This window comes from Eschrichtius robustus, chromosome 12 (genome assembly GCF_028021215.1).
Source record: "Eschrichtius robustus isolate mEscRob2 chromosome 12, mEscRob2.pri, whole genome shotgun sequence".
Lineage (NCBI taxonomy): Eukaryota > Metazoa > Chordata > Mammalia > Artiodactyla > Eschrichtiidae > Eschrichtius > Eschrichtius robustus.
The window spans coordinates 31,628,087-31,907,906 of NC_090835.1; the positions used below are offsets into that span (position 1 = coordinate 31,628,087).

Sequence of the window (279,820 nt, forward strand, 5' to 3'; positions counted from 1 at the left end):
TCATCCCGGGGCTTGTTACCAAGGCCCGTCTCATTTCCCATGACACCTTCAGGGCTGAGGCGGGTGGTGAGACGTGAGCGGGGCAGCGGGCTGGGTTTGAGGTCATGTCCTTCATTTACTCACTGTGTGTTCAGGAATAAGAATCTGACCATCAGCTTCCGTATTTGGAAAATTACCACCTTTCCCACTAGTTCCAGGAAGCCTCGATGGACTCAGGGCCGAGAAAGCACCTCACAAAGGGCCTGGTGTAAAACTGGCATATAAATGCTAAAAAAAAAAAAAAAAAAAATTAAGTCATCCTCAAATGCAACTCCCTTGGCTTTTTTGAGGAAATCACTCTGAGCAAGGAGGGTGAGAGGTGAAAGCAATTAAGTAATTTTTTTCCCAAAAATGGAAAATATCTTCTGGTTTACAAAAATTACTGCATTTCACGAATTCTAAGATGCACATTCCCCCCCCACCACATTTTAACATCTCAAAAACCCAGATATTGGTGATGTAATTTGGTAGTAGTTTTTCTTCATGGTAGTATATAAAATAATGGTGTCTTTCAAGCAATGGCATCTTAGACTTATGAAACGTGGTCTAAAATTGACACATGCTCATTGTATAAAGTTTAGACCACAGAAGTATACATAATAAAGGTTCCCCAAATTCCATTCCCCAGAGACCACCGCAACCCTGGAGACAGCCCACTTTGTGTGGAAGTGCACGTTTCTGTTTTTGTTCTCTTTAATCGCCCAGCGAATCTCCGCAGACCAGTCACCCACACCTCCGCCAGTGCACCAGAGCCAAATTAATGCTTACCTAAAGAGGGCAACACATTACATATTTGGATTTTCTGATCAGACACCTTCCCCAGCCCCACCCCACGGGGCTGGCCCCTCCCCTGCTGCCCAGCCCTGTCTGGAGCACAGTGCCCTGTGCCGACCAGAAGGTGTGGCGCTGAGGGAGTCCATGACTTAAGCCTTTTAAAAAATGTACATGCAGTGCAGTTTGTAGTTTTACCAGTTGCAAGTGACTAAAACAGGGAGGTGCGGGGCCTGGTCTGGAAAGAGAGAAAGCGGTGGGAAATCAGAAATGTGTGTCTTACGCAAGGACAGGCTTTTTAACCCATGATATGATTTCGCAGAACCACCAGGAGCCCTCACGCGCAGCTCTGTGCCAACTTAACCAAACGGGGAAGAAGGAGGCACACGGCGTCAACGTTCATGAACAGGTAGCGGTTGTCAGGAGCACTGGACTGTGAAAGAGTCTGAGAACCACATTTTTCAAAGGAGGAGGGGAAAGTGACTTGTCCAAGGTCATTTCACCAGTGATCGGTGGAACCCGCCTGGAATCTGCTCTAGTCCATCAGCAAAAGCAAACCTGGGGCTTTTTCTACCATGTCACATGGCCTCCAAGGGGATGATGCCTTCTGCCCCCATCAGCTACATGAAAAATCTGCTCGGCCCGAGTCTACCTGCATGGCCCTCTGTGGATCACAACATCAACAGAAGACTGAAGTGAGAAGTAAGGGGAAGGAGGTGGGGAAACATAGCAGCCTGGGGGCCCACTGGTTATGAAAGAGACTTCTGTTTGCCTGCCCTGTGCGTCTGGAATTTTGTATGAAAACAATGAACTGGAAGGAGGTGAAAGCGTGCTCCCCAAAGCAAGGCCACCACACTCTCCCGCCCCACACTCCCACCTCGCCTTATAAAAGACCTGCTTTGTTTCAAGCAAAGCAAAGGAGAAGCTGGGGAATACGCTGAGATTTGGGGGAGTTCAGGTCTTTGGGGTTGACATTGCCAACGTCTGGGACGAGGCAGCTATCAGAAAAATTGGGAGCCAAACTAGAACCTGGGATTTCAAACAACGATCATCTTCATAACTGCCCTCATGTTTACGTCATGCTTTACACAAACCTGCAAAATGCTTTCTCAGGCCTTTTCTCAACAGAGCAAGAGCTTGGGGAGGGACAAAGAGCATCAGTTCCTTCAGCCTTCTCGCTTGCTGTCCGGGTGGCACTGAGGGTACACTGCTTTGTCCATGACCGTCCCCATCCCTGCAAGTTGGGCAGGCTGGGCGGGGGTCCCGGCTTCCTCGCCTGCTGGTTTCAAGACCTTGTGCGGGTTAATGGGTCGTGATGCCAGCTGCGTGAGGGCGGATGAGAGCGGCTACCCGGCAGGATGGCTGTGAGGACTGAACAAGCTTCTAGGTAAGGGCCTGGCTCATGGCAAGACCTCAGTCGATGCTGGCCACTGGTTGTTCCAGCTAGTAAGAGGCTTACAGTAAGGCTGGGGGTATGGCCTAGCCTGGAAGCACCTGGGTAGGTCTCCGGATGTAACTCCTGCCCAGATCTGGGGTGTGGGGGGGGTGTCTGGGTGGGAGGGGAGCATCATGTGAGGTAGGCTGTGGATTGAGTGACGCTGCAGGGAGGGTGGGGTCCACAGGGTTGGGGTCACTGGTTGACAGAGTCCGGCTTTCACTAAAGTGTACAGCTTTTCACTAAAGTGAAAAAAAAAAAGTGACACACAAGTACTGAGATCTAATGAGGGCCAGATTACATCACTCCTCTTCCTCAACCCTCCCCCGGGTCCTCATCTCAGTCAGAGAAATAGTTACAATCCTTTCAGTGGCCCATAGGGCTTGGGTCCCCACTACCTGTCTGACCTCCCTTCCACACTGGCCTCCTCGCTTGCACTCAAACATGACAAGCATGCTCCTGCCTCAGGGCTCTTGCACAAGCTGCTCTGTTTGCCAGATTATATTCTTTCCCCTAGATATTCACGCAGCTCCCTCATTTCCTTCAGACTTCTGCTCAAACACCACTTTTTCAAAGAGGGCTTCTTTGACAACTTTTTTTTTTGGCTGTGCCGCTAGGCTTGTGGGATCTTAGTTCCCCAATGTGCGGAGTCCTAACCACAGGACCACCAGAGAATTCCCTGACCACTTTGAATAGCAGCCTGCTGATGGTGTTCCTATCGCCGTATCATGCTGAATTTTCCTGCAGATCGTTCATCAGATCATGACACATTTTATCACATATACAAGTTTGTTCTTTCTCTCTCTCCACTAGAATCTAAGTTTCATGAAGATAAGGATTTTGTTTGGTTAACTTGCTAGTGCTTAGCAGTATGGCTAGCATGCAATTGGCGCTCAAAAAATATTTGTTGAGGGCTACCCTGGTGGCGCAGTGGTTGAGAATCCGCCTGCCAATGCAGGGGACACGGGTTCGAGCCCTGGTCTGGGAAGATCCCACATGCCGCGGAGCAACTAGGCCCGTGAGCCACAACTACTGAGCCTGCGCGTCTGGAGCCTGTGCTCCGCAACTAGAGAGGCCGTGATAATGAGAGGCCGGCGCACCGCGATGAAGAGTGGCCCCCGCTAGCCGCAACTAGAGAAAGCCCTCGCACAGAAACGAAGACCCAACACAGCCAAAAATAAATAAATAAATAAATAAATAAATAAATAAATAAATAAATAAATAAATAAATAAAAATAAAGGAATTCCTTTAAAAAAAAAAAATTTGTTGTAATGAACAAACCACCGTGGTCTGGCATGAGTCATTTTTCATTGCGTAGAACTGATACTTCTTGGCAATTGCTTTATGCCAGGCATTGGACTAAGCCCTTGCCATGCATTAGCTTATTTAACCAAGTACTATTATTACCCCATTTTATAGATGAGAAAACTGTACCTCAAAGGTTGGTTTCCTTACCCAGGTAATAATGGCAGAGCCAGAACTATATCTAGTTCTGACGACCCTAGAGTGTGGGTTCCTAGCAACACGATACTCATTCCTGATGCACCAAGAGTCTGAAAAGATAAACACCAGAACTATAGTAGGCTTACAGTTGATCTGTATCCCTTCTTCATATTTTTCTCAATTTGTTTTCCCCAGTAAGCAGGTATTAATTTTATAATGAGAGAAAAAAAGAAGTTGATCTGCTTGTCCATCCGTCCACCAGGCCTGACCACAAAGGTGAGACCCTAAAGAGGAAGGTTACACACTGCTCTTCTGGAAGCCTCTGAATTCCAGAATGTCTGGGAACCTGATTAAGAGTAGGAGGGATCTAAGGACCCCTGCACAGATGATGGTGGCAGAAAGACAACTTTCAGGTCAGCTGTGAGGATTGCAACTATTACCAGAAGCAGCAAGTGCTAAGATGGAAGAGAAATTTCTCTACAAGTGCAACTGTGCAACTTCTTTTCCTTTTGGATTCTGGCATCACATAGACAGTAAAGATGCTTCAAGGTCCGATACCAGCTTAAATCTATGCCACCTTCCCCAAGTTGTGCTTGGCTTTGAAGCTGTGACAAGGCTTGCATTTTTCACGCAGAACCAGCAGGTCAACTTTTCCAAGAAGACAACCCAGTTCCCCACGTTGGTGTGGGTTTCCGTCCCTGCAGGGTCTGGTCAGGAGGAAAAGGATGCTGTGACAACTCTGTGACTAAATCCTCCAATAGTCAGCGAGCACCGCGGTAGGGTCAAGAAACCAGCACTTCCGGTAAAAAAGTAAAAAGCTAAGAGCATGTCCTATTCTTAGCAAATACAAACTAAGGAAAAGGAACACGATGGAAGAGTTGACATTCTCAAACAGTTTAGGGAAAAAGTGTGTGTTGGCGTACACATACACAGAGAGTGATAAAGCAAATGGGGCAAAGTGTAAACAGTCAGTGAATCTGGGTGAACGGTAAATGTTGAGCTCCTTGTGCTGTTCTTGCAATGTTTCTATGAGTTTGAAATCACATCAGAATAAAAAGTTACAAAGAAAAAGAAGGATATGTGTGCTGAATTAGCTAATGCGTTCAGCTTAGTGTTTAGAGAAGCTGAACTAAGGGTCCAATTCCTTTTCTTGTGCTAAACTCACCCAGGAAATGGAGAAAACTGTAATCATCTCATTCCTCTTCCCATTGGTCACACTGGACCCTCGTAAGCTTCCTGGTATGGGAAACATCCTGCTTGGACAAGAGCTTTGATCATAAAAATGCAATAAATGCCCGGAGCCTGAGATTGGAATCTTTGGAAGGGACTGTAGGAGACGGAAGGGGAAACTTGCTACCTCCCCACAGGGAGGCCAAGGCGGGGTCAACATGGAGAAGATCTGAAAACTCACAGGGCAGAGTGTGATGGTGCTGGAGGGCAGCAAAGGCGAGTGAGGCACAGCCCTGCCATTAGGAGCTCACAGTTTAATGGTGGGGGGGGGGTGTTGAAGCTACACACAGGTGACCCCTGGGGTGCAAAGTGCTGGGGGAGGAGGAAGGTCACAGAAAAAGTTCTCCAGGGGCTCAGGGCAGGGAGGCTGCTTGGGGTATTTTTGAAGGACACTGGGAGAGACAGAGAGAGAAATTCCCTGCATAGAATGCGGCCTCATGATAACTTCCCTTTCTGCTGAAGCCAGCCTGCTGGTTCTGCACAACCAAAAGTGTGAATCCTCCCCTGCAATGGGGCAGCCTTTGCACACCCAGCTCCCTCTGTCTCAACCATTTCTGCCACCTTAAATCCCCTCTTCCTGGTGTCCCCCCAAACCCGGCTCTTCCTCCAGGCCTAGCTCCAGTGTGTGAGAAACCACTCACACACCTGCCACTTTCCTACCTTCCCCCTGCAATGCCTTCCTGTAATGCATGTCCCCAATAAGTTCAAATCTTTCCTGCCCTTCAAGGCCTGTCTGAGCCTTGCCCCCTGCAAATTTCTCAAGCTGCTCCCTGGAGAGTCATTTGATTCTGAAAGGAGAGGCATCGGTATGACTCAGTGGTTCAAACATTTAATGCTTCCTCAGGAGGCATGGGGGAAGCTATTTTGAACTGACCAATCCTACCACACTCTTTGCAGTGCTGATCCTTCTGGGAGCCATTTTTGAAAATCCCGACAAAGCACTGCTGCACTCGGCCTTGTCACACGGCACGGACAGCTGAGGGAGCCAGCTCACTGGGCCTTAGGCCAGCCTGGGCAGGTGCATTCCTTAGCAGAAGACAAGTCCTGCAAGGAGGAGGTGAGTTCTGGGTGGCAAAGAGATCAGAACTAGAACCACTGCAGTTAGGAGAAACAAGGACTTAGGACTCTGATGGCAAGGGACACTTTCTGTTATGAAATGCTGCCACATGTGGTCGTGTGCTCCTTGTTGCACAAGGGAGCCAAGTGAAAGTGGGGAAGCGTATAAAGATTTGTTTCGGCCCACAGCAGAATCTCCCAAATGTCCAACCCTCAGGGCAGTCTCCAGTGGTCTACGGGGACCTGAGAAAAATAAGGGCAGCATGCTGAGGGCTTCATAAAGTTAGTCCATTGAAAGGACTGTTCCTTCTTTGATACAGGTCCCAGAGTCCGAAAAGCTCTGAAAACCAAGTCTTTGGTTTGGCACCAAAACTCAACTGGCAGATAATCCTGTCCTGAACTGACACATGGTTATTTATAGCTTTTACTTATTCCACTTAGTTGAATATTCATATGGTTCACTGCAGAAATTTTACATATTATGAAGTATTATATGTACCACATTACCTTTTTTTAAAAAAATATTTTATTTATTTTATTGCGCTGGGTCTTAGTTGTGGCATGCATGTGGGATCTAGTTCTCTGACCAGGGATCGAACCCGGGCCCCCTGCACTGGGAGCACAGAGTCTTAACCACTGTGCCACCAGGGAAGTCCCCACATTACCTTTCAAAATGTAAAAACTTTCAATTCCAAAACAAATCTGGCTTCCAGCGTTTCATGAGGATTTGTGGAACACTATTACGTGCATCCTATTTTTTAGAGTGAAAGTAACTAGTAGCTGTGGCTTGTTTTGTTTTTAATAAAAATTTAAAATGTTATTGCTTGGCAAAATAAAAAAGTTGGCAACCCTATGTCTAGTTCCAAATTTCTTGAACATTTTATTGTTCTAAGTCCAACCCTGGCATAAGGCATTTCTGATGCTTTACAAATCTAGGCTTGATTAGAACAGAGGTTGCCAGCTAGTTAGTCACACTGGCCAAAAAGAGCCTGAAGACATGTTTTGTTTGCTTCACACAGTGCATTCTCCCCTCCCATCTGGAAAGTGAACATGAAGTCCAGTTTCCAGTTCCTCTTGAAAATTCAGAAGATGTTGACAACAGTCCTGCATGGCATATAATCAGCTGGAGTCAAGCGGCAGGTGGCCTCCGCTGCTTTCTAGTCAATCCCTCTCTGCAGACTGTAACACCCAGTTTGTTTTTTTTGTTGTGTTCTGTTTTTTAATATTTTATTTATTTATTTATTTGGTTGCGCCGGGTCTTAGTTGCGGCTGGTGGGCTCCTTAGTTGCAGCTCACCAGCTCCTTAGTTGTGGCATACAAACTCTTAGTTGTGGCATGCATGTGGGATCTAGTTCCCTGACCAGGGATCAAACCCAGGCCCCCTGCATTGGGAGTGCGGAGTCTTAACCACTGTGCCACCAGGGAAGTCCCTAGAACACCCAGTTTGGTCCACTGTCACTGGACAGACATACTAGAAGAGACTGCGTTAAGACTGCTGGTCGGGCTTCCCTGATGGAGCAGTGGATAAGATTCTGCCTGCCAATGCAGGGGACACAGGTTCAATCTCTGGTCTGGGAAGATCCCACATGCCGCGGATCAACTAAGCCCGTGCACCACAACTACTGAGCCTGCGCTCTAGAGCCCGCGAGCCACAACTACTGAAGCCTGCGTGCCTAGAGCCCGCAACAAGAGAAGCCACTGCAATGAGAAGCCTGCGCACCGCAACAAAGAGTAGCCCCCGCTAGCCGCAACTAGAGAAAAAGCCCGCACGCAGCAACAAAGACCCAACCCAGCCAAAAATTAAAAAAAAAAAAAAAAAAAAAAGACTGCTGGTCACCAGCTCCATATAGGAACGGCCCTAGCCAATACCTCTGCAAACCTAGGAGGCTGCTGCTCTAGGGAAGGCCAGGAGCAGAGAATTCTGGGAGGCTAGGAGGCCAAGAGCAACTTGCTTGACTCAGTGAGCTCCTTAGCTGATGACACAAAAGAACTTGCTTGATTAGGAATTCCTTCTCACTTTCACAGCAACTCCTGCCAAAGCTGCAATTATCAGGAATATTGTCAGCCTGCCTGAGGCTCAGCAGCTGAAAGCCTGTGTGTAACATGGTCCTTCGTCCACAAGAATGACAGCATTTCAAAATACGGTATTGGGCTTCCCTGGTGGCGCAGTGGTTGAGAATCTGCCTGCTAATGCAGGGGACACGGGTTCGAGCCCTGGTCTGGGAAGATCCCACATGCCGCAGAGCAGCTAGGCCCGTGAGCCACAATTACTGAGCCTGCGCGTCTGGAGCCTGTGCCCCGCAACAAGAGAGGCTGCGATAGTGAGAGGCCCGCGCACCGCGATGAAGAGTGGCCCCCGCCTGCCACAACTAGAGAAAGCCCTCGCACAGAAACGAAGACCCAACACAGCCAAAAATAAAAAAAAAAAAAAAAAAAAAATACGGTATTAATGAATTTAAAACACCTATTTTAAAAAAAGGCACAATACAAAGCAAAATAAGATAGTGATTTTTGGTTACTCAACTGGTGATTTTTGGTTACTCAACTGACACCTGTCCAACCAGAGTCAACACTTTGGTCACAGTGGAGTTTGCATAGGTAAAATATGCCACTCTTACAGAGATGGTCTATTTAATCAAAACTCTTTTCTTCAAATACAAGGCATGGAAGACAATATATGAAACACCCATGTACCTGTCATCCCAAATGAACAAGTCTTAAACTCTGCCACACGTGCCTTTTAAAAAAAATTAATTAATTAATTAATTTTTGGCTGCACTGGGTCTTCACTGCTGCGCGTGGGCCTTTCTCTGGTGTGGCGAGCAGGAGCTACTCTTCCTCGCAGTGCGTGGGTTTCTCATTGCAGTGGCTTCTCTTGTTGTGGAGTCTGGGCTCTAGGCGTTCGGGCTTCAGTAGTTGTGGCTTGCGGGCTCTGAGCGCAGGCTCAGGATTTGTGGCACACGGGTTTAGTTGCTCCGTGGCATGTGGGATCTTCCCAGACCAGGGCTCGACCCGTGTCCCCTGCATTGTCAGACGGATTCTTAACCACTGCGCCACCAGGGAAGCCCTACCCTACCCAGTTTTGACAAATGATATTAATCTTTTTCATCTACTTTGAATACTTTTGAAAAGAAGATATGCAGGACTCCCTATACCATATAGAATGCATTAAAAAAAACTTTAGGGCAATCTTAGGTTCACAGCAAAGCTGAGTGGAACACAGCATGTGTTTTTTAAAAGAAAAAAAAATAAATTTTTGGCTGCGTTGGGTCTTTGTTGCTGTGCGCACGCTTTCTTTTTAGTTGCAGCGAGCGGGGTCTATATTCTTCGTTGAGGTGTGCGGGCTTCTCATTGTGGTGGCTTCTCCTCCTGTGGAGCACGGGTTCTAGGCGTGCGGACTTCAGTAGTTGTGTCTTGCGGGCTCTAGAGCGCAGGCTCTGTAATTGTGGCGCATGGGCTTAGTTGCTCCGCGGCATGTGGGATCTTCCCGGACCAGGGCTCGAACCCGTGTCCCCTGCACTGGCAGGCGGATTCTCAACGAATACGCCACCAGGGAAGCCCAGCATGCATTTTTTAAAAAAGCCCTGAGGGAAATTCCTATTTACTTTTCACACTGCGAAATAATTTATTATTAATATTATGGACACTGACCAGGATTTTTGGTTTATTAGAAAGCTTAGAGCCACATGTGCTGGGTGGCATGAAGTAATCTTTTTCCCTCTCAGTCTTGGCTCAATTTTATATCTTCACTCTTGTTTTACTGTCTTCTTTCCTCTTCCCCTGCTCATTTTAAGCACGCTATTCCATGCTCTAGGTATCTGTGTAGATCACCATAAACCTTATTGAAACAGGCAGGGCATAAATGAATTCAGTACCTTTCTACTTGGTAATTGGTAAAAACTAGGTGCAGCTCTTCTCACTGTGTTGTTTAAGTGTATACCATAAATAAGGCTTAAAGTCTGTACAAAACAAGGTCCTACCAGTCAAATTTACATTCACGGTAATAGAATGTTCGCTGCCACTCACTGGTTTTATTCCAGACCAGCGGGAGCACCACAATACGATCTACCAGTGGCTGCCACTAACAACCAGAAAGCAGTGATTCAAGTCCATCTTCAGACTTGGATTTAACTTCCTATATCCAAAAACTTTTTATGGAGTACCTAATATATGGTGTACACTATACTAGGCTCTAGCTATACCAAAGCAAGTAAAGCCCCAGCTGCAGCCCTCAGGGAGTTTATAGTCTAGTGAGGAAGACAGAGAAGGAACTGGCGATTATAAACTATAGCCCAGGGAAAGAGGGGTAAGCTGTGAAGAGAGGTCCATCTGTCCAGAGTGTCCAGTAAAAACTGTCCCTGGGGCTTCCCTGGTGGCGCAGTGGTTGAGAGTCTGCCTGCCAATGCAGGGGACACGAGTTCGAGCCCTGGTCTGGGAGGATCCCACATGCCGCGGAGCAACTGGGCCCGTGAGCCACAATTACTGAGCCTGCGCGTCTGGAGCCTGTGCTCCACAACAAGAGAGGCCACGATAGTGAGAGGCCTGCGCACCGCGATGAGGAGTGGCCCCCGCTTGCCACAACTGGAGAAAGCCCTCCCACAGAAACAAAGACCCAACACAGCCAAAAATAAATAAAAACAAACAAACAAACAAACAAAAACAACAACTGTCCCTGTAGCTTTTCATACAGTGGTGGAAGATAAAAGGGCATAGTTTTAAGAGAACAATCTACTTTGGGAACTCTTGATAAAAACTTCTAAATTTAAATTGTAGGTATAACAGTTATCTTGAGGAAGCACAAGCTTGACTATTTGTCATCCAAAGAAATGAATTTCCCAAGTACTCTCTTGTTTTGGAATTTCTACAACTTGTTTGTCATACATCAATTATACAAGGGAAGAATGTAATCCTTACAGAAGTCTCTTTGTTTGCTTTGATACATTTTATAAAATCAAGTCTTCCAACAATTCAGAAGTTTCCCAATGGGAAATTAGGTGAGAAACCAGTCTCCAAACTGGCTCCCAACAATCCCTGCTGCCTCTTGGTATCCATGCCCTTGATAACCCTGCCAAATCGTACCTGGGTTAATCTGTGTGAGCAACAGAATGTGGCAGAGTGATGGTACATCCCTTCAGAGATTCAAAGGCTTCCATCCTTTGTGCTCTTCTCTCTTCAATCCCTTGCTCTGGGGGAAGCCAGCTGCTGTTTGAAGCAGCCCTATGGAGAGGCCGCCTTGGTGAGGAACTGAATGAAGCCTTAAGCTAACAACCATCCGAATGAGCTTAGAAATGCATCCTCTAGTCCCAGCCAACAGCTTGACTGCAACTTCAAGAGAGATCATGGTCTAGATCCACCCAGGTAAGCTGCTCTTGGATCCTCAGAAACTGTGTGAGATAATAAATGTTTGCTATTTTAAGCCGATAAATTTGGGGATAAATTGTTATATAGAAATGGATAACTAAAACAAATTTTGAGGACTTTGCTGTAAAATGAGACCAGAAAAAGTATTCAAAGACAGATGATTTAAGCGGGTCGAAGGTTCTATTTACTCCAGGTACTATCACAGTACGTACTCACCTTCACTGATAACAAGGGCTTTATGTGGACACAGCACATATATAATTCACCACCTAATTTTTGGCTTAAGTATTTAAAGTACAAAGTCTTTTTTTTTTTTTTTTTGGTCTAAAGTTACATGACTAAATAAACTCTTCTCATGGATTTTTTGTGTGTCTGATTTTATTAGCTACATACATGAAGTACTAAATTAGAATGTCCCACTTTAAAACTACCAAATTTCGTTTGTGGAAGAAAATGTGATTAGCTCTATATACACTGAGGAAAATAAAAATCTGGTTAACAATATCCAAAACACATTAACTCTCTGAAAGTTAGTTATGGAGTATATGGGGTGGAGGGTATGGGGGGAGGTTAAATAAGCATAGGCTAATTATCTCAGAACAAGTTTCCAACCAAAACCAGAATGGCATAACTAAGAAAAGATTTACGAACAGCGAAGTAATTTACAGTGGAAACCTGTGATTCAAGAAGTGGAAATGGTCGAGGTTTTTCAAGTGCCTTTGGTGCTCCTTCCTTATTGGTGTTCTTTCATCTGCTTAAACAGCCTGCCATGAGGAAGCGTTCTCAGCCCAGCAGGAATGGATCCCGGCCATTTAAGAGGGAAAAAAAATGCTGTCCAAACACACATGCCTGCTTCAAATTCTACGTGGAACAAGATCAGACAAATAAATACATAAAAATTTAGGATGAAAAAAACCCTCTAGGATGTAATTTCATAGAAGTTTTGAATCTCTGCTAAAGGAAATCAGGCTACCTAGATGTACTCCGGCCAATTCAAGAGGTCAACATGAAAAGAGGAAGTGAACAGCAACTGTGGACGGTGGGAGCATAAGCCGAAAAAGTTCCTTTACTCCTCCATCAACCACCCCCCACCCCAGTCCCTTTTGCTTTTATTCTCAATGCTCTTGTCTTTTTCACTTTTTCATAGGCTTTATCTCAGTGTCCTTGTAAAACAGGGTAACAAATCATATAAGCTCCGGGTTGAAATCTTTAGGAAGAAATATATAGCTGCTTCATCTGCTCAATGAGCAGCACTGTTAACACACGCAACAAGATATGGTGAACACTTGCCTTCACGTGCCAGGAGTTACTGGCTCCATCCAATCCATGCCCTGGCCTAAGACACTTTCCCCTGTTTAAGACAAAAAATCCTCCACGAAAACAAAAACAAAAAAACCCCAAATAACCCGATTAAAAAATGGGCAGAGGATCTGAACAGACATTTTTCCAAAGAAGATACACAGATGATCAACAGGAACATGAAAAGATATTCAACATTACTAATTAGGGAAATGCAAATCAAAACCACGAGATACTTCACACCTGTTAGAATGGCTATTATTGAAAAGAAGGAATAACAAATGCTGGAGAGGATGCGGGTAAAAGGGACCCCTTGTACACTGTTGGTAGTACTGTAAATTGGTACAGCCGCTATGAAAACCGTAATGGAGTGTCTTCAAAAAATTAAGACTAGAACTACCATATGACCCAGCTATTCCACTTCTGGGTATTTATTCAAAGAACACAAAAACACTAATTCAAAAAGATATATGCACCCTTATGTTCACTGCAACACTGTTTACAACAGCCAAGATATGAAAACAACCTAAGTGTCCACTGATGGATGAATGGACAAAGAAGATATTGTGTATATACGCAATGGAATAATACTCAGCCATAACAAAGAATGCTACAATGTGGAACAGCATTTACAACGACATGGATGGACCTTGAAGGTATTATGCTAAGTGAAGTAAGTCAGACAAAGTATGATATCACTCATATGTGGAATCTAAAAAAATAAAACAAATGATCAAACAAAATAAAACAAAAACTCATAGATACAGAGAACACATCAGTTGTTACCAGAGGGTAAGGTGGTTGGTGGAGGGGCAAAATGGGTGAAGGGGGTTAAATGTATGGTGACGGATGGTAACTAGACTTGTGGTGGTGATCACTTTGTAGTGTATATAGATGTTGAATTATAATGCTGTACACCTGAAAATTATATCTCTACATAAATCCTTCACTAGTTGCAAGGTGCAGTTCAAACCATTTTACAGGGCAAAACTCCAGGACAGTACATAAAACCTTAAAAATGTTTTCCAATTCTAGGAAAATCAATCTCAGGTGTTAGTGGTTTGTAAATTCAGGTACTTCTAGAGAAACCAGTCCTGTTCCCCAGACTACCTAGAAGGAAAACTCACCTTTGGCTCTGCAGCCAGATGTCTCTGGGTTGGATGGTTGAAGGTGAGAGGAAATGCACCCCTTTTCTATGGTTCCACAGGTTCCTATGTCTTCCTCTAGCATCCTGTATTGTGACTGGCCAGCTTCCTCGCCTGTATTTCTCCTCTACAGCAAAAGCTCTATGACAGTAGGAACTGAATATTGCCAGAACCTGGCACAATGTCTCACATCAGACACTCAAAAAGTATTTGCTAAATGAACGGATGTAAAACCATCAAAGCCTGGAGACACAATATGGAGTAGCAAAAAAATAATCATCCTCATCCTCAACTTTATAACTTACTGTAAATCTGACTATGAGTCAAAAATTCTCTGGGTTTTCTCCCTGATAGGCAAAACGGTGAGAACGAATTGCTAAGACCTCTTCCAGTATTCTGATTCTACGTATACATGTACAAAGCATGTTTAAAATTGTAAGACTGATGTTTAAATGAACACACCAGAATTCATAAGTGCAAATGAACATTAACTCTTTTAAACATAGGTACTTTGACAAGGTACTCATTCAATTACGAAAAGCAACTTAGAATTCTGCAGAATTCTTTTTGTTTCTAATTTAAAGCAAAACCAAATAGCTTTTTAATTTACAAAAGCAACATATATTTACCACTAAAAATAAATCAGAAATCATAAAAAGGGAACAGAATTGACCCTCAATCATACAGACAGAAGCACTAGTGTAGCCTGGATAAAAAATCGTTCTGAGTCCTCCTGCTATAAGCATATCCTGTATGTCTACATTTTTTTCTTTACAAAACCAAGGTTATTCTACACTGGTAACCTCTTTCTTAATATAGTATGAATATATTCCCACATACTCTGCAAGCACAGCAATCTGTAGGGTGGCAATATTAATTTATTTAACCGATGACCCACTGCTGGATATTTAGGTTGTTTACCCATCACTATTACAGAAAAATGCTACACTAAATGTCCCGGTAGTTAAAATTTTGAACACACAATTATGCCCTCAGAATAAACTTCCAGACGTGAATTTTATGGGAGGAAGGCTGCACATTTTTTTTTTTTTTTTTTTTCACATTTTTAACACAGTTGACTTGTATGCAGTTTTTTCCTCTTTGGTAACAGATTTCCATCCTTTTGATGGTAGATGTAATCACTGGAAGTAGCCAAAAGTCACTGGGGGTCAAGTCTGGTGATTGAAGTGAGAGATCAAGCTAGGCAATACTATTTTTAGTTGAAAGCCTCTGATTATGCAGCAGTGTGACTGGTTTTCATATGTGACTCAGAATTGCTCTTGAAGGCAGTCACAACAGGAATTCCAAACTGTTGTAAGCAATTGGCTCATAATCAAACTAAGCATATTACTTCCTAAAGACACAACTATAAAAGGGATGAACAGAGCTGGATGCTTTCTTAGGAGTCATTCCACTGCAGTTCTATCTCATTCACACACAAAGTCTCAACAGTTGAGTCAATCAATTCATTTTAAATAGCTGTACTGGTTCACCTAAAACTTAAATATTTGCGGTATTTATTTACCACTTGACACTTCACATACATTATTTTTAAAATTTTCATACTACCGCTAAAAATATAGATATTATTCCCTCCATTTTATAAATGAGGAAGTAGAGACTCAGAGAAGACAAATGATTTGCCTAAGGCAGAGCCAGTACGCCAATACGGATGTTTTAGCTTTAAACACCACGTTCTTTTCATTTTCTGACCCAGCCATGTAGCACCTTAATGTAATTTTTAAATGTGTCATAGGGTTGTTCAATTCTTAACTGCTAGGATTAAAACTTCTTAATGACTCTATCACTCCAAGTGAATAATCCTACTCTTTATTTAACCTGAAAGTAAACTGAACAAAACTGGGGGTACTGCTCATGAATAGGCTCATTTATATTCTTACGAAAAACTGGCAGTTCACTACAAAAACCCATTTATTCAATTTGAATAAAGTAAATACTGACTTTATATTTAAAGAGACTTGTCTGGCAAGTGAGTCACGTTTTAACAATAACCATAGTAAAAGGGAAAAAAATTAGAGCAGTAAGTTAAATAAAAGGCTAATAAAACCTGGAGGAAACAGCTCAGTGTTTTCCTTTAAACCCTGAAGAACACCAAACGTACATTATGTTGCATAAAGAGTCATTTCATGAAAAGACTATTAACAATACAATAGTAGAGTCAGTACTAAGAATTTCAATGATATCCAACTCAAAAATGCATAGGGAGAGTAAAGTTATTTTATTAAATCATGCACATCACGTGTGTTAGTGCAAATAGTTTAATCTGTACTCCAGAAATTCTATTGTACTTTATATCTTTACAAAATAGATTTAAAACAATTATTTACTTTAAAAAATGTAATTCTGAAGTTAAGCATTTCAGAACAATATTTGCAATAACCTATATACAGGAGGTACTGGGTACCACTGGCATATTAGCATTCTGTGGTGGAGTGGCTTCCTGCAACAGAAAATGATGAAATGAACTATATGACAGTATTTTCTACAAGTCATTTGTGACTAATTCCTCCATAAATCTAGTGATCCTCCCAACAGCAAACCCCAAATGGCTTAAAATACAACCTTTAAAGTATAAACAATGACTGCCAAACATCACAAGGCAAATTATATCCTAAACTTCTATTTCAATATTTGGCCAGGCCTGTGGATTGCCACAGAACACTCAAGCCAATTCACTGACATTCCCTCCCAGTTTTCATTGACTGAAAAATTTAACTATGTGATACTTTAGGATATTCTACGACCTAAATAAACTTCATTGACATAACTGTGGTGCCGCACAAAAACCATAGCTAAACCTTCACTTCCGTGTTTTAAATTTGTAACATCAAGCAGTGTTTAGGTGCTTTACTGTGCATGGAACACTATTAATCTTGGGAATAGTGCTTCTCATTAACAGAACGTCCCAATTAACAACAATAAAAAGAAAATAACCATTTGCCTCCCCAACCAGGAAATCTGTTGGTAGGTAACAACTGCTCCCCTCGAACATGAATTAGCTTTGAAATATCATTAACCAAATTAAGTCAGTAAAAGCTTATCTAAAGAGATATTAATTCTCTTTCTTCAATTAAACATGCTTGGAGGAAGAGATGATAGGAAAAAAAAAAGTCATGCTTCCTAAAATGCTGTATATGAGAAAGTAACTTGGCTTTTAAAGAAAATATCTCTTTAAATACATGAGGTTTAATAAATTACATTCCAATTGACTCAACAGTTTGGTTTACTGCACTGAAACTGTATAATTACTATGTTTTTGCTCCCAGAAATACTTCAGTTTGCTCAAGAAAATACACACTCTCATGGAAAGTTTTTCAAAGTTGATGTCCTCCACATCGTCAAGTCACATTAAGGCTGAACAAACGTGCACATATTCCCCAAATTATCACTAGAACAGAGTATTTTCCAAGTGTATTTCTCCTTAAAAAAAAAAAAAAAAATCCACGCAAATAGTTGTCTCTAAGTCTTGTTCCCAATAGCTCAGTGGTTTTATAACAAGTAAAAATGGCGTAAATATGTAAAAAATATATATATATATGTGTATATATTCAAACTGATAGGCACTGAGCACACAGGGCCTCTCTTCCCATGTATGTATCAGTTGTTTGGTTTGGGTAGTTATCGAATCAAAAAAATGAATTATCTGGCCATTAGAATTCAGAGTAAAATACCCATAAATTTAATGTTATAAATAATTTGGTGTACCAAGAAGCCTACTTTAGGCCACCATAATATTCAGAATTTCAACATACTAATTTAAAAATTACATGAAAAATTGCAAGCAAATTATTGCTTACAGTAGAATAAAGTCACAATTTTATATCCTCTTTATAGACAGATACATTTTATATAATTTAAAGCAATGACCCTACAGCTGTATTCTTGCACTTCTGCTGTTTTTAAGAGGTAAAAAGGAAGAAAATGGTTCTGTTTGTCCCCAGCATGAGTGTGGTGCCAGCTTCTAGAGGGAGGACGGTGTACGGACTCAAGAAACGCTCTCATGGAGAAGCTCTGGCCAGACCTGGCACGTACAGCACGATGGCTGTCACCGCAACCAGGGCAGCCAACATGGGCATCCAGGGCCAGGGTTTCTGTGTGGAAAGAAACCAAGAGTCAAAATCACATTCTCCCTTCTTTATTCATACCTATTAACCCCTTGGTTCCAGAGAGTCCTGAATACTTAACAGAATATTAGAAAAACCTTATCTTTGCATAAGAATAAATTTTAAAAAAAGAAAAAAAGGTGAGGGAGTGCAGGTGTGAGGAGAGCCATAATAGCAGGAACTGTTTTAGAGGACCATTGTGTGGAAGCCGAATACATTGCAGGAAACTCTTGGGCAGTTTTCAATTTTCTTTGAAGCCTAATAGTGACTTCTCTAAGAAACCCTTTGAGCTCAGCCTGTTTTATTTACTCCGGTATCCACATATTACAGCTAACTGATGTCCACAAATGCCTGGAGTATGTTTCTGCCTAAAATGTTTATTTCTTGATAAAAACCAGACTCACATGTTGGCATAGTTTTATACAAGGGGCTGGTGGGTAAGGTGATAGAAAGAAAATGGTCTAAGCTTTGATCCTCTAATCTTAAACCACAGAAGACAAAATCAGAAGGGGTTCAAGATGGCAAAGTGATGTTAGGGACCCTGCTTCTCTGATGCTTTTGGTAAACACCATGTCCAGGGTCATAATGATCCACGTGATCATCTCATACGCTCTACTAACCAGTATGCTTGTTGGGGGCGAACATGGATGGGCTGTTCTCTGTTAACTATCAGAGGGCTTTACAATATCAATTTGCATTGTTTGAAAACTTTATTTTCACTAGTGTTCTGAGTTGTACTGAGAAAGCTAGCTTTTAAAGAAATATTGTGATGTTGCAGATCAGGGCTCAGAAAGACATGGGACAGGCGGATACTCTCACAAGTAAATGCATACTGAGGTCGAGATTGTGAGCCAATGGTCCATTATGCTACTCTCATCCTTTTTCATCTTCTTAGCCACAGTGTAATATAGGCAAAGGGTTGAAACAACGAATCTCTACACCATGGAAAAGAAGAGGGAAGGGAGGAGGGGGAAGAAAGCTCACTGAAAACTTCAAAGAGGCAAACTCTTCATTTCTCATTCAGAGCTGATTAAACATATAATTGGGAAGGGGGTACTAAGCTGCAGCAATTCACAGTTTACTCCGGTTTGCTAGAGACAAAGACTCAGTTAAAGACAGCATATTAACATCTGGTTAGGTTGGAATTAATTCATGGTTAGCATTACTACAAAGGAAACAAGACAATATGTTATGTGATTAGTTGATCGTTCAGTTCATTTGTATGACACAATACATAGCATACTAAATGAAAGGTTTGCTTCAGGTAACAAAATACCTGTGTGGTTTTGCCATGCACTATATTACAAATATGGCACAAACAGGTGACGGGGACAAACAGACAAGGACTCAACAGTAGTGCTTGTACCTTTCTCTACCACAATGGACCGAAACACCAAAACAGGAAAGCCAGGAATAGGCCGATGAATACGGCTGGGACGGGTTGTAATATGGAAGGCTAAAGAAGGGAAGGGATATTAAAATCATTTTATGCTATAAAAGAATCAGATAAGATGATTTAGAACCCAGGGGGGTGGGAGGGAGGGTAGAAAGACATTTTAAAGACATCTAATACAATCCAGAATGATGGACTGTGGTATGTAAGTTGGCAAACTACCAGTTTAAAAGGAACAGCTGGAGGCAATGTGGGTGTCCCTAACTCCCTAATGAAATGTAGCACATTAAGACAGAGCAATGAAAATACCTCACCAGCTGATGCTCTGCTTGACAGTACATTATTTTTGTTCCATACTCAGAAACCATTATTTGACAATGTACTCCTTTGGAAACAGCTAAGGTTTATTTTATCCCTCTAGCAAAACCTTTTTTTTTTTTTTTTAAACCAAAACTCTTTTGCTTGAGATAGTATTGCTTTCAAGCTTAAAAATAAATGCCCTGTGATGCATGGCATTTATTTTTCTAAATCAAGCAAGAGATCTGACACAACATATGAGAAACATTTATTATGTAAAGACAGGCAGCTGAATCTCAGGGCTTTCAGTGATGTTACAAGAATATAAGTAATTTTTAATTTAATTTTATTATTATTATTTTTTTGGCTGCACCACGTAGCACGTGGGATATTACTTCCCCAGCCAGGGATCGAACCTATGCCCCCTGCAGTGGAAGTGTGGAATCCTAACCACTGGACTGTCAGGGAATTCCCAGTAATTTTTTAAATTGGAAGGGAATTACTACAAGGAGCGTTATTACAGAGTAATATTTCATTACCATAAGTCTAATGTCATAAAAATAGGAAATCCACCCTTAAAGTAAATTATTTGTATAACTATAAATAATAATAGCAACGTTACTTTCAAATAGGCTCTAAATCATATAGAGGGATCCATTCTGATTATCCTAGATGTCTTCATAGGTTAATTTAGTAGAAGGTAGACTGAAATTCCATAATCAGAGAGATATGAATTAACACAAAAGAGAGAAGTAACCAAACCATTATGATCTGATTTCAGAAGAGTTCTGTAATTGACATTTTCAAAATAAATGCAATCCATTTTTGCTTATCATAAAGCCTCCATACCCAATTCATAAATTTCTGAAAGGCTTCTACTTAAGCAACAAGTCTTTATTAAAAAAAAAACAAACTAGGACTTTCTTTAGCAAAGAACAGTTGGACACAACTCATAAGCATTCTGAGTGTGACTGTGTAACTGGATGGCCATGCAACATTACTCTTTTGTACTTGTGCTGCAAGTTAAGCAGAGTGCCTTCCTCCATAGGAAGTATGCGGCTCATGCCCACTGCAGTGTCCAAGCCATGACAGGGGTTTGGAATAAGTCAGAGCACAATCAACCACACTGAACATCCATCAATTAGGGCCCACAAAGGCAATGATCACTAAAACGTGTAACACAACATTTATTTAGTATAACATCTTTTAAAAGACCATCTGCCTCTCTAGCAAATAAAATACAAATTAATATTATTAAACTCAATTTATACCAAAATGTTCCAATTTCACACCACACACCCCCCCTAGAGAAACTCACCAAATACTTCCTAATATTTATAGGAGGCCCAGAAGACACTAAGCTTTTTAGAAATGTGCCTTAGTGAGAACATTATTAGTACAAAATGAAAACCATCATTAAGTCTCCATTTTTTGATACAGCCAAATGCTAAGGAATCGTCATGTATTACTCTTTCTTCAGTGGGTCCCTGGTGGTATAGTGCTTTGTTTCCCAGAGGGGGAAAAACAAGAGCTAGATGAAGGCTTAGTGACAGAACTTCAGATTCATTCGGGAAAAGCTGACGGTTCTTAGGTAAATTATTTTTTTGCAAACAATGCTCTTCCTCCAGGTAGTCCTTAGGCTCTTCTAGGTGTACAGGTTAAAGGGGCAAATTCTTACTCAAAAATCTGACAGCCCAATGATTCCATCATAGAATTTCATAATGAAAAGCTTAGTTCACGTGTACTACAGGTCTTAGTTTCTCAAATCAGTAATAAAGTCCTCTGAAAAATCAATTTCAGGGCTCTCACCTGCCTCTCAATCAAAGCTAAGCCAAGTTTGCAAAGACTTACATTATTTCCTTTCTCTCGGAGCAGCTTCAGGTTGTCTTTACATTGTTTGAGCTCATCTGTGATTGATTGTTTTTCCTGCTCAGTCATTTCAAACTTCAACTTCAGTTCTGAGAGTACAGTCTGTGTCTTTTCATACTAAAGGCAAAGAAAAAAGAGTGTGCAGACTCAACTTAAAATGGGTATGAAGTTACGCGTCTAGTCAGGCTTATATACCAGAGCCTGTTTAGTCACCTGCAACACCACAGTCAAGCCTTTTTGTTATAAGGAGAATAAGAATCACTTGCACTAATAATAAGAAGCCTTTAGTGTTTACTTGATTCTATGTAAGAATTTTGTGGCCCTGGTGTTAAAAAAAATTGAGAAGTCACCACCGTGTCATCTGTTTCTAATATAAGGGCTCACTTTTTCCACTAAGAGAATTAGAGGAGAAAAGTAAAATTCCAAACTGAGCAAAAGAAAAGCAAGTGAAGAAAAACTCCATAGCCTAATTAAATGGCAAGGTTAGGAAGTCTGAGTTTATATCCTGGTAAGTAATGTCAGCCAAGCTATTTTAGTCTTGAAGTAAAAAGTATTAACTCTCATTAGGCCTCCCTTTACCCAGCATCATTGGGTATTAAAGTGTTCTGGACAAGGAATTTCTAGGCAAATGAAGCAAAGAAATATATCTAAGGCACCAATCACTATGATTGGGACATTTCTATCTCTCTATTTAAGACTTATAAGCATCAATTAAAAATAATTTTAAAAAATCTGTTTCTGATATTTTTCCATAGTGAAACATGCCATTTCCTGCTCTGGAAAACAGTTCACTGTATATAATATGACTTTCAGACAGACTACCTAGCCCTTGAACACAGGTGAGATCAATGCAAAACATAGTATGGTTTGCCCCTACTTTAAATGCCCCAGAAGGCAGGAATGCTAGACTGGTTTCACTTCTAGATATTGCATCTTACACGCAAGCTGGGCTCTCAGCCAAAGAGCAGAGACTGTTCTGCTGCTGGCTGTGCCTCTGTCTCGGCCTCCACTGCCCCACTCTGCCATTTCTGAAGGTTTTAGAAGGAAGAAAGACAGACAAGGGCTGATTATAAAATAAATATGCCACAGGTCTGGCATACCAGAAAGATGCCTCCTCTTCCCTAAACACAGCCCACGAGGCTGGAAAGTCTATAGTTCCTTTCTGCCTGTATCCTAGAAATTTCTCAATAAAGGACACATTTATATGGTGCTTCTGAATAATCCAAACACCTTGGAGTGATTAATCAGGAGCTCATCATTATGCACTCCAAAGATAAATATTACAGATGCAAATGTATAAAAACATTAATCAGAAGTGGTGGAAGCAGGGGGTTAGGGTCAGCAGCGAGTTCACCATAAAGTGGGAAGAAAGACACGGGTACAGAGAGGGAGGTAAAATATGAAAGGAACTCTCTGTTACCTAACAACGTTCCCAGAACAAGTCTGGGTAGTATGCCAGAGAATGAACTAAGGAGTAAGATTCATGGACTTCATGACAGCTTTTTTTGTGGGGTCTGTGGACTTCCTTCCAGAAGGCAAAAGGTTACCGGCAGGTTGCCAAAGCAAATTCAGTGTACCTAGACTAGTCTCTGCACTAAGTCTCTTAGAACATAATCAATTCTCAATGATCTGATTCTTAACAGTGACTAATAAAGAATAAGTGAAACGTGCTTTGCTGACCAAAATTTTCCTTTTCCACCATTCTTACATCCAGCCTGCCCTTTATACCAAAGCACTTAATCATTTCTCCGTTCCAGGAGTTGTGGAGAATGACAGGAAGGCAGCTTAGTCCCGAAGATCCTGCTGTCTACCTTCAGCTTGTGAGTGGGTGGGAAGGACTCTGGCCCCAGGGCAAGATGGTGAAGCCAAACAACTTTCCTCAGTCAGTCTTTGCAGGGTGGACTTGTGTGCTCAATGTTTTATGAATTCTTAAATTACAGATATTCCTACTAAATCAAAATACACAGCTGCTTTCTTAAGTCAAATATAAAGATGGTATACCATTATTTTTCTCTTAACACTGAGGATCAGATTTTACTTTGCTCATGTACTTTTTCTTTTTTAAATGTTCAAACAAAAGCTGCCGCATATATAAAATTTAATTGTCAGAACAAAGGTCACCTCCTGTAGCCTTAGTGTCACACCTCCCTTGGATATCATTTTGCTCCATCTTGCTTTCTAACTCAGAGATGAGAAATGAGCTCAGTTCTGATTAAGAGGGAAATACCACACAATATTACCAGCACCTTTGGTTCTTCTTCACAAAAATAATCATATCTGGGCTTGCTTAGTTTGTAACATTTGAACCTGTGACAGTGCTGAAGATACATAATCATTACATTGTGCACAATAAGTATGATTCTATGAGAGAAAGGAGACAAAGGGGAAATGCTGAAAGGGAATGTATGTGCATTAATAAAAGGTAGTAATTCATTTGCAGTGGATTACACAGATATAAGAATCTCATTAAAGAAGGTTTTAGTTACAGACTAGTATCCAATAGTTGACATCAGGACAAACGGAAAGAAAAGCCATTTCACATTATAAAGGAGCATGGTATGGTACCTACACTTCATTTCACAATGAAAACATTGAACAAGAAAATAGGAAAGAAACATACTGACAAGATCAGACATATTTTTAAATGTGCTGCATTTAATGCAATCCAAAGGCTACCAACAATTTAGATGCTGTGACAACATGCCACTGCCATTTGTGGGAACAGTTAAAGCATTTCGCACTGATTGCTCAGTGACCAAAAACAGGCAAACAAATAATGCAACAAAATGGCTAACGCATTCAGAGTAACATACAACAGAATCATCTTCCGACCACAGCATTCTTCCCAGATTTTGAAAGAATTATGGCATGTGGACTGAAAGGACACAAAGTGCTTACAGTATTAAATACTAGTATATTTACTTTGGCACAAAATTTGTGTTCCAACCAAATAAAATGAGATTTCTCCCAAAATACATATCCTTAGCAAGAAGATAAAAGATGAACATATTACAAAATCAATATGGCCACATGTGAATAAAAAACATTACAGTTTTTTTCTTTAGGAACAAACATGAAGACAGAAGAACAACAATCATTTCCAAGTTCAGGATACTACAGGGAAAGAAAAGTGCAAAGGAAAACTACATTGATTAAACAGATTTTCTAAAAACAATTTTGGGAAAATTTGTTATTGAAGACAAAGAGTTGTCTTCAACTTCCTTCTGTTTAAAACAAATCCTTCATTTAAGAGGGTCTAAAACTGGGGTGAGCCCTGCCGGGTAGATGAAACTGCATCAGCCTTCTCCATCCCCTAAGCTGGCCAGAAGTCAATGCAGGGAATAGTATAAGGCCAGTAGGACTGATCGCAGCGCTTACTGCCCCACTCTCAACTTCAAGGCTCTGCTCAGGAGAAGCCTGGGTGGGGTCTCTGCTCCAACATCAACCCTCACCATTTTAAACGTGATTTTTTTTTAAAGCCACCAAAAAAACGGTCACAGAACATGTGTTTGGCTGGCTGGGTATGAGCTGAGTTTTCTCAGAAGCAACTTTTCAGGCCAGTGTCACCTGAGGGGTTTAGACAGCATTATGGTGTGGTCCCAGTTAGCTTTCCAAAAGTATTCTAAATTAAATATGATACTGTCTTTGAAAGATAAACAGTGAATTAAGTAATGTGGTACAAAGGACTTCTCATATAGGTCAACTAACTGGTAGAGAAAAACTTTTAACGTAATTTTGTATATTTATATTTTTGAGACCAAACCTTACTGATGAATTCTCTATATATGGATCATGATACACAGCTAGAAATCACCAGGCAGAGATGCTCCCAGTATCAACTCTGTGACAGGTAATGCTTCCCTTTAGTTCTAACTAGCATGAATATCTGATTTGCTTTTGGCTTTAAGTCCAACCATAATTGGGCTCATAATGTCTTTTCGCTTTACCTCTTTCTGTACATCCTTTGCTTGGTTTTCAGCCTTACTGAGAAGAGTTTTTAAATCAGCTGAATCCCGAAGATGCTGTTCTTTCAAGGATCCCACTTGATTCTCAAGCTCTTTCCTAGTCATCTGCAGGATGCTGAGATCACTGGTAAGCTCTAAACTCTGCTTCTGAGAACTGCAACATAAATATTGGCAGAGTTATTCATGTAGAAACCAGACACAGCAGGAAGTCCAATTTCTTATACATTTTACTAGGACGGATGAAGTGGATTTCAGATGAGGAAAGAAAAGTGTAAAAAAGAATGATATTTTCAATAAGTAAAAAGCATTAAAACACTAAAACAATGAAAGTTTAAAGCTGTGTCCTATTTTCAGATAATCAAATACACACAAAGTTTGAAATTGTAAAAATAGAAGGTGACTAATTGTATATTTTGTCATATCACATTATATTAACTGTATCATAAAAAGACTCAGTGTAGGTCTTCTACAGGAAAAGAAAGCACATATTCCAACTATTTTCTTTAAGTACTTGACAAATAGGATGGCTGACAGAAACTTAAAGCTTAGGAGCCACTTCCAACTTAAGATAAACCTACTGAAATGAGAAGACACCAAATTGGGGGGGAAAGCACAAGACAAAGAACCAGGAGTCTGGGTTCTAGACCCCAGATCTGCCACTATTTAGTTGTGCGATGTTGAGCAAGTCATTTAACTGGTGCCATTTCATTCTCTGAGTAAGCATTTCCTGAGCTCTGAGATCTGTGCCAGGCACCATCTGCACAGACACAAATAACACAAGGAGAGTCTCAGTGCCCTCCACTGTCAAACAAGAAGACAGAACTCAATAATTTCTTAGGCTGTTTTCCAGCTTAAATTCTATGATTGTTGTTACAACCTGATGTAAAAAAAAAGTCCCATTTACACACTAGGAAAACAGCTTGATAAGCAGGAATCGAAATTCTTTGTTCAATTCCTTCTACACCATGGACAACCAAGAACAAAAGACCTGTCTACTGTAGCTGTGTTAAAGAATCTGGCTCCCATCTACAACAGAAATAGCTAAAGGAGGATAAGGTTTTCGAGACATCCTCTCAGGATGGATCATGAGACTCAGACTCAATAATGTAACTGAAGTACTAGAGTATAAATCACATGCTGATTAGATGCTAGGCAGATCGTAGGGTGTAAGTGTGATGTTGTCAGGGCAATATAGCTAGGAACTATATGGCATGTAAGACACTGTAAAGGGAGACTAGCTTCTAAATACTACTTACATGCTGGGGAGGCTTAACAAATTAACTTAGAGAACTATTAAATCAGAAAAGTTTAAAAAACAGAATTAATGTCTTTAAATAGTTTATGTGAGTTTAGACAGATAACTTGACCAATGATCTAATATATTCCACCCTTCTGGGGCCTAATATTATTAAACCATATGCTTCTAACTCATGAGGAGTTTGTAGGATTGCTTTTCAACATTTAAACAAAATTTGAATTAAAAAAAAACATTTAACAATCTGCCAGATTCCAAATTAATCATATCTCAAAAATAAGGGATCAAGTCTGAATCTTTAAAATATCAAAAATTCCAAAACAAGAATAGTTTAAGATAATCAGTACTGGTAATCAAATATCAGTATTTCTTGATAGAATACCAAACTAAATGGATTCACCAAGATCCAAATGTATTCCAAATATGAAGAACTTGAGTGTCTGTATCATCTTACATACACTTTATACCAAACAATTTGCCCACATGTTCTGTCACACAGATGAGCAGTTGGTACATACATATACACAAATGTGTGCATGTGTGTCTGTGTGAGAGCATCCATTTATTTGTTTGTTTGTTTGTGTTTTGGGCCTTTATTTTGTCCTTTTCATATTTTGAAATTGCTTTTACAAACTTTTACATAAAAAACAAACATTTGTTTTGTTCTTTATTATTAGTTATCTTTAAACATTCAAAAAGTAATACACATAGAAAAGACTATGGAAAGATATGACACTGGAAGAGAAAAAAATGCTTTAAAGATACTGATATTGACCATATGATGTTGTAAGGCGTTTTAGAGAATAAGTCAGCACATCTTGCTCCTTCAACTAGTTCTTGATTTTTTAAATGTAAAACCGATATTACAGTTGCCCTTTTTTTTTTTTAATTGAGGTCCAGTGAGGTTAAATAACTTTTTTTTTTTAAGATTTTTTTTTTGATGTGGACCATTTTTTAAAGTCTTTATTGAATTTGTTACAATATTGCTTCTGTTTTATATTTTGGTTTTCTGGCTGAGAGGCATGTGGGATCCCCAACCAGGGATCAAACTCGCACCCCCTGCATTGGAAGGTGAAGTCTTAACCACTGGACTACCAGGGAAGTCCCGCCTTTGTTTTTATAAGAGATAACGAGGAATACTATTTTCTGATATATCTAGTCCTTTCGTTATCATTTTTCCCTAAAGCTTGTTTTCTATGGGAACTGACCTTGGTCACTGAGTTTTTGCTAATCTTTTTTTTTTTTTTAATTCTTTTTAATTAATTATTTATTTATTTATTTATTTATTTATTTATTTATTTATTTATTTATTTATTTATTTATTTATTTATGGCTGTGTTGGGTCTTCGTTTCTGTGTGAGGGCTCTCTCCAGTTATGGCAAGCGGGGGCCACTCTTCATCGCGGTGCGCGGGCCTCTCACTATCGCGGCCTCTCTTGTTGCGGAGCACAGGCTCCAGACGCGCAGGCTCAGTAATTGTGGCTCACGGGCCCAGTTGCTCCGTGGAATGTGGGATCCTCCCAGACCAGGGCCCGAACCCGTGTGCCCTGCATTGGCAGGCAGACTCTCAACCACTGCGCCACCAGGGAAGCCCGAGTTTTTGCTAATCTTAATGCTCTTCAGGAATATAAAGACAAGGCTAACAAGAGAGTAATGACTCCCATTTTTGGTGTACTCTGGGGAGGGAGATGGATTAAAGAATGGCTTCAATAATAAACACGTACGACTTTCATATCTGAATTAGAATGTAAACATTGTTTACATAAAAAACATGGAATGGATCAAATTTTTAAGGAAGAAATAAATTTTAAACTGTGCAACAAGTGTTGATGAGAAAATAGGACTCCACTAAATTTGCTGGAATAAATCTATTACATTCATTGGTTTGCCTGTAAGGTAATGGATGTTAGAAAGATTTAATTGGTTTTAGCAAATTTTTGATCTCATATATTATTACTTTTTATATAACCCTGTTTGAAATTCAAAAGCTGAATTTGTATCTTTCAACAGTATCAATTCTTTATCATAGCCACCTCCTGATCACCCTTATAAACAGAAGGGATCATTGGCAAGAAAGAAAAACAAACTTGTATTTGAAATTTATTATCATTTAGTTTAAAGGGCAAGTTCAATCATAGACCTTTTGCTGTCTGTTTGTTTAGATCTTCTGTCTGTCTTTTGGTGAGGAGAAGGGGCATTTAATGAATCTGTATTCCATGAGTACACCAAAAGGAAAGGACATGCAGGTGATGGCAGAAAAAAAGTGATGAAGTACTCATTTAGCGTGGTTAACCTGCCAGATACCCAAAAAGAGTCTGGCTGAATATTTTGCTCCAAAAAGGTATTTAAGTATCAAAATTACACTTAAAATTTAGATGAAAATCTAAAGATAAAGAAATATTTTGAACCTAAAAAAGAGTTCTTGCATACTTGTGCAATTCTTTTTCTTGCCGCTGCAGTTCTGATGATAGCAAAACATTTTCCTTTTTTAGAGAACGGCATTCGGCTTCCAATACATTCCATTCCTTTCTCAACTTCTCTAGTTCACCTAAAATAGTCCCAAAACACATTTGTTAATATAGGAACATAACTATTTTTTCCCTTAAACACGTAGATTTTACATGGCTATTCTTTGATTCCTGTTACTTCGCAGTGGCGCCTCAGGGAAGTTCCCATCACCCTAAACTTCAGTAATATTTTTTTCTCACTTCACTTTTATAAGACAAATAATTTTTAACAGTATTTAAATAAAATGTAAAATTGTAAAGATTTTCAATTTATTGTAGAGCTTACAGACCTGAAGAATGCTTATAGCCCCAATATAAAAACACTGCTTTATACAACCAATCATTGTCAAAGACAAAACTAGCCTGAATGGTTATTTTGTACAAGTTATAAAGTTATCGTTATCAAGAGTTAAGAGCTTTATGTAAAATACATTTCTTACCTTGTAGCCTCGTTGCTTCTTCTCTCTGCTGGTCCTCACATTGCTGACATCGAAGCTGAAAAGTATTTTGCAAACTCATGATTTCTTTCTCATATTCAGATGCTGCTTTCCGCCACCGCTCAAGCTCGGCTCGCACTTTCTTAAGCTCTTCTTGTAGAGAAGCAATGTCAGTGTCCCGCTCAGAGGCAGCCTTTTCTGCTGCTTGATGAAGGAGTAAAATTTCATCTCGGGCACTAAGCAATTCATCTCGAGTGCTTGTGATTTCACTGTCCTTCTCCTCCCGGAGATTCTCAATATTGATGTGTAACCTCTGCAGTTGGGCTACAAAAGTATATTTACTCATCATTTTCTTAGTCCATAGTAATCAGGAATAAAAGAACAGCCCATATGGGACTATAGTTACTGCATGGCCCAGGCTGTCAGAGCTGTTTGTTGCTTTTGATTAAACTGTACAAGCAATCCATGTTTAATGCAGAAAATGTCAAAATACAGAAACACAAAGAGAAAAAACCCCCAAAGTGATCTTTATTTCTCCCACACAGAGAAAATTGTTTCTAACATTTGGTACTTCCTCTCCTAGATTTTTTCTATGCATTTATACGCATATAAAAACAAAAATAGGGAGGGATCATAATAAATACAATGTTCTCTATGCGGCTGCTGATGAATATTTTTCAATAATAAAAACCAGCTATACTAACTTTTTTTTTTTTATACTAACTTTTTTGACTAATCCTTTATTTTAGACACTTGAGGCTGTTCAGATTTTAATTACTCTAGACAATACACCTTATAACACAATCTTGATTTTTTTTTTTTCCTTAGGGTGAATTTGTAGACATAGAATTGCTTGGTCAGAGCGTAAGCATTAGTAAAACCTTTGATGTTCTTGACTCAGTTTTCTGTTCAAATGTCAATTCCTTAAAGAAGCTTTCTCTGATGGCTTATCTAAAAATAGCCCTCTGTCATCCTCTAGCCCTTTACTCTGCCCTTACTGGACATCATATTATATACTTATTTGCTTATTCATCTTTTCCACTAGACTGTACATCTCATGCGTGCTATCTCCAATACTAGAAGAGTAAACAATCAAGAATTATTGGTTGAATTAATGAATTAATAAAGTTAATGAATATTGCCTAATGAAAGAGGTATATTTTTTAAGGATCTGGTCTTGTTGCCCTCATGACTTGAACTGGAAACAATTTGTATAAAATCATACTTGGTTCAGAACTAGAATACTGGTCTTGATTATAGTAACACAAGAAAATTATAGGTATAAAAAGTTCCGTAGGTAGAAAAGAAGAATAATTAAGATAATTAAGAGGATTTAAGGCCTGCGTAGGAAGAAGTTGCCTAATAAATAAACATTAAAGAAAATATTAGACCTTTTAAGTCTGTGGGAAGCGTTAAGAGGTAACAGGTTCAAAAATCTGAAAAGACACAACGGCCATGGATAACATGACCATGGACTTGTGGATAAAATCCTGAAATATACATGCTGGCACTAGAGAGCACTCAATGATGCCCACGTAAGACAGCTTTAAGACAAAAGGAAGCACTACATCATAGAACCTTTAGGGATAATAGCCCATACACAATACAGGATGGAAGTATAGATTCAAATCAGATTTATATAAACTAATGGATAATGGCATTAAACTATAAGAGTGTAAAGAGCTTTCAATTTAAAAAGATATACAACCTACCCTAGAAATTCTTGTTTGACCATAATACAATTTTTAAAAATAACTCACATGTCCCGCTCAAAAATAAGAAAACCCAAAAAGAGGTTTTTCTTTGGGATATTTTAGGGCAAATATCATAGGCCTTATACAATGACTCCCCATTTCGTCTCAACAGAGATTACTTGTCTATTTAACTTCTTACCCTACCTCTCAAACTAAAATTTTAAAATAACATTGGTTCCTTCTTTGACAATGAAGGCAAATTAATTTTACTTTAGGAATTTTACAGTGGCACAGGAAAGACATCTCCTGGAGTATCTCACAATTATAACTTCAAAGTACCAGGAGCTCTGGTTCGAAGAAAACCCTTGACAGGCAGGGGTCTTTCGGGTCATTTCTGTAATGACCCTGTGATAGCCCATACAAAGAGATAGCAAAATGGTGGATATGAAGAGCAGCCTTTACCAATGAAGGGAGTGCAGGGACCACTGTTCTATTCCATTTGGTAAATAATTTTTTTTGCAGTGCAAGTGTGCTATGAGCATTAGAAATAACATCACCAACAAGCTAAAAGTGCTGATGCACAGAGCTACTCAAACTGATTTCCTGTCTGAAGGCCTCCTTTGTAGTAAGTCACTACATAACCCAGAAAATGACAGTCTTACCAAACCATATCTTCAATCTTCCTCTTCCCACTCCAAGTGGGAGGTACTACTGGAGTACTAGGGAATCTTCCCTTAAAAAAAAAAAAGGGGCCACAAAAAGCCCAGTTACAGTCTCAGATTCTAGGGAAGAATCAAAGCCTTGAAAAATGGGAACCCTTTGCATTCTTACTTTCCATTTCTTTTGAATTGCTACAAACAAAGAACCAATAACAATCCCAAATAGCCTCGGGTGTTCCATACCTTGAAGAACCTGTATTTGTTTACTGGATTCCTCAACTTGATTTCGATAGGCTTTTCTTTCTTCTTCCAAAAGAGCTAAAAGTAAAGCACAGTATATGTAATTTTGTGATTTAATGAAAATATTCAGAATTGAGCAGCTGGAAGGTTCTAAGAAATTCTCTCCTAAACCTCACTGAAGGAATCAAAAGTTAGGCAGTGTTATCAGTGTTAGCAGTTAGGTAGTTTAAAGATTTTTTTAGGAGCACAAAACAGTAGTAAGTAATAAATATATTCAACTGAGTAGTAGTTGTCTATACCTTGTATTGCCAAGATAACATGTGCTGTTCTTTACTTGAGAAGCATTCTTGATAGTTGTTAATCAGGATTTTGAGCTTAAATGTGAAAAACAGACTTAAAATCCTCACGTTCACTGCCAAGTACATAGTAAGTACTTACTGACAGGAAGTTCACAGTTCCCCGTGGGATGCAAATCTTCCTCCTGGTCAGGAAGGCCATTTTAGAGAACATGAGGATTCTAAGACTTTGTAAGGTACTAATTGACTGCAACTAGGTAACTGCTGTGAACACTATAGAAATGTAAGCTCTAGGGAATAGCACAGACTCCAACTGGCCTATGACTCTTATCAGTTGGGACATTAGAAAATTCTATACCTTAACCTTGCCTGGTTCCTCTCACTTACTGAAGAATCCATTGTAAAACTGCAGGGAATATAAATTTCCCTTATCTTATACTGAGTAGCTAATATTAGGTATAACTAAAACGTAGAAATTTATATTTCTATGTTTTTTCCTTTTGCTGTACTTAATGTGTAATTAACTTTTAAGATCTTTCATTGGTACAGGCCTTTCTGAATCTTCACAAGAAAGTAGTACAACTGTAACTCTCCTCACTTTACTGATCTGAAACATAAGCTCAGAGCGCATAAGTGATGTCCCAAGATCACATATCTAATAAAGTTGTAGATTTGGAAGAAGATAACCATGCCTCTGGACTTGGAAGTTTGGGGCCATTCAGTTATATCTTGTTGCTTTCACATCCCCTAAAGAATCAAAGTAATCTTGATCTCACCTTGAAGTTCAAAGCATTTTTGTTTACTTGCTCTAGCTAGTTCCTGGGCTTCAATCAATTCCTTCCGAAGATGCTGAATTTCTTGTTTTGCCTCAGTTTCTGACTGTGCACCCTGCAAGTCATCTGACAAAAATATGTTTATTTTAAAAGCAAGAGTTAGTATCATACCATAATCTCTACAACCAAAGATTAGCAATCTTTCTCATGTTTGGAACATGCATAGTTAACAGCATAGCACAACTAAGTTTAATAAAATTTAGAAGCAAACTGCATTAAGCATTTTAGTCATTTTACCTTGGAGAAAGAACACAAATATGATTAAATTATTTTAGTAATTCATGGCAATGGTACTATAACATACATACTAATATATACTAAATTATCTGTTTCACTTATATAAGGCTTATGTAGAGCTTATGAAAGGTTTGAAATTTAGTAGTATGATCATAATGCTATTCTTCTTTATCAATTTTGAAATTTCTTCATAACAAGTCAGAAAATTTTCACTTGGAACTTAACTGGAAATGGAAAAGCAGAAAGAAACTTTTCTTCAAGAAAAAATATTTTAGCATGATTTCCCCAGGTGTGGAATACAAAATAAAAACTAAGCTGAAAGCTCCACTGTGCTCCCTTCATCATCACTGTTTCCTCAACACTACATACATAACAAGCAAATATTTGCTTAATTATCATTATTATTTAAAATTAATTAATTAATTAATTTTTGGCTGTGTTGGGTCTTTGTTGCTGCGCGTGGGCTTTTCTCTAGTTGTGGCGAGCGGGGGCTACTCTTTGTTGCGGTGTGCAGGCTTCTCGTTGCGGTGGCTTCTCTTGTGAAGCATGGGCCCTAGGCACGCGGGCTCTAGAGTGCAGGCTCAGTAGTTGTGGCTCGCGGGCTCTAGAGCGCAGGCTCAGTAGTTGTGGTACACGGGCTTAGTTGCTCCGCGGCATGTGGGATCTTACCGGACCAGGGCTCAAACCCATGTCCCCTGCACTGGCAGGCGGATTCTCAACCACTGCGCCACCAGGGAAGCCCTGCTTAATTATTATTATTTTTTTAGAAATTTATTTATTTTATTTCAGTTATTTTAGTTTTGGCTGCGTTGGGTCTTCGTTGCTGCACGCAGGCTTTTCTCTGGTTTTGGCAAGGGGGGGGCTACTCTTCGTTGCCATGTGCAGGCTTCTCATTGCGGTGGCTTCTCTTCTTGCGGAGCACGGGCTTTAGGCATGCGGGCTTCAGTAGTTGTGGTACACGGGCTCAGTACTTGTGGCTTGTGGGCTCTAGAGTGTAGGCTCAGTAGTTGTGGTGCACGGGCTTAGTTGCTCCGTGGCATGTGGGATCTTCCCGGACCAGGGCTCGAACCCGTGTCCCCTGCATTGGCAGGCGGATTCTTAACCTCTGCGCCACCAGGGAAGCCCAACCCTGCTTAATTATTAAATGATGTAACCTAAGTGATTTTATCAAAATAAATTAGAGCCAGCATTACATCTCAAATAAGCTCCCTCCCCTAATTCTTTTCTCTCTAGTTACTCTGCTCATCATCTTTCATTGTATTAGAACTTTCTACTACTGAACACTGCCTGAAATAAATGTATCATCAGGTAGGCCATATTCTTCTAGTACATTCTATTTGACTACTACTTTGGTTTACAAACAACTCAGGCATAACAACTTCAATCTATCAAAAAAGAATTAAGAATGAAATTTCACAGTGTAATCACTGCAGGTCTTAGATATTACAAACCCATGTTTTCATCTTCATATCTTACTTCTCCCTGTCAAAAATCTGACTCTAGGGGCTTCGCTGGTGGCGCAGTGGTTGAGAGTCTGCCTGCCAATGCAGGGGACACGGGTTCGAGCCCTGGTCTGGGAAGATCCCACATGCCGCGGAGCAAGTAGGCCCGTGAGCCACAACTACTGAGCCTGAGCGTCTGGAGCCTGTGCTACCAACAAGAGAGGCCGCAATAGTGAGAGTCCCGCACACCGCGATGACGAGTGGCCCCCGCTTGCCACAACTAGAGAAAGCCCTCACATAGAAACGAAGACCCAACACAGACAAAAATAAATAAATAAATTAATTAATAATTAAAAAAAAATCTGACTCTAGGTTCATCTATTTTAGCCAGTCTATCAACTCTTCCTTCAAACAGTCATGGTAAGGGTGGAGGCAAAGAGAGAGAGAGATTGAGAGAGATTTTCCAGTGGCAGGTGCATTGTCACAGCAACTACAAATCTTCTCTTTCAATATCACGCATTGGGGTCTGCAAAGGTTCTAGCTGCCCATCTCTGGAACTGTCATTATGTAGGACAACGTCCTTATTCTTAGGAGTATTAAAGCAGGAAGTATCATGATGCCTTTATCTTTTTTTTTTTTTTAAAGTTGATTTACAATGTTGTGTTAATTTCTGCTGTACAGCAAAGTGACTCAGTTATACATACATTTATTCTTTTTCTTATTCTTTTCCATTATGGTTTATCACAGGATATTGATTATAGTTCCATGTGCTATACGGCAGGACCTTGTTGTTTATCCATCCTATATATAGTAGCTTGCATCTGCTAATCCCAAACTACCAGTCCTTCCCTCCTCAACCCCACCTCCTCCATGGCAACCACAATCTGTTCTCCATGTCTGTAAGTCTGTTTCTGTTTCGTAGATATGTTCATTTGTGTCATATTTTAGATTCCCACATACAAGTGATATCATATGGTATTTGTCTTTCTCTTTCTGACTTACTTTGCTTAGTATGATAATCTCTAGGTCCATCTATATTGTTGCAAAAAGCATTATTTCATTCTTTTTTTATGGCTGAGTAATATTCCATTGTATATAGATACCACATCTTGTTTATCCATTCATCTGTTGATGGACATTTAGGTTGCTTCCATGTCTTGGCTATTGTAAACAGTGCTGCTATGAACATCGGGGTGCATGTCTCTTTTCGAACTGGGTATATGCCCAGGAGTGGGACTGCTGGATCATATGGCAAATCTATTTTTAGTTTTTTGAGGAACCTCCATACTGTTTTTCATTGTGGCTGCACCGATTTATATTCCCACCAACAGTGTAAGAGGGTTCTCTTTTCTCCACACCCTCTCCAGTATTTATTATTTGTAGACTTTTTAATGATGGCCATTCTGATGGGTGTGAGGTATAGTTTTGATTTGCATTTCTCTAATAATTAGTGATGATGAGCATCTTTTCATGTGTATGTCTTCTTTGGAGAAATGTCTATTTAAGTCTTCTGCCCATTTTTTGATTGGGTTGTTTGTTTTTCTGTTATTGAATTGTATGAGCTGTTTGTATATTTTGGAAATTAAGCCCTTGTTGGTTGCATCATTTGCAAAGTATATGTAAATATCATTTGCAAGTATCATGATGCCTTTATCTTACTTTCAAGTGGTTTGGCAAAAAATATCTACATAATATCCTTCAGTAGATATTTTCCTACTTGTATGTTAGGGTTTTTTTCTAAGCACTTTTGACAATTTGGGCTAAATAATTCTTTGTTTTGGGGCTGACCTGTGGATTGCGGGGTGTTTAGGAGGTTCATTGGTTTCAACCCACTAGATGCTAATAGCACTGCCTCTCAGTTGTAACAACCAAAAATGTTTCCATATATTGCCCAATGTCCCTGGGGGTATAAAATTGCCCCACCTTGAGGACTACTGTTCCATGTTAATAACTTTATAACAAAGAGAAAACAAATCTACACATAGGCTTCTTTCCCACAGAAGCATTGGTTAGTAATTCTGAAACTATTTTCTGTATATTCTAAAAATGTTTTAAAAAATAAATAAATTGTAGATAATGGCATCCAGGTTTCTCACTATTGGGAAAGACAATTACAGATATGGAAATACGAAAGACAATTAATTCTGTGGTGTAAGGTATGAATTAGAAGAAGATCTGAATGTATAAAATAGACTCTAATAGATCTGAATGTATAAAAATAAATAGATACAGAAATAAATATAGACATGTGAGGCAGTAAATATAGCCATACATGTATGTATGGATATGAATATACCTACATCTATTTCTTAACTCTGTCCACTCAAGTGGGCCTAGAAGTAATGAACACATCATATACTCAGATCTTGGTTTGTCAATACCATTCTCTAGTTTAAAAAACTAGGGCTCTGTGGAGAAATGGCTGATTTCAGGACTAAAGCTAAGTACAAGATGAATGTAGAACATCTTTTTTTGTGTCAGAAAGTAAGAAAGGACTCAAAGAATGATTGGGTCCAAAAAGACATAAGGGGCTCCCACTGGCCAAACATGAGACAATTTGAGTACCAAAATAAATAATGATAGTGACAGATGATAATCGACTGAATAAAACATGAATCCATGAATTCACACTGATATAGAAAAAGAAAGGAAGGAAGGAAAGAAGAAAGGGAAGGGAAGAGAAAACTCTTCCATACTGTAGAAAGCTTGCTAATAAATGTAGAAGGATGACAGAATTATGAAATCACTACTTGGCAACTATGATTATAATAAATGATTCAGGCAATCATCATAAGGAGACATTAAAGCTAAGAAGATAAATGTTTGAGGAGTGGGCTTCCCTGGTGGCGCAGTGGTTGAGAATCTGCCTGCCAATGCAGGGGACACGGGTTCGAGCCCTGGTCTGGGAGGATCCCACATGCCGCGGAGCAACTGGGCCCGTACGCCACAACTACTGAGCCTGCGCGTCTGGAGCCTGTGCTCCGCAACAAGGGAGGCCACGACAGTGAGAGGCCCGTGCACCGCAATGAAGAGTGGCCCCGGCTTGCCGCAACTAGAGAAAGCCCTCGCACAGAAACAAAGACCCAACACAGCCAAAAAAAAAATAATTAATTAATTAATTAATAATTTAAAAAAAATGTTTGAGGAGTAACAGGATATTTATTTAAAGTTGACATCATCAGCGACAGAACAATTCAACATCAGGTGCCTCCTGATGTGATGCCCAAAATTATTTCTGTTATATTACTGCCAAAGATGCACAACTTTAATCTAATCATGAGGAAACATAAGATACAACCAAACTGAGGGACATTTTAGAAAATGACCATGGTTCTTCAAAAATGTCAATGTCATGGAACACAAAGAAAAACTGAGGAACTGTTCCAGATTAAAGGGACTAAAGAGACATGACAGATGAATGCAACGCATGACTCAGGATTTTCTGAGGACATTATTGAGGCAACTGACAACACGTGAATAAGGTCTGTGTATTTGATAATAGTAATATATCAGCTTGTAGTTAATTTCCTGATTTTGAGTATTATATGGTAGTTATGGAAGAGAAACAGAAAACACACATGAAAATATTTAGGAGTAAGGTTATCACGCCTGCAATTTACTCTCAGTGGTTCAGGGAGAGGGAGGAGGAAGGAAGAGGGAAAGGGAGATGGATAAATCAAATTTGGTAAAATGTTAACAGCAAATAGGGTGAAATGTTAACAGTTGGAAAATCTGGATGAAGAGTATATGAGGTTCTTTGTTCTATTCTTGCAACTTTTCTGTAAGTCTGAAACTATATCAAAATAAAAAGTCAAAAGGATAATTTCTACATATATACATAAACAAATAAAGAAAATATGGCAAAATACTAACAACTGCTGAATCTAGGTGATGGACACATATGGAAGTTTTTGGCATTCTTCAATTTTTCTTGTGTTTGAAATTTTTCCTAATTAAAAAAGGTCTCTTGAAATTACCAATCCTAACGCTACAATCTTGGAGCAATCATTTCTCCCTATATTCTTATCCTTAACCTAGCTTCCCCTTCTGCATTCTATATTGCATTGTGACACTAGAGCAATTTTCTTACTGAGATCAAGAACCTACACTGCCGGGGCTTCCCTGGTGGCGAAGTGGTTAAGAATCCGCCCGCCAATGCAGGGGACACGGGTTCGAGCCCTGGCCTGGGAAGATCCCACATGCCGCGCAGCAACTAAGCTCGTGCACCACAACTACTGAGCCTGCGCTCTAGAGCCCGAGAGCCACAACTACTGAATCCCGCGCACCTAGAGCCCATGCTCCGCAACAAGAGAAGCCACCACAATGAGAAGCCCGCGCACCACAATGAAGAGTAGCCCCCGCTCGCCACAACTAGAGAGAAAAGCCCGTACACAGCAACGAAGACCCAACGCAGTCAATAAATAAATAAATAAATAAAATTATTTTTTAAAAAAGGAAGATAAACGAAAGCCTTATTGAGCTAAATAAAAACCCATTTTATTTAGATGTGCAAGTCAAATGGAAATAAATGTTTTTTAGGAACTATGATGAGGTGAAAAGATTAATAGAATCTGTTTTCCTTTTAACACAAATCGTGTCTTTAGAAGTGCTTGGTGTATAGTCTGGGCCAGGAACCAGCTTTTCTCAGACTAAGGCTAAATTCTATAAAAAGGTCTACACCACACAGTAACCCACTAAAGAACCAGCCGTGGCACAGAGAATACATGATACTCTAAATTAAATTTGTTGTCACTATTTCTTCGTAAGAGTGACTGGAGATTTAACTTAAAATCTGACCTTTGCTTTAAATGTGGGTGAGACACTCTGAACCACGTGGTAAAGAGCCAAATCAAAACATTTCTGCCTGAGTTCTATTTTGCACGTGCATGTCTGTTGAAGGCTAATGTAGCCATAACATCTGTTACCTCAGCAACTGATAGAAGTGACCTAGCAGAAGCAGCTGGCCAGGTGGGTGCCATCCTCTTTCTACTACTATCACCCATTCCTTTGGAATGGTCTGGTAGTTTAGTTGCAGGCTTGGTTGATGAGAACCTTCACAGTGGAGGAAGACCACTTTCTTGCTGTGGATATGTGTAGTCATGTGAGATAGTCCTAGGTGGTAGCCTATGAATTTAGCTTTGGCAGCAGCCTCTTACTGTTGATTCTCACCCCTTTGCCATTCCTTCTGACCAGCCGGGTTCCCTCTTGACAACTGGATCTTTTGTTGGCTCCTTTGCCCTTCCCATTGTTCTTCTCTTTCTCTATAAATTCCCCCTGCTATCACAGTCTATCCCTATGCAGAGAATTCCCAAACACTGTTACTGACTTCTTTCTGACCCAGTCTTATCTTTCTCCACATCTGCCCCACACAGCCTGTGTTGCACCACATTTTCCTACTGGTAAATGTTAATTCTACATTAAACATTAGTCCTATTTGTAAATGTCAGTACTATTTTAAGGAAAGGCATGGCGCCCTTTTCCCTCTTGGTGTACCCTGACTTATCTTTAACCAACACATTTGGGAAGCCCATTCTGACTACTGCTCCACTCCACCCCTGCCCCTAGCCAGGAAATTAGCTCTGCTCTCCAAAGTTTTCACCACACCTATTAAAACACTTATTACACTATCAACCTGTCTCCTTACTCCATAAGACTGTAGCCTCCTCACGTGTCTTATCTCTGTATCTCCTGGGCCAATAAATGTCACAGAATTAAATGAAAATGGCTTTCCAGTCCTAGTTTCTGTATCACACTTCCAACTGCATTTCTGGTTCCGAGGGTGACAATACAAAACGTCTGAACGTGAAAGGAAGAACTTTTAATAATTATGCTGGGACAACGGGTATAAATGGTTTCAGGCAAACCAGAACCTATGGAAAACCTTCCTGTTCAACATGTGCCAAACTAAAAACATCACATTGTCTTTCCACCACATCATTTAGACTATGTCCCTAGTTATTTACATGTCCTGCAAGTTGGCAGTTGGATCTAGAATCTTGATCAGATTCAGGTTCAGTTTTTTGTCACTGAATACATCACATGTAGTATGACACACTTTCAGGGTCATCTCAAATGATACTTCTTCCATGAATCGCCTTTCCTCCCCATCTTCTAAGATAAACAAAAAGAAACAAATATAAAATCTGGACATTCTTTCTCCTTTCTTTGACTCCTAATGGCAACAACCACCAAGAAACAGCTTATCATCTATACCTCTTCTATAGCCAATTTGTCTAGAAACTCCTCAAATCCCAAAGAGAGTCTTACTAGACTTTGAAACCACTGGAGTCTCTGGCACAATTCCCTAAATAGAGCAAAGTTGCATTAGACACTAATTGGACTGAATTCCAGTTTTCCTTTTGTCTTTTTTTTGGGAAATGATTTCAAGCATATAAAAACCTGCGGATCAAGCCACAGCTTTATTTCTCTCAAAAGTGGCATAAATTGGTTGAAAATAATTAATATTTCAGGAAAAATTACTACTGCTATCATCATTTCATTTATATCTCATGGTGAATGTTTAATCTACTTTAGATTCTTTTCCCAACCCTAGATGACTAACATGACAGGTAGCACATTATAATTCTAAAAAAAGATTGGCTGTTTTTTAAAAAGGAAATAATAAAATTTGAAAATAAAGCCAGGCATAGGGTTTCAATGAATAAAATAAAGGGGCTACTTTCTACAACTCTCAAGGTTAACACTGTGGTCTAATAATTTATACTCTTCATCTAAGAGAAAAATTCTGTCGGTCTACTGAACCTAATTACACAGACAACAAAACATAACCACATATACTCAAGCATAACCCAAGTGTTTCTAATAAATGTCAGTAAATACATTACTTTAAAGAATTTAGGACTTCCCTGGTGGCGCAGTGGTTAACAATCTCTGCCTGTTAATGCAGGGGACACGGGTTCGAGCCTTGGTCCAGGAAGATTCCACATGCCACGGAGCAACTAAGCCCGAGTGCCACAACTACTGAGCCTGTGCTCTAGAGCCCGCAAGCCACAACTACTGAGCACGCAAGCTGCAACTACTGAAGCCTGCGTGCCTAGAGCCCGTGTTCCAAAACAAGAGAAGCCACCGCAATGAGAGGCCTGCGCACCGCAACAAAGAGTAGCCCCTACTCGCGGCAACTAGAGAAAAATCCGCACGCAGCAACGAAGACCCAATGCAGCCAAAAATAAATAAATTTATTTAAAAAAAAAAGAATTTACACAACTCTTACAAAGAAAAACAATGGATAAAACAACCATTTAGGGCTATGATGACTTTCTTGGAGACTCTTCTAAAATTTGCCGCTTCTAATGGGTGATTTTTCTTCATCTAATTACTGACTGACTTAACAATTCTATTCTTAAAATCAAGCTGCAAAATCTTTCAAGAGGTGTTGATAAAAATACCACTTCATTAAACAAAAGTTGGCAATCATATAGGAACGTAAGGAAAGTTTTTGGGTTCTGTTTTTGTCACCTTAACTGAAAGCAAGGTTAGGGAAACTAACCCATTTTCATCAATGGCACTCCAAGCAATTACCAGTAGCATTCGTACACCCACCCTCCTTCCACATGCACCTTGTGTTTTCCAGTCTCTATCTCCTACAACTCCCCCTTTTATACCCTCTTCCTTGAGTCTGATTCTCTAGCCTATATCATGGGCACTTTTACAGATATAATTTAGCCTTCCCGTTGTACTCAAGGATTAAAAAAATTTTGCCCTGACATCTGGCAAAGTAAACAAATAAATACATTATTAACTGGAAAAGATCCACAACCAACAACTGCTTTTCCCTAAAAGATAAAGTAGGAAATATTTTTTTAAATCCCACAATCTTATTTAATTAATGAAAAGTTACCCTTTAACTGATAGGTTTGCCTTTTATTAAAAAAAATAAATTTATTTATTTAATTTATTTTTTTGGCTGCATTGGGTCTTTGTTGCTGCACACGGGCTTTCTCTAGTTGCGGTGAGCAGGGGCTACTCTTCATTGCAATGGGTAGGCTTCTCATTGCGGTGGCTTCTCTTGTTGCAGAGCACGGGCTCTAGGCATGTGGGCTTCAGCAGCTGTGGCACACAGGCTCAGCAGTTGTGGCTCGCGGGCTCTAGAGGGCAGGCTCAGTAGTTGTGGCGCACGGGCTTAGTTGCTCCACAGCATGTGGGATCTTCACGGACCAGGGATTGAACCCGTGTCCCCTGCATTGGCAGGTGGATTCTTAACCATTGCACCACCAGGGAAGTCCCCGGATAGGTTTGCCTTTGTTAATCACCATCATTATTATTATTATCAGTATCTTCATTATGGGGCTTAACATGTTATGTTCCCAACAACATAGTAAGTGATCTACTTGTACTGTTTCATTTAATCCTCACAAGAATCCTATGAAGTTGGTTTTCCCCAAATCAACAGACCAAAAGACACTGAAGCACAGAGGGGTTACGCAATTTGCCCAAGGATATATTACAAATAAATGGCAGGGGCTTCCCTGGTGGTGCAATAGTTAAGATTCCATGCTCCCAATGCAGGGGGCCCGGGTTCGAATCCTGCTCGAGGAACTAGATCCCACATACATGCTGCAACTAAGAGTTCACATGCCACAACTGAGATCCAGCACAACCAAACAAATAAATAAGTAAATAAAAAAAAACCCCACAAATAAATGGCAGAGCTGGCACAGAACTCAGAGATCTTTGGCTCTTAGCCTCTTGGCTAGAGCCTGTCACTTTCCTAATGCTCTTGTGGTTTTATAACTTTGATGTAAGAGGTCTATTATTAATTCATTCAACAAACATCTGAGTTCTTCCAAATATCTGGCATTGTGGTAGGGAAGAGGATACAAATAAAATCTAAAGCAGACGGACACACAAGATTACAAAAGCACTAATAACATCTGAATATAATTAACACAGTCATAAACACTATTTACAGGAGTTACTCAGTTTTCCTGGGTATCTCCCTTGTATACCGGAGGTATACATGTTATTAAACTCCTGTTGATGTTGTTTTTTTCTAAAAAAAAAAAAAAAATGACCACTTATAAATCAATCTGGATTTGGCTGCTGAAAAGCTTTCTGGGAGATTTCTGCAGTAAAAAAAGATCATGAGAACAGCTACTTCTTTACGACGGGTGTCCCTTCCTCATTCACCTCCCTTCTTGTTTCTGTGTGTCCCCCAAAGGCCCAAGGTTCCCAAACTTTTTCAGGATCAGCAACAACATTCTATGCATTAATGGTCTTACGTTTCTGAGAAGAATCAGAAATGCTCCAAGATGAGATTTCTGGTCTGTACACACATTAACTTAGATTTACTATTACCACACTAGAAAAAAGGTATGTCTCGTAAACACCAAAGGTCACCTGAGAAGAGTGCGGATCGGTAAGAATACTGGAAACTATTATCATACTTAAAAACAGGTTGGCAGTTGGTTGCCCGGGCCAGTAATTCTCAGGGCTTCCCTTGGTACGGGAATTCAGTCAAAGGTGGCTCAGAGAGCCATGTCAGCTTCAGTATCCATGGGGGAGAAAAGAAGGCCATGATGCCCAGACTAAGGAATTCGAGAGAATCTGGGTAATCTCTTGGCTAACCAACCCCAATGCCAATCATTATACAACTAGGAGAGCAGCAGGATCATGCAGGGTGAAACTAAGGCTTCCTTATATAATCCAAAACTTAGGGTCTGTACTGGGAGATCCCTTAACAGCCCAGCCAGAAGCAAAGGCATTTCTATACAAAGAAACCTCCACAGGCTGCTTTTGCTGCTAATTTCCGAGAGTTGCCTGGTATTGGTCCACTGCTACTAAAATGCGTAACCTAGTGAGCTGAACTTATATGTCAACTTTTCTTGTGTACAATAAGGCAATTATAAAAGAGACTAAATGCTGGGTGGGAGAGGGAGGGGATATGGGGGTATATGTATACATATATAGCTGATTCACTTTGTTGTACAGCAGAAATTAACACACAACATTGTAAAGCAATTATACTCCAATAAAGATGTAAAAAAAAAAATAATAATTTTCTCTAAATGAGAAATGGATCAAAACACTTAAAAGTGAATCTTTTGTGTGGCAGCTGTTGTCATGATTGCAAAAAAAAAAAGGAGACTAAATGCTGACAATCACAGATTTATCAATAAGCCATCCCCAAGCACTTTATTTTAAAAACACTTTTATAAATGCTAATTTAATTCCTACCCATTTCATTCTAAACAAGTAAATATCAAATAAATGTACTTCTTATTTAGAAGTGACACAAGTGAAAGAATTTATTATATGCACTGCTCATCTTAGCCCCACCCAAAATTTCTAGAAGAGTCCTAAGAACCTGGGGTTATTTACTAGAGAATGAGGAGGGCCAGAAAATGAGGAAATTTACAACTGCTACCATATGATAACAGAGCAAACAGGTAGTTCTTTCAAGAAAGTTAATATTTTTGGGCTTCCCTGGTGGCGCAGTGGTTGCGAGTCTGCCTGCCAATGCAGGGGACACGGGTTCGAGCCCTGGTCTGGGAGGATCCCACGTGCCGCGGAGCGGCTGCGCCCATGAGCCACAATTACTGAGCCTGCGCGTGTGGAGCCTGTGCTCCGCAAGGAGAGGCCGCGATAGTGAGAGGCCCGCGCACCGCGATGAAGAGTGGTCCCCGCATGCCACAGCTAGAGAAAGCCCTCGCACAGAGACGAAGACCCAACACAGCCATAAGTAAATAAAAAAAAAAAAAAACAAATACTTAAAAAGAAAGAAAGTTAATATTTTTAATCGTTTTTTAGTTTACATTAAAAGTGGTAATGGGTTTCTATCAGAGACATCAAGGTAAATACAAAAAAACCACAGCTGCATTTCACATTCTACCACTTATTGCCTTGCCTTCATTTAATTTTGATTGATACAAACTATTTTACAATTTAAATGTTTTTCTTTAAAGCACTGGCACCAACATCAACATTTTAAATTTTAGTTCCTGCTACTTTAGAGAACCTATCTTAATCTTTTAAGTTAAAACTTAGTTTTAACTAAAGCTTAAAACATCATATAATACATGATTTTGTGGCAAAGGGTGAATCTGATGCCCTGGTTTAAAATGTCTTAAAAACAAGTTAAAATACCTTTTAATAGGGACACTTTAGCAAAGGGTTCATTTAGGTCTTGCTCATCCATTTGGGCGTCTACAGAGGGGGGAAAAAGATAATTATAAACAGTAAACTCTATTAGCAAGCTATCATTATCAAAATAAAAAACTGAAATTTATACAGCTATTGTATTTGGATCATTGAAAGTAGCTTTTAAATTTATCCAAGATTCAAGGGAGTGACTTGATAAATAGAAGTATTGCTTTTTCCCTCAAACACAAACTTTGAGATCTCCACCCACATTAACCTGCATACCTAAACTGCTTGGTAGGTAACAATAACATCTACAGATTTATAAATATTAGGTTAAAACTGACCTGTAGTGTCGTCACTACTTTTCTCCTTGCTTGGACTCAGAGTATCTGATAAATCAGATTCCTTTGCTCTTGCCTGGTTCTCTAAGAAGAAAAAAATAAATAAATAAATAAAAGTAGAATCTCTTTACAATTAAATAGCTTATATCAATAAAACTGCTTCAGGCTATGCGTGCTCTAAATCTACTGGTATGCAAAATACTTTTAAAATTAACTGAGGTCACTGGATCTCTTACTTCTTCACCACTCTAGTCCAAAATGGAATGCTGCTTATTACACGTAGCTCATATTAAATTATAATGTGGATCATGATTGCTGTGCAGAGGAGGGCTGGGGCTTTTGTTCAAGGCTGTCCACTGGCCAACTGGAAACAAAACTGAAGCAAGCTTTGCTAAAGTATTCAGAGACCTGCAACAAACATAGCAAAATTCCCAGGACAATGTGGATACCGTATGAAGATGATGAAAGAAAAGGATTCTATTATATAAAAACACTAGTTAGGTTGCCTTAGTAATATTTATACTCATGATAAAGACTCTTTTTAAAAAAATCACCATTGTCTTTTATAAAAGTAACATTTAAAACAAGAAAAGTAACAGCCTTTTATATCTAAAGAAAGTATTACTGTACCTGAACCACAGGCCTGAAATTCTTTGCTTGAGTTGTTATTTCCTTAAACTCAAGGACCATTCTCACTACTTGGCCTATTCAAGCTATATTAAGATATAGCTTAAGCCCCATCACCTCTAAGGAAGTCTTTATTTCTCCAGCATGTTGCTCCTTTTTATTTATCTTCTCTGGGACATAGGGTTTTATAATTAATCATGTTCTATTTTATATCATTCTCTGTGTATACATATATCTTGTTTCCTTAGTGAGATTATAAATTCACTAAACATATAATTACTTTTTATAATGTTACGCACTTAACTATACTGTCTGTGGTAATCTGTATCAAAAATTTAAATGTGTACATTCACTTCTAGTACTTTTCCTAAGGAAATAATAGGCAACATATAGTATATATATATAAGGACGTTCATTGCAGCATTGTTCATTATGGAATGGAAAATGTCCAAGATATATTCACTACTATTAAGTAAAAGTAAAGTCTGTTAAGCCATGTATAAGATGACCCCCTTTAGACTGAAAATAGCTATACACTTAGCTATGAATTTTTTGTTGTATATATTTATTCAAGTCTAGAAGGATCTACAACAGAGATACCATGGTCATTTCTGAAGGTAGGGATGAACATTTATTTTCTAACTTCACATTGTTATATATTGTTTGAAAAATTATAGTGAACATATATTGTTTTCATAATCAACTAAATCAAGAGATATTTTTCATTTTAGAAGCAGTCAGAAACATATCTAAAACCAATACTGTCAAAATAATTAATACAATATTAAAATATAACTTGTTATGGCTATTCCATGTAAGAATACGTTAGAACTTATGGCTTCACTTGTGAAATGAATGATGGATTACAAGAAGCCTTTTGCTTCCTTTCTCACTGCCATTTCTAGTCAAAGGCCAACAGGGGAGAGACAGTGAGTTTAGAATAGAAGTGAAGTCACTGATTACTGAGGTCCATGGGAATCTAATCTGTGACCTCTGGTGCATTCACAGTGTACTATAGTCAGACATTTCTGAATGTACTAGTTTTGATCACTAAGTTACAGTCTCAAATAAGGCAGGCTAACACATCTTGCCTATATATAGAAAGAAAAGAAACCACTGTGGGAACAAAAAGGAAAAGACAAAAATGACTCTTTCCTAATTTTAATATTCTTGGCAATTTTATGATCAAGATATAGAGGTAAACCAAGAGGAACGTATTTTCAAAAGTATTCTTCTGGCTTAGAAGGAACTTTTATTTCCTATTTGGAGAAGTAGCCAGGAAGGTAAAATTGCCTTAGAGGTGGGACTATCTTCCATTAAGATCTTACTAGAATATAAGCTCCATGAGTGCAGGAATTTTTGTTTTGTTAACTGCTATAATCCCATTGCATAGAACAGTGCACAGTACATAGTACGTGCGCCAAAAAGAGGACCATTAGAGACACAATTTTACTTTGAGTAAGAAGGCAAGCTTTTAGCAAGTCAAGTCATGGTTCACCATTGTTGTGTCCTGATACTAGAGTTATTATATGGAGGCAAACGAAATCTATTCAAGATGAAACACAGGACACAACAAATGAGTGGTAGAGTCTCTACTGTTCAAAACATCTACTTTTCAGCTATTAAAAGTCATTACTAGCTGATTTTCTGTGCAATATTTAATCATTAAAATGCATACCAATAGTATATAGAAGTAAATGGAAGAATGGCTACCAACATCAATACCAAAATTGTTCCCAAACTGGCAAGTCTACAATAAGGTGAATATTTTCACTATATCTTCAAGCAGACATAACGACGGATGGGCAAGACAAACACAGACCACTTCCTACACCACTGGAACCATTATTTGCAAAGAAAGCAAGGTCAAGGATCAAGGGAAAAAAAAAAAAGGAGAACTAACATTTGTTGGACAACGGACCAGTGCTTCCTGCTTTATAAGCAATATTTCATTAAATTCCCACAAAATCCTCTAAGTTATATACTGTCAATCCCATCTTACAAATGAGGAAACTGAGGTTTAAAGAGCTAAAGTAAGTTGCCTCAGGGCACATAGCTAGTTACTGGTAGAACCTGGAATTAAAAGCTACTGTTTGACCTACTCTGTATTCTTTCTACTTCCACCTTGAAATCTACTGTAAACTGCAAGTTGAGTTAGGACTTAAATAGAAGGCATATGCAACTTATGATTACATTTTTCATTAGGTGAAATACCTGAAGGGAATACTACCAAGACTTGTAACAGCTGGTAATTGGCAATTTCCAACAACTGATATTTAAAATCAGTTTTAAATATCATTCCATTAAAAACACCAGCAATGAAAGCATTTAAAAAATAAAACAATCCAGCCAAACCCAAAAGAAAATACTTTATAGCCAGATATAAAGCATTTAAAATGTAATTTATTTCAGCCAACTAGTCTGTCACAAGGATTAGTGTACCTCTGCATGCTAACTGTGGGAAGTACCAGTAAAATGTTGACTGCTGATAGAAATATCTCTGGGTATATAAAACATCTGTATTATCATTCTTTTTTTTGGCCACGCTGCACAGCTTGCAGGATCTTAGTTCCCTGCCCAGGGATCGAACCTGGGCCCGGTCAGTGAAAGCTCCAAATCCTTACCACTGGACCACCAGGGAATTCCCTGTATTATTCTTTTTTTTTGGGCTGCGTTGGGTCTTCATTGCTGCGTGCAGGTTTTCTGTAGTTGTGGTGAGCGGGGGCTACTCTTCCTTGCGGTGCATGGGCTGCTCATTACGGTGGGTTCTCTTGTTGCGGAGCACGGGCTCTAGGCGCGTGGGCTTTAGTAGTTGCAGCACGCGGGCTCAGTAGTTTCGGCATGTGGGGCCTAGAGCACGCAGGCTCAGTAGTTGTGGCGCACGGGCTTAGTTGCTCCGCAGCATGTGGGATCTTCCCGGACCAGGGATCGAACCTGTGTCCCCTGCATTGGCAGGCAGATTCCCAACCACTGCGCCACCAGGTAAGTCCCTGTATTATCATTCTTAAAGGATGTATTCTATTCACTTGCATGGACTTACTTGCCATAATTTATTTAATAAATGCCCTTATTATCGGACACTTATGTTTTCCTTTTTTTGCCTTTAAAACAACACAAACAAGTGCCCTTGCACATTTGTCCAATTTGTTCCTTAAGATGAAAACTTAGAAATGAAATTGCTAGGTCAAAAAGCATGTTCTTTAAAACTTTCAATACATATTTTATAGCCAGATTTCAAAAGGAAATCATAACATTTTCTTTTTCAACAATGACATAACATAATTTCAAGGAAATATATTCTAATTCAGAATGCATTAAATAGAAGCACTTGGGTAGCAAGATACTTTTCTTTAATTATAAGAAGCACTGATTTTTTTCCAAGGCTCTACTTCTACATCAAAGTGTTGGCTATTTAACCAACTAATCTGAATAGGTATTTAGATGGTGAAGTAAAAGCTATTTTAAAATCTGTTCTCATCTCACTTTAATAAGATGAAAGAAACTGCCATACGTACTAAAAATAGTTCACTGTTCTGAAATTCAATGCCTGTTTGCCAGAACAATATTAGTGACGCATATTTTATGCATTCTTTCCCCAAATATGGCATCTGCCATGCACAAAATTCCAAATGGAAGCCACCAGATATATGAAATAACACTATCCTTTTAAATATTTTCAAAAGCCAAGTGGATCCAGTTACTTTCATAAAACAAAATGTAATGAAATGGAGTATTGCAAACTTTTATCACTCATTGTTTTAGCTAACCAAAATGATTGTCAATTTAGTTTTAAATTTTATACGGGTATGTTCTTCTGATGAAAGTCCTAGAATGAATAATGAGCATATCCCACTAAATTTATTTGCACAATTTCCCTATACATAAAAGTGACTTGACAATACGATGCTTTAAAACTCACTTTTCTTCTCTAAGCCTGACAATTGTAACAGAAAAGAATCAACAGAATAAATTACTTCAAGCAATTACAGGATTGTTCATTAAAAAATATAAGGTTCTACATAATCACTTTTGTTTAAGTCAAATTGAAATGCTAACAATTAAGATAATATTAAATATCATAAGGACTATTAAAGGTACGATAACCAACAAAATGGAACTGCAAGCATTTTTCACCTGTTTCAAAAAAGATTTACATTGCGTTTGATTAAAATTTTGAGATCAAAGCTGAAAATAATGCTGGAAGTGAGACAGAGAGATTGCCACAAATCTTTAATACCTAACAAAACCTATTCCAAGCATTAAAAAAAACCCCACACATATATACCCACTTAAAAAGAAACTTTCTGATGAACATATCCTTCTTAAAACAGAACTCCAACTATTTTATATTATTATCTGATATTGTCACTGCATTGCCATTTTGTGAGCTGTAAGACATAAACTGATGGTTAAAGTACTATGACCTTGGAAATGTATACTAACCTTCATTATCCAAAAGAGTTGTCAAAACCCACAGAAAAATGCCACAGAAACCCACAGAAAACGAACCTTTTGAAAGCTTTGTTTCTTCTACCACTTTGGTTAGATGCCCCTCGACGATCAGCTTCTCTGCCAAAGAAAATAAACGTTACTATCCAAGCCCAAACTGAGTAGCAAGCACTTCCCTGAGCTGGGCAGTGTAACACATTCCATGACCAAATTTAAAGATGATGACATTACTCCCATGACTAGGCTTGAACAAAAACTTGAACCTGGAAGGGGAACTAAGAGAACTGGAACGATACTAGAGGAATCAGGTTAATGCAGAAATCCGAGGGTAAGGGAGATGAACTGCCTTCAGTTTTCATTAGCTTTCACATTATTTTAAAAGCCTTGAACTTTTAAAAAAGGACTCAGAACAAACAAAGCAACCCTCTTTAAATCAAGGATATTAAGTTGAAATAAAGGAATTCTGAGAAGGTATTCCATTTAAATAAAGAAGTAATACAAATCATATTATATCAAGTTTACTTTTCCCTATTGACACAATTTAGCAGAGATGCCTATATGACATGTTTCAGTAAAATGAATAATTTTAGAAGAGCTAATTACTGAAAGAAATTTAAAAAAATTTTTTTTGCTTTTGTTTTATGGGGGATTCTCTGCAAATGTATAATGTAGTTTCTTTATAATTTATTTAAAGTCAGATTTTCATATTCTGCCTTTCAGTCAGGAGGATAATATATCTATTCTGTATACACCATTATCTGATCCTATATGTCACTTGGTCTCCTTCATTTTACACTTTTGCAGTATGTGAAATAATTTCTCTATTCTATCCTTTAACCCACTGCAACTTGGTCTACACCCATTACTCAACCACTGAAATGGCCCCAAGATCACTATAACCTATCTGCCAAAGCCCATGGTTCCTTTTCTTAATTTTCATTTAACATAGGCTCTTTGCAGCATGTGGCACTGTTTGCTCCTGCCTCCTTGAAAAATAGGAAGTCGAAGTAACGAATTTAGATAATTTTAAAAGGCATTAACCCTACAAGATATGTAACATAAGCTGTCTTACCCATCCTCTGTCCTACTCCATTCCATTCTTGAAAAATCACTTCTACAAACAACAACTTTTAACTTTTAGCCATTTCTTCTGGTATTTACATTTATATTTCTAAATAATACATTGCTATTTCTTAATTTTTCCAATTTAGGCATTATTTACTGACAATCTCTTACAGATAATTATGCTCTCATATCCTATTATCATCCTCGTAAGAGTTACATTTTGTCCATCTGTAATCAGTATTTATATTATGACTATTATCTATACCTGAGTCATATAATATGCGATAATTATATTTCTTTTCTTGTACAACATTTACTATTTTGGGAACTTACAATGCCCTCTTTTGTTCTGCTAATTTTTAAAAATATATCTCAAACACAGCCCAAGTTCTTATAGAACCATAAAACTCTCAATATCCTCAAACATATCAGGCCATCTATCACATTATATATCCCTGTCTCTCCCTTCTCCTGGCCCTTTAATCTTCCTGCTCCAGTCTGAGCTGTATCCTGTACAAGATCCCCTGCCCCCAGATTCCAAATCTTCCTCTCCCTGTTTTATTCCCTTGTTTTAGTGTAATATATCCTCTGATAATTTCCTGATAAGGGGTGGATAGAAGGTAAATGTTTTGTAATTTGTTCCTCTGAAAATGTTAGTGTTCTACCCTCACATTTGACTGGTTTGACAGATACATAATTCTACAGGACATAATTTTCCTTCAGAATTTTTAAGACATTGTTCCACTATCTTCTAGCTTCAAACTGGAAGGTGAGTCTAATGCCAGTCTGACTCTTGTTCCTCATTATGCACTGCAGAAGCTTCTTGTGCTCAGCAATGCCTGGTTTGCCTGTCCTTTCTGGGCACCTGAGAAGACTGCACATTCCAAGTCCCTAGCACTCAGGAAGGTCCATGTGACTGTTTCTAGCCAGGGCCGAAGCATTTAAGAGAGCACAGTAGGATTTTCATACACTTGTTCTCCCCCCACTCTAGAAACCATGTGTTCAGATTAGCCTAGATTCCTGAGTAACAGTATAGAGCAGCGTGTTCTCCCTCACCATGCACATGTAGCATAAATGAAAAGCAATGTTTGTTGAATTAAGCCATTATGATTTCAGGATTTATTTGTGGCTATGTTATAATTTAGTTTATTATGATTAATAATACAGTATGAGATACTTTGTTTCTCTCTGGCAATTTTCAGAATCTTTTCTTTATCCCTGGTGTTCTTAAATTTCATATACCTCAGTATATGGTCTTGTTTTTAAAAACTGAGGTTAAATTCACAGAGTGTATTAATTTTAAAGTGAACAATTCAGTGGCATTTAGTATATTCACGATAATATGGAAGCACCAACTTCATCTAGTTCCAAAACATTTTCATCATCTCAAAAGAAAACCTCATATTCATTAAGAATTTACTTCCCATCCTCCAAAATCTCTTACCACTCAATTGATCATTTTATATTTCTAAAATTAGCCTCTACTCTCATTCTCTTTTTCCTTGTGTCCTATGTCTTTTATAATATTTTACTATGAATGGATCCATTCACCATATTTAATCAAAAGTTTACTGCCTCCCTTTTAAAACTCTTTTCCTTTGACTTCTAGGATACTACTCATTCCTACTTCTTTTATGTGCCTGCTCATTCCTTCCTTCTCAGCCTTTCACTGACTTTCCTTTATTCTATGATCTAAATCTGTATGTACAACTCAACAGCAAGAAAAAAAAAAAAAGAAAAAAAAATCTGATTAAAAATTGGGCAGAAGATCTGAACAGATATTTTTCCAAAGAAGAAATACAGATGGCCAATAGGTACATGAAAAGATGCTCAACATCACTAATCATCAGGGAAATGCAAAGCAAAACCATAATGAGATATCACCTCACACTTGTTAGAATGGTTATTATCAAAAAGACAAGAAATAACAAGAATGTGGAGAAAAGGGAACCCTGGTACATTGTTGGTGGGAATGTAAATTGATGCAGCCACTATGGAAAACAGTATGCGGGTTCTTCAAAAAATTAAAAATAGAACTATATGATCCAGCAATTCCACTTTTAGGTATTTATCTGAAGAAAACAAAAACACTAACTTGAAAAGATATATGCACACCCATGTTCACTGCAGCATTGTTTACAATAGCCAAGATAAAGAAACAATTGAAGTGTTCATCAATGGAGGAAGAGATAAAGAAATTATGGTAGGTATATATAATAGAATATTATTCAGCCATAAAAAAGAATAAAATCTTGCCATTTGTGACAATATGGATGGACCTCAACAGCAATGTGCTAAGTGAATTATGTCAGACATAGAAAGACAAAGACCATATGATCTCTCTTATATGTGGAATCTTTAAAAAAAAAAAACAAAACAAGCTCATAGATACAGACAGCAGACTGATGGTTGGCCAGAGGAGGGGAGTGGGAGGTGGGAGAAGTGAATGAAGGGAACACAGGGTTTAAAAAGGGTGAGGGGAGGTAGGCAAAATGTAGACTTCAAAAGCCTCGTGTGAAAAAAGTGATAGATTTGACATCATATAAATTAAAACCTTCTATATGATCAAACTCACCATAAACAAAGGAAAAGGGCAAGTGCAAACATGGAAAAAATATTTGAAAAACAAATAACAGATAAAAGGTTATTATTCGGGCTTCCCTGGTGGTACAGTGGTTAAGAATCTGCCTGCCAATGCAGAGAACACGGGTTCGAGCCCTGGCCCGGGAAGATCCCACATGCCATGGAGCAACTAAGCCCGTGCGCCACAACTACTGAGTCTGCGCTCTAGAGCTCGTGCGCCACAACTACTGAAGCCTGCACGCCTAGAGCCCATGCTCCGCAACAAGAGAAGCCACCGCAATGAGAAGCCCATGCACCACAATGAAAGAGTAGCCCCCGCTTGCCGCAAATAAGGAAAGTCCACATGCAGCAACGAAGACCCAATGCAGCCAAAAATAAATAAATAATAAATAAATAAATTTATTTTAAAAAAAGGTTATTATTCACTCCATTCATTCATTCATTGAACAATTAATTAGGGAGTGCCTACTATATGCCAGACACTGTCCTAGGTGCTGGAAACACTAGAATGAACAAATGACAAAATCCCTGCCCTCCTGATTCTTATATTCTAATGGTGCAGGGAGGGACAGGCAATAAAAAAATAAACAAATAGTATGTCAGACGGCAGTTACAGAGAAAACTAAAACAAGAAATGAGGAAAGAGCCTGTGGAGAAGGCAAAGATATGACACCTTCCAAAAATGAGTAAGAAAAAATCAAACACAAGAGAAAAAAGGCCAAAGAACAGGAACACAGAATTCACAGGCCAAGAAATGCAAATGTCCAGTCAACATGAAAAATTCTTGGTCTACCCACTAACACAACGCCACGGCATTATTTGCCCATCAGGTTGGCAAACATTCAGTACTGGGAGGAGTGGGTAAATGAGTAATCTTGTGCCCTTTCACAGTGGAAGTGTAAATTAGTATCGTTTTTTTTTTTTTAGAGGGCAATTTGGCGGGAACTATCCAAATGTTGAAAGCACATGCCCTTTGACCCCACAACCCCTCTTCTGTATATCACACTGGAAAGAGAGAGGCTTGTACAAAGATTTCCAATGTAGCACTTGTCTGTACTGGGGGAAAGCAGAATACAAATTTTTAAAGTTCTGTCAAGCAAGAAAAAAAGAAAGCATTAGTCTTTGAGATTTCAAAAATTCTTTTCTAATAGCATTAACTACCTGCTACACTTGAATAATTTCAAAATGTTGATGCCTAGTCTAGCTCTCTCTCTCTCACATCCCAGAACCCTAATGCCTAACTGCTTCTCAAACATCTTCACCCAGAAATCCCACAGGAACTTAATCTCACCCCTCAAAACTGCATTTATCTTCTCTTCCTTTCTCCTACATGGATCTGGTATCTCTCCTCTCCTCTTCCATAGCTCTTCATTTGTATCTCTATCAAGCTATACTGCAACTATTTATTTATGTCCACCTTTCCCAACAGACTACAAACTCTTTGAGGAATATACTCATTCCTTCAAGTACTTATACTATGCACCAGATACAGTACTAGGTACTCTTCATGGATTACCAAGATAAATGTGATAAATCTAGGAATTTAGGGTCTAATGAAAGCAGGGAGGCATCTTATTAATAATTTAATTCTCAACACAATTATGTCACATAATACAGGTTCCACAAAAGCTTGTTATATGAATATAGCAAATAATGAAATAGTATAAACACAGGTTCTGAAAGCCGTTCCAAGCTTTCTCTAGGATGTTGAAGATTGAAGTACCACCTTTAAAAAATTATAAACACACATTAGGAGTAATTTATTGCTCAAAACTCTCTCACCCTTAGAACAAAATCTTAAGTCCCTACCATGATCTACAAGGTCTATAAGCCAACTATGGCCCCACAGAGCCAAATCCAGCCTTCTGCCGCCTCAGTAAATAAAGTTTTACAGGAACATAGCCAGGTCCATTCATTTACATATTGTCCATGGCTGCTTTCCACAACAATGGCAGAGTTTGGTAGCTATAACAAAGACCTTTTAACACGCAAAGCCTAAAATATTTACTATCTGGCGTTTTATTTACTTTTTAAAGGCATTTTTATTCTAAAACTCCAATTTCAGACCTGCCTTGGGTTTTCATATGGTTTCTCTCCATCTCACACATTCTTTCTGCAGACACGTGTACAACTCACTCAGTTTAGTCCCAAATCTGTTCAAGTCCTACATAATACTTTTGTCACTCCCTATTGTCTTATAATCTTCCATTTTTTCTTCAGCGGATTTATCACTACCTGACAATATTATTAGTTTATTACTTTTTATCTCCTCAAGAGAATGTAAATTCCACGAAGGCAAAGCTATCTTTGTCTTGTTCATTTCTATACCTCCCAAAGCTAAAATAATGCCTGGTATATACATAGTAGATGCTTAATAAATATTTGCTGAATGAATGAATTAGGCACTTATGTTTAAAGAGTTCAAACATGGAAAAATTATTTGAATATTTTCCTCATTCTAAAAACCTAAGGATTAAATACATATAAAAAGTTTTGAACAGTACCAGTATTAAGCTCTAGATAATAATTACCTGCTGTTATTATCACTATTGAAATTATTTAAGGTTATATTACCAATCTAGTGAATCATTAGTGGCCTGTGATTAAAGTATTAAGGAAAAGAATATTGTTTTTAAAAAAGTTTCTAACCGCTAGTTCTCAAACTTGGGGTGGAGACCTCAACTCTTTTAAGAAGTACTGAAAATCAGAGACCCTCAGAGACAAAAAAGAACTTCCATATAATAATAACTGCAGGTCTTGAAAGAACTATTTGCTTTGGCACAAATGAAAGATAGATTTTCTTTCTTTCTTTCTTTCTTTCTTTCTTTCTTTCTTTCTTTCTTTCTTTCTTTCTTTTTTGATGTGGACCATTTTTAAAGTCTTTATTGAATTTGTTACAATACTGCTTCTGCTTTATATTTTGGTTTTTTAGGCCGCGAGGCATGTGGGATCTTACTCCTCAACCAGGGATAGAACCCGCACCCCCTATATTGGAAGGCGAAGTCTTAACCACTGGACCGCCAGGGAAGTCCCCAATATTTTCTTTCTTTTTTAAAACTCCCTCTTTTTGAGGGTTACTCTGGAGAGATTATTATTCATTTTCCCGTTTTAAAACCATATTTATTATTTATTATGAAACAACACTTAGAAAGGGGCATAAAACACAAAGGTACAGGTTAATAACATTTTTTTAAAGTTAATGTCTGTATGACTACTGCCCAAATTAAGAAACAGAACCTAACCACCACCTCCAAAGCCTTCCACATTTCCTTTTCCAATCAAAATCCCATGAGGTAAGCATTATCCTGACTTCTATGGTATTTAATTTCTTGCATTCCTTTATAGTCAGACTACTCAAATATGTGTGACTAAATAATATAATTTTAGTGGTTTTGAACTTTATTCATCCTATATACCTCAGTGTTTTTTATCCATTTACCTACTGATGGTCTTTCGGGTTATTTACAGTTTTGAATTACTGTGAATAATGCTGCTGCTGCGAACATTCTTGAATTGCACCTGATATACGTGTTTAGGCATTCTGTAGGGAACCTACCAAGGAAAAGAACTGATGGGTATAATAAGTTTGACAACATTTGAGAACCACAACTAAAGCACTTTGTTTAGTCAGAAAACATATTACAGAATTGCAAAAACTGCCAAATATTGTCAAAGACTGAATAGAAGAGAACCAAATTTATTTCTTGGCTGATACAAATATATTATATACTATCTGTATTGCTATGTGGCGAAAAATGAAAGTGAGAAACAACGCAAACAAAAGAAGCTCAAAGGGAGCACAGGTGTGCCTAGTTCTTAGCCATTTTCCTCACATGACAGCTACAACCAATTGAAAGCAGAAGATAAACTCAAACAGTACTATCAGATACTGATGTCAGTTCCCTTGGGATCTTAAGCAGACAGAGAAGTAGAAGAATAAAAAAGAACTGCATAATCTGCTGTTGTAAATGCCAACCTGGAGAATATTTCTAAATCTCAAAGTTAGATTTCATTAAAAAAAAAATGTTATGACTAGGGCATCAAAATAATGTGCTTGAGACCAAATTTTTAAAATGGCATGCATATTAGTAATTTAAAAGTTAGACAATCCCTAAATTGTTGGAAACAGATTACTTTAACAGGAGCAATAAAGCTAGATCAATTAGCTTTCACTGTCTTGAAAATGGGAATAAAAAGGAGGAAAACAAGTTACTTCAACATGAAAGCTCCCACTAACACCCTCTCCAAACTCTGCCCCATGCCCCTGCAAAAGTCTTCTACCTTCTAGTTAACACGTATTTCTGTGTGCCAGGAATTACTTAGAGCACTTAGTAAACATTATCTCATTTAATTCTCATAATCCTATGAAGTAGGTACTACCATCCCATTTTATAAATGAGGAAATTGAGGTTTGAAGAGATCATACCACCCAGAGTCATACTGCCAATGAGGGACCAAATCAGAATTCTCATAAAGGTTCCTCTGATCCAACTCTAAACATGATAAATGAAAATGAGCTAACGTTACTTAGAAGGTCATTAAGGGAAATACAGCTAAGAAACTGAGATTAGAATTAACATCAAGGGGCTGGTAGCACAGTGGTTAAGAATCTGCCTGCCAATGCCGGGAACACGGGTTCGAGCCCTGGTCCGGGAAGATCCCACATGCCGTGGAACAACTAAGCCCGCGAACCACAACTACTGAAGCCCGCGTACCACAACTACTGAAGCCCACGCGCCTACAGCCCGTGCTCCGCCAACAAGAGAAGCCACCGCAATGAGAAGTCCTTGCACTGCAACGAAGAGTAGCTGCCGCTTGCCCCAACTAGAGAAAGCCCGCGCACGGTAACGAAGACCCAAGGCAGCCAAAAATACATAAATAGAATAAATAAGTTTATTATAAAGAATTAACATCAAGATACAACCAAAGTAAAAATTAACAATCAGCATTCAACATCAAGCCAACAATTTATTTCCCTTCAGAGAATAGCAGCTCACATAGTAGAAAGAAAGCTTTAGAACTGCACAGGGTGACTCTGAGAGGTTGCTAATGTGAATAATAGAGACTTTTTCACAAGGTTATTTGTTTCTGCAGCAAAATACTTAAAGCAATTCCTATTACAGAAGATAATCTGCCTTTCCCTAAAAACAGTTCCAGAGGCTGTTTGTCTTAAAATCTAAGAATAAGGAAGAACAAGAGAAAAAAAAAATTAGAATTCAATGACAGATTTAAAATTCAACGAAATGAACCAATTTCCAGAATACAGAAATGGAATTTTTTTTTTTAAAGGAACAGTCTATATACCAAAACACTACTGGCATGAATTTAAGACTATATTCTGTGCAGTTATACTGGAAGAAAATCTGGCAGAAATATTGGAAAGCTAGCTGACTGGGGAAATGGTTGGTACAAATCGACAACAAACAAAAACCCTCCAATACTCTAAGAACAAAGAAATAAAAAATTAGCAACATCTAGTTTAAACTCAAGAGTTTTCCTGTAATGGGGACATTAACTACTAAGAGAAGGGAACCACACCAAGTGTTTTCTATTCTTTGGCATAAATAAACTGCTTTGGCTTAGAGAAATAAAAGTTTAAAAGATGAAAATTTAAAACTCTGTTTCAAGTACAATATGTAATCAGAATAAGCCTGAAATTGTTCAGAGAGGCTGATCTCATAGAGTGATGAAAAGTAAACAGTCACAAGAGCAACACTGATTCAATGCATTACTACTCCAAATAAGGCAATTTCTATGTGAGAGCAAAGCCCTAAGAGCACGGAGGATGGAATGAGAGAATCATACACAGATAGTGACTGTAATTTCAAAATGGGGGTGGGAGGCAGGGAGAGAATTTTTTTTTTAATCAGGAAAAAAAATAAGACATGAATTATTAAGAGAATTAGACTTTTGCCTAATATGATAGTAAAAATGATTAAGTCGCATAGTAAGCATGGATTAAGAATACAAAGACATGAGGTTTATTTCATAGGACTCTTAACTCCATCATCAAAAGGGAGATGCCCTTGGGGGAGTGGGCAGTTTGTCTCTACAAAGCAGACCTCAGAGGAAAGTTTCTCTGGCACCCAGACACTGCGACAAACAGTAGCAAGAGAAATCAAAGGGGCAGGCAGCAGTCCAGAGAAGGCTGTTTTTCACTCCATGCCCACCAAGTGATGGGAGGTCTCTACATCCTTAGCTTCTCTACCTTTTACACCCTTCATCCTTTCACTCAGCATACAAGTTAATCAAGTGGCAGAATTCACAAAATATGTATGAAACAGATTTAGAGATGTACAACTTTTAACTCAGAAAGCATCTTTAGCAAGCATACAAAAGTCTCAATGTATTCATTAAAGTTTATATGGTAAACCTTGAGTGACTAAAATTTGCAGGGAACATGGTATGTGGAGTTCAGCTTAAACCAAACTTCATGCCTGAATCTCTGAAGAAGAAAATTTGCGAAAACTTTTTAGTAAGTTTTATTAAAGTTAATTCTAGATTTTATATGATGTATTTTTATATAGAAAATTTACTTCACAGTTCTGGAATTATGCAAAAGGTTATATTTGAATCTGTTCAAAATCCAATCTCTATGCCAGAGATTAAAAGCTTTTCTCCTAGTGACTTCCCTGGCAGTCCAGTGGTTAAGAATCTGCCTTCCAATGCAGGGGACGCGGGTTCCATCCCTGGTCGGGGAACTAAGATCCCACATGCTGTGGGGCAACTAAGCCTGCGCGCCACGACTACTGAACTCCGGCGTGTCAACTAGAGAGCGTGCGTGCTGCAAACTACAGAGCCCACGTGCTCTGGAGCCTGAGCACCACAACTAGAGAGAAGCCTGCCCGGTGCAGCGAGGAGCCCACGCGCGCAACGGAAGATCCCACGTGCCACAACTAAGACTTGATGCTGCCATAAATAAGTGAATGAATGAATGAATAAATATTTTTTTAAAAAAGCTTTTCGCCTAAAAGATAATTAAAAGAAACAGTCTGTTTCACCATAAAAGGAAAACAAATTGAAATGTGTTCTGACCCATTTAACTTCCTCAAAATCACCTTATAAATGGAGAGAGCCAACAACCAAATTGTCCTCTTACGGAGTCATACACATAAACTGAAAAAAAATCTGTCAATATATTTAAAATAGGCATGATGAGACTTTCCTGGTGGCACTGTGGTTAAGAATCCGCCTGCCAGTGCAGAGGACACGGGTTTGAGCCATGGTCCGGGAAGATCCCACATGCTGCGGAGAAACTAAGCCCATGCGCCACAACTACTGAGTCTGCACTCCAGAGCCCACATGCCTGAGGCCCGTGCTCTGTAACAAGAGAAGCCACCACAATGAGAAGCCCTCGCACCACAACGAAGAGTAGCCCCCGCTCTCCACAACTAGAGAAAGCCCGTGCACAGCAATGAAGACCCCACGCGGCCAAAAATAAATAAATTAATTAAAAAATAAAATAAAATAAAATAGGCACGATGACTCCTATGGAAGTGAACTATTTGCTTTCTAATTTTTAAAACACCAAGTGAATTTACACTATACAAGCACAGTAAATAATGAAAGCTAGGTACTTAATATTTGCTTTTTAAAAGACGAAACAAAAATATGAAGTATTACTGCTCACAGAATATACGCTTCATTGTCAAGATCATAAATCAGTTCAAGATGCCTATCAATGAAAATAATGGCAAAAAAGTTTGTGTGCTTGTCAAAAAATAATCCAAAATTGTTTCAAAAGTTCACTTGAGTAAGATTTTTGCTGAATTTGCCTAGCTTGCCATAATACTTATTATTAAGCATGACAATTTCAATAATGGCACCTTGTCATCAAACAATAAAAATGTCATAAAATAATGAAAATGAGAACAAATCAAACCAGAGGTAACCCTTACTATGCCAGCTCCAGCTATCCAAATTTAAGGAGCCAAACAGATTTGGAAAATTTGAGATACAACTCTTGCTACTTGCCACCAAAACTCAGGAACCAAACAGATTCAGGTAACAAGCTATATCCCTAACTACCTGAATTTACAATCCAAACTTCCACTATTTATACTTAAGAACCCAGTGGATTCAGACATCTAGGAATGCTTATATTTTATTTTTTCTGTTCTTTGGTTCACTCTTTGTCCAAAAAAACAGGGTTTTATATTCTCATTTCCCCTCTGTGTATCACATTTAGCAATTACCCATGCCATTACATAGTCCTTGTAAACATTATTTTATTGACTAATATCCTCACTGAGGGGATTGCTGTAATTTATATAACTTCTGCTCAATCTCTGAATGTTTATTTGCCCCCATAACTATGACCCAATAAAAATCTCCAAACATCTTTTTCTTTATTTAAAACAAACATTGCTCTGTGTTAAAACTACAGCTAATTATTTTACACATTTTATAATAACACTTTAAATGATTTTTGCAAACTGTAACTTAGTAAAACATTATTTTGATTGTTCTCTGTTCTTATTTCTTTAGGCTCAAAATATAAATCCCAAAAACTCAAAATAAAAATAACTTATTTTAAAATGGTCACATGTAACACAACTAAGCATAAAACCCTTCTCCTAAAGATTTATATTTTAGATTACATATTCTACTTTTAGTTGGTTTCAGTGGGTACCAATTATTTTGCCCCAATCCCTGCGTCTGCTGTCTGTAAAAATGAGATTTAGTAACCAGAAGGTAACAAAAAGATGCACTAATCTTTGCTTTATGAAAAGACTGTTAAAGAACAAAGAAATGTGCCATATTTATTAAACAATTTGGCTCAAAGTAATATTAAACTTACATTCAACATTAGAGTCTCTAAAATGGACAAAAACAGAAGTTTTTCTAAAACTACTAAATGAAATTCCATGTTTCCTTAAAGCATCTCTAAGGAGTATAACATGTGATCTGTTGAGTTTGTGCCTGCTATAACTACCAGGTGTGACCCTTACGATCCACGAATGCTCTTGAGATTGGCGGGGTGGGAGCAAAGGGTGGAACAGTAACCACACATGCATGCACACCCATAAAATGAATTCATGAGCATAAATACTGGGAAAACCACTCATTTCAAAGAGAGAGCAAACAGGAAGAAAAAAATGCCTGACAAAGTGTGTGTCTTATAGGAAAAAGTATAGATTTCACCAATGAATCTTTACTACACATAGTGACCTTTAATTGTTACTAAGAAACTAAGAGAATAACACAACCTTGTGATTGTTACAGGTTTAAGCAGTCACATGATTTTCAAGTAAGACGGAATACACAATTCTTTTGTTCAGAATTCAGCATTCAGAATTCTTTTGTTCTAAATCACCTCAAAAGCCAACCTGCCTATCTTTAAAATATTATTAAAATTAGCCTTGTACAACTTCCCCAGGGTAGGTAGTAGATGTCACACTGTAGGACAATCTATTACTACTTCTTCTCTAGAAAGCTCTTGCTACCCTAAGGGGTATCTCCAGATCTGAGTGTCCAAACGAAATCGCTATTTTTGTGATTTATAAATTATAAATTTTTGAAAAGAACCACTGCTCTGAAGATGGCCTTTGTGCACTTCTACCATAAACAAACACGTTGAGATGTTAATTTTTCCTCTCATTTTTCAGTTTAGACCCTGACTTCATTAAAATCAATGTGAAAAATACTCTGTACTCACTCTGGCATTCTATGAATTGATGAATAAAAGTGCAGTCCCCGCCACTCTTTGAAAGCAAGTGCTCTAATAAAGAAAGAAACACCTTTAAGGATACAGTTTTTGTTGCTGTTTTTGAAAACCAACAGCAAAGGTAGGAAAACCAAAATGTATTAACATGGGTAACTGAATAAGATTAATAAAAGTTTAATATATTTTAATACGAACAGCAGACATATTTTGGAGTTAAAGTTAAATGACTGAAAATTATAATTATATAATCTTAATCTGTACCCCAAATGGTTAGCTTTTAAAGGTGCAGTTTCTATCCAAATAGCTCAAGAAAACCATAGAAATATATTGCTTTAAAAAGCTTCTCCCACTTTTAAAATACATCTTTTTCTATGAGAGCTTAACAAATACCCTTAAATAATTTAAAAATTTTATATTTGTTCTTACTGAATTAATTTTCAAATGACTGTTCTCTAACAGTCCCCCTTCAAAGATATTCATCTTAGTTAAGAGGCAAACAGTAAATACTTTAAGAATACCATAAAATGCCTTAAAATTTTTAAGAAACTGATATAATATTTTAATTTTTCCACTTTCATTTCACTAGTAGTCTTTCCCCTTGAGTCACTTAATCTATACTTCATACACTATCAAATCATTACATTATTATCTCTGCCTAAATGATTAAAATCAATGCCCGTACATTTTAAAATAAGAGCTTGGTAAATCGTTTCGCTCAGGTCAAACAGATATTTTTTTTTTCAATAAGTAAAGAGAATCAAAACCTAACACAGTAGTTTAATAAACGTTTCAGCCCTTTTCTTACAATAAGCTTTATTTACTTTGATTCAAAGAGTTAACTTCTAAATCTGGATAACATCCTTCAAGTACATATTTGTATCTTTCAAAACTACCAAACAGACATTGGAAGTTCAAGTGTTAAAAATATATTCCAACATGATGACTATCTAGAAGGTGTAAAAGCACAAAAACCTGTCAAAGAGGACGAGTCAGTACCACTCTGACTGTAAAAGCTTCTTTTCTCTTCCACCTGGCCTCACCCCTCATCATTTCAACTTTGCTTAAGAGGCAGGCATCTCCCACTCTGATGGCTGGACAACCTCTCTTGACACCCTTACTGATAGCCTTCTTCTTTACCTTCATATTCAAATCTCTCATTATCCTTTATCTACTTACATGGTATGCCGATATATATTTCTATATAAGTATACATACACAGTTATATATAGTTGTAACTACATATAACACATACATATATATAACTACATACAGTTATACAGAAATACAATGAAAAAGAAAAAAAAAAGGCTAACTGCAATAGAAATTAGAAATTTAAAAAAAAAATCTAATAAGTAGCATTTGCCAACTGCAGCCAAGAAATCCAAAACAGGAGTCTTCAGTTGAATAGTAATTACCAAAATAAAAAGTTGTTTACATAAATCCTATGTAAGCTATATAACATTTTCAAAACTCAAACTGTACAATATCACTGTTAAATATGAAAACTCAGTAAAACCAAATTTTAGCCTAACTAAAGGACTTTATAAAACATATTTAAAAATATATATATTTGAAACCAAATTTCAGAGAAGCATCACAAGACTTCAGATGAAATTTATTAATGCAGGACATCCCACCATCACACACCAAGCCAAAAATCAAACTTTTTACCTACTCTGATTTTACTATTGGACTCTACATTAAAATATCTACTATACTAGTTTGGATAAAATGCAAGATTAATATAAAAAGATAAATATACATGTGACTTTCACAAAGGTTATTTCCTAAGATACATGAGAGAAAAGTCTTTCAGGTAGTACATGTAAAGGATTTGGATCATGACACTTTTAACACTTCATTACTTGAATTCAGGCCCTTGGGAATTTCACTTTGCAAAAAACTATAAAAGATGTCACTGATAATCCAAACCAAGAATCAAGAATCAGATACTGAAAGTGCCGGGGCGGGGGAGGGGGTGTGTCCTATGATACCAAATAGAGCTGTAGGAATGTAAAGAAAAAGCAGATACAGAAACATAATAGAGAATCATGACACTTAAAATGTGTTTTATTTATACATGAGTTACCTATGGGTTTTGATTTTTTATACCTGTGTTGTCCAATACAGTAGCCATTAGCCACATGTGGCCACTGAGCCCTTAAAAAGTTGTTAGTTTGAATTGAGATGTGTTGTCAGTGTAAATTAAATATATACTGATTTCAAAGACTTACTAAGGAAAAAAGAATGTGAAATCCTCATTTGTAATCTTTTAATATTGATTACATATTGAAATAATATTTTGGATATAGTGGGTTAAAGTAAATATATTATTAAATACATTATTAAAAATTTACCTATTTCTTTTTATAATTTTAATGTGGCTACCAGAAAATTTTAAATTATGTGTGTGGCTCTCAGAATAGTTCTATTAGACAGAGCTTTTCTATACCTTCTAAGATATATTTAAAATATGCTTATAACATTTTAAAAATTACAGTACAAAACTGTGCTTATAGCAGCTACTTTAGATTTAAGTAATCTCAAAAATGGGATTTAGTGGAGAAGTATTATTAATCTTAATTTCTCCAGACATTTTTGAAATATTCTCTTACAACCATACTTGGTTCTCACTCTATTTAAAGAGTAGTTTTAGTTAAAATCATATCTGATAGCACATTATGATTGTGGACTTTGGCAATATTTGAATACTTGATAATTGGTTTCTTACTATATCATAAATGATTCAGAATAGACCTATCTTATTCCAAAATCCACTTTGTAACTAAATCCAGTGTATGAATCTTTTGTGCATATCCAGATATTTACTACTCAGTTTCTTTAAAGACATTCTATTAGTCACTCTCACACTACTCAATTTAGCACTACCAAAAAAACAAATACCAGCAAGGGGAAAATAATCATAGCAAGGAGCACCCTAAAGTGTCCGAAATATCTTATTCAGTGTTTTTTTTTTTTGGGGGGGGGTGCTGCATTGGGTCTTTGCTGCTGCCCTCAGGTTTTCTCTAGTTGCAGTGAGCGGGAGCTACTCTTCGTTGCAGTGCACGGGTTTCTCATCGCAGTGGCTTCTCTTGTTGTGGAGCATGGGCTCTAGGCATGGGCTTCAGTAGTTGCAGCACGTGGGCTCAGTAGTTGTGGTGCACGGGTTTAGTTGCTCCGTGGCATGTGGGATCTTCCAGGACCAGGGATCTAATCCGTGTCCCCTGTATTGGCAGGCAGATTCTTAACCACTGCACCACCAGGGAAGTCCCCTTATTCAGTTTTAAATCAAGGAGCTGTCTACAACTATTCTCATCTTAATCAACTGGAATTGGCAAAAAATTTTAAGCAGTAATTTGACAATTCTAAATAGTATAAAGATGGTTCAATGTATATAAAAAGATTTTTTTTTTTTAAATAAATATATTTATTATTTATTTTTGGCTGCATTGGGTCTTTGTCGCCGTGCAGGCTTTCTCTAGTTGCCGCGAGCCGGGGCTACTCTTCATTGTGGTGCGCAGGCTTCTCATTGTGGTGGCTTCTCTTCTTGCGGAGCACAGGCTCTAGGAGCACGGGCTTAGTTGCTCCGCGGCATGCGGGATCTTCCCGGGTCAGGGCTCGAGCCCGTGTCCCCTGCATTGGCAGGTGGATTATTAACCACTGTGCCACCAGGGAAGTCCCCTTATTCAGTTTTAAATCAAGGAGCTGTCTACAACTATTCTCATATAAATCAACTGGAATTGGCAAAAAATTTTAAGCAGTAATTTGACAATTCTAAATAGTATAAAGATGGGTCAGTGTATATAAAAAGATTCTTAACTGAAGGAATAGAATGTTCCCAGCTCGAGTTAACACTAACATTATCCATGAATACATGCTCAAGTCAAAAGGGTGATGGATTTGAATAAGAAGTGTACATGCCAGAAAGAGAAAACAGGGCAAAATAATGACAAGAGAAAAATATAAATTCATTTAAGAATGAGAAGCTTTTAGAAGATGAGGATTAAGTCTTTTTACATGTTTGCTAAATATACTTCAGTAATAGTGGTGCAATGAATATAAACTACACCTTTAAAAAGTCTCAAATTGAAACTCAAACTGAAATTTTAAAATGTCAATGTACTTCACAAAACATACATAAAATAGTCAAATAACAATGATTAATGAAACATTTTTAAAATTTAGAGTTTCAAGATTTGTTATATACAGAGTATTTAGCTCTTGACCTTGTGGCTCACATATACATGATTACCTGAGCCTATTATCCAGTTCTTGATTAAAAACCAACCAACCAAACTGAATCAAAACAAACCAAAAAAGCACCTCCTAACTTTATCAGAGTTTGGTTGCTGCCCAAGAACTATAAAGATATCCCCTGATACATGGAAAAAGTATTTAGTAAGAAATTCTTGGGTATCGACCTTGATGTCTTCCACCAACTTCTGTATAAAAACTGAGTTGAGAGGCACATATATTTGTAAACACAGAAAACAGTTTTATTCATTTTGTACTCTAAGCAACCAATGCAGAATTTGGCATATAGTTGGTGCTCAATTAATGCTGGGTGAATGGGGTGGGGAGGAGGAATCTTCATGACTGAAGGAATATAGAAACCATTGAGTAGAAACCCCATGTTGCAGTAAGAAAACCAACAGAGGCTGTACATTTTTGGCAAGAGATAACCCAAGCTATCCAGAAAGAAGGGTCATGTATCAAGAACAAATAAAGAATTTTTCAGATGGCAGAAATGACTGACCCTGTTATCTCTGATTGATGAAACAGACGGATAAAGAGAGCAATTTCTATGACATGTCCAAAGGCTCACTGGCCTCTGAAGTAAACTCTTGGCCAGGAAGGGGGCAGGGGGTGCACAAACATTAAAAAATGGCGGCCAATTATCCCCAGGAAGCGGTATTTGATGGAAGAAACTGGTAGTATCGTCTTTGAAAATATAGTGGGGGAAAAAGGCTATACTATGTTATATAAGCCAGTACTAAAGTTGAACATTATCATTTTCTTGTCATTTGAATAATTGAAATTTCCATATAACAAGGGATATCTAACCATAGATCACAGAATTAAGAATTACAAAATAAAGGGAAGCTTGATTTTTAAAAGATGGGATTTAATAGTCAATGAGCAGCATGCTTTTCATTCCAAACGCTTAAAACCTAAAAACCCTGACTTCTCTATCCTCCTTAAATAGTAAAAGGATATCATGAAAGAAAAATATTTAAGTTTTTTACACTACCTTTTTCTGTGCTCCCATTTATTTTAGGTAAGAAGTCATCAACTTGTATCCCTAGGATTAAGACAGTGTATCATTGCCTGATCAAAGAAAGTATTATTTAAAACTGGTCTCAAGTGTAACCATGGCATTTTGTATCCCTACTTACATTAAGACTGATAGAACACTTTAAATTTATTTTTACAAGAAGGGTTCAACTTGCCATTTTCTATCATCTCAGAGAAAACCTACAACTGCTTAGTAAGCTGCCAGTGAACCTCAAAAGAAAAAGGATCCTGCTGTTGATGTGTTTTTCTTATTTAAATATCTCTAAGCAGACCGTCTCAGAGGTAGAAATTTCATTCATCTCAAGGACTAAACAATGGTGCCCACTGGTGGCAATCAAGCATATTTTTAAAGGAAATTTTCTGAAAGAGGGTAGATACTTTACACCTAATATGTAAAACACCCTTCTTAAAGAAATAAGTACCCAATGTGAGATAGTAAACATCAAAAATTTAATAATAAAAATTCAGCTTTAAGTAAGAAATTTGGTGACACCTACCTAAGCTGCTGCATTCTTTAAGAGTTTTCTCTTGAAGATGTTCTAACCGTACTGTAAATAAAAGTCCAAGAAAAAGATATTTCACAGATAAAAAGAAAAAATCAAATCAAATCAATTTCTGGATTACCTAACTTACCTTGTAAAGCTGTTAGCCTTTCATTGGTGAAGTCATTATCAGCTTGCAAAGCTTCTATTTTTGCCTGGAGCTCCTGTTCTTTTTCTTCCATTTCATCTATTTTATGTTGTAATTCTTTTTTCTCAGCTTGTCCCTTCTGTTGGATTTCCTCTTGTTTTCCCTCTGCTACCTGTTGAAAAAGAAAAAGAAAATTCAGCTGTTTTAATAAAATCGAACCTTGATTTAAGAGGTCTAAAGCAGGACTGCTTATAATTCACATAAACTTCTAAAGAGAATATTCTATATTATAGAACATATCTGTAAATGTCAAAATGATGTCAAAAGTGATATGCACTGTGTCATGCCTTCATATCACCTAGGAGAGAAAAACTTGTAGCAAGCAAGCAAACTCAATACATACGGAGATTATAGGGGTCAAAATGAAAAACACATTTTTGAAGAGGGAAATAAGGTTTTCCCTGAAATTACTATTGTTCCAATTAGTTTGTAAGTTCTAAAATGTAACTTATTCTGAAATTTTAAACAAAATTACCTTTAGCTAAAGGAATGATGATTACAAGCACTTTTTTAAATGACCTCTTTTTAACAAGTCCAATATTTAAAGCTATTATAGGTTAACCAATCACACAAAGGGGAGGTACGCTCTGGTCTTCTCTAACAAATGTGTATCTTCTAGCCACTCAATCCATGGTTTGAATTATATAAAGATGCGTCTTCACAAACTCAGTTCTAACATTTTACAGCAGTAGTCCCCAACCTTTTTTTTTAAAAAAAAAGCATTTTAAAAAATTTATTTATTTTTATTATTAATTAATTAATTTATTTTTGGTTGCACCGGGTCTTATTTGCAGCACGTGTGCTCCTTAGTTGCGGCCATGGGCTCCTTAATTGTGGCATGCAAACTCTTAGTTGTGGCATGCATGTGGGATCTAGTTCCCTGACCAGGGATCGAACCTGCGTCCCCTGCATTGGAAGGTGGATTCTTAACACCACTGTGCCACCAGGGAAGTCCCAGTCCCCAACCTTTTTGGCACCAGGGACCAGTTTTGTGGAAGACCATTTTTCAACAGATGGGGGGGATAGGGATGGTTCAGGTGGTAATGTGAGCGATGGGGGGGATGGTTCAGGTGGTAATGTGAGCGATGGGGAGCGGTAGATGAAGTTTCGCTCACTCGCTCGCCCACCACTCATCTCCTGCTGTGCCGCCCGGTTCCTAACAGGCCGCGGACCATTAGTGGTCTGCGGTCCGCGGGTTGGGGACCCCTGTTTTACAGGACCAACTTGGCATTACCTATGGTCTGGTCTGTCCTCATCCTAAATGTCCTACAGCTACAAGGAGATGCAGCTGAAGCAAAGCCAATGGCCTCCTTGGAAGGAATCACTCCAAGGTTCCCTCTGGGCTTGTACTAGCACTAACATAGCTGGGCCCTGATTTTGGGACACCCGAAAGATAAGCAGATTCCAGTTTTTCAAAAGTCTAAAATAAATATCTTGGGTTTTGCCGACTCTCATCTATTTCCTGTTACATATTTTAAAATGCCTATTATGAAGTACTATTTATTTCCATCCAAAGGAAATATATCAGCTTTTACAAACTTTCAGTTATCTGTGGTAAGGGTGTTTGGGCTAAATGGCACCTGATTTTTACTATAACTTTAAACCATTACCAAATTTTACATCAACAACTATTCAGCAATAACTAACTCTTAAGCTATCCAGTGTATTAGGGACGATTAATTTACATACTTCTAGGTTGAGAAATACCTACCTTTAATTTATCAGATAAATCTTTAATCTCATTAACTGCTCCATTATATTTATTGGCTAATTCTCTTAATTCTTCCTGAGTCCGTTCATTCATTTCTTTCAGGTGGGTACATTCATCTTCAGTATTACTCAGACTTCGCTGTAATTCAAATTTACAGGCAATTGATTTAGCATAAATGCACATTCTAAATTCAATTTATAGAAAGTCTAACTCTATGGGCTGTTCTAAATCAGCATCTACCTTGGACTTTATATAAAGCTGAGTTAAGTAACATAAGAATTTCAATTTACTTCAGGTACATGCTAAAACAGAAAATACCAAGAATTTGGAAAAACAAAAAACAGGGGGAGGGAGAAAAGGACAATACTTTATATAATTACACTTTTTAAAGGCCATTGGTTATGAGTTTTAGCCTTGAAAATATTTTAAGCCTATCAATTCCTGAAAGCAAGTTTAATAATGTGCACAGAATCAATTTAATAAAATTAGAAGACAATTAGCAATTTTCTTTCCTTGCATGTCATATTAATGACATGACAGTGAATCAGTCACTTTGGGATGGGGCTATTATAGAAACTATCCTTATATTAAAATATGTTTACTACTTAGCTTACAATGGACATTTTAACTAAATCCAGTAACATGTAACTTCTGTGGTAATTTTCCAGTAGTTCAAAAGAATAACCCATATTATCAATTATGTTGTTTTAAAGCAATGAGAATCACACTTTGATTATTCCTAAAAGACCTAGAAAGGACCTCAGAGATAATTTCCCCTGTGAACCTCCAAACAGGCACAATTTTCCTCTCTGGAGGATGGGTAAAGTAAGAATAGCGGTGTTGCTCTCTACCTTACACTGACTATCCTCAACTGCAAGAAAAACAAAACTATGTGAAATGAGATCAATTCCCTGGCACATATCGTGGTCCATTGTGTGGAGGCTGAATCCTAACCGAAGTGCAAATAGTAAAATTCCCTGGTTAGGCTTTTATTTCCTCAACCACTGACTAGAGACCATAAGCACCAGAACTCACAGGGTTATGTTGAGAATTCCTGACAATGAAAACAGCACACTGCTCCTTCCCACCAGACAGACAGGAAAAATTTTCTAGCTATATAATAATACCCAAGTTTGAAATGTCCTGAAATGCTAGCACTTTTAGGCTAAAATTTTAAAATCATAGTACTATTTAGTATTTGTTAAATTTAAATACCTCAACTTCTGAAAGTTTTCTAACCACTTCAATTTTCTCCTGAAGAACCCGCCTCAGGGACTCTTTGGCTGTCGTCTCATAGTTGTGTTTATCCTCCTGTAATGCTATAAGTTCCTTCCGTAAACTATCTTCTGTTTGATTCTAGGATTAAAAAATATTTATAATTACAGCCAAGTTATTTTTTTAAAGTATTTACCATTTGAAAAAAACAACACATTGTGATGCTCTTTGAGTTCCATATTAAGGTACCTCCAAACACAAATTATGTTGACTCTGTATTAATTGAAGCTGTATTTAAAAGCTGCATTAATAAATTATGCCTTCACAAATATACTAATCACACTTCCAACAGAAAAAAAAAGGTCGAAATAAACTGAAAATTTCTCTCAAGTATACAAAATGAATGAACTCTTCTACTTGCCATATTCTCTGAAAGCCACAACATTTACATTTATGGGCAAAAATAATCTCTTACCTCTAAAGGGGCCAAGCGTTTTAAAATAATAACTAAACCAAAAGGAATAACAGCACCCTGAGGAAAAAGCTGATTCCACGGCTAAGGCAGGAAAATGTACAAGATGAGTCTGGACTATCTTGTCTGATATGACAGCAGGAAGCTATCAAAGTCTACCAGGGTTCTACCAAAAGAACTCAGGTGCCAACCTGAAGAAGTTCCCATAGACCAAAGGTGGGATAACTGGGAATCAATAAGGAAAACAAATGAAATAGGTTTATACACATGAAATATATTTAAATCTAAGTTGGGGGAAAAAAAAGACTTCATTGGTCATTCTTTGGTGGATGAAAAGGAACCAAACCATTATTTTGAAATCCAGTAAATAAAGGGAGAAAATCATTTATCCTGCTTTGCCTAAAGAAAATGTATCTCAGGATAACAAAATGGTTTATGCAGGGAAGTTTCTCTTTATAGAAGTAACTCAGCTAGTAAATGAAGGAAAGATAGAATTACAACATCACCATTTTTGCAACCCTTAATAAAAGAATGGATCTAGGAAAGGATAATCAAAGACTGCTAATATCTCAAAAAGAAAGACAACTAGACACTATGGTGCTTCCTGGTGAAAGTACACAATATTATCCACGAAGTGTTGTTGAAAGAAAAAAAATTTGAGCCTACATCAGAGTTGATCTAAATCTCTAGATCAAACTACGAATTTATGGTGTGGAAGGAGGAGCTAGAAGAATGTTTAAATATCAATCCAGATTGAGGGAAATTATACAGAACAAATGACCCAGTTTCTCCAACAAATATCAACTATGATAGAAAAAAGAGAGAGCTGTACATAGGTATTCACTATACAGTTCTTTCCATTTACATGTATGTCTGAAATTTCCCATAATGATAGAAGATTAAAAAGAATGGTGAAAATGTATAAACGTTTTTGCATGTATTCAAAATGACAGTCAAAGACATGAAGCCACATAAAAAAACTATGCATTCTTCTTTATGTACTTGAGATTAATACTTACTTTGGAGCAAGCCTGTAATTGGTTTCCCATAACCTCTAACCGTGATAAGAGTCTATCTTCATCTATTAAAGCCTGTTGAAGAAAAATTAAATATCAATAAAATCCCAGAGTAATAAAAAAAATATATCAAAAAGGTTGCTACTGCCAGAAAAGATCTAAAATCATAACGTTGACCAACATCCACTGTAAAATGCTAAATTTTCATTATTTGTTCATTAGGAAATAACTCTGCCTTTGCTTGCCACAAAATTTTAGTTTTAGCTTAATCAACAGCTAAGGGATATTAAACTGTGCTTAAATGCTTCTTGAATATAAAGACAACTGGAATACCTGCCAACTGGTATCTGAAGCCTCTTGGGTGATGGCTAGTAGCCGCTGAAGCGTGGCTAACTTCTGTTCCAACATCTGTTCCCGATGTAAGGCTTCCTAATATTATAAATCACAAAAGAAATTCTAATAAACTCAGCATGATACCTTTGAAGAGTAATCAATTTTTAGCACATTCTGAAAATATTCTCATATTACATCCCACAGTGTATCTTACTTTCAAATCTGATAAATCTACTTTGTGAAATATATTTAGGCCACATCATTATAGCCTCATTTGTTGAGCTGTAAGGAGTGTTATTAGGGGTGCTCTAGCTGCAACTTCCCCTATAACAAAAAACAGGTCATCTGTTTTTGTTTTTTTACTTGTAATTAATAAGAGTTTAAAAAACCAAAAACCTAGAGTAGAAAATTTGACAAATGTTTTAACCCTACATTTTATATATACACATTTAAAAGATATATATGTGTGTGTGTGTGTGTATATATGTGTGTGTGTGTGTGTGTGTATATATATGTATATATATATATATATAGTGAGAGAGAGAGGGCGAGGTGAGAACAAACTCATTCCAAACTAAATCCAAACAATCTGGTTAGCAGCAAAGATACTTCCTAATGGCTTAGCTACATCAGTAGACATCTACAAAAGAAATAACTTTTAATTTTTCATTTTAAAAATGTTATATAAACACAGTGTTATATATATATAAAAAGAGAGAGACTGCTTTATTCTCACAGTCTACTCCATTTTCAGGTGTTCTAATTCCCCCTGTGACTGTAAAACACTTAGCCGTAGTCGAATATGCCAAATATAAGTAAGAGTCCACCCAGTGTTAGTTCAATGTAATTAAGGGGTCAAGGAGTTATATAACTATTTGGTAGCTCCAAAGTAATATTTTTACAGAGAAAGACACTGGCAAGCAAAGCCTTATCTCTAGGTCACTTGTTAAAATTTGATAGCTGTTTAGAGGGTCTCCATCACTGGAAGTCAAGGTGAAAATGCTCACACAGCATTCAGTTGCGGTTTTGGCACATCTTTAAATTCACTTTCTTCTATTTCTGTCATTATCCAAAGAAAAACATTTACTACCATAATACCTCTGAGGCACCTCAACTGAGAAGTATATACTCCAAACACAGTATTTGAGGTTTAAAGCATTCATTTGTTGCTCTCCACATCCTTGATAAATAATGAGGGAAAATTTGGTCTAATTAGAGTTAGAGGTACTGCTTTTTTTAAAAAAAATAAATTTATTTATTTTATTTATTTATTATTTTTGGCTGCGCTGGGTCTTAGTTGCTGCGCACGGGCTTGCAATTCTTCGTTACAGTGTGCGGGCTTCTCACTGTGGTGGCTTCTCTTGTTGCGGAGCACAGGCTCTAGGCGCGCAGGCTTCAGTAGTTGTGGCTCGCGGGCTTCAGTAGTTGTGGCTCGTGGGCTCTAGAGCGCAGGCTCAGTAGTTGTGGTGCACGGGCTTAGTTGCTCCACGGCATGTGGGATCTTCCCGGACCAGGGCTCGAACCCGTGTCCCCTGCATTGGCAGGCGGATTCTTAACCGCTGCGCCACCAGGGAAGCCCCAGAGGTACTGCTTTTTAATATAACTCTAAAAGTACAGATTAAGGAATCTAATAAAAGTCATTCTGCCTCAGAACACACATTAAAACACAGCTTACACTTAAAAGGGACTAGGTGCCAAGTTTATTTTAAACTTCTAAAACATTCCTAATAGTCAGGAAGTTACACTAATGCTGCAAAAAGTTTTACTTAAAAACAAAACCACCAAACAACCACTACTTCCACTAGATGGTGTAATTTCTCCTTTTTTACTCAATTCCATTTAGAGTTTCATAACTCCATGAACCACATCCTAACAGAAATCTAACACTTCCAGGAACGGGCTTTTAGTTCTAAGGCATGAAATGCATCTATTTCAGTTTTTATTCAAAAGGTTTACAACTTATATTAGAACTTCAGCAATTCAAAAAGACGGATACAGAAAAGACAATCCAGTATAATTTTCCCTCAAAGAATTAGAAAAAGAACAGTGAAAGATTATGCCATTATGAATATTCAAAGAACTGACAAGAAAGTTGGAAAGAGTACTGGAGTGAGTCAGAACATTAGATTCACAGTCCACGATGACTAGTAACTGTAGTATATAGCCCTGGGAAATCATTTTACCACATTTCTCATATGAAAAGTGAAGGTTAGACCAGATTAATCTCAAAGTTTTCTTCTACCTCTAAAAATAAGAGAGACTAGGCTTCCCTGGTGGCGCAGTGGTTGAGAATCCGCCTGCCAACGCAGGGGACACGGGTTCGAGCCCTGGTCCGGGAAGATCCCACATGCCGCGGAGCAACTAAGCCCATGCACCACAACGACTGAGTCCACGCGCCACAACTACTGAGCCTGCGTGCCACAACTACTAGCGCCCGTGCGCCTAGAGTCCATGCTCTGCAACAAGAGAAGCCACCGCAATGAGAAGCCCGCGCACCACAATGAAGAGCAGCCCCCGCTCACTGCAACCAGAGAAAGCCCACACACAGCAATGAAGACCCAATGCAGCCAAAAATAAATAAATAAAATAAATAAATTTTTTAAAAAATGAGAGATCTAGGTTAATTAGTGTGACTTCCTACTGAATGGTAAACAACTACTAACATTTACAGCATACGCTCTATGTGCCAGGCACTGTTCTAAGTGCTTTACATGTATTAATTCTTTTTTTTGTTTGTTTTGTTTTGAATATTTATTTATTTGCGCTGGGTCTTAGTTGTGGCACACAGGGATCTTCGTTGCGGCATGTGGGATCTAGTTCCCTGACCTGGGCCTCCTGCATTGGGAGCTCGGAGTCTTAACCACTGGACCACCAGGGAAGTCCCTTGCAGCTTGTGGGATTTCAGTTCCCCAAGCAGGGATCAAACCCGGGCCCTCGGCAGTGAAATCACCGAGTGCTAACCACTGGACTGCCAGGGAATTCCCTGCATTAATTCATTTATTCTTTACAGTTCTGTGAGGTAAGTGCTATTATTATACACATATCATAGATGAGGAAAATGAGGCACAAACAACTTTCCCAACAGGTCAGAAGTTAAAGCCAAAGATCAAATCCAGGGAATTCTGGCTAGAGTCTACCTACGTTCGTAAATACTCTACTAAACTGCAAGCGTGTAAAACCACTTTTCAATCCACCATCACATTATGCCCAGTGGAATATAAGATCTGATTAATACGTTGATAATTTTCACAGATGTGTACATTCTTAACTGAGGTAGAACTGCTCTTAGTGATTGACCTATAAAAGAATGTAGGGACACAGGATCACTGGTTTGGTCCTACCATTTTAAACAAAAAGCAACTGAAGACCTACATATGTAAACTGACTCACCCAAGGTCACAGAACTCATTGAGTAGGAGCCAAGATAAAAACCTCAATCTCTAAACTCCTGATTCAGGGTTTTCCTTAATCATGCTCCCTCACTAGAATAATAAGAACCATAATCCGGTCTAAATCTACCAAACTCAGAAAAAAAAAAAAAAAAAAAAAGAAAGAACAACCACTTGTTTTCTTTTTAGAGATCTGTATGGCTCTTTAAATACGGCATTAACTTCTTCAGGAGCCCATTCTAAGTATCTGCCCTACCAAGAGATCTTTCTACAGATTGAGCAGCACAGAACAGTAGTTAAGGGAGAGACTCTGAGGTCTGACTTGTCTAGGTTCAAATCCCAGCTCAACCACAGAACTTGGTGTGTGATATTGTGCAAACTATTTAAACTTCGTGTCCCTCAGTTACTCCAACTATAAAAATGGGAATAAAATATGTACCTCACAGGAATTTTGTGAGGATTAAATGAATTAATATAGGTAAAGTGCTAAAGTCTGCTAGAGTCTGGCATATAGTAAGTGCTACATAATTATTTGCTATTAATAGTTAATATTTTAATAGTTCATATTATTTGCTATTATAGCTATTAATAGCAACCAAAATCTCTCCGGATTTAATTTTATTTAAAAGTCACCTTTGGGGCTTCCCTGGTGGCGCAGTGGTTGAGCGTCTGCCTGCCAATGCAGGGGACACGAGTTCGAGCCCTGGTCCGGGAGGATCCCACATGCCGCGGAGCAACTAGGCCCGTGAGCCACAACTACTGAGCCTGCGCGTCTGGAGCCTGTGCTCCACAACAAGAGAGGCCGCGACAGTGAGAGGCCCACGCACGGTGATGAAGAGTGGCCCCCGCTCACCACAACTAGAGAAAGCCCTCGCACAGAAACGAAGACCCAACACAGCCAAAAATTAAATAAATAAATAAATAAATAAATTAATTAATTAATTTTAAAAAAAGACACTGCTTTAAAAAAAAAAAAAAAGTCACCTTTGGACAAAGAACAACTGTGGAACTTCCTCATATGTGAAGAAAAAAACTTCTCTTGTACAGAACCTTATCTTCTCTAGACTTAACAATCCGGATTTTTTAAATCCTTTTTTTTTTATAAAACCTATTTTTTTTTTTTGTACTTCAAAAAGATATTTCTTTTGTACTTGTATCCAGCCAGTATTTCTTTAGCCTATATTTGTGAACTAGCAAAATCAAATCTAAGTTCTGCTTTTAAAGACTAAGAATTCTCAAGATTTATTTTACCTGAAGATACTGAGAAAGCTGGAATAGTTCCTGAGAGTACATACTTGGAGTGTTAGCAGCAACCTAGAAACAAAATGACACACCATTGGCAGTCACACAAAATATTTGCAGAAGACATTAAAGCCAAATCAAGTCCTTGCAATGCCTATTTACTGAACTATGCAAAATAAAAATTATTTTTCAAATGAACGATTTCCTTTAGTTTTCAAAATATTTCTGCTCCATGTCTAGAATTTATAAATGGTATTGTATTATGCTGATCAGTTTGAGATTTACAAGCAGGATGGTGCAACAGGTGCTACCCATGAAAACATTCCTTGATAAACCAAATCACAAACTTAGGGCACAAAGGCAATACAGCCTTTTCTTTACCCAGAAATAATACCTGCTAAATCAACAGATCTACATTTTTCCCCTTTAAAATTCATTGTCAAATAGTTCTTCAATATGTCAACAAGTCACAATTCGTTTAGAAGTAGCCATCTTCAAAATGATATTTGTATGTGGGCGCGTGGGGAGAAGCAGGACACGAAATACAATACTTTGTCCAATGGCCAGAGGCAATGAAAAAAGGTCTGTCTTTTTTTTTTTTCCCTTTAAACTGTAGGTAGGTTTTAAGAAGAAAAAGATGGGAAATAATGGTGTTTAAACATCAAAGTCACAGCCAAAATGCTTAGAACTCAAGAGTATTGGAAGAAGTAACTTCTATAAAGGGTTTCTCCTGGGTGTGGAATATAGAACCACAGAATTATTTAAAAAAAAAAAAAAGGCACTAACAGGTTGCTGTATCATTCATTTATCCATATTCTCAACACTACCCAAGCCTTATATGTTAACTTATTAGTGATGTTAACAGCATCATTCCTTATTAAGCTCAGAAAGTCTATTTTTACTAATATGCTAAGTAGAAGACCGACAGGTGGCATTATTTTTTTAAAAGTTAGTCCTAAATCAGCAAGGCCATTATTTACGTCTGAAATGACTCTTGGTATTGCTGAAGTTGATGATTAACCACTTTTACTTCTAAAAAAGGAATCTAACAGTGAACTTCAGTTTCAGGTAGGCTTTCATTCTTTATCCAGATGGAAGGAAAAAAAAGTAAAATGTTTTTTCCCAATAGTTTAGTTACTTTACTAAGAAAACTCAACATACACTTTAATGCCAAAAGATACAAGAGATCTTTTTTTTTTTTTTTGCTACCTAGCAATGATATCTACAGTTTAATACACCATTATTTCTGAACAAAAGAAAAATATTTTCTAACAAGTAATTACTGCAAAGTTTCTGTCCAAATCAAGTTAAAACTGATCTTCAAGAACAATTAAAGAGGAATTTCTGTAAGCCCACATTTCTGTGTTATTTCCATGTGTAGGTATATTTTGAGTAAATTATCTGGGTGCAAAGCTTTAATAAATATTTCTAGACAGAAATGTATTATAGAATAAAAAGTAGTAACTAACACTTCTTACCTATGGCTAGGCACAAAACAAATGCTTCTAGTCTAAAGTCTGCCACTGACTTGAGATAACAAAGGCTTTGTCCTAAGAAACATCCATCCTAAACTCCAGTTTTTGAAGATCAGACTAGAATAACTCTACAGCTATATGCATTCTTGTATTTTTGTTACAAAAGAGAAATAAGTTTCTAGGTAAAGCATATTAAAAACGAACAAACAGAAACCTTTTCAAAAGCAATATAGCTGAATCAGTTTGGAAAAAATAATCATTAGCAACTTACTTTGTCAACAGGACTTGGTAATGGAGCATGGATGACACTGAAAAGTAAAATTTAGAATTTTTATCTAATTTCCTGACAATAGAGGAAATAGAGTATGACAGTACAAGAATATCTTAAACCCCAAAGTTGACACACTTGTTTTCATATAATTAAAAGAATGTGAATTATTTTTGAATCCTTCATAAACATATAGAATTGTTAGAAAACAAGGTAATAAATACACAAACCTTTTACACATTAATGTATTTCTAAACACAAATTCAAAATCCAAAATGTATTAAATGCCCTTGCCGGATCTACTATTAATGAGGGCTATGGTGAATTCCTTAGTTATAAGAACTTCTAAACAGAAAAGAAGCACTCCTTAAATTATCCATTTAAAATTTTAGAATGTGTAAATTAAGTTCTCTTAAAATTAAATAATTCTATACAGAAAGCCTTAAAAAGCAAAGTTCTACTGTAAAGAAGGCTATAATTTGAAAATACATTCCAGTGGAGAACAACTTCAGCTAACCAAAACATTAGTACTACTCTTCTCTACCTAGCCACCTCACACACTGAAAGCTTACATGTAGTTATGATTCTAACTCAGTATATCACTTTAAAACTAAACAGTAACACAGTATTAATTGGTATTAATTGCCTTTTGGGCCTTATAAAGTACATAAGAGGCAGTACAGTGTAGCAGTTAAGCATGCAGGCTCAGAAGCTATACTGACTGGGTCCAAATTTTGGCTATACTTAGCAGGTATAAAATCTTGGGCAAGTTATCTAACCACTATAGGTCTCAGTTTCCTCATCCATAAAATGGGGATAATCATAAAACTAACCACATAGGGTTATTGTGAGTATTAAATGTGTGAATATAAGTAAAGAGCTTAAAACAGTACCTAGACATAGTAGCACTTGATCACTGCTACCACTCCTATGAGAACAGAGCCGCTAAGGAAGCCAGGGTTCCTGTCTTACAAGCACTGTAAGATACTGTAATGTGGGCTGGGAGGGTAAGTAGACGGAGCACAGAGCAAGACTGCCACCCATGGCCCCTACCAGTTGCTCCTCACTCCATATCCTAGAGGCCAATCTGGTAATGGTCTGCTTGATGGTTGATTAGGTAAAGTTCCTAGATTCAACAGGTTAATCACGTGTAAGTTGCTGACAAACTGATCTTACAGGACTTAAAAATAGGGATAACAAGTCTGATTCCATTGTAGTAACTGCAAACATCCTAAGAATATTTCAATTCAATTAGTCACAAATACACTAAGATGCTGAATAAAATGGAATATTAAGTATTAGCACCCACTTCCCTTCTGAGCTCCCAGGATATCCTGTACAGACTCCCACTGAGACCATATAATCCCCTGCTCTACTCCTTTGATTTCACGTCTGTGTTCTCAGCTCTTTGAACAAGTCACCTCTGCATCCCCAGAACCTATACAAGGCCCTAACAAATCTGGTGCCTAATGAAGGTTTAAAAAATTACATACAGCTTTAGTTTTTTTCTCTGCCTCATAAAAATGGAATAGACATTTTAAACATGTTTCTTTTTCTTGATTTTATACAAGTAATACATATTGACTAGGGAAAATGTGTGAAGTAAAGCATGAGGAAATAAATAAAAACTACCCAATGCCAGCACCCAGATATAGCCATTCTGGGTATATACCTTTTCTCTGTAGATATGCACATACAGGGAAATGAACTTGAGAAAGTATAAATAGAAGCAAATGGTATTAATGGAGGTTTTTTGTTTTTTGTTTTTCATTTTGGCTGTGCTGGGTCTTCATCACAGTGCCTGGGCTCTTTGTTGTGGCGCACGAGCTTCTCTAGTTGCGGCACGCGGGCTTAGTTGCAATATATGGGATCTTAGTTCCCTGACCAGGGATTGAACCTGGGCCCCTTGCACTGCGAGCACGGAATCTTAACCAATGGACCACCAGGGAAGTCCCAGGAGGTTTTGTTTTTGTTTTTTTTAAACCAGTTTTCTTAGTGACCCAAGCACAAAATTTTCTGTTCTCATGAAAATCTGGTTGATAAACAAAAGGCTAAATATCTAGCAAAACATTCCATAAGTGATATATATTTGTACTTTACAAAAACTATTGTGGATACAGGTGTATTTTGTTTGAATTATGGAAAAAGTTCATATGCAACAAGGAACTGTAGAAGGAAAACTTAGGGTGGTGGGATTATAGGCAATTTTTCTCTGTTATTATTTTAAAATTATTTGTGCAATAAAAATAAAAATCAAGGAAGAAAAATGAATCAGCTTTTTGCGAACAGTATACCCACTGAAGACCTTAAAAATATTAAATGCTATGTATACAATGTACCTCGAACTCTAAGCATTCTGGCATACTTAAAAGCATCTTGATTGCTAGAAAATATTAGATTACAATAAGAGAAATAGTATTCATCGTGTGCTCATTATGCACCAGGTACTACACTAAACTCTTTAAGTGTACAATCTTGCTTAATCCTCCTCATAAAATTCCTGCTCAATAGGTACTATTATTAACTTCATTTTTCAAATGAGAAAAGGGAGGCCTGATCAAGTCACAGAACAGGTGGAGTTGGGCTTTGAACCAGACTATCTACCTCTAAAGACCGTTCTGATCTTCTTCCAGCTCGAGGATTGCCTGTTCAAAATTCATCTTCTCCAGAAAGTCAACCAGATTACACACAATGAAACTGGCAGCAAAATTTTAAATGATGCTAACATTTAACCACATAAGAAAAACCAAACAAAGAGAAGGAAAAAGGGACAAAGATGAAAAGCACTGGGGAAACAAGAGGGATAGGAACACAATTCACTGATATAGACTTTGAAAAAATTCATATGCCCTATCGGATGGAAGCTGAGAACAGACATGACCCTTTATGCAGCTGCTCAAAGCTTTTGAATCCATGAAAGAAAAATCTCATTATCAAATACAAACATCCAGGTCTTTAAGAAGCCATTTGTTATTAGTTGATTAATAGTTACTCTTATTTTTAAAACCTTAACTCTTGACTAACTCATTTTAAAAGCTAAATCACATTAATGTTCCCAAAGTTAACTATATTTTTAATAATTAAACTATAATTTAGAATAGGGAATAGATTAATATTTTAAATTTAAAATGTTTTAAAATTTCTGTTTTATTCAGATATCCTGAAAGGTAAAAAAAAAAAAAAAAATTGGTAGCCTCCAACTAAAGCATAATATACAATAATTCTAATGAAAGCACTATCATAGTAATAAGAGGATCTCTCTCTGTTTCCTTTTTCCTTCTCTCTTTCCTACTCACTACTCTACTTCACCTTCAACTTACTGCTGCTCTCAACCTCCCACCCTCAGATATTTGTTTCTGCTTTTGTAGGACAGAAAATATTATGCTGGGTGTAGAAACAAGCCTCTACCATATCCAATATTCATATTTATTTACTCAGAATAAAAAATGCTTAAGTTTAAAGACTGTTTAGCTCCCTCTAACACTTCATAATAATAATCTGTGAAAAGTACAAGATCAAAATGTATTTATGCTTACATTTTAACGTTTGCATTTTATGAGCAATTTTTCCCTCTCAAGTTTGTCCTCCTCTAAGTGACCTTTCCACTGCTTCACTTAAAAAAAGAAAAAACTACAGAATTGGAAAATCCCTCCAAAAACTCCCACCAATATAGACTACTAACTGTGTCAACATCCTTAAAGTCCTTTAAGATTATGACACTGGCATTAACTTCAGAGGCAACCGTAGTTTAAGAAGTCATATATGAAATGCAGATCAAAATGAATACAATTATCACTCATCAATAACTTATATACTCCAAATATTCTAAAAAACTAATTTTCCATCAACATGTAAGTTATAAAGTTAATTTTGGAAACAAAATAACTGTGCCTCCTTACACATTATTATTTACTAGAATTGTAACTAATGTGAAAAGCAATTATACTGTAGTATATTATATTCCAAAAGTACTACATCAATTTTCTAACATTATTAGAATAATCCTGAAGTATAAACAGTATACTATCATCTAGAATATTATTAACCAATGTAATTAATACAAAAAGTTCATAGCTCTATATTATACTCACTCTGAGCGGAGCCGGGCTTCCATACCATCTGGTAGAAAAAGTTTTATTGTGGAAACAATACACCCATGGGTAACTGGTTAAAACAAACAAATAAGATGGATAAAATAATTGTATAAAAATATAAACCTTCGTACCTTTCATGTCTAAACATGTATTATATTCTTAAATATAATAACTTCCGGGAAAGAAAATAATTTTGGTGGTTTAACGACAATATTCATTCCCCTGAAGAAACTCATTCTTATCCACAATGAATCACAACTGCAAGGCAGAATCACAGATAAAATTGCTTTGAAAAGTGTCCTAACGTCCAATGCTATAGCAACAATAAACCAAAGGTCATTGGAGTATATGGAAATACAATTGAGGGTTGGGGTGGGAGTGAGAGGGAGACGCACTTTCTCCTCTATATGCTAGCATCAAAACCTAAGCACAACTAGTTCCCAGTTTAAAATTTAGCCCTTAGTCCTAAATCTCCTGTCCCCAACCTATAACTCCTATCCATACCTCACAAAACTCTAAAGTTCTGTATAATAACAGCTTGGAATATGCCATTCAATACCCCATTTTATGAGCGAGAAAACCAAGACCTCAGACAAGTGAAATTGCTTCTACAACTCTCTGCTATTAAGTATCAGAGCTGTTGGCTAGAACTCAAATCTGAAGTTCCCAGTTCAGTATTTAAAATTATGGTTTTGTTTTCTCGGTGGTTGTTTCCTCCTCCATCTCCAAACATCTTTATATAACATTACATCAGTCACTTTGTAGATAGCTTTTTTTTTTTTTTAAAGGCTTTTAATTAATTAATTTATTTATTTTTGGCTGCGTTGGGTCTTCATTGCTGCACACGGGCTTTCTCTGGTTGCAGCAAGCAGGGGCTACTCTTTGTTGCGGTGCGCGGGCTTCTGACTGTGGTGGCTTCTCTTGCTGCAGAGCACAGGCTCTAGGCTCACGGGCTTCAGTAGTTGCAACATGCAGGCTCAGTAGCTGTGGCTTGCGGGCTCTAGAGCGCAGGCTCAGTAGTTGTGGCGCACGGGCTTAGTTGCTCCGCGGCATGTGGGATCTCCCCAGAACAGGGCTCGAAGCCGTGTCCCCTGCATTGGCAGGCGGATTCTTAACCACTGTGTCACCAGGGAAGTCCTGTAGACAGCCTCTTACCATTGCTTCTTACTTCCTCCTTCATCTGAAGATTTCAAGAGACAAAACCTCTCAAAAGCAGTACTTGTACAGAGCTTCTTTTTCTTTTACAGAAAAAAATTATTTTCATAGTTTAAAAGTCGATGGTTTGGGGGACTTCCCTGGTGGCACAGTGGTTAATAATCCACCTGCCAATGCAGGGGACATGGATTGGAGCCCTGGTCCGGGGAGATCCCACATGCTGCGGAGCAGCTAGGCTCGTGCACCACAACTACTAAGTCTGCGCTCTAGAGCCCACATGCCACAACTACTGAAGCCCGCGGGCCTAGAGCCCGTGCTCCACAACAAGAGAAGCCACCGCAATGAGAAACCCGTGCACCACAACGAAGAGTAGCCCCCGCTCGCCGCAACTAGAGAAGTCCCGTGTGCAGCAACGAAGACCCAACGCAGCCAAAAATAAATACATAAATACATAAATAAATAAATTTATTTTTTTTAAAAAGTTGATTTTTTTAAATTTCTCTATTCTTCAGATATTATGTCCTTCAGGGTTCAAAGAGTTAATTCATTTAGTTTAACAAACTCTAATTAAAAGCTAATGTAGGGTGATGAAACTCTCTGCCTAACACAGCAATTACTGCCACGAATCATTGACCTTCATTTCAGGTCTCACCCTCCCGTCCTGCTACCACAGATACGCTATGCAAAACCAAGCTACCTGCATCTCCAAATTTCTTACTTTTCATAACCCCATGCCTTTTACACAAGCTGTGCTCTCTGTCGGTGATGTCCTTTATCCCCTTGCCTGCATAACCAAAGGCTATTTATCCTCCAGGGTCAGACTTCTTACTTCCTTCACTAAAGTTCAATACCTGAGCTAGGTGTCCCCAGAACCTATGTCTACTTATAACACTAAACACACTGCACTGTGAATATTTACCATTTCCACAACCATTCTCTCACCAATTAGAGTCAACTCTTTGGGGGTAGCAATGACTGTTGCTTCTCACTTTTTAAACCTGGTAATTAGCAGAGTTATCTGGTACAAAGAGGGTATTTAATAAATGAATGTCAAAGAACATGTTTGGTTAATATTTTACAGTTTCCATTACTCGGGGGAGAAGGTATCTCTTACTACGAGGACAGTAGTGTTCATCTCTACTTACAAGAAGCACCTAACTGCCTCCTTTCCCTGGCAGAAGATAGGGAAGGGATGGATTTATCCCAGCTTGATGGCTCCCCCAGAGATTTACTACAAACAGGCTACAATAAATAGAGGATCACAAAACAAGAAGACCCAGCAGTACTGATAATTTACCAATATATTTAAACTGATAATAAAGTTGTTTTTTTAAAAAAGGTACAGTGAATTACAGAAGAAAACTGTAGCGCCAGAGCTGACAGCCTACGACATGTTACATAAGGATTTCTTCTGCTCACATATATCACGCTGAAGCCCAGCAACTGGGCCAATGTATAGATTTGTGAGATGAACCAAGGGCTAATACTACCTGGGCAGTTTGAGGTTGCTGTACTATTGAAAGCAGTTAAAGATCATGTCTGACTAAGCTGACAATCTAGTCTAGTCAAACCTGCCTTTGGAAAGGTTCTTGTGACAGCATAGAAATGTTAGTAATCTTTTCAATTTGCAAAAGGCAAGTATTTAAAGCAACCTGACAAAAATGTTTCGTTCTAATACTTTTATTAATGACTCTACCTAGCAGCATTTCCTAAAATGGAGCGCTAGCAGGTATTAACAAAAAAGGATTTTGGGGTCAGAAGAGTTTGGAAAATACTTGGTTAAAAGACATTTAAAGAGTTTTTATTTATTTAAACCACAGGCTTTCTCAGAGCTTAATGGGTTTTTTGTCCATAATGAGGCTCTAAAGGTTAGATGTGTTTTCCAAACTTATTTGACCATTGAGAATCCCTGCTCCCCTTTTAGGAACACTGGAACTGGCACTATGGTATAACATATACGGTATACATGGTATTATGAAGAAACTACTTTGGAAATAGGAAGCTTTTTATTTATTTATTTATTTTTGGCTGTGTTGGGTCTTCATTTCTGTGTGAGGGCTTCCTCTAGTTGCGGCAAGTGGGGGCCACTCTTCATCGCGGTGCGCGGGCCTCTCACCATGGCGGCCTCTCTCGTTGCGGAGCACAGGCTCCAGACGCGCAGGCTCAGTAGTTGTGGCTCACGGGCTTTGTTGCTCCGCGGCATGTGGGATCTTCCCAGACCAGGGCTCGAACCCGTGTCCCCTGCATTGGCAGGCGGATTCTCAAGCACTGCGCCACCAGGGAAGCCCTAAAGCATTTTTGAAGCACTTTTAAAACAAACTTTGCTCTCGAAATTCATCCAGAAACATTATTACTGCCATACTGCCAAGATTCAAAAACAAAATTAATTGTAAAACACAATTTTAAAGTTTTTTGGGCAGGGTACGGAGGCTGCAGGAACACTGCCACGTTAAATGTACACATGTATTGTAAGCTAAATGCAAATTTCAGAAACGTTAAAACATGAAAAACATGTGTTGAGGAAAAACAAGGTATCTGCAGAGAAAAATCTGCAATTACCTGCTGTATTTACGGCACTTTATTAAAAATCAGAATTAAGACTATACAACCTGACTGCCATTTAAATGAGTTCTTTCTCTATTACCTTATACAGATTATTTATTTTGCTTTTGAGTTAATATATTTACTTTATGATATACAGTCAGCCTTTTCTATTACCTCTTTACACATACACCACTTAAAGAACCAATGTTCACTGTGATAAGTTTAAAAACTGTTTAAGACACTTGACTGGGAGACTGAAACTACTAGTATGTTGGAGTCTGGTTCTGTCTCCTTCCCTGCACTGAGTAGGAAGGTCAATACTACAATCTACTTGAGTAGGTTGAAGGGTCTCTTGAGATGACCAGCAGTAACGGGAAGTAAAACTCCAGAAACATTAAAAAGAAAACAAGACCCAAATGAGAGGTTTGAACATTTCCAGGATGGGAAATTATTCATCTGATTGCCTTTTTAAAAAGTAATTAATTAATTAATTTATTTTTGGCTGCTTTGGGTCTCCGTTGCTGTGCACGGGCTTTTTCTAGCTGCGGAGAGCGGGGGCTACTCCTCGTTGCAGTGTGCGGGCTTCTCATTGCGGTGGCTTCTCTTGTTGCGGAGCACGGGCTCTAGGCGCATGGGCTTCAGAAGTTGTGGCTCGCGGGCTCTAGAGCGCAGGCTCAGTAGTTGCGGTGCACGGGCTTAGGTGATCCGAGGCATGTGGCATCTTCCCAGACTGGGGCTCGAACGCTTGTCTCCTGCATTGGCAGGTGGATTCTTAACAACTTTGCCACCAGGGAAGTCCCTCTAATTGCCTTTTGACTGCAATCTAAGATGAAAGTTACCAAACCTTCATTCTGGTATTTTTTGCTACATAAAGCTTCTGATTCTAAGACTGTTTTTTTGTTTTAAGGTTAGAAAAGAGACAGGGCAAGTTAGCTGGATAGACAAGTACTCTTCAAATTAAGAAAAAAAATTTTTTTAACTTGAAGTATAGTCGATTTACCATGTTCTGTTAGTTTCTGGTATACAGCGAAGTGATTCAGTTATACAAATACATACATATTCTTTTTCATATTCTTTTCCATTATGATTTATTATAGGATATTGAATATAGTTCCCTGTGCTATATAGTAGGACTTTGTTGTCCATTTTATGTATAGTAGTCTGTATCTGCTAATCCCAAACTCCTAATTTATCCCTCCCCCACCCCCTTTCCCCTTTGGTAACCATAAGTCTTTTTTCTATGTGAGTCTGTTTCTGTTTTGTAAATAAATTCATTTGTGTCATATTTTAGATTCCCACATACAAGTGATATCATATGATATTTGTCTTCCTCTATCTGACTAACTTCACTTAGTATGATAATCTCTAGTCCATCCATGTTACTGCAAATGGCATGATTTCATTCTTTTTTATGGCTGAGTAGCATTCCATTGTGTATATATACTACATCTTCTTTATTCATTCATCTATCGATGGACATTTACGTTGCTTCCATGTCTTGGCTACTGTAAACAGTGCTATGATGAACACTGGGGTGCATGTATCTTTTCAAATTATGGGTTTTCTGGAGTTTTCTCCAGATACGTGCCCAGGAGTGGGACTGCTAGATCCATATGGCAACTCTTTTTTTAAGGAACCTCCATACTGTTTTTCCATAGTACCTGCACCAATTTATATTCCCAACAACAGTGTAGGAGGGTTCCGTTTTCTCCATACCCTCTCCAGCATTTGTTACATGTAGGCTTTTTAATGATGGCCATTCTGACCAGTGTGAGGTGGTACCTCACTGCTGGTTTTGATTTGCATTTCTCTAATAATTTGCAATGCTGAGCAGCTTTTCATGTGCCCCTTGGCCATCTGTATGTGTTCTTTGAAGAAATGTGTATTTAGGTCTTCTACCCATTGTTTGATTGGGTTGTTTTTTTGTTACTGAGTTGTATGAACTGTTTGTATATTTTGGAAATTAAGCCCTTGTCGGTGGCATCGTTTGTAAATATTTTCTCCCAGTCTGTAGGTGGTCTCTTCATTTTCTTTATGGTTTCCTTTGCTGTGCAAAAGCTTATAAGTTTGATTAGGTCCCATTTGTTTATTTTTGCTTTTGCTATTGCCTTAGGAGACTGACCTAAGAAAACGATGGTACGATTTATGTCAGAGAATGTTTTGCCTATGTTCTCTTCTAGGAGTTTTATGGTGTCACGTCTTATATTTAAATCTTCAAGCCATTTTGAGTTTATTTTTGTGTATGGTGTGAGGGTGTGTTCTAACTTCATTATTTACATGTGGCTGTCCAGCTTTCCCAGTACCACTTGCTGAAGAGACTGTCTTAGAAAAACTTTTTTTGAATTGATATTCTATCATCCTGTCTTCATTTGTGAGCTGGAGTTCAGTGATTAAAAAAAACATTTTCTTCAACTACTTGTTTATCTCAGGTATAATTCCTACAGGAAAGGTAACACAAATGCTTTATTCTTCTCTTTATCTACCTGTTTTCAGAATGAGAAATGGGTTTCCTAAGTTCTTCCAGAGGTGATCAAATCTTTTTTTCTTTTTTAGTATCATTGAAACTTTATGGATTTAAACATATTTGATATATTTCAATCCACTGCTCTTATTATTGTTTGATGCTCAAATTGTCTAATCTTTAATCAGTCAAAATTCCACGTTAATTCCTGAGTTCTTCTAACAGAACCTCAGCAGTCTTAGATAACTCCATTGCTTCCTGATATAACAAAAATCTTATAAATTCAATTTATACATTTCCTGCCCTAGATTCAGAGTCAGCTATTTCCCAGAGAAGTCCTGTTTCGACCTATTTATTTGATGGGAGGAATCCTTTCTCTAGGTATGTGGATTAATTTGCTACTTTATTTATCTTGGAGTGATATTGCTTGTTGGTTTATCTTTTGACTTGGTTGGTTCTTTGGCTTTACCTGTTGGCTCAATATTCACTGAAAACATGCTGGCTACAAAGGAGCATGCTGGGAATGACAGGAAAAACCAAGAGGACTACAACCAGGTCCTTGTCCTTGAGATTTCAATTCAGTTTGTAGACAGAACTAGAAATATCTAACATAACAACAAAGGGGGAAAAATGCTATAAAGCACTGTGGGAACTTGAAATGGACAAGGGCAGGGGCATTTATGAAGAGGGTAAAGAAAAAAAAAAAGAATAGGATTTCAAAAGCTATAAATGGAAGGAAAGGCAGAGAGAGTGGCACGAGCAAAGAAAAAGAAAACGAGAAGGATGTGAGAGAGTTGCACATCTAATGAGGGCAGCTGGAGGAGACTGGAGGGAAGAGGTAAAGAATATATTTCAAGGCCCTTTAGGTGCCAGTAGTTAACATGTATAGGTGCTAAGCACATTATACATGCTAACTACTTATGACAAACCACATAAATAGTTATTTTTTTGTTCTATTTTTACAGATGAGGCAACTAAAGTCAAAGAAGCTAAACTTGCTTGAGATCCCATTTTGGCAAATGGCAGCGCTAGTATTCAAAAACAGTTTCTTCTCCCTCTTGCCTCTAAATAACGTTGCTTAACATATATTAAGGGAAGTAATGGGAAATAAAATCAAAAGGTTGAATTGAGTCCACATTTTTGAGGGCCTCAAGTGTACAGGTAAGCATTTCAGACTTTATTCTACAGTATGACACAGTTACTTAAGGCTTCTAAAAGCAGGAGAATGACATGAATAAAGCTGTAATAGAAGAATATTCTGGAGGCACTGGGTTGGCAAAATATGGTGGCCAGAAGTGGAGAGCTACTGTAACATTCTAGGTTGGCATCTGGAAAAACAAGTAGTAGCAGGGAAGGGAGGCAAATGGTGTAGGTGACAACTGCTAAAGGTAAAGAAGAGACAGGATTCAGAAAAGTTACCAATATTCTGAGCTAGAGTGTTTACAGAATGATGGAGCAATAAATGAAACTGGGAAGTTAGTGGATTGCTCTAGTTTGAAGGTGGAAATTAGGCTTTGTACAGAGTAATTATAAGGTGAAAGTAGGACACTCAAGAGGAAACAACCAAGCAAGCAGCTGGAAATACAGGTACAGAGCCAGGAAGCATGTATTCACAGCAGACAACATGAGAAGGGAAATTTGGGACTTGAGGATAAGGGAAAGCACATAAAACCGTTGCCAGAAACTTAACAGAGCAGAGTTCTTAAACCTAGTTGTCCAAAAGAACAACCCAAGGCTTTTTAAAAATAGGTATGCCTAAATAGACGGAACCTACCTCAACATAATAAAGGCCATATATGACAAACCCACAGCCAACATCGTTCTCAATGGTGAAAAACTGAAACCATTTCCTCAAAGAACAGGAACAAGACAAGGTTGCCCACTCTCACCACTATTATTCAACATAGTTTTGGAAGTTTTAGCCACACCAATCAAAGAAGAAAAAGAAATAAAAGGAATCCAAATCGGAAAAGAAGAAGTAAAACTGTCACTGCTTGCAGATGACATGATACTATACATAGAGATGCTAAAGATGCTACCAGAAAACTACTAGAGCTAATAAATGACTCTGGTAAAGTAGCAGGATACAAAATCAATGCACAGAAATCTCTTGCATTCCTATACACGAACGATGAAAAATCTGAAAGAGAAATTAAAGAAACACTCCCATTTACCACTGCAACAAAGAGAAGAAAATACCTAGGAATAAACCTACCTAAGGAGACAAAAGACCTGTATGCAGAAAACTATAAGACACTGATGAAAGAAATTAAAGATGATACAAACAGATGGAGAGATATACCATGTTCTTGGATTAGAAGAATCAACATTGTGAAAATGATTATACTACCCAAAGCAATCTACAGATTCAATGTAATCCCTACCAAACTACCAATGGCATTTTTCACAGAACTAGAACAGGGATTCCCTGGTGGCGCAGTGGTTAAAAATCTGCCTGTCAGTGCAGGGGACATGGGTTTGAGCCCTGGTCCGGAAAGATGCCCACATGCCGTGGAGCAACTAAGCCCATGCGCCACAACTACTGAGCCTGTGCTGTAGAGCCCACAAGCCACAACTACTGAGCCTGCATGCCACAACTACTGAAGCCCACACGCCTACAGTCTGTGCTCAGCAACAAGAGAAGCCACCGCAATGAGAAGCCCGTGCACTGCAACGAAGAGTAGCCCCCGCTCGCCGCAACTAGAGAGAGAAAGCCTGCGTGCAGCAATGAAGACCCAACACAGCCAAAAATTTAAAAATAAATAAACAAATAAAGAACTAGAAAAAAAAATTCACAATTTGTATGGAAACACAAAAGACCCTGAATAGCCAAAGCAATCTTGAGAAAGAAAAATAGAGCTGGAGGAATCAGGCTCTCTGACTTCAGACTATATTACAAAGCTACAGTAATCAAGACAGTATGGTACTGGCACAAAAACAGAAATATAGATCAATGGAACAGGATAGAAAGCCCAGAGATAAACCCACGCACATATGGTCACCTTATCTTTGAAAAAGGAGACAAGAATATACAATGGAGAAAAGACAGCCTCTTCAATAAGTGGTGCTGGGAAAACTGGACAGCTACATGTAAAAGAATGAAATTAGAACACTCCCTAATGCCATACACAAAAATAAACTCAAAATGGATTAAAGACCTAAATGTAAGGTCAGACACTATAAAACAGAGGAAAACAGAGGCAGAACACTCTATGACATAAATCACAGCAAGATCCTTTTTGACCCACCTCCTAGAGAAATGGAAATAAAAACAAAAATAGGACTTCCCTGGTGGCGCAGTGGTTAAGAATCCACCTGCCAATGCAGGGGACATGGGTTTGAGCCCTGGTCCAGGAAGATCCCACATGCCGTGAAGCAACTAAGCCCATGCGCCACAACTACTGAGCCTGCACTCTAGATCCCGCAAGCCACAACTACTGAGCCCTGATGTCACAACTACTGAAGCCCGCACACCTAGAGCCCATGCTCTGCAACAAGAGAAGCCACCTCAATGAGAAGCCCGCGCACCACAACAGTAGCCCCCGCTCACCACAACTAGAGAAAGCCCACGTGCAGCAACAAAGACCCAACGCAGCCAAAATTAAATAAATAAATAAATTTGTATATGTATAAAAAAATAAAATAAAAACAAAAATAAACAAATGGGACGTCATGAAACGTAAAAGCTTTTGCACAGCAAAGGAAACCATAAACAAGAACAAAAGACAAGCCTCAGAATGGGAGAAAATATTTGCAAACTGACAAAGATTAACCTCCAAAATCAACAAGCAGCTCATGCAGCTCAATATCAAAAAAAACAAACAACCCAGTCCAAAAATGGGCAGAAGACCTAAATAGACATTTCTCCAAAGAAGATACAGATTGCCAACAAACACATGAGAGGATGCTCAACATCACTAGTCATTAGAGAAATGCAAATCAAAACTACAGTGAGGTATCACCTCACACTGGTCAGAATGGCCATCATCAAAAAATCTACAAACAACAAATGCTGGAGAGGGTGTGGAGAAAAGGGAACCCTCTTGCACTGCTGGTGGGAATGTAAATTGATACAGCCACTATGGAGAACAGTATAGAGGTTCCTTAAAAAACTAAAAATAGGGGGCTTCCCTGGTGGCGCAGTGGTTGAGAATCTGCCTGCCAATGCAGGGGACACGGGTTCGAGCCCTGGTCTGGGAAGATCCCACATGTCGCGGAGCAACTAGGCCCGTGAGCCACAATTACTGAGCCTGCGTGTCTGGAGCCTGTGCTCCGCAACAAGAGAGGCCGCGATAATGAGAGGCCCGCACACCGCGATGAAGAGTGGCCCCCACTTGCCGCAACTAGAGAAAGCCCTTGCACAGAAACGAAGACCCAACACAGCCAAAAATAAATAAATAAAATAAAATAAAAAATTAAAAAAAAAACAAACACTAAAAATAGAACTACCACATGACTCAGCAATCCCACTACTGGGCATATACCCCGAGAAAACCATAATTCAAAAAGAGTCATGTACCACAATGTTCACTGCAGCACTATTTACAATAGCCAGGACATGGAAGCAACCTAAGTGTCCATCGACCGATGAATAGGTAAAGAAGACGTGGCACATATATACAATGGAATATTACTCGGCTATAAAAAGAAACAAAATTGAGTTATTTGTAGTGAGGTGGATGGACCTAGAGTCTGTCATACAGAGTGAAGGAAGTCAGAAAGAGAAAAACAAATACCGTATGCTAACACATATATATGGAATCTAAAAAAAAAAAAAAGAAAGGTTCTGATGAACCTAGGGGCAGGACAGAAAAAAAGACGCAGATGTAGAGAATGGACTTGAGGACACGGGGAGGGGGAAGGGCAAGCTGGGACGAAGTGAGAGGGTAGCATTGACATATATACACTACCAAATGTAAAACCGATAGCTAGTGGGAAGCAGCCACATAGCACAGGGAGATCAGCTCAGTGCTTTGTGACTACCTAGAGGGGTGGGATAGGGAGGGTGGGAGGGAGACACAAGAAGGAGGGGATACGGGGATATATGTATACATATAGCTGACTCACGTTGTTATACAGCAGAAACTACCACAACATTGTGAAGCAATTATACTCCAATAAAGATGTTAATAAATAAATAAATAAATAAATAAATAAATACAAAGGGAAACAAACAACAACAAAAAAATAGGTATGCCTAGGTCCCACACCTAACAAGTCTCCTTCTTAGGGCTGAAGGGTGGGATACACACATGTGTAGTTTTACAAAGCTCTGCAGGTAATTCTGGTGCATATCCTGGGTTGAGAAGCCATCTTTTAAATGAACAAAAGAAGACTGCCATGCCATCAGACAGATTCTCTCAGTCAATCTGGCAAATCTGGCACATTCTGTGGTGAATCAGCTTTGTGATTTCTGCTAGTAGCAGGAAAGTGGAAGTATGTAAAGCTTATGGTGAAAGTTTCCAAGAGCTAGAAATAAGCAAAACAGCATGGCCAAAAATCACGGAGTAGTCAAGGAGTTGGTGAGAGTACCTCTGAAATGCCAATGATGGGTTCCAAAGGACAGATGGGTAAAGAAGCCTGGGGCTGAAGCTACTGAGAAAGATGGGCAAACTTGATGGTAAAAAAAGATGGTGCAAATGATTGGCAAGGGTTTCAGTAATAATTAAAGCACCTGACCCTGAGCTAAGCACTTTATGTTCACCCTTTCAGTGTTCACATTGAACTGTGAACTGTGAACATTCAACTGTGCCACAATGTGAACACTCAATATTATACCACAAACCTTGAGATAGTAGTATCATGAGTCCCATTTCACAAGATGAGGAAATTAAAGCTGAGACAGGTTAAGGAGAGGTAACGGAGTCACAGCAGAATAAAAAGGGCAGTGGGTAACAAGAAGGTTGCCAATACCCAATCCTCATATAAGCCTCCAGATTAGGAGGAAGGTTGTCAAAATCTTAGTTGAGATGAGGTGGTAGAAAGAACTTTTGTAAAATGGCAGATAAAGATTTATGAGACGTTTGAAAATTTATTCAACCAGTACGTGCCAGGTTAAGTGTGGAGAGTCTACAATGAAGACAGACACGCTGCCTGTTCTTGAACAGCTTACAGGTTAGTGAGGGAGGCAACCATACAAAGGGGATAAGTACAGTGTGCAACAGGGACATGGAAGGGCATTTTGTTCAGCCTAGAAAGGTTTCTAGGTGAAGGAAAGATCATGTGCAAGGGCTTGAAGGCCAGAAGGGGCAAGATCTACTGCGGGGAGTAAAAGCAATTCAGTGCAGTTGTAGCAGAAAGCAAAAGGAAGATACCATTTGCCTTACTCATAACAGGCCCTTTGTTCATAGAGGCTTAACCTAGCAACAGAGTGGGTAAAGTGGGACCTGGACTGATCAGCTAATTGGAGTTATATGTGAAGTTTATAGAACTAAATGGTCCCAAGATTTGCAACAGAGGGTTACTGTAATGTATGACCCAGAAAACTCATGCCATCTGAGCAGTTTGTGGGTTTGTGAACAGAGCAGTGGCCAGCAATCGGGTTGTTAAGGCTCCCATTCCAGGAGGATCTGATAGGTTGGCTTTCTCTCTTTCTCCCTTCCGTTTTCTTTTTCTTTCTTTTTTTTAAAAAGTCTGTTAGAATGTCATCCTATTTGTTTGCAATAACATTTTATATCTATAGGGCAGGGTATTACTAAAGTGCTGACCAGTGAGTCTTTTCCCTGAAGCCACACTGTGTGGAAAGCCAAACATCAAAATCAGCTTGTTTTGGAGAGCTTGGAAAAGAAGACACACTAATATGAACTGATATGTTCAATGACCTCAGACTCATCACATTTTTAACAAAAATCCTGATTTATATATACATACACACACAAATATAAAAACACTTTTATATATTATATATATATATATTTTTAATTTCCTTTTACACATACATTATTTTATACAAATACATAAATGTCATATATCCTAGAGGGGTTTTATTTCCGTTTTGCTAGTCTTGCCCTTTTTAATTTGGCTCCCACTTCTCCTTTACTCCTCCTCTCCAATCATACTCCAGGAAGACTCACATTAATGACTAGTATGTATGCATTCTTCCATGTTTTCCCCCCATGTTCATAAAATCATACACAAACACATGCATATAAATGTACATTTATAGGGATTGATGAGACTTTTTAAAAATAATGAAATTACTAAAAGTAATCCTTTCCTCACTCAACATCTTACAGAATTCCCTACAATTCATATAATACTAATGTATTCTTTTTAATACCTGCATGAAGGGCAATTTAAAAATTATCCTTCCATTGTTTTTTGTACTATGCACACTGATGCAAAAAAATCCTTTCATAGATCCCCACAAACTAGTTTTTATCATTTCAAGTGTCTAATTTGATATCTTTATTATAAATGTATTCAAAAGCACTATAGAGCATCTGTCTCCTAGAGTAATGGAAATATAAACAAAAATAAACAAATTGGGCCTAATTAAATTTATAAGCTTTTGCACAGCAAAGGAAACCATAAACAAAATGAAAAGACAACCTACAGACTGGGAGAAAATATTTGCTAATGATGCTACCAACAAGGGCTTAATTTCCAAAATATACAAACAGCTCATACAATTCAGTAACAGAAAAAAAAACCAACCCAATCAAAAAAATGGGCCCAAGACCTAAACAGACATTTCTCCAAAGAAGACATACAGATGGCCAATAGGCACATGAAAAGATGCTCAACATCACTAATTATTAGAGAAGTGCAAATCAAAACTACAATGAGATACCACCTCCCATGGGTCAGAATGGTCATCATTATAAAGTCTACAAATAATAATTGGTGGAGAGGGTGTAGAGAAAAGGGAGCCCTCCTATACTGTTGGTGGGAATGTAAATTGGTGCAGCTACTATGGAGAACAGTATGGAGGTTCCTTAAAAAACTAAAAATGGAGTTACCATATGACCCTGCAATCCTACTCCTGAGCATGTATCCAGAGAAAACCATAAATCAAAAAGATACATGCACCCCAATGTTCATAGCAGCACTATTTACAACAGCCAACACATGGAAGCAACCTAAATGTCCACAGACAGATAGACATAGACAGATGAATGGATAAAGAAGATGTGGTTTATATACAAGATGGAATACTACTCAGCCATAAAAAGGAATGAAATCATGCTATTTGCAGTAACATGGATGGACCTAGAGATTATTATACTAAGTGCAGTAAGTCAGATAGAGAAAGACAAATATCATATGGTATCACTTATATGTGGAATCTTAAAAAATGATGTAAATGAACTTATTTACAAAACAAAAACAGACTCACAGACATAGTTTCATTTCTGAATTTAATTTATTAATATCCTAATCAGGATTTTTTATCTATTGTCACAAATGAAATTAGTTACAATTTTCTTCTTTGTACTTTATCTGTATCAGAATTTGGCACTATGACAGGCTGCTGGCTTCTTCAAAGGATTCTGAGAGCTTCCCACCTTCACCTATGTTGGAGTATTTAAACAACATTGGATTTATCTGTTTTTTATTAAGACCTAATTCGGCTGTGAATGCCCATTTCTGGTCAATCTTTAATAACTTTTTTTAGTCTCTTTTAAAGAAATCAACTTAAAAGTTTCCTACATCTTGGGATAATTTTGCCAGGAAAACATTAATTTATTCTAGTTTTTTTTTTTTTTTTCTTTGCCATAGTTTGGCATGTAACAGTCTCTAATAAGTCTTTTGGTATATCCCATATTTGTGTTTATATCTCCTTTCTCATTCCTTACATTTTTTTTTCACCTAATAAAGGAATCAAGGCTTATTAATTACCTATTTTACTGTTTTGTTTTAAAGATCCAGCCTTTGGGTTTGTTTAATCCCTTCCAGAGTTTTTTGTTCATTTCATTAATTTCTGCTTTTTTATTTCTTCTTCCCAACTTCTTTTTCTTGTTGTTCTTTTTCTAATTTCTTCTAAGTGCCAAGTTCCTTCATTGTTTGTCTTTCTTCTTTAATACGGAAAATATTTAAGATTATAAATTTTTATCTGAGTAAAGGATTTACTGTATTTTGGTATGAAAGTCTCCTTTCCTTTCCACATAGTTTGAAATTCCCTTTTTGATGTCTTCTTTGATCCAGAGGTTATCCAGTAGTGTTGTACAATTTCAGTAGGATTTTCCAAGTGATATAAAGCTTATCATAATACTGTTTAGCATAGAGCATCTTTTTTTTATTTTTTAAAGCATATGCTTAAACAGTAATACTCAACTCGTGACACAGCTGTATCCCAAGAGGCCATGCATAATATAAGTCAACTTTTTGAAGGCAATAAATACCAAAAGAAACAACATTTTAAATGATGAAGAAATTTTTCTTTACTTCCCTTACAGTTGGCATAAAAGATAAATTTTCAAAGAAGCCTGCAAGAATCTATGTTGTCAAAATAATATTGTACTAATAGTAACCCTGAATCTCAGAGTTGCCCTCTTAGCTTTCTACAGCATTTTCTAAAGTGGCCCCCACAGCTAGGTGGGGAAGAAGAGTGGGAAGGAGTTTGGAACTTACCTACATTTTATAACAGTCACCCCCTTGGAGATCTGCATATATGTTAGCATGTTATAAGGTCGGAGAAGTCCTGACTATCTTTGGTTAACTAAGCATTCCTAAATGTATTTGATTACTTCATCCTTCTATCAATTAACACCTTTTAATTCTCTTTGAGAAATGCAAGCCAAGAAAATAGATATTCCTTGGAGAGAAAGATGGTGTAATCAAATTCTGTCTTCTCTGTGGGCTCCTCACAGCTGGGGTTCAGTAAATGTTTGCTGAATGACTTGCTAGCAGAGGAGGTGTGATGTGGCAACAGCAGATATCAGAGTGTCCACTGCAGCTGTTCTCAGTATGTTTATACATAAGTTGAGTTCTCTTAGTAAGGAGCACTCAATATTTTGCATCAAAATACAAACTTTCCGTTCTATTTTAAATTGTAAATGAAAATTCCTAAGACGTTGGCCCTACACACATCCAAATTTCAAAACCTAACACCTTAAAAAAACAAACAAGCAAACAAACAAAAAACCTAACACTCTGAGGAGGCCAACAAAACCCAGCAAAAATAATACTGCAGTTGCAGTATGTAAACGTATATGCACGTGTACACACACACACTATCATCACCAGCACCCCCTGGATTCCCATATCTACTGTGCAAAATGCCAGAGACTAATGACTTAGGGTATTACCAGATCAGAGTGTGCTCAGAGAAACAAAAGGAGAAACTTGCCAATCGGTTCCACTGTCTATACTGAACTGCGACAGTGGGACTGCATAGTTTTGGTTCCTACTTATTTAGTTTTATGATTCAGTCATATAATTTCATGGTCATAAAGTAAACAGTGAACTAGGTAGGGCCAAAAAGCCTCAGAATTGTAAAATTAATCTAAATTTATTTAGCTAGAGAAATCCTAGTTTCAAAAACTTGAGACATGAAATTTTATATTCGTGGTAGCTGCCTACAGAATTCTGATTTTGTTTGGGGCAACAATGAAGACACAACCAAAAGGGATAAATCATAATTGTTCTATGCCAGTCACGGATCTCCTGCTCCCCTTTGCCAAGTAACTTCCTTCCCAGGCTCCTTTGTAGCTACAGTTAAAGGTATGTATGTGACCTACCCATGCAGCCAGTGAGACAAAAGAAAGAATCTGCTGGAAGGAGTCTATGAAAGATTGTTCTTTCAAACATGAAAAGAGAGTCACACAAAAAGGCATTTTGCCCCCACCTTATCTTTTTTGCCTAGGACACTGGTGTGAGGAACATAAAGCCTGGGGCTGCAGCCATCACCCTTAGACCATGAGGCAACAAGCAAAAGCGTAAAAAACCAACATGTAAGGGATAACAGAATGGGAGGACCCTGGATAAGTAAGACCCTGGATTCCTGATAACGTCACTGAGCCAAGTGAACAAAGTTGGGACCTACCTACCTCCAGGCTTGTTAATAAGTTAACAAGAAATATCCTTATGGTTTAAGCTCCTATTGGTTGAGTACAGCATCACCACAGCCAACTGTTTCCTAACTGACACAGTAGTGCCCTGTGTTTTCATACTGTGATAAAGATTATAAAGTATTTAACATTTTAGAATTTAAAATTTTAGAAAAACAATAGGGAAAGTGAGAGACTCAACTTTTCACTGCATAAAATGTTGTACTTAAACTGCTTCTGCAAGCATGAAATGTTTTGTAACATTAAACAATAGAATAAAAAATTAAACAAACAAGACAAATAATAGGAAAAATCGATCCATACCCGTACCTTTCCGTGTGTTCTCCGTCACATCTACCCCAAACTGGATAATGTCACCGGAAAGAATTTCACATGGTGGACTTTCTTCAGAGCCTCGACTCAATCTCTGACTATTTATAAAGGTACCATTACTACTTTTAGTGTCTTGGAGATAAAACTGCAAAAATAAAATTTAAAAAAAGAGCCAAAGATTAGTAGTAATAATTCCAAACTTACTTTTTAAAAAAAGTATCAATACTTCCAACTTTGCAAACTACTGCAGGTAGATTTTTTTCCCCTATCAATTCAAACCGCTTATTTTAGCTAAGATTCTCCTTCATTACACATGAAATTAGAACCCTGAAACTGGGTGATTTAAAATCCAGCTGGACAAAATGGTATATCACTTCAGAAAACAGTTTACAAGGTCCTCAAAGTGTTAAACAAAAAGTTAGCATATGACCCTGCAAGTCTACTCTGAGGTATATACTGAAGAGAACTGAAAACATATGTCTTCACTAAAACCTGTACACGAATGTTCATAGCAGCATTATTCCTTATAGCCAAAAAATGGAAACAACCCCAATGCCCATCAACTGATGAACGGGTTAACAAAACATAGTATATCCACATGAATTATATTATTTTGCAATAAAAAGGAATGAAGTACTGATTCAAGCTATAACATGGATGAACTTTTAAAACCTTATGCTAAGTAAAAGAAGTCAGTCACACAAGACATATATTATGTAATTCCATTTATATGAGATATCCAGAATAAGCAAATGCATAGAGATAAAAAGCACATTAGTGGTTGCAAGGGGCTGAGGTGCTGGGGCCGAGGGTGGGATGGGGTGGGGTGAATAACTGCTAATGGGTATAAGATTTCTTTTTGGGGTGATTAGAAGGTTCTAAAATTAGATAGTGGTGATGGTTGCATAACTCTGTGAATATACTAAAAACCAATGAATCGTTCATTTTAAAAGACTGAATTTTATGGTATATAAATTATATCTCAATAAAGCTGTTATTTTCTTTTTTTTAAGCCAGCTACACAAAACTCTAATTTTATCTTTCCATCTCACTCTGACTTTGTAACTTTGCTCCTAGGATTTCTGGGTTAAGTCAAAGGAAGTGCTGTTTATTCCACAGGCAAGGACAATTGGTATTAGGTAACACCTATATTAATTGCTATCAGTTAACTAACATACGTGGTATCAGGCCCAACACATCTTCAGTAAACTCTTTGTGATAAACATTTTGGAGACACTAGAAACTAAAATACTGGAATCAACTATGAAGGTACCACTTCCTGGCCCCCCCAAACTTGCCTTTCATCACTTGGGTAATCTTCCCTCTTTAAGAAGGGAAGGGACAGCAGGAGGCACAGGAAGCCTACCGATTTATTATCACCTACCTATTCCAAGAGAAATTAGGAACAACTGGGATCACAGACAATAGACTTACTAGGAAGAGAACAACCAATAAAAAAAGATGTACCTTTCTTTTTGCATCTTTCTACACTCTCCAGCCCTGCTTATTCTAGCAACACATTTTCACTGAATGCCTTCCTAAGGAAGAAAGGAAAGAAGAAAACTAATATTTATTAAAATACATGTTGCACCACCAGGCCTTCATTTAACCTTAACATTAAAGCTATGATATAGATATTATTTCCATTTATAAGTGAGAAAAGTGGGGCACAGGCAAGTATCTTTCCAAAGTCACAGAGCTATGGAATACAGAAGCAGGGATTTATATCATAGAATTAAAAGGGACATTTTTCCCCCATTACTTCACACTGACCTTTATGTTTCATTTATCCTTCACTCCTCCCAAAAACCCTCTTCCAAAATGAAACACAACAGAAGAATAAGCAATTTGCAGAAGATATGAAAATGACATTTCTTTTCATTAATTCCTAGGTGACAATTTAAAGGCCACCAGGCTGTCTATAAATGACTTAGTCTCTGTTTATAATTCAAAAAGAGACCAACGGTTACTTTGGCTAGCAGTTTATATATTTAATTACAGACCATTAATAAAGAAAATTGTGTTGATACTTTACAAGTCCATTTGAAACTTAGAGGCCTTAATATTTCACACCAGGGAGATAAGCACAGGCAATATGCTCAAGTAGGAACAATTATCCTCAAGATTTTTTCTACACTGGAACCTACTGTTGCACTGTATAAACGAGTTTGTTTTTTGTTTTTTAATTTTAATATATTCTTGGGAAATGTGGCAATATCTGAATTCTGGTTTGGTCATTTTCAGTTATATGTGCCTTGGCAAGCCAAATAAGGGGATTATAGATTTACAGTGGTTTCCAAACTTCAAATTCTGATCCATTAGTGTGTTACTAAGTCAATTTAGTGGGCTGTTACTAGTGGTTTAAAAAAAAAAAAATTAAGAGAACAAAAGTAAGACCAAATGTAAAACAGATAGCTAGTGGGAAGCAGCCGCATAGCACAGGGAGATCAGCTCGGTGCTTTGTGACCACCTAGAGGGGTGGGATAGGGAGGGTGGGAGGGAGGGAGACGCAAGAGGGAAGAGATATGGGAACATATGTATATGTATAACTGATTCACTTTGTTATAAAGCAGAAACTAACACACCATTGTAAAGCAATTATACTCCAATAAAGATGTTAAAAAAAAAAAAAGAAACTCAAATTTTATCTTAAAACAAAGAAAAGAGAACAAAAGTAAGAACATATGAAATGAGGTTCAGTACTGTTTAGAAAACTTTGTTTGAAAAACAAAAATGTGTGTGTGTTTTTCTATGTGTATACACATACACACACATATATCTCAACACCTCATGTTTGTAGCTCTTAACTCTAAAGCCATAAATTTTCAAATTAAAAAAATTTTTAATCAATATTAACCCATGTTCTTTTCATTCTCACATGTCTATATTATGTCCAAAGCACACCATGGTATCTTTGGCCTTCATTTAGCTTGAACATACCATTTACGTTAGTTGCTCATTGATCAACCTGCTAATGGCTTCCAAACACCTTGGAATAAAGTCCAAAGTTCTTACCATTACAGCCAATAAAGCCCCACATGATCTGGCTCCTGGTTCCCTCTCCAAACTCATTAACTCACACTATTTTCCTCCCTTATCCCTCTCAGCCACACTAACCTCCACTCATGCCCCTGAGCCTCCACACTTGGGTATAGCCAGACTGCAATTGTTTACTTCCCTGCAGAAATATTTTCACTGATTTAACCTTCTGCCCTTGGTGTTTTGAAAAACTGTTATTAAAAATAATGTTTCTGCTCCTTCTACGAAACAATCTGCCACTATTCAGTCTACATTGTACAGAAGCTATTCTATTTACTATCAGGTTAGATAGGTATAAATAAGTCAACTTGTTTGCAAGGCACTGGGAAGTGACTGTGCTTACAGTCCCTGGATGCATTTCCCACAGCAGGTATGTCAGTTGGTCCTTTGTCACTTTCAAACCAGAAATATCTTTCTCCTCTATGCTGATACACCTTTTTCTATCAGGCTTTTTTTTTTTTTTTTTGATTTATTTATTTTTGGCTGCATTGGGTCTTCATTGCTGTGCATGGGCTTTCTCTAGTTGCTGCGAGCGGGGGCTACTCTTCGTTGCAGTGCGTGGCTGCAACGTCTCATTGCTGTGGCTTCTCTTGTTGTGGAGCATGGGCTCTAGGTGCGTGGCTTCAGTAGTTGTGGCACGTGGGCTCAGTAGTTGTGGCTCTCAGGCTCTAGAGCGCAGGCTCAGTAGTTGTGGTGCACGGGCTAAGTTGTTCCGTGGCATGTGGGATCTTCCCGGACCAGGGATCGAACCTGTGTCCCCTGCACTGGCAGGCGGATTCTTAACCACTGTGCCACCAGGGAAGTCCCAAAAGAGATAATTTCTAACTACTCTAAAAAACAAATCTTGTTGAAGCTTTAACTATCTTTATTTCCTAGTAGCCTAAGGAATGCCCAAGCATCTCTGGTGTTTGTATTAGCCACTGGGCATTCACTTTGATGTGGAGCAGATGTGTAAGGAGCCCGGAATTTATAAAACCCCCTGTAGCTCGTGGCCAAAGTTCAACTTTCACTGTTTTCAGGCTTTATCTTCAATTAACTCCCTGCCTTCCCCTGATTGAAGGTTAAGCTCCCCCAAATCAAGCACTGATGGTGATCCTTGAACTGAAAGGTTGTCCTTGCCCCATCAATCACTTTTCCTTGTTTCTTGCTTACTACGATTACCTTTAAAGATGCAGGCACAGCACTTTACAGGTTGCATAATTTGCTCTTTGGCCTTCAGAAAGTTTCTGCTCTTTCACTCCATAAACAAATACATTTTGCATCACTTTCAACTTCGCTACAATTTGTAAATACTTTCATTTCCACTATAATGATAAACTTCTTTTTTTTAGCTTTTCTACGTTGACAGGTTTTTGCAATATCCAACCACCAATAGGGATTTCCCTGGTGGTCCAGTGGTAAAGAATCCGCCTCTCAATGCAGGGGACGTGGGTTCGATCCCTGGTCAGGGAACTAAGATCCCACATGCTGTGGGGCAACTAAGCCCATGTGCCGCGACTACTGAGGTTGCACCCTCAATGAGAGAGCCCGTGTGCTGCAAACTACAGAGCCCACGCACTCTGGAGCCTGTGCACCACAACTAGAGAGAGAGGAAAAAAAGAAACCCACGCGTCACAACTAGAGAGAAGCCCGCATGCCGCAAGGAAGAGCCCGCGAGCCGCAAGAAAAGATCCCGCATGCCTCAGTGAAGATCCCACACGCCTCAACTAAGACCCGATGCAGCCAATAAATAAATACATACATACATACACACACACACACACACACACACACAGATATGATGATAGTAATTATAAAAAAAAATCCAACCACCAATAGATTAATAACATTTGAATTAAAGCTTCAGAACAAAGCACAAACACAGGAGACATGCCACAGGCCAGAGGCCAGAAATTCTAAGTCCATACAGAGGGGTTTTAAAAATGTGAATGCAGAGTAGATTCTGGATTCTAGATGGCAGATACTACATCATAGATTTTTTTTTTTCTTTTTCTTGGCCTGCACCACACGGCATGCAGAATCTTAGTTCCCTGACCAGGGATCAAACCTCTGTCCCCTGCAGTGGAAGTGTGGAGTCTTAACCACTGGACCACCAGGCAAGACTCCATACATCATAGATTTTTAATTTACTTGAATCACCACCTAAAATCAAAAAGAGTGACTAAGATAGCAAAACCAAAATCCCATGGGCAACATTTGCAACAAAAATTGGTGACAAATTATCCATATGAACCTCAAAATACAAGCGGGGAAAACCATCAACAGTCACAAGACCTTCATGAAATCAGCATCTGTGCAGGAGGATGTATATGGAAACAATGCGGGATTTGAGGGACTTGAGAACCTCAAAATAGTCACTAGATATTTACTGGACAATATGATAGCCAATTTGAGAAGAGAAGATGAAAATGGGAAAGGTTCAGCCCAATCCACTAACAAGTGAGTATGAGGTAGATTCTGAAAAAGGCTGGAGCAGTCTGAGTCATATAAATTCTTAAAACCAACCTACCAACCAAAGCTGCCTTCCAGGATAGGGCTCCACACTGTGGGAAAGCTGTTGGGTGTGGAACCAAAATTGATCAGGGCAGGGACAATAGAGACAAGGAAAGAAAAGACCCAGATAAAAGTAGAAAAGGGGAAAGGAAGCCATCATATATTTTTAAACATTTTACAAAAACAACAGAAGAGGGAGCTCTGTGACATTAGAAAATTTATCCTGAACCATGACCCCCCTCTGTAAGTTCAGGAAAACAAATTTCACATAAAAATGAGCAACAGAAAAATATCAATGTCCCATGCCATACAGTTATTTTTTTAAAAAAAGAATAAAGAGCAAAATAACATTCCCTACACATAATGACAGACATACCTTGGGAACAGATCAAAATTATACTATTTCAGAACAAGCTAAAAGACATTAAGAAAATAACTCAAGGCACGAAAAAGAAATATAAATCACAACTACAAAACTCAGGGAAAGGTGAAAGAACTCAAAAAGAAATAGAAAAAAAGGAAGTCATTTCAGGAATGAGTACAAAATTAAAAGGACACAAGTAACTAAATATAACAAAAAATGCCTTAAGAGAAATAAGAAATAAAAAGAAGGAAATTTTTTTTGAATCAAAAAAAATGAAGAAAGTGAAATCAGCAAAATGGCAGAGTAGGCGGCTCCAAGCTCTCATCCCCACACAAAGGCTGAAAAAACAAGCAGAAACTGTCAGAACCAACTTCATCAGAACCTTGGAAAGCAAAGTTTTACAGCAACCATGTGAACACTGAATCAAGAAAAAGGCAACTTAAAAATGGTAGGAAATCTTGGGACTTCCCTGGTAGCGCAGTAGTTAAGAATCTGCCTGCCAGTGCAGGGGACACGGGTTCAATCCCTGGGCCAGGAGGATCCCACATGCCACGGAGCAACTAAGCCCATGCGCCACAACTACTGAGCCTGTGCTCTAGAGCCCAGGAGCCACAACTACTGAGCCCGCGCACCACAACTACTGAAGCCCATGAGCCTAGAGCCCGTGCTCTGCAACAAGAAGCCACTGCAATGAGAAGCCCACGCACTGAACGAAGAGTAGCCCCTGCTTGCCACAACCAGAGAAAGCCTGCGCACAGCAACGAAGACCCAACACAGCCAAAAAAAAAAAAGGGGGAAATCTTCATGGTATTCCTCACCGTTGTCCCCTCCCTTCCCCCTGTAAAACAGAAGCCTTGAAGACATCAACCTGAATTCCCACTGTGGGACCCTGCTACCTGGTTCCAGAGAGAGCAAACCTAAATTGCAAATTATTGTGTCCGTCTACTCTAACGTGTCTGGGGGCTACCTGAAGGTCTGACTAGAGGCTGTCACCTCTGTTTAGCCTAACTCAGAACTCACCCATGCTGGAAAAGCAGTGGCTTGGCTTGCTGAAAAAGTGGGATTTATCCAGAGTGGTTCAACGTAAGTCAATCAATATAATATACCACATTAATAGAAAAAAGGAAAAAAACAAAATGAAACCACAAGATCATCTCAATTGATGTAGAAAAGGCATTTGACAAAATCCAACACCCTTTCATGATATTAAAAAAAACAAGACAAAAAACAAAAAAAACCCCAGAAAGCTAGGACTGAAAGGAACTTCCTTAACATGATAGAGGACATTTATGAAAAACCCACAGCTAACATAATACTCAATGGTGAAAGACTGAAAGCTTTCTTCCTAAGATCAGGAACATGGCAAGAAAGCCTACTTTTCATCATTGCTACACAATACTGTACTGAAGTTCTAGCCAGACACAAGAAAAAGAAATAGAAGGCATCCAAATTGGAAAGGAAGAAGTATACTATGTCTATTCACAGATGAAAAGATTCTCTATATGGAAAATCCCACAGAACCCAGAAAAAAGCTATTAGAGCTAACAAACAAATTCAACAAAGTTGCAGTTTACAAGAAAAACACAGAAAAATCAGTCGTGTGTATACATCAGCAATGAACAATCCAAAAAGGAAATTAAGAAAGCAATTCAATTTATAATAGCATCTAAATAAAATACTTAGGGATAAATTTAACCAAAGAAGTAAAAAACTCGTACAATGAAAACTACAAAATACTGCTGAAAGAAATTAAAGACAAATACAGGCATAGCTCGTTTTACTGCACTTAACTTTACTGTGCTTCACAGACATTTCATTTCTTACAATTGCTGTGGCAACCCTGGGTCAAACAAATCTATTGGCGCCATTTTTCCAACAGCATTTCTTTTAATTAAGGTATGTACATTGTTTTTTTTAGACATAATGCTATTGCACACTTAATAGACTACAGTATAGTGTAAATGTAACTTTTATATGCACTGGGAAACCAAAAAATTCGTGTGACTCGCTTTATTGCGATATTTGCTTTATTGTGGTGGTCTGGAACTGAACCCACAATATCTCTAAGGTATGCCTGTAAACAGAAGGACATCCTGTGTTCATGGATTGGAAGACTAAATATTAAGGTGTCAATAAAAAAGTGGTCTACAGAGTCAATGCAATCCCTACCAGAATCCTAATCGCCTTTTTGTAGAAATGGAAAAGTCAATCCGCAAATGTACATGGAATTGCAAGGGACCCTGAATAGGCAAAACAATCTTGAAGAAGAAGAACAGCGTCCATCCAATAGGAAAAGAACAGTTTCCTCAACAAATAGTGACGGGACAACTGGATAACCACTTGCAAAAGTTGGACCCCTTCCTCCCCCTATATACAAAAATTAACTCAAAGTGGATCAGAGACCTAAATGTAAGAACTAAAACGGTAAAGTTCTCCTCAGCCATTATTTCTTCAAATAATTTTTTTCTGCCCCTTTCTTACTCTCTTCTGGGATTTCCAAAATGCATATGTTGGTACACTTGATGGTGTCTCATAGGTCCCTTAGGTACTGTTCATTTTTCTTCGTCTTTTTTCTTTCTAGTCCTCAGACAGAGTAATTTCAATTGCCCTATCTTCAAGTTTGACTCCTTCCGCCTACTCAGATCTGTCACTGAATCTTCCACTGAATTTTTATTTCAGCTATTGTATTCATACTTTTACAACTTCTATCTCTATACTGATCTTCCACACTTATTCACACATTGTTCTCCTGTTTTTCTTTAATTTGTCCATGGTTTCTTTCCTTCAGCATTTTGAGCATATTAAAAACGGTTAATTTAAAAAGTCTTTGTCTAGTAAGTCCAATGTCTGGGCTTCCTCAGGGATGCCTTTTGTCAATTTCTTTTTTTTTTCCTGTGAATGGGCCATAATTTTCTATTTCTTTACATGCTTTGTAATTTTTTTTGGGAATTGGACATCTTGAATACTGTAATGTGGTAACTACAGAAATCAGGTTCTCTCCTCACCCTAGGGATTGCTGTTGTTACTTGATGAAGGCTGCAGTCATCAGTTTATTTACTGACTTTTCCAAACTATTTTTTGCAAAGACTATATTCTTTGTCGTGTATCATCACTGAAGTCTCTGTTTTGTCATCTCCATGGTCATCCAGTGACCTAACACAGATTCCCTTAAATGTCAGGATCCAATAAGAAAAGGCAGGAAGGGTGTGTTTTGTCTCTTTAATCCCTTTGGCAGATGCCAGAGAAGCCGTTCTAGTCTGTGGGGTTTGAAACAATGGCCAGCCTCTGTGCCAGGCCCTCAGCAATAAAAAGCAGTGACAAAAACATACAACCCCAGTTTTTGAAAGACAAGCAAACTCACACCAGGAATCATGGGCCACCATACCCACAGTTACCCGCCACAAGGCTAGGGGATGGAAATGGTAGCCACTGTGCATAACACTGAAATTCTCAGAAATTTATCACCCTCTTCTTCATTAAGCACTCCCCTGGATGCTGCAAGTGTTTGCTTAGACTCCAGAGTTCCAAAATAATTGCTTCAGACAGTTCATGCTAGCTTAACAGTCATCCTGGTGAAGAAAACCAATGTTTGGAGCTCCCTCCTCCATTATTTTTTATGGCGTCACTCCCCAAGTCCCTAATCTATAATAACAGCTACCATTTATTGACTGCCTGCTATGCACAAGCACTTCTGATCTTCACAACAATCCTACCAAGTAGCTATTACCATGTCCATTTTCTAGATTAAGAAACTGAGGCTCAGGTATATTAAGTAGATTGCCATGGTCTCACAGATAGTACAGATTTGACATTGTTATTCCTTCAAAACCTCTACAACGCCTTCCTTCTCTCCTACGTAGACTAAACAGTCTCTGGTCTTTGAGTCCAAAGTTATGAAATCCCACTTTGTTTATGAAGTTTTCCTGAAGCAATCAGAATAGGAAGAGCCAATTTCAACTCTAACTCCACTATTAAGGTAAATCATTTAATCTATAACGTTTACTTGGCACCTGTCTGGAGAGATTGCACATCCATAAAATCAAATGTGGAGCAACTCTACACTGAGAATAAATTAAGAGAGTATGCATTAAGTACCAAAATCCTGAGAGGCAGGATTAGGATTAATAAAGTTAGGCACAGTCAGTTGCTAACAAGACACTTAAGAGTAAGAGAGGTGATCTGAATGAAAGGCAAGGAGAAGGAGGAGATGGAGGAGGAACAAGTATTACAGTATATTTGTATATAGTTAAGGCCCAGCCCTAGAGGGTAACCAAAAACAAACAAAGGAAGAAATGGGGAAATATAAAACAGAGTGAAGCTATAAAGAGAGGGCCTGAGCACTGCACTTAGGAGTTGAGATTTCTTAAGACAGAAGCTACTACTAAAGGATTTGATGAAAATACTGTTTTAGGGAGATGATTCCAACAGCTCTGATAATCTAGCAGCTGTGTGTAGGATGAACTGCAGTGGGAGTCACTAGAAATAGGGAGATCCATAACTTGTACGTTTTTGCCACCAGCAATTTAGTTATTTCTTAGAGTACACAAACTTAGTTTATATGCATGTTCAATATGGAATTGTTTATATAACCTTCCTGGCTTCCTGACTAGCAAAGCACCACATATTTCAGAGGCTGGAATTTTTAAGTTGTGCCACTGAAGGGGGAAATAAAAGTTTTATTCACATGCCGTAGGGAAACACATAGAAAAGTGGTAAAATGTTCTCACCAAAATAAAATCTCACAGGTAAACTAGAATGAACTTGTCAATATATACCCAAAGGTCTTACAAATGTTATGAAATTGCCAGGACATTTTCCATCTCCAAGTGACATCCCAGACACATTTGTTGTAAAGTAATTCTTTCTTGTGGAGCCAGTCCATAATAGAAAGAGAAAGCAAAAGTATTTCTATCTCTCTACATAGGAACAGAGATACGATTATGAAGAACACAAGTAGAGAAGATGGGGAGAAGAAATTTTTTTAATTTAATGAGAACATTACAAAACATATAAAACACAGAATGATTACACCCTTCTAAAATATGCAAACAAAATTGTGACAACCCTTCACTGAGACCTCAAGACAAAGTAAATTAGATTTCTGAATCTCAGCAAGATGCAAAATAAACATATTATCAGAACATTACAGTTCTGAGAGGTGACGCTACTGAAAGCCTGTACCAAATTCCAATTTGGAAGAGATTAACCTATTTCCTATAACCGAAAACTGATGGGTTGACAGGCAAATCCTGATTATTTTCTCCTCTCATGGTGTGTTAATCACAGCAAGATGCATTCTTCTTTGTCTTTGAAGCTCCTACTGAGGTAATTAAAGAACAGATACTGATCTCAAACTCAATCTTTTAGACCCCAAGAGGTCTTAACCTCAAACGTTAAAATTTTAATGTCAACACCTAAAATAAACATGTATTTATTAAAATACCACATATTTTAGCATATTAAGGATAGAGCAAGGGGATATTGTGATATTTTAAATACACAATACTCTGACAATAATTTATAGATCATTATTTTCCTCACAAAATGTTAGCTTAAACCATCCTGAGATCAGCTGAAAAAACAATAAAATAATTGCACCTCCATTCTTTACCTCTGATAGTTAAAAAACCTCACCCATAGAATTAAGTCTTGTTTGCCACAAAAGGAAATCACTGTGATCACATTTGTGGGAAATACAGAACAAGGTCACTATATTTAAAGGATGTAGCCCTACATATTGTTTAATAATGCACACTATGGGCTAAATCTAAGGACAGTTGGTATTGATTTATACAGTCACTAGGAGGTAGGGGAGAAGGAGAAATTAATTTTTTTCCATTAAAGATTAGCAAAATTGGCAAAACAGGAATCTAGATCTTATTTAAGAAAACAAAAACAAAAACTGCCCACACATGAAACAGTCTATTTGGCAAACAAACAAAATGGAAATGTTAAAAGACACAAATAGTACATCTGCCCCCCAAAAGAACATTCATAGCTTTTTAAAATGCTTAATAAAGTAATCAAAATGACTATGATGGCCTTTTCTATTCTTTAAGCATAACCACTCAGGTTGGCATATAATTTTAATGTTTAAGACAACTTGTTCTTTACTCACGTCTCCCTGTTTTTAGTGACAGTTAATTCTTCAAGAGATTTATCTCCTCAAGGCTTTGACAATTCACACATCCATAGGGGAGTTCTTTAAAAATTATAATACTTCTACTTTGAAAGAGAAAAGGAAACAGTTACTGAGGACTATAAGTGAATATATAGAAATAATAATGATGAAATTTATGAAACAATGGGAAATGACTATTGGGACCAAAGAAAATAAACCCCTTACGGGGTTGAGTATAGTGCAGAGGCTCCCATTTTTCTGCCCCCCACATGATTCAGATATTCAAAACATAGTCTATTCCCAATATCTCTCATGACATTTCCCAATATCTCTCACGACATCCACTGTTTCTCAGGATGAGTAGGTAATGCCCCCAATTAAGTCACTAATTCCTTTTTAATTTTGAACAGAAATTTAGTAACAGAAAGTATCACATTCAAATTCCACCTCCATCTACCGCTTAAACACAAGGTCTTAAACATTTTTCCAAGGTTTTTTTTTTTTTTTGGGGGGGGGGGTATTTATTTATTTATTTATGGCTGTGTTGGGTCTTCATTTCTGTGCGAGGGCTTTCTCTACTTGTAGCAAGTGGGGGCCACTCTTCATCGCGGTGCGCGGGCCTCTCACTATCGTGGCCTCTCTTGTTGCGGAGCACAGGCTCCAGACGCGCAGGCTCAGTAATTGTGGCTCACGGGCCTAGTTGCTCTGCGACATGTGGGATCTTCCCAGACCAGGGCTCGAACCCGTGTCCCCTGCATTGGCAGGCAGATTCTCAACCACTGCGCCACCAGGGAAGCCCCTCCAAGGTTTTAAGGGCCAAAGGTGAAGCTGCTGGGAAGTTTTTCTTTTAAAAGCGTTGTTGATTTCTTTTACTACCATGAAACGCAACATCACTTATACCCAGAATTCACCTATGTATACAGAAATTTTAAACACAGAGCAAAGCCAAAGAAGAGTTAATTGTTCAACAGTGTCAAAAAGATACCACATAATTTACAATAATCACAAGTTTTTGAGTTCTTACCATATGCTTGGATAAACTACTTTCCATGCATTTTTCCACTTACTCTTTAAAACAGTCCTATGAGGTAGATGTTTTATTATCCCTATACCACAGATAAAGAAATTAGGACCAAAATAGGTTAAGTAAACTGCCAAAGGTAGTAATGGGGAGAGATGTACATTTTAAACTTTTTAATCTCAACTATTCTGCTATGCTACTTATGTCTGTCTGGTCATTTCACATCTACTATCTCTAATGTTTCTACCAACCATCACATGAATTAGGAATGATTTTGTTCATTTGATAGATCCGCAGGTTGAGGCTGAAACACAAGCAACCTATCTAAGTAACCTCTCTACGGTCACAATAAAATCATAAAACAGCAATCAGGCCTTATGATGCCAAATTATCACGAAAAGTGAACTTTTAAAATTTCTTTCAGAAATGCCTTCACTACCTTCTACCACCTATTTGACATACAATCCTAATAAATTTGAGTTTCCCAGCTTCCATGTCCATGGCAGATTAAAAGGGAACAAGCATATGCCAGGGACTATGCTAGGCACTTTATACACATAACCTTATCTAAACTTCAGAATACTATGAAATAAGTAGTAGCCCACATGAACAGACAGGGTAAGAAGCTAAATTATATGCCCAAAGATTACACAGAAAGTAAGAATGGCAAATAAGGTCTATTAGACACCTCATGACCATGGTAAATCCCTTGAAGATCAAGATAAGTTATATCCCTTTATCTCAGTGACATCCCTAGCCCTTAACAAAATGCCTGCTGAACAGGCATCAAACAAGTATTTTATTTTTTTAAATAAATTTATTTTATTTATTTATTTTTGGCTACGTTGGGTCTGCGTTGCTGCGCGCGGTCTTCCTCTAGTTGCAGTGAGCGGGGGCTACTCTTCGTTGCGGTGCGCAGGCTTCTCGTTGTGGTGGCTTCTCTTGATGCAGCAGGGCACGGGCTCCAGGTGCACTGGCTTCAGTAGTTCTGGCACACGGGCGTAGTTATTCCGCGGCATGTGGGATCTTCCCAGACCAGGGCTCGAACCCGTGTCCCCTGCATTAGCAGGTGGATTCTTAACCACTGCGCCACCAGGGAAGCCCCACACAAGTATTTTAAATAAATATTTCGTGAGTGTGATATTTATAGCCCTGACTCATTCCATCATTTACCCACCATTTCCTAGCACCTGTGAATAGGAATTCAGCCATCAGCCACTAAAAATAGAATATGTGACTTTCCAAAGTCACTTAGAGCAGATGCAAAACAGTAATAACAACAAATACTATCAGTAGTAATAATGTCAATAACACCATAGGGCATTCAATGTCACCAATTCCTAGGAATTCTGATTCAGAATAATCTCTCAATTCCACACTGCCTTTCCCTCCCCATTACTGTTCCTCTAACTCAGGCCCATAACATTTGCAAAGACAATGGCTATGATTCCACACTCTTCACCCTCTACACTGATGCTAGATTTATTTCCTAAAATACAAACCTGACCATTTTGTTTCCCTTTGTAAAATGGCTGTTGACCCTTTGCCTTCAAAATTAAATCTGAGAGCTCTGATAACTTTCAAAATCTTTCATAATGACCTCAATCACCCTATCAAACTGGATTTTCCACTTTTCCTAAAAGTACCATCCATTCTATCCTTGCTTAACTACTAGCAATTCCCTACACAAGCCCCAGGTATGATTCTTGCTTACGTTGTGCTTGGACCCGAAAAGCCCTTGCTTCCACCCACCCACACTCTTTACTTGTTAAAAGCCTCCTTTTCTTTCTGAAGCCCCAGTTTAAATATCTCAACAAATGAGATTTCTCGTTCAGATAACAATTCTCACTAAATAATATTACACCTAAACCAGAGACTCAAGGCTTTATTCCAGGTTAAGCCTCTAACTCCCAACCCTTTATGTCCAAATCATACTCTGAACAGCATTACAATTCCATCTTTTTAAAACTATAACATTTATTCCCTGTCAGAAAGTTCCAATAGGCACAAGTAACAAATGATGTTTTGTTTGTTTTTTTTTAAGAACATGAGTAACTTTTTTTTTTTAAATTTATTTATTTTTGGCTGTGTTGGGTCTTCGTTTCTGTGCGAGGGCTTTCTCTACTTGCAGCAAGCGGGGGCCACTCTTCACCGCGGTGCGCGGTCCTCTTACTATTGCGGCCTCTCTTGTTGGGGAGCACAGGCTCCAGACGCGCTCCAGTAGCTGTGGCTCACAGGCCTAGTTGCTCCGCGGCATGTGGGATCCTCCCAGACCAGGGCTCGAACCCGTATCCCCTGCATTGGCAGGCAGACTCTCAACCACTGCGCCACCAGGGAAGCCCACAAATGATGTTTTAAAATACATTTCAAGTAAATGAAATAATTCATACTTTAGAATGGAAGCTATAAAGTTTTGATTTACCATAGGATAGGCCAAACTGTATTACATCCAAATAGCAATATGCTATATGGAACAGAGCATACGTTAAAGGTTTGAATTCCAGCTCCATCACCTTCTGACATACTGTGTGACCTTGAGCATGTTATTTAACCTCTCTGAGCATCCCTTTAGTTATAAAGGGTTATTTATAAATCCCTATTTATAAATTGGGGATAATATCAGTACATACCTCTGAGTGTTTGTTGTAAAGGTTAAATGATGTTAAGCATGTAAGGTATTTAGCACAGCATTTGTACATAGTAACTGCTAAACAAATGGCAGCTATTATTACTAAATTCACAGAATATGCATAAACGTGTAACCACTGTGACTTTCTTCAGTCAGAGAACTGATGCAAGACTTTCCTTTATGCCTTTTCCTTATAACCTTTCTTAAGCTAAGGTTCTTTTTTTTTAAATTTATTTATTTATTTATTTATTTTTGGCTGTGTTGGGTCTTCGTTTCTGTGCGAGGGCTTTCTCCAGTTGCGGTGAGCGGGGGCCACTCTTCATTGCGGTGCGCGGGCCTCTCACTGTCGTGGCCCCTCTTGTTGCGGAGCACAGGCTCCAGATGCGCAGGCTCAGTAGTTGTGGCTCACGGGCCTAGTTGCTCCGCGGCATGTGGGATCTTCCCAGACCAGGGCTCGAACCCGTGTCCCCTGCATTGGCAGGCAGATTCTCAACCACTGCGCCACCAGGGAAGCCCTAAGCTAAGGTTCTTAAAAATAATTTACCAGTTAATTACTTAAACAGTAAACAGCTGATAGAGATATAAATAAATCAGTAACAGCTGAACTCTAACACATACAGATGTTAAAAATAGCATGCCATTGCCCCATTACACATGAATATTACCATAAATAACCACAACCTGTGCAAAGAAGTAGCTAAATCTCTGTCTCACAGCACAGACTGAAAACCATTTATAAAAAATATGAAACACACATCACAATATGGATCAGGGAATTCCCTAATCAAAGTTATATCAAAAGGAAATTACTACCCTGAGATATATGTAAATACACTCAGAATATATAGCACAGATTAGCAATCTACAGCTCACTTGACAGTGTGAACTAGCTTCTGAATAAATTAAGCAAGTGATATTTAACAGATGTCATATAATTCCATTTCTAAACCAGAGCCCTACTATACTCCTGGCCCTGAGTGAGTGACAGGGTTGGAAATCCAGTGAAGTCATGGAATAATGTTCACAGAAGCATTAACTCACTCAGTTCAAAACTCAAAATGCTCCTTAGGACACCTAGTAGCATATAAATTACTAGGGCAGGGCAGAGGTTTTCCCATTACACCTTCCTATACTATTTGAATTTTCTGTTTAAAAAAAAAAAGAGAGAGAGAAAGAGACATGTATGGGAAGGGGCAAACAAGTATCTAACTCCAAAACTTTCAAGAGACCAAAAAGCTCAGGAAGATGGGCAATTATCAAAGTGGTCAATATCAGTTTGGCAAAGATTAAGAATAGTGATACCTGGCTCTGGCAAAATAAAAATGTGGAGAAACAGCTCTCTCACATACTGGGCATATGTACACTGGGCATAAGAGTGTAAACTGCTACACCCATTTTGGAAAATGATTCAGCAACACCTATTAAAATTTTAAATGCTTATATTCTTTTACCGAGCAATTCCACATCCAGGAATCTAACCTATAGAAACAATGAAATGCACACATGTACAATGGCAAATGCATAAGTATGTACCGAAGCAATGTTAATAGAAGTTAAAAACTGGAAACTACTAATGCCCAGCCAAACTGCCTGTCTGATTAAATATCAGACATCATAATCATCAAAAATAATGTAATGGTATGGGTACCATTAAAATATATCAAGACATACAGTGATCTCTTTTATAAAAAGAATGATAGGGACTTCCCTGGTGGTCCAGTGGTAAAGAATCCGCCTTACAATGCAGGGGATGCGGGTTCGATCCCTGGTCGGGGAACAAAGATCCCACATGCCATGGGGCAACTAAGCCCACGCGCCACAGCTACTGAGCTTGCGCACCTCAAGGAGAGAGCCCACGTGCTACAAACTACAGAGCCCAGGCGCCCTGGAGCCCGTGTGCCACAATTAGAGAGAGAAAACCTGCACGCCACAACTAGAGAGAAGCCCAAGCAGTGCAACAACAGATCCCGCGTGCCTCAAAAGAGATCCTGTGTGCCGCAACTAAGACCCGACACAGCCAAAAAAATAAAATAATAAAATAAAATATCCTGAAATTGAGATTCATCTTAAAAAAAAAGAATGATATATGCTTATATACCATTAGAAAACAAAAATCTGAAAGAATGTATACAAACTATTCACAGTGCTTATCTCCACAAAAAAGAAATCTTAGAGTTAAACTTTAATATTAAAAAAGATATAAAACTTTATTCAATAAGGCTAACAAATCTTCAATTCCGCATTATCATCATTTGATGGAAGAAAGTGGAAAGAAGATGAAAAGAAGAAACAAACAAAACAAACCCCCAAATAGAAAAATATAACTACACAAAGAGAGAAAAACACAGAAAAACAGAATTTGCCAGGAAAAAAAAAGCAGGTAAACATCAAGGGAGATCAAAGAAGGGAAAAGTTCAATAAATTCAAAAGGGTTAATAAACTAGTCATCTCCTTGACACAAGAACAGACTTCAGAAGTAAAATCACTGACTTATGAAAGGTACTTAAGAGGGTTAACAGCTCACTTGCTCTTTGTTCTTTCAGATTACAGGACTCAGTTCTGAATGGAAGAGCTTCAGCAACCCACCAGAGTTCTTTATGGGGCGGCGGGGGGAGAGGGGGGAATCAAATCAAGGCATCTGGTATAAATATGGTCTTCAGGATCCCTGCCCTTAAAATAAAACAGTGCTATAAAACTGGAAAAGCATAACATTAACTTTTTACACAACACACACACAAAATGATAATATTTGTACAGCACAAGATTTACTGACAGACTGGATGTAAAATATGAAAAAAAGGAGTCAAGAAGGATACCAAAGTTTTTGACCCAAGCAACTTAGAAGGATATACAAGTGACCCTTGAACAACACTGGGGTTAGGGACACCAATCCTCCATGGAGTTGAAAACTCCCATATAACTTTTAACTTATAGCTGGCCCTCTGTATCTGCAGTTCCATATCCAGGAATGCAACCAACCTCGGATCGTGTAGCACTGTAGTATTTACTACTGAAAAAAATCTGCATATAACTGGACCCATGCAGTTCAAACCCATGTTGTTTAAGGGTCAACTGTAACTGCCCCCACGTGAACTGGAAGGGCTGAATGTGGGAAGGTTTTTTATTGAGGTTAGGGAGGTATCAGGAGTTCAGCTTTGGACATATTAAATTTGAGGTGTATGTTAGATATCAGGTGAAAATGTCAAAAAGGCAGCTGGATATGAACCTAGAGTCCAGGGAGAAAGTCTGGGCTTGAGATAAAAATGTGGTTGTCATCAGCATATACAAAGAACTGAAAGTTAAGAAACAGAATGAAATCATTGAGAAAGCAAGTACAGATAGACAAGAGGACCAAGGACAGAGTCTTGAAGCAGTCCAAAGTTTATAGGTCAGGGAGATGAAGACCAAGCAAAGGAAATTTCAAAGATGGCCAGTGAAGTAAAGTGTTGTGTCCTGGAAGCCATTGTGAATGATGTTTCCAAGAACATGGAAGAGATCAACTATGTCAAATGATGCTGAAAAATCAAGGAAGATTAGGAACAAGAACTGACCAACGGAAATAGCAACCTGGAAGCCACTGATGACCCTGACAAGAATTGTGGATGTAGTGGACAATGAAAGCCTCACCAGAGTGATTCAAGAGAAAATGGATGGAGGGGAATGAGAAAGTGTACATACAGACAAATCTTTTAAGGAGTTCTGCCCTAAAGGGAAGCAAAGATATGGGCAGTAGCCAGAAAGTAAAGTGGGGTCAAGATAATATTTTTTAATATGAGAAAAATTACACTGTTTCATATACTAACAAGAATAATCCAGTTAAGAGGAAGGGTACTTGGCCCAATCCTGAGGATTCAGAAAAGGCTTCTGATGGAACTGTCCCACGCTGAGTCATGAAGGCTGATTAAGAGTGAATCAGGATGAGAAGGGAGGGGACTGAAACAGCATGAGCAAACAGAGGTGAGAAACAACTTAGTGGGGGGGGTGGCATGTGAAGCACAAGACTGAGAATGACAGGAAGTCATGCTGGAGAGGTGAGCAGTCACCAAGCCTTTTAAGACGTATCAAGCAGTACAACCTTTATGATATAGATGATAGGGGACTTGCCACTATAGGGTTTAGATAGGTAAATACTAAGATCAAACTGACATTTCACTCAGGGAGGGAATAGCTTGAGGGGTACTAGACTGAAGGCAGGGAGACCAGTTACAGTTATTGAAATAAAGAAATAACAAGGTCCTAAACTGGACAGTGTTAGAAGCAGTGAAAGGGGCTTAGTGACAGATCTTAAGTGCTCAGTGTTGAAAGCAGCAGTTTCTAGTATGAGCTACTGAGATGATAAGGCCATTACCTGTATTTGGAAATACTGGGGAGGGGGTGGTGAAGGATTCATTTCAATTTGGGGTATATTGTTTTTAGAGTCTCTATAGGACATTCAAGTGAATAAATGTAAGCAGGCAGTGGGTAGAAAACTCAGACCTTAGAGCTCAAGATATCTGAGAGGCATTTGAGAGGTAATTAAAATTATTGTACTATAGGAGATGATCCAAAAGTAACATTTACGAGGAAAACAATGATTGAACTTTTAAGAACACTAACACTTTATGGAGAGTTAGTGGAGAATATGCTTGAAGGAATTTCAGACAAAACAGTCAAAAAGCTACAGAAAAAATCAGGAAAAGAAATAACCAAGAGGCCAGGGAACCAGCCAAGGACTAACACCTTTACCAGTTTAAAAAGAGATGGTGTAGTGACCTGAATACACTGGCGGGGATCAGAAATCAAGTCAAATCACGTTAACAGTCTGGACTTTCCAATTCTGTTGTATTAATTTTTCAAAAATTAGTAGAATCTACAGGCCATCTCTTCCTGAGGTCCCTAAGTAGTCAAGCCAATCTGAGTGGAAAAGACTAAAGGAACTAAATACAGTTGCACCACTACCTCTTGTAGAAGAGTATTTACAGTTTTAGTAGAAGAGTATTTGTGGTTGCTCTATACAAAGAAAATTGGTGATGTATTTCTTAATAAACCAAAAATTGTTGTCAAGTATAATAAAATGAATAGGAAAATTTTTACTTTTTATCATACCTGACTTCTTCATTGTTACATAATACTTCACCCACGACTTTACATAAACTCAACTAACAATAAATCTCATAGCCTTATATAACAAGGAAAAGTATTTAAGTATGGATGATGTAAAAACCTATAATGCTAGTACTTAGGGAAAAATATTACCAATACAGTAAAAATTTGTCAGGAATGGAAAGAATTTTTGACACTGGAAGAAAAAAGATAACTTGAAGATACAGGGGGAAATAAACAGAGCAAGAATCAATTTCCGTTTCTTGATTTTAGCTCTACTTTACAATTTTTTGGCAGACAATTTGTCACACTGAAAAATCACTTACTCTTGGATGGCTGTACTGTACTAACTGGGAGTGACTCATAAGTGTTTGGTCCCACCCATACAGAAGAACTCTGCAAAGAACTTTAAAAAAAAGAAAATCAACCGGAAGCGTATTTTCATATGAGCACCTAACACAAAATCATTAAAGCATAGAAAAGATGTGACAGAATTATTACTCGCTATTAGAAAGTTAAAAGCATTTTCTTGGAGTGGGGTGGGGGTGACTCTCAAGGTGTGAGTCATAGGATTAAAGAACAACTGGATCCAGGATTTAGCGAAAGCTGGAAAAGCAGGATTCAGATCACATGCAGCTCTCCAGGCCAGAGAGAAAAAAAGTTGAGTTGGGTTAGTGCCTCTAGAGTTTAGGTGAGTCAAAGAGAGAGCAGAGAGAGAAAAGCACGACCAGACTGGACTTCAGCACATGGGAGAAATCTGTAGCTGTTATCTTTTGGTTTATTTCTTCCCTTATTAATTTACTATTAAAATATGTTAATTACATTCAAAGAAGCTAAAACAGAGGTTACCCCAGAATCTTACTACTCCACAGATGTGGACAAGCTCTGCCCCATTGCTTTGCATGTGGACTAGACCAAAACACAAAGCTAACGTCACTATCACAACCTTTCTAGCACTACATATTTTGATTTTGCTAATTTAATATAACAACCATCTTGTAAGATATTTATTTCTGTGGTTACTAGCAAGGATGTCTGCTTGTTTACTACATATACTCACCTTGAACGAACTGACTGCATAGTTCTTTGGTCTACCTACAAAAATCTTGTTGACCTTCTTTTATATTGCAAAGGACATTTTGTGTGTTATATATACTCATTTTTCTGTCATAATTAATGCAAATGACGTTCTATTTCCATTTTTCTCATTTTTCATGGAACCAAAGTAGTTATCAATGTTTATTTAGATATTCATTAATTTTTTTTTTTTTTTTGCCTTCACTTGGTTTTAGGCTCTAGCAGTTGCTCATGTACCAATAAATCCTGAAGGGGTTTCCATTATTATACAGTCATACTGCATGTCTTAGAACTTTTCACTTGCCTGATCCAATCATTCCAGTTTAACTCTTTTATATCATTTATTTATGTTTCTTCTCAAATACAGTGCTATCATCCTTTCTTTAAAAGAAACCTTTTTTGTGGCTAAGTAATGATATAAAATGTAATGGGTTCCAAGCAATTCTACACCTAGGTATCTAGCCAAGAGAAATAAAAGACACAAAGTACTGTACACAAATGTTCCTAGCAGCGCTGTTCATAGTAACCAAAAGTTGGAGGCCATCCAAATATCCATCAACCACTGAATAAATAAGATATATCAGCAATAAAGTGAATGAACTACTGATACATTCTATAAAATAGATGAACCTCAAAAACATAATGCTAACGGAAAGAAGCCAGACACAAGTGACTGCATATAGTATGATTTTGTTTATTTAAAATTTCTGGAATATACAAACCTATAGAGACAGAAAACAGATCAGTGGTTACCTAAGGCTGCATGTGGGATCAAGGACTGAATGCAAATAGGCACAAGAGAACTTTTGGGGGTGATGAAAATGTTTTATAGCTAGATTATGGTGATGATTACAAAACTACAGATTTACTAAAAACCACTAACTTCAAGTAAACTAAACTTACTTTTATAATGGGTAAATTTTATGTAATGTAAATTCTACTTCAATAAAGCTGCTTTTAAAAAGCCAATGAACAGAGGAAGGATGAAAAGAATATATGAATATATACACGCACATAGGAAATAACTTTGTAATATAAAAATTTAAGGGATTCAGCTTGTTACTGATAAAAGTGGCAGAAAGTATTTTAAATAACACTCAGTGCATTCAAGAGTGACATAAGAGAAACATTTTCACAAGCTGGTCATGGGAGTGTAAATTGGCACAACCTGTCTGGAAAGCAGTTTGGCAAAGTATACGAAGCGAGCTTTAAAACAATGTCCCCTTTGATTTACTTCTGAGAGCTCAGCCTACAGAAGTAATAAAAAACATAAATAAAGATCTAGGTATAAAGATATTCAGCAAAGCAAAATTTATAATAGTTTTAAAAGATGGAACCTATGTAAATATTCAACAATGGAAGAACAGTTAAGAAAACCGCAGCCTATCCGTAAATATTCTGCACTCTTTAAAAATATCTGTGTGCCTATGACCAGCATAGAGCATGACATCACTGCTGCCACCACCACGACCTACACTCAGGAGGAAGATCCTCTAAGAGGAAGATTCTCACCATTTCCTGCGGGTCATGGCTAGCAGAGCACTGGTGGCATCCCGTAACTGTGCCAATGATGGTACATTTGAAATGAAGAAATGTGACCTTCATGGGTAGTAAGAGGGCCCTCTTATCACAACAGTGCTCGGTAGTGAAGAGAGACTCAGACTCTACGGGATGATACAGACTGTTTGCCAATGGAATCAAACAGAAAGTTATTTGTGGTTTTTGTTACTTATGTAATGTCAAGAAGATTGTGGGGGACTTGAGGTCGTGATAAATATCATAGATCATCTCATCACCGCTTACTGGGCTCATGGCTTTAGCTTTACTTGTGGACTTTCTGTCCTAGAAATTTGTAGAGTTTACAGGACAAAGAGAAGGTTGTGCTAAAGGAAAAGTAGGATTAATACACATGTACACTAAGACCTTCTACAGGGATCAGGGCATTGTCAGAGCTCAGGTTCCCCTGAGCACTGGTCTGGCCTGTAAGTACAGTTACCACTCAGTATCCAAGGGGGATTGGTTCCAGGACTCCCATGGATACCAAAATCCTCAGATGCTCAAGTCCCTTATATAAAATAGCATTGTATTTGCATATAACCCTATGCACATCCTCCCATATACTTTAAATCATCTCTAGATTACTCATAATACCTCATACAATGTAAATGCTATGTAAATAGTTGCCGGTGCATGGAAAATTCAATTTTTGCTTTTTGGAACTTTCTGGAATTTTTTTCCCAAACATTTTCAATCTGCAGTTGGTTGAATTGGTGGATGCAGAGCTCATGGATAGGGAGGGCCAATTGTATAATGGAAAAAATGAGGTCTGTTTTACTTTATATTTGAAGCATACAATATGGCAACTTTGTGGAAATGACCATTTATTTTCATCTGTGAGAAAAACCACTGTGGAATGGAAACATCTGTTTAGAGAGCAGCAGCCATCACTGATTACTACAAGAAAGGCAGTTTTCTTCCTGGGCTTAGGTCAGATGGAATGGATGCTCTATGTGTCCAGGAGGCAACAAAGATTGCAGCTGCCTATTACAGATCTGTATAGGGGATCATACTGATAGAGCTGCAGACTCAACATTATGAAGGACACAGTATGCATGATCTTGGAGCCAGTTACTATACACAAGAAGAAATACAAGAAGTAAGAAGAGTGACCCTATTATGCTTCTCCGAGATAGAATAGCACACAGCAATACTGCCAGTGTTGAAGAATGAAAGGAAACTGATGTTGGAGTGAAGAAAGAAATTGAGAGCACAGTCTAGTTTGCTACAGTTGATCCCAAACCACCTTTAGAAGAGCTAGGCCATCACTTCTATTACAGTGATCCACCTTTTGAAGTTTATGGATCAAGTGAATCATTTAAAGGAAGACTGCAGGGACTTCCCTGGTGGTCCAGTGTTTAAGACTCCATGTTCCCAGTGTAGGGGGCCCGGGTTTGATCCCTGGTCAGGGAACTAGATCCCACATGCCACAACTAAGAGTCCACGTGCCACAACTAAGAGTCCGCATGCCACAAATAAGAGCCTGCATGCCACAGCGAAGATCCCGTGTGGTGCAACTATGACCCGGAGCAGAATGAATGAATGAATGAATGAATGAATGAATGAATGAATGAATAAATAAATAAATAAATAAATAAATAAAGGAACACTGTAAATTTACTATTATGCCTTCAACAGAACATTCAATGGTCAACTTCAAGAAACTTTGTGTTCTCAACTTTAAAAGAAATAAAACCCATCAAACAAACAAACAGTTTGTAAACGTGTTTATGCTACTCTACAAAATTAAGTTTAAAAAGATGGGAGAAAAATTTAATGGGTTCCAAAATTCCAGTGGTACAGTGAAAAGTACATCTTCTTCCCCATGTCCCACAGTTTCCCAATTTCCCTCCACAGAAGCAAATATGTTACTAGTCTCTTCTATAAGAAAAAATGAAATTTTTAAAAACTGAAACAAATCGACAAACACAAAAGACAATTCAAAATGTTTAAAGGAAAAGTTCATAAACTCTTACATTCAGAAAGAAAAATATGGAGGGAGAAATAGGAACACTTTGTAATTAACGTGAACCAAGTAGCAGAAGATACGAAAAGTATAGGCTGGGGGAATTTGGAAGCATTGAGTTAAATCTATGGGGAGACAGAATAAGATATTAGACATGTAGGAGAGGAACTCTCTCATATCTATACTTACACAAACAACTCATCCTAAAATAAAATCCAATTCCGAAGTCAGGCAGAGATTTTTCCCTCTTGTGTCAGTGAGTCACAAAGCTGTCTCAAGCTGATTTTACCTATCAAGCCAGAAGACATACCACTCTCTTGTTATGAGGACTATAGCTAGGTATGTTTAATGAACAAGTTATTACAATTAGAGGAAAATACCTTATATTTGTTATAAGTAACAAATTGTATCACTTAACTGTGGCAGTCAAACTACTGCCTTTTGCTTCCTGGCAATGTTAACTCTACTAATTTATTCTCTAACACAGAAATAATGCCCCCCATGGTGGGCTGCCTACTGCAGTTACTCCATGTAGAAAAGGAGAGAGCTTCTGAAGATCTAAGAATAAGTGTATTAAAATACAAATTTCATCTTCATTTTGACTGCCATTATAAACTGAGGTATCACAGAGTGACTTGTTCGCAGACAAAAATTTCCCAAGCAATGGAATAGCTGAGTCACTATTCACCAAAGACTTAATTATCTCATATAGTCAGTGAAAGAAAATGATATAATATTATAAAAGTCATCTATTTTTGTAGTCTTTGTTCAGGGTTCCAAAAATGAATTTCAATATGGTTGCTGGCTCTGAAAGTGATTTTCACACTCAGATTTACCTCTTAAAACATTTGGGTACATTCTTTTTCTGGGATTAAATTAAATAACATCTATGCATCAATCGAGTTACACCAGAGGTAATGCTCCACAAACTTCTAGCTGAGTTTACAATATAACATTAACTTTTTCTAGAATGGGCAAGTCAACTGAGCTGTAACATTCCCTTGGGCTTTATGCCATTTCTCAAGTTTAAAATTGAAACATCAGCTGAAGAAAAACAGGTACAACCTAACAGCCTATGCAACTTAAATTACAGGCAGATTAAGCTGCACACATCAGCTTCAGAACAAAAAGAGTCAGAAAAAAACTAAAAAATCAAATATGAGATTTTTTACTGCTGAAATGGTCTATAAAATACTCTCATGGATGAGATAACTTAGGACCTCAAAGAAGCTGCCTGCACAAGAACACAAAACAAATAAGGCAAGCTGGGGGTGGGAGCCAGGGCCTCCAAAACATTCTATTTCACAAATCAATAGCCTCCACAATCTCAAAAGTATCTATATAGAAAACTGACTAAACTTTCAAATGACAAATTTAAGAATCACTCGACTAAAAATATTGGCAATAAATAACCTCATTAGAAAGGATCTACATACCAGTAAAAATGGTTAACATTTACTGAATTCTTACTGTGTGCCAGGCTCTATATTAAGTCCTTTACGTGTATTTAATTCACTTAATTCGCACCACTCCCCTGTGAGGTATTATTATTAACCCCACTTTAAAAACAAGAAAATTGAGGCAGAGTTTCTGGCAAATTACTTGCCAGAAGTCACCAAGCAAATAAGAACTAGGGTATGAACCCATGTAATGATCTCCTCAGCTGTAGTCCCTAACTCCCCACTTCTGACCTCCCAGCTCTTAACCATTCTACTATACTGCCTTTTAAATTTTAGTCCAATTTCTCATTTTACATATAAGGAAACTATGTCCCCAAGGAAGAGATAAAACTCAATCAAGGTTTAAAATCATTTAATAACAGTACTAGTATTAGGATGCAGGTTTCCTATTCCCATTATGCTCTCCTATTTCACACTGCGCTTTTCCTAGTTTTCTATCATCCTATTATCCTCTTCCACATTGGGCTTTTCCTATTTTCCTATCATTTTTCCTATTTCACATTGGGCTTTTCCCCTCTTCTGGTCTTTTTCAAAATTAATTTGTTTTTCTGAGTATAAAATACTTATCACTGAAGTCAAGAAAGTACAATAAAGTATAGAAGAAAATTAAAATTATTCCTCCCAGCTTCCAAGGATAATCATTGTCAACAGTTTAACTTATTTATTTATATGCATTACAAGACCAACACTCCATTTCCCTGCCCCATATGTTTAAAGAAGTTTACAGACCTACTTTACAAGTAGTTGTATATTAATTTGACTTTTTCACTTAAATCACTATTTTCCCAAGGCATTAAATATTTTTTGAATATGACTAAATGGCTACATGACATTTCATAAATTTCATTAAGATATTTAACCATAGGTCTACTGACTATATATATGGAAGACTTCTTGCAATCAATCTCTTTGATGAAACTGTTATACATACATCTTTATGCAACATATCTGTTAATATTCTTAGATTAAGTCCCTGAAAATGATATTACTGAGTTAAAGGGTATAATAATATGTAACACATATGTGCTGCTTACTATTGCCAAACTATTCTAAGTGCTTCACAGATATTAGCTTGTTTAATCCTTGCAACAACTCTGAGAGATGAAATGAATGCCCAGAGATAACAAGTGACTGGCCCAAGATCATATGGCTGAGAAAGTGGCACAGCCAGGATTCATACCCAGCTAGTCAGAATCCAGGATCCAGGCTCTTCATCATTATGCTGGACTATTTTAATTCCACACTTTTCAACCACATGATGCCAAGTCTCCTAGACATTTACTACAAATGTACAAAAATCATCTGAGGAACCTGTTTTCAGTAAGCATCTCAGGAGATTCTAAAGTTTGAAACTACTATCCTGATCTAAAAATTTTTAAATAGTACAACACCTAATAAACCCTTCTCATAAAACTACTGACAGACCACTGACAGTTTATATTGGTTGACGTTTAATATACAAATGGGAGGGCCAAGTAAGAGAACACTCAAAAATGGTTAAAATATGACCTCATGACCTGGGATTAGGCAAATGATTTCTTAGACGTGATACCAAAAGCACAAATGGTAATATAAATTAAAAATTTTAGGGTCGTTAGAATTATTTTTAAAATAAAGGATAAACTGAACTTCAAAATTTAAAAATTCTGTGCTATAAAAGACACCATAAGGACACATATTATGTGATCCCACTTATATAAGTCACCTAGAATAGGCAAATTCAGAGAGCCACAAAATAGAAATAGCAGTTATTAGAGCCTCAGGGAGAAGAGAAGAGTTATTATTTAATGGGTACAGAGTTTCTGTTCAGGATGATGGAAAAGTACTGAAAATGGAGACAGCAGAAGCAACAACTACAATCCTGCAGCCTGTGGAACAAAAACCACATTCACAGAAAGATAGACAAGATGAAAAGGCAGAGGGCTATGTACCAGATGAAGGAACAAGATAAAACCCCAGAAAAACAACTAAATGAAATGGAGATAGGCAACCTTCCACAAAAATAATTCAGAATAGTGATACTGAAGATGATCCAGGACCTCGGAAAAAGAATGGAGGCAAAGATCGAGAAGATGCAAGAAATGTTGAACAAAGATGTAGAAGAATTAAAGAACAAACAAACAGAGATGAACAATACAATAACCGAAATGAAAAATACACTAGAAGGAATCAATAGCAGAATAATTGAAGCAGAAGAACGGATGAGTGACCTGGAAGACAGAATGGTGGAATTCACTGCTGCGAAACACAATAAAGAAAAAAGAATGAAAAGAAATGAAGACAGCCTAAGAGACCTCTGGGACAACATTTAACGCAACAACATTCACATTATAGGGGTCCCAGAAGGAGAATAAAGAGAGAAAGGACCAGAGAAAATATTTGAAGAGATTATAGTCGAAAACTTCCCTAACATGGGAAAGGAAATAGCCACCCAAGTCCAGGAAGCGCAGAGAGTCCCACACAGGATAAACCCAAGGAGAAACACGCCGAGACACATGATAATCAAACTGGCAAAAATTAAAGACAAAGAAAAATTATAGAAAGCAGCAAGGGAAAAATGACAAATAACATACAAGGGAACTCCCATAAGGTTGACAGCTGATTTCGCAGCAGAAACTCTGCAAGCCAGAAGGGAGTGGCATGATATACTTAAAGTGATGGAAGGGAAGAACCTACAACCAAGATTACTCTACCCGGCAAGGATCTCATTCAGATTCGATGGAGAAATCAAAAGCTTTACAGACAAGCAAAAGCTAAGAGAATTCAGCACCACCAAACCAGCTCTACAACAAATGCTAAAGGAACTTCTCTAAGTGGGAAACACAAGAGAAGAAAAGGACCTACAAAAACAAACCCAAAACAATTAATAAAATGGTAATAGGTACATACATATCGATAATTACCTTAAAGGTGAATGGATTAAATGCTCCAACCAAAAGACACAGGCTTGCTGAATGGATACAAAAACAAGACCCATATATATGCTGTCTACAAGAGACCCACTTCAGACCTAGGGACACATACAGACTGAAAGTGAGGGGATGGAAAAAGATATTCCATGCAAATGGAAATCAAAAGAAAGCTGGAATAGCAATACTCATATCAGATAAAATAGACTTTAAAATAAAGAATGTTACAAGAGACAAGGAAGGACACTACATAATGATCAAAGGATCAATCCAAGAAGAATATATAACAATTATAAATATATATGCACCCAACATAGGAGCACCTCAATACATACGGCAACTGCTAACAGCTATAAAAGAGGAAATTGACAGTAACACAATAATAGTGGGGGACTTTAACAGCTCACTTACACCAATGGACAGATCATCCAAAATGAAAATAAATAAGGAAACAGAAGCTTTAAATGACACAATACCTCAGATAGATTTAATTGATATTTATAGGACATTCCATCCAAAAACAGCAGATTACACTGTCTTCTCAAGTGTGCACGGAACAGTCTCCAGGATACATCACATCTTGGGTCACAAATCAAGCCTCAGTAAATTTAAGAAAACTGAAATCATATCAAGCATCTTTTCTGACCACAATGCTATGAGGTTAGAAATCAACTACAGGGGAAAAAACGTAAAAAACACAAACACATGGAGGCTAAACAATACGTTACTAAATAACCAAGAGATCACTGAAGAAATCAAAGAGGAAATCAAAAAATACCTAGAGACAAATGACAATGAAAACACGACGATCCAAAACCTACGGAATGCAGCAAAAGCAGTTCTAAGAGGGAAGTTTACAGCTATACAAGCCTACCTCAAGAAACAAGAAAAGTCTCAAATAAACACTCTAACCTTACATCTAAAGGAACTAGAGAAAGAAGAACAAACAAAACCCAAAAATAGCAGAAGGAAATAAATCATAAAGATCAGAGCAGAAATAAATGAAATAGAAACAAAGAAAACAATAGCAAAGATCAATAAAACTAAAAGCTGGTTCTTTGAGAAGATAAACAAAATTGATAAACCATTAGCCAGACTCATCAAGAAAAAGAGGGAGAGGACTCAAATCAATAAAATTAGAAATGAAAAAGGAGAAGTTTCAACAGACACCACAGAAATACAAAGCATCCTAAGAGACTACTACAAGCAACTCTATGCCAATGAAATGGACAACCTGGAAGAAATGGACAAATTCTTAGAAAAGGTATAACCTTCCATGACTGAACCAGGAAGAAATAGAAAATATGAATAGACCAATCACAAGTAATGAAATTGAAACTGTAATTAAAAATCTTCCAACAAACAAAAGTCCAGGACCAGATGGCTTCACAGGTGAATTCTACCAAACATTTAGAGAAGAGCTAACACCTATCCTTCTCAAACTCTTCCAAAATCTTGCAGAGGAAGGAAAACTCCCAAACTCATTCTATGAGGCCACCATCACCCTGATACCAAAACTAGACAAAGATACTACAAAAAAACGAAATTACAGACCAATATCACTGATGAATATAGATGCAAAAATCCTCAACAAAATACTAGCAAACAGAATACAGCAACACATTACAAGGATCATACACCACGATCAAGTGGGATTTATCCCAGAGATGCAAGGATTCTTCAATATACGCAAATCAATCAATGTGATACACCATATTAACAAACTGAAGGAGAAAAACCATCTGATCATCTTAATAGATGCAGAAAAAGCTTTGGACAAAATTTAACACCCATTTATGATAAAAACCCTCCAGAAAGTGGGCAGAGAGGGAACCTACCTCAACATAATAAAGGCCATATATGACAAACCCACAGCAAACATCATTCTCAATGGTGAAAAACTGAAACCATTTCCTCTAAGATCAGGAACAAGACAAGGATGTCCACTCTCCCTGCTATTACTCAACATAGTTTTGGAAGTCCTAGCCATGGCAATCAGAGAATAAAAAGCAATAAAAGGAATACAAATTGGAAAAGAAGAAGTAAAACTGTCACTGTTTGCAGATGACATGATACTATACATAGAGTATCCTAAAGATGCCACCAGAAAACTACTAGAGCTAATCAATGAACTTGGTAAAGTTGCAGGATACAAAATTAATGCACAGAAATCTCTTGCATTCCTATACACTAATGACGAAAAATCTGAAAGAGAAAATAAGGAAACACTCCCACTTACCACTGCAACAAAAAGAATAAAATACCTAGGAATAAACCTACCTAGGGAGACAAAAGACCTGTATGCAGAAAACTATAAGACACTGATGAAAGAAATTAAAGATGATACCCAGAGATGGAGAGATATACCAAGTTCTTGGATTGGAAGAATCAACATTTTGAAAATGACTCTACTACCCAAAGCAATCTACAGATTCAATGCAATCCCTATCAAATTACCAATGGCACTTTTTACAGAACTAGAACAAAAAATCTTAAAATTTCTATGGAGACACAAAAGACCCCAAATAGCCAAAGCAGTCTTGAGGGAAAAAAACGGTGCTGGAGGAATCAGATTCCCTGACTTCAGACTATACTACAAAGCTACAGTAATCAAGATAATATGGTACTGGCACAAAAACAGAAATATAGATCAATGGAACAGGACAGAAAGCCCAGAGATAAACCCACGCACCTATGGTCAACTAATCTATGACAAAGGAGGCAAGGATATACAGTGGAGAAAAGACAGTCTTTTCAATAAGTGGTGCTGGGAAAACTGGACAGCTACATGTAAAAGAATGAAATTAGAACACTCCCTAACACCATACACAAAAATAAACTCAAATTGGATTAGAGACCTAAATGTAAGACCGGGCACTATAAAACTCTTAGAGGAAAACATAGGAAGAACACTCTTTGACATAAATCACAGCGAGATCTTTTTTGATCCACCTCCTAGAGTAATGGAAATAAAAACAAAAATAAACACATGGGGCCTAATGAAACTTAAAAACTTTTGCACAGCAAAGGAAACCATAAACAAGATGAAAAGACAACCCTCAGAATGGGAGAAAATATTTGCAAATGAATCATCAGACAAAGGATTAATCTCCAAAATATATAAACAGCTCATGGAGCTCAATATTAAAAAAACAAACGACCCAATCCAAAAATGGGCAGAAGACCTAAATAGACATTTCTCCAAAGAAGACATACAGATGGCCAAGAAGCACATGAAAATCTGCTCAGCATCACTCATTATTAGAGAAATGCAAATCCAAACTACAATGAGGCCTCACACAGTTAGAATGGGCATCATCAGAAAATCTACAAACAACAAATGCTGGAGAGGGTGTGGAGAAAAGGGAACCCTCTTGCACTGTTGCTGGGAATGTAAATTGATACAGCCACTATGGAGAACAGTATGGAGGTTCCTTAAAGAACTAAAAATAGAATTACCATATGACCCAGCAATCCCACTACTGGGCATATACCCAGAGAAAACCATAATTCAAAAAGACACATGCACCCCAATGTTCACTGCAGCACTATTTACAATAGCCAGGTCACGGAGGCAACCTAAATGCCCATTGACAGATGAATGGATAAAGAAGATGTGGTACATATGTACAATGGAATATTACTCAGCCATAAAAAGGAACGAAACTGGGTCATTTGTAGAGACGTGGATGCATCTAGAGACTGTCCTACAGAGTGAAGTAAGTCAGAAAGAGAAAAACAAATATCGTATATTAACGCATATATGTGGAACCTAGAAAAATGGTACAGATGAACCGGTTTGCAGGGCAGAAATTGAGACACAGATGTAGAGAACAAACGTACGGATACCAAGGGGGGAAAGCAGCGGGGGGTGGGGGTGGTGCTGTGAGGAATTGGGAGATTGGGATTGACATGTATACACTGATGTGTATAAAATGGATGACTGATAAGAAAAAAAAGTACTTAAAATGGATGAAGGTGATGGTTGCAATACATTGTGAATGTATTTAATACCACTTAAAATGGTAAAAATGGTAAATTTTCTGTTATGTGTATTTTACAATAATACTTTTTTAAAGGCACCATTAAGACAGTCTACAAAATGGGGAAAAATATTTGCAAATCATTCATCTGATAAAGGAATTGTATCCAGAATATACAACTCAACAATAAAAAGATAAATAATCCATTTTTTTAAACAGGGAAAGGATATGAACAGACATTTCCCCAGAAAAGTATACAAATGGCCAATAAGTACATGAAAAGATGCTCAATATTACTAGTTAGTAACTGGAGAAATACAAATCAGAAACACAGTGAGACACTTCATACTCACTGAATGGCTACAATAAAAGAGACAGATAATAAGTTTGAACAAGAAGTAGAGACACTAAACCTTCATAAATTGCTGGTGAGAATGTAAAATAGTACAGCCACTTTGGAAAACAGTTTGGCAGTTCCTCTACACAAAAACTCGTACATATATGTTCACAGTGGCATTTTTCTTTTTCTTTTTTTAATATTTATTTATTTATTTATTTGGTTGCATGGGGTCTTAGTTGCGGCAGGCGAGCTCCTTAGTTATGGCACATGGGCTCCTTAGTTGTGGCCTGTGAACTCTTAGCTGTGGCACGCGAACTCTTAGTTGCGGCATGCATGTGGGATCTAGTTCCCTGACCAGGGATCGAACCCGGGCCCCCTGCATTGGGAGCGCAGAGTCTTATCCACTGCGCCACCAGGAAAGTCCCGGCATTTTTTAATAGCCAAAAAATAGAAATGACCCAAATATCCATCAGCTGATAAATGGATAAATGAAATGTTATATATATATCCCTACAAAGGAATATTATTTGGCAATAAAAAGGTATGAAGTACCAATACATGCTACAACATGGACGAATCTTGAAAACTTAGGCTGAATGAAAGAAGCCAGGCACAAGAGGTCACATGTTGTATGATTCCATTTATATGAAATTCCCAGACAGGTAAATCTATAGAGACAAAAATTAGATTAGTGGTCAGCAGAAGCTGGGAGAAGAGGAAATGGGGAGTGACTGCTAATGGGTGCAGGGTTTCTTTTGGGGGCAACGAAAATATTCTGGAATTTAATGTGGTAATCACTGCACAATTCTGTGAATATACTAAAAACAACTGAAGTGTATCAAAAAACTAAAAATAAATTTAAAAATATTGTTAAGAAATTCATGATAAGGACATAAATTTTGAAATTAAGTGCTTAGACGTGGTAATTTAAGACTGTAAATAGGGCTTCCCTGGTGGCACAGTGGTTAGGAATCCATCTGCTAATGCAGAGGACACGGGTTCGAGCCCTGGTCCGGGAAAATCCCACATGTCATGAGCAACTAAGCCCGTGCGCCACAACTACCGAGCCTGTGCTCTAGAGCCCACGATCCACAACTACTGAGCCTGCATGCCACAACTACTGAAGCCCACGTGCCTAGAGCCCGTGCTCAGCAACAAGAGAAGTCACTGCAGTGAGAAGCCTGTGCACCGCAACAAAGAGTAGCCCCCGCTCACCGCAACTAGAGAAAGCCTGTGTGCAGCAATGAAGACCCAATGAGGCCAAAAAAATAAATTAATTAATTTAAAAAAAAAAAAAAAGACTGTAAGTATATGAATTTTGAGAGAGAATGGGGCGTGGAATCTAAAGGATAAAGTCTTTTTTTTTTAAATATTTTATTTATTTTTTTATTTTATTTACTTATGGCTGTGTTGGGTCTTCGTTTCTGTGTGAGGGCTTTCTCCAGTTGCGGCAAGTGGGGGCCATTCTTCATCGTGGTGCGCGGGCCTCTCACTATCGCGGCCTCTCCTGTTGCGGAGCACAGGCTCCAGACGCGCAGGCTCAGCAATTGTGGCTCACGGGCCCAGTCGCTCCGCGGCATGTGGGATCCTCCCAGACCAGGGCGCGAACCCGTGTCCCCTGCATTGGCAGGCAGATTCTCAACCACTGCGCCACCAGGGAAGCCCAAAGATAAAGTCTTTATGGAAACCATAAACAATGGAAACAAAGACGGAAATGTCAAAACTGTCAAAAAAGTCAAAAAAATTAAGAGCTAGGAAAGTATGTGTCATGCAAACAAAAGTTTGAAAAGTTCTATTAAAATTCACACTGAGGAAAATGGAAAAGTAAGTTTCAGAGTAGGGAGAAAACAACCAAAACAAAATCATTCAATGACTCATCTAAAGAGATTCCCTGATGACTTTAAAAAAAAAACAATCTAACTTAGTACATAAAAAACAAGGTTAAGAAAATACACATACAGTCTAAATTTATAAAATTGAAGGCGATATGGACAGATTTCACCAAGTGTAGAGCACTAGCAATTGAGGGCAAAACTGAAATTTAACCAGAATACTTTGGATACATATTAACAGTATTGCTTTTACACAGCAAATTTATAGGACAAGATGAACTGAACTATGTTGGATTCCCTGTCAGTAAATCAAGCACTCCCTTTTGTCCTAAATAGACTGAGGTGATGATGAAAAACTGATGATGGCACACTGCATGCCAGAATGTCAGCTCCATGGGGGCAGGGACTTTGTTTTGTTTAACTAGAACAATGCTTAGCACACAGGAAGAACTCAATAATATTGGCTAAATGAATCAACAGCACTTTGAAATCTAGAGAATACTGTGTATATGTTTTAGGAATTCCCATCTAGATTAGGGAATTCTTCACATCTAGAAATGGAATTTTAATGAAGAGCCAGAGATAACTGAGCTCTAAAACTAGAGTTTCAGGGAAGAAAAGAATTTTCCTTGAAATACCACACTGACTGGAGGCAGGTAAGAAGCCTACATAATTTGCTTGTGCTGTTAAACGCTTAAACATAATCATAAATTTCTTTTATTTTTTACATTGCCAGTATAATGAAAAACATAAATGAGCCCACACAATTCTAAAGAGTTAACTTTTTAAATGGTAAAAATAACTATATACGCTTAGAATTCATCATGGTCAAGTTATAGGAACACACAATACAGAAGATAAAAACCCCTAAAGACAAAGATATGATTTAAGTAAAATATAATAGATAAAGCCACTATCTAAGAGATCAAAGCAGAAAATATAAAACTTAACTGTTAAAATCTATTCAATGCTAACTAAACTTAGAATGATGAACACAGAAAGAAAACAAAATCCTCCAGCTTAAAGGAATTCAATTCACGATAATAGAGAAGAAAAAACTAGTAGACAGTGATAAACACCATAACAACGATAAGAACAATTTCTAACAATGCCTGATTCAGCTAATTTACTTATAAATTTACATGGAGGATCAAAAAAAGACACATCTTCAGATGGGAAAAGACACATACTATAATTTCACTCATATGTGGAATATAAAAAACAAAATAAATGAACAAACCGAACAAAAACAAACATGTAGATGCAGAGAACAGAGTAGTGGTTACCAAAGAGGAAAGGGGGAGTGAAATGGATAAAGGGGGTCAACTGTACGCTGTATGGTGACAGATGGAAACTGAATTTTTGGTGGTGAGCACAATGTAGTATACATATAAGTAAAAATATAATGTTGTACACGCAAAATATATAATGTTATTAACCAAATTACCTCAATTTTTAAAAAGACACATCTTATTTTAAAACATTACATGTATAAGAAGTTTCTATACCTGTCACATAAATAGTAAAATCAATACCAACGAAACAAATGGTGTTTTTTAATAAAAATATCACTAAGAAGGTTGCATTTAAATATTTAATCAACACAATTATTACAAAATTTTGTTCTTTAAATCAAAGTACTCTATTGTTAGAATAATGACAAATATCACTAGTTAGTTCATTTCACCTCACCTCTCTTTTTAAAAAAGATACTCGTGGTCAATAGACATGCAATTAAAGCTGTAGTTCAAGTTCAAACAACTCCCTCTGAACACACTAAAAAGACAGCCCATAAAACATCCTGTTATATTTCTCACATTTGAATACTGTCTTAGATTTACCTCTACTAAGAATTTTATTTGAATCTAAAATATCAAGCAAATTTTGGGACTTCCCTAGTGGTCCAGTGGTAAAGAATCCACCTTCCAATGCAGGGGATGCGGGCTTGATCTCTGGTTGGGGAACTAAGATCCCACATGCTGCAGGGCAAGTAAGCCCGAGCGCCACAACTACTGAGCTCACGCGCCTCAACTAGAGAGCCCGCGTGCAGCAAACTACAGAGCCCAGGTGCTCTGGAACTGGCACGCCACAACTAGAGAAGAGAAAACTCGCACACCACAACTAGAGAGAAGCCCATGCGCTGCAACAAAAGATCCCACAAGCTGCAATGAAGATCCCATGTGCCGCAACTAAGACCCAACGCAGCCAAAAAATTAAAAAATAAGAAAAAAATTTTTTAAATACCAAAAAAAAAACAAGCAAATTTTGAGATGAAATGTTGTTTTGCTTTCCATTAATAAATAGGTATGTCTTTAAATCAGTTTCAACTCTAAAGTTTAGTAAAGAACATAAACTGGTTCAAGTATCAGAGATTTCTATTACTAAAACTAATTTTAGAGTATTTAATCTGAGCAAACTTGATGCTATGTAAAAAAGCTTAAGCAATTTTTGGCACTTTCTGTTGATACAGGAGTTCACTTGATAGTTTTCTGAAAATTATGCTGCAAATACTGAACTTTTAAATAGTCATAAACCAGAAAATTAATCATACCTTAACTTTTTTGTTCATTCTCAAATTGTTTTTCAAGATCCTGAGAGATTTACGCTCTGTTTCAGGCACATTATCTTAGTAGCAAAGCCGAATTTACACTAAGGAAGTGACAGTGCAGATTTTGGGTTTTGACATACATGCTTTACAATAGAAAACATTGTGCAAGTAAAAAAGTACTAATGTTGAGAACTACAACATATGCTAAATAAAATGGTACATTTTTTAAAAGTAAGACTGCTGCTATATACTTATACTGGGCCAAAATTCCTAAAAGGCTATTCCTCCAAAATCTCCTTCTTCCCCTACCCCCTGCTCAAAATAACTTTTTCCATCCTAGAACTCGTAAAATGTATTTAAAATACATATTTCAGTACATCTTTATTATCTTTCCATTAATGGATATAACTCTCTGAAACTGAAAATATTTTATTTGACCCCTTTGCTCCAAAGCAACTTAATTATGTTTTTCCATTAAATATATTTATTTATTTATTATTATTATTATTTTTGGCTGCATTGGGTCTTCGTTGCTGCACACGGGCTTTCTCTAGTTGCGGAGAGCGGGGGCTACTCTTGGTTGTGGTGCGTGGGCTTCTCATTGAGGTGGCTTCTCTTGTTGCGGAGCATGGGCTCTAGGCACGTGGGCTTCAGTAGTTGTGGCTCGTGGGCTCTGGAGCACAGGCTCAGTAGTTGTGGCACACGGGCTTAGCTGCTCCAAGGCACGTGGGATCTTCCTGGACCAGGGCTCAAACCCATGTCCCCTGCATTGGCAGGCGGATTCTTAACCACTGAGCCACCAGGGAAGTCCCGTTAATTTTAAATATAAATGTTTAAAATACACTCTAAATTTAATGGAGGGCCTTAATCCATTGTCAGTGAGCTTCCATACCCACCACTCCACTGAACAGCCCTCAAGTCACTGATGAGACTACTACCTGACAAATCCAAGGACTGCTTTCAGCTCTTAAAAGGTGACATGAGTATTTTCTCAAAAACTCTTCCCTGCCTTGTACCTCACAAATCCAATCTTTCCTGGTCCTCCTACTTCCCTGGTTGTCCCTTCCAACTCTCTTTTCTTTTTCCCTCACAGCAGTTCAAATGTTGATCATCCCCAGGGTTCTTTCCTAGCTTCTACTTTTCTAGATATGTACAAACCTCCCTGGGCGTGTATTTCCTACAGCCTTCACTATATCGGGTAGTGACTCCCAAATCTGTCTCACTCCATCCAGATGATTTGGTTGCACTCTGGGAATTTGTCTCTAACTGATCTTTCTACTATATCACTCTACTGGGTCTCCTTGCCTCTGAGCACAATTCCAGTGTCTTTCACATTGTCACTAAGACTGCTGCTCTAAAAACAAAAGTGTAATTCTATTACTTAAAATCTTTTGGCACTCCTCACCACTTGTCCTAAAGGAAAAAGGAGCATGACATTAAAATCCCTCACAACCTCATCCTGAACTATCTTTTCTGCCTCATCTTCTATTCCTCACCTAAATGATATCACACAAAATCAGTTTCTCAAACAAGCCAACTATTTTTATTCCTATCAGTACTAATAAAACGATCACTCATGCTGCCTAAAATGTACTTTCCCCTCATTTGCATGCTAAAACCTGCTCTTCTTTTAAGATTTGTTTCAGATATCACCTCTGGAGAAGCCATTCCCTCCTTCATTGCCTTCTCAATTGGTCATTCCATCCTCAACATTTCTACTGCAGTTCATTTGAATAGTATCTCTCTAAGCAATTATTTCACTGAATTGTAATTTTTTGTAGACATGTCCACTTACACAGAATCTCTAAAAACAGGTGTTATATCTTTTCACCCCTTTATCCCTGTCAGCTAGCAAACATGCCATAGTAGATGCTTAATAAAAAGATGTCCAATAAGCAAATGCTATGTAATTATGTTGCTCTCTATTTTAAATACTCTAATGTTTTACAGATGGCCAACAGGCACATGAAAAGATGCTCAACATCACTAATCATCACAGAAACACAAATCAAAACCACAATGAGGTATCACTTCACACCTGTCAGAATAGCTATCATCAAAAAGACCACAAATAATAAATGTGACAAGGATGTGGAGAAAAGGGAACCCTTGTACACCATTGGTGGGAATGTAAATTGGTGGTCACTATGTAAAACAGTATGGAGGTTCCTCAAAAAACTAAAAATAGAACTACCATATGATCCAGCAATTCCACTCCTGGGTATATAGCCAAAGAAAATGAAAACACTAAATCAAAAAGATACTTGCACCCCAACGTTCACAACAGCATTATTTATAATAGCCAAAATATGGAAGCAACCTAAGTGTCCATCAACAGATACACACACACACACACACATACACACACACACACTGGAATACCACTCAGTCATAAAAAGAATGAAAAATTTTCCATTTGCAACAACATGAATGGACCTAGAGGTTATTGTGCTTACAGAAATAAGTCAAAGAAAGACAAATACTGTATGTTATCACTTACATGTGGAATCTAAAAAATAAAACAAGCCAATTAATGTAACAAACAGAAACAGACTCACAGATATAGAGAACTAACGGTTACCAATGGGAAAGGTGAGGGGAGAAGGGCAAAATTGGGGTAGAGGATTAAGAGGTACAAACTATCAATATTACGTATAAAATAAATAAGCTTCAAGGACATATTGTACAACACAGGAAATAGAGCCAATATTTTATAATAACTTTGAGTGGAGTTGAATCTATAAAGAATTTGAATCAATATATCATACACCTGAAACTAACATAATACTGTAAATCAACTATATCTCAATAATAAATAAATAAATACTCTAATGTTTGACCCTATGAACTAATATATCCCAGTGTTTTATTTTAAAATATGATCAATACAGATTCAGTCCATGACAAGGCAGATAAACTGGCAAGATAAAGTTGATGAATAGATGTCTGGGAAAAAAACATCACTTATGACTAAACCCCATAACTCAATGCCAGAGTTATTCACAAAAGATACTAAGTACTGTATCAACGATATAGACTTCTCTCATAAAAAGGAGATCGCTACTTCAAATTATAATTTCTTTAGGCCTTAATTTTCTCTTCTCTGAAAGAGATACAAACCATTTACCATATGGATATTAGAATACTCAAAAGAGACTAGAAAACTTTATTTTTGCTAAAATGCATTCTTCTTTGACAGCTCCCAAGGCTGTATAATTTTCACTGAGTTGGGAAGTAAGCTGAGTGTAGCAGAACGGATGACAGTACTCAATTATTCCACTGATTTTTCCTAAATGAATATTAATTACACTTCCCTGCCCAATTATGTCATGTTTGGCCATATGACTTGCTTTGGCCAATGAAATGTGAGTGGAAGTGACATGTACCACTTCTGGGCAGAAACTTTAACTGTACTTCCATGGCTCTGAATAGCTCTTCTCCTTCTAATACCTACTACCAGAACATGTATGTCCCAGACAGGAGTTGCTCCTTCAGCCTGAATTCCAGAAAGGAGAATGACTGTGGATGGAGCTGCCATCTACCTAAGTATTTAACACAAGCAAGAAATAAATCTTTATTGTTATAAGGCACTGAGCTCTTCGGGTTGTTTATTACCACAGTATAACTAGCATAAATTAATCAACACACTGAATCAGCTGTTCTTCCTCTATAATATAATACACAGGCATATGACACTATAAGATATTATACTAAAGGTTTTTTATTGTCTTATGCAAATAGACTTATGATTTTAAGAAGGCAGACACTTCTTTTTTCATCTCTAGCACCTGGTAGTAGAAGACTGATAAATTTGACTGATAGTTTGCTGAAAGAACTATAGAAGTACCCATTATGTATTTTCCAACAAATGAAGCTACATAGTTACTGAAAATTTTTAAAATGTAATACAAAAATAACTTGTTTAAAAAAAAAAGCTGAAGAAATCAAAATAACTTATACTGTAAAGAAAAGTTGAAGAGATCTGATGACCATCTATTACCTGATCTTAGGTAAGATATCTTAACATTATTCTAAAAGGTTTCGACAATATATTTATCAAAGATTTCAATAATACCAGTTTACTTACAACATATTCACTTGATAACCAGAAAGGAAAGAAGTGTGGGAACAGATGTCCAAGCTGATGCACTGTAAAGTTCACATGCTTCCTTATCGGTTCATATTTACATATGTTTAGTTATTGTTTCTAAACAGTTCCTATAGGAATGGCTGACCTAGAAAACTGACGAATAACAACCCAGAAGAACCAACACATAAAAATGCATAATTCAGTAATTTTAAAACTGCTAATCTAAAGTCACTTAGCACTGGGATAAAAAACATATAACCTCTAATGGTATTAGTAAATTAGGTCATTAAGAAAAGGTTATGTCCAATACCACATGATATCACTTATATGAGGAATCTAAAACATGACACAAATGAACCTATCTACAAACAGACACAGACTCACAGACATAGAGAACAGCCTTGTGGTTGCTGAGGGGGAGCTGGTGGATTGTGAGTTTGGGGCTAGTAGATGCAAACTATTATATCTAGAATGGATAAACAACAAGATCCTACTGTACAGCAAAGGGAGCTATTTCAATACCCTGTGATAAACCATAATGGAAAAGAATATAGAAAAGAATGTATATATGCACAACTAAATCACTTTTCTGTACAACAGAAACTAACATAACAGGAACTTCCCTGGTGGTACAGTGGTTAAGAATCCGCCTGCCAAAGCAGGGGACACGGGTTCGAGCCCTAGTCCGGGAAGATCCCACATGCTGCGGAGCAACTATGCCCGTGAGCCGCAACTACTGAGCCTGAGCTCTAGAGCCCGCGTGCCACAACTACTGAAGCCCGCGTGCCTAGAGCCCGTGCTTCACAACAAGAAGCCTGTGCACCGCAATGAAGAGTAGCCCCGCTTGTTGCAACTACAGAAAGCCTGCGCATAACAACGAAGACCCAACGCAGCCAAAAATAAATAAATAAATAAGTAAACAGATAAATAAATAATTTTTTTTAATTTAAAAAAAAGGAAAAAAGGAACACTTTGGCCATCTAAACACTAACTTTTCCTATTTTTTAAGTTAAATGATGTCAGAAAGCTCAAAGTCACAGTACCAAAGCAGTTTATAAATTATAAAACTGTTTAAATATAAGGTTGTATTATTTTAAAAAGCCTCCTCATTAAAAGGAAAGTTCTGCCTATAAATGTACAACATCCAAAAGAGGCAGAAGGTAATCAAAGAACTAACACTGGAAAAGGGGACATTCTGGAAAGACTTTGAGAATCTAACTGAAAAAGTCCTCTTTGAACTTAAACCCTTATTAATTAATGGCATAGTATTCCCAAAATTTCTACTATTTCAAGAGATTATAAAACCAAATCTCCTGGAAATGGAAATATCCTATAGCCAACAAATAAATAAAAGGACATAAATCTGAATCTACCTAAAAGAGCCATAGTAAACATATTTTCTTTTTAAATGAATAAATTGCTGTTGATTTATTTAGAATAGATGGCATAGTTGCACAGTTCCAAAAGAACTAAAAAGGTATATACGCTGAAAAGTCTTCCTGCCACCTTATCTCAGATCAACTCAGTTTTCATCCCCGAACCCACTCTCAGGTAACCACAGTTACTAATTCCCTTGTATCCTTCCAGATCTCTTTATGCATAAGCAAATAAACAACAAATATAGATTCTTATTTTCCCTCCTTTGCATAAAAGCTAGATTACTATATACACTGTTCTGTGCCTCATCTGTCATGCTGTTTTGTTACCTGACAATACATACCGTGGAGAATTCTCCGTATCAGTACAAAGACAGCGTCCTCATTCTTTTTATAGACTTTACAATGAAGCAGAATCTCAAAAAGTCAGCCTCTTTACTTTATAACTCATCTTATAATCCCCTTCTGATCATCTCAACAAGGACATATGTAATGTTGCTGTAATAAGAAATCTTCGGGGGGCTTCCCTGGTAGCGCAATGGTTGAGAATCTGCCTGCCAATGCAGGGGACACGGGTTCGAGCCCTGGTTTGGGAAGATCCCACATGCCGCGGAGCAACTAGGCCCGTGAGCCACAATTACTGAGCCTGCGCGTCTGGAGCCTGTGCTCCGCAACAGGAGAGGCCACGATAATGAGAGGCCCGCGCACCGCGATGAAGAGTGGCCCCCACTTGCCGCAACTAGAGAAAGCCCTTGCACAGAAACGAAGACCCAACACAGCCAAAAATAAAAATAAATAAATAAATAAATAAACCCAAAGTTTAAAAAAAAAAAAGAGCCCAGTGTGTTGTAGGCAGAGAATTGAGCTGCTCAGGCCACGCTTAGCCTAAAAAAAAAAAAAAAAGAAAGAAATCTTTGGAATTTTAAAAATCTTATCTGATATTTTTATTATAAAGAAGTTATTAAAGTATGGAATACCTATAGAGAAGTGAACAAATAAAAAGTGTATAAGCCTGATGAAACACCACTAAGCCAACACACTCGTATAACTATGATTTTTTAGTATTTCATGGTCTATTAGTATCTAGGAAATATGTTAGAGAAAATTAAAAGTGTTGACTTCCTACACTTCCATTTGGGACACAGTTTGGGGGCTTATGTTTCTTATATTCCATTTCACATAGCTTGATCTTTGTTATTTTTCTTTCAAAATTTTAATTAAGTAGTTCGTACATACAAAAATAAACACAAACATATGAATAAAAACTAAAAAATAATAAAAGAAGTATTCATGTACTTAACACCTATCTCGAGAACCCCCTCCCTACCCCTCCCATGAGGTAAGCTGTATGCTTAAGGGTTAACAGTACAGACTCTAGAGCCAGACTGCCTGAGTTTGATTACAAGGTTTACCACTTATTAGCATTATGATTTGGGGAAGTTAAAGTTTTCTGCACTCTTATTTATAAGCTCCTTTACTAATAAATGAGAATAATAATAGTGCCTGCTTCACAGCAGGTACTCATTTAATTATGAGAATTAAATAAGTATATATTCGTAAAGTATTTAACACTTTCCAGCATATACTACATAAAATTTAGCTATTTTTATATTCACTCTCTGCCACCCTCACAAGGAAATATGTTTACCATTCTATTACTATATATGTAGTAAAATGGATGTATGGATGAGAATTGTGATTTTTAAATTTTATACTAACTGGCATCAGAGTCTAAGTATTCCTTTGCAACTTTCTTTTTTCATTCAAAATTTCTGAGATTCATCTACATTGATACATACAGCTATTGTTCATTCATGTTCTTTCTTGTACAGTATTCTATGGTGTAAATTAAAAGAAGTATCTACATATTTCTGTCAATAGACATCTGGATTATTTCCAGTTTTTGCTATTATGAAAAATGCTACTACTAACATGCTTGAACATGTCTCCTGATACAGATTTGTAAAAAAGTTTTTCTAGAGTATATATCTAGGTGAAGAACTGCTGGGTCACTAGGTATATACAAGTTTAACATTATAACAATGTCAAATTGTTTATCAAAATGGTTATATTATAGCATCACATGCTTTATTAGGAAAGAAGCGGTATTAAATCAATGATCTAAGCTTCCAATTTAAGAAACTAGAAAACAGAAGAGGAAATTAAACCTGAAGAAGGCAGAAAAATGGATATAATAAAGGACAGAAATCCATGGAACAGATAACAGAAAAAAATAATAAAGAAAAATCTATTTAAAATAACTGATTCTTTAAGAAGATCAGTAAAGTTGATAAGTTTCTAGCCTAAAGGATAAAGAAAAAAAGAGAAAAGATACAAATTATCAGTACTGGGAACAAGAGAGGTAAGTAACATCACTACTGATTCTATAGATATTAAAAGGATAATAAGGTAATGTTATAATTTTATGCCAATAAATCCAACAAATAAGATGAAACAGAGAAATTTCTTGAAAGACAAAAACTACCAAAGTCAATGCGAGAAGAAATAGACCTGAAAAGCCATATAGCTAACAGAGAAGTTAAGCTTATAGTTTAAAACATTCCACACACACACACACACAAAAAGACACAAACAGATCCAGATGACTTCACTGGTGAACTCTAACAAGCATTTAAGACTAATCTTTCACGAACAAAGAAGCAAAAAGCCTGAACAAAATATAAGCCAATCAACCAGCAATGTATAAAAGGATAATACAGTACAATAAAGTGGATTTTATCCCAGTAATGCAAAGTTGGTTTAACATTCAAAACTCAATGTAACTCATCATATCAACAATAGAGCATGAGAGTTCCTAGTGCTCTACAGTGTCACCCACACTTGATGTTATCTTTTTTTTAATATTTATTTATTTGGCTGTGCTGGGTCTTAGCTGCGGCACACGGGATCTTCGTTACAGCATGCAGGATCTTTAGTTGCGGCATGCGGGATCTTTAGTTGCAGCACGTGGGATCTAGTTCCCTGACCAGGGATCGAACCCAGACCTCCTGCATTGGGAGCGCAGAGTCTTAGCCACTGGACCACCAGGGAAGTCCCAATACTGTTCAACTTTTAAAATGAGTATAGGGACTTCCCTGGTGGCGCAGTGGTTAAGAATCCACCTGCCAATGCAAAGGACATGGGTTCGATCCCTGGTCCAGGAAGATCCTACCTGCCGCGGAGCAACTATGCCTGTGTGCCACAACTACTGAGCCTGTGCTCTAGAGCCCACATGCCATAACTACTGAAGCCCATGCGCCTAGAGCCCATACTCCGCAACAAGAGAAGTCACCACAATAAGAAGCCCGTGTACCGCAACGAAGAATAGCCCGTTTGCTGCAACTAGAGAAAGCCTGCACACAGCAACAAAGACCCAACACAGCCAAAAATAAATAAATAAATTTATAAAAATAAAATGAGTATAAATGGTATCTCGAGGTTTCCGTTTACAGTTCCCTAGTTACGCTGAACTTCTTATTATCCATTCTTTCTTCCTCTTCTTTGAAATTCTTATTTGTCTCTTTTGACTATTGTTTCCGTTGGGCTGTATTTCTTATTAATTTGGACAAGTTCTTTCTATATTCTGGATACCAATATTTTACCAGAGTATGTACCATAACTATCTTCTGTTAGTTGTTTTTCTTCATTTTTTTCATTCTATTTTAACGACCAAAATTAATTTTAATGTATTTGAATTTATCAATATTTTACTTCAATGTGTTCTTTTTGTGAATTATTTATGATATCCTTCCTTACCCCAAGGGCATAAAGATAGTCTATATTCTCTAACGAGAGACTTAAAAAAAAAAAAAGACTTTTTTTTTTTTTGGCTGTGAGGGGTCTTAGTTGCAGCAAGCAGGATGTTTGTTGAGTCATGCGGGATCTTTCGTTGCAGAGTGCAGGCTTCTCTCTAGTTGTGGCGCGTGGACTTCTCTCTAGCAGGCTTTTCTCTAGTTGTGGCGCATGGGCTTCTCTAGCAGGCATTTCTTTAGTTGTGGAGCATAGGGTCCACAGCGTGTGGGCTCTGTAGTTTGCGGCACGCGGGCTCTCTTGTTGAGGCGCACAAGCTCAGTAGTAGTGGCGCACAGGCTTAGTTGCCCCGTGGCATGTGGGATCTTAGTTCCCCGACCAGGGATAGAACCCACATTCCCTGTGTTGGAAGGCAGATTCTTTACCACTGGACCACCAGGGAAGTCAAATTTCTTTCTTTTTTTGGCTGCATTGGGTCTTCGTTGCTGCAAGTGGACCTTCTCTAGTTGAAGCGACCGGGGGCTACTCTTCGTTGCGGTGCACAGGCTTCTCATTGAGGTGGTTTCTCTTGTTGCAGAGCACAGGCTCTAGGCACGCAGGTTTCAGTAGTTGCAGCTCACGGGCTCAGTAGTTGTGGCACGTGGGCCCTAGAGCGCATGAGCTTCAGTAGTTGTGGCGCGTGGGCTCAGTAGTTGCGGCATGTGGGCTCTAGGGTGCATGGGCTTCAGTAGTTGTGGCATGCAGGCTCAGTAGTTGTGGCTTGCGGGCTCTAGAGCACAGGCTCAGTAGTTGTGGCACAGGGGCTTAGTTGCTCCACAGCATGTGGGATCTTCCCGGACCAGGGCTTGAACCTGTGTCCCCCGCACTGGCAGGTGGATTCTTAACCACTGAGCCACCAGGGAAGCCCCCAGAAATGGTACTTAAATAAGTTTATTCCAGAACTTAAAGTGACTGACAAAAAAAAAATACCCTAAAATGAGGCACACAAATGCAATCTTTTAACATGCCAAGAGAGAAACCATCTTGAAAATAAGAAGTCATACTTTGGAAACTTCGAATTTTGTCTACTCACTATGAATCAAATCCTCACCACTTTCCAATCACTTTATTATAAAGTCAGCTTATTAAAGCAGATAGGTGTTTCATAACCCACTACAGAACATACCATTTTAGTTATTAGGGTTATTTGGCTGGGTTAAGGGGAGGCACAGCTTTCCCCTAAACTACAAATCCAAGATTCCTAATCCCAGGGCTTGGGCCTTGGTTCCCTAAAGATTTCTGCCCTATTGCCCCACCTCCACAGCCTTCCTGAAATGGAACCTGACAAGTTCACCTCTGTCATTTAACCTAAACTACCTGCTCAAACCAGTAGCAGAGCTCCTTAACACACAGTTCCCTCCGGACTATCCCTCTGGCCGTATGCCTTTTCATGCAGACCTTTATACACCAAGGACACCTGTTATTTTCTATCCTAAATCTTCAGGGTCCAATTCAAGCCTTCTCCACCTTAATCACATAGAGCTTTTAATTCCATTTAGAACTTAATTCTTCCCTAGTTGTTTATGAGGCTAGGTCTGGCTTCCCAATTAAACTATAAGCTCCTCAAAGACTGAAGTGATATCTTAATACTTTCATTATGCCCCATGTTGCCTAATATAGCATATACACTCTCTTACATGTTTCCTGATTGATTAACTAGATTCTCATCATATAACTTACTCAGCTCCTTTAACTCCATATCTTCAAGTAAGGTAAGCCAAGTATGCTAATGATTTTTATTCCTTTTAACAGGGAAAGCATACAAACTTGGTAGTACTGGATAATGGATATTAATTAGAAGACTATTTGAACTGCTTTTACTCACAACACTTCTGATACCAAATGTGTGGCTGTCTTTTCTAACACTACTCCTCCAACTTTCTAAGAAAAGCCGAGTGTCCTACAATTCAATTCAACTCTGACACTATCTACCCGGAGTTAATGTCAGATCCCAAAGGTTAAGGGCTCAGTTAAGGGCAAGACTGCCCCCACTTCTACTGCCAGTCAAAAGTCCCAGGTTGTCACCGATACTTGCAACATGGATACAATTTAGGAATGGTCAAATGAAAGAATTGCAAAGGGCAAGGTATGAGGAAAAGGGCTAGGAGCTTCCATGTCTTCTCCGGTGAGCCACCCTCCTAGCACCTCGATGTGATCACCAAACCAAAAGCTCCCTGAATCTCACTGTTCAAGAGTTTTTATATAACTCAATCTTCATCCTGCTACCCCTCCTCTTCCCAGAGATTGGTAAGCGGGCCCCAAAGTTCCAACCCTCTAATCACTTAGTCTTTCTGGTGACCAGTACTATCCTGAAGCTATCCAGGGGCTCCCAGCCACCAGTCATCTTATTAGCATACAAGAGACACTCTTATCACTCAGAAGATTCCACGAGTTTTAGGAGTTGTGAGCCAGGAACCTGGGACAAAGACCAATTTTTTTTTTACTGTATCACACTATTTCTTTAACACATTCAAAAAAGTTTCAAGGTATCAAATAACTTAGTTGAGGAGACTCGAAAGGCAGATATTCGAAGAAGAAAACCTTTTTAACAATAAAAAAAGAACACTTATAGAAAATAAGCATACAGGTCTTACTGTGCAAACACACCAACTAAAAATATAAAGAAAAATTAAAATAGCCACAAGCTACTGAACACAGATCTTCCTAGACTTACGATGATGTTATGTCCCAATAAACCCATTGTAAGTAAGTTGAAAATGCATTTCATACACTTAACCTACCGAACATCATAGCTTAGTCTAGCCTACCTTAAACATGCTCAGAACACTTATTTTAGCCTACAGTTGGGAAAAAACATCTAACACAAAACCTATTTTATAATAAAGTGTTGAATATCTCATGTAATTTATTGAATATTATACTAAAAATGAAAAACAGAATGGTTGTATGGGCACAGATGGTTGTAAGTGTACTGGCTGTTTACCCTTGGGATTGGATAGCTGACTGGAAGCCGTGGCTTGCTGTCGCTGCCCAGCACCACAAGGGAGTATCATACCACATATTGCAGGAAAAGATCAAAATCTTAAGTACGGTTTCTACTGAATGTATTATCACTTTCATACCATCATGAAGTCGAAAAATCCTAAATTGAACTACTGTAAATCAGGGACTGTTTGTACTTATTCTGTGCCAAACATTCTACTAACTGCTTTACATGAATTCTCATATCTCTACAACAATCCTATGAGGTGAATCCCACTATTAGCCTCATTTTTAGATGAGGAAAACTGAGGCACAGAGACTCCTCAAGGTCACACACCTGGCAAGCAGTGGAGCCAGGATTCCAACTCAGGTAGTCCAACCCTAAAACTTCTACCAGCAGTGTTCAATGACCCCCAAAGATCTGATAGCAGCTCTATTTTCCCCTCCTCAATTCTGCTAACTTCTGGGTTTGCATTTCCCAGAATACATCATTCTCTTCAGGCTTTTCTGCCCTAAACACACACTATTCCCTGGGGCTGGAATGCCCTGCTCTATTTTATACAGAGAGTAAAGTCCTCACTCTTCAAACAGTAGCTTAAAAACAACTTTCTCTATGAAGCCCTCTTCATTCCTTCCATATTTGCTGCCCCCAATCCTAGGGAAGGAATACATCACTCCCTTAGCTCCTTGGAAACAATGATTCGTAGATACTTCTATTGTTGGGCTTATTTGTATTGTAACTGTATTTTTCAGTACTATCTACCGGGCACTACACTGCACGCATGAGACATTCAGATACTTGTTAAGGACTAGGAATGGTCCCAGTTTAAGTTCAACTATAATTTAAACGACTACTTCCTTCTAGTCAAGACAACATCATTCATTCTAATAATATTTTACCACGCTCTATAGGCCTGCATATGCAAGATTCACTGGTGAGAAAAATTAATATCTTAAGATTCCCAGGTTCAGATTGGGACTTATAAATTGCATCTTTCCAACCATTTCTCAACTCCCACATTAAGACTTTGGCACTAGAGCTTCTCAATAATACCAAAATTTTGTCTCTACCTCTTTAGTATTTGTATCTTACTCTTGGTTAGACTTTTGTTTCAACAAATGTAGTTAAATTTCGAAACACCATCTACTAAATTCAATAAAACAAAAGTCTAACCAAGAGTAAGACATTCACACTAAGAAACTAGTGACAGAAATTAAGCCACACAGTACTTCAAAAGCTGCTCTGCTAGACTATCCACATTGAACTCTACATTCTTCCACTTCCTACACACTAACCTGCTTTCACTAACCTATTACTCCATCTAACAGTCCTCTTTTTTTATAAGAGCATTTTGAGATATAATTCAAACAACATACAATTCACCAATTTAAAGTGTACAATTCAGAGCAACCATCACCGCGATTTTTAAACATTTTTTTTAAATGCCACAATCAATTTTATAACATTTTGGTCATCCCAAAGAGAAACCTGTACCCATTCAGCAGTCACTCCATGTATTATATTAGTCAGGGTTCTCCAGAGAAACAGAGCCAATAGGATGTGTATATATACAGAGAGAGAGAGATTTATTTTAATTAGCTCATATAACATCCTGGGGGCCGTCAACTGAAATTTGCAGGGCAGGCCAGCCGGCTAGAGAAGGGAAGAACTGCTGTTGCAGTCTTGAGTATGATGGCTCTCTGAAGGCAGAATTCCTTCTTTGGGGGAACCTCAGTCTTTTCTCTTAAGGCCTTCAACTAATTGGATAAGACTCACATTCTGGAGGGTAATCTGCTTTATTCAAAGCCTACTGATTTAAATGTTAATCACATTTTTTAAATACCTTCACAGCAACATCTAGACTGGTATTTAACCAAAAACTGGACACCATGGCCTCACCAAGTTGACATATAAAATTAACCATCACACTCCCTGTTACTTCCTGCTCCTGGCAACCACTAATCTACTTTCTCTCTATGGATTTGCCTATCCTACACATTTCATATAAGCAGAATTAAACAATATGTGGCCTTTCACTGAACATAGTGTTTTCAAGGTTCATCCATGTTGTAGTATGTATCAATATTTCATTCCTTTTAATTACCAAATAATATTCCTTTATATAGTATACCACATTTTATTTACCCACTCATCAGTTGAAGGACATTGGGTTGTTTTTTTTTTCTTTTTACAATGAACATTTGTACAAGTTTTTGTGTGGACATATGTTTTGATTTCTCTTGGGTATATACAAAGGAGTAGAATTGCTGGCTTATATGATAACCCTGTAACATTCCTTTTTACTACGCAAAATTTTCCAAAAAATTCAAAGCTACAAATTTTGTTTATTCTACAAGCATAACTACCATTGCTATACTAGTAACATACAGCATGATCTTATCTTCTATCCCTGAACTTCTGAAGTGGAAGGAAACATAACTGGCATCTAATAATACAGTTAATATTTCTATATTTAAAGTTAAAAAACCAAATATATTCATTTTTTTCTAAATTAGATTTACTTATAGGGGGAGGTCACATATATAATTTAAAATACAACCTCCAAACATATTATACTTAGAAATTATCCAATGAAGGATGTGGAGAGAAGGGAACTCTTGTACACTGTTGGTGGGACCGTAAATTGGTGTAGCCACTGTGGAAAACAGTATGAAGAGTCCTCAAAAAACTAAAAAGAGAACTACCATATGATCCAGCAATTCCACTCCTGGGTGTATAGCCAAAAAAAAAAACCAAACAAAACCCAAAAACACTAATTCAAAAAGATACATGCACCCCAATGTTCACAGCAGCATTGTTTACAACAGCCAAGACATGGAAGCAAAGTAAGTGTCCATCAACAGATGAATGGATAAAGAAGGTGTGGTATATATGTACAACAGAATATTACTAAGCCATAAAAAAGAATGACATTTTTCCATTTGCAACAACATGAATGGACCTGGAGGGTATCATGCTTAGTGAAATAAGTCAGAAAGAGAAAGACAAATACTGTATATTATCACTTATACATGGAATTTAAAAAATAAAACAAACCAATGAATATAACAAACAGAAACAGACTCACAGATATAGAGAAGAAACTAGTGGTTACCAGTGCGGAGAGGGAAAAGATAGGGGTAGGGAATTAAGAGGTACAAACTACTATGAATAAAATACATAAGCTACAAGGATAAATTGTACAGCACAGGGAATATAGCCAATATTTTATAGTAACTTTAAATGGAGTATAATCTTTAAAAACTGTGAACTACTATGTTGTACACCTGAAACTTGCATTTTGTAATCAACTATACCTCAATAAAAATAAAGCATACTAAAAAATTATCTAATGAAAGAGTATCTTTTTTTAGTATATTATAGTATCTGAACAGTGATACTCTAATATCTTTACATGTAGAGTTGGGTTTTTTTTCAAATTGTAGAATTTTAAGTAATGAATAAATATTGTTTGAGGAACTGGTCTTCAATTAAAACTCTACACAGATTTACTACCAAAATATCTATGAGTTAATGGACAATAAGGTTTTTATTTCAATATATTTTTTTCTTTTGATCTATTGCTCACTAACTGGTTGGTGATGAGATTAACGATGACTAATTGCGCGGAGGTGCTGAGGTAGCAAGCAACAGAGCGATCAAGAGCATGCATTCTGCAATCAGATGACTGGGGTTCAAATCCTGACTTCACCACTCTCTGTGTTACCCTGAACAAATTCCTTCACCCTTCCTGAAGCTCAGCTTTCTCATCCTGAGGATAATAATACTAACAAATTCAAAAGTCTGTTGTGAGGATTAAATGAGATAATGCATATAAAATTCAGTGTACCAGCTGGTAAGTGCTCAATAAAATGATATTAATTTTACAGCAGTCTGGATGCTGGTCATAACCCAGAGCATATTAACACATTTCAGATAAGCTGACCATAATTCACTTGATGTCATCAGCTAAAAAGTACATTTAAAATTATGATCCAATTGTTCATGAAAAAAAGTAACAACAACAAAAAACCTTACTTATCTACATACCCAAGAAGACAAATGCACAGAAAAAGCTCTGAAAATTACATACCAAACTAATAACAAAAGTTACTTCTAGAGGAAGGGAAGAGGATAAGAGGTACCTATGTGAAGGAGGACATATATATACTCCACATACGTCCTTATTGCTTCAATTTTTATGAGAATGTATCCATTATTTTTGTAAGTGAAAAATAAAAAAAGGAAGAATAGCTTGAAGGTCCATATTGGAAATTCATTTCTACTTGACTCAGCTAGAATAAGTCAGTAGTTATAAATGTAGATAAAACCATAAGCCTGAAAGTATTGATAAAACCTTAATGCAAATAACTAAGAAAACAAAGTTTCCTATGTCTTTAAATTAAAATCTAACCCAGATTACATATTTGACAAAGGATACAGCAGAATCACCAAAGGCTTCCATGTTTTCAAGTGCCTACATAAACTTTACTTTTTTCTTTACACCTATCAGCTATTCTCTCTAAAGAATTAAAAATTTGCATGGCACACAAGTTTTTCCAAGGCTGTTTCATTCATTTGCATAAACACTCAAATCCATATCAGTTGCCTGAATGCAAACTTAAGAAAAAATATATTTATTGCTAGGAGTAGTAGGGGTATGTTTAAAAAAATGCTAGCTGACTCAGAGAAATAATTAACTCAGATTCTCTCAGTCTTTGAAAGACTGTCATATGACAAGCTTTTTAGTTATACTTCCAGAAAATGATAGCTTAGATTACCCTTCAAGAGAGCAAAAGACAGATTTTCATTACAATAATTGTTCATTCCATAATAAGACAGTTCAGAATAAATGTCTAGCAGTTGGTTTTTATTTCAGAGGCAAACAGTCTAGATTCTAGTTCCAACTCTCCACAGTTACTAAGAGATGACCTTGTGCAAATAACCTCTAAACAGCAAACTCTTTTTTCATAAAACGGAGCCAGTCTGCGGTTGCTCTACCTACCTCCTAAGTGTTATATACAGATCAAGTGAAATGAGAAAGCATTCTGAATATCATTAAACCCTTAAAAGTATTATTTTGCATGAGAATGGATATATATATGTAATGGCTCAAAATTAATAGTATCACCAATCACAAGATTATCTAAGATACCATAACACTTGGCAAAGTGTCTTGCACACTGCAAATTCTCAATAAGTAATGATTTATACAAACACCATGTACTGGAAGCTGAGTCCCTGATCCCAAATTGAGAACTAACTCGAATGACCTTCTGCTCTTTGACCCTCCTCGGGGTCTGCCGAAATGGAAACTGCTCCATTGTTCACATTTCACTCATTCAAGCATTTATGTAGTGCCGATTCCCTTGATCTCCAGAGCTCACATCTGGCAGAGCAATAGTGCATTTGCGTCATAATTATTTTGTTGTCTGTGTCTCATAACGAAATTATATACAAAGGTCTATGGGAGTATAGAGGAAGAAGCAATGAACTCCTCAGTTAGTGGGAGTCAGGGAAGGTGTCACATTGGAACTGGGATGAAGGGGAAAAGTCATTCTGGAAGTCAAAACAGCAAAAACGGCTCTTTTTCTGGGAACAATGAGCACTGTCACGTAGCTACTGCACAGAGTCTGGGGCAAAGGAAGAAAGGAGTAATAGAAGGCGAAGCTGGAAAAAAAAAGGAATGAGAGACGGATTTTGAAGGTTTTGTATATCATGTTAAAAATTAAGGGGGCCAAAAAAAAAAAAAAAAAATTAAAGGGGCAAACAACCTAGATTTTGAGCAGGGGTATAAACTGTTCAACTACTGGTAGTGGTAGTGAGAGAAGCATGGGCAGGAAAGAGTCCTTAGAACATTTCTGCAGCTAACAAATGCCACCATTTTTCTGGATTCAAGTAACTGACATACACTGAGAACCAATCTCACAATCTTTTCACTAAAAACTCTAAATGACAGACACCCTCCTCCCTATTTATAAAAGAGAATAGATACTAAGCTCTAACATAAATACCACTTGAGAAAACCAAACAGGAGCCTGAGAAGGTAAAGAATAAATTTAAGCCAAGGAGTAAAGTCAAATAACTAAGTAGAACAAAAATGTTTTAAGTGTATACACCAACCATATTTTTAACAACTTGAAATAAGACAAAATATTTCATTAACTTTCCACTACTGTTAAAAGTAACATAGAAGGAAATGATGATGTGCCGTGGATACATAACCAGGCCTTCTGAACATGTTTACATTAATGCGTATTAAACATAACATGTCAAATACATGTCTTTCTCACAAAAACTAGCTCTTAATGACCTTTGTAACTTCTGTAAAAAAAAAAAAAAAAAAAACAGACATCTGTTGAAACATAATACAAACAAAATCAATGAATGTATGATCTGCCACTCTCCCCAGAAGCTGAGGCCAGGATCTTTGCAGTCATACGGAAGGAAGAGGGAAGAAACAATCCTGGTTGTCAAATTCTGGAGATTTCTCCTTTGCAATGACTTTCTTGCAATGTCCTTGAAACGTGCCACATCATTCCTGCTTCTATGCCTTTACTTGAGCAATTTTTCCCACCCAAAACTCCTTTCCGACTGACTCTATCTACATTCCGCCCTATTCAAAAAGTCCTAAGGTCTAGCTCAAATTGCATCTCGTCCATGAAACCATCTATCCATGAAACCTTTCCTAAAATCTCCAGTCCACACAGACCTTCTCTCTTTGCTGAAGTCCTAACAGACAAGTTAACACATTTGTCTTTTTTCATTTTCTGGCATTTAGTCATTTTCCTTCCTACTATGAACCTGGCCCATGCCCCTACAACATGACATCATATCTAAACTTTTACAAAGCCTTGGAATAGCAAAGTGGTTAAGAGCTTGGATTCAAGAGTCAGAAAACCTCAGTTCAAATCCCACCTCTACCATTTATTAGCTATATGAACTTGGGCAAGTTAACCTAATCTAATCACTCTGCCTTAATTTCCTCATATGTTAATATGGGAAAAATAAGCACCTATCTTAAATAGATATTTAAGTATTAAATAAGTTAACATGTAAAGCATTTAGAACAGGGCATGGTACATAGTACACAATAAGTTTAGTTAAGCTAACAGTTACCCATTTTTACTTGCTCCAGGCCTCTCTACATGTGGACGTTTTATCACTCTTAAATAATGGTTTTGGTATGTCAGTGCTCGGCACAGAACTCTCCTGGGCCTTCCATAACCCATGGGTCCATGCCCTTAGTTTGGCAACAAAGGCATTCCACAACCTGGCACCAGGCTATCTACTCAGCTTCAGTTACTCAACATCTACTTAACAAGAAATAATAGGAAACAGACACATAAGGCAGAGACCCTCGCCTCCAAGGTCTGAAAACTAATTCCAAAAACAAGGCCCAAACATGAAAACACCACACACGACGAATGTTCACCCACAGCTACTCTCCAAGACCTTCTATCCAACAAAATCAGTTTCCTCAGTGTTTGGAAGATGCCAAAATCATTCAAAATAACTTGCTTTTGTCTGTTTTATTCCACCCTCATTCCCTCACACACAAACACAACCCATAAAAGCACCTTTTCTTAACCTGTACCTGTCCACTCCTATTTTGAAGTCTAATTCAAACACCATCACTCTCTTGCCATTTGAACTTATATAATACTGTCTTATCTCAAATCAACTGTTCTCAAGGTGTTTAGTCACCCTCTCTATCCAAATATAAGCCCCTAAAAAGGAGTAACAATTTCTTGCCAATTCTCCTCATTTTCCCCCCATGTCCCCACCCACCACTATGCTCTCCACTGAAACAGATCATGATAGAACAGGTGCCCAAAAATATGTGTTGAATTTAAGTAAAAAAGTGAACCTGGAAGTAGACAACTACTACGACTACTTACTACTAGGTAAACTACAGTGAGACTGGAAGTAAACTACTGTGTCGACCACTAGACTATCGCTGGTCCACAAAGCCTCAAATCAAATAGGGCCATCCAAATCAGAAGGAGGCAGTCCACTTACTATCTCTTCTATGTAACCACCATATGGGTAGATTTGCTTGTTCAGTGGTACCTTGAGTCAACAGAAGAGTTAATGACCATCCTATAATCTGCCATCTAATTTGAAGAGTCTGACCTCCAAAAACGAGTGAAGGATGATACACAGGGCCAGAATCCAAGCAGGGCAATATTGAACTGCTACATCCCTGAGTAGATGATTTGGGGAAGCTTATTAAATTCCACTCTGTGGCAAACCTGTCACCCTCCAGCATGCAGGTTTTAAGTACCATAACACATTCCATGAACTTAACATTAAAAAATGTCACCTAGATTTCCATCTGCCTACACTCTGCAAATTTCCTACATTAAACATGTATTACTTGAATAATCAGAAAGTTTTAAGTGTTTATTATTTCTTCCAGCTTTTAATGGTTCTCCCATAATGATGAATGCAGAATGCAACACTCACAAATTGAAAGTCAACCAAAGGGCATGTTACCCCAATTTTCCACTTCCCAGGTAAGGTGCCAATTTGGACAAAGTTCTTCACATGTTTCAATTTTAAAAATCACTTCCACATATGCCATCACATTAAAGAAAAAAATGTCTCATTACCTTCCTGAGATTCCACAGCACTACAGCAAACTGCAAAGACCTGCCTAGATGGTTCCCTCTTCCCCTGACCCCAAACACCCTCTTCTCTAAGGACTGAGCCCTTATTAAGGGCCAGTAACAGGGTGCTAAGTGATTTACATGATTATCTCAATGCTGGAAACAACAGTAGGTACTATTATTATCCCCAGAAGAGAAAACTGAAGTTTAAAGATGTTTGAGGAAAAAAACAAACAAACAAAAAGAACTTGCCTGAGGCAATGCTTAAAGAAGGAGGGGATTCTAGTGTTGTACAAAGAAATTTGCTGGGAATATATATTAGGCCCTAGGGACTTTTGTTATGATACAATTGTAACAAATCCTCATACTGGAAATTTATTACAGAGAAAACAATAAATGATATTTGGTCTAATTGTGGGTTTTCTTTGTAACTGTGTACCTCACGCTATCTGGCACATAACAGACGCTCAATCAAAACCTACTGTCTGGGGTTTCCCTGGTGGCACAGTGGTTAGGAATCCGCCTGCCAATGCAGGGGACACGGGTTCGAGCCCTGGTCGGGGAAGATCCCACATGCCGCGGAGCGACTAAGCCCTCGTGCCACAACTACTAAGCCTGCACTCTAGAGCCCATGAGCCACAACTACTGAGCCCTCATGCCACAACTACTGAAGCCCACGTGCCTGAAGCCCGCGATCCGCAACAGGAGAAGCCACCGCAATGAGAAGCCTGCGCACTGCAACGAAAAGTAGCCCCCGCTCGCCGCAACCAGAGAAAGCCCGCGTGCAGCAACGAAGACCCAACGCAGCCAAAAATAAATAAATAGATAGATAGATAGAAAAAAAATTTTTTTAAATAATAGAAGAAGGACTTATGCTTCAGGAAAGACTGAGTAGGTGTACTTTTCCTTATTTCTCCTACTGAGAACAAATTGAAAGATTTAAAAAAAAACCAAACCTACTGTCTGTTCAAACCTAAACTTTAAATAGTTAATTCTTAAAACAATTCGATCACGTGGCAAGATCTGACAGGTTATTTGTTTTATTTGACTGCTGGAAAGATGAGTTCTTTAAATTACTATAGGTAACCTATGAGGTCTTTCAGGCACCCAAACTTTACTTTCCAGGGAGAAAAAAGGATCTGTTCCACAGGTAAATAAATGAGCATCTGGTGTTATACAGAAAAATTAACATACTTTTTAGTCTTTATCCTACATACAGAGTAGGATATAGATATTACGCAAGCACACAGCACTTGGGCAATCTTTTCCTCCTTTCTTTGAAAAATGATTTATATAACAATTCCTTAATTCAGAAGTAATACTTTCTCTCTTCCTTTTGAGGCTCAGGTTTCTTTCATTTCAAAACAGTACTCTTCTAAAAGACTTAAATTCTTCTTTTAAAAAAGACAATCATTTAACTCAGAAAGAGGGACCAAAAAGTCAGGAGGTGAAACCGGAGATATTCTTATTAGTCTTACATAACTTACTCTAAGTTAGAACTAATTCAGTAGATTAACTAAAACTTGAGGTTTAAGCACCAACATGAGCTCTTTAGTATATTCTCCTCACACACAGATAGTTTTTAAAATTGAAAGGGACTTACTCAATTTTTTTCTTGTATTCTTAAAATATAAGCAACCACATGTATAGTTAATTAGGATGCCAACATAAAAATGCTAAAATAGTCAGTCACTTATAATGAAGAGCGCTAAATTCAAGCTATCACATCCAGGTAATGCAATAACTGATAGAGTTGGATATAATTTCAGAAAATAATTTTTAACACTGATTTTTAAATATCACCTCTGTAAGTATGCATTAAGTGTTTTTATTAAGTGCTGAAGGGAACATCAAAGTGATTTTCAAAAGCAATTGGTATACATTCACCCAACCTGCAAACAAAACTCTGAAATCATAAACTTAGTTGTTCATGCTTAATTAAATTGGCTTTGATAATTGCAAATTATCCCTTCCTAGGTAAATATGTATCAAATCTTCCAAAATAAATTTACACAAACACTGTCCTTGCTAGAAAAGCCCTGATCTGAACTCAACTAAAAGCTACTGTGTTGTTAACTATATCTCACCACTGAGTCATTTGAGCCCCAGAGTAATACTGGCCGCAGATTCCCTGCATTGCTTTGGGAACTGCTGCTTGCTTCATCAAGCACTGAACTACAAATTCACCTTTCTAAAAAGACTGAAAGCAAGAAGCCAAGTTTCGCTATCTAGTTTTCTAAAATGAATTAGGGTTTGGGATTTCACTAGGAATGACCACGTTATCAAGATGCCATCGCCCTCTCGAGGCGTTCAATTAACAATACCTTCTCTGTTTTCCATTCAACCACCTCAATCAAATTTCCACTAGAACCAGACACACAAAAAGTTGGTTTCATGGCCTTGCTGAAACTCTCCTCTGGGTGCAAGCCCTGGGATCCCACATTCATTATGCAGAAGGGGCAAAGGGAAACGAAAAGCAACAATTGTTAGACAACGTAGTGACATTACCTTGCCCGTCTTGTGATCAAACCAGACGAGAGCATGGTTCCTTGACAGCACTTTGCAATCAAAGGTAGCATTATTCTGCGCTGGTCGACAGCGGGCCACCGAGCGGCCGATTTTAATAGGCTCGTCCAGGTAGACATGACGCTCCTGAAACGGGTGTGAGTTCGGGCGACAAGTGAAGATGGCCAAGGCTGACGGCATCGAGGACAGACTTGGGGTGTCTCTCCTACCAGGAACAAAGAGGAGTTCCACCGGATCCGGACTGCCCTGCACAAGCCTATACCCCTATCCCCCCCAAAATTTTAAATTAAAGCAAACTGCACATTGTCTAAACATAACCAGTGAACATCAAAAACTCTTCACTGGGGTGGGAAGACAAGCCAGCGCAAGCCCCATCACCTCCTTTAAAACCCAGCAGGGCCCTGATCACAAAAAGTCCCCAACTGGCAGCTTTCAGTCCATCTTCTTCCCTGGGAAAAAAAGGCTCAAACATTGGACAGCTTCGGCCAAGAAAACTCCTGGAAGACAGTTTGGGGACTGGAGGTATACAACCAGATGAGTCACACACCAATTCTTGTGTTTTGTTTGGGATCGCGGCCGCTTTCCCCCCTCGGTGGCGGAAATGTTGCAGCACTGCAGCATGAAGAAAGGGTCGGTGCGGCCAGAAAGGTCCTTTCGGGCGGAAGAAAGGTGGTGTAGCTGAACACCTCTGGGCAGCCACCGCCCGTCCTCGAGGGCCTCGGGAGTGGAGGGACGAGACGCGATGGGGGCGGCTAAGGGGTCTAGACGGCCAGCGGGACAGTCTGCATTGCCCCTGCTGCGCGGAGGCCGGCCTGGAGGTGGCACGGGGTCCCCGGAACGCCGTGGGCCGAGGCGGCGGTGGCTGAGGTCCTTGGCACGAGGAGCGGGGACCGGCGGGGGCGCGGGCAGCGGCCGAGACGGGACTCCGGGGCACCTGGCGGGCGTCCCCGCGACCAGGGCGGGGATCCGGCTCCGCAGGCGGGTGCGGACCGAACCAGGCGCGACCCGGGGGAGGCTCCGGGGTCTCTGCACGCAGGAAGTTGGTCCCTGAACACCTGGGCTCCTGGCTGCTGCTCAGCACACCGGCCGCCTCCTTTTAGGGTCGCCCCCGCGAGGGTCGCATCTCAGAGGCGGCAGCCGAAGCTCCGGGCTGACGAGGAGGTGGGGGAGGGAGGCCGGCCCGGAGGTTGGGGGAGAGGCCTGGAGGCCCCGGGCTGGGTCCGCCGCAGCCTCCACCACTCGCGGCCGGTGGGACACCCTCAGGCTGTGCCCGACGAGGCAGAAAACTTTCCGACCTGGTGGGGCAAACATGAAAACAAACGGCCGTCAGCCGCCGGTGCCCGCCCGCCTCAGCACTCGCCCCTCTCAACCCACCCCAGCCAGCCCCCGCGACTGGCCACGACCTCGGCCGGCCTCTCTGCGGACAGGCTGCGGGGATTGGGCGCCCGGACGCCACGACGGGTCCAGCTTCCCTTGCCGCCGCCGCCGCCGCCTCAGCTTACCTTGCCAGCGCCAGCCGCCATAGTGACTCTGACTGAAACCTACCCGGTGCACCGCCACGGGAACGCGCACCCTTCAAGGGCCCTCCTACCCTCTCTCCCGCGCCGTAGTCCGGAAGTCACGTGATCGATGCCTCGGAAGCCATGATGGACAAGGGCAGAAAAAGAGGGCAAGCTAATTGTTAACAAGCCTCCGAACGCCATCTTAGTTAAGGGTTAGACGCTTCAGCACCGTGGGATAACCTGTACCATTTTGGTTAAGGGCAGGAAAAAATTTTGACCTGTTGAAGGTTTTCTAAACATAACTGGCCAAATTCCTACTTTAGCGTCTTGGTAAAAGGCGCCTACTTTTACTAAATTTTATTCACTATAGTCGTCGTTGAAAATACCACTGAGCAAGGCGAACAACCCCATCCAAAGGAGAGGTTATTAGCATCCATCTTAGCTGTGGGCAGCACAGTCCCCCACGGCCGCCTTAGGTGTGAGCAACTAAATTCCCACAAGCCTTGGGATTTGTGCATCTAAAACAAGGTCTATCCTCCCCTTGCTGAAGTCGTCACTGTGTTATCCTGCCCGGAGGAACACTCTTTCTTAGTCCCTGCATTCCATTTCAAACGACCTTTCTTCTCACTGGGCCTGTCTTGTACCCCAGGGCTCCTCAGATTCAACCCCGGAATGAGTGTGCCTTCATAAAGTCTAACATCACGTTGCTTCCAGAGAGTGACAGAACAATTTCTAATATGAAGAAAGGGGGACTGCTTCCACTCAAAATATTAAGGTAGATGAGGAGTCATTAGTCCCAAGAAGGAAAGATTTGCAAAATCTAAACGAAAATTTCAAGAAAAGACAGTGGGAGTGAGTCTTACTCATTTAGAATCAGTGGTGGCTTCATTCTTCAGATTCCTTTGACAACAGGCTCCACCACTTTGTGACCTTGGGCACGTTTCTAAACCTTTTCAAGCCTCGTTTTGTCATCTATTACATGGAGATAATACTTAACTCACTTCTTGTGAGAATTCAAGGCAGTAATCCATTTGCTCCTAAAAGAGTAACTACTTTGCATTTCAATTCTTATATACAGGGTTTGGGCCCTATCCTAAGCTCTGTGCTGGGCCCTGGGGACACATAGGTGAACAAAACCTCAATCCATGCCCTCTGAGAGTACACCTGAGTATTGTGAGATAGGGATGGGGAGAGGAAGGTGACAAACAGGGATAACTTCACTTTGATGTAATCAAGGCTAAGATGGAAACAAGCACTGGGTGCTAAAGGGGTCAGAGACTGCCTTCTACAGGAGGTGACTGAACTGAAACAAGGCTGGTAGGAAAACCACAATGAACATGGTATTTGATGAATGGCTTCGGAAGTTTCCAGGAAGAAGGTTTAGCAAGAAAAAGAATAAGGCTATTTGAAATGGTGGACCAGTGTGTCTGGCACATAATAGTAACTCAATAAATATTTGATACGTGATTGAAAATTACATACTGTTACTCATTATTACAGGATAAACTAGGAGTGGCACAAAGTGAGTCTGGAGAGAATATGTGTTAGATTATAAGGACCTTGTATACTTTTCTAACACTCTTCACTATTTCAGCAGATATGTATTGAATTATTACCATGTTCCAGGTACCTTTTTTTTTTTCTTTCTTTCCAGGTACTTGATTCTGGAGAAAAATAAGGATATGTTGAAAAGTTTTAATATAAGAGGATGAAAATTTTTCATTTGTGGTAACTTTTAGGCTTCTGTGGAATAAAGTAATATAGAACCCCCCACATCCCCTAATGAGTTCTGTGCATGAACTTATAAGTCACTTATGCATTCTTGTCATTCATTCACTCTATAAATATTTAATTTGAATGTGAAAACAGCTACTGCGACAGGCTCTGGAAATACAACAATGGAAAAAAAAAAGACTCCCTTGAGTTGCTCACAATTTAGTTGATGACACAATAAGATTCTTGCTGTAATGAGTTTATCAAGAGGAATGGGACCATGGCGGAATACTTTAAACTGAGATGAAAAATGAGTAGGAGTAGACCAGCTAGTCTGGTAGTAGTGGGATAATGAAATTTTAGGCCAAGGAAACATTACAAACACCCAGAGACTCGGGAGAAAAGGACTTTAAGGGAATTACAAGTAGGTCTGTATTACTGGAGCATAAGGAGAGGTGGTCAAGAAAGAAGGGCACAGAAAAGTGGTTTCAGTTGCTGAAGGACTTGCAGGCAATGCAATGGTCTTCGGAGTATTTCCATCTTTCTCCTAGAAGATCAAAGTAGAATAATGAAAATCAAGGTTTCAGAATCACACATTACATCACCATTTAAAAGCACTGTAAATTATAAATTATTAAGCTTCTCTAAGTTTCAATTTCCTCATTTGAAAAAAAGTAGATAGTACCCCCACGGAGTCTTGTTAGGATTAAATAAAATGATGTTAGGATTAAATAAGATAATGATGCCTAGAAAATAATAGATGCTCAGAGAATGTTAGTTTCTATTATTATTACTAATGTTAAGAATTCTTCCAGGGCTTCCCTGGTGGCGCAGTGGTTAAGATTCCGCCTGCCAATGCAGGGGACACGGGTTTGAACCCTGGTCCAGGAGGATCCCACATGCTGCGGAGCAACTAATCCCGTGCGCCACAACTACTGAGCCTGCGAACCACAACTGCTGAGCCTGCATGCCACAACTACTGAGCCTGTGTGCCACAACTACTGAAGCCTGTGTGCCTAGAGCCCGTGCTCCGCAACAAGAGGAGCCACCGCAATGAGAAGCCCGAGCACCGCAACGAAGAGTAGCCCCCACTCGCCACAACTAGAGAAAGCCTGTGTGCAGCAATAAAGACTCAACACAGCCAAAAATAAATAAAATAAATTAATTAAAAGAAAAAAAAAGAATTCTTCCAGCCTTCCACATACAGTAAAGAGCAAGTTGTAATGTCTCTAATTAGTATATGGAGAAACTTGTTCATAAATGTGGAAACAAAAAGTGTCTCTTTATGTTCAGTTCTACTACAATCTCTTAAAATTAATGTTAAATAGAATATGCTTTTTCACATTTTTTTCAAAGAAAAGCTGGGACTGCTATAACCTGGAAGGGTAAAGAATCTCACCAAGCTACACAGGGTGCTGGAAATGCTAAAATGGCAATGAAGGCGTTCTTCACCCACTGGTATTCAGTAGGCACAGAAAAGGCTTAAATTAGACATCTCATACATGAGATATTTTGAATGCTAAGCCATGTGGGTGTTCCTCTATACGATTCTGTATCCATACAATACTTTAATTAAATAAAAAGCATGTTATGTTTTGAGAAATTTGGAATGATAGTATTTCCCAATGTGGTAGCTTTCTCTTCCTTTATTATTTTTACTTTTTTAATAAACTGATCATTATTACCACTGCTATGATCCATGCTACTTTTCAATCTAAGAAAAACAAAGAACGAATTGTAAAATTATTACCCTGGTACCACGAAAGATAGGCAATCATTAGCATTTGAGATGTGTAAGAGACAGCTCAACTTACAGAGTTTACTCTGTAAACTCATTCAGTATGCAACCCTCCCTAAAAGATACTCATCTAATTGGATTTTAACCAATGACATATGATATCATGAATTATGGAACACTTGCATAATTGCTTAAGGAGAGTATCTGGTGTGCAAATACGTATAAGTAAACTAACTAAAGAGGAAACCTGGAGTAGTCAAAGATTAAAATTGAGAGGATATAATATTTTAAATGGCACACACTAGCTTCTTGAAACTGAAGTTTAATCTTCTTCACAGTAAGGAAAGCTCTCCTCATCAGGGAGATTCTAATGAGTGGAAATACTCTGTCATTTCCCAGGTGCCCAGGGTGGAGTTGCCCAGACATTCCAGAGGTACTGCTCATTGGTTTTTGGCTTCCTGGTTCTTCAGGAAATAAAAGAAGAACAATTACCTGAAGACAAGTAAAGACATTTATTTTTCATTTAGCAGTCTTTTTTCTGTGAATATAAAAAGAGGGAATCAGAAGATTAACTCTCGAAAGGATCATGGACAACTAATCCAGCTCCCTCATTTTGCAGGCAAGGAACCTGAGGCTCAGAGAAGGTACATTTATTGAAGGTGTATTTTTTTTTTAACATCTTTATTGGAGTATAATTGCTTTACAATGGTGTGTTAGTTTCTGCTTTATAACAAAGTGAATCAGCTATACATATACACACATCCCCATATCTCTTCCCTCTTGTGTCTCCCTCTCTCCCACCCTCCCTATCCCACCCCTCTAGGTGGTCACAAAGCACCGAGCTGATCTCCCTGTGCTATGCAGCTGCTTCCCACTAGCTATCGGTTTTACATTTGGTAGTGTATACATGTACATGCCACTCTCTCACTTTGTCCCAGCTTACCCTTCCCCCTCCCCGTGTCCTCAAGTCCATTCTCTGGTAGGTCTGCGTCTTTATTCCCATCCTGCCCCTAGGTTCTTCATGACCATTTTCTTTTTTTTAGATTCCATATGTATGTGTTAGCATACAGTATTTGTTTTTCTCTTTCTGACTTACTTCACTCTGTATGACAGACTCTAGGTCCATCCACCTCACTACAAATAACTCAATTTCGTTTCTTAAAAGTATGGAACACTTCACGAATTTGCGTGTCATCCTTGCGCAGGGGCCATGCTAATCTTCTCTATCATTCCAATTTTAGTATATGTGCTGCTGAAGCGAGCACTTGAGGGTGTATTTACCACACATTTTCCTCATGACATCTGTGTGGTATTAACCCCATTTTATAGGTAAGGAAACTGAGGCTTAAAGAGATTGAGTGACTGATCCTAAATCACCATGCTAGATCTAAAGTACGTGCTGGGTTGTTTGTTTTTTTTTCTTTTTAAAAATTTTCTTTAGTGTTTTATTTTTTTTGATTGATAAAGCTAATACATATTCATTGCATATATTCATATAAGCAACAGTAAGGAAAGTAAAAATCCTCTCTATCCTCATCACAAATCCTCAGCCTAGGGCTAGCTACTATTAACAATTTATTAGCTATATCCTTCCAGATGTTTTTCTAAGCCATATGAGGCATGCCCTTTTAAAAAATACCATATCATTTATCAGAAATGGGAAAATCAACACTAGGAGTCTTATTCCTAAAAGTGATAAATACTTTATATCAATAGCAAAACGCCTGGACAAGGGGAGAAAGAAAAGGAAGAGAAGAAATTCTATTTCTTTTTGTCACTCTTGTGTAAGTCCCTTTTTGATTACTGGAAGCGTTCTCTTGCTTTTTATAATCAATTTAAGAATGTTAGCTGGAATGCAGCAAATGCTTAAGAATAAAAGGGATGGGTCAGAAAGCCACATGAGGCATTTTCTTTCTGAATTTTTATTGGTATATTTGGGTTTGTTTTTAAATAACTTAGTTACCAATTAAAATATCAGAGACTGTTTCTATGTGCTGGTTTTGTTCATCTAGTGAGTTTTTAAAAAAATATTTTAAATATATTCTTTATTCTAGGAAGACTATAACATTTTATTTTATTTTATTTATTTATTTTTGGCCGTGTTAGGTCTTCGTTGCTGCACACGGGCTTTCTCTAGTTGCGGCGAGCGGGGTCTACTCTTCGTTGCGGTGTGCAGGCTTCTCATTGCGGTGGCTTCTCTTGTTGCGGAGCACGGGCTCTAGGCGTGTGGGCTTCAGTAGTTGTGGCATGCGGGCTCAGTAGTTGTGGCTCTCGGGCTCTAGAGTGCAGGCTCAGTAGTTGTAGCTCACAGGCCTAGTTGCTCCGCGGCATGTGGGATCTTCCCAGACCAGGGCTCGAACCCGTGTCCCCTGCATTGGCAGGCAGATTCTCAACCACTGCGCCACCAGGGAAGCCCTGTATTTCCTTTTGATAAGCTCCGTTAGAGCTTTTGTTTCACATAAATGCATTGTTCCTACAACTGTACAACATGGTCATAGATAATGGTCAAAAGCATCTCACTGAATGGTTATAATTTGGAGAATTCATAGATTTCTCAGGAATCTTTGATCTTAAGCATCCCTAAGACGACTGGTTGAAATGGAGTAAAGAGACTATGCAGTAAAATGAGTCTAGAGTGCCTGCTCTTCCTCCAGCCCCATTCCCACCGAGCATGCTCGGCATATGAGGCTTGGTGGGAGGGGACTGTTGCGGGAATCTGCTGGGCTTTGTGTAAGGCTGATTTCATGAATGCGTGACCTTACATGGGGCTTGAGGACTCTGCTGTCTTGAAATTCTTAATACTTTCTCAACGAAAGGTCCCTCATTTTTACTTTGTACTGGGCCTGTCAAATTATAGAGCTGGTCCCACCTTGGGCATACTGCTTTGAGAACCCAGTCTCCTCTGTACAAGTCCAGCATGTTAACAAGCACAACACATGAAATGCTAGGAGAAATTAGTGGGCTACTGACAGCGAACAAGCATCCCTACAGAAATGAGACCTTTTCAAGTGAAACCAGTCAGGTCCATCTCTCTAGCTCCTGGAATCTAATTATATAATTTGGTATCAGTGGCAAAGATGGTTGCCAAAGAAAACGTGCCTTGATTTTGTGACTTATCTTCTCACTCTTAGACTCTGAAGTTATTCTTGAAAATGATAATTAGAATAATATAAAATCAACACAGAATCTCTGTCCATTAAAGTTATGCTTTTTATTATAAAACATTTCAAATGTACAGGAAAACTACAATTGCAATGAACGCACATATATACTCCTCTTTGAGTAAGAGTTGTTACCATTTGGCCATATTTGCCTTATCTATGTATCTGTGTGTGTGTGTGTTTTCTGAACTTTTGACAGTGAGCTGCAGACATCATGACACTACTCTGAAATAGTTCAACATGCACTTCCTAACAATACAGACATTCTCCTAAATAACTAAAATGTAATGGTTTTTTTAAAAAAAGTATTTTATTTGTAATGTAGAAAACTTGGAAAACAGAGAAGTATAAAGAAAAATTACCCATAATTCCACTGCCCAGAGATAACCACCATAAATAGAAAAACGGCATCACCTTGTATCTATTTGTCCACACAGAATGAAGCATCTCTACTTATTTTCACCCTTACCAACATTTTCCATGCCTTCTGTAGTAGGCAGAATAATGGCCCCTCAAAGATGTCCATATTCTAAGCTGCAGAACCTATGAGTATGTTACGTTACAAGGCAAAGGAGACTTTGCAGGTACAATTAAGGGTACAGAATTTGAGCTGGGGATCTTATCTTGGATTATCTGGGTGGATCTCTATTTAATCACATGAGTCCTTAAAAGTGGAAGAGGGAGGCAGCGAGTAAATCAGAGAGATGTGACATGAAGACTCAACCTGTTGCTGACTTCGAAGATAGAGGAAGCCTCCAAGAAATGAAGGAAGCCTCTAGATGATGGAAAAAGGCAAAGAAACTGATACTTTCCTAGAAACTTCAGAAAGGCCAGTGCCTTGATTTTAGCCTAGTGAGACCCAGTTGGACTTCTGATCTATAGAATTTTAAGGTAATAAATTTGCGTTAAGTCACTACATGTGTGGTAATTTATTATAGCAGCAATAGAAAATGAATATATCTCCCCATTTGTATTTGCCTTTGAAATGGAAGTCTTTTATTCTTTAGGACATTTTTTAAAAATTTATTTTTGGCTGCGTTGGGTCTTCATTGTTGCACGCAGGCTTTCTCTAGTTGTGGTGAGCAAGGGCTACTCTTTGTTGCAGTGTGCAGGCTTCTCATTGCAGTGGCTTCTCTTGTTGTAGAGCATGGGCTCTAGGTGCGTGGGCTTCAGTAGTTGCAGCATACGGGCTTCAGTAGTTGTGGCTCACGGGCTTCAGTAGTTGTGGCTCACAGGCTCTAGAGCGCAGGCTCAGTAGTCGTGGCGCACGGGCTCAGTTGCTCCATGGCATGTGGGATCTTCCTGGACCGGGGATCGAACCCGTGTCCCCTGCATTGGCAGGCGGACTCTTAACCCTGCATCACCAGGGAAGCCCTCTTTAGGACATTGTGACTGAATTATTTTCTTATTCTATTTGGCTTTGAAAACAATAATGACTAACACAATGAGAAAATAAAGGCAGAACCCCTACCTTTTGCTCTGAAAGGGGGACTAGATCTTCTATGGTTTTTTTGACCATGGCTGGGCTGATACATTCACAGACCATTTACAGACTCATAGGGCAGGGGGAGGGATTGCTCTCTAGTCTTTTTAAGAAATTCACTTGGAATTATGGAAACTGTTTTGAGGAAAACCATTTACTCTTAATCTCTCACAGATCTTTGTACTTGTCTTTCATAGCACTTATAACACACTGTAATGGGGTACAAGTATAACATCTTAATTAATGTCTGTTGTCCCTCTGGACTCTAAGCACTGAAAGGGTAAGGACCCCGTTGGTTCGTTTTTGCTATGTGCCTAGCACATAGTTGACCCCAAAATATTTGTTAAATGACTGGATGTTTGGCAATGCAAAAATCTGGTTCTTGAGTGGCTAATGAGAAGCTAAACTGCTCTGTGTAATAATATTAACAATTATAATACTAAACTATATATAAGATTAATTATATGTAATTATATTATTTTAAAGAATATTAAAACAAAATTTTAAAGGAAGAAAAAGCTGTTTTCAACAAGAGCTTGGGAATCTCTTTGAAGATAATTTTGTTTTCTTGGAGACTTTTTTTTTCCTGGATGCAAATTCAGACTACACTGTCTGAATGTCATTCTGGAGATACCAACGTGTTCCTGCATATGTGTAAGTTCCTTCCAAAAATCCTCTCAGGAGGTCAGGAACAGATTGTCAGGAAAGACAATGAGTAGTGTCTTCACTTCCTACTGGCAGCAAGCCCTAGAATCAATCAAGCAGGGAGCCCACTCTGGGCTATTGTGCTCAAGTCAGATTGTATTTCACCACTCTAACCACCCAGATGGACAGTCTGGGGGCAATGGAGTTAAAATCACCACTGACTAAGCGATGCCCCCTTGCTGGAGACATTTCTAAGAGCTACAAACTAACAGAAAAGTTGCTCTGTGAAGGAGCAGTCACTTCAGGGAATGTGAAAGTGGAATGTCATCAGTTAGACTGGACAGCAGAGCGATAAGCCTGAAAAGCACTTTCACACTAAGCTTTGAGGGAGGGTGTACCCAAGGCCAACTTTTTCCTATGGAACCTACGTTGCAGTTCTGTTTCGGCAAGTGTTTCTGAAAGCAAAATTTTTTTCAAGTCAGCTGTTATTGGTTAGAATCCTGTGCTTGCAAACGACAGAAACTACCCCTGGCCAACCTAAGCCTACGGAAAGTATTGGAAAGACATGAGGTAGCTCAGAGAATGGAAATAAACACTGAAGAAGCAAGTCTCAGGCAGGATGGGAAGCACAGCTGGTGAGCAACAAAAGCCAATAAGCAGCCTCCTTATCAGCTTGACCTTTTTCAATCCTTGAGTCTCTCACCTCAAGATTCAAATGCCCCAGAGAAGGTGATTGACCTAGGCTGGGTTACATGCCCATTTCATGGCCAGAAGGGTGCAGAACTTTGAAGGACAGTCCCACTAACTCTATATCTAATGGAAGAAGGATGGTTTCCCAAAGCTGTTGCCAGGAGGAGGGGGAAGGACTGCTGGGCAGGCAAAAGCATTAGATGTCCATTCATCAGCTTATTCACTGAGTGCACATTCAGGAAAATTAGTCTTCTCCTTGAGCCCCATAGCAAAGAACTATAGCTACCTATGGAATCCAGGCAAGTAACTTCCTGTGTGACCTTAGGCAAATCATAAACCCCCTCTGGGCCATAGTTTCCTCATTTATAAAATCTATTGAATGGTTTGGACCAGATAATCCCAAGTGGCTTGTAGAGAGGAAAGAGCCAGAAGAGAGGATCTCCTCCCAGATATTGGCAATATGACCTTGGCTGACTCATTTGCCAATTCTGGGTTTCCCTGTGTGTAAAGGGGGTGAACTAGACACCTTCAGGTTACTTCTAGCTGTTAAAGTCCATGATTCTAAAAAAGAACAGATGGAAGTAGCCAGGTCAGTCTTTCCTCTCAGAATCAATGGAATATCCCTGTTTTTAGGAAATATACACTGAAGTATTAAGGAGTAAAAGGGCCTTATGTATACAACCTACTCCCAAATAATCCAGAAAAAAAAAACTCATGTACATACATATATACATACGTGTGTGTGTCTGTGTAAAGAAAGGTTCTACAAATGTTAAAAAGTGTCCAAATGTTAAAAAGTAGTGAATTTGAATAAAAAGTGTGTGGGAGTTCTTTGAGCTATTCTTGAAACTCTTCTCTAAGTGTAATTATTTCAAAATGAAGCCCAAAAAAAAGTCAATGGGAAGGGCAAGAGGAAATCTGTTCCTCTGCTTGCTTGCCCAAAGGCTTTTTGATGAATTATTTGTGTGACAAGTGAGTATTTGTATGTCTATACTGCTAGATCCGAACTCTCTAGGGGAAGTTCTTAGTGCCAAAGCATGGACTCTACAATGCGTTCTCACTACTAGTGTGACAAAGCTCCACTGTGAACCTGGAAGATACTGGATAAGGCCTGTCTATTTACTGCTCCTGAGGAGTCTGACTAAGTGGGTGGAGATTTCCTGTTGGCTCTTATGCTTTTCTTTTGTTTTAACAGTGGTTTAGGGGAACATACTTCAGACACAGCATATATATTTAATGCTTTGTACTTTTAAATATTCATCTATAACCCAACAAATGTCTCTACCAACTACTTACTAACTTGATTTGAAGCCAAACATTACTACCTTCACACAATCACTTCTTATTGAAAATTGATTTCAGTATCTAGAAGGGTATTGATTGCAGGATCATATTAGCAAAATATTGGGACCAACCTAGGGGTCCATCAATAGTGTACCGGTTAAATAAATACATTCACGCAATGGAATACTGTGTAGATGGTAAAAAAGAATGAAGAAGCTCCCTAAGAGTGGCTATGTAATGATCTCTAAGTTAAAAATAAATGAAGCACCCACATATGAGTAAATATGGAACAATCTCCAAGGTATAATTTTAGAGCAATGTGCACAATTATGTGTAGGTATCATACAATTGTATTTTAAAATTGCTTGAAGGAGTAAGCAATGAGTGGACAATTAATGTTTTTGCCTGCTCAGCATATGCCTGTATATGCAGAGCATTTTCTGGGAAGAGATACAGGAAATCAGTAACAGTGGAAAACTCTGGAGAGGGGAACAATGGGTTGGGGTAAGAATCTGGGGAAGAAGGACAGGAGGGAGGCTTGATTTTCACTTACATCTTTTGAGTTTTGTACCAAATTTAATGGAGGACTCAGTGCCCCTTCAGGAGTAGATCCTTCTGATCCTCCCTCATCATGTAGGCTCAAGTGAGGATAAATCACTGTAGTCAAGAAAACTGTCCTGTTAGGGTATGAGTATTCTGCATATTGGGTTCATGACTTATCTTTCTGTTCCCAGCAGCTATTCTTATCTTTGCTTAGTAATTGTTTATTGAATTGAGTTCAACTGGATTGATTTGCTGTGCTTTTAGAGGCACTTATTAGCCCTTCATGTGTTTCCCTCTTTTCTACCCTAAAGGAAAAAATATAAAACAAACATTTATTTTCCATTCTTAAGAATTTAAAACTTAGACAGTCAGTGGATATAAACTGGTGCCTCCTTTTTGGAGGGCATTTTGGTATCATAAATCAGCATGTAAAACGTACTCATGTTGTAACCCAGTACAGCATTTTGTTAAGATATAGAAACAGATCTTACATGTGTATGATCTCATTTTTATCAAATGTCATCCATAGATCACTATATGTATATATGTATAGATATCTAGGAGAAATGTCATCAAAATATTTAAAATGTTTATTCCTCCATGATGGGTGATTTTCCTCTCTGTATTTTTTCATATTATTCACATTTTACACATTGTCATCATTTTTACCAAAAAATGAAACTATTAAAAAGAAAAAGCTGGGAATTCCCTGGTGGTCCGGTGGTTAGGACTCAGAGCTTTCTCTGCCAAGGGCCTGGGTTGGATCCCTGGTTGGGGAACTAAGATCCCGCAAGCCGCGCAGCACGGTCAAAATAAATAAATAAATAAATAAATAAATAAATAAATAAATAAATAAAAAAAGAAAAAGCATTCAAGTGATTTCACTAGTTTTACTCTTTGACTCATCATATATTTCTTGATTGTACCACATTATTTTAGAATTATCTTTCCTATTTTACAGTCTGCTGAATTTTCTATGCACCCATTTGAGAAAGCACTGAAGCTAAATACTTATCAAGTACTTTTGAAAAATTTAAGCTCCAGAAAAAAAAAAATCAGAACAGTAGTTGTCTCTTGGGGAAGCTGGGGATGGAGATAAACTGGGAAAAGGTATGAAGGAAACTTTTAGGGTGATGGATTATGGTTTAAAGGTTTGGGTCACAGAGGTATATGTATTTGTCAAAACTCAACAAATTTAGCCAAGATTTGTGCATTCCTCTGTATGTCAATTTTACATCAGAAGGAAAAAAAAACAAATTGGATTTTAGTAAGTGATATTGATATCTGGAATTTACTTTGAAATGCACCAAAAACAAGATAGATTAACGGATGGTTTGAGGAATGGATAGATGAATAAATACATAATAAAGCAAATATAATAAAATGTTAATTGTAGAATCTAGGTGATGTGTATATATGTATATATGTTCATTATAAAATTCTTATAATTTTGCACTTTAACATTTTTCATAATAAAATGTTGAGGAAAACGTAATCACCAATCATCTATTGATATACTGATATGTTGAATATGCTTATATTTCATTCTTATAAACTAAATTCAACAGTTAAGTTCTAGAAGTTGCATCCCCCACCCTCCCAATTCAAACTTCTCGGATAGTTAAGCTATTTAAATCTATATATATGATATAATTAGTGACAGGGCTGTCTTCATGACCGTGTTAACTATGCAGTCACACAGGGTCACGAAGTTGGTTCAATGCTCTGCTGTTGCTGTCTTGAAATTCTTATTACTTTTTAAACAAGGGGCCCTGTACTTTCATTTTACAATGGGCCCCGCAAATTATGTAGCTGGCCCTGACTAATGAGCAGTAATAATAATTACTAACATACATTATCTTCTCTTTTTGCCAGGCACTATGTTAAACACTTTATATACACTATTTCATTGAATCCTCAGAGACAGACTAAAGAGGCAGTCTTAATATCCCCATTTTACAGATGAACATAATGAGGCTCAAAGAGGTTAAGATATTTGCTCAAATTCACACATTTAGTGTACCCTCAGTATGCATAGTAGCACGGTACACATGGTAGATACTCAATAAATATTTACTGAATTAATAATAATGATAATAATAGTAATTATTATAGCAGCTCCCATTTATTGAGCACCTTCCAGCAGCCTACAATGCTCTGACTGAAACCCGACATGTTCTCCCTAACCCAGACTCCCCACCTTTGGCATCACTACCTTAAGACCACATTCCCTGCCAGCCTAAATTAGGTCAAGTCTTCTCTTATGTTACCCTGTGCTTCTTTGTCATAGCAGTCATCACAATTGTAATTAGGTAGTTCTTTGTTTAATGCCTGTCTTCCCTTCTGGACTGGAATCTCAGTGAAGACAGTGACTCATTTTTACCATCCAGTGCTGTAGCTGGAGCGTAGCCTGCTTGCCAGGGCTGGATTATATATTTTTTTCATTTAACCCTCAAATCTGTGAGGTAGAGATTGTTACCATCATTTTACATCATTTACAAGGCTCAGAGAAGTTAAGTCTGAGTTACCCCACCATAAGGGAAGCATCCACCATAACGTGGACCTACGTTTGCCAGGCTCCAAAATCTTTTTTGTCTTTTCATGGCAGCCCACTGTTTCTATATGACAATCTGCCTGACATTATTTTCTATCTCCAGGCACTACTTATTCCCTTCAGCTCCTATTTTTGCTGTCTGACCTCTGGGCTCTCTAATGAAGAGGAGACGTGCTTTCCCGGAAGTAATTACGGCAAGTGATATAACCAGGCTGGCTGAAGCCAGGATTTTATTTTTTAACCTTGATGAGTAAAGCAGCTGGAAATACTACCTTCTAAAAGCAAAGGATCCAATTTCCCCATGGTACTAACTCTTCCTTAGTGCTGGGAAACACCCTGAAGTCGTCTCTTTTGCTATGTAAATATAAAGCAATCTACCCAGGTCTAGTCTTGGGGAAGGCCTGAAATAATTAAGGTAAAGCAAACGTAGATGCTTCAGGCTGTTAACAAGATGTCTCTTAGTAGTTTTAGGCTTCGATAGATTAAGATTTCTATACGAAAATGTTTTTCCCTAAGTGTGGATTTGGACTATCCTGTGCTTATGCATTACTACCTATCTTTGCAGAGTTGAGAGGACTATTCTTTGGATTATTCTTTGTTTGTGAGGATCGTAGAGGTGGGATGGAAAGGAATGCTGGGAGAGTGCACAGGCTTATTCTCTTCAGCTAGTGCTGGAGGATAGGCTGTGAACAAGAAATGGAGAGTGCTTGGCCCAGCATGCCCTGGCGTGGATGGTTGAGTTCTACCTGTGGTGTTAAAATCCCAGACCTTAGGAATTAGACTGATGATAGATTGTGCTGTACTTTGTCTTTTGTAGGACATAGGGCATCTGGTGGTGGTAGAGTTTCCAGAGGACCTAGGTTTGTACCATTCTGAGGATGTTCAGACTGTGGACCTCTCAGAGTAGCCACTACTAATAGCAGTGTAAGTTACCCTGTCTATTACACTTCTTTTCTGGTATTCCCAAGCCTTCTGAAAAGACTTGTTAACTGTCACACCCTGGCCTCAGTTGTGCTCTTGAGCTTGTTCTATTTTCTTGGAAGAATATCAAGCACTTCCTAAAGCCAATGGTACAAGCAATGGTGACAGTCATCTGTGCAAAACAGTGGTGCCCACTGTCCTCATAAGGGTGAGAGATAGTAAGGCTGCAGCAGGTCCAGAAAGCTGGGGCAGAAGTACAGGAGGGACTGTTTCTGAGAACACAAAAGCTATGTCAGAAATACAGAAGAAGAAAAAAAAAAAAGAAATATGGGAGAGAAGGAGGTTGCCTTTTCCAGGAAATAGGCCATGAGGGCTTATGCCATCATATTTGAACAATAAAAGTAAGTATGATCATATTTTGTAGTCACTGGCTAGTGAGATAGGATGTACTGTATCTGTTACTCTATATGCCATAACCAGTCTCCAAGATGGTTCCCAGAGATCCTTGCTTTTTTGTATTTATGTCTTTATATAGTTTTCTTCTTCAATGAATCAGGGCTAGTCTATGTGAACAGCAGTGTATGGCAGAGGTTACAGTGGTTGACTTCCAAGGGTAAGTTGTAAAAGACGTGCAACTTCTGCTTTGGTCCCTTGAATTGCTTGCTTTGGGGTAGGCCAGCAGTCATCTCATGAAGACTCTTATTTATTTATTTATTTTTGGCTATGGCACGCGGCATGCGAGATCTGAGTTCCCCAACCAGGGATGGAACCCTTGCCCACCTGCATTGGAAGCGCAGAGTCTTAACCACTGGACCGCCAGAGAAGTCCTCATGAAGACTCTTAAGCTGCTCTGTGGAAAGGCCCACAAGAGGAGGAACTGAGGCCTCTACCACCATCCAGGACCAACTTGCCAGCCAAGTGAGTTAAGTCATTGAAGGTGGATCTTCCAGCCCCATTCAAGCCTTCAGATGACTGCAGCCCCAGCTGACATTTGACTGAGCCTCATGAGAACACCCTATCCAGAACTACCTAGCCAAGTGGCTCCCATATTCCCAGCCCATAGAAACTATGAGAGATAATAAGTGTTTATTATTGTTTTAAACTACTAAGTCTTGGGATGATTTGTTATGCATCAATAAATAAAACACTATACTATAGATTCTATGGAATAAACGTCTATGTGAAACTCTGCCGAAATAGATCAGCCAAGTCCTCAGATAAAAAGAGGACATGGGTTGTGTCTTCAAAGATGAGTAGGAGCTTGCAGGTGGAGGTAAAGTGGAGACAGGGGAATCATTTCAGGCTGAAGGAACAGCTTGACTATAGGGCCAGAATTAAGAGGGCATGGCTTGTTTGAAAAAACAGCAGTCAGTTCAGCATGACTGGGGTGCAGTATGTTTAAAGAATGAGGTAGAGAAAGATTACAGGAGTAGACAGGAACAAGCTCAAAAAGGACCTTAAATGCCATGTTCATGTATTTGTTTTTTTATCCTGAAGGCAAGGAGGAGCCATTAAAGAATTTTTAAGCAGGCAACTGACATGATCAATTGTACATTTTAGAATGATGGCCAAATGGAGGATGATTGGAGGCAGAAAGACCATTTAGAAATAATTGCAAGTCCAGGTAAGAAATGATTAGTGTCTGAATTAAGGTCTTAGCAGTGTGAACAGAGCGGGGTGGGGGGAATGGATTCAGAGGGCTATTAGGAGGTATAATTTTCAGAATATGAGGGAGGAGGAAAAGGGAATATGTGGGATCCAGGAGGAGGAGCAAGTTTTTAAAAAATATTTATTTATTTATTTATTTATTTATTTATTTATTTATTTATTCGGCTGCGACGGGTCTTAGCTGCGGCATGCGGGCTCTTTGTTGTGGCGCACGGGCTTCTCTCTAGTTGTGCCATGCAGGCTCAGTAGCTGTGACGCATGGGCTTAGGGATCGAACCCGCATCCCTTGCATTGGAAGGTGAATTCTTAACCACTGGACCACCAGGGAAGTCCTGAGGAGCAAGTTTTGAAGGGGTGAGTTTGAGTGGTGTGTAGGACACCAAGGTAAACATGTACAGTGGACAACTAGAAACACTGGTCTGGCTTGGAACCCAAGAGGGAATGAAGTCAGGCTGAAGATGGACAGAAGTTTTGAAGGCTTTTTCATACAAGCATCCCTTATTAAAAGGGAAGTAATTCCATGGGTGAAATGAAATCAAACTACAATTTAGAGTTTTAGATTTATCTTTCATTGATAGCAAAGCCATTTAGAAATAAGATTTACAGTAAAAACCTGGGATAGGATCAATGGAATGAAGTCAGAACCAGGTATAGGTGGAAGGCCCTTTTGTAGTATCTTCCAGTTTTGCTGGGGATTCAACCATCAGCAGAATCTGGTGACTAATTAAGTATAGAGATTGAAGGAGAGGGAAGAGCCTAAAAAATTATTTCCCTCCCCCAAAGTTTCCTTTTTTAGATCTACATTTTCCATCATGTATAACATCTTATGATCTATGCCCCATTTCAATATCACTGATTTAAAAATTTTCTGAATTAAATTTTGCTTCCGTTTTCTTCACCTATTTTCCAGTAAATTTGTATCAGTTTCATGATCTTCTACTTCCTCCTTTTTTCCCCTTTCTCCTCTTCCTGCTTTTTGTGAACAATAGAAAATAAAACCTCTCCCTTTACTGACTATATAACAGGTGTAGCAGAATTCTTGACTTTTTTAATTGAATATTTTACAGGCATTCATTCTTGATTCACTGTCAATAGCTGTCTAATTCTTTGAAATTGTTTTGTAACTAATACAGTGATTTTCACCTCTAACACCTAAGTATGGCCTAGTAGTCAATGCTCCAAGACTTGGAATTCAACCAATTCACCTGATTTGACCTGATCTACTTATCCAAGAGGTATATATTTAGAAAGATCACATAGATAAATGCAGTGTCCATAGCACTAGCATTTCAAGGATTAAAGAAAAAGTAACTTGCCAGGTCATATAGTTTTGTAATCAAATTGAGAAGAAAGATCACTGTAATAAATGTGCTAAAATCCCAGATTTTGAACAGGACTTTTTCTTTTGGTTGTTTCAAAACTATTTCTGCCTCAGTAAAAATTAATATCAGTGGACTTCATGTCATCTTATTTGTGGAAATAACTGCGGTTTTAAAAAATAATTACCACTTAATTTTTGTTAGCAAGAAAGCCCAAGGAAAGTAATGTTAAAAATAAGTAAATGGAGCTGAGTGCTTAGTGGTTAGCATCTGGAGACACCACTTAATGTACTTAACTTTTTCAACATCTAATTGATGAAAATTGAGGCTCAATAAAAATTTTCTAAGGAGCAAAATGTCTAATGAATATTTTAAATTTAGCTTTAGATAAAACAGTTTTACAGCATAATTAAAGGTAAATCTGCAAAATCCTAGGTAATAGGGCTTCCCTGGTGGCGCAGTGGTTAAGAATCCGCCTGCCAATTCAGGGAACACGGGTTCAAGCCCTGGTCCGGGAAGTTCCCACATGCCGCGGAGCAACAAAGCCCATGCGCCACAACTACGGAGCCTGCGCTCTAGAGCCACAACTACGGAAGCCCGCGTGCCTAGAGCCCATGCTCCACAACAAGAAAAGCCACCGCAATGAGAAGCCGGCGCACAGCAACGAACAGTAGACCCCGCTCGCCATAACTAGAGAAAGTCAGCGCGCAGCAACGAAGACCCAACGCAGCCAAAAATAAGTAAATAAAATAAATAAATAAATTTAAAAAAAAATCTTAGGTAACAGATTTTTTTCTAAGATGAAAAAGTTCTTTTGATTACATAATTGAGACATGCTCATTTAAAAAAATTCAGTTGATCCAGAAAAGCAGGAAATAAACTAAATTACATAAATCTCACCAGCCACAGATAAGCATTGTTAAAATTTTGTGAACTTGCTTCCAACCGTCTCTTCATACATATATTTGTGTATGCATATGTATGCCCATAGCGTGACCTACACAGAATCATACCGTTCTGTAAACTGATCCTTTCATTTTGCAACACGTTGTGGACACCTTTCCATTTCCATAAATATAGATCTGGTTCCAGCTTTCTAAACAGATGCGTAGTATTACGCTCTATATAAATACCGTAACTTAACCAACCATTCCCACACTGTTGAACATTTGGGTTGTTCCCAAGGCTTTCTTTTAATTAGCAATACCATGGTAAACATCCCTGTCATATTTCTTTCTTTCTTTTATTTATTATTATTATTTTTAAAGATTATTTGATGTGGACCATTTTTAAAGTCTTTACTGAATTTGTTACAATATTGCCTCTGTTTCATGTTTTGGTCTTTTGGCCCTGAGACATGTGGGATCCCAGCTCCCCGACCAGGGATCAAACCCGCACCCCCTGCATTGGAAGGCAAAGTCCCAACCAATGGACTGCCAGGGAAGTCCCCTTATTATTTATTTATGTATTTATTTATTTGTTCATTCAAATAAAACATGGCTCGGGACTTTCCTGGCAGTCCAGTGGTTAAGACCCCGTGCTTCCACTGCAGGGGGAACAGGTTTGATCTCAGTTCAGGGAACTAAGACCCCACACGCCGCACAGTGCGGCCAAAAAAACACCAAAAACGGAAACAGACAAAAAAAAAATATGGCTCAGAGTCCCCACTCATCACGGTGGACACGAGTTATTTCTGGGATTCTTTTCCCCGCTACAATGAATTATATATGACCTCCAGGGTTTGAGTGGCCCTAGGAAACTGGATTGGGGTTATGCTGTTGATCCTCCTTTGTCTGGCCAGAGACAGTCCTCTCCAGAGGTCTTCTCCATTCTAGGCAGGGAAGCAGCCCCCCAACACTTTTAAAGCTGCTTTCAGGGTCTCAGTGCTTAGTGACCCGTCTCCCAGGCATCCTGCAGCCATCCCAACCTGGGTCTGTTCTTTTCCGGGTCTCTGAGAGAGGGAGATACTTGGAAATCCTAAAATTCCACAATCCCTTCCCAGCCTTAGTGTTGTCTTTATACTAGTAAAGGCTATTTTCTTGAGGAGATGGGGAAAAGGAACTACCACTCAACCTCTCCATATAAACCTATAACAGAGAACTAGACAGTTGACTGTGGAGGAGTTACTTAACCTCCTGAAACCTCAAATTCTTTACCTATCTATAAGATAACAACAAATAGCAACTCCATCCTGCCAGTTGTAGAGACCAGAAAATTTATGTCTTTAGCTTCCCTCATTCTCTCACTGCCACTCATATTCTGCCTCCTGAACCTTCAGAATAGATTGAGAATCTGACCACTTCTCTCCACCTCCCCTGCTTCTACCTTGGGCCAAGTCTCCACCATGTCTCACCTGGATCTTTGCAGTAGCCTCCTAATAGGTCTCCTTGATTCTGCCCTTGTTCCCGTCATCAATTTTCTTTTGAAAAGGATGATGGCTTTCATCTAACTTTGAGGAAAAGGCAAAATTCTTAGACTAACCTAGAAAGCCCTCTTATATGACTTAGCACCACCTCCCCCACTTCTCTGACCTCAGTTCCAACCATCCTCTTCTTCAGTCACACTCCCCTTGCCAAAACATGTCAAGCGTGCCTTTTGCGTTATCCTCAGGATAACAGTTATCTCCATGCAGGTATCTGCTCAATTACCTTTATCATTATCCCCAGATCCTGCTTCATTTTTCTCCACAGCACTTATCACTGACATAGAGTAAGTTTATTTCATTATCTCTTAAAACTGGAATATAAGCCTGTTGAAGGAAGGACTTGTCTATTTCTATTTAGGTTTTCAGTGCCTAGAGAGTACCTAGCACACGTTAGGGGCTCAATAAATATTTGCTGAATAAGTGAATGGACAATCATATCTTTCAGAATTGGAGTGAGGGTTCATTCAGATAATGTAATGCCTATCGAATAGGAAGGACTATGTAAACACAGATCGTTGCTGTATCATCATTATTTTTATATTTATACTAGTCTTTGAAGACTATATTAGAAGAAGGGTATTCCAGCAAAGAACAGACTGAAGCAGAGGCTTACAAGTAGGAAATACCCTGTAGGTAGGTGTGACCTGCACTAAAAACTAAATATTGGTAAGAGCTAGTGTTGGAAATGTAGGGATGAATGTGGAGGGAACTGAATTCAAGGCTCAGAAGTACGGGTTTGTCCCTAACAGTGGGGAACCATCCAGGATTTTCAGCCAAGGAAGATATGATAAGATCTTGGTTTTTGAAACTTCTGTGGTGATAATCAGTTATCCTGTGTTGCAAAGTTGCATTTTCTGGCTTGTGGGAGATGTGTTTGTTAATCAGAGAAAACAGTGTGTTTCTTTAAGAAACTTTGCTGGACCTTTTTGTCTGATAGGACCTGGCCTGTGACCTTATTTATGATCCCCTCTTTTCATGCAGACACCAAACATCCTCCATGTGGAGAAAAAGAAGGCTGAGAGCCAGAGCCTTGGTGATTCACTCTTAGTTATTTCCCCTTTCATGATTCTAATTTGCTCACCCTTTGGATTGTCTTCTTCAGACTGTGGCTGTATTTCATGTCTTGGTTTTCCACTTCACAGGCAATTTCTGACCATATCTTTCTCCACGACATAACCTCAATCTCATTTAAAATCTTGCCATCCAAAGTGCGGTCCTGGGACCAGTAGCACTGGCATCACCTGAGAGCTTCTTAGAAATACAGAATTTTCAGGACCCACCTGAATTAGAATCTGCATTTCAACAAGATCCCTGGTGATCTGTGTGTACATTAATGTTTAAGAAGCACTACACATGGGCTTCCCTGGTGGCGCAGTGGTTGAGAATCTGCCTGCCAATGCAGGGGACACGGGTTCGAGCCCTGGTCTGGGAAGATCCCACATGCCGCGGAGCAACTAGGCCCGTGAGCCACAATTGCTGAGCCTGCGCGTCTGGAGCCTGTGCTCCGCAACAAGAGAGGCCGCGATAGTGAGAGGCCCGCGCAGCGCAATGAAGAGTGGCCCCCACTTGCCGCAACTAGAGAAAGCCCTCGCACAGAAACGAAGACCCAACACAGCCATAAATAAATTAATTAATTAATTAAAAAAAAAAAAAAAAAGAAGCACTACACGTAAGTATCCCTTAACCAATGGATGCACCAGTGTCCTCCAGGAGCCCCTCATCACCTCAAATAAACATACAGAGAGGGCTTCCCTGGTGGTGCAGTGGTGCAGTGGTTAAGAATCCGCCTGCCAATGCAGGGGACACGGGTTCGAGCCCTGGTCCGGGAAGATCCCACATGCCGTGGAGCAGCTAAGCCCGTGCGCCACAACTACTGAGCCTGTGCTCTAAAGCCCGTGAGCCACAACTACTGAAGCCCGTGCACCTAGAGCCCGTGCTCTGCAACAAAGAGTAGCCCCCGCTTGCTGCAACTAAAGAAAGCCCACGCGCAGCAACGAAGACCCAGTGCAGCCAAAAATAAATAAATAAATTTATTTTAAAAAAAAAAACCAAAAAACCATACAGAGTGTTTGCTTTCTAAACAAACTTCCGGACAAGTCCCCCTAGCCACCCTTTGCAACTGGAGAGCTTTCCACACTCTACCTTCTGTATAGAAAATCTGAAGCAGCAATGCTTTGAATGTTCAGTGTTTCTCAAGGTACAATCCTCGTATCACCTGCATCTGAATAACCTAGAGAGTTTGTTAAAAACGCAGATACCCCATCCTACCTACATCTACTGAATCTGACTCTTTAGGGGAAGGGCACTGCAAACCACTTTTTCAACTAATATATGATACATACCAACAATCAGAGAACCATCAGAAAACTCCTGGCTGCAAAAACAAATGCAGCTTTAATAGCTCCCCCTTCTTGGTATTGAAACCTTTTTCCAGCTTTGACTCCATTCCCTCATCCGGCCCTGCACTGGGTTATTTGAAATACAGTAATTTTAGTTATGATCCTATTGTTAGAGAGTGCTATTTTTGCAAGAGATCTCATACAAGTGCTGCTCTGATACCTCTTTTACAAAACTATGTAAATAGCATTCCAGAATTTCTTTTTTACAAGTTATCAGTCTTAACATACAAATGAAATATAAATGTTTCTATCAAATAATTTAATGTTTATTTTTCTGCTTCTTAGTATTTCCTTATGCAATAAAAGAGAATATTTTTCCTGCGTCTGATGCTTCTTTGAAGTCACTGTGCTCCTCTTCATCAATGTCTTATATCAGGACGGCTTGTTTCATAGTCAGTCCTGTTGGAAAAGTACCTAACATGACTTTATAATAACATTCTCTAGGGTCTGGGAGTTTGGGGGCAGGGACAAGTGCTGAAATAGGCACATGGTGCCTGCAGTTTGCTGGTCTACCTCTATTGCTACAGTCTACATCAAGGCCTTCTAACACTGACATGAAAGTTGAGCAGAATGGGTGAAAGAATGGCAGCACTAGTTGCATAACTATTATGAAATGAAATTACACAGTTTGAATGCACATTAATAGATATTAAATGTTAATATCTATTAACATTAGATGTTAATAGAAAGGTTAATATCTATTATCATTTATTACTAAATGATACCTCTTGCAAATAAAATGATACCTCTTGCAAATAAAATTTAAACAAAGTCTGAATCTTAATGAAGAGGGATCAAGAGAGAGAATAAAATGTTTTCCAGACTTCTGCATCCACCCCCAACAGTGCTGTTTTAGATCTTAAAATCCTTCTTTCAAAGAAGTAGAAAATCAAAACGAAAAATCTGTTTTCTCTCTTAAAGGAGTTCAAGACTTCAAAGGCATTCTTTAATGAGTCTATCTTTATGTATCCTTTTCTGAACTCTCAGCAAGATCTAATCTTATTCTTTTAGAGCGCCTATAGTACTTCCTTTTCTCATTTCCAGTCCTATTACTCTTCCTTGATTCGTGGTCATATCTGGGCCTCTCCTTCTCGGTTGTACTTCCTTGGCCAGTTGTAAATTTCTTTAGGCAGAAACTGTATATTCTCCTTTTTGTACCTATCAACAATATTTATTGCATTCTTTATGCTCAGCAAAGTGAGGCCTACAAAAGTATAAATTATAAAACAAACAGTTTAGCTTGGAAGAAAAATCTTACCCATGTAAAACTGTAGCAATTACTGTAAGAGAATATATAAGTATATAACTAATAGAGACATGAGTCTTGATCCCATACAGTTCCGTCATGGGAGGTGCAAACCCACTGAAGAAGGTGAGTATGGAAGCCCGGGCTCTCAACACTAAGCACATTTAGCCTTTGGATCTACAGTTAAAATTCCAGTGGTCTAGAGAGGGTAGATGCCCTCAGTAAGAGCTGCTGAGATTCAAATGGAAAATGAGGGCTTGGAGTGAATATCTCCAAGGTACCATGATGAACCAAGGCCAAAGCTCTTGGTTCAATTTTTCTGGATTCCATAATTGCCAGCATTTATGTATGCCTCAAGGGGCAAGGAGCACCTGAAGATTCATCATTAACATTAGCCAGGCAGGTGCCATTCTAGTCAAGTCATTATTATCTCTCACTTGGATGGATGATTGAAATTGGTTCTTAAATGGTTTTTCCACTTCATTGTTATCTCCTCCTCCTCTGTGTCAGGGGTCCCCACGACCACCTCCCGTGTTCAATGATTTGCTAGGAAGACTTAATAGGACTCAGAAAACATATAATCATACTCATGGCTATGAAATACTACAGAAAAAGGGTTCAAAACAAAGTCAGCAAAGGGAAAAGGCACAGGGGGCAAAGTCCAGGAAAAACCAGGCCCAAGCTTCCAAGAGTCTTCTCCCACTAGAGTCACACAGGATGTGCTTAATTCTCCTGGCAATAAGTTGTGACAGCACGTGTAAAATGTTCCCAACCAGGGAAGTTTGTTTAAAACTCAGCATCCAGGGACTTCCCTGGTGGTCCAGTGGTAAAGAATCTGCCTTCCAATGCAGGGGACGTGGGTTCGATCCCTGGTGGGGGAACTAAGATTCCACATGCCATGGGGCAACTAAGCCCGCGTGCCACAACTACTGAGCTCATGGGCCTCAATGAGAGAGTCCACGTGCCGCAAACTACAGAGCCCACGTGCCACAACGAGAGAGAAGCCCGTGGGCCACAACAAAAGGTCCGCACGCCTCAACGAAGAATCCTGCGTGCCGCAACTAAGACCCAACACAGCCCAAAAAACTAAAGAAAATAAATAAATATAAAATTTTAAAAAAGAAAACCTGAGCATCCACAGATTGGGTGCAAATCACATAGACATGTTCTGCCTAGCAGGTACCAAAATCCCAGATTCCTCAAAGGAAAGCAGGTGTTCAACATACAGCACATTGTTTATACAAACAGTTAAGGCAAAGTGAGCCAATCTTATCAATGGGGTGATGGGAACCCTCCCAAAACCCGAGTTTCCAGACATCTGCCAAGGACCAATCCTGTAAGCCAGACTTTCAAAAGACAGCACTCAGGCCTACTATGTTAACTCATTTCTGCACATCTTCTAACCCGTTCTCCAGTCAATACCCAAAGGAATCTTCTTGAAATATAAACCAAATTATGTGTATTGTATTTGGACTAAAATCCAAACTCTTTACCATGGTCCACAAGTCCCTGCATGATGTCAATAACTCCTTCCCCTCAAACTCATCTTTTGTCACTCTCCTCAGCAACACCCTGCAGCCACATTGGCCTTCTCTAAGTTTCGAAAATATTACTGCCCAACAGAACTTTCCTTGCTAACGGAAATGTTCTTCTGCACTGTCCAGTCATCTCTTGGTGTCCACCAACCACACACAGTTATTGAGCACCTGAAATATGGCTAGTGCAATTGAGGAAATGAATTTTTAATTTTACTTAATTCTAATTAATTTAAATTTAAATAGCCAAACATAGCTAGTGGCTACCATACTGGGCAATGCAGCTCTAGAACACATTGAGTTTTTCCCATTTTAAGGCCTTTTGTTGTATGGGAACTTACAGATCAAACTAAAATGCTTGAATCACATAGTTTATTAAATTAATTTAAAACACACAGCACAGAGCAAGGGAAAAGAGTTAACACATTATTAGGAAAGGTTGCATGAATGGTGGAAGGATCACACTGCTCAAATCCTGGGTTATGTAATGCTTGTATATCCTCCATCTCTTTGCTGTGTCAGCCTTCTCTGCTGACAGACCAGAGTTGAGGTCCAATCAAGAGGACCCACAGGGCTTCCCTGGTGGCGCAGTGGTTGAGAATCTGCCTGCCAATGCAGGGGACATGGGTTCGAGCCCTGGTCTGGGCTCGAAGATCCCACATGCCACGGAGCAGCTAGGCCCGTGAGCCACAATTGCTGAGCCTGCGCGTCTGGAGCCTGTGCTCCGCAACAAGAGAGGCTGCGATAGTGAGAGGCCCGCGCACCGCGATGAAGAGTGGCCCCCGCTCGCCGCAACTAGAGAAAGCCCTCGCACAGAAATGAAGACACAACACAGCCAAAAATAAATATAAAAATAAATAAAAATTAAAAAAAAAAAATAAGAGGGCCCACAGACAGAAGGTGCCCTGGGCCAGTGGTACACACTTGTTCTACCAGAAAGATGCAGGGACAAGTACACCTGGCCAATAGCTGTAGCTTGCCAATTACCCTGCTGAACAGCTATGAGTTTTTATGTTTTGGGCAGAAGACACATGGACCAGAACAGTTATTACCAATGAGTGGCTGGATTAAGAGCTCATAAATATTAAGTGTTCATGTATATTTAGTGTATCCTGGACATTAAATATCTCGTATATATTTAATTTGTCATGAATATTTATTTAGTGCTTATGTGCCTTATGTATACTTAGTGCCTCTCAACTATTACTCTTGGTCTTTTAATTCCTTTCTACTTACATTTAACACACATGCTCTACCCACTAACTACTTATCTAAACTTAACATATCTTATGAGTTTCATTTATCCCATTTGCTTTTTCTTTTCTTCTGCATCATAACTCAGTATTCTCAAACAGTATAACAAATGCACCTTATATCTCTGCACATATTTCTTCTCTGTATGGTGACCGTCCTCTGGCTCATCCCATAACAAGCTCCAAGAGCCTTTAGGTCTCAGTGGAAATGTCACCTCCTCTGAAAGGCCTTCTCTGATCACCCATCTGCTATGGACTGAATTGTGTCCCTTCCCAAATTCACAGTTGAAGCCCTAATCCTAATATGACTGTATTTGGAGATAGGGCCTTTAGGGAGGTTAAATGAGGTCATAATCTGATAGGATTTGTGTTCTTATAAGAAAAGGAAGAGACACCAGAGATTTCTCTCTCTCCTTGTACACAGTAAGGAAAGGCCATGTGAAGACACAGCAAAAAGGCAGCTATCTGCAAGCCAGGAAGAGAGGCTTCACCAGAAACGAATCCTGATGGCACCTTGATCTTGGGTTTCTGGTCTCCAGAACTGTGAGAAAATAAATTTCTGTTGTTCAAGCCACTCAGTCTACAGTATTTTGTTATGGCAGCCTCTGAATTTTTTTTACTCATGATACTTCTAACACCAAATGTATGGATATTTTCCTCACACTAACCAATTCTCCAACTCTTCAGACACCAAGTGGGTGTTCAACAATTCAATTCAATTCTAACACTATATACCTGGAGTTAGCATCAGACCCCGCAAGTCAAAGGGTTCAGTTCCACAAAAGTGCCCCCACTTCGGACACCAGTCACAAGTCCCAGGTACTTCTGACCAACTGGCTATTAATCAGGAGTTCCCACAATTCCCTCTGCATGTTTGATAATTTGCTAGGACAGCTCACAGAACTCAGGAAAACACTTTACTTACTATTACTAGTTTATTATAAAAGATACAACTCATGAACAGCCAGATGGAAGAGATGCATAGGGCAAGGTATGGGGGAAGAAGTGCAGAGTTTCCATGGTCTCTCCTAGCACCTCCATGTGTTCACCAACCCAGAAGCTTTCTGAACCCCATCATTCAGGGGTTTTTAGGGAGGTTTCATTATGTAGGCACAATTGATTAAATCACCAGCAACTGGTGATTAGCTCAATCTCCAGCACCTCTCCCCCCCCTTCTGTGGGGCTGAAAGTTCCAACCCTCTAATCATGCCTTGGTCTTTCTGGCAACCAGCCCCCAGTCTGAAGCTATCTAGGGGCCTCCAGTCACCAGTCATCTCATTAGCATACAAAAGTCCCTCTTATCACTCCAGAGATTCCAACGGTTTTAGGTGCTGTACGCCAGCAACCTGGGACAAAAATCAAATATTTATTTTTATCATATCATTCAGCCCTAGCAGACTAATACACTATCCATCAAATCCTTCTAAAGTAGGTCTTTCCCACTCCCATTAATCTGTATCTTACCACAATATTTACTTCTTCACACATAATTCATCATTATTTTTAGTTATTTGCTTGCTTACTTTTTAAAAAAATTTTTGGCTGTGTTGGGTCTTAGTTGTGGCAAGTGGGATCTTCGTTGAGGCATGTGGGATCTTTAGGTGCAGCATGTGGACTTCTTAGTTGCGGCATGCAGACTCTTAGTTGAGACATGCATGGGGGATCTAGTTCCCCAAACAGGGATCAAACCCGGGCCCCCTGCATTGGGAGCACAGAGTCTTACCCACTGGACCACCAGGGAAGTCCCTTGTTTACTTTCTTTTTACCTGTTTCCCACAACAAACTGTAAGCTCTGCTATGGCTGCAACTATGTCTGTTTTGCTCATTTCTGTAACCTCAGCTAGTTGTCAATGAATATTTATGAATGAAACTTCAAAGCACTTATTAAAAAATGAGTGAATGAAACTCTGAAGTACATATTATTGTTTGACAACAAACAAACCTATAATTCAGCAAGCCTGGCTCTTGAAAATAATTGAAAATTATTTTCAATGTATGATTGTGCCTGAAGCCAACATTTTTTTTTATTGTGGTAAAATATACATAACATAAAACTTACCATTTTAACCATTTTATGTATACAGTTCAGTGACATTAAGTCCATTCAGATTGTTGTTCAACCATCAAAGCTATCCATCTCTAGAACTTTTTCATCATTTCAAACTGAGACTCTGTACCCATTAAACAATATCTTCCCATTCCCTCCTCCTCCTAGCCCCTGGCAACCACCATTCTACTTTCTGTCTCTGAGTCTTATATGAGTCTCTAGGCACCTCATATAAGTGGAATCATATAATATTTGACTTTTTGTGTCTATCTTATTTCACTTAGCCTCATGTCTTCAAGGTTCATCTATGTTATAGCATGTGTCAGAATTTTAATCCTTTTTCAGGCTGAATAATATTCCATTGTATGTATATACCACATTTTGTTTATCCATTCTCCTGTAGCTGGACATTTGGGTTGTTTCCTCCTCTTGGCTATTGTTAATAATGTTGCTATGAACACTGATGTACAAATAATTGTTTGAGTCCCTGCTTTTTTTTTTTTTTTTTTTGAGTCCCTGCTTTTAATTCTTTGGGGTATATACCCAGAAGTGGGATTGCTGTATTATGTGACAATTGTATGTTTAATTTTTTTGAGGAACTTCTACACTGTTTTCCACAGTGGCTGCATCATTTTACATTCCCACTGGCAATGTGCAAGGATTCCAATTTCTCCACATCCTCACTAACATGTGTTATTTTCTTTTGTTTTTGTTTGTTTGTTTTTGATAGTAGCCTACTTAATGGGCGTGAAGTGGCTTCTCATGGATTTGATTTGCATTTCCCTAATGATTAGTGATGTTGAGCATCTTTTCATGTGCTTATTGACCATCTGTATATCTTCTTTGGAGAAATGCCTTTTTAAGTCCTTTTGCCCATTTTTGAATTGGGTTGTTTTTTGTTGTTTTTCAAGTTGTAGGAGTTCTTTATATATTTTGGATATTAATCCCTTAACAGATTAATGATTTTCAAATATTTTCTCCCATTCTGTAGGCTGTCTTTTCACTCTGCTGATGGCATCCTTCGATGCACAAAAAATTTTTAATTTTGATGAAGTCCAATTTACCTATTTTTTCTTTTGTTGTCTGTGCTTTTGCTGTCATACCCAAGAAATCATTGCCAAATCCAATGTCATGAAGCTATTTTCCTATGTTTTCTTCTAAGAGCTTTATAGGTTTAGCCCTTATATTTAGGTCTTTGATCCATTTTGAGTTATTTTTGTATAGGGTGTAAGGTAAGGGTCCAATTTCATTCTTTTTTCATTCTTCTTCTATCTTATGGATATCCAGTTTTCCCAGCACCGTTTGTTGAAAGTGTATCCTTTCCCCATTGAATGGTTTTGGCACCCTTGTCAAAAATCATTTGACCATATATGCAATGGGTTATTTTTGGGCTCTCTATTCTATTCCATTGATCTATATGTCTGTCTTTATGCCAGTCCCACAGTATTTTGATAACTGTAGCTTTGTAGTAAGGTTTGTAATCAGGGTGTGTGAGTCCTCTGACTTTGTTTTTCTTTGAAACCAAATTTTTAATCCTACAAATAATCTCCAAAATTATTTGTAGGGGTTGCCATCTCAGCAACAGTGCAAAAATACACATTTCACAGCAATTATTTCCAATAAGAACTGGTCTTCTATGTAAACTCTTCACAAGAAGGTGTCTAGGAATAGCAGTCTTAGTTTGGAGTCACTGTATTTCTTTTATTTTCCTTAGACAAAACTCTTACTCACACTTGAATTAGAATTTGCAGTATCTTAGCCTTTTGTGCAGGCTGGCACTGCCCAGCTGGGATATCAGCCAAAGAAGACTTCCTGGATTAAGTTTAACTTAGGTAACCCTTTCAGTTTGGGCTATCAGACTCCATTAGTTTGCCCAGAATACAGAAGAGAACAAACATGCTCAAAACAAGCTGGTTGGGATTTTATCAGGCAGGGTTGCTGCACATTCAAGGTTAGACTAAAAAAAAAAAAAAAAAGTCAATGGGAGAAAAATCATAACAGAAAGTTAAAGGCAAACTCTCAAAACTAGGCAGAGCCTTGTTGCATTGCCTCTGTATATGACAAAAAGAGAATCAAGCTTATTTTAGTGGGGTCTTTGAGATTTTCTCTCCATTTCAGGTTGTGCAGAAGAAAAATTATAGTCTGAGAAACTTGCCTGGTATTTTGCTTTTCTCCTAACAGAGGTAGGGTGGGGTAGTAAGAAAGAATGTTGGACTGTGTCTAAGGAGGTCTGGCTTCCAACAGGATTTTGCCACTGACTTGCAATGGGAAATAAGTCACTGGCTCTCCGAGCTACAATTTCCTCAACCATGTGTTGAAAGAATTGTTGGATCTTTAAGAACTCTAGCAGCTCTAATAATATGACAGAATCATGGTTTTTTGTTTTTTTTTTAACCTCCTCTAGATACTTTTCTTATTATTCTCTAATTCTTAGAAAATGGTGTAAAACTGTTATTAGCATTCATGTTTTGTCTGCTCTGCTAAATTGTACGGTCCTAGAAAACATCACATTCAGTTTGCTACCCCTCACAATTTAAGACTATAACTTTTATAAGTTAAATATTTGAAGGTAGGAAGGGAGAATGAGTTGAGCAATCTTTTTCTGAAGATTATTTTTCAGTGATAGTTGCTTCATAATTTTGTAGAGATAAATATCCTTTAGCTAGGTGATAATGATTATATTATAGTAATAGTATTTCTCCCTGTTTTGTCCAATTAAAAATAATTTGTGGATTATTTTATAATATAAAAACCCGGAAGCAATGCATTATGTGAGTTTTAGTATTCTATTATACTGCTTTTTTGGTAAATGAATTCTCAGGGAAGATTTCCTATGAGCAACTCGATGTGATAAAAGGCTAACGTAATGAATCAGGATTATTTACCATGTGCTGCAAATGTTAGAAGAGTTAGCTCAAACTAGCTCAAACTAGTTCAACCAAAAAGGAAAATTTATTTGACTCACATATCTGAAAAGTTCAGGCTTGGCTAAATCCAGGGCCAAATGGATCTCTGGGGCCATTTCTTCATTTATGGTGGTAAGGCTGCTAACGGCTCCAAGCTATCCTCTCAGTAATCTTGGTGTTAGGACAGTGCCTCTTTCAGAACAGTTCTAATGCCTCCCAGAGTTGAGCTGCATTGTTTAAATGAGTCACACATGGAGATGTGCCTGCATTCATCATTGTTCTAGGTACATGGAATACACTGATTAGCTAGGATTGGGTTGTCTGCCCACACTGGCATTCAGGGGCAGCATTTACCTCCTCCTGAACCTCATGGACTGAGAATGATCATGGGGTGGCTTCCTGTTGGGAAACTAGGTACTCTTTTTGGGTTTTTTGGGCCGTGCCACGCGGCTTGCAGGGTCTTAGTTCCCCGACCAGGGATCGAACCCGCAGTGAAAAACGCGGAGTCCTAACCACCAGGGGATTCCCAGGAAACTGGGGACTCTTAAGCAGAAGATGCAATGGGTGATAGGCAAGTAGGAGCAGTGGGAATTCACAACAAAAAAAAAATCCTAGCTCTGCAAAACAAATTATTTTTAATTCTGTTTTTATATAAAAGTAATGAACTAAGAATCACCTCTATACACAAACTTGTTTCTAGCATTTAACTTCTAAAAGCTTTCTGATGTAGCTTTGTACACTGTGAAAGCTTTAATGCAAAAGCCGACTCATGTCAGTTATGAATCACATTTGGCTGCAAATGACAGATCTAACTATAGTGGCTTGAACAGATAAGGGTTAATTTTTATGACGTTCAGAGGTAGGTTGTTACTGGTATTGGTTTGGTGCCTTATGGATATGAGTCTCTTGATATTTCCTTCATGGACCCAGAATGGCTGCTGCAATTTTGGGCTTCATGCCCAGGGTGGCAGTAGGAGGAAGCAGAGGAGTACAAAAGGGCAAGAACTGCTTGCTATATATACATATATTTTTCTTTTTTCCTGTGTACTTTTTAAAGAGTATAACCAGGGCTTCCCTGGTGGCGCAGTGGTTGAGAATCCGCCTGCCAATGCAGGGGACACGGGTTCGAGCCCTGGTCTGGGAAGATCCCACATGCCGCAGAGCGGCTGGGCCCGTGAGCCACAACTACTGAGCCTGCGCGTCTGGAGCCTGTGCTCCGCAACAAGAGAGGCCGCGATAGTGAGAGGCCCGCGCACCGCGATGAAGAGTGGCCCCCGCTCGCCGCAACTAGAGACAGCTCTCACACAGAAACGAAGACCCAACACAGCCATAAATAAATAAATAAATAAATAAATAAAAATTAAAATGGAGATTTCTTTAAAAAAAAAAAAGAGTATAACCAGATGTTCTAATCAATAATCTTGCATACATCACATGGTCACATATATCTTCTGTGAAGCTTGAGAAACGCAGTCTTTTAGTTGGGCTCAGTGCCACCCCAAATTAAACCAGCCTGCATTACTAAGGAAAAGGGGGATAATGGATATTGGGGGGCTGTCTCAGTCAGCTGGGGCTGCTATAACAAAACACCACAGACTGGGTGACTTAAACAATAGATATTTCCTTCTCATAGTTCTGGTGCTGGCTAACTCAGTTCCCTGAAGAGGGCACTCCTCCTGGCTTGCAAATGGCCCTCTTCTTGCTGTGCCCTCACATGGCAGAGAGAGAGGTCTAGTTTCTTCTTACAAGGACATTAATCATAACAAGGGGCCCCACCATCATGACCTCATATAAACCTAATTATCTTCCAGCTCCAAATACCATCACATAGGGAGTTAGAGCTTCAACATATGAATATTCAGTCCTTAACATTCCACCCCTGACCCCCCTCCAAAAAATTTACATCCCTCTTGCATACAAAATACATTCATTTAATCCTAATGGCCCCCAAAGTCTTAACTCATTCTAGTACCAACTTTGAAGTCTACAGTTCAAAATCTCATTTAAACCAGATATGGGTGAGACACGAGGTATGATTCATCCTGAGGCAAAATTCCTCTCTAGCTGTGAACCTGTGAGACCAGGTAAGTTATGTGCTACAGAATACAGTGGTGAGACAGGTACAGGGTAGACTTTACTGTTCCAAAAGGTAGAAATTGGAAGGAAGAAGAGGGTATCAGATCCCAAGTAATTCCAAAACCTCATAAAGTAAATAATATTAGATCTTGAGGCCTGAGAATAATCCTCTTTGGTTCGATGCTCTGCTTTCCAGATCCATTGGGGTGATCCCATCTCTGCAGCTATGCCAGGTGGGGGGCCCCACCCCCCAAGCTCCAGGTGGCTGCAGTCTGGCCCAGCGAATCGGAAGCAACTGATCCCCCCCAACCCTTGAAACTGAGGAGGCAGCCCCGATGATCTCTGAATCACTTTTGTGGTCATTCCTCCTTTGCCTTGAAGAACAGCACACATTTGCAACTGCCTAGCTCCACAGTCCAGTTCTGTAGGGTCTAAGAAGTCTGACAGCCTTCCTTCTGTGCTGGGGTGGCTGATTAGGTCTGTGGCTCACACCCAGTATAAACAGGGTGAGAATTTTCCAAATTTTAAAGTTCTAGTTCATTTTTCCTCAACAATTCATTGTTTTGACTCATTTCTCTCTTTGCCTTTAATGCTAAGTGGCCAGAAGGAACCAAACTGCTTCTTCATCACTTTGCTTACAAAATTTCCTCAGTTAACTATCCAGTTTCATAGCTTGCAAGTTTTTCCTTCCACAAAACACTAGAATATAGTTCAGCCAAGTTCTTTTGCCACTTTATAACAAGGATCACCTTTTCTCCATTGTCCAATAACATGTTCCTCATTTCCGTCTGAGATCTCACCAGAATAGCCTTTACCACCCATATATATACTAACATTCTACTGATGATTTACATATTCTCTAAAAAGAGGGACGCTCTCCCTCCAGTTCTCCCCTTTTCTTTGTGAGTCCTCACCAAAATCATTGCCCTTAATGGCCATATTTCTAGCAGGCACCTCAAAACTCCTCCAGCCTCAACCCCTTGTCCAATTCAAAGCCACTTCAATATTTTTAGGTATTTGTTACAGTAGCACCTCACTCTCAGTACCAAAATCTGTATTAATTAGCCTCCAGAGAAAAAGAACCTATAGGACGGAGATACATATACAGAGAGAGAGGGAGAGGAAGAGACTTATTATATGGAATTGGCTCATGCGGTCGTGTAGGCTGAGAAATCCCATGATCTGCAATGGCAAGCTGGAGACCCAGGAGAGGCAATGGTATAGTTCCTGTCTGAGTTCAAAGGCCTGAGAACGAGGAGAGGTGATGGTGTAAGTTCCAGTTTGAGTCTGAGTCTTACCTAAGGCAAGAGAAGACTGTTGTCCCAGCTCTAAGACAGTCAGGCAGAGAGGGAATTCTCCTTTATTCAGCCTTTCTTGTTCTATTACGTCTCCAATGGATTGGATGAGGCCCATCTACCCTGGGGAGAACAAACTGCCTTACTCAAGTCCACCAATTTAAATGTTAATCTCATCTAGAATCACCCTCATATACACACCAGAATAATATTTAACCAAATATCTGGGCACTCCATGGCCCAGTCAAGTTGACACATAAAATTAATCATCACAGTGGCATAGCAATTTCTGCCACAAAGATATTAGTGAAAACATTGTGATTTAATTCCCTTCCTTTCTGTTTCAGTTGTCTTCTTATTATATATATAAAGAAAGCTTTTAGTTAAATAGATATTACACCGATGAAAAAAAAGAAATGTTTAATTCCAAGCAAAAAATTTCTCCTAAGTCAGGATATTTTTTTATCAACTCCAGTGTCTTTTTTTTTTTTTAGATAGTCTATACAAAGAGGATCATTCATTATACTTTGTGACCTACCTTTTTCTGCTTAAAATATATAATTTGAACATTTCTGTGCTACAAAATATTCTTTTATGACATTTTTTTTAACATCTTTATATGACATTTTTAATGACTGCTGAATAGTCTATTGAATGGCATTTTTCAGTCAATCTCCCCTTGTTAGACATTTAGGTAGTTTGCAATTCTTCATTATTATAAGCAACTCCATCACACTCTTGTTATCTCTCTCTTTTTTAAAAATTTATTTATTTTATTTAGTTTTGGCTGCTTTGGGTCTTTGTTGTTGCGCGCAGCGAGCGGGGGCTACTCTTCATTGCGGTGCGCGGGCTTCTCATTGCAGTGGCTTCTCTTGTTGAGGAGCATGGGTTCTAGGCGCGCGGGCTCAGTAGTTGTGGCTTGTGGGCTCAGTAGTTGTGGCTCGTGGGCTCTAGAGTGCAGGCTCAGTAGTTGTGGCACACGGGCTTAGTTGCTCCGCGGCAGGTGGGATCTTCCCCGACAAGTGCTCAAATCCGTGTCCCCTGCATTGGGAGGCAGATTCTTAACCACTGCGCCACCAGGGAAGCCCTCTTGTTATCTCTCAATGTTTAGTTACAAAAGCAATACATGCCCTCTCCAAATAACTAAAACAATACAGAATTGTGTAAGATAAAAAGCAAAGCTCCTTATTTCTATTCATCAGCACTTCTTTTCCCCAGCATTTCTATTCCCCATGGGGCAACCCCTGTTAATAGTTTACTGTGTGTCTTTCTGAATTTGTTTTCTGACTTCTTTCTTCCTTTTCCTTCCATTCTGTTAACTGCAGGTTTTTGCTTCCTGCTCTTCTCATCCTCAGCCTCAAGCAGCCTCTTCACTCTTATTTGCTGCTTAGTCTGGGAAACCAGACTAGCACATCTACTAGAATTATGTGTAGATTTAGTCAAAATAATTTATGAGTAAAAGCCTCAGATCTCTCTGATTAAAGAGCATGAACTTCACTGGTTATCCTTTCTGTCTGGCATTTCGTAGTGAGCCTTTTAAACCTATCTCCTGGTACTAACTGGCTCAAACAGTTGGTAAAGTAACCTTCAAATAAAGTGAGGTGTTATTATGTTTACTTTTCATAAGCTAAGAGTGAACTACATTTAAGAAACATTTTTTTTTTTAAACTGAGGTTTTATTTATTTATTTATTTATTTATTTATTTATTTATTTATTTATTTATTTTTGGCTGTGTTGGGTCTTCGTTTCTGTGCGAGGGCTTTCTCTAGTTGCGGCAAGCGGGGGCCACTCTTCATCGCGGTGCGCGGGCCTCTCACTGTCGCGGCCTCTCTTGTTGCGGAGCACAGGCTCCAGACGCGCAGGCTCAGTAGTTGTGGCTCACGGGCCTAGTTGCTCCGCGGCATGTGGGATCTTCCCAGACCAGGGCTCGAACCCGTGTCCCCTGCATTGGCAGGCAGAGTCTCAACCACTGCGCCACCAGGGAAGCCCAAGAAGCATTTTTATGTTAACTTTTCATGTGTTCATACAACTGACCATGAAAGGAAAATTTTGTAAAATAGGAGAAGAGCAATTAAAGACTTTTTTTTAGTGTGTTCATTCATTCAGTAAATATTTACTGAGTACCTGTCACATGTATAGATACTAGGAATGTAAAAATGAAAAACCAAAGCTCTTCATCTTCTTTTTTTAAAGCTTTCACAAGTACTATTTAGGAAGCGCCTAACAGTGTATTTTGTCTTCTTTGCCTGGATCCTCCCTTCAAAATGTGCATTTGAGCATTCTGTCTCTGAGTCATGTGGCAGTAAACTCAGTTCTCTATTGATAACACATTGGCACTTGAGCCTCTGTATTCTCTCTATTTTCTTGCCCGAGCAGCTGCAGCAGCATTTAGCTCAGGAGCAAGAGGGAAGTCCTCTGGCTGCCCAAGTAGGTGGATATCTAGGACATTTGGATTCCCTTCAGGTCCTTTTGGTAAAACTAAGTCCAGAGACCTTGGCATTGCAATTCACACCATTATCTACAGCTCACCCTTTCCTTTTTTCTTTCTTCTTCTTCAACTATGAAAATTGCTGAAACGTCAGGAGTTTGGTTACGGGTGAATAGGGAAGTATGGAATGTTTTTAATCCTGCTCTCAGTATTGTTGGTAATATAAGAAGAGCAGCAGAGCCGTGAATCCAGTCATGCTCTTGGCTATAGCAGCCTACCCTGACTTAAGTGCTCCTCACATGAAAAAATACCGAGGGCTTTAGTTGACAGTAAAAGCAACCTGAGACAGCAATGTGACCTAGCTGCCAAAACTAGCAAATGTGATCTGAACCAGCATTAATCGAAGGCTGTGGCTGGGACAAGTAAGGCAATAGTCCCAGAGTACACTCTGCAGTGGTCAGACCACACCTGGAGGATGGTGTTTCCTCCTGGGCACAGAATTTTAAAAGTGATGTTGACAAGTTGGAGTACACGCAACTTGGGCAACAGGATGATGAATGGCCTAGAAACTACATCCTTTGAGGAACAGTTAGAGGAATTGGGGTAGTTCACCCTGGAAACTAGAGGCATAAGGATGTGGGATAACCACTTCCAAATATTCGCAGGGCTCTCATGTAGAAGAGTTGAACTCTTCTGTATAATCTCAGCAAGCACAACTTAGACCAATGGGTGTACATTACAAAGCGGTTGATCTTGTCTCCATAAAAGGAAGAATTTTCTAGCCCTTACAAACACCCAGAAAATAGGAGCTTTGCAAGGTAGTGACTTTACCTTAATAAGGGGTGTTAGAATGGTGACTGGCTGACCAAACACCAGAAGATTCACGAATAGGATGGGAGGTTTGGAGAGACAAACTGATCTAAGATCCTTACAGATTCAAAGGTTCTAATGACAGAACCTCAAGAAGGAAGGAAGTGTTAGTACCTTTTCACCTCAGATCTCATACAAGTATTAACCATAGAAACTATGCTAAAATTGACTCTAAGGTCAAATATCAAAGTTATGAGGATGGAAGGAAAAAAAGTCATAGGAACTTTCTCTTTTCCCTGGTGGTTGTCAATTTTGTGTATAAAGATTTGTGTAGTAGCGTTTGTTTGTTATTTTCGAAGCAGAAGGAATGATTTTTTTTTCTCTTTTAAGATTCTTTAAAGCCCTGGTTTGCTTTCTTTCTCATCAAACTTATGGTCCTCTTAATAGTTTTCAGGATATTACATTTTGAAAAGATTACTCTTAATCCAAAATTATAAAGCAGCATTTCAGGGAATGGCAGTCTGTCCACATGTCAAAGAAGCAGCCCTGTGGAACAACTGGTGTTTAAAGCTCATTAATCATTAATAATGAGGTAGTGTCCAGTAAAACGTGTACGTTGCAATAGTTTGGCTCTTCCCCATAATCAGTTATGTACGTAGGCCAGAATGATCATTCCTATTTTACCAATGCAGAAACGGGGTCTTGGAGCAGCTTGCCTACCATGATTGTGGATGGAGCAGGTGCTAAAATCCAAATCCACTAGCACTTGTCTAGTGCTCTTTCTAATACTGTTTTCAATACTAAAAACTGTTACTGTTTTTTCCTAATAGCAGGTCTAGAGACTTACTTAAATGCAGAATATATTTTTTCTCTCTTAACTACAGTGGTTCTCTGGAGTAGGAGGGCAGATAGCTTCGGCCAAAGAATTGGCCTCTTAACTTTATGCTGTCTCTAGTTCCTCTTATGTCCTAAAGAAAGTCTCTTGCAAACATCACTACTGATGCCTGAGGATGCTTGACCCTCTCCTTGAAAAGAGAGATGCTAACACTTACTTCAAATAAAAATCCTATGGATGTGGATAGAACAATGCTTGTCAGACAGGGTAGATTTGACTGGGTGGTGTAGCAAAATGCTTAGGAGCTCAGGTTCAGTGAGAGAGATGTGGGCTTAAGTCTTTGTTTTGCCACCTACTGGCTGTGACATTATCATCATCTCATGGAGCCTCAGGGCCCTTATCTGTAAAATGAGAATAATAGGACCTACCTTTTTGGCTCTTGGGAGGATTAGGTAAGATAACGTGTGTAAAAGCATGAATACTGTGCTGTTTTTTAAAAACACGTTTATTGTGAGTTATTATTCATTGTCTTTTACTCACTTTTCTACTGGGGTATTATTGTGTGTTTCTGATTTACTTCCACTTTGCAGTTTATGCTCAGCACAGTAGGTGCTAAATAAATCCTAGTCTGTAGCACCACGCTGGACCCATAATCAGTAACAATTCAATAGACTAAGTGCCTCCTGGGTGCCCAGCCCAACGCTGATCTCCAAGAATACTAAGCTGCCTGAGACTAGACCCCTGCTGAGAGAAAGTGATCCACAGGTTGTTGTAGAGGTGTTCCAGAAAGGTCTGGAGATGGGTGAGTGCTGAGTGAGTCACAGGCAACCAGGCCAAGAAAGGTGTGAGGGGGCTTGGTGGAGAGGGAGCTGCTGAATGAAGGCACAGATCCCTGTCAGCAGACTGCCTGAGTGAACTGTAAGCCTGCATCGGAGTTTTAATACTTGCTTGGCTAGTCACATAACCTCTCAGAACCTCAGTATACCTGAAAAGAAATATACAATGATGTCTACCTACTAGATTCAATGAAGTAATATTTGCAAATACTTGCTTGGCACATCATCTGGCACAAAGTAAGTGCTCAATAAATGTTAGCCACCGTTACCATTATGTTCTAACAATTTGATAATACCTTATAATTATGAACGGTGTCATTCCAAGAATAATTCATTCCCTGGTCGTTGGACTGCGAAGGAGGATTCCAGGATTCACTGCTTCAGTCTTTAAGAGCTTTAAAGCACGGAGGCTCTAGAGCAGGCTTCACAATCCCAGTCACGGGCCTGCGCGACGTCTTCCACTCCGGGAGGCGGTACAGGAGGACCCATGGAGAGCCGGGCTCCCAGGGTCACATGGGCCGCGGCCCCGCCCCGGCCGAGCCCGTCCCCCGCGGCTGCGGCAGCTGCGGCTGCGTCTGCGCGGAGCCGAGCGCGCTCTGTGGCGCGGTCCGCAGTGGAGGCGGCGCAAACAGCCAGGGGGCGGCGGATGGCTCTGCGGGGCCTGGCAGGCTCGGGGCCCGGCTCCCGCGGGCTGTTGGATGAGGCGGGGGCAGCGGACGAGGAACGCGAGGTGCCGGCCGTGGTGGCGGCGGGAGACGCGCCAGAGGACGTTGAAGAAGACGAGGGCCGCAGCCGGGGCCTGCTGCGCTGGGACGGCTTCTCAGCCTGGCTGCATTGCGTGTGTGTGGTGGGCTTCGACCTGGAGCTGGGCCAAGCCGTGGAGGTGAGGCCCGGCCGCACCTGGCCCCCGCGCCCCGTCCCGGTCCCCGCGCTGGGGCAGCCCCAGCAGAGCTTGTGGCCCGCGGGCCGACCGGCCTGGATCCTGTCCGCTGCGCATCCGGGCGTGGCCGGCAGCCCCTCCGCCGTCTGCCGGGCTGCGGTCCAGAAGCAGTTCCCGTGGGAGGATCGTGGGCTGTGGCTAAGGGTGAAAAGTTCTCTCTAGGCCCCTCCTAAATACTTGTTGATGGCCCTGTTTCCTTTTTCTTTTTCTTTTTTTTTTTTTTTTTAACCCGGTGTCACAGGAATAACTAGAATGGTTAGCGGCACCCGGAGAAGACTGCAGGCAGGATGTTTGGGACTTTTTCAAGAAGCAAACAATGCCCCTGACATATGGTGAACTATAATAGCCAAACCTCACACAACCAACTTTTTTTAGACTCATGGATTGTTTTGGTCATTTGCAGCGACTCTCAGAGCATTCCACTCAGCCTGAGCCAAAATGCTTGTCTCAGCAGGGGTATTCTCCTTTTCCTCCTTTTGTTCCTCATCTCTGTTATTTCTTGATGTTGCTTCTGAGACGGCCTGAAAGCTCACAGCAAGATGAACATAAGGAAAATCGTTCGCTTGTGAATTTGTCAAGTTTTCCATTTTTATAGCGCCTTGTTGAAAGGCCTTGTAATCTTGACATTATTTAGGGTTCCTTTTGTAGCATAAGAGATTGCTTGTCTTTATGTAGCCAAGAAAAACGTAGTCAGAGTCAGAAGGACCTATGTTTAGAAGATTTTTTTGTTTGTTTTGGTGGCTATGACAGATTTTAATGGATCATCTCATTCTGACTTTAGTGGCATGAGTGGGCTATGAAAATTGGCCAGGGAGGTATTTCTTAATGCGGAGTGTGTATTCAGCCTGTCTTCTCTGTGTTTTATCATTACACAGCTCAATACCCTTCAAGTTTCCACTGAGATTTAGGCATTATCTTGGTTGCTGGGCAGACGTATATGAAAGATATACTCTAACCTATATTTATAAAGTAAGACTACAATTTAGAGGAGAACCAAGAATTAATAACACCAGAAGATAGGGCTAAATGCAGTGCCTGGCACGTGACAGTGTTCAATAAAAAATTGATAGAGTGAGTGAATACATGAACAGTACTTTGAGATGGAAACAACACTTCCCAAAGACTGTGAAGAAGAGATTTATGTCATCTATCATTTACACTGACATATTAACCTGAAGCTCTATGTGTAGCAAAATGCGATTTAACCAGAAAGCATAGGATTGAGTTGTTGTAGTCGATTACATTTTTGAATAGTTAAAGGAGATCCTTTTGGACTCTGACCATTTGGGCATTCTTTATAACGTGTATGTTTTTTTCTGACCTAATAAACAATACTTAGCAAGTCTTGAGGTGCTACAAAAATGTGAATCACTGAGACTATTTTGAATTTCATTTCCCATAGTATATGCTACTGCACAGAGTTTTCTTTAGGTCTTTGGTTCTTCACATTTTTAAAAGGTCCAGAATGCAGATAAGTTATGAACTTCATGAACTCTCTCCCTTAGGAAAATGGTAATACAAAATCATGTATATGCTTCCATTGACTATCTGGGGGTCATTTATGGACTTTCTATTGCATTGTCCTCAGGTGAAGAATCACTGATTTTAGAAAGTGTAGGGTGAGGGTGGGGAAGATACCCTAATAAAGGATCCCAAGAAAGATAAACACATTGAGAGGCAACACAATTTAATTTTGTTTTGTTTTCCTGAGAAATGTAGAATATTGCCACTTTTAAAATGAAGAAAAAGGAATATGAATTAATAATTAATATAACAAAATAGTTGAAAATATACTTCACTTTTGTAATATGGCCATAATCCAGGCCAAAAATGGACAGGAGGGGTGGCTGTAATGGGGCAAGAAGGTAAGTATAGAATCGTGTTGGAGAAATGACATAATAGCCCCACCCTACTTCCTATAATGCACAACCATAGGGATTCAGAAGGGAAGTTAATTAAATAGGTTAAAAACTAAGTTTGGACAGTATATCCTCCAACTCAGTTGTGTTATCAGAAATGCAGTCATTTAGTCTTAGGCTTGAGAGAGACTTAAGTCAGTTCTGCCATGATAGAAAGTACCATTTGCAAATTTTAAATGCATAAACAATGTCACTTATTTAAGCTTAAATCCCTACTAAAGAGATAATGTAGAATATCGACCAAGAACTCAGACTCTAGAGCTAAACCGCCTAGGCTTGAATCTGTGTGACTTGGGGTACGTTACTTAGCTCATCTGAGCCTCACGCTCCTCTGTGACAGGATAACAGTGCCTTTATCATGGCACTGTTGTGAGGGTTAGGTAAGTTAATGTTGAAGCATTTGGAACAGTGCCTTGGACTCAGTAAGACCTAGGTAAGTCTGTATTTGGGAAGCACTGAAATTCTCTTTTTCATTTTCAGTGAAGAGAACCCCTAACTTTTGCTTTGTGAAGATGAGGCCTTTGGACCTTAGTTTTCTCACTAGAAAAATGAAGTTGAAGTACTAGAATCAGTATTCTGTGTAAAGTAGGGGAACTTTTTTTCTGGTTAGATGAAAATCAGATGTACCTCAGTGGCTAATCTGGTTGAAATGGCGCCTGTGTGTATATATTTGGTTGTGGACGACAGAAACTAAGCTATAGCTGAAGGAGAAAAGGCACATTTGCTGTAAGGCCACAGAGGTGTTTCAAGATGTCCAAGGTACAAACCTAGAGGGACTTCCAGAAAATGGCTAGAGCCCAGAACCAGGGAAGCCTCTTGTTTATGCTTCATGTTTTATGGATTTTGTTCATGCTGCACGCTCTCCTTTAAAGTAACTTCTCTGCTTCTGTGATCTTTATGGCAAAGTTGCCCTTTTCAGCCACTTCAATGAAGAGAGTGAATGTCATTCTCATTCCAAACACCAGAGGAAGGTACTCAGGCCTGGTTTGGAGCAGATTCTCGCTCTGCTATAATCAGCTGAAGACCTGAGTGGTTGGAGGAGTGGTCTGTGTTGCATAAAATGTCTGTTGGGGACCCTGTCCTAGACGAAGGGGACAGTGAAGGGGGTCTTGTGAGCTGGGAAGAGACTGCAAAAGGGGTTGACTACAGGAGGTGTGCTCAGCTTCTTTCTTTTCCCCTGAGATGGCTCTGGCATCACCACAGTGACACTAAGGGTCCTCTGGAACAAGGTTTGAAATCCTCTGAATTTTATATACTCTATGTCACTTCCAGCTCTGTGAAATTACCTGATTTTATAGTAAAGCCTTAGTTAATTATCTGAATCCAGAATTGCCTCATTCCAGGGTTTTTTTTTCCTCATTGAGTAATAATATGTTCATTGTTGAAAACTTGGCAGGAAAGGGAATTATAAACACTAGAAAACATCACTCATAATTATATTAGGAGATTAATACTTGGCATTTTTGTTAATGCTTTTTTTCTTTATATATTTTTGTATCTGTCAAGGATTAGTTTGATTGTTAAGAACAGAAATCCTCTCAAATTTAAGTGAAGAGAAATTGATTGTAAGGAATCTTTTGGAACCAGTTGCAGGAAGCAGGGTTGAACCTCATGGGATTTGGAAAGCCCCAGACTTTTGCCTTTGTCTTTGTGGAGCTGTGTGGTCTTTTGTCTCTGCTTCTCTTTGCATGTCTGTTCTATTCTCTGTGCTGAGGCTGGTTTCCTCTGCAAGGGTCTCAATTTCTGCTCCCCCATTTCACTTGACTTTGGGTTTCCACGGTACTGATATTAGCCAAACTTCTACTTTTGTATTCTGGAACCAGGCAGAAGCTTAATTCAAATACTAGAGTATCTGATTGGTTCAGCATGGGTCAGGTGCTCCCTTTTGTTCAGTCAGTTGTGGTAAGGAGACAGTGTTTCAGTAACCGTAGTGGCCACTTAGGCTCACCCCTGCAAAAGGAGGGGACACTTGAAAGCATGGTCTGGGCAGCAGTCCCCCAAATAGGTCTGCTGTCAGAGTCTGCCATTACTGATAAGCATTCTCGTAAACAATTTGCCATATCGTTAAAGAGTCCTCATAAAGATTTTTGTATGGACCATAATTTATTTAACCATTTTCCCAAATTTTGATATTTAGTAGTTTCTTTTTTTCTTCATAGTGTGAAGAGTTGTTTGCCACCTGTACACACTTCCTTAGAGATGGTCTTCATTTTTTGAGGGCCCTTAAATCATGTGAACTCATGGAACTCACAGAACATCATGGGAGGTGACACATCTGTAATTTGAGATTACCTCTTGAACCACTCCAGCCCCCACCCCAATTTTATAAGACTCGAGAAATCATTGGTGGCTTTCCCCCTGTTGAAGGCTATGACCTATCAACTTTTTGGACAGAATATCAGTCTAGTAAAAAGAGTACAAGTTTTGGGGTGTTGAACATATGCTCATTGTCCGATTTTTGACCAGTTTCTTTAGTTCTCTGAGTTTCATTTTCCTCAATTATAAAATGCCAAAATAACATCCTGAGTGTTGTTGGAGGTACTAAGTGAGATAAAGCATGTAAAAATTAATATCTGCCATTTAATGCATGCCCAATACGTTAGCCCCCCTTTTTAAAAATATTTTTTAAATTTTGTTTTATTTTTTTATTTTTGGCTGCATTGGGTCTTCGTTGCTGCGTGCGGGCTTTCTCTAGTTGCAGCGAGCGGGGGCTACTCTTTGTTGAGGTGCGCGGGCTTCTCATTGCAGTGGCTTCTCTTGTTGCGGAGCACTGGCTCTAGGAGTTCGGGCTTCAGTAGCTGTGACACACGGGCTCAGTAGTTGTGGCATGCGGGCTCAGTAGTTGTGGCTTACGGGCTCTAGAGCGCAGGCTCAGTAGTTGTGGCGCACAGGCTTAATTGCTCCGTGGCATGTGAAAGCTTCCTGGACCAGGGATCGAACCCGTGTCCCCTGAATTGACAGGTGGATTCTTAACCACTGCGCCACCAGGGAAGTCCCTAGCCCCTTTTTTATAATTAGTGTCCTTGCACATTCAGTAATCAGTGTGGGACTATCTTGGCTATTCCCTCACTCCTATTATTTTGCCTTAAATTTATTTAAAAAAATACACAGCTTTGGATGTGAATCATCCAAGCTAAACTTGTGTCAGTCACAAGTACTTAAAAGCACTTTCTGGGAATCAAGTTTATTAGGTTTCACTTTGCTGATAATCTATGACATAGCCTATTTGTATGTACATATATGTGTACATACATATATGTATATGTACATAGTTTGTATTTCACCTCTTTGGTGGAAACAATTTCAGGCCAGTTAAATTATCTATAAAAAGCAGGACAATTTATAATCATTTCATTACTGATCACCCCCTACTTTTTTTCTAACAGATTGAAGATAAAGCCCTGCTTTTGGGTGAAGGCAAACTTACGCCATTTTTAAAAGAGCAGGTAGCAGAATTGACTCCCCTTTTTTTCCCACTTCTGTTTTTTGTTGAGTCACTGCCTGTTTATTCCCCCTTATCCCCTAACAGGGTGGAACCTGGAGTAGTCAGCACAGTTTTCTTTATCTTAGCAAAGTTTCTGTTTATTTTTCTGACAAGGATAAAGGCAGTTGTGTGAAAGGTTTTCTTGTTTCTTCCTCTCTTCTGGGTGACCCATAGCCTCAGTGTTTGTTCCTCAGCATGTTCACTGTTTTAATCGAAATGGGTGTGTATAATTGCATGCTGCTATACTGTCTCATTGAACCATCTATTCAGATATTTACTGGGCAACTACCATATCCAGACAATGGTATGTTCTGGAGATAAAGCCTTGATTATCTCTTCCTTCATTGAGTTTGCAGTCTAGCATGGAAGGTAGACCATTCAACAGTGACTGTTAGGATAATAATGGCCTTTAAATTTCCTTGTGAAATAGTAGCACTTCGTGGTAGCTTGATGTAGTTCTATGATTTGAGGTTTAAAACCTTAGTGACCTCTTGAGCTTCTTAGGCTCCCAGATTCTACAGAAGCTTCCTTGGTGTTACTAATCTCTGATTCAGTTATGAAATTATATAATCTGGAGATAATCTGGGACGTTCTCCTGTCTAGTTAGTTCTTTCACAAGTACTTTATGTTTTTGTACTTACTGTGATGAATGATGTGAAACATGGAAAACTGTACCTAAACTTTACTTTTTTTTGAGAAATGCTTTACCGTCCATTCCATTTTCAAACTGATCAAGTTTTCTAGTAGCGTAATTTAACTTCAGTCTTGAGCAAGCGGGAATCTTAGGCTTGAGGATACTGTGATTTCAGGCCATTTTTTCCACTTTTGAAAGTAAGTAACATTTTCATTGAAGTGTAACACACATGTAGAAAAGTGCTCAAATCCTAAATCTGTATTTTGATGAATTTTCGAAAAGTGAGTATACCATGTCACTACCATAGAGATCAAGAAGCAATATTATTACTGCCCCCAAACTTCCCTTACATCCTCTTTCAGTCATGACCCATTCTCCTTTCCCCTCCAGCTCCTGGCAACCACTTATCTACTTTGTCTCTATGGAGTCTCCTTTTCTGTATATTTCATATTAATGGAATCATACAACATGTGGCCTTTTGTGTCTGGCTTCTTTCTCTTAGTATGTTTTCAAGATTCATCCATGTTGTAGTATGTATTGGTACTTCATTCCTTTATATGGTCGAGCTTTATATCATTATATGGATACATCACATTTTTTTTTATGTTTATTTGTTTATTTATTTATTTATTTTTGGCTGTGTTGGGTCTTTGTTGCTGCGCGCGGGCTTTCTCTAGTTGCAGCAAGTGGGGGCTACTCTTAGTTGCGGTGTGCGGGCTTCTCATTGTGGTGGCTTCTCTTGTGGAGCACAGGCTCTAGGTGCGTGGGCTTCAGTAGTTGTGGCGCGTGGGCTCAGTAGTTGTGGTGCACGGGCTTAGCTGCTCTGCGGCATGTGGGATCTTCCCAGACCAGGGCTCGAACCCGTGTCCCTTGCCTTAGCAGGTGGATTCTTAACCACTGCACCACCAGGGAAGTCCGGGTACATCACATTTGGTTTATCCATTCATCATTTGATGAAAATTTGGATTGTTTCCACTTTTTGGCTATGATGAATAATGCTGTTATGAACGTTCGTGTACAAGTTTTTGTGTGGATGTATGCTTTTCACTTCTCTTGGATGTATACCTAGGAGTGAAATTGCTGGGTCATATGGTAACTCCATGTTTAATTTTTTTTTTTTTTTTTTTTGGCTGCTTTGGGTCATTGTTGCTGTGCAGGGGCTTTCTCTAGTTGCAGCGAGCAGGGGATACTCTTCGTTGCGGTGCGTGGGCTTCTCATTGCGGTGGCTTCTCTTATTGTGGAGCACGGGCTCTAGGCTCGCGGGCTTCAGTAGTTGCAGCATGGGGGCTCAGTAGTTGAGGTGCCTGGGCTCTAGAAAGCAGACTCAGTAGTTGTGGTGCACGGGCTTAGTTGTTCCGTAGTATGTGGGACCTTCCTGGACCAGGGATTGAACCCGTGTCCCCTGCATTGGCAGGCGGATTCTTAACCACTTTACCACCAGGGAAGTCCTCCATGTGTAACTTTATGAGAAGCTACTAAATGGTTTTCCAATGTGACTTCATTTTCACATTTTCATCAGTAATGTATGAGGCTTCTAATTTCTCCATATCCTTGCTACCACTTTGTCCTTTTGATTACAGCCATCCTAGAGGTATGAGGTGGTATCTTACTGTAATTTTATTTGTATTTCCCTAGTAACTAATGACATTGAGCGTCTTTTCATGTGCTTATTGGCCTCTTGTATATCTTGTTTGGAGAAATGTCAAATCAAATCCTTTGCCCATTTAAAAATTGGGTTATTTGACTTTTTATTGTTGAATTATAAGAGTTCTTTATAGATCCTGTACTCTAGACCCTTATCAGATATATGATTTGCAAATACTTTCTCCCATTCTGCAGTTCGTCTTCACTTTCTTGGTAGTGTTCTTTGAAGCGCAAAAGCTTTAAATTTTGATGAAGTCCAATTTGTTTATGGTTGCTTGTGTTTTTGGTATCATAGCTTAGAAACCATTGTCTAATCCACAGTCATAAAGATTTATTCTTATATTTTCTTCTAAGAGTTTTATAGTTTTAGCTTTTATACTTAGGTCTTTGATCCACTTTGGGTTACTTTTTGAATATGATGTGAAGTAGAGGTGTTACTTTTTTAAAAACCTTATTTTTAGGTAATTTTAGAGTTATGAAAGTAATTCATTCAGCTTCCTTTAATGTTAACATTTTATATAAACATAGTACAATTATCAAATCTAAGAATAGATTTGACTTTGATTAGATTAGACTAATAATTAGACTTTGGCATGATACTGTGTACTGAGCAACAGAGTTTATTCAATTTCACTAGTTTTTCTATTAATGTCCTTTTTTTCAGGATCCAATCCAGGTTCCTGCATTGCATACAGGTGTCATAACTCCCTCTCCAATCTGTGGAAGTTCCTCAGTCTTTTCTTATATTTCATGACTTTGACACTTTGGAAGAATATTGCTCAGATATTTTGTAGTATGTCTCTCAATTTGGGTTTTTCTGGTGTGTTCCTATGATTAGTCTGGGGTTATGCATTATTGGGAAGAATACCTCAGACGTGATGTGCCCTTCTTGGTGCATCATATCAAAGAGTACATGTTGTTAAAATGTCTTATTATTGGTGATTTTAACCTTGATCACTTGGTTAAAATGATGTCTGCCAGATTTATCCACTGTGAATTTACTGTTTTTCTCTTCATAACTAGTAAATATTTATTTTGTGGGAGATACTTTGAGACTGTGCAGTATCTTCTCAAACTTTGCTTGCTAATTTCAGCATCCAAAAGTGGATCTTTCCTGTAGTAGTAACTATTATCACTCTGGTGTTCTAATAGTGATTTGCTATTTTCCTTATTCCTTCTACATTTATTAGTTGGAATTCTTTTTTTTTTTTTAAATACAGTATTTCAGTTTCATTTTTATTATTTTATTATTTTTATTTTAAAATATTTATTTATTTATTTATTTTTGGCTGCGTTGGGTCTTCGTTGCTGTGTGCAGGCTTTCTCTAGTTGCGGTGAGCAGGGGCTGCTCTTCATTGCGCGGGCTTCTCATTGCGGTGGCTTCTCTTGCTGCGGAGCACGGGCTCTCTAGGTGCGTGGGCTTCAGTAGTTGTGGCACGCAGGCCCAGTAGTTGTGGCTCATGGGATTAGTTGCTCCGCAGCATGTTGGATCTTCCTGGACCAGGGCTCGAACCCACGTCCCCTGCATTGGCAGGCGGATTCTTAACCACTGCACCAACAGGGAAGTCCCCAAGGTTATAATGATGTTTGTTTGTGAGTTAATGTTTCTGTAGGAGATCAAGGCAAGGTTTCTTGGGAAATGTAGTCTCTGTCAGGCCTGGGACACCAGGCAGGGTCATGCAGTAGAGACAGACACCGAGTCACATGGCATCAGGTAGACACCCATTCACACACAACTTGGGTGTATGGCAGGCATGAATTTTTCCCATGTCCAAATGATACTGGCAGTAAGTTAGCTGGTATTTCTAATTTTCCTCCTCCTGGGACCATGATTATTTTCATACTGAGTTGGGAATGCTAGAGAGATGTAGATGTATGTAGAGAGATGTACCTTTGAATAGACCCATTTAAAACATTTTGTAATACTCTTTTCCAGTATATATATTAATATTTTTCTGAGACACATTTTTTCTATTGTAACATGATGTGAAATATGTCATCATTTTTAGGCCTTAATAATTATATCAAATAAAACTCACTTTTCTCTTGGGTTATTACCTGGCCACCTCTCCCTTATTTGCTGTAACACGAGAGATCTTAACATAGGTAACAAAACCAGAGTGACATTAGTTGATGCTCTCTGTCGCCCTTTAATGCCACCCAGAATGCCAGTGGTTGGGGGAACAGAGATGCCTTTACTTGAGCTATGGAGAGAGGAAGCTTCAAGTGAGAGGCATCTCCAGGTACTGGAGCTAATCCACAGTTGATTATTTCCCATATAGGCATCAGGAGCTAACTGACTAAAACTAAACTAACAGTGATTGCCCAAACTTATATTTAAACTTTTTTTTTTTAACAAAATAAAGTATGTACACAGGTAATAATTCTAGTAACTGTGGCAATTTGTGCAGTTCTAGATACTTGGTAGTGGTTACTTTTCTTTCTTCTGTTTTTTAAATAGGGAATTGAGGTTTTTAAAGTTAAGTATGAATTTTTCTTTTTTATTTTATTTTTTAAAAATCTATTTTCATTTGTTTATTTTTTTCTTTTGCCCATGCAGCAATCAGGATCTTAGTTCCCTAACCAGGGATCAAACATGTGCCCCTGCAGTGGAAGCGTGGAGTCTTAACCACTGGACCATCAGGGAAGTCCCTGAATTTTTCTGATTTTTCTGATCTTAAGTACAGTGTGGCCATTTCAGTAGCTGTAGCATGTAAATATGCATTGTTTCTTTTTGAATATCATATTTGTTCCAAAATAAAACAATGAGTAGTCCTAACAGAGTACGTTAAAATGAAATTCTAGATACTATTTGACAGTGTAGTACAATCAGAGTTTTTACTTTACTTTTTTTTTTTTTAATTTTAATTTTATTTTTGGCTGCGTTGGGTCTTCATTGCTGCGCACGGGCTTTTCTCTAGTTGTGGTGAGCGGGGGCTACTCTTCGTTGTGGTGCGTGGGCTTCTAATTGCGGTGGCTTCTCTTGTTGCAGAGCACGGGCTCTAGGCGTGTGGCTTCAGTAGTTGCAGCGCGTGGGCTTAGTGGTTGCAGCATGCGGACCCTAGAGCACATGGGCTTCAGTAGTTGTGGCGTGTGGACTCAGTAGTTGTGGCTCACGGGCTCTAGAGCGCAGGCTCAGTAGTTGTGGCGCATGGGCTTAGTTGCTCCGTGGCATGTGGGGTCTTCCCGGACCAGGGATTGAACCTGTGTCCCCTGCATTGGCAAGCGGATTCTTGTGCCACCAGGGAAGTCCCACAGTCAGAGTTTTTAAAAGGCAGACTGTTTTTTTGTGGGTTTTTTTTTGGGCTGCGCTGTGCGGCTTGTGGGATCCTGGTTCCCTGACCAGGGATCGAACCCGGGCCCCCGCATTGGAAGTGTGGAGTCCAAACCACTGGGCCACCAGGGAGTTCCCAAAGAGACAGACTTGATAGGTTCTGTAGTTTTCATATCCTTTTAACTTACTTAAATATATAGAGCATATAAAAGCCCCTTAAATACATGCATATATACACATATATACACACACACGTTATATATATATATTTAAGGTACTCATATATATGGGTAAAACATACCAACATTTTTTTCTATACTGTCTTGCTAGTATTTTAGACCTTAGGAAACCAATGACCAGATGAACCATGGTTGATATCTTTATGTAATAAAAAATGGAATTTTGTATATTTGCTTTTAAGTTGGTATTTTAATTTGAGGAAATAAATATTTGAAGGGCATTCACATAGAAGTGAATTTGGAGTCTAAGATTAAGCTGTTACAGGCCACTAAACTTCTCAATATGTTTTAGACCAGCAAACTCCAGGTTAACTTAGATGTAAAGAGATTTTCATGAATATGGCTAAATAGGTTATAAGTTTGCCATTTCTCCTTTATTTTTATTTATTTATTTAAATATTTATTTATTTATTTATTTACTTGGCTGTGCCGGGTTTTAGCTGCGGCATGTAGGATCTTTGCCATTTCTCCTTTAAAGGTAACAAAGTAAAATGGTCTCAAGGTGAAGCAAGGAAGATCTATGTACACTTAAAGAAGAATTACATATTACTAAATACTGAGTTGTTTAATATAGAGCTAATCTGAGAGTATATCCACTGATTGAAGAAATATTTTTTTAGTGTCTACTATGCACCAGAAACTGTTCTAGGTGTGAAGATAGACTGTTGAACAAAACAGACCAGCTTCTTGCCTTCATGAATTGTGGAGACAGAGGTTAAGTCAGGTTGGTCAGAACATGGGATACAAAGCAAAGTAGAGTGAATATTGGCTTTGGTGTCATTCTCTATTCCAGGAGTGCTGGGTGGTTTTCATGTAACAATACCAGCTCTGTAGACCCTCCTCATACTCCTGAATTGAGAAGGATTATATGCCACATGCTGGCTAGGGGAGGAAGTGGGCTGTGATTGTGTGTTAATGATTGCTACTATGGGTGGAGTGAGGAATGGTGGCTTGTGTACTTTGGAATCAGACAGACCTAAGTTCAAGTCCTGGTTCCAGCACTTACTAGATGCTAAATTTCGGGAGAGTTATTTAATTACTGTGAACTTGTCCCCTCTTCTGTAAAGATGTGAAGAATTGACAGAGTTGTGAAAATTAAAAACTCTAGAAGATGGTGAGTAATGTGAAGTCTCCCCATCTTTTTTCTTACCTTAGTTTTCTTATATGTAAAGTGGGGATACCACTACTAGCCTTGTCTATTATTGTGAGAACTAAATAAATGAAATAAATATGTGAAACCGGGCTTCCCTGGTGGTGCAGTGGTTGAGAATCTGCCTGCCAATGCAGGGGACACGGGTTCGAGCCCTGGTCTGGGAAGATCCCACATGCCACGGAGCAACTGGGCCCGTGAGCCACAATTACTGAGCCTGCGCATCTGGAGCCTGTGCTCCGCAACAAGAGAGGCCGCGATAGTGAGAGGCCCGCGCACCGCAATGAAGAGTGGTCCCCGCTTGCCGCAACTAGAAAAAGCCCTCGCGCAGAAACAAAGACCCAACACAGCCTTAAAAAAAAAAAAAAAAAAAAATGTGAAACCACCTTAATACAGTTTATAATGTGCTATTACTGTATGTTATTTCTGGAAATGTAAGATTTTCAGGCTCCTGGGCAACTCTGGGGAATAGAAGAACTCATGGATTCTTCCAGAACTGGGAAGCCATGGATCCTATTAGCAACCTAGTATTAATGCAGTTCCGCTACACTTTGTGTTGTTTCCTCTCTTTTTGGTTACCAGCCACTAGCTAACCTGCTGCTCCGAATCCCATCTCTTCTTCACATTCCCGAGAGAATCTGTACTGGCCCACTTGAGCACTGGTATTCTCTTGGGCAGAATTTTCATACCCAGCCCCATCTGGGCACTTGGTTGATTGGCCTGTAGAGCGGGTGCCCTTGGGTCTGGTGTGTACTAGTGCTTGTTCTCACAGGAGCTGTGCTGGCCTAGTCTTGCTTCCTTTGTGGGGCTGTGGGGCAGGAATTTCCCTCAGAAGGTGGCTTGGTCACTGCAGGAAGTGCTATGACTATTTAAAGGGATTGGAGGAAAATAGGATAGGCTTTATGGTGGGAAGATGGCCTTTGAGATTTCTTAAATTGCAGATGATTATTTTTTCCTTTTCATTTTTCTTTTAATAAGTAGTTAGTAATTTGTATTACTTCTTGGAATCAATTGAAAATTATTATTTCTTGAAGTAGCTACCAGCTTATAGATAGAGTTCTCTTTAGATTTTAGGCTTCCAAAGAAAAGACTCAAAAAACTTTGAGTTATTAGCAATTCAATTGGTAAATTATTCTTTTTTTAAAAATATTTATTTATTTATTTATTTGGTTGCGCTGGGTCCTAGTTGCAGCACATGGGTTCCTTACTTGTGGCAGGCAGGCTCCTTTAGTTGCGGCTCGAGGGCTCCTTAGTTGTGGCTCACCGGCTCCCTAGTTGCGGCACATGGGCTTCCTAGTTGAGGCACACAGGCTCCTTAGTTGCAGCTCACGGACTCCCTAGTTGTGGCATGCAAACTCTTAGTTGCGGCATGCTTGTGGGATCTAGTTCCCTGACTAGGGATCAAACCCGGGTGGGCCCCCTGCATTGGAAGCGCAGAGTCCTAAGCACTGCGCCACCAAGAAAGTCCCAAATTATTCTTGATAACTCAAAATTTCACCAATTTTTAGAGATAACTGAGTCAAAACTTTTTTTGCCAAATGTAAATCCTACTCAATTCTCCCAGCTTCTCCTGTGTTTCATTGTTAAATTTGTGAACTGTTTCTTAAACCAAGTTGATCATAGCCGACTAGTATTTTAGAAGTACCTGCTAATGTTTACAATATATACTCCATATATGTGTCTAACAGAATTTAACTCTTCTTCTCCCAGGTAATTTATCCTCAACATTCCAAACTTACTGATAAAGAAGTAAGTAAAAATATTGCTCTATATAGTTTACTGTTTTATTTCTGTTTGTTTTTATTGGTGTATATATGTCAGCATATATAGTTTTTGTTTTCTTTTTCAGAAAACCAATATTTGCTATTTGTCTTTTCCAGATTCAAATTCAGGTAACTATTTTCCATGTGGTGTTTCTGTTGAATTTTATACTGAGAATACTGATTATACTCTTAATATATGAAAATTAATTGAAATAACATAGTAGAATGCAAACTCAATTTCATCCTAACAGATTAGTGATTTTGATTCCTACTTCTATGATCCTAGTCATGTCTTACTTATTTTAGTTGGTTCAACTTTTAAAATAACTGTTATCTTGTAATGAGGTAAAACATCATGGAGCAATAAACTGTTGAAATAATGAAGAGATTGAAAATCATCAACGCTGGTATGTTTGAGGATTTATATTAAGCAGTTTTCTTTTAGTTTAGGATTTGGGAGCTTGCCAAGAACTCTGTAAAAGCAGGGATTTAAAAAAAAAATCAGGGTAAACATGGTTATAAAGCATGGCCATCAATTATTTGCAATAGTTTATGTGAGTTAGTATATATAAAGCATTTGGAATAGTGCTTGGGTATAGAAAGTACTTTAAGTGTTTGCTATTATTATTAAGCTTGGTTTTGCTGATCTCCTTCAAGTTCTTCCTTTGTGTGGTCCTATAAGTTGATATCTTTCAGGTTACCTTTTGTGTTTCACTTTGAAAATAATTTTTCAGGCTTACAGTGACCAGAACACTTAACTTCTTAGACCACACATTTAGAACCCTATGAAGCAAAGGCACTTCAGTTCCCTTTCCTTTTGTGGTTACTTCTAATATACTGTTAATTTAGTTTAGATAATCTGCTTTGGGAGACTTGAGATTTTAGCTTTTTAAAGCATTTTCTCTTTTCCTTATAAATGCTTCCAGAATTTTTTCCTATAGTTTTGGAACTCAGCTTTCATGAAATATGTTAAAAAAAAAAAAAAAGGGCTTCCCTGGTGGCGCAGTGGTTAAGAATCTTCCTGCCGATGCAGGGAACACGTTCGAGCCCTGGGCTGGGAAGATCCCACATGCCACGGAGCAACTAAGCCCGTGAGCCACAACTACTGAGCCTGCGCGTCTGGAGCCTGTGCTCCGCAACGGGAGAGGCCGCGACAGTAAGAGGACCGCGCACCGCGATGAAGAGTGGCCCCTGCTCGCCGCAACTAGAGAAAGCCCTCGCACAGAAACGAAGACCCAACACAGCCATAAATAAATAAATAAATTTAAAAAAAAAAGAAAAAGAAAAATTAATGAATTTAAAAAAAAAAAAAAAGATTTAGTTAAAAAGATGACTTTGAGCGATCCCCGGACGGCTTTTGTTTTGACCTGGAATTATTGGAATCTTTTCACATGTTTTGCCTGTTAACGAGATAATGATACAGCGGTCTTATAGGATCTCCCCTTATTTCGGATAACATTTGCCTTACAAAGTGCACACATGTAGTTCTGATTGTAGTGAGTATTGGATTGGACTTCCATGACTCAAGGTCAGGTGAGTTGTATGGATTACAGGATGAACTGACTTCATGTGATTATACTGCACACTCTTCTTTTTCAGGTTATGGCTGGTTTTCAAGGCTCTCTTCCTTTCAGCTCTCTACATGAGCATCAAGACTAAGAAGTTAATTGTATGATGTCTGATAGTCTTTTTTATTTCTAGTTTTGTAGTTAGTCTCTGTATGAGTCATTTTCTTATTGGAAGTTAAACTCAAGTGTAAATTTGTGTAAATGAGCATTTGTTCAGGGAATTCCCTGGCAGTCTAGGGGTTAGGACTCCATGGGGCCAAAAAAAAAAAAAAAACCAATTTGTTCAGTATTTTAGGCATTTGAATGATCTACAGATGTTTTGTAATGCCTTTTTTATAAGCTGCATATCAAAGGAAGTGTGGTTCATTTTATTCAAAGTATGGTTGGTACTTAGAAGTAAAGTCAACAAAAGATCTTAAAAATAGACACCTGGCCATCTTAATGGATGAATATTAATCTAGACAGGAAGAGACTATGCATTTATATATATTTGAGATCACTGTTCTCAATTGTGATTATCTAAATAGTTTGTTTCACTTATGTGTTCATTAAACGGAAGTTGGAATTAGTACTATGCCAACTTTGAAATGGATTTAATTTTTCCCAAGATAGCTTTATTGTTACAGAAGGTGCAGTAGAGCAGTCTTTAGGAAAGAATCATAATCTAGCTTTTGTTTCCACGGTGCACACTTAAAAAAAGTAAACAACATTTAGACTCTATGGTAAGTTATACAGATAAAGAAGAATACTTTTGGGATTCCCAATGGGAGGATTTGCCAGTCCTCCACTTCCTCCACCCCCTACCCACACACACCTTAGATACTGTGACTTTAGAAAAAAGTTTTGTCTTGTTTGTTTTTAGCTTTCAGTTTTTTGTTCCATTTGAATGGCTTTTATCTTTAGGAGCCTAAGGTTAAAGAATGTTTTCTCTCTAATAAATATTTGTCAGATATTTTTCTCGTTATTTACCATTAATATCATCTGGACATATGCATTCCTGAGTCTTAAGCTGTGATGGGTACCCAAGGACCGTAATCACTATGCTCTAAACATGGCCAGAGAGAAAACTTAGCATTAGTAGAGAGAGTTTCAAGTGATGATGAATCCGAGGGAGATATTAATCCTTGTTCTGGATGGATTAGATGTGCACATGATATTTGTCTCAACAGATTTTTTTCTATGTAGACAGCTGGAACGTCGTCGTGTACTTTACACTTCCCAGTGGTTGAAAGGAGTGCTTCTCACACTCATCTGTGTTGAAGGGCCATTTGGGTGTTTTAAGAATTTCCAATCGGTTGTGGGCCAGTGCTTTTATAAAATGCTGTATACGTGAATTATTAGAAAAATGAAAGGGAGAAAAACCAAAGAATATAAAATAAAAGCCCAAATTTGTCATGGCAATATCAAATTGCTATAAGGGTTTCTAAGTGTGTATTCTCAATTTGGGTATTTATTTTGTCACATATTGTAACAAGAGTTTGTGGACTCGCATCATTCTCTGGACTACACTTTGAGAAGCCCTGGTCTAAACTCCTGCTTCTCAGCATTTCCAACTCTAATCACAGAGAGGGTGACTACACAGAGCTGAAGGCCAGGGATGGGGCTAGCTCTTAAGGTCTCATGTTTTATTTTAGTCTTACTCTGAACTGTTCTGTAGCAGTTTTCCTCTAATATAAAAATACTCTGGGACTTCCCTGGTGGCGCAGTGGTTAAGAATCTACCTGTCAATGCAGGAGACACGGGTTTGAGCCCTGGTCCAGGAAGATCTCACATGCTGTGGAGCAACTAAGCCCGTGCGCCGCAAATACTGAACCTGCGCTCTAGAGCCCACGAGCCACAACTACTGAGCCCACGAGCCACAACTTCTGAGCCCGCGTGCCATAACTACTAAAGCCCATGCGCCTAGAGCCCGTGCTCTGCAACAAAGACAAGCCACCGCAATGAGAAGCCTGTGCACTGCAACGAAGAGCAGCTTCCGCTCGCTGCAACTAGAGAAAGCCCGCGTGCAGCAACGAAGACCCAACGCTGCCACAAATAAATAAATAAATTTATTAAGAAAACAAAAACAAAAACAAAACTGATCAAGGGTCTTCCCTGGTGGCGCAGTGGTTAAGACTTTGTGTTCGCAATGCAGGGGGCCCAGGCTCAATCCCTGGTCCAGGAACCAGATCCCACATGCATGCCACAACTAAGAGTTCTCATGCTGCAACTAAGGAGCTGGTGAGCTGCAACTAAGGAGCCCGTGAGCCGCAACTAAGGAGCCCATCTGCCACAACTAAGGAGCCCACCTGCCACAACTAAGACCTGACACAACCAAATAAATAAATTTAAAAAAAATAGTCTGAAGTTGTCTTTTCCCTTTAGAAGAAATATTTAAGCTTTTTTTCCCTTAAATCTCAAGTAATTTTTTTTTAATAAATTTATTTGTTTTTATTTTTGACTGTGTTGGGTCTTTGTTGCTGCACGTGGGCTTTCTCTAGTGGCGAGCGGGGGCTACTCTTCATTGCAGCGTATGGGCTTCTCATTGTCATGGCCTCTCGTTGCAGAGCATGGGCTCTAGGCGCACGGGCTTCAGTAGTTGTGGCACGCGGGCTCAGTAGTTGTGGCTCGCGGGCTCTAGAGTGCAGGCTCAGTAGTTGTGGTGCATAGGCTTAGGTGCTCGGCGGCATGTGGGATCTTCCCGGACCAGGGCTCGAACCTGTGTCCCCTGCATTTGCAGGTGGATTCTTAACCACTGGGCCACCAGGGAAGCCCCTCAAGTAATATTTTTGATACAGGAAAGTGTCTTCCGTTTATCTATAGCTTTGCAGTCTTGGTTTGATTGGCAGATGTAAAGGATAAAATCATCTGTGCCCTTGATAATTTTAAAATGGGAGGAGAGCTGTCTGTGGCTTACCACATGGCATTCGCATAAGAGGAGCCGTGAAAACAGTGAGTGTCCCAGAAACCAGTGAGTTCAGCAACTCTTCAGTTGGAGGGGTGCTTTTCAGGACTTTGTTTTCTAAGTGAAAAATAGAAGCTTTTGGTCTGCTCCAGTTGGCAGTGACATAGCATTTAAAAAAAAAAAAACAGTTTTATTGAGATATAATTCACCCATGTAAAATGTACAATTCAGTGATTATTAGAATATTCAGAGTTGTGCAACTATTACCGGAGTCAATTTTAGAAAACTTTCATCACCGAAAAAGAAACTTCCTGCTCCAGTTTCCTCCTACCCACCTCTCCCCCTCAGCAACCACCTGTCTACTTTCTGTCTCTATGGATTTACCTATTCTGGATATTTCATATTAGTGGAAGTGGTGTTTTTGAAGTCCATTTTGACTTGAAAGAGCCAGTATGATGTAATGGTCAAGAGCACGAGCTCCAGAGTCAGACGTCGTGGGCTCAAATTCTTGCTCTGCCATTTAGCAGATTTATTTCTTTGGGTGATTACATAACTTTTCTGTGCCTTGGTTTCCTCCTCACAAACAGGACTAATAATAGGACCTACGTGAGAAGCATGAAGACCAAATGAGTTAATGTATCTAAAGTGTTTAAGGACAGTGCCTGCCACAGAGTGAGCATTCAGTGAAATTGGTGCTCAATTCATGTATTGAAAGGGGGGAAAATCACTTCTGAAAGCAGACAAAATAATGAAAATAATTTTGACCTGGGATTCTGTTTGATTTCTGTTGTAAGAACTTAGTTGTTTGGAAAAGGATGTTGGGGGAAGGTTACAGGAATTTTCTTGGTTTAAAAAGTGTTGGGTTATTAGTTCTGTTTTCTGGGCTCATAAAGATTATCTTAGATTAATTAAAGTGGAACTTTTCCTCAAGCTGTGGGGATTTGCTGAGCAAATTTGCTGTTTGCTTAATCCCTGCTGCTTTATCAGGGAAAGAGTTTATGTGGTTCTTAGTCAAGAAGCCACGTGAAGGTGTATTTTCTTTGGAGAGCTGTCATTTAATCTTAAAATTTGTATAAATTCATCTTTATACATTGATTTATATGAAGAAAAAATAATTTCCATTAAAGCTTTTTACCTTTTTTTTTGTTAATAATCAGAAAGCTATGGTGCACGTAGCATAACTTTTAGGTCTTTTTGGATCTTTATAGGTCTTTAGTTTTCTTAGTGAATACAGTGGGTAAGATACTTGGAATTCAGTGCAATCGTAGGTCAGTTGTGGAGATTTATTTTAGAATTATTGCATATTACTGCTGGAAGTGACTTTAGAGATTATCTTATGATGCCCCTTAACTTTTGTTCACACGGAAATTGAGAACCTTAGGCTAAGTGACTTCTAGAAGGCTAATTATTGATGGACCTGGGACTAGATCCCATTGACTGTGGTTCCTTTTTCCTCAGATTATAACCTTTCCCTCATGTGCACAGTCATTTAACCATCTTTCATATGTAATCATTATACTGCTTATGTAGAGGTACACTCTCCTGTTAAATAGGCAAATTGGATGGGTCATACTAGCAAGGTAGATTTATTTTTGATGAGGTTGTAGGTTATCAGGATTGCCCTGCCCTCCACAGGTATCATTTTCTGCAAGACAAATGTAAATAACCTGGTTGCCAATCCGTAACACCTCTTTTCCTATCCTGTTAATAGTGAGGTCAGGATGGAGAACAAAGGTCTACCCAGATAAAGAGTTGGTTTTTCTTTAGTAACCTTTTGTGTGTGAGGGAACAGACCTCTGAAACATAAAATGGGAACCATTTACCTCACTTCACAAAGACACTATGGTTAAAGCCTTTTTGACCTGGTGAACTAGCTCCCTGACCAGTTCTGTACAGCTTGCAGGTACAGCTGGTCATCGGAAAGTTCTTACAGCATGCCCATGGTTTGGGAGTGGAGCCAGGGGTGGGTTGGGATTTAAGGCTATGGGAGCTTCATTACTTTCTTTCCACAAAGCTCAGCATTCCTTACATTTTCCAGAGGCCGTACATCTTTCTTAAAATCCATTGCATTTTTTCTGCTACATCTTGCTAAGTGTCTCAGAGAAATTAGTATGTACTTCTCAGTGGACCTTTCTGTCTTCTGAAGAGAAAAACTGAACCATCTGTATATAAATCTGTTGAACTAAAACAATGCTAGGAGTATTTTCCATTATCTCAGGTCTCATGTGTTTTCCTTATTTTGAACCATCTGCTATGACAAGTAAAGAAACTGAACTGACTCACCCTCCAGTCTCCTTTGTTTCTTCCCTCCTCCACCAAAGAAATACTAGTTTCTATAGTTGCATTTAGGTATACGTACTGAGTTGCTTTTTTAAAAACTTAAGCATAATATCAAGTTTCTGCTTCCTTTTTGAGAACTTGATGTGCTAAAGAAATATAAGTACTTCTGTGTGTAATAAAATCTTGAGCACATTTTGTATTTAATATAATCTCATTAGTTCTAAATACAGTAACTGGGAAGAATTTGAGTGACAGGCTACTTCTTGTGTCTTTCACTTTTTAGAGTATTTACAGTTTTTTGTAATTATTGCCTGACAGTTCAGGTAATATTTTAAGAGGTTTGCTAAAATGATTGAAGTTTAAAAACTTTATAATTAAAATGATTAAAATAGTAAGTCTATTACTTGGGCTCTTCCTGAGTCTGCTATGTTTTTTTTTTTTTTAAATTCTCATTGTGAAATATAAAACACATATAAGGTCAAGAAATAGAACTTTGCCAACACCACAAAAGCCCCCTCATGTCTCTTCCCAAACAGTATTTCCCTCCCCCTAGCCTAAGGTAGCCACTATCTTGATTCTTTTTTTTTTTCAATTTTTTTCTTTTTATTAAAAATTTTTAAATATAATTTTTGAAGTTTGCCTTCCATTTACAGTTATTGCAAAATAATGGCTATATTCCCTGTGTTGTACAATAATCCTTGTAGCCTATCTCACACCCAGTAGTTTGTACCCCCCACTCCTCCTCCCCTATATTCCCTGCCCCTCCGCCACTGGTAACCAACCATTAGTTCTCTATATCTGTGAATCTGCCTTTTTTTGTTAGTTTTGCTTAGTTTGTTGTATTTTTTAGATTCCACGTGTAAGTGATACCATACATATGTCTTTCTCTGTCTGACTTATTTCACTTAGCATAATGCTCTCCAGGTCCATCCATGTTGCTGCAAATGGCAAAATTTTGTTCTTTTTTATGGCTGAGTAGTATTCCATTTGTGTGTGTGTGTGCGTGTGTGTGTGTGTATCATATCATCTTTATCCATTCATCTGTTGATGGACGCTTAGGTTGCTTCCATACCTTGGTAATTGTAAATAAGGCTGCTGTGAACATTGGGGTGCATGTATCTTTTCAAATCACTCTACTGATTCTTATAGTAATAAGTTTCTTGCTTTTCTTTATAGTTTTATCACCCAACCATGTATTCCTAAACACTATTGTTTAGTTTGCCTGCTTTATTTAAAAAAAAAAAAACTATGTAAATGGATTTGAACAATTTGTGTTCTTTTGTATTTGGCTTCTTTTGCTCATAATTATGTTTGTGAATCAACGTTACATGCACACAGTTTTCAAAAAGTTTTAATTACATAGAGAAAATGGAGTAGGAAAAACAGTAGAGGGACATGGAGTTAAGATGCATAGTTTACTAATGGCTTTGCCTCTAACTAGCAAAGATGGCTTAGAGCAAGTTGAACTGTCAGGATCTCTTTTTTCTTCTCTAAAGCATGACAGAATGTGTGTCAGTAACTGATAGGACCCCTTTAGCTCTAAGATATGATGAAACTGGATAAATAAATGTTATACTGTGCTGCCCTTAATTTCTTTCATTTTTGTTTTCATTAGGTTGTCTTGGAGATACCCAGTTTTGTTTTAGATTTCGACAGTCTTCTGGGAGGAGGGTGTCACTGCATTGTCTCCTGGATCAATTTGAGAAAGATTTACCAGTTTACTTAAAGGTTGGAAAAGTAGTAATAGAATAATGTCTATGTGAGAGGAAACTTTAGAACTCAGTTACTCAGTTATCTCTTATAGCATTCAGAAATATTGTGCTTTTGTTTTGTTACTGTATTATACTGCTGAATTTCCTGAGTCTAATTCATAAGGATTTAGCATGTGAGTGAAAGAGACTTTATAAAGTTACTATTCTTAAAACATAATGCCATTGTGAATTATAGAAATTAGAATGTTGAATTAATTTTCTTTCACGTGTTAAAACTCTTTGTTTAGATGTGGAAGTGGGGTGGTAGTATACCAGTAAATATCACCCAGAGTTGAAGCTTCCCTGTGGTAATCCCTACCTGCTTTATAGTAGAATTATTGTTGTCTCTTTTTGATTTTTGAACGAACTTTGGTTTATAGTTGTTGTTTATTAAAAACAGTTTTAATAATTCAGATGATTCCTGAGTGTAGAATTTCTGTTTGGTACCTCATACTTTTATCTCTAACTGCATGAAGAACATTTCCATCTGGATGTCCTATTAGCACATCCAATAAGAACTTGACATCTTTTGCCTAAAATAAGTATTTACAGCTTACCTTCCTGGTTCCACTAATGACAGGAATCCTCTTCCAGTTAGCAAAGATGTTACCTTTTGAAATGTCTCTTATAGCCATCTTGTCCTTTTCATGACCATTTGCTATCACTAATAACATATTCTGTCAACTGCGGATAATAAGAGCTAGTACTTATTAGAGCTTTTTATGTTCTTGGCATTGTATCAATAAGCATATATTATCTTACTAATCCTCCCTGTATTGTTCCAAGAGAGTTCCTTTTGCAAATGAAGGAATTGAGGGCTATTGAGGATAAAAATATTTGCCCAAAGACGTCCATCTTCTGTCTTTTTCACTGCAATATATCTTACACAGTGTACCCAGCTAAAGTGTACATATATGTTACGTAAAATAAATAAAATCTAAAATGATTACTTATTGCTTAATGAATAAAGAGCTAATGATAGTAATATTTCCTGGTTCTCACTTTTTGGGCCTTCCAAAATAAAACCTTTGCCTTTCAAATTTCCAGCTTAATCTCCTTTCTATACATGTGCCATATATTAGCTAAACTGAACTGTATGCTTTTTCCTGAGGTAGCTTGTATTTTTCTATCTCTGCGTGGTTTTGCTCAAACTCTTGGCTGTCTAAACTTGAAATGTCTTTGTCTTTGTTTAAATCATATCCATCCTTCAATGCCCAACTCAAAGACAGCTGCCTCCGCAACAAAATACTGATCGCCATAGACAGAAGTAACCTCTTCCCCCTTGGCCTCTTTGTAACACTTTGTGATTTTTGCATGGTACCTGCCCTCCTATCACATACTAGTCATTTTTGTACTTATCTTATCGCTCTTAGTTTGTGATCTCCTTAAGGAACTGTGTCTTACACATCTTTTTATCTTTTCTAACACAATGCCTTGTTCAAAGTAGGTAGTCAAAAAATATTTGTTTAAAGAATAACAATCAAATAAGGAACTGGGCCAGAGTTTATTCCATTAGGATGTAAAAACTTTGTAAGTTTTTTGGACCTTTTAAATTGTATGTTGATAAATATTCCAGTGTTTCATTATTGTTGGGTAAAAATATAACTGTCTCTGTAAGATTCAGATTGGCATTTAACTCCTTTTATTTTCTCTCTTGAAATTTTGCATTAGGATACCTCATAAGACTGATGCCTAACTCAGAATTGTAGGCAGAATTTTTTAAAAACTAAGTATAGCATTGGGGAAAACAGAATTTGATTGTTTTCCTAACTTCCATTAACTACCACAGATATGAATAAAGAACACAAACAGAGTAAGTTATAGGGGGTAAAATCTGACCTTAGTACTTTAGTTATGATTATTTGGGCAAGCTAGCAGGTTTTTATCTGCCAGTTATTGTCATGATTGTTGTTTGCATTGGTGGAAAAGCGTAACTAGCTCTTTGTGTGTACCTCATATCTCAGTTCAAGTTTATAAAGGAACCTGCTTTTAATAAGAAAGGATGGCTATATATATATATATTTTTTTTTTTTTAATTTGTCACTTCTTTTATAGAAGGATCCTGCCTATTTTTATGGATATGTGTATTTTCGACAAGTTCGAGACAAAACTCTAAAAAGAGGCTACTTTCAGAAGGTAATTTTCATATACATTAATAGAAAAATATTTTTACATTGTGGTTAGAAGAATAGAAATTATTAGAATGAACAGTCTTTAAAGTGTTTGATATTTTATCTTTAAACATACTAGAATTTATATTTTATCTTTTTTTTTTAGATTGTAGACACCTGTCCTTAGTTTTTTTTGGCTGCATTGGGTCATTGTCGCTGCATGCGGGCTTTCTCTAGTTGGGGCGAGTGGGGGCTACTCTTTGTTGCGGTGCATGGGCTTCTCATTTTGGTGGCTTCTCTTGGAGCACGGTCTCTAGGCACGCGGGCTCAGTAGTTGCAGCACGCGGACCCTAGAGCACGCGGGCTTCAGTAGTTGTGGCGTGTGGGCTCAGTAGTTGTGGCGTGCAGACTCTAGGGTGTGTGGGCTTCAGTAGTTGTGGTGCACGCGCTCAGTAGTTGTGGCTCGCAGGTTCTAGAGTGCAGGCTCAGTAGTTGTGGCACATGGGTTTAGTTGCTCCACGGCATGTGGGATCTTCCCCGACCAGGGATTGAACCCGTGTTCCCTGCGTTGGCAAGCGGATTCTTAACCACTGTGCCACAGGGAAGTCCCTAGATTTTTAACTGCTATTGAATTTTGCCTTCCTGCTATCTCTGTATTAGATTCCTGACAGTAAGTTACAGTTATTGTATGAAACTGTCAAAACTCAGAAGAATCTGTTTAATTTTCACATTTTAGAATAAGGGAAAGAATAAACAGATTGTAACATATTTACAGCTAATAAAAGCCTGCAGTATCTTTGTTTTGAAGAGCTAGTAAATATACTTGATCAACATCTTAGTCATTATTGTTCCCACTCTAAATGTATAATCTTTTTGTTTCTAAAGATATATATGTAAATATCAGTTAATTCCAATTTAATCCCAGCTAACCAGGACACACCTTTACCTTTTGTAACCAGAACATGCCCTGACCACTAATTGATGCTTAATGGAAAGATAAAAAGTAGTTTTCAAGAAAAATAGGTTTTTAAAAAGTCAGCGTAATCTATATCTGAAGTGGTCACAAACTATAAAGTCACAATTTCTAAGAATGTGGCTAAAACCATTGAACTCTAAAATATAACAGTCATAGGTCTTAGTTTGAAAAAGCATCACAATTTGCGCTTTCCTTTTTAGGAAGAGTTCACCTGGCTAATTCCTAATATTGCTTTGCTGACAACAATAGTAGCTAGGCTTTGGAATTATCCATGACATTAGTTTGTTTATAGGAAATTCTTCTTCCTGCACAGCAGGAAAATCTGTGAATGTGTCTTTATGCTCTTAAAATGTAGTAATAAGGTTAAACTTTTGGTGTTCTGCCACTATAGATTTATGTTTCTTTTAACCATCTACTGTAAAAGCCTTTTTATTTTAAAATCCACACTTTTTGCTGAATTTGGCTTGTTAGTAATTGATTATATAAGAAATGGCAAACTTAAATTATAATCATTAAGAAATTAAACATTGTTTCTTTTTTCCCTCCAGTCCTTGGTTTTGATCAGCAAACTACCTTATATTCATTTTTTTCACACCATGCTCAAACAGATAGCACCAGAGTATTTTGAAAAGAATGAACCTTATTTGGAAGCAGGTAAGTTAAACATTGTGTGAGTTAGGTACCTTTATGAAGGAGTTTAAAATTTTTTACTGGAAATGAATGAAAAAAAATTAGTTAATTTTAAGGACTATATGGTAGGAGAGAGAGGTAAAACAATTCTTCTGGCATATTTACCTACAAACACCAAAGATCCTATCTTTTATTTCTTCTTTTGCAACACAGATGATGCCTCTTTTTTAGGATAATAATAAACAAATATTGAGTTGCCAATTCTGATACTCAGAGTACTGTTAAACAGAAATCCTTATGTCACTCAATACAGAGAGAAGACCTCTGCTAGGTGGTGTGCTTTTGTAGCTAATTTTAGTAGTAATAAATGAGTAGGAAAACTCCCTTTAAACCTATTCTGTTGCTTTCAAAACATGTATTAACCAATTTATATCCTAGAACATAGGTGTATATCTGGTGAAATATAAGATATTTTCAGTACTTTTGCCTTTTATCGTCCATCTTTCCCAGTGTATTTTTTCTGCTATATAGAAAGCAGAAAGTGGAGTTCTAACTTCTAATGTTCCATTTTTAATATTTTAGTATTTCCACTTATACTATAAAGAAATATTTTACTATATTTTTCAGCTTGTAATGATGTTGATCGATGGCCTGCACCAATGCCAGGGAAAACATTACATCTGCCTATTATGGGGGTAGTAATGAAGGTAATAATAGCTTATATTTCATTTGTCTCCTTTTTTAGGAAGCTCACACATGAATTTTGCTTTTTAACTTCCTAATAACATTCAGTCCTGTTGTTGCTTTCACTTGTCATTGATGTGAGGAGTTGCAAAGATACTGCAATTTATCCTGCTGCACAGAACCATTAGTCACACAACTCCAGGGGTCACCAGTCCCATTTTCATCCTGTAGAGTTTACATGATGCTGTCATTCTTATATAATGCATGTGAATGTAAATGCCACCTCCTAGAATTGTGCAACTTCATGGCCCTCCAGAAATGGATGGTATTGCAGAACACTTGTAGAGTTGAGTATGAGTCAGTAAAATTTAAAAGAAATTAGGAAAGCCATTGGTTCTTAGTCTTTTTTTTTTTTTTTTTAATACAGCAGGTCATTGGTTCTTAGTCTTAAGTGATCTTTTTAATGTGCAGTTTCAGACCAACATGTCCATCCCAGGGTATTGTTCTCTACTAAGGTTTTTTTTAATACAGTGAATTAGCATTTTGCTCTCAGGCTTTGTATGAATGTGCTGTAAGTGCTTTTGCAATTCATTTTCAAGTTGAACTTATTTTTGGCAATGTTCTCTCTTTAGATGTGCTCATTTCTGTAGGACCTCTGTTCTGTTTTTTCCATGGGAAATCATCAAAAGTAGGTCTGGGTTGAGAGTTCTCATGGTTCCCTGTGAGATTTATCCCATAGTTTGGCAAGCTTGAGAGGGTGTGTTTGGGTATGTGTATATTAATGAAGCAAAGATTAGAACAATAAACAGGAAGTGGTATGTACTTCATGTCCTTTTCTGTTTTTCAGCACGTTTGCTTCTCAGTGGGTTAGTGATTTCTGTGTGTATGGGAATGTGGAGACCTTGGTTCACTTACCTTCTGCTGTGACTAAAATATGACTTTAGTTTTTAATCTGACATAAGTATTTTGTTTTTATGGCTTTTTAGGCGTTGTTGAGTGTACCTTTTTTAGCATCAGGATAGAGTGCTTCTGATCCCTCATTGTAGCAGGACTCGCAAGTTATAGAAAGGTCATTCTTTTGTAGCCAAAGTTAATTTCTTCTCTTTTAGGTACGGATTCCCACATGTCATGACAAGCCTGGGACAACTCAAATAGTGCAGTTAACTCAGCAGGTAGAGTGCTACTGTGGTAGAATAATCCAGCATATATAGTCTCTTTAACAGAAATTTTAAACTAGCAAATGTAGAGTTTCTTGGGTTTATGATACATTTCTGAATATCACTGAAATATCCCATTAAATAATTTTTAATGAATTGATAATAAGCTTCCTAATGTTTTTCCGATTTTTTTTTCTTGTTCTTTCTCTAGTAGACACTGGAGAACTCAGAATTTATACTGTAATTGTGAGGGCAAGGAGAAAATTATCTTTTGAAAAAGATTAAACAAGGTTTAATTCTAACAAAACCTCTTATCTTAGAAGAGTGGTCAACAGACTTCTGTTTTTAGGAAACTTGAATCAAAAGGATTCTGTAGTTATAATTGCCTTTCATTTTTCCCAAAGTTACATTTGTTCGTGGGTGGGGATGAATTTTTCATTTGAAATGATTTAACTGGTATATTAGCACTCCCATTGTCCTTTGAATTAAATAAAAATGGAGAGCAATAGGAAAACAAGTTTTGCCTGTTATATATATCAACTGGTATTATGGTAGTATTTCATACAGTTGAGAATTAATATAACATCTGACCACTGGATTAATGTTTTATCGGTGGAATCTATGTTGTCCTTGACCTTCTGCTGTGTTAGGGGAGACTGTTAAGACCCATTCTCTTTGTAGCTGCTTCTGGAGGAAGAGACTCTTAGAAGACAGGGCAACATGGCTGATTGATTATGAGATAGATAGGCATATTATAAAAGTCAATTTCTGGCAATTTTAGTGACATCTTGTCTATTTTTTTTTTCTTTTTTATCTCTTAGGGAGACACACATATATCTGTTATTTTACCTACTGTTCATGAGGTGGATCTTTTCAGGTAAAGACTAAAACATTTTGTTAACTGCCTTGTCTCATTTGCTTTATGATATTGTTGTTAATTTCTTTAGAAAGTGAATGTTCCTATATAAAATGTGGAAAAAACTGGAAGAAAATAGTCATGTTTCACATGTTGTAAATCAGTGGTTCATCCCTGACTGCATGTCAGTTGCTTTGACTACTAGGGAAATTTGGATATGGATTGGGTATTACATGGTACACACAAATTATTTTTGTTTGGTTGGGTGTGAGAATGGTAAATAAATAATTTTTTTTCTAGGGATGGCCTTTTTTGGGGAGTTGGGGGGAGTGGGTTGAGAGCATAAAGCATGATACTCCAGAATGGGAATATAAAAGTGGTGCTAAAAGAAGACTGTGATTTCCCTACAAACCCCTCATTTTAGTAATTCTACACTGCCGTTAATTTGATGCATACCACCAATATCTATTAAAGGTTTCCTCTCTTGAATATTTAATACTTACCTCCCCCCAATAAAAACTACTTTGTGTAACAGATATTACTAGTGTAATACAGAGGTTTCAGAGAGTGCTTCAGCTTGTAATTGCACTTCCTATCTGTTTGTGCGCTTGCTGATAACATTACTATACTTCAGAGAAAAACTAATTTGCAACTTTGATGCCTTAAGGGCATCCCACTATTAAAGTCAGTTGGTCAGATGTTTCCATATAGGTCTTTTCCATTTTTCCTTTGCTTATTTTAAAATTATAAATATACATATATAATATATATAAATTATATATTTAAAAAATTATACATATATACTGTACTGATCACTTTTCTGTAAATTTGTGATTATTTCAAAATTTTACATATATAATTATTTATATAAAATTTATGTATCTATATAAAATTTTGAAACAATCACAGATTTACAGAAAAGTGGTCAGTATAGTAAACTTTTTTTTCCTAGAACCATTTGATGGTAAGTTGGAGACCTGATGCCCCATCTTCCCTTAATACTTTAGTGTCTGTTTCCTACAAGTAAGGACTCAATGCAGCCATAAAAATTGGGAAATTAACATTGATAAATTAATACCATCTAATACTAAGACCACATTCAAATGTGTCCAGTTGTCACAATAATACCTAGTTCAGAACCATCTGTTGCAGCATTTAGATGTCATGTCTGTTTAGTCTCAGTCTGCAATAGCTCCTCAGTCTTCCTTTCATGGCCCTGACATTCTTGTGGATTACAGGACAGTTATTTTACAGGAAATCCCTCAGCTTAGGTTTGTCTGGGATTTACTCATGATAAGATTCAGGCTCTGTATCTTTGGCCAGGAGGTAGCTCACAAGGTTGGCTTGTCTCATTGCTGATAATGTTCACTTTGATCACTTTATTAGTGTGGTGTTCTCCAAGCTTCTCCATTGATAAGTTATTCTTTTTCCTTTTGTAGTTAAATATTTTGTGAGGAGATACGTTGAAACTATGTATATTATTTATTTATTGTTGTGTAATAAGTTACCCCAGTACTTAGAAGTTTGAAAGAACAAACATTATTTCACACAGTTTCTGAGAGTTAGGAATCTGGGGACTGCTCAGTTGGATGGTTCTAGTTCTAGATCTCTTGTGAGGTTGCAGTCAAGATGTCAGCTGAGGTTTTAGTCAGTTGGACAAGTGGGGCTGGAGGGTCTGCTTCCCTAGAAAGCTGCTTTGGCTGTTGGCTGGTGGTCACAGTTCCTTGTGACTGTTGGCAGGAGACCTTCATTTCCAGCCATGTGGACGTTTCCAAAGGGCTGCTTAAATGTTCTCACAACATTCAGCAGGTGATCTGAGAGAAAGCTGAAGTCACAATGTCTTTTATGACTCAGGCTTCAAAGTTGTATATTATTGGGACTTACCTGGAAGTCGAGTGGTTGGGACTCTGCGCTTCCACTGTATGGGGTGCGGGTTTGATCCTTGGTCCGGGAACTAAGATCCCACATGCCACACGGTTGGGGTGACCTCGGAGCACAAAAAAACCTCCGAGTGATTAAAGCTTAGGCCCACTAGCCAAAGCATAATATCACTTATTGATCCAAAAATTTATCAACGGAACAAGTTACCCTAGGGATAACAGCGCAATCCTATTCTAGAGTCCATATTGACAATAGGGTTTATGACCTCGATGTTGGATCAGGACACCTCAATGGTGTAACTGCTATTAAAGGTTCGTTTGTTCAACGATTATTGAAAAAAAAGTTGTATATTATTGCTTTAATTTACTCTGTTCATTAAGTGCAAGCCACTAACCCAGCCCACCTAAGAGGGCGAGAAATAGGCTCAGTGCTTTAAAAGGAGTGTCAAAGAATTAGTAGAAATATTTTAAAACATTGCACCATGTATGTATATCTGTATGGATTTCTGGTTTCTTGTTTTATTCAACAGGTTATTAAAATCCATTATTCTCATCGGTTTTCATGTTCAAATTGTCCCCAGTTTGGCCAGTGAGAATCCATGTCAAGCTGGCCTCTGTTTTTCTTTTTTTGTCATATCCTTTTCATTCTTGAAACACTAACTTGTTTGTTCCAGGCTTATCTTTTTTTTCTCTAGCTAAAAAAATTGATATATAATTCACATACATAATATTCACTCTTTCAAAGTATACAATTCATTTGTTTTTAATATATTCACAAAGTTGTGCAACCATTACTACTGTCTAGTTCCAGAACATTTTCATCACTCAAAAAGTAACCCTGTATCCCATTAGCAGTTAGTCCCCATGGCCTCTTCCCCGCAGCCTCTAGTAACCACTAATCCACTTTGTCTCTTTGGATTTGTCTATTCTGGACATATCATATGGATAGAATCATACAATATGTGACCTTTTGTGTCTACCTTCTTTCACTGAGCATATTATTTTCATGGTTTATCCATGAAGTAGTATGAATCATTACTTCATTCTTTTTATGGCTGAATAGTATTCCATTGTATGGATATACCACATCCAGTAATCCATTGAAGGACATCTGGATGGTTTCCACTTTTTGGCTGTTATGTATAATGCTGTTGTGAACATTTGTATATAAGCCTTTGTGTGGACATATGTTTTCAGTTCTGTTGGGTTCCAAGATTATCTTGTATTTTCTCTTCCCCAGCCCTGGAATCAGCTACTTAGTAGAGAATAGGGTTTAGAAGTCAAGATCTGGGCACTAGTTGTGCTCCTTGCTAAGGGAATATCCCTCTCAGTAGACAGAGCTAAGGAAAATATGTATCTGTAAATGCATGTATACATACACACTCAAATATAGTAAACACTTTTACATACATATTTATTTCTATATCCATATATATTGAAAACTATAAAGTCACACCAATACCCCTAGTTCCAGTGCAACATAGCAGGGTTCACTCTACTTTTTTCCCTTTTCATATTTGTATTTCTTTTCTCTGACAGAGGAGCTACATCCTATTATCCTTGATTCATTTAATTATTTGATCGGTCCCATGTTAGTAACCAATCTCTTGTCTCTGCTGCAACCTTCTCCTCTGAGCAAATGCCTCTCTTATCCTTCTTGGGCTCTGACACTGCCCACCTGGCTGCTCTTCTTCATGAACACCCTCCTTACCCTGCTTAGGCCCTGCTCCATGACTGACTGACCCCCCACGTGGTTCCCCTCTTGCCCCAGTCGGCTTCTATACCCCACGTTAGGCCACCTCTCTGTGTGGATGCCATCCTCACCCTGTTGTGCTCTGACTCCCAATGCCAAGCCAGCCCCCACAGGGATCCCTCCTTTCCCTGCTTGTGCTTCTACACCTTACTGCAGGCCACGCCTCCATACGTTCACCCTCATTCCTCTGCTCTGACACCCCACCCTGGACAACCTCCTCAACCCACTCTGGCTCTGACCCTCTGCACCTGCTGCCCCTCCATGCCCCTCACAATTCCTGGGCTCTGTCACCCCAAATCAGATCACCTCCACACATGCACACCTTTCTCACTACATTAGGGTTCCAACACCCCAACGACAAGCCACCCCCTCCACATGGATGTCTGCCTTATCTCACACAAGCCCTGATACGCTCTTCAGGCCAACAGGGCTCTCTTTCCCTCCTGGCAGAGATGCCTACCATGCACTGTGTTTTGCTGTAGGATTGAATTGTTTAGGAAGGAAGGAGGAAGAAGAGCTCCTTTGCCTTATCCTTGAACTGTTTATTGTTTTTATTTTTGGTTTTTTGCCCTTCCTTCACATTTCTCTTCTTGCCTTTGAATAGTTAAAATGAACTTTCCCTAATTTCCATCTCACCAAATTTGTTTCATATTTTTACACTTAGAAGTTAACTTGTATTTTTTTCCTTTTCTTTCTTGTATGTGTATGTTTTCAGGTAGGAAGATTGGTTACTTTTTTTTTTTTTAACATTTACTTTATTTATTTGGTTGCACCGGATCTTAGTTGCAGCAGGCGGCCTCCTTAGCTGTGGCACGTGTGCTCCTTAGTTGCAGCCAGCAAGCTCCTTAGTTGCAGCTTGCCAGCTCCTTAGTTGTGGCGTGTGAACTCTTAGTTACAGCACGCATGTGGGATCTAGTTCCCTGACCAGGGATTGAACCCGGGCCCCCTGCATTGGTAGCGTGGAGTCTTAACCACTGTGCCACCAGGGAAGTCCTTTGGTTATGATTTTTATAAATAGATAATGTAGTTTTTTTTCCCTCTCATCTACTAGGAAAAATTTTGACCCTACTAGGAGGAAATTACTAAATAAGTAAAAGTTATCAAATTAACTTAGGCTAGGTAATGTACCGGAGTTTTGTCCTATAGGCTTCTGCCTAATTCCAGGGCTACTGTAAAAATATGCAACATTTCTGTAGGGGGAGGATCTGCTTAGGAAAGCATTCTGTTGTTTGGCGTTAGAACACCTCCTTGTGATTTGTTTTCCTCATTCTTTAATATTGAAAGCATTGGCTTTGAAATTAAGTACATCCAGTAAACATCCTTTGGAAAATTAATTTTTCTGGTTTCCTTCAAAATAGAAATTCAAATGGAACAGCAATATTGATAAACTATGTGCTGTATGGTACAATAATTTAATAATTATTTTATATGCTTTTATCATTTGTTAGCCATTCTGTGTGTCAATATATTTAATTTTGTAAAACTTGGAACAAGTAAAATTGCTATATATTTTTGTGTGGATAAAAGGAACTTATATCTATGTGCATCACCATATTCTTTTTTTTTTTTGGCTGCATTGGTTCTTCGTTGCTGTACGTGGGCTTTGTCTAGTTGCAGTGAGCGGGGACTACTCTTCGTTGCAGTGCGCGGGCTTCTCGTTGCGGTGGCTTCTCGTTGCGGAGCTCGGGCTGTAGGCGCGCGGGCTTACAGTAGTTGTGGCTCACGGGCTCTAGAGCGCAGGCTCAGTAGTTGTGGAGCACGGGCTTAGTTGCTCCGCGGCATGTGGGATCTTCCCGGACCAGGGCTCGAACCCGTGTCCCCTGCATTGGGAGGCGGATTCTTAACCACTGCGCCACCAGGGAAGCCCGGCAGGTGGATTCTTAACCACTGCGCCACCAGGGAAGTCCGCATCACCATATTCTAAATGAATTTGTGTATCAGGTCAAGGTACACATAGCTGGAAGAATTGTATCAATGTGAAGTTTTTAGAATGATTATATGGGAACTTAAAAAAACCAGGGATGGATAAATAACAGTGTCTCTGCTGCGTAAACACCTTTCAGGTGTTTCTGCCCAGTTTTCCTTCATAGTCAGATGCTTTGGGAGCTGGTGCTGTTGGGTGAGCCCCTCGTGGTCATGGCACCGTCACCATCAGAGTCGTCAGAGACTGTATTGGCACTTGTTAAGTGAGTATATTTGGTTCCTCATGGTGATAGTTGCAACAGTTTACCACCTGTGATATGTTTGCACACTCATTGCATTGATCTACACAATAATCCTGTAAGAAGGTAGTGCTCATTATAGCACCATTTATTGATGAGAAAATTAATTCAGATTCCATGTTTTTGTTTTTCTGGGCAATAAGCACATTCATTCACTTACATAAAGTTAGCACCTGATAAAAATCAGTTGCGTGAATGGTCAGTGTCTAGTAAAAGGCATGTAGCTAATGAATGATAGAGCCAGAATTTCACCCCGTCTTCTGCCCCAAATCCAGTGTGTTTTTGGTATGCCATCGACATTACATTTTTCCATTTGTCTTTCTAGTTTCCTGAAATGAGTTATAGATAGATGATTCCACTGGGGTAAACTCTGTGTATAGATGTTTTATAGTTATTGAGTAGGGCCTTTAATTTCTGTCCTTTGTTTTACATGTTATTCTTGCTCTACAGCTGTATTTCTCCATTAAAGTACTTCAGTGATTTCCGACCTTATTTCACTATTCATGATAGTGAATTCAAAGAATATACCACCCGTACTCAAGCCCCGTGAGTAAACAAAATAACTTTTATTGACCAAGTATTACCTTTATAACCAAATTATGTAGAATTATTTTTGGTAATAATTGAAAAGTTTAAATTTTGAACTTATTGGCAGATTGATTTTATAAAGGAAGTTTTGAGGAGCTGCTGGTAATAATTTCACATTTCAAGAGTCATTATCCTATTTTCTTTGAATGATCTTATTTGTTAGTGGAAGCTATATTGTCTTCCACTAATTAATAGCTAATTCCTCTAATATAATAACTATCTGACTACTTTTACTTCTATCTTCGTTCTTTACTTCAGGACCCCTTATAGCATCAGTTATCTCTTCTTGCTCTATAACTTCCTTTTCCTTCTCCCTCTTCATTGAATCAACATATAAACATATAAAAATTCTTCCCAATCTGTAAAAGGGGAAAAAATATCTTACCTTTCCCCTTTAGTTCCTGCTCTGTTGTTCACCTTCTTTTCATAGCTAAGTTTCTAGAATAACAACAAAAATTTCCATTTACCCTCTCCACTTCTTGGTTTCCTGGTTGCTTCTCAGTTCATTGCAGGTTGATTTCTTCATCTCCTCTGAAGTTCTTGTCAAAGTCATCAAGACCTTTCTCACTGCCTTGAACCTGTGGGCACATTATTGCCCTGTTTTTCCTGCCTTCCCTTTCTTGTAACACTCTATTGACGTTGAAAACATTTTAATCTTTGGTACCGTCTCACCTGGCTGTCTGGTGGTGCATCTCAGTCTCCTGTGCAGACTTCTTTTTCTCTGCCAACCCCTTAAATGTTGGTGTTCTCCAGTATTGTGTTCTGGGTTCTGATTTCAGACTGATATTTCTTTCTGTACAGTCTTATCTGTACCCACACCACAGTCTCTGTTAACACCTGTATACTGATGACTGAAATTTATCTTCCTAGTTCAAATCTTTGCAAGGTCTCGACCTCTGTCCAGGTTTTTGTTGTTGTTTTTTTATCGTATTGCCACCTGGACATCTTAATGGCACCCAAAACTAAACATGTTCAAACTGAATTCTTTTTGTTTCCTTCTTTTCTTCCCGAGTTCCATGCCTCTTCCTACTTCATGAATGGTGCTTCTTTTCACTTAGTTATCAAAAACCTAAATTGTCATAAATTTCTTGTTCTTAATGTGGTCCATGTGAAGTTTTACCAAATTCTGTCAATTCAACATCCTAAAATATCTCTCATAACATTTGTTATCTTCTTTCCAGAGCTCTCTTCCTAGGCTTACTACCTCCAGTTCTTCTCGTATTTGCTGTTGCTTTCCCCAAACCTCTTCCCCTTTTTGCAGAGCATCTTCCAAATTTCCCCCAGAGGGATCTTCCTAATAAGTACATTTTTGTTCATGTAGCATTCCTCCACTCAGTTCTCTAGTAGCTTCTGTTTGCCTACAAGATAACATCTGAATTTCGTAGCATATTAAGTTGGTACTGAATGATCTGGCCAGCATCTGCCCATCTGCTTTCATTTCTGACTATTCATTCTTCCTTCTTTGTGCTCTAGGAACACTGAACTATATGTAGTTTTACAAACAGACCGTGATCTCACTTCATTGCTTTGCACATACTGTTCATTCTCCTGCATCACATTTTCTTCCATTATCCACCTGGCAAAAGACTCCTGTTCATAACTTATATCATGTTATATATCAACTATCCTTCAAAAAAAACCTCCTATTCATCTTTCATATCTTTGTGCAAATGTCATCTCTTTGGTGAGGCTGTCCTTTAATCCCCTGGTAGACATAGTTTCTCCTTTGTAATAATTGTACATTTTATACCACCTTCACTGTATTCTAATTTCTGGTATCATAATTGGTTATGTATACCCCTTTTCCTGTGTGCTTTTAGAAAGACCGTGTCTTTTCATCTTTATATACCTAGTGCTAAAAATGGTGCCTGGAATGTAGTTGATATGTGGTACCAATGAAGGAAAAGATTATCTTAGTAATCTTTGAGTAAACAGTAGTTCACTCAAAATAAATTGTAAACTGATGGAACATTCATTTTTTTCCTCACTTTGGTTTTGTTTTGTTTTGTTTTAATGTAGGCCCTCAGTCATATTAGGAGTAACCAACCCTTTTTTTGCAAAAACACTCCAGCACTGGCCACACATTATTCGGATAGGAGACCTTAAACCTGCAGGTAAAGTATAAACTTGGTGTTCTCGTTTTAGTATGTAAGGTGGATGAGCAGGTTTATTTCTTCCTCTTTGTTTTCACTGCTTCGTTACTTTTTAATTATGTTGATGGCAACCTTCTTTGAGGCAACTTGAATAAAAGCCTTTGAAGAAGAGCATAACTTCCAACTAAAATATACAGATTCCTATATGTATAACCCATCGTGTCCACCTACCAAAAAAATGCACCTACAGTGTTTTAAACATTGAATTATTTTGAGGTTTCATGAAACCTCAAAAATTTGAGCTACTTTTTGTATATGTATAAGCCCAATTAAACAGGATTTTCCAACACTGCTTGAATAAAACCTTATAGAAAGTTCGAATTAATCAATTTGACACAAAATTCTCAACTAGGACTCCAAACAAGAATTACACATTTCTGTGGCACTGGTATTGATTAAGGAAGTGGTCAAAAGGCTGTGCTTTCCTTGAAAAAAGACATGTAGTACCTTGTTCATGGTAGCTGTTTAATGAATGTTTACTAAATGAGTAAATGAATTCTGAAGTTGGCAATTTTGTTAACCTGGATGACAATTTAATGGTACCTCTGACATTTTCTCACTGGACATTCCTGAATTTTCCATGGAAATAGTTGAGACGTGAGCTATCTAAAATATTTCTAATAACTTTATGATATGTTACTTTTAAAGACTTTTCCTTTGGTGTACATGGGTATTATATTTAAGACATTATTTAATATGATTATTTTATAAAATATCCCTTCTGGAATATAAATAAATCTAGATGACATATTAGGGAATAACAGTTTAAATCATATTATTTACAAATATTAGACTCAATCTTAGACTGAAATCCTTAGAAACCTTATGAAATAGAGGAAAGGGCAAAGGGCTTTACCTTGGCTGTCAGATCTGTGTGACCTTAGGCAGAACAGCCTCTTTAAGCCTGCAATTCTTTGTCTGCTGGGAGGATTGAACACAGTATCTGACTTATGGCACTCTGTAAATGTCATGGTCCCTTGCCATTTCATTAGTGTTCTGTCTGATTATTCAGAGCACAGCAGTCACTGGAGTCTCATCTATGAGAAGATATGGAAAGGTTTTTTTTTTAATCTTAATTTAATCTTGACATTTACTTTCTTGGTTTTTTCCTATTAATCTAGACTATTTGATTAATCGTAATATAGTAGACTACTGTTTATTGTCTTTTTCCAATAAGAAAAGGCTTTCTGTTGGGGATGTAAGTAGAAGAACTTTTGCAAAGATCACTGGTAAAGTAGCATGGGTTGATAAGTCTGTTTAACTTTTTAAGAAACTGCCGAACTGTTTTCCGAAGTGACCCACTATTTTACATTCTTACCAGCAGTGTATGAGGGTTCCTGTTTCCTCACGTCCCTGCCAACATTTGATATGGTCTCTTTTTTTCATTATAACCATTCTAGTGGGTTTAAAATGCTGGTTTTAATTTGCTTTTCCTTAGTGACTAATGATGTTGAGCATCTTTTCGTCTACTTATTAGTCATTTGTGTATCTTCTTTTATGAAATGTTGATTTAAATCTTTTGTCCATTTTAAAATTAGGTTGTCTTCTTATTTTGTTGTAAGAAGTCTTTATTTTGGACACACGTTTGTTTTCAGATATATGATTTGCAGATATTTTCTCACAGTATTTGACTTCTCTTTTTGTTTTTTTAAAATTAATTAATTAATTAATTTTTGGCTGCATTGGGTCTTTGTTGCTGCATGTGGGCTTTCTTTAGTTACAGGGAGCGGGGGCTACTCTTTGTTGCGGCGTGCGGGCTTCTCATTGTGGTGGCTTCTCTTGTTGCAGAGCACGGGCTCTAGGTGTGCGGGCTTCAGTAGTTGTGGTGCACGGGCTTAGCTGCTCTGCAGCATGTGGGACCCTCCCGGACCAGGGCTCGAACCCGTGTCCCCTGCATTGGCAGGCGGACTCTTAACCACTGCGCCACCATGGAAGCCCTCTTTTTTGTTTTCTTAAGGACGTCTTTTGAAGTGCAAAAGTACTTAATTTTGATGAAGTCTAGTTTATCAATTTTTTTATTTTATGAATTAGGCTTTTGATGTTTATCTAAGAACTTGTTGCCTAACTCAAGGTCACAAAGATTTTCTTCTAAAAATTTTGTTGTGTTAGCACTTACATTTAGGAGCCACTTGGAGTTAATTTTTGTTTATGATGTGGGGTAAGGGTATAAAATCATCTTTTTTGCATGTTGATATCCAGTTGTCTTAGCATCATTTGTTGAAAAAAACTATCCTTTTGCCATTGAATTGCATTGATACCTTTTTGGAAAATCAGTTGGCCATAAACATAAGGGTTTATTTCTGGACTTTTGTTTCTGTTGCATTGATCTATATGTCTTATCTTTATACCAGTACAACCTCTTGATTACTGTAATTTTATAGTAAGTTTTGAAATCAGGAAATATGTCTTCCAGCTTTATTGTTCTTTTTCAAAATAGTTTTGGCTATTCTGGGTGTTTTGCATTTCCATTATAAATTTTAGGATTACTTTGCCAATTTTTGCCAACTGAGCAGAAAACAAAAAAGCTAACTGGGATTTTGTTAGGGATTGTGTTGATTACATAGGGAATATGTAATCAGTTTGGAGGAGAATTGCCATCTTAAAAATACTGAGTCTTCCGTTCCAGGAACTTGGAATGTCTCTCCATTGTTTAGATCTTCTCTAATTTTTCTCAGCAATGTTTTGTAGTTTTCAATATACAGGACTAATTATGATGTTAGATGTAGGTTTTCCATAGATGTCCTTTATCAAGTTGAGGAAGTAGCCCTCTGTTCCTAGTTTGTTGAAAAAGATTATAATGAATTGGTGTTGAATTTTGTTAAATGCTTTTTCTGTATCTGTGGAGATCATCATGTACTTTTTGTCCTTTATTAATACAGTATACTAAATTAATTGATTTTTTATGTTAAACCAACCTTACATTCCTTAAATAAATCCCTTTTGGTTATGGCATATAGTCCTTTATTATTATTATTATTATTATTATTATTAGTTTGCTAATTTTTTTTGAGGATTTTTACAACTTTATCCATGAGGGGTATTCTTTTCTTGTGATGTCTTGACAGCTAATATTTTTGCTGCTCTGAGAATCCTCTTCAGACAGGTGAAGTTACCATTTAAAAGTAGGACCTAGGACCAAAGGAGGGGAGGGGACACTTCTTGAGTTTATTTTTCAGAATGGGCATAAGGGCATATATGGAATATTAATTACACTTTATTTTAAGCAGCCTATTTTAGGGATGAGATGCTGTGTTCCCTCTGATTATTTCTGTCACCAGAGTATTTGGACCATATCATATAGAAAAAGATATCACTTTTTCTATAGGAGAGTGATGATGTTGTATGGAAACATTATGTTTTATAGATCCGTAGTGGTCATTGAGGAGTGGATGGTAGAGAGTGTCAATGTCCTCAGTTTGGTCCTTGTTCAATTAGTAGAGGTGATACGTTGTGAACAATGACACCAGGGGTGTTTAAATAATTTTGAGCAAGACTATAGTACCTATTTCTGGGACTGGCTGGTGTCGTTTGAGCACAGGTCTTAACAGATGTGCAAAATTTCATTAAGTTTAGTATGTTTATGATACTTTTTCCCACTTAAAATTTTTTTTATTATAGCAAAATATATATAACATAACATTTACCATTCTAACAATTTTGAAGTGTACAATTCAGTGGCATTAAGTACATTAACAGTGTTGTGCAACCGTCACCCCTATCCATTTCCAGAACTTTGCATCATCTCAAACAGAAGATCTGTAGCCATGAAACAATAACTCTTCATTCCTCTCATCTCCCAGCCCCTAGTAAACTCTATTCTAATTTCTGTTTCTATGAATCATACAGTATTTCTCCTCTAGTGTCTGGCTTATTTCACTTAGCGTAACATTTTCAAGATTCATCCATGCTGTAGCATGTATTAGAATTTTATTCCTTTTTTTAAAAAGCTGTGGTAAAATATACATAACATAAAATTTACCATCTTAATCATTTTTTAAGTGTACAGTTCAGTGGCAGTAAGTACATTGACATGGTTGTGCTGCCATCACCACCATCTACCCACAGAACTCTTTTCATTTTGCAGAACTGAAACTCTATTGCACAGTAGCTCCCTATTCATTCCACATCGCCCCGCCCCCCACCCTTGGCAACTACCATTCTACTTTCTGTCTCTGTGAATCTGACTACTCTGGGTATCTCATGTAAGTGGAATTCTACCTACTTGTCCTTTTGTGACTGGCTTATTTCACTGAGCATAATGTCCTCAAGGTTCATCCATGTTGTAGTATGTGTCAAAATTTCCTTCTTTTTTAAGGCTGAAAAATATTCCATCATATGTATATACCACATCTTGCTTATCCATTCATCTGTTGATGGATACTTGGCTTGTTTCCATCTTTTAGCTATGTGAATAATACTGTGAACATGGGTGTACAAATATCTCCAGTCCCTGCTTTCACTTCTTTTGGGTATATAGTCATCCCTTGGTATCCACAGGGGATTGGATCCAAGACCTGCCACAGATACCAAAATCCGAGGATGTTCAACTCCCATAGTTGGCCCTTTGTATCCACAGTTCCACATCTGTGGATTCAGCCAACTGCAAATCTTGTAGTACTGTATATATTCATCAAAAAAAGGAAAAAATCCGTGTATAAGTGGACCCGGGCAGTTCAAACCCATGTTGTTCAAGGGTCAACTGTATACCTAAAAGTGGAATTGCTTCACCATATAGTCATCATGTTTAATTTTTTGAGGAACTGCTGTACTGTTTTCATTTTACATTCTCACCAGTGGTGCACAGGGTATCAATTTCTCCACATCCTCACCAACACTTGTTATTTTCTGTTTTCTTGATAGTAGCCTAATGGGTGTGAGGTGGTATCTTACTGTAGTTTTGATTTACATTTCCCTAATGATTAGTAATGTTGAGCATCTTTTCATGTGCTCATTGGCCATTTCTATGTCTCCTTTGGGGAAATGTCTTTCCAAGTCCTTTTCCCGTTTTTTTTGTTTTTTTTTTTAAATTAATTTATTTTTGGCTCTGTTGGGTCTTCATTGCTGCACATGGGCTTTCTCTAGTTGTGGTGAGCGGGGGCTACTCTGCATTGCGGTACGCAGGCTTCTCATTGCTGTGGTTTCTCTTGTTGTGGAGCACGGGCTCTAGGCGTGCGGGCTTCAGTAGTTGTGGCACATGGGCTCAGTAGTTGTGGCTTGTGGGCTCCAGAGCGCAGGCTCAGCCGGTTGTGGCGTACAGGCTTAGTTGCTCTGCGGCATGTGGGATCTTCCCGGACCAGGGATCGAACCCGTGTCCCCTGCATTGTCAGGCAGATTCTTAACCACCGCGCCACCAGGGAAGTCCACTTTGCCTGTTTTTTAATTGGGTTGGTTTTTTTGTTGAGTTGTAGTTCTTTATATTCTGGATACTAATGCCTTATTAGATGTATGCTTTGTAAATATATTCTCCTGTGGGTTGTCTTTTCACTCTCTTGATAGTATCCTTTGATGCGCAGAAGTTTTTAATTTTGATGAAGTCCAGTTTATCAATATTTTCTTTTATTGTCTCTGTTTTTGGTATCACATTCATGAAAATCCATTTGTCTTTTAATTTATGAGTACTGGGCATGTATCTTGGGATATATTTCTTTTCTGCCCATTGATCTCAAGACTAGGACCACTGCATATGCTACATAAGTTAGGAAACACAACAGCTCTGCCTAGGATCCTGGCTTTGAAAATTCAAGACTATCTGAGAGGGTCAGTAAAACTGCAGAGAAAGTATGTTCTGTAGGACCAGCAGGGAAGGCATAGCAGAACTGAGATTTTGCTCTCCTGGGCCCAGAAGTTCGTAGCTTTATTAGAAACATGTATATAGTTTTAACCCTGCAGAGGGATCATTCTGCGTGCTATAAAGGGATTACTTCTTATGGGTTATACCTAGTTTTAGTTCACCCAGATCCTATTAAATGAAGAAATGTAATGCTAGGATAATGGTACTGAACAAGTATTCCTCAAAGAGAAAGTAATTCTACTAGTGTATATTGGATCACATTATAAACTGAATTTCTAACCAGAAATTGGGTTTGATGATTTAATCAAAGGTAAAACATTTGACCTAAATGTAGAAGATTCTTATGCAAATGTGTAGAGGTGCAGAACATTATTAATTTAATAATGTTAAACCCCTCTCTTATGTGCATGTACATAACAGACATTGAATAAGTATTTTTTAATTAAACATCTGTAATTGTAGGACTTCAGTTCATTTTCTGGCATTCTTATTTTATTTTCCAGACATATTTGACAAATACCATTTAACTTTTTTTGGCGATAGACAATGTATCTTTATGACTAGTTTTCTTTATGTCTATTATGTACTACAGTGTAAGAATTATGGTGGCTAGGGTTAGAGTTCAGTATACATCTTACACCTGATGAGGTCCCTTGAATCAGAGGGGAATTGTGTGAGTGAAGATTGCTGCGCAGGTAGTATTCTTGTCTTTGCCTTTTAAAAAAAGCTGGTATGGATCACTTTATATCTTCATTATTACCTAGAACTTATTGAATGTAAAGAATATATGAAACCTACTGCTGAATTATTCTCCTCCCTGATATTTGGTTCCTCTGCACAGTGAATTTCAGGAAATAATATATAATAAATGGCATTGGTGGATACAGGAGTTGCAAGTCCTTTGTGATCTAGAGCAGAAGGAAACAGAAAGTAGGCACAGAAATATTTAGACTTATTCAAAACGTTGTGGTTCTGACATGTGATGTTCTTTGGGTTCTTAGAGTCAGAGGCAGATAAGTGATTTGAATTTAGTTATCTGTATAGTTAAATATGTATTAATTCTGCACTTTAAGAAAAAAAAGTTTTACAAATCTTCTGACGAAAAGTTACTCTGAACTCTGGAAAGCAAAACCGTGAGATAACATTCAAGATGAGAGACATTCTCATAAGAATTAGTATGTGGGGGACTTCCCTGGTGGCGCAGTGGTTAAGAATCTGCCTGCCAATGCAGGGGGCCCGGGTTCGATACCTGGTCTGGGAAGATCCCATGTGCCGCAGAGCAACTAAGCCCGTGCGCCACAACTACTGAGCCTGTGCTCTAGAGCCTGGGAGCCACAACTACTGAGCCCACGTGCCTAGAGCCCGTGCAGCACAACTACTGAGCCTGTGGTCTAAAGCCTGTGAGCCACAACTACTGAGCCCACGTGCCTAGAGCCCATGCACCACAACTGCTGAGCCCGCACGCCACAACTACTGAAGCCCGCACACCTAGAGCCCCTGCTTCTCAAGAAGAGAAGCCACCGCAATAAGAAGCCCGTGCACCACAACAAAGATCAGCCCCCGCTCGCTGCAACTAGAGAAAGCCTGCGTGCAGCAACGAAGACCCAACGCAGCCCAAAAAAAAAAAAAAGAAAGAATTAGTATGTGGGAATATATAGAATAAGTTGACAAAGTAAAAACTGTGAGCTAATAAATCAGAAACATTCCAGAAACCTGAGTGTTTCTGGACTCTTTCCTGTTGTTTCTCCGTCTGTCCCCAAAGCCTCTTGTTTTTAATCTCCTCCACAGAGCTACAGTAGCTCACTTTCTTCTCTTTCCTTGCTGCACATGTCTTCAGATTTTCTTTCTACCCAGGAGCAGTATTCAACAATGCATATATTTCATCCTGTAATCTTTTCTCTCTTTTACTTCATACTCCTTTGTGCAACACAGCACCCCTGCTTAGGAGTCCAGAGTCCAGCCCACCTGTGGCTCAGGCCTGTGGTTGTGGCTTCCACTATCACCACCTGGTGGCAGTGTTTCTACACTGCAAAAGCAGAATTTGGGGTGGTACCAGAAAAAAAATCTTTGAATACTACATCTGCATGCTAACTTAGGAGTTGCTTTCAATTCTCTTTACTCTTAAATGGTATTATATTTGGCATCATATTCAAAATGGTATCTTATTCATGTTTCATATATTTAGCACAGAGATTTTAAATTTTAAGTTGAGTGACAAAAAGGGAAATTTTAAAGTAATGATAGATATTAATGAAAGATCAAATATGCATTTTATATAATTTACACAGTTGTTTCTGTAATGCTGTTATATAGCCCAGTGTTCCCTTTATCCAGTTTTAAAGTACTAGGAATAAACTCTTAAACATTCATTGATGTTAAGAATACCTTAGCTACAACATCCCTGACTAAGTAAATAACAGTTAGTGGATTATCAGTCTTAGAAAATTCCAGTTTTGTGATATGTGAAATTCAAATAACTATAAGAATCTTTATGATGTTTCCTTCAGGTGAAATTCCTAAGCAGGTTAAAGTGAAAAAATTGAAGAACCTAAAGACTCTGGATTCTAAACCTGGTATTGACTTTTATAAATTTTTAAAACATATACTATATGGGTAAATGGGTCATACTGCTTACCTTATTTTCTTTTCTTTACTTCTTAGGAGTTTATACTTCTTATAAGCCATATCTAAATAGAGATGAAGAAATCATGAAACAATTGCAGAAGGTGATTACTTGCTCATATTATTAATTTAAATTTCCTTACTCAGGTATGCAGTATCCAGTAAAGCAACATGTGTTTTATGTACAATAATATGAAAAGAGGTCTTTCTGGACTCTGGACTTTGAACCAAAGCTTCATGAAAATCAGGAGACTAATGTAGCGGCAATTATGGGCTAGAAATATGGGACTGCAGCTACCAACCTAGTGCCAATCTTCCTGAAAACTTAGGAGTTATAGTGAGAAAGTCGTGGACTGTACTATGAGGTAGCTTAGCACCTAACAAGATAGTTATCATTTTTTGGAAAATGTAAATATTATTAATACAACAAGTATGAAATAAATAGTCTTTGTTGTGAGCTAATATTTTAAAGTATGGGATGAATGTCTTATATTTTGCTCTAAGGATTTTTTACAGGATATTGCACAGTGAACTTCACATTAAATTACTTCAAGATGAAGGTCTAGGGTTTTTTTCCTATCAAGTAAAATACATATTTACATATCAGCTAAACTTCTATAAGCATTCATTGTCTTGTATTCTCTGACACTAGAGTGTAGGTTCTCATTTTTTTCCTCTTTTAAGGGTGTACAACAGAAGCGGCCTTCTGAGGCTCAAAGCGTTATTCTCCGACGTTATTTTTTGGAACTGACACAAAGCTTCATCATTCCATTAGTAAGTTAGCATATGTATTTGCTTAATTTAATGATTTGTTGAAGGGCACATGAATGTTTTTTTCATCTGCCAAAACCTTATCTTAAATTGTTTTGCTTGCTCACGTGTGTAGTGATTAAAATAGAGCCCTTTGCAAGACACCTGAATTCTTTGTTCTGGTATTAATTGTGTAATTTGGTAAGTTACTTCCTTTCTTTGACCCTCAATTTCTTTATCTGTAAAATGTGGCTGATTACACTTTTCCTAAAAACTTTTCAGGCTTGTTATGAATCTTAAATGAGATAATTTTTATGATATATAATTATTGAATTTTGCACCTTAAAAGGTTCTACTGGAGCTTCTTTCTCTGATGTTATTTATTTATTTATTTATTTTTTGATCGGTACTTTTTATTTCATGCTAAGAAAGTCAGATTGTGTTCCCAAAGCAGATGGGAAGGTTTTAAGCAGTGATGTTGTATGCTCATATTTCCATTTCGTCTGAGGTATCAAGACAAAGCTTGAACTGGCTGAAGGAGGCATTGGGGTAGAGATGAGGTTGAACATTTTAGGATTCTATTATTAGTCCAAGATCCTACAATAGTACCTATTCCTTGCAGAGCATATCCAAGACTTCCAATATTACATTCCCAGGATACTGTGCAGGTGAAAAAACATGTTTACTGATTATACTTTCTAAAGAATTAAATAGCAACTCCCTAGGATCATGGTCTGGGCTAAATAGATTTCACTGGGAAGAAGAACTTCACTATGCAGAGCTAAGCAGGTGCTTTCTTAAGACTGCCAAGCACTGGCGCTAGGGACCAACAATTTGTTTAATTCTCCTAACAACTCTATGAGGTAGCTGCCATTATCATCTGCATTTACTATAATGGAAAGAGCAGACGTTTTGAAATCTGATATTATTTTCTTGAGCACAATTTGATATGATACCTGTGAGAATGTAGTTCCGTGATGTAGTTCCTTATCTGTCTTGTTCATTACCTTTTCCTCAGTCTGTCACATGGTAGCACTCAATAAATATTTATGAAATAAATGACTAGATGATATAGTTATTTTTTGAAGTTCAGTGAACATCATGTTAAATTACTAAAAGTTACGCCTCACAGTATAAGGCAGTACCATGATGTGGTCCTAGTCTGGAGACTGCATCAGAGAGAGACGCGTGTAGTTGTTAATGTAATCTATCTAAGAATATTATAGGAGGGCAGTCTGGAAATCTTTGCTATTATACTTTGGGAAGAAATATTCTCTCTTAGTCTATAGATGTCAATTTATTTTGTTCCATTTAAATCAACTTGCTTAAGTAAGTGAACTTTACTGTAGTGCTTAATTAAGAGCATGGGCTGAAGTCAAGTAGACCTGAATTCAAGTTCAAGCTGTGTGAACTTGGGCAGGTTACTTAGCCTTTCGAAGCCTCAGTTTCCCAGTAATACCTGCCACAAAGGATAGTTGCAAGAGTTAAAAGAGATCACGCATGTAAAATGTTGAGTACATTTTCTGGTACACAGTTACTCGATAAGGTTAATTATTATCATTAAAAATAGGTAGTTCTTTGGATTATCTGAGATTTAGTTAAATTTTTATTGAAAGTCTGACTTCTCAATTCAATCTAAATTTAGTGTATCTGTTGAGACGAGTGATGGTGTTGTTGATGTCCATTGAAAGAGCATATGATGAAAAACTTGGAAGCCCACTTTTTTTAAGTAGGTCAGTTTAAACATTTTTGAAGACTCTCTGGGTAAGAACACCTAACTTTGACTAACTTTTTTTTCTTGGACTTAGGAAAGATATGTGGCAAGCTTGATGCCTTTGCAGAAAAGCATTTCTCCATGGAAGGTATAAATATATTCAGTTAAATTCCTACTTGAGTTGTCTAACTGCAGTTAACTTCTGTGAATATATCCGTTTTTAATTTTTAAATACAGTATGTCATGTTTTCTAGAGTCCACCCCAATTAAGACAGTTCCTTCCAGAAGAATTTATGAAAACACTTGAGAAAACAGGACCTCAGCTGACGTCTAGAATAAAAGGCGATTGGATTGGACTTTACCGGTTGGTCCTTTTTTTTCTATTTCATCCATCTATAGAGCTTTATTTAAAATTGAAACAAAAAACTGGGCTTAAACATATTCTTTTTTTTTTAATTTTTTTAATTTTTTGGCTGCGTCACGTCTTAGTTGTGGCATGCAGGATCTTCATTGCAGTGTGCAGGCTTCTCTCTAGTTGTGTCGTGCGGGTTTTCTCTTCTCTAGTTGAGGCGCGGGGGCTCCAGAGCGTGTGGGATCTGTAGTTGTGGCGTGTGGGCTCTCTAGTTGAGGCGTGCAAGCTCAGTAGTTGTGGCGCACAGGCTTAGTTGCCCCGCTGCACGTGGGATCTTAGTTCCCTAACCAGGGATTGAACCCTCGTCCCCTGCATTGGAAGGCAGATTCTTTACCACTGGACCACCAGGGAAGTCCAACGTATTCTTTTTTTAAAAAAATTACATTGTTTCACATGGTTCTCCTAGCTATAGGTAGAAAAAGTATTGAGGAGAGGAAGTTAAGTCATAATCAAACTTGGCTTTTTAAAAATTTATTTTTATAGGCATTTTCTAAAATCTCCAAATTTTGATGGTTGGTTCAAGACCCGGAGGAAGGAAATGACCCAGAAACTGGAGGCACTCCATCTGGAAGCTCTTTGTGAAGAGGTTAGAAAACAGCGTGTTTGTGTGATGATTAACAACTATTGAAAATAAAGTTATTCATAGAGGCTGAAAGGTTATATCCGTATCCACTACTTTATAAATAGTAATAGCTAACTTTTCCAGATCAAGTGCTATGTGCCAAGGACTGTGCAGGTGCTTTAAATGGATACTGTCTTTTAATCTTCATAGTTCATTGAAGTAGGTGTGTTATGATCTGCGTTATGAGACACTTGAGGATTATAAATTAAGTGATTTGCTTCAGATCACATCACTGCTAAGTAGTGGAACCAGCAGTGTGCTTGAGCCCACTTGTGCTGGCTCACAAGAGCCAGCCGTGTGCATCTCTTCCCAGCTCTGTATTCAGTGATCTCAGGTTGGTAGCTTGAAATCAGCTACAGAGGGAGAATTACACCACAGAAACTGGCAAATGGTATAAACCAGGAACTTTTCCTGAGAACCAGTTGTTAAATATTTACTAGCATACCACTGGATGGAGTTAGAATTCAGATCCGAGCAGTCTAACTCAACATCTTTTCCACCATGCGTTATTCACCTTTCCCAGTTATTAATACATTTTTCCTGTATTTGGACTTTTTCATATTCTATAATTTGTCAGCAGACTATTTTAAATTAAGCTACTTTTAAAAATATAAAGGATAGTCTCAATTTGTGCTTAGCTTGAGGTGGGCTAGCCTCAGTGTTAACTTTCTAATCATAAACTCTCAGTGACTGTGGTTTTCAGAGAAATAATACCATGAAGGCAACCACAAATAAGCCCAGGAAGAGCTTATTTGAAGATGCAAAGTTTGTATCCAGTAATATATTCATGTTCACAATTATCTTGATTTGTTAGTTGATGTACCTTATAAATTACTCACTACTTAGTGGGGTTGGGGGTTAGTATCGTACCTTAAGTTCCAATTTTGTTTTTCTTGATTGATCTAAAAGGGCCAGAAAGGAATTTCTTACATTGTGTTTTACTTCCGAATATTAGACAGTCATTCTGGCTAATGTCAAAAAGTATCTGATTCACATTGTCAGAATATCATGTACAGAATTATACTATAATGCTATGTCTGGGTTAAATACCCTGTTCTCCTTTTCCTTCCCATCCTTTCTTCCCAGTAGCCTTGCCTATTGAAATAGAACGATTTGAATATTATTTTGAGTATTTACTGATTTGAGATTTGTTTATTCTTCTAGGACTTACTTCACTGGACCCAGAAACACACAGAAGTAGAAACAGTAGACCTTCTATTGAAGCTAAAAAACAAGCTGGTATGTAGCCAAAGCAGCCAAAGATCTGTGAAGTTATTTTGCTCTCATTTGAGGTGATAGCTTTGATGTATCACAGAAGTAAATTTTTAAATGAGAGGACTTATGATTGGTCAATTGATGGTAGATCTGACTGAAAATACTTGGTCACTCAAGCAGATCATAATGAAGCCATATATTTTTTTAGTTATTTACATGGAGTCTAATGAGCTTTACAAAAAACATTGTGACTTACATTTAATACCACATGGTCTGTGTTGATATTATCTATTAATTTACAGTCTTTTTTCGAGCTCAGCAATTGTATTGTTAAAGTGGCATGTTCTTTGCTTTTTTATAGATTCTGTAAATTCTGGTCTCAGTCTGAAGTTTCCAAATCTTTGACCATTAAAACTGTTTATTTAGAGAATGTACTGTATTAATACAGCCTCAAAAGGTAATTTAAATGCTTCCAAATGTTCCTTATATAGTTGCAGGCTGATCGAGAGCATTTACCTGTGAAACCTGACACTATGGAAAAGTTACGGACACACATAGATGCAATTATTTTAGCATTGCCAGAGGACCTACAAGGCATACTGCTCAAAACGGGCATGACATGATATTTGCCAGGATTTTCCAGCCAAAAGGATTGTACACCATGAAGCATACTGACATTTCAACCAGATGCCCAAGATCTCTCGGAGCGGAAAATAGCCGTGAATGCTAGCTACAGGGTTGAAAGACTATACTGTATAAACAGACCTTTTTAGTGCATTAGTTTTAAAGAAATGGATATCTGTGGTGGTTCCACTTTAATACTGAAACACCGAAAGGCATTTCTATATTTTTAATCATGTTCTAAAGTGCTCTTATGAGAGACCTGTGGGGCCATCAGTTTAAGTGATTCCAAACTGCAGTGCTGGCATTGCAGATATTTTTTTAAATTGGTGCTTCTCTGCCCAATCATGATAAAACTCAGGGGGATATAAAAATGACATTCACACTGGCTATCTTCTTAAGAAGAAGGAAAAGACTGAACTGTCGGACTGTAATTAGGAGTGATTAATGCTTTTGTAGTGCCTTCCGTTGTCCTACGTGTTTCACAAAGCCCAGCTGCTAGTCTTGAAGCTTTTTCTTGATTATGATATGTAGTTTTTTATAAGGCATTCTTTTGAGTAATCATTGCTTAAAAATATGTTTTTTGCCTCCCATTGTGTTCATTATTAGTGGCATTGGTGTTTTTTTTTCAATTGTCATATAGGTTTCATTTCATTATTTTCTATACCAGTTTCAAATTTAGTCTCAGTTTCACCAAAGGGAAGAAGACATCTAGTATTAATTATGGAAGAGTTTATTTCCTCTTACCCTTTGCTAATTGGGCCCAAGTTAATTAGCTTGTCTGTTTTTCAAAGGCATTCTAATTATAAACCTCATAATCAGCTACGTTTTTACACTGAACTATTCTTATTTCAAAGGCATTTTTAAAACTTTTATGTGATAGTCATTTGAGCGATATAAGATTGATTTCTAGCATTATTTGTTTGGTAGGGTTTTTTCCCCCAAAATTAATATTTCTCAGAATACTTTCCCTACTGTTGTTTGACATGGAACTTTTGCCTCAATCACTGTTATAGCTAGTTTTTTGTCATTGTTGTTTTTGTTTGTTTCTGTTTTGTTTTGTTTACACTATACTACCTTGCCAAAAATAGAAGATTGTGGTTTGGTAGAATAAGGTTCTTTCGTTAGTGTTTGAATAGGAGTGCCCTGAAGAAGCCACTGTTTAAAATAGGCACACATGACATAGCACATATGTAAATAGCTGTGTCTTGAATTACCCTTTACATATCCAAATTTAGTTGTAGGTTGTAAAAGAAACGGCTTCAGGAGCTATCTCTTATTCTCTGTTAATGTAACTCTTAAGGGCACTCCTGACCTAAGAAAGGGTCCTTGGAGTTTGTAACTGTGGTCTTCTATCCAAATGTGCCCTTTTCTCATGGATACAAGTCTCGTGAAGCATACCTCAAAGTCATGGAGAGAATGTGGCATTTGAAAGAAATCATTTGCCTTGAATCACATGAGTTATTTTGTGAAACAACAGTTGTCCTCATGGAAAAGGGACAACTACTTTTATATGCTAAAGTATTTCATATCTTCCTGGGAAACCTTATTTAGGTATAAATGGTCATCTTATTATTTTTCAAAAAGGTGTATTTTAATAATCTAACAATTTATATGTAGTTTGTGACCAGAGTTTGAAAGTTGTTAGTGTCATATCAAGGATCTTTTAAATTATACCACTACAGGATGTATCATTTCAACTTTATTTTGCACAGCTAAAGAGAAGCAAAGGACGCCAATTAACATAATAATGGTATCTTCATATTTACTGTACTTAACAAAAAGCCTAACACATGTTGAAAACCATATCATACTTACCGGGTTTACCTATTAATTTCAAATTATGTACTTGTTAAAATAACTTAAAATTGCATTGGGAACCTGAGAAAGACTGGTAACTTTAATTTTTTGTGTGATTTTCAGAGCTGTCTTTTTTTTTTTCCCGGAGGAGACATTAAGATCTAAAACCTGCCATTTAATGTGTATCTTCACCAGCATCAGAAGGAATCACTGCTTTCAGGGTGTTATGTAATGCCTAGTGCCTTCTGTTTTCAGTGAAAGGGGTTTTGAGAAGGCATTTATGGTCATTACTGAAAACCTAATTAAAGGCCTTGGATTTTAAAGCCCTTGGATATCTTGTATTATTTCTGAGTAAGACTGGAATGCTTGAAAAAATGCAGAGTAAATGAAACCTTTGCATTATGGGATTCCTTTTAGTTTCTAACTTATTTTTTTAATTTAAATGAAAACCTTCCTCTGTTTACTTCATTATGAACAGATGAATAGTCCATTTTATTAACAGAATTAAGTGATTTCATATCCTTCCTGCCAGTGTCTTGATTTTTGTGAAATGTTCTGATGAAAAATTTTTAGCTTAATAATCTAGGTATTGTTAGATTCTCTGCTTGCTACCTTTTCTTTTCTAACCTTAAATCTCAAATTACTTTTATTTCTTCCTCTTTGTTTTTGAAAGTAGCTAGTATATAATACCGTTCTTTAGATTTTAATTTATTTTTTAATAATAAAATATATTGGATGTTACTCCTTTTTGAAGTTACTGGGTAATATCCTTCAAAGTATACTGTAAAATATATTGGTACATTTAGAAGAGATGCCATTAAAATTTGTCCTTTGGTTTTCACTTGCCCATAACTTAACTTACTTGTTTTTATATACCTGAATTTTACTTTCTTCTTTTAGCATAACTTGGGGGAAAAATTTTAACTATTAACTTTCTAATATGAGTCCTTTAAAAACAGATAGTTGAAGAAGGCAAAAAGCTTCTCTAATTATGGATGAATGTCATTTAAATAACAAAATATGTTAACTCATAATAATGACTAAATTATCACTAATAACTTGATATCCCTTCATATATTGAAGATACAGTACTTATATGCCATCTACAACTTGGTTGAATTATGGTATTTATTATTGTATCAATAGAAATTAGCATTTGTTAATAGAGCTCCGAGAATTTTCCTTGTTTGTTTGAAATAGATAAAGCATTTGATACAAGGTACAAAATCATGATTCCTAAAATATATCCCACATCTAACCAATTTTTAGAAAAGCAAGTTTAAGGTTGATGGTTAGTTAATGAAATAGGTTTGTGACATTTATTTTGCAGTTATAACATTGCCTATCTCATGATGCACAAATGTTGAGAAAAAAAAGATGGCAGTAGAATTCTGCTATATCCTAGTCTCCAGTGTTATTTCTGGACTTTTGAACACCAGCCTTTCTCTGTTACCCATTACTTGAATACCACGCTATGCCTTTCTTCAAGTTAAGATTATTGTTGTCTAATTATCGTAGGTTTCATTCCATTTTACTAGTGTTAACACTAGGCTCGGGTTCTTCTGTTTAAATTTTTTTTTTAAGTTTTATTAGAGTATAGTTGATTTACAATGTTGTGTTAGTTTCTGCTGTACAGCAAAGTGAATCAGTTGTACATAAACATATATCTGCTCTTTTTTAGATTGTTTTCCTATATAGGTCATTACAGAATATTGAGTAGAGCTCCCTGTGCTATACAGTAGGTTCTTATTAGTTACCTATTTTATATATAGTAGTGTGTATGTCAATCCCAATCTCCCAGTTTATCCGTCCCCCTTTTTCCCCCTTGGTAACCATAACTTTGTTTTCTACATCTGTGACTCTATTTCTGTTTTGTAAATAAGTTCATTTGTACCATTTTTTAGATTCCACATGTAAGTGATATCATACGATATTTGTCTTTCTCTGTCTGACTTCACTCAGTATGACAGTCTCTAGGTCCATTCATGTTGCTGCAAGTGACATTATTTCGTTCTTTTTTATGGATGAGCTATATTCCAGTAATCTTCCAAAGAAGGTATGTACCACATCTTCTTTATCCATTCATCCATCAGTGGACATTTAGGTTGCTTCCATGTCCTGGCTGTTGTAAATAGTGCTGCAGTGAACGTTGGAGTGCATGTATCTTTTTGAATTACGGTTTTCTCCGGATATGTGCCCAGGAGTAGGATTGCTGGATCATATGGTAGCTCTATTTTTATTTTTTTAAGGAACCTCCATACTGTTCTCCATAGTGGCTGTATCAATTTACATTCCTGCCAACAGTGCAAGAGGGTTCCCTTTTTCTCCACACCCTCTCCAGCATTTATTGTTTGTAGATTTTTTGAGGATGGCCATTCTGACTGGTGTGAGGTGATACTTCATTGTGGTTTTGATTTGCATTTCTCTAATGATTAGTGATGTTGAGCATCCTTTCATGTGTTTGTTGGCAATCTGTATATCTTCTTTGGAGAAATGTCTATTTAGGTCTTCTGCCCATTTTTGGATTGGGTTGTTTGTTTTTCTGATATTGAGCTGTATGAGCTGCTTGTATATTTTGGAGATTAATCCTTTGTCAGTTGCTTCATTTGCAAATATTTTCTCCCGTTCTGAGGGTTGTCTTTTCATCTTGTTTATGGCTTCCTTTGCTGTGCAAAAGCTTTTAAGTTTCATTAGGTCCCATTTGTTTATTTTTGTTTTTATTTCCATTACTCTAAGAGGTGGATCAAAAAAGATCTTGCAGTGATTTATGTCAAAGAGTGTTTTTCCTATGTTTTCCTCAAAGAGTTTGATAGTGTCTGGCCTTACATTTAGGTCTTTAATCCATTTTGAGTTTATTTTTGTATATGGTATTAGAGAATGTTCTATTTCATTCTTTTACATGTAGTTGTCCAGTTTTCCCAGCACCACTTATTGAAGAGACGGTCTTTTCTCCATTGTATATTCTTGCCTCCTTTGTCATAGATTAGATGACCATAGGTGCGTCGGTTTTTCTGTTTATTTTTGCCTCCCCATTTTCGTTGTCATCATCCTATTTCTGCTTAGCCATTAGAAAGCTAAACTTCATAAATCCTTTATTTATTTTTTTATTATCCCTCATGTTTTTCCATATCCACCAGGATGAATACTTTGTAGTATAAATTGCTTCTATATTGAGATAATTTTGAAAAATAGTAACTTTATGTTCCCAAGTTATCATACTTGCTATTAAGTGAGTGGATATTTAGACTTCAGTAGGAAGCTATAAAAATGATTGATTTGGATCAAACGAAATGGGTAAATATTTTTACAGCCAAAGGCTCTGGTGATAGAATCCAGAAATTTGTGTTTTTAAAAAACAGCTTTACTGAGGTGTAATTGACATACAATAAACTGAACACAAAGTGTACAGTTTGATAAGTTTGGACATTTGAATACACCCATAGAGCCATCAGCACAGTCAAGATAGGAACATGTCTTGTCACCCCCCAAAATCTTCTTATGTTACTTTGCACTCCATCCTGCCTCCCCTTTCCAAACAGCCACTGATCTGTGCTCTGTCACTGTAGATTAGTTTGTATTTTCTAGGTTTTACACACAGTACGTACTTCTTTTTTTGATCTGGCTTTTTTCTTTTCTTTTTTAACATCTTAACATAGTATTTATTTGTCTTCCCTCTGTCGAACCCTGAGCCAACCACTTTCCCCAGGCTGCCTGGGGATGTGTAGGAAAAGGAACATACAGGGCCAATTAGACACGGTAGAAAGAACTATGGGAGTTAGAGAGGGCTCCTTAACATGGCAAAGAGAATGGAAAAGACTACCATCAGGGAAAAGAGTCCCATGGCCTCCAAGAGGGCAAAGCCCAGAATGGCATAGGAGGAGAGCTGTTGCGTCAGAGGAGAGTTCCCGGCATAACCAAGGATGAGGCTCCCAAACACAGTGCCAATCCCAGCCACCCCAGCTGTGGCAGCCCCAGCCCCAGTGAACGTGGCTGCTGTGTCAGTGTCCCTTAAATGGCACTGGTTTGGAAGCTATGCCTAGGGAAAGGGGAGGTCAAGAACCCTGAGGCTGCCAAGCTGCTGAGGCTCTCATCTGTCAGCTTCTGCAGTTTGTTTCATCACTACTGCAGACAGTGGTCGGCCCAGCAGCTCAGAGGTACTCCTCACCAGGGAGGGGAGTAAGGGGCTGTGGCAGGAAAGTGGCTCCCAGTGCAGAGAGTGATCTGACTTGTTTCACTCAGCATGATGATTTTGAGATTCGTTCATACTGCATGTTTAAATAGTTGATTCTTTTTATTGCCCAGTGGTATTCCATTATATGGCTATAACACAAATTTCTTATCCAATCACCTGTTGATGGACGTTTGGGTCATTTTTAGTTTTTGTCTATTACAAATGTGCTATGAACACTCATGTACAAGTCTTTGTATGGACATATATATCCTTTTATCTTGGGTAAATACTAGGAGTGATAGTGCGTGTGATAGCTGAATCATATGGTAGGTGAATGTTTCACTTTTTAAGAAATTGCCAAACTGTTTTTCAGAGTGGTTGTACTAATTTGTTTCCACCAACTGTGTATGAGAGTTTCAGTTTCTGCACATCCTACTCAACACTTGGTATGCGCAGCCTTTTTTTTTTTTTTGCCATGCCGTGTAGTTTGCAGGATCTTAGTTCCCCGACCAGGGATCAAACCTGTGCCCCCTGCAGTGGAAGCATGGAGCCCTAACCACTGGACCACCAGAGAATTCCTTGCCCAGCCTTTTTAAATTTAGCCGTTCTAATATGCTTGTATTGTTGTCTCACTGGGATTGTAAGTTGCATTTCCCAAATGACCTGTTATGTTGAACATCTTTCCATGTGCTTTCCATTAGTCATCTGTATATGTTCTTTGGTAAACTGTCTGTTAAAATCTTTGCTCTTTTTAAAGACTGAGTTGTTTAAATTCTACTGGTTGAATTTTGAGAGTTCTCTATATATTCTTTTTTCTTTTTTTAAATAAATTTATTTATTTTTTGGCTGCATTGGGTCTTCGTTGCTGTGTGCAGGCTTTCTCTAGTTGCGGTGAGCGGGGGCTACTCTTCGTTGCAGTGCGTGGGCTTCTCATTGCAGTGGTTTCTCCTGTTGTGGAGCACGGGCTCTAGGCGCACAGGCTTCAGTAGTTGTGGCACATGGGCTCAGTAGTTGTGGCTCAAGGGCTCTAGAGTGCAGGCTCAGTAGTTGTGGCGCACGGGCTTAGTTGCTCCACAACATGTGGGATCTTCCCAGACCAGAGTTCGAACCCGTGTCCCCTGCATTGGCAGGCAGATTCTTAACCACTGCACCACCAGGGAAGCTCTCTATATATTCTTGATGCAAATTCTTTTTCAGATATACGGTCTACAAAATTTTTCTCCAAAATTAATGCCTTTTTTCATTTTCATGAAACAGGTCTTTTGAAGAAGCAGAAATTTATGAATTTCTACACAAATTACTGCTGGTGATTGGGATTGTAAATTGGGGGAGAAGTGACATCTTAATATTGTCTCTGATCTATGAACAAAATATATCTCTCCATTTATTTATGTCTTCTCTAATTTCTTAGCAGTATTTTATAGTTTTCAAGGTACATATCTTTCACATCTTCTGTCAGATGTACCCATATTCCTATCATATGTTTGATATTGTTGTAAATGGTATCACTTTATAAAATTCAGTTTTCAATTTTCATTAAAAAGTCCAGTTCAAAATTCTAATATATAGTTGATTTTTATATATTGATGTTGTATCCCACTACCTTACTAAACTCATTTATTAGATCTAGTAACTTTTTTTTGGCATATTCCATCATATTTTTTTACATAGAAGATCATGCCATCTATGAATAAAGACTGTTTTACTTCTCCTTTCCAATATGGATGACTTTTATTTTTCTTGCCTGATTTCACTGGCTGGAACCTCCAATGGAATGTTGAATAACATATATGAGACTAGACATCTGTCTTATTCCTGATCTTAAAGGAAAGCATTCAGACTTTTATCATTAGGTCTGATATTAGCTGTAGGTTTTTTGTAGATGTCCTTTATCAAGTTTATGAAGTCCTCTTCTATTCCTAGTTTGCTGAGTTTTTATCAGGAATGGACTCTGGATTTTGTTAAATGCTTTTTCTTTTTCTTTTTCTTTTTTTAATTAATTAATTAATTTATTTATTTTTGGCTGTGTTGGGTCTTTGTTTCTGTGCGCGGGCTTTCTCTAGTTGCGGTGAGCGGGGGCCACTCTTCATCGCGGTGCGCGGGCCTCTCACTGTCGCGGCCTCTCGTTGCGGAGCACAGGCTCCAGACGCGCAGGCTCAGTAGTTGTGGCTCACGGGCTTTGTTGCTCCGCGGCATGTGGGATCTTCCCAGACCAGGGCTCGAACCCGTGTCCCCTGCATTGGCAGGCAGACTCTCAACAACTGCGCCACCAGGGAAGCCCTTAAATGCTTTTTCTGAATCTATCAAGATGATTATATGGTTTTGTTTTGTTTTCATTTTGTGAATATGATTGGTTTGTTAACACTGATCAACTTTTGAATGTTAAACCAACTGTATTCCTGGGATTAAACCCCACTTAGCCTTGATATGTTATCCTTTTAATATAGTTTTGGATTTGATTTGCTAAATTTTTGTTTAGAATTTTTGCATCTGTGTTCATGAGCAGTGTTGGGTTGTAGTCTTTTTGTAATGACTGTCTGGTTTTGGTATCAGGCCTCATGGAGTGAGTTGGAAGACTTTGTGTCACAATGGTGTTATTTCTTCCTTAAATGATGGTTGGTGGGAAGGTGTTTACATTTTCAACTTTTAAAAAGATACAAGGCTGTTAAGGTTATCTATTTCTTCTTGAGTGAGCTTTGGTATTTTGTGTTTTTCAAGAACTGTCCGTTTCCTCTAAGTGGTGGCATTTAAGGGAATAAAATTGTTCATAATATCCCCTTGTTATTCTTTTATTATCTGTAGAAACTATAGTGATGTAACTTTTCTCATTCCTGATACTGGAGGTTTATGAATTTTATTCCTCTTCTTAAAGAACCAGATTTTGGTTATATTGATTTTCTGTTTTTCTGTTTTCCATTTCATTGATTCTTACTTTTGTCTTTCCTTTCTTCTGCTTACTTTGGTTTTAATTTGGTCTTCTTTTTTTTTTGTTTCCCAAGGTAGATAGAAGCTGAGGTCATTGATCTGAGACCTTTTCTCTTCTCTAATAGAGGTTTTTAGTGCTATACAATTTCCCCTAAGTACTGCTTTAGTGGCATCCCATAAATTCTGATATGTTCTATATTTATGTTCATTCGGTTCAAAATACCTTATAATTTCCTTTAGGATTTCTTTGATCCATGGGTTATTTAGAAGTGTTATTTCCTTTTTAAATATTTATAGATTTTCTAAAAATCTTTTTGTTCTTGATTTCAAATTTCATTTAATGTGGTCTGAGAACATACTTGGTATGATCTGAGTCCTTTTAAATTTTTAAGATTCATTTTATGGTCCAGAATATGGTTTATCTTTGTAAATGTTCTGGGTACACTTGAGAACAATGTGTATTTTGCTGTTGTTGGGTAGAGTGTTATATAAATGACAGTTAGGTCAAGTTTGTTGATAGTGTTGTTCACGTCCTTGCTGATTTTCTGCCTTCTTGTTCTGTCAGTTATTAAGAGAGGGCTATTGAAATCTCTTGACCATAATTGTAGATTTGTGTATACTTTGCTCAGAAATCTAGTCTGATATTAATAGAATTCCAGGTTTCTTATGACTACTGTTAGCATGATATATCTTTTCCATACTTTTACATTTGAAATACTTTTGTAGGGTCTTCCCTGGTGGTCCAGGGAGTAAGACTCTGCACTCCCAATGCAGAGGGCCCAGGTTCGATCCCTGGTCAGGGAACTAGATCCCGCATACATGCCACAACTAAGAGTTCACATGCCACAACTAAGAAGTCCACATGCTGCAACTAAGAGTCCGCCTGCCGCAACTAAGAAGTCCACATGGGGGCTTCCCTGGTGGCACAGTGGTTGGTAATCTGCCCGCCAATGCAGGGGACACGGGTTCGAGCCCTGGTCCAGGAGGATCCCACATGCCGTGGAGCACCTAAGCCCATGTGCCACAACTACTGAGCCTGCACTCTAGAGCCCACAAGCCACAACTACTGAGCCCGCATGCCACAACTACTGAAGCCTACATGCCTAGAGCCCGTGCTCTGTAACAGGAGAGACCACCACAATAAGAAGCCCACGCAGCGCAACGAAGAGTAGCCCCCGCTCACTGCAACTAGAGAAAGCCTGCACGCAGCAATGAAGGCCCAATGCAACCAAAAAGAAAGAAAGAAAATAAATTTATAAAAAAATAAAAGTTAAAAAAAAGAAGCCTGCATGCCTCAACTAAGGAGTCTGCTTGCCACAACTAAGACCCAGTGCAGCCAAAATAAATAAATAAATAAATATTTTTTACAAAGAGCCAGCTCTTCAACAAAATAAAATAAAATACTTCTGTAGGTGACATAGTCTTGCTTTTTTTTTTTTTTTTTTATGGCCACACTGAACGCCTTGTGGTGTCTTATAGTTCCCTGACCAGGGATCAAACCTGGGCCCACTGCAGTGAAAGTGTCAAGTCCTAAACACTAGACTGCCAGGGAATTCCCTAGTTCTTGCTTTTTTATCCAATTTCACAAAATTTGCCTTTTAATTGGTATATCATTTACAATTACTGTGATTATTGCTATGGTTACAAAAAAAACATTTGAATCTATTATCTTGCTATTTGTTTTCTGTTTGTATTATCTGCTCTTGTTCCCCTTTTCCTTTTTTTCTGACTTCTTTTGAATTAATGGAATATTTATGATCTCGTTTTATCTCCTTTGTGGGATTATTAAGTATAACTCTTTGTTTTATTATTTTAGTGTAGTTGCTTTAAGATTTACAGCACACATTTGTAACTTATCAGTTCCCCCTCAAGTGATATTATGCCACTTGATGTATAGAATATTAGAATAGTGTACTTCTGTTTGGCTCCTTCCAACCTTTGTAATATTACTGTTCATGGATTTTACTTTTACATAAGTTATAAATACCACAATACATTATTGTTAGTTTTGTTTAAATAGTTCATTATTTTTTTTTTAAGTTTTAAATAGTAAGAAAACAAATTCTTACATGTATACTCTTATACTTAACCTTTTCTGGTGCTCTTTATTCCTTTGTGTAGCTCTTTATGGTATAATTATCCTTCTGCCTGAAGAACTTCCTTTAACGTTTTTGTAGTGCAGGTTTGCTGTTGATGAATTCTTTCAACTTTTGTATGTCTGGAAATATCTTTATTTTACCTTCTTTTTAAATGATGTTTTTTGCTGCATATAGATTTCTAAGCTGTTCTTTTTTCCTTCTAGTATTTTAAAATGCTGCTCCACTGTCTTCCTGCTTGGATTATTTCCAGTGAGAAATATGTCATCTTTATCTTTGTTCCTATGTAGCTGATAAGTCTCTTTTTCTCTTGCTACTTTTAAGATTTTCTCTTTGTCACTGGTTTTGAGTTATTTGATAATGATAGGCTTTGATGTAGTTTTTTTTTTTAATTTTTATTTTTGGCTGTGTTGGGTCTTCGTTTCTGTGTGAGGGCTTTCTCTAGTTGTGGCGAGCGGGGGCCACTCTTCATTGCGTTGCGTGGGCCTCTCACTGTTGTGGCCTCTCTTGTTTCGGAGCACAGGCTCCAGACACGCAGGCTCAGTAGTTGTGGCTCACGGGCCCAGTTGCTCCGCGGCATGTGGGATCTTCCCAGACCAGGGCTTGAACCTGTGTCCTCTGCATTGGCAGGCAGATTCTCAACCACTGCGCCACCAGGGAAGCCCATGATGTAGTTTTATTCAGGTTTCTTGTACGGGGTCAGTTGAGCTTCTTGAATATGTGGTTTTATAGTTGTAATCAAATTTGGAAAACTTGGTCATTATTTCTTCAAGTATTTTTTCTGACCCCCTTCCCTTCTTTCAGGGACATCAGTTACTCTCGTATTAGGCTGCTTGACGTTGTCCTACAGCTCACTGATGCTTTTCATGTTTTTGTTTTACTCCTCTGTGTGTATTTCATTTTGGATACTTTTGTATTGCTATGCCTTTAAGTTAGTCTTCTCTTTTGTATTGTCTAATCTGCTGTTAACTATCTAGTGTATTTTTCATCTCAGACATGGTAGGTTTTATTTCTAGAAGCTTGATTTATGTCTTTCTTTTGTCTTTCATGTCTGTACTTTTTTTTTTTAATTTATTTATGTTTGGCTGCATTGGGTCTTCGTTGCTGTGCGCAAGCTTTCTCTAGTTGCAGTGAGCGGGGACTACTCTTCGTTGTGGTGTGCGGGCTTCTCATTGCGGTGGCTTCTCTTGTTGCAGAGCACGGGCTCTAGGCGCGCGGGCTTCAGTAGTTGTGGCTCGTGGGCTCTAGAGTGCAGGCTCAGTAGTTGTGGCACACAGGCTTAGTTGCTCCATGACATGTGGGATCTTCCCGGACCAGGGCTCGAACCCGTGTCCCCTGCACTGGGAGACGGATTCTTAACCACTGCACCACCAGGGAAGTCCTGTACTTATTTAAGATAACGTCTCTGTCAGTTCTGAGTTCATTTTGATGGACTACCTCATTATTATGGGTCACATGTTCCTGCTTCTTTGTATACTCAATAATCTTAGGTTAGGGACTTCCCCGGTGGTCCAGTGGTAAAGAATCCGCCTTCCAATGCAGGGGACGCAGGTTCAGTCCCTGGTCAGGAAACTAAGATCCCACATGCCACAGGGCAACTAAGCCCTCACGCGCCACAACTACTGAGCTCACGTGCCTCAACGAGAGAGCCTGCATGCTGCAAACTACAGAACCCACGCACTCTGGAGCCCACGTGCTGCAACTAGAGAGAAATCCATGTGCTGCAACGAAAAACTCCCACGTGCCTCAACGAAGATCCTGAGTGCTGCAGCTAAGACCTGATGCAGCCAAAAAAATAAAGAAAATAAATAATAAAATAAAATAAATAAATATTAAAAAAATAATAATCTTAGGTTAGATGCCAGAATTTTACCTTGTTAGACGTTGGATATTTTTGTATTCTTAAAAATTTCTTGAGCTTTGTTCTAGGGTGCAGTTAAGCTATTTGCAAACAATTTGGTCCTTTTAGGTGTTTTATGACTTGTTAGATAGGTTCGAAGTAGTGCTCAGTGTAGAACTAATTATTCTTCACTACTGAGGGGAGACCTTCTTGAGTATCCTACTCACTAACCCATGAATTATGAGTTTTTTCAGTCTTGCTGATGGGAACAGGCACTGTTCTCTTTAATCCTTTGATGAGTCTTTGGCTTTTCGGTCGTTTCTGCACATGCATGTACTTAACGGTACTCTGCTGAATATTCTAGGGGAATCTTCTGTAGATCTCTTTCTATACAAGGTATTTTTCTTTCTTTGCTCTCTCCTGCCTGGCATTCTGCCCTAAAGTTTGGTTTTCTCAGACTTTCAGCTCAAGGAGTTCACCAGCCTACCCCTCTGTTCCCCTTTCTGTGCTATGGCCTGGAAACACTCTCAAGGCAGTAAGCAGGGGCAGTCTCAGATTCAAGCCTTACTGCATTTGTTTTGTCTTTCAGGAATCATTGTTTTTCATTGCCTGGTGTCCAGGGTCTTGAAAACCATTGTTTAATAAATTTTGTCTGTTTTTTAAAAAATTATTTTAGGTGAGGGGGTAAATCTGGTCTTTGTTACTTTATCTTGAGTAGAAGTGAGAGTCCCAGCAATCTGGTTTTAACAATCCCTCTAAGGAATCCTGATGCATGTTAAAATTTGAGAACCATACAGATATTTGAATTTAATGTTAGATGATTGTTTCACTATCAACCATCATTTACCATGAAGACATGAGTCAGTAAATCTAATATTTGGAGGAAAATTTTTTTTGAGTAAATTCATTTCTGTTTTGTAGCATGGGAGATATGTGAGTAATTATGAGACATTTGAAATATTTATACAGTCAGGATAGATGGAGATATGGGTAAGGGGAAGATGGTTTTCTGAAATAAAAAATGATGTTGATGTTGTTATGGTACATAGCAGTCTTAGACATTTCAGCTTCATGCTACCTAATAATTTCTTTAACCATTGTTAAACAAAAGGTCATTTCTGGGAGGAGCTGGAACAGCAATTAAGTCCTGGTTTGCTGTAGTGGGTAAGGGGAAGCAAATGACTCCATTTTGGATCTGCTTCTTCTTTAACGATTCCTCCCTTCTGATCAAACTCTCAGCATAAATGAGATGTGATAAAAAATTAAGGCATTAGTGCCACTCTCAGCTGCCATAGGTCACTCTCTGCATCCATAGGTCATGATATTTTTCCTTAAGCCCTGTGACATTCACAGGTCATGGTTCATAATCCTTAAATTGGTTACTCTCTTTGCTTCTTTTCTGTTGTTCTAGTCTTAGGGTGATCATTTGCATGGTGGTTAGTGGCTGCAAACACGCATTTAAAGCTTTTGAGAGGATACAAAGCACCAGAGGGATTACTATGATTATAATAAGCAGGATAATTTCCAGTGTTTGGAGCGGACTTTGAAGCTATGGTCTCCAAGACCCAAACCAATCAAAGACCCCATTCAGAGTCATCTTCTTAAGCCAAGTGGCTTGCTTAATATGTAACTGAATTTCAACCCCCCCAGAAAGTCCAAGGATCTTTGCTGGGAGGCTATTGCTTAGCAGTGGATCCTGCTGTACTTTCAAGAGTTAAGGAAAGGTTCCTGATCATAGCCTCATTTGTATTTATTCCTAACCAGGGAAGTAGGGACCTGCCAAGGGAAGCAAATCCTGAATCATAAATGCCTCCTGGTAGGCCCTTTCGAGAACAGTTAGGGTCACAGTTAGGTAACTTAGGAAGCATTGCCCAGCTGTGCACCAGCCATCTAGGCATTCATATGCCCAAGGAGAATGATAACCACCAAAAAATAAATCCTGTCCACTAAGGTGGCATTGTTAATGGATTCATCTGCAAGAATTGTTGCATTTGCCCATTTAAGGCCGGGGTCGGTTAGATTTTTTTCCTAGCTTGCAATAAAAAGTTGTTCTAAATTCTAGAGATTACCTTCCTTAGCAATGGCCTGGAACATATGGCTGATGACATTATCTTTCCAAGTCAGTGCCAGAATAAAGGAAAGAGAAGAAAAGATTTTGTGTTTAGCTGAAATGGGAAGTCTTGATCTGGTGTCTTGGATGGAAGTCTGCATCGATGTCCACTACTTCTCATCCTTGTCAACTTGATTTGGAGGTCTCCAGTGTTTGTACAGGACCAGATGTCAGTTGGAGCCTCCTTTAGCTATGATATATGTATACAAGGCTTATTGCCTTCTAGTTTTGCAGCAGTGCAAGTGGCCAGAAGCACTTGGTAAGTTTCCTTCCAGTGGGGCTTGAGGGTGTTTTTTTTCTGATAATGCCTCCAGAATATCCAGTCACCAGGCTCCAGACTCTGACCAACAAGGTTTCCCTAAATTGGAATATGGGAAAGCTTCTTTAACCTGTTGGTAATAGGCTTGAAAATAAGATATTAAAGACTTACAGTAGCTGATCATACTAGCATGGGACTACAGAGGATCAGCAGAAGGTTGTATACCAATAGACATTGGTCTGCCCATGATTATCTCATGTGGAGTGAGTTTATGTTTCCCAAAAGTGGTATTATGAACAGTCAGCAAGACCACAGGCAATACCTTAGGCCAGGGGAGTCCAGTATAGAGGTGTGACAATTAACAGCACTAAAATCTAATATCTACAAAGGTAAAAACTTAATTTTTCTCTCTATAATTACTCCCATTTTTTTTACTACAGATAATCACAGTAAAACTAAATTTGTTTGTATTAAACTTGGCCTGATTATTTATATACATGCAGCAAGAACAGTGATTGGCCATATAAGTATTTCTGTAAGATTGCTTTGCTAGAACCTTGTAAGCAAAATAACAGCTTGATTTTTCCATACAGTTCCTTGAAGCTGTCTGGTCATATGAGGCTATGTACGTTTCTCTCAAACATTACATTCCAGTGAAAGCCTTGGTAATTGTGTCCTTTTACAAGGAGAACAGGTTCTTTTTCTTTCTTTTTTTTTTTTTTTTTTTTTTGATTTCCTTTGCTATTCAATAAAATAAAAGCTGTTATTTTCCTCCTTCTTCCATAGATTCCATGAATTCTAACATGGAGCCATAAAAGCAGTAGATTTTAGAAAATGTACTTCATAACGTTACCTATGTTGACAGGATACAATCCAGAATGGTAATCTCCAACTCCAGATTTTATTGTCCTATCACAGGTCCCCCTTGTTAATGCAAAGTCCGTTATTCATATCCCAATTAGAAGTAATGACAAAGAACAGAAGGCAAAAGATGAAAAGAATACTTCACATGTGACGATATAACAACCTTTGTATACTTAACAAATTTATGTCAACTATTTACTAGCAAGGAAAATGGAAAAAGGCTCTTCTGGCCAACAAAATGTAATTTTTCTTATAGGAAAGGTGAAATATATATAATGGGTAAGATATCCAGAACCTCCCACAGGAGGCCAGTTGGAAAAGTCCAACAAATGTCAGAGTGTCATTTTTCAATGACCCCTTACTTAGAAAACAGTTTTTTAATTATATAAAAATTGAAGCTACTTGCATATTCAAAGTACACTTCAATTTACCCATGGATCCAGCAAACTTCATAATGGAAAGACAAAAATGTTATTAACTGATTTAATGAAAAAACATAACCTATTAAACTTATGTACTAAGGCTAAAAGTACTTACAGAATCATCTCAGTTCAGTGTACATTGGTAAAAGTAACAAGCAGAATCCATGCTCCACAGAATTACTTTATGAATGAGGGATTGATTAAAAAATATATATATTTGTAACTGATAACTTTCATTCATATTGTGAATTTTCAGAAGCATTATATGTGAATTAATTTACATCAGGCTTTCCAGTATTACTTGTATTCGTGGGATTTCTCTCCAGTGGGAGTTTACATATGACTTTGATGGTATTTGTTGAAATTGAAAAATTTCCCATGTTTTTCACATTTATATCGTTTCTTCCTGGTGTTCATTCTCACGTGATTTTGTAAGGATTTGGGCAAATTGAAGGCTTTCTCACTTTGCTTACATTCAAGAGATTTATCTCCATTCTGAGTTCTTTCATGGCTTCAAAATGTACTGCAGTAACTGAAGGCTTTCCCACATTCCTTGCATTCATAGGGTTTCTCTCCAGTATGAGTTCTCTCATTTATCTTAACATAATTGGAACAATTGAAGGCTTTGCCCATTGTTCCATTCATAGGGTTTCTCCCCAATGTGATTCTTTTCATGTCTTTGAATAGACTGGTATTAACTGAAGGCTTTTCCACATTGCTTATATTCACAGAGTGTTCTTCCAGGGTGAGTCCTTTCATAGGAACAGATTTGTGGTAACTGAAGGCTCTCCCACATTCCTTACATTTATATGACTGCTCTCTGTAGTCCTCATATTCATATGGTTTGGGTGCAGTGTGAGAAGGAGAACAGATTCTTATTGAACTTATGCAGATAAATATATTGTCATGAAAATAAGAATATTCACTGAGAGATTCTGAATTCTGGAGGGACCAGGTAGGGAGAAAAGTAAATGTTTCATCTTCGTTCACAAAGGTATACTTTACCAAACTGTCATTAAGTCCTAGATAGCTTCAGAGAAAAGGTTTCCTTAAATCTGGAAATCCAAAATGTTAGAGCATCCTCCTGAGTTTATGCAGTCCCATGTAATTAATACTTGCTCTGCTTGAGACCAGTATTTCCATTAGTTCTCTTGACCTTACCCGATGATTGAGGGTGATATAGGGACAGCGGTAATTCCAAGAAGTTTGTCAGTTTTTCATTAAGGCTCATATGATTTGCCCAATGAAGTGGGTACCTTGATCAGTGGAGATTGTGAAAGGTCTACCCAAAGTGGGAAATCCACTGTCAAACAATTTCCTTGCCACTGTGAGGGCATCAAGCCTTATGGCAGAGGAAGGCTTCAACCCATCTGAAAAACATGCATACAATAACAAAAACGTATTGATAACCCATATTAAGTGGCAGTTGAATGAAGTCCAGCTGCAGGTGTTCAAAGGGTCCAGAGGGAAGAGATGAGGCCTGCGCAGAAGGAATGCAAAAAACGAAAACGGGGGTTTGCCAGAGAGCCTGGAAGAACCAAGTGGCTGTCTTGGGTTTCCTATAGCCATGACTGTTTAAATTACAGCCATTGTTTACCCATCTTAATTTCTCTGTTTCTGGAACAGACCTTTGCCATGTTGGAAGGATATCAGAATGGCAAAGGTCTGGCAATGAGGGGTCTTTTTTTTTTTTTTTTTCCCAGAAGTAGAATAGACGTCATCCACAGGTACCACAATCTTTACGGATTCTGTTGCTACTGCCTTTGCATAAAAGCTAGGGCATTTCCCTGATATTCAAGTTCAGTCCTTTTCGTGTGAGCCTCAATTTTGATGACAGACAACATTATGCCAGGACATATCAGACTTCCAGGAATTTCATACAATTTCTGGAACACTTATTAACACATATCTATACAGACACAACATAAAGAAGGCTTAATGTTACTTATTTGACAATGCTTCCCATGTAATTTAACATATCAAATAAGCCTAAATTAGTTTAACATCTCCCCCTTTTTATGAGGTGAGAGAATAAATTCTTTGAGATATTTCAGGGGCCCCCTGAGAAATCCCAAAGTTAACTAGAGATCAAAAGGACTTCATATAGCATTTGATTTGGGGAAGCTATCAAAGAATATCAAAAGTTTGGACACTTGACTAAATAGGATCACAGATCATGAAACAATACTTAATTATCTATTTGGCCAAAATGATAAAAAAAAACACTGTCCTTTTAACAGATAAAAGGAAATCAAGTTTTAGTTTTACGTTAAGTACACTACTAATTTTAAAGCGTAATTTAAAAACCCTTATAATTCAGTTTTATCCAGCTTGATTACACAAGGCAAAATTCTCTCTCACTGTCTTCTGAAATAACCAGAAGTTCTAGTTTAGACAAAATTACTCTCATTTCCTTCAACAAATTTGCATCTTTATTCCTCAAACCTCTTCTTAACCAAAAACACATCATGCTGTCCTTACATACAGAGCTGTCTCCTCTACTACTTCCAGTAGTCTTAATTATAATACATGCATTAATTATTACTTTTAACCCTTGGAAACTTTTATTTCTACAAGCATGTTCTCCTTTTTCTTTAGTTTCTCTATAGTAGGAAGCCAAAAGTAGATGAACCTATATTTAGCAATTAATGTATCAGTATTTTATCCCATTTGGAAATGATCCAGATATTCAATAAACCCTATTATTTAACTTGCAAAATCTTTAAAGTTTCAAGTAACCAGAGAGATCTGGGAAATTTTTTTTGAGTACACATAAAATATAATTATTGCTAAAGAGTTCACCTAAAAACGGTTTATCTTATATCTGTTACTTGCTCCTAACAATCATACTTTGATTACTTTCCTGCTGACACATATTTTAAAAGAGGCAACATGAGCCTACCTGACCAGTTAACCCAGGTAAAATAAAAAATTTTATACTTGATGCTGATAATTCTAGAAACATGCCTGTTTTTACACCAGTGAACTTAAACTAGCTTTAATTTATCTTAGATCACACAAAGTTGAAAAACATTTGGGTTAGTTTCTATATTTCTGAGTTTTAGAATACCCAATCCTTAATTTATATATATATATGCACTTGTTTGTTTTTAAGCCGATCAAATAGAGCACTTTACAAATTTTTTTATAAGCGTTTCTTTTTTTTACAGTTTTAAAAAATTTTATTTTATTTATTTTTTTGGCTGTTTTGGGTCTTTGTTGCTGCCTGTGGGTTTTCTCTAGTTGCAGCAAGCTTATTACTCTTCGTTGAGGTGCGCGGGCTTCTCTTTGCGGTGGCTTCTCTTGTTGCAGCACACGGGCTCTAGGCGCGTGGGCCCAGTAGTTGTGGTGCCCAGGCTCTAGGGTGCACGGGCTTCAGTGGTTGTGGCTCGAGGGCTCAGAACTTGTGGCTCCCGGGCCCTAGAGTGCGGGCTCAGTAGTTGTGGTGCACGGGCTCGGTTGCTCTGCAGCATGTGGGATCTTCCTAGGCCAGGGATCGAACCCTTGTCCCCCGCATTGGCAGGCGGATTCTTAACCACTGAGCCACCAGGGAAGTCCCTACAAATTAATTTTGATAATATCATCCAGAGGTGGAGAATATCACACATTTACAACGTGTATAAATATAAACGCACAGAGACACAGAGACCTTATAGTTACTAGTATTTGTGTAAAAGTCACAAAAGTTTTTTTTTTTTAATGATTTTTACCCCTTTTGATAAGAATTACCTCCCTGATGTTTGCATCTCCAAGAATGGCTTTTAGGTCCTAGACAGAATGGGGGTATAAAATCTATATCACAAAGGCACAAAGTATCCAAGTTTTTTTCAAGATGGATTTTTGGGGTGTATCTGCAGGACAGTTCTGTTTCTAATGTCACAATGTCTACAAGTATTTTAAGATGAATGGGGAGGTTTTAGGATTAACAAAAAGGACTGACACCGATTCACCTATTGTTTGAATGTCTCTTTCCCTTTGAGTATATTTAGCTTAGGAGAGAAGGCCTAAAAAAATTCCTAGGAGGCCCTGAATATCAGCTTCTCCCATTTGGCCAAATTTCTTTTCTTTTTTTTTTTTTTTAAATTTATTTATTTTGTTTATTTATTTTTGGCTGTGTTGGGTCTTTGTTGCTGGGCGCGGGCTTTCTCTAGTTGCGGTGAGCGGGGGCTATTCTTCATTGCAGTGTGCGGGCTTCTCATTGCAGTGGCTTCTCTCGTTGTGGAGCACGGGCTCTGGGCACGCAGGCTTCAGTAGTTGCAGCACGTGGGCTCAGTAGTTGTGGCTCACGGGCTCTAGAGAGCACAGGCTCAGTAGTTGTGGCGCACGGGCTTAGCCACTCCACGGCATGTGGGATCTTCCCGGACCAGGGATCGAACCCGTGTCCCCTGCCTTGGCAGGCGGATTCTCAACCACTGCGCCACCAGGGAAGCCC

General features: G+C 38.4%; 2 protein-coding genes, 2 long non-coding RNA genes, 1 other non-coding gene and 2 pseudogenes across 47 annotated transcripts; 3 read left to right on the forward strand and 4 right to left on the reverse strand.

Moving 5' to 3' along the window:
• The first annotated feature begins 5,864 nt into the window (after positions 1-5,864).
• Positions 5,865-13,314, forward strand: LOC137773650 (uncharacterized). 2 transcript variants are annotated; one of them, XR_011075709.1, is made up of 4 exons: positions 5,865-5,976; positions 6,995-7,115; positions 11,171-11,333; positions 12,100-13,314. It is a non-coding gene; the product is annotated as an uncharacterized lncRNA (long non-coding RNA). The 2 variants fall into 2 exon arrangements; XR_011075710.1 differs by having other exon boundaries at positions 11,175-11,333.
• A 2,686-nt stretch (positions 13,315-16,000) lies between these two features.
• On the reverse strand, positions 16,001-165,499 carry SLMAP (sarcolemma associated protein). Of its 38 annotated transcripts, none has more exons than XM_068557006.1 (24): positions 165,284-165,499; positions 103,541-103,688; positions 86,057-86,129; positions 81,969-82,005; positions 80,232-80,294; positions 75,592-75,687; positions 75,262-75,333; positions 73,771-73,911; positions 72,552-72,693; positions 70,788-70,952; positions 70,652-70,702; positions 70,111-70,161; positions 64,851-64,913; positions 51,605-51,664; positions 46,472-46,552; positions 46,131-46,190; positions 33,292-33,414; positions 32,223-32,297; positions 29,630-29,950; positions 29,113-29,230; positions 25,411-25,582; positions 21,446-21,580; positions 19,271-19,360; positions 16,001-17,892 (listed from the first exon to the last, which is right to left on the reverse strand). In XM_068557006.1, exons 1-23 carry the CDS (start codon positions 165,479-165,481, stop codon positions 19,277-19,279), a joined length of 2,529 nt encoding a protein of 842 aa, XP_068413107.1. In that variant the 5' UTR covers positions 165,482-165,499; the 3' UTR covers positions 16,001-17,892; positions 19,271-19,276. The 38 variants fall into 38 exon arrangements, with proteins under 38 accessions (XP_068413107.1, XP_068413082.1, XP_068413087.1 ...); XM_068556981.1 differs by having other exon boundaries at positions 51,539-51,664; XM_068556986.1 differs by having other exon boundaries at positions 103,535-103,688.
• Positions 126,897-128,288, forward strand: LOC137773234 (pyruvate dehydrogenase E1 component subunit alpha, somatic form, mitochondrial-like; annotated as a pseudogene).
• Positions 165,500-168,682: 3,183 nt separating the features above from the next.
• On the reverse strand, positions 168,683-207,205 carry LOC137773436 (uncharacterized). Of its 2 annotated transcripts, none has more exons than XR_011075671.1 (3): positions 206,911-207,205; positions 201,708-201,822; positions 168,683-169,063 (listed from the first exon to the last, which is right to left on the reverse strand). It is a non-coding gene; the product is annotated as an uncharacterized lncRNA (long non-coding RNA). The 2 variants fall into 2 exon arrangements; XR_011075670.1 differs by having other exon boundaries at positions 201,708-201,827.
• LOC137774362 (U6 spliceosomal RNA) lies at positions 171,415-171,519 on the reverse strand. The gene has a single exon (XR_011075883.1). It is a non-coding gene; the product is annotated as a U6 spliceosomal RNA (small nuclear RNA).
• Positions 207,187-261,024, forward strand: DENND6A (DENN domain containing 6A). 4 transcript variants are annotated; one of them, XM_068558102.1, is made up of 20 exons: positions 207,187-207,497; positions 221,609-221,647; positions 221,748-221,790; positions 230,009-230,121; positions 232,200-232,280; positions 233,780-233,885; positions 234,489-234,568; positions 235,655-235,717; positions 236,524-236,579; positions 242,255-242,377; positions 242,864-242,959; positions 245,021-245,115; positions 253,453-253,518; positions 253,607-253,671; positions 254,252-254,341; positions 256,126-256,179; positions 256,286-256,395; positions 256,927-257,029; positions 258,230-258,304; positions 258,772-261,024. In XM_068558102.1, the coding sequence occupies exons 1-20, from the start codon at positions 207,261-207,263 to the stop codon at positions 258,901-258,903; spliced, it is 1,827 nt and encodes a 608-aa protein (XP_068414203.1). In that variant the 5' UTR covers positions 207,187-207,260; the 3' UTR covers positions 258,904-261,024. The 4 variants fall into 4 exon arrangements, with proteins under 4 accessions (XP_068414203.1, XP_068414205.1, XP_068414206.1 ...); XM_068558104.1 differs by lacking the exon at positions 242,255-242,377; XM_068558105.1 differs by lacking the exons at positions 221,609-221,647; positions 221,748-221,790 and having other exon boundaries at positions 207,394-207,497.
• Positions 261,025-264,476: 3,452 nt separating this feature from the next.
• Positions 264,477-265,072, reverse strand: LOC137774006 (ATP synthase F(0) complex subunit C2, mitochondrial pseudogene; annotated as a pseudogene).
• Between the last annotated feature and the right edge of the window lie 14,748 nt (positions 265,073-279,820).

Bases quoted from the DNA above. Each gene is read 5' to 3' on its own strand.
- SLMAP (XM_068556980.1), bottom strand. From the start codon at position 165,481: ATGCCGTCAGCCTTGGCCATCTTCACTTGTCGCCCGAACTCACACCCG. The intron at 75,688-80,231 runs GTAAAATAAATC...TTATAATATTAG, and splicing joins AGCTTTCTCAGTATCTTCAG to GAAGCCTTACATCGGGAACA. The intron at 64,914-70,110 runs GTAGTGTAAAAA...TTTCTTTATTAG, and splicing joins AAATGGGAGCACAGAAAAAG to AGCACTTGCTTTCAAAGAGT.
- DENND6A (XM_068558102.1), top strand. From the start codon at position 207,261: ATGGCTCTGCGGGGCCTGGCAGGCTCGGGGCCCGGCTCCCGCGGGCTG. The intron at 253,519-253,606 runs GTATTGACTTTT...TTTACTTCTTAG, and splicing joins GACTCTGGATTCTAAACCTG to GAGTTTATACTTCTTATAAG. The intron at 258,305-258,771 runs GTATGTAGCCAA...TTCCTTATATAG, and splicing joins TGAAGCTAAAAAACAAGCTG to TTGCAGGCTGATCGAGAGCA.